This window comes from Rhinatrema bivittatum, chromosome 9, assembly GCF_901001135.1.
Source record: "Rhinatrema bivittatum chromosome 9, aRhiBiv1.1, whole genome shotgun sequence".
Classification (NCBI taxonomy): domain Eukaryota; kingdom Metazoa; phylum Chordata; class Amphibia; order Gymnophiona; family Rhinatrematidae; genus Rhinatrema; species Rhinatrema bivittatum.
Genome location: NC_042623.1, coordinates 222723163 through 223011520, shown reverse-complemented (window position 1 = coordinate 223011520; position 288358 = coordinate 222723163). Strand labels below are relative to the sequence as shown.

Here is a 288358-nt window from a genome sequence, read left to right as displayed (position 1 = left end):
GCTCTTAAAATTTACCAGCTCTATGATACTCAAATGTTGTGTTTGATCAGTGGTGAATTGAGTTTCCGAATGTCATGTTCAAATGTTATTTCCTTCCAACTGTAAAATTAATGATTAGCTCATTTCCACTTTTTGTTACTATAAAAATTCAGTGGAATTGCCACATGTGGCTCCAGAATCACTAGCTGAATGTAATGGCCACATAAGCAATACACTTCTACCTGTTCTTATTTGTCAGGCAACCCTACATTAAAGAAACCGATAACAAAAACAAGTCTCACAAAAGCCTGGATAGATCTCTACATATAGTTCTATGATCACTATACTGTTTTAATATTAAGACTGAAAGCAGCTTTATGATTATCAAATGAAAAGCAGGTAATCAAGAACAATCGTATAAATACAGTTAGGAAGCTTTATGGTGGCAGAATGACACAGGGAATCTAACAAGACTGAAAGCTTTCACCGAGAATAAATCACAGGATTTGGGATAAAGTCTTATTATGGGAAAAATCAACGGAATTTCTAGAAGACACTGTGAATTTGAGGTTATAATATTTCTCCACAACTGCATACACTAAGAGGGCAACTTTCAAAGCATTTTACATGGGTAAACATATGTTAAGTTTCTCATGATACTGATTATGTGCCATGGAGAAATTTCATTTTCTTTAGTGTAGTCTGATGGACTCAGCACCAATGGGTTACATGTTCCCCAGCTAGCAGATGGAGAAGGAGTCAGGTTTCAAAGCTGACGTCATCCTAGATACACCACCTGCAGTATTCACTTCAAAAGCCATTGTGAACATACTATTGAAAAAAAAACTAGATTAACACTTGATTAAAACCAACTTGACTAAAAAAACAGACAACCGTAATTTGTTCTCAACCAAAACGCTGAATCCCAGCAAGATTATGGATGCCCTAATCTAGGGATTGGGTGACTGTTTACCCGTAATCTCTTGGAATAGATATTCATTTCACGGGCGATTCCTTGGCACCATTCTTGGGCATCCATGAGTGGGATGCTGAATCCATCTGTATTTGGACCCTTATTTTTCAATATATTTATAAATGATCTGGAAAGAAATACGATGAGTGAGATAATCAAATTTGCAGATGACACAAAATTGTTCAGAGTAGTTAAATCACAAGCAGATTGTGATAAATTGCAGGAAAACCTTGTGAGACTGGAAAATTGGGCATCCAAATGGCAGATGAAATTTAATGTGGATAAGTGCAAAATAACCCATGCTATAATTACACAATGTTGGGTTCCATATTAGGTGCTACAACCCAAGAAAGAGATCTAGGTGTCATAGTGGATAACACATTGAAATCGTCGGTACAGTGTGCTGCGGCAGTCAAAAAAGCAAACAGAATGTTGGGAATTATTAGAAAGGGAATGGTGAATAAAACGGAAAATGTCATAATGCCTCTGTATCGCTCCATGGTGAGACCGTACTGTGTACAATTCTGGTGGCCGCATCTCAAGAAAGATATAATTGCGATGGAGAAGGTACAGAGAAGGGCTACCAAAATGATAAGGGGAATGGAACAGCTCCCCTATGAGGAAAGACTAAAGAGGTTAGGACTTTTCAGCTTGGAGAAGAGACAACTGACGGGAGATATGATAGAGGTGTTTAAAATCATGAGAGGTCTAGAACGGGTAGATCTGAATCGGTTATTTACTCTTTCGGATAGTAGAAAGACTAGGGGGCACTCCATGAAGTTAGCATGGGGCACATTTAAAACTAATCGGAGAAAGTTCTTTTTTACTCAACGCACAATTAAACTCTGGAATTTGTTGCCAGAGGATGTGGTTAGTGCAGTTAATATAGCTGTGTTTAAAAAAGGATTGGATAGGTTCTTTGAGGAGAAGTCCATTACCTGCTATTAAGTTCACTTAGAGAATAGCCACTGCCATTAGCAATGGTAACATGGAATAGACTTAGTTTTTGGGTAATTGCCAGGTTCTTATGGCCTGGATTGGCCACTGTTGGAAACAGGATGCTGGGCTTGATGGACCCTTGGTCTGACCCAGTATGGCATTTTCTTATGTTCTTATCTACACTAAGAAAAACGAAATTATCAGATAAGTAATTTCCCCATTTCCTAGCATGTAGCCAGATGGAACAATGGGATGTACAAAAGCTACTCCCAATTGGGGCGGAAGGCTGCCCATGGTCCGGTTAACACCGTCCTTGGAAAGGCTGCACCCTGTTGGGCTGTAACATCCAGGTAATAGAACTAGGAGAAGGTGTGTAAGGAGGAACACGTTGCCGCTCAACAGATGTCAACGGGAGACAACAGTCTAGCTTCCACCCAGGAGACTGCCTGAGCCCTAGTGGCATGAGCTTTAATCTGAAAGTGTAATGATTTTCTTGTCTCCACATAGGCTCCCATGACCACCTCCTTGATTCAGCGAGTAATGGTAGCCCGCAAAGCTGGTTCACCCTGCCTCCTTCCACCGTGAAGAACAAACAAGCAGTCTGTCTTGTAGATCGGTTCTGAAACTTCCAAATACCGCACCAAAAGCCTACTGACGTTTAAATGGAGGAGGCGGTATTCTTCCGTGTCCTTGTGCCTACCTAGGGAGGGCAATGAAATGGACCGATTCAAATGAAACTCCGAGACTACCGTGGGCAACAAGGATGGAATGGTATGAAGTTGTAATAGACACGAAGAGATGGATCGGTAAAAAGGACTTTTATTTAATCTTGCCCAACTCTGGTCGAGTTTCACTCTTCTAGGAGCTGCCTCAGGGGCTGTGCAGGCATCCCTGCAGCAGTTACATTTTACTCTTGGTCTTTCTTTGGTTTCTTTTCACTCAACTTTTTTTTCTTTCGGAGAGATTATTTATTCTTTTTGGGACCTAATACCTTAACTTTGCTGCTCACTCTCTATCGGTGAAGAACTAGGTGGCAATCTTTTCTTGTTTGATAAAAAAGCAAGTAATTGATTAGTTTAAGGAAGTGCTGAGCAGTGGACGCCCGTCGGCACAGCAGTTTGACACCAAGAAAAGATTGCCACCTAGTTTGATTGTTATCAAACAAGAAAATTGTTTGTTATCATCAAACAAGAAAAGATTGCCACCTAGTTCTTCACCAGCCACCTTAGGCCAGCCGGAAGTGCTTTACCCCTTTCAGAAAAAGGGCCATGTCATATGCTCACCGTGTCCGAGGAAATCAGGGAGGCCTTCACTGCCTTTTACTCTACCCTGTACACGCAGGACTCCAACATTAGGGAGGCGGAAATAGAGCGTTACTTAAATACGGTCCAGTTACCGGTACTCAGTGAGCGTTGGCAACATATGTTAGATAAACCATTAGAAGTCGGGGAAGTTCTGGCTGCCATCAAGCAACTTAAACCTGGCAAAGCACCCGGCTTAGATGGATTCACGGGAGGGTACTATCGTAAATTTGCTTCCCATCTAGCTGGCCCAATGACAGAGGCTTTTAATTCTCTCCTTGAGGGTAAAACCTTAACGACCGAATCCAACACTGCTGGAATTACCGTTCTGGCGAAACCAGGGAGGGACCCTACTAAATGTAGCTCGTACCGCCCCATTTCGTTAATCAATATTGATTTGAAAATACTGGCCAGAGTTTTAGCGGCTAGGCTTAATGGGGTGCTTCCTGAACTGATCCATAACGATCAAGTGGGTTTTGTCCCGGGTCGCTTAGCGGCCGACAATGTACAGCGGATAGTTAACCTTGTCGATTTAGTACATCAGCAGCAAACCCCAGCGGTGCTGTTAGCTTTAGATGCAGAAAAAGCGTTTGATCTTGTCCATTGGGGGTTTTTGTTTAAAGTCTTGGGCAAAATGGGCTTTGGGAATGCTTTTATGATGTGGATACGGAAGCTTTACGAGGCTCCCATGGCCAGGGTTAAGGTTAATGGTGGCTATGGTCCTCCCTTTGATATACAGCGGGGAACGAGGCAGGGTTGCCCATTGTCACCTCTGCTATTCGCATTGTTCCTTGAACCCTTTGCTACTAGGATACGTGAGGCCGGGAATATTAAAGGGATCTGGGGTGGCAACGTTCAATCTAAAATATCACTCTTTGCCGATGATGTTATGATGACTCTCTCTGACCCTGAAGCATCACTGCAAGGAGTAATGGTTGAGCTACAGGGCTTCTCGGCGGTTTCCGGGATGCGCATCAATTATGACAAATCGGAAATACTCAATTTGACCCTCTCGCCTAATGTAGCGCATGACCTTAAAAACCAATTTCCTTTTCTGTGGGCTCCCTCTTTTTTGAAATATCTTGGTGTTAAGATTGGACCACACGTCCGCCAATTGTTTGCTCTAAATTATACTCCCCTGATGACTACTATTCGAGAGAACTTAAGAAGATGGGATCGACAGATATTCTCCTGGATGGGTCGTTTGGCCATTATTAAAATGAATGTCCTCCCTCGTTTCCTGTACTTCTTCACCACTATCCCTCTCAGTTTACCCTCTACCTTGCTCAAACAATGGCAGCATCTAATCTGTGGCTTTATTTGGCGGAAACACCCTCCCAGAGTGGCGAGGTCTATCTTGTACTTACCTAAAGCTAGGGGAGGTTTACATCTACCTAACTTACTATGGTATTACTATGCGGCCCAGTTGCGCGCCCTGGTGGCCCTCCATGGATCTAGGGATATTCCTCAGTGGGTGAGACTTGAGCAAGGGTTGATAGGCTCTTTTCCTATTACGGCGTTGCCGTGGCAAGCTAGTGCCACGTGGGGCAAATTCGAATATTACCCATTTGCTTTGCGTACTACAATGCAGATATGGCACCTTTGGAAATCTAAATTGGTAGGCCCTGAACACCATTCCTTGTTAACCCACTTATTTACCAATACTGTAGTGCACAGCTCAGAGCGCTCCGCAGGCCATGCAGAGTGGCGGAGGTCTGGGGTCATACGCTTGGAACATATGTTACAACAGGGTAAGGTGCTCTCCAGAACGCAACTCAGCGATATGCACCCTGGTAGCACTTTGGATTTTCTATTGTATGCTAGGATATCGTCCTTCCTTCATACTGGTATACGAAGAGGCACCTTGAGGTCTAAAAACACTATTTGAAACTCTTTGCCAGCATGCCTCGTTCATAAAGGGGATTATATCCAAAGTCTATACAATGTTTAATAATATAACGCAGGTGGTCCACAAATATAGGGCATTATGGGATTTAGACTTCCCGGGATGCTTGGATGACAAGGACTGGGATATTATTTATACTATAGCTGGCAAATGTTCGATATCTGCGGGTCTACAAGAGACTGTTACAAAATGCTTTATCGCTGGCATTATACACCCCAAGCTTTACACAGATTCTACCCCCATATTGCAGATTGCTGCTGGAGAGGTTGTGGGGACCAGGGTACATATCTACATATATGGTGGTCCTGTCCCAGAATTCAGGGTTATTGGCAGGGATTGTTTCAATGGATCTCCCAGATGTTAAATGTGCCTTGCGTGGCACAGCCCTGGCATGTCTTATTAGGTGCGCCTATGCCTGAACAAAGTACAACAACTCAGAAGTTGGTTTTACAAATCTTTATTGCAGCTCGGACAGAGTTGGCTATAAACTGGAAACAAATTACGATCCCTACTCTTGCGGTGGTACAGCATCGCCTTTTCTCACTATACCAACTGGGCAGACTTACTGCTGTCCACCAGAATCGTTTACCTTCTTTTCAGGCTATCTGGGGTCCTTACCAAAAATGGATTGCTGATCATAATAACACCTGAAGCTTATAGCTCCCGCAGCGTCCAGCTCACTCGCTAGATGATGGTGCCAGTTATCGTCTACCACGTAACCACATATTGTAGTTTTTGAAAGTCGCATACCAGTGTGGGGTGGGGTGGGGGGGTTGGGGGGGGTTTCTATGGTTCATATGTTTATTATGTTCAATCGGGGCATTGGCCTTCTCAGTTTAATTTCCAAATGCAGTTTGCTACTGTTTACGCTGCTGTAACTTTCTTGTCTTCTAGCAATGCTGTACTGCACTGGCATGGTTATTTCGTTATTGTTTGTTATCCATTCTATTGTACCACATGTTTTGTCGCTATGGTATTTTGATGGCAGCCTGTAAATTGCATATTGGTGTTTCTTGTGGCCTGCAAATAAAAACAGATTATACACAAAGAAAAAGGGCCATGTCCAGATGAGCCAACAGGCGGGTTCCATTCACCTCACCCCTGAAACAGGTCCACTACCTGGACCATCAAGGAGTTAAGCGTCAAACCTTTTTTCAAACCGTCCTGTAAAAATTCCAGAATTAGTGCGATTTTGACCGTCCGAGGGGAAAACACAGTGTTCCTCGCACCAGGCCTCAAATACTCTCCAGACCCGCACATTCACTAAGAACGTAGAGAACTTCTACGTGCAGAGTAAGGTGGCAATTACTGCCGCTGAATATCCACGCTTCATCAGGTGAGCCCTCTCAAGGGCCAGCGTAAGACAGAATTGAGCTGGATCCTCGTGAAGGACCAGTCCCTGGGGAAGCAGGTCCCTGGCGGTGGGAGGGACAGGGGTGTCTCCACCTGGAGTCTCCGCATACCATGGATGCCTGTGAATGACCCTGCCCAGCAGGGGCCACAGAGGGAAGGTATATAGCAAGTCCTCTTCCGCCAGGTCTGAACGAGAGTGTCAATCCCCAGGGATCACTGATCTCTTCTGCAACTGAAGAATCGGTAAACATTCGCACTATGAGATGCGGCCAGTAGGTCGATTGACGGGCGACCCCAGTGATCTACCACCAGCTGAAAGGCTTTGGTCAACAACGCTCATTCCCCTGGATCCACTCTCCCTGCTTAGAAAGTCTGCTCTGACGTTGTCTTTTCCTGTGATGTGGGAGTCCGCCCATTCCATAAGGAGTTTTATCTCCTTTGGCATTTGCAGGCTCTTGGTTCCGTTGGTTGATATAGGCTAATGTTGTTGCACTGTCTGACATTACGCAGACCACTTGCTCCTGGAGTATGTGGCTGAATTGTAGAAATGTCAATCTGACTGCCTGGGCTTCCAGGCAATTTATGTTCCAGAGTGTCTCTTCCTCAGTCCAATGCCCCTGGGCCATCAATTCCAGACAGTGAGCTCCCCAGCCCTGGAAGTTTGCGTCTGTTGTGAAGACCAGTCAGTTTGGCGGGGACAGGGTTAAACCCTTACACAGGTGAGCTTCCTGCAGCCACCACTGGAGCTGAGAACAAACTTCCATCGATAGGAGGAGGTGAATCAAGTTCTTGGGACAGCGGGTTCCAACGTGATAACAGGGAGTGTTGAAGTGGCTGCTTGTGTGTTCTCGCACATGGTACTACCTCCAGGGTTGACGCAATCAAACCGAGGACCTGAAGATAGCTCCACACGCGTCGGGCTTTTCGTGTTTCATCAACAGATGCACTTGGGACATCAACTTCTTTATCCGCGTGGTTGGGAGGAAGACTCCCAGATATTCCAAGGACTGGGAGGATTTGAGACTACTTTTGTCCATGTTGACAACCCAACTGAGTTCCTGAAGTAAGGAGGTCACCCGGTAAATCTCTTTCACGGACGTTGCCCAGACCAACCAGTCATTCAAGTACGGATGCACCAGGATTCCCTCTTTTCTCAATGCATCCATTACGACCACCATAATCTTGGAAAGTGTTCTGGGGGCGGTGGCCAGACCAAAGGGCAGCGCCTGGAACTGCTAATGGCGGCCCATCACTGCAAAGCATAGGAAACTATGTTCTTGCTGGATTGGACATGAAGGTAGGCCTCAGAAAGGTCCAGGGAGGTTACGAACTCTCCCGGTTGTACAGCCATTATCACGGAGTGCAGAGTTTCCATGCGGAAATGAATTACCCTTAGGTGTCGGTTGGCACTCTTGAGGTCCAGGATGGGGCGAAAGGAACACTCCTTCTTGGGTAGGATGGAATAATGCCCTATATTTCCCTGGTGAGCAGGTACTGGAATTATAGCCCTCAACCTAAGGAGCCTTACCAAGGTGCACTCCACTGCCTGCTTCTTGTGCTGGGAGTGGCAAGGAGACATCATGAATAAGTCCCAAGCAGTGCTGTGAAATTCCAACACATTTCCTTCTTGTATGACATCCAGTACCCATTTGTCTGAAGTGATCCAAACCCACCACTGGTACACGAGAGACAGTCAACCCCCTATCTCCTCGTTCCAAGGGTGAGTCGGCAAAACTTCATTGGTGATGGGGGGGTGGGGGGGGGGGTTCGGGATGAACCTGAGCCCAAACCTGCCCCTCTCTTGGGAACTCCTGGATCTGTAACTGTAACTCTTATCTTCTGGTAGCCAGGGCACTGGAGACTCACACCATTACGAACCAGCTTTTCCAATTCGCTTCCGAAGAGAAGTGATCCCTTAAAGGGCATCTTTGTGAGATTTGCCTTAAAGGTTGCGTCTGATGAACAATTTAGCAGCCATAGCTATCTTCTGGCCGCTACCACCGAGGCCACCACTCTGGCTGAGGTACGGACTAGGTTAGAGCCCACATCAGCTAAAAAGGCGGCAGCAGGTTCCACAACCTCTCTGGAATTTGCCCCTGAGACATCCACCTCCCAAGAGAGGAGCAGGCACAAACGAGCTACCAGAGGACAAGAAGAAGCAATAACATTGCTATAGCGTCAAAGGCCTGTTTAAGGATGGACTCCATCCGTCTATCGTGCGCATCCTTTAAGACCGCTCCTCAATCCACTGGGATAGTTGTTTGCTTTGAGTCAGAACAGACCAGCGCATCCACTTTAGGTAAATGCAAACGTTCTCTCTCTGTCAGATCCAGGCGATATAGAGCTCTAGCGCTCATCCACTTTTAAAAGTTGCTTCTGGGGCATCCCATTCCAGGTCAATCAACTCCTGAATAGCTTCCATTACTGGAAGGTAGCAAGAGGCTTTCCATAGGGAAATCAGAATGGGATTCTTCCTTGGTTGTGTCAGAGTCCACCCCAAGGACTCCCAGTATCTTCAGGGTCTTGTAAACCATGGCCAGCAATTTGTCTCTATGGAAAACCATAACATGGTCTGATACGGTTCTAAACCAGGGGTATTTCCCCATCTTCCAAGGAATCTGTATCCTCCTCTTCGTCCATGCCATCCAGGTCCCTGCCAGGGATACCCTTGTTGAGGCGAGGCATGCCTCGAGGTCTGCCGACAGGACTGAGAGAAGGAGGATTTACCGACTGAGGTTCCATCAGGACAGGGGCAAATGAGGAAGCAGACTGCACTTGTATGAAGACCTTGAAAAAATTCCACCCAAGAGAAAGCAGCTAGGTCCATGCCTAGTCCAGGAGGTACTGGGGTAGGTGCCGCTGAATTTCCCTCTCCCATGGATGATCCAGTTATGGGATTACTCAGATCTGGGTTACTTCCAGCTATGGCTGTGGCTGACCCATCCTCTCTAAATGGGAGAAGCCAGGCTTAGCAAAGTCCAGGGAGGCCAACTCTCCCTAGGCTTCCTCACAGTGCTGACATAAGGAGGAATCCAGGTCAGACTGTGCAGCCCTAATATGACAAGCAGCGCAGAAAGAAAGGCACTTATGTTTCTTTGCTACCGGAGCCATTGGCGATGGTATCTGCTTGTTTAGTCGACTCACACTTAAAATTTTATGCACACAGATTTCGGGTGCCTATGCAGGCCGCAGTGAGGTGCACGCATATTCCACGCGTCCAGCTTTACTTGAATTGTGTGCTTATGAATGCTTGCGGTGTTATGCACATGGCGTGTGTCAACACTCTATGGAAGGCACAAATACACATGCAAGATGGCACCACCGTAGCCTACCATGCGGTAAGCTGACCAAGCCTAAAGCAGAGCCTAACCCACTGGGAAGCCACTCAACCCACTCAGAAGCCTACTTCACCTTACCCCTACGGGATTGGGAACGACATCGGTACAGCATGCCGAGCAAAGAGACCAATGGAAGTCTTCCCGAAACTCCTCCAAATGTGTCTGAATCAGGAGGTAATTTTTTTTTTTTTTTACTTACCTGAGCTCAGCGCTTACCAGCTGAGTACAGAGATGGTCTCCAGCTGCAGGTTGAGAGGGCTTTGGCCGTCACCACTGTGCTTTGCTTCCTGCACCAGCTGCCTTTCAGCTGCTTCAGCAGCAAAGTCCATGCCAGGAACTGGCTAGCGGACCAAGGCACACCTCTGAGGGATCTTGGAAATCACCTCAGGAATTCTCAACTGGGGGAGGGACCTTTAGCTATCACCGCTGGAGAGTGGGGCTCAATCATTTCTTCAAATTAAAAGTAGAATTTTTTTCTTCCAAAAAGGTACAGTGATCCCCACAGGGAAAGCACATCCTCTATCTGCTGGAGACGGAGAAATACTGAAGGGCTGAGGCCGCTGCAGGGGTATGTAGGGTGACATCAGCTTTGAAACCTGACTCCATCTGCTGACAGGGGAGCATAACCCATTGGTCCTGAGTCCATCTGGCTACACGCTAGGATAACTGCAATTATCAATCTCTCACCATGAAATTTAAACTCACGTCTCTCTAATCACACCTAGGTCAGAGTTCGAGACATATGTGATTGTTGAAGTAACTCTTTGCATTTCCCGTTGTATTTGTGCTTTTGCAAAATTGTTGTTTTTTTTTTGTTTGCTGGTCCGACTCTTTAGAGTATTTTCTTTTATTCTGCAAATTCTACTGCTTCTTTTTTCATGTGTGGTAATGGATTCTCATTCATTCCTTCTATATATCAGAATACTTGTCCAAATTTAAGGATGGAGACCAACTGTTGCCATTCATTTTCATATTTCAGCAATTTATGGGCATTTGGGTCTGTTAACTATGCCTGGATGCCTATGATAATTGACGTATTTGTGTAGTTTATTTCTATAAAGCCTTTGTCTCCTTCAACTCCTGAGAAGAATCTTGGCATAAACTGGCTTACAGATTAGCTGGTGGACATGGAGGCATTTTCTTGATCTTGCATCCAAATTGGTCAAGATCTCTCTTCCAGGTAGGGCATACTAGTACCTCTCGCCCCACTGTGTACTGCTCCCGTAGAACTATTTTCACCATGTGCATGACTCTGAACTTTTTTGCATCATAGTTTAAAAAAGTACAGTCATGCATTTGGGTAAAAGAAATCCAGTGCAGATTGTGGTGGTGGGGGGAGGGAGTTAGGAAGAGGAATGAGATGCACACCAAACAGAAAAGACCCCCTTGGGGTGATCATCTCTGATTATCTCCAGGTAATGAAAACAGTATGACAAAGTAGTGGCCAAAGCCAGAGGAATGCTAGGGTGCCTAGAGAAAGGCATAAACAAGAAAAGGGAGGCATCACTGCAGAATGGAGTTTTCTTCTATAATAATTCCTCAAGGTAGACCAAATATCTTTTTGCAGCATGGAAGAAATACTGCAAGCTGAATATCTCCAGATATTTTGCAGAACAGAGATCATCAGCCAAAGTATATCAATATTCCTTTTCTGCACAACTCTTGGGACCTCAGACAAGTCTCTCTCTCTCTCATTATCTCAGCAACCCACTTAAGACTGTAACCTCTCTGGGGAAGAGGCTCATTGTACCTGTATGCAATTTGTTATAAAGGGCTATCTAAATATCAACATGTTAATAAATAAGCAAATATCTAAACAAAGGTCCCCAAACATACAGCCTGCAGGGCTCATTCTTCCAGCCTGTGATCAGGTTTCTCTTGTTTTCACTGTGAAATAAAAAGCAGCATATAGGACACCCCTTCTCCCTCTCTAGATCTGTGCCTGAGTTGCAAGAGTCAGAGCATGAAAGAGAGGAGGCCTCAGCAGGGAGCAGGACACCACATATCAGTGCTGCCCCTGCCACCCAAGAGAAAGGTTGAGGATAGAAAAGAAAAAAAAAAAGGGCAAAACTTCAGCCAAATTGCATTTTCCTTATCGCTGCTGACTCCCCTATACCTGTGCAATAGAGGCCAAGTAGAAGTAATAGTAAGAAGGAGTGGGCTGGGGGAGATAGATAGATAAAAAAAAGCCACATTGTCTCCTCCTTCCCGACACTCCTCACACCGAAGCCGCAGGGGCCATACAGAGGCAGCAGCAAGAAGTACTGGCCCGGGAAAAATAACCCCCTTCTCACCACCATTCACACCAGTGCTGCAAGGGCCAAGCTGAAGTGGCAGCAAGAGATTGGCCTGGAAAAAAAAAAAGCCACCTTGTCTTCTCCTTCCTGCCACCACTCACATCAACGCTATGGAGGCCAAGCGGAAGAGGCAGCAAATGAGAAAAGGAAAAAAGAAATCAGCAAACAGCCATATTATCTCCTTCCCACCACTACTCACACCAATGCCATGGGGGCTCTCTATAGAAGCAACTGTAGCCACAAAACAAAAAATATCCAACGTTTTGCTGGGGGAAGTGGGAGGCAGAGGAGAACTGGGGGGAGGTATGCTGTTATGGAGCAGCTGGAAGGAAGGCGGCAAAAGAGAGGGAAATACTAGGTAGTGAGTGGAAGAGAAGGGGGACGCTGCTGCTGCCGGGCATGGGCAAATGCTGTTAGCATGATGTCTTTCTTTCTTTGGCAGTCAGTCCTCTCTGCCCTCCCATCCGTGCCCAGAAACAGTAGCAGTACAGTTACTGAACTTAATTATGTTCAAAACATTAAGTGTTAATGCTTTTTCTGTTGTATAGGTCTTAAATTGAAATAAATTGGTACATTTCTGCAATAATATCTGTTTGTTATCCCTTACTCTGTAAACTTTGAGCCGCCCCCCTCCCCCCCAGCCCTCTGTGTAATGTCAAAGGTCCAATGTGGCCCTCATTCCAAAAGGTTTGGGGACCCCTGTCTAAAAAAAAACCAAAAAAAAAACACAGTAACTCTTACCCTTATGTAACTTAATCTTGAATAAACTCTTACCCCAACAGTAAACAGAAATGGTTTAAAAAGTCGCTTGAAAGACACGGATGCAGCATGGAAGACAGGCTCCGGTACTGACGGAGACATACTACTTCGATAGGTTTCGCCACCATTTTTTGGTTCTGGTTTTCGTGCTTCAGTCTTTTTTGGTGCTCTCCGAAATCCTTTTCTCTGTTGTGCATATATAGTAAACCTGAGAGATAGAAAGGAACATCTTAGTCTATTGCACAGGTGATAATTTCACACTCAACATTTGATTACACCCAGTCCCTTTTATATTCTTCTCATTGTTAAAGAGGATCACGGATTTACAAAACATTTTTCCAACATAATCAAGTTCCCACATGGCTTTTAAGACTTGAACACTGATCAATTTAAAATTATGTCATTTCCTCTGCTGATTTTAAATCATTATCTAACCATATTAAAACATTCACATATAATGTCCTAGAAACACAGAAACATGAAGGCAGATAAAGGACAAATGGCCCATATAGTCTGCTCATCCATCCAATTTATGTACCCTTCCAATTCCCCTCACTCCCTTAGAGATCCCCTGTATTTATCCCGTGCTTTCTTAATTCAGACACCATTTTCATCTCCACCACGTCCACTTTTCCATATACCCACTATTCTCTCTATAAAGAAATATTTCCCAAGATTACTCCTGAGTCTATACCTTTTCACCCTCATCCCCTGAACTCTCATTCTAGAGCCTCCTCTCCATTAAAGAAGCCCATCACCTGTGCATGGAAACCTTTGAGATATTTAACTCTCTCTATCATACCTTCCTTATCTCGCCTTTCCTCCTCTGTTTCATCCAGGGAATCCTGCTGGGAAAAAATCTCCGGATCATCCGAAAATGACTCAGGTGAGGGTCTGGGCCTCCCCTCTTCCTCGGATTCCAGCTTCCTTTTCTTTCCTGGAGGAGGGGTGGACTCTGGGATCTTGCCTTTGGAGCCACCTGAGCCCATAGGCTTCCCCTTCATCTCTTTGTAAGCTTTATACATTAACAGCACAAAGTTAATTGAAAACTTCTCCCCCTCCTCTTATGAGACCTCCTCCTCTGACGCTACAGGAGAGGGAAGCAGGCTGGGAACTCATTGGATCTCCCCCACTGTCCCCTGCCAGGCATCCTGATGCCACGCCGTTGCAGTTTCAGTAGGTCAAGCCTGCTACTGCCAGGACACGCCGCATCAGAGGCATTTCCTGCCCCTCTCCATCCTACTTGCAGCGTGGGACTTCGGGGGACTTCAGGCCGGATTCTGCAACCTTAGGCTCCAGGACCACTCACCACCGCCACTTCTGTTTCTCCTTTCGTTTCTCAGAAACCGTAAGGCTACTGGCCTGATTGCCTGTGGGGGGAAGAGGGAAAAGCGACCCCAGGAGAGCTGTCATCCCATGGAGGTGTTTCCTAGCGTGTAGCAGATGGACTCAGGACCAATGGGTATAGTGTGCTCCTGATAGCAGTTGGAGACGGAGTCAGATTTCAATCTGACATCAGCACTACATATACCCCTGCAGGAAGCTCTGCTCTTCAGTATTTCTCCGTCTCCTTAGCAGTTTGGGACTCTACACACGCTTGCACAGCGTTAGAAAATCCAAACCAAAGAAGAAAGAAAATTCCAAAATCTTACCTCTACAAGACGAGCCCCGCTCTCCTGCAGTGATCCCTAAGGGTTCCTCCCCCAGTCGAGAATTCCTGAGGTAATTTCCGAGATCCCTCAGAGGTAAGCCTTGGTCCGGTAGCCAGTTCCCGGCGTGGACTTAGCCCCCAGGAACGGGAGTCGCTGAGAGGCAGCGGGTGCAATACCGAGCACGGTGGTGAAAGTATTTCCCTCTCCCCTGGCAGACGAAGACTGCCCGGCAGGAGACCGGGAAGCGCCGAGACATGGTAAGGTAGAAAACTTTTCTTAAAGTGTCTGGTCTCCGAGGCTCGGATAGCCACACAGATCGCCTTTCAGCGTCTGTCCCATCGGTTGAACAGCCCCGTCCAGGCTAGACCCCGATTCGGTACCAGGGTCCTCCCATGTGGAAACCCTCCGGGAGGGCTGGCCATTTTGCCCGCATGGTCGCCGACGCCATCTCCCCCCACCTTGATCGCCATATTGTCCGCACAATACTGAGCCATGAGCACAGCGGCGAGCCTGGCGCATAAGCTACTTGTGCGCACAGCGGCGCACACAAAGGTGCCTTGTGCACAGCGGTACGCTCAACAGTGCCGAGCGCACAAATTAAGCCTAGGCGCGCAGTGGCGCATGCATCTCTTCCTAGGTGCACATGGCGGCCTGCAAGCACACCTTCCGCAGCTTGCATGCACATCTTCGACACACCCGGAGCGCATATCTAAGCCTCCCGCTGCGCGCATATAGGCGCACAGACAAGTTTTGAACGACTCCACGCGCTCAAACCATGGCACCACCTGCCAAGGGACAAGCCCTCTGCCCAGCCTGCCACCTGAGAGCCGCACAACAGGAAGTGGCTTCTGCCCTGTGTCTGCAGTGCAAAGAGGCCCTGGGGGAACCAGGACAACGCCCCCCTCCCCCCGACCAGGAGAGGAATCCAGCTCCACCAACGACAGTACCCCGGACCTCTCTATCCCCAGCTCGGCACCTACTCAGTTGGGCCCCTCGGGGAACGCCGCTGGGTTCAAAATACACCCAGGAAAATTCTTCAAAGGGCTGCAAACCTTTGTCCAGGCACAATCGGTGCCACCAGTGACACATCCACAGCCTCCAACAGAAGACCAAAACATTCCAGGCCCCTCTCGGCCTCCCCAAGATGTGCCCCCTCCGGGGACATGGACACCTCGGAGGAAGAACCAGACTCAATAAGAACATAAGAAATTACCATGCTGGGTCAGACCAAGAGTCCATCAAGCCCAGCATCCTGTTTCCAACAGAGGCCAAACCAGGCCACAAGAACCTGGCAAGTACCCAAACACTAAGAAGATCCCATGCTACTGATGCAATTAACAGCAGTGGCTATTCCCTACGTAAACTTGATTAATAGCCGTTAATGGACTTCTCCTCCAAGAACGTATCCAAACATCTCTTGAACCCAGATACACTAACTGCACTAACCACATCCTCTGCCAACAAATTCCAGAGCTTTATTGTGCGTTGAGTGAAAAAGAATCTTCTCCAAATAGTCTTAAATGTGCTACTTACTAACTTCATGGAATGCCCCCTAGTCCTATTATTCGAAGGTGTAAATAACCGATCCACATCTACTCATTCAAGAACTCTCATGATCGTAAAGACCTCTATCATATCCCCCCTCAGCCGTCTCTTCTCTAAGCTGAACAGCCCTAACCTCTTCAGCCTTTCCTTATAGGGAAGCTGTTCCATCCCCTTTATCATTTTGGTTGCCCTTCTCTGTACCTTCTCCATTGCAACTATATGTTTTTTGAGATGCGGCGACCAGAATTGTACACAGTATTCAAGGTGTGGTCTCACCATGGAGCGATATAGAGGCATTATGACATTTTCCATTCTATTAACCATTCCCTTCCTAATAATTCCTAACATTCTATTTGCTTTTTTGACTGCTGCAGCACACTGAGCGGACGATGTTAAAGTATTATCCACTATGATGCCTAGATCGTTTTCCCGGGTGGTAGCTCCTAATATGGAACCTAACATCGTGTAACTACAGCAATGGATATTTTTCCCTACATGCAACACCTTGCAATTGTCCACATTAAATTTCATCTGCCATTTGGATGCCCAATCTTCAAGTCTTGCAAGGTCCTCCTGCAATGTATCACAGTCTGCTTGTGATTTAACTACTCTGAATAATTTTGTATCATCTGCAAATTTGATAACCTCGCTCGTCGTATTCCTTTCCAGATCATTTATATATATATTGAAAAGCACCGGTCCAAGTACAGATCCCTGAGGCACTCCACTGTTTACCCTTTTCCACTGAGAAAATTGACCATTTAATCCTACTCTCTGTTTCCTGTCTTTTAACCAGCTTGTAATCCACAAAAGGACATCGCCTCCTATCCCATGACTTTTTAGTTTTCGTAGAAGCCTCTCATGAGGGACTTTGTCAAACGCCTTCTGAAAATCTAAGTACACTACATCTACCGGTTCACCTTTATCCACCTCTATCATATCCCCGTCAGCCGTCTCTTCTCCAGGCTGAACAGCCCTAACCTCTTCAGCCTTTCCTCATAGGGGAGCTTTTCCATCCCCTTTATCATTTTGGTTGCCCTTCTCTGTACCTTCTCCATTGCAACTATATCCTCCAGGAACAGAACCATACCAAACCATGATGTGTTTCTTCTCCAGAGACGAGTTACAAGACCTCGTGTCTCTGAGCCTGAAGGAGCTGACCATCCCAGGCACAAGCGCCACAGTGGAGCCAAAAACGAACCCTCTGCTGGTCGGACTCAGTCAGGCCTCACGCCATTTCCCATTGCTGCAAGCCATACAACAACTGATCGACTTGGAATGGAACGCTCCGGAGGCCAGTTTCAAAGGTGGACGGGCCCTAGAAGCCCTATACCCACTGGAACCCTCAGCCAAAGAACTCCTGGTGTTCCCCAAAGTGGACATCATGGTCTGCGCTGTCACGAAGCGCACTACCATTCCAGTCGAAGGAGGAGCGGCACTCAAGGATGCCCAGGTCAGACGTCAGGAATCCATCCTTAAATAGTCATTTGATGCAGCAGCTATGTCACTACAGATCGCTGCCTGCCGTGCTATGGTGACATGTGCCTGCTTATCACTTGCCAGGAATGCTACCACGCCCGTTGAAACATTAGAACCAGTGATATCCTTCCTCACGGATGCGACGTCCGACCTAGTGCGTCTCATCTATTGTGGCAACTAGCAGACAACTCTGGCTCCGAAGCAGGTCAGCCGACGCGACCTCCAAGACGAAACTCACGAGAATGCCCTTTAAAGGAGCCCTCCTGTTCGGAAACGAACTGGAGAAGTTAGCCAACAAATAGGGTGAATCCCCATTATCTCGGCTACCGGAGGACAAGAACAAAAGAAGCCATTGCCCCTCTCCCCGAACATCCAAGGACAGAGGATCACAGCACTTTTGACTATAGAAGAATACATACCAAGCACCTCGCCCTGCAGGCAGGGGCCAGCCCTTTCGGAACAAACACAACAAGAGGGGAGCTGGCTCAGGTCCAGGCCCTAGCCGCACCCCACAATGAGAATCAACAGACCCATCCACAGGAAGAAGCCATAAGGGGCAAGCTTGCCCTATTCTACCAAAGATGGGTCTTAACCATCATTTGAGAGGGATACTATCTGGACTTTCACAGCATCCCTCCAGACAAATTTGTGAAATCCCTTTGCCACTCCCCCTCCAAGAGGACGGCAGTGGGAACCTCACTGACAAAATTGCTCTCCCTAAAGGCTATAACACCGGTGCCCACGCACCAACAAAATACAAGGCACTATTCCATCAATTTTATCGTCCCCAAGAAAGAGGGAACGTTTTGGCCCATCCTGGACCTCAAGTATGTCTACCGCTACCTGAGGATACCACACTTCTGCATGGAAACCCTACATTCGGTCATAAAGGCAGTACAGCCGGGAGAATTTCTGACCGCCCTGGACCTATCAGAAGCTTATCTGCACATCCCGGTCCATCATGACCACCACCGCTTTCTACGCTTCACGATCATGGATCACCACTACCGGTTCCGGGCGCTACCCTTCAGCCTAGCTACTGCCCCTCGGACGTTCACCAAAATCATGGTGGTAGTGGCAGCGACACGGAGGAAAGAAGGAATCCTCGTACACCCCCGTACCTGGATGATTGGCTGATCAGGGCAAAATCTCCAGAAGAAAGTTATCAGGCGACCACCAGAGTCAAGAATCTACTGCAGAATCTCGGGTGGGTCGTCAACACAACCAAGAGCTGCCTGCAGCCCTCCCAATCACTAGAATACCTGGGAGTCCGGATCGACATCCAACAAGACAAGGTCGTCCTTCCCCTTACAAGGAAAAGGAAATTGATGGACCAGTTGAGAAAACTATTGAACGGCGCTCGTCCCACAATATGGGACTACCTCCAAGTCCTCAGCCTCATGACATCGACCCTAGAAGTCGTCCCATGGGCAAGGGCCCACATGCGACCACTACAATGTTCCCTACTGTCAAGATGGAACCCGATGTCCCCGCCTCCAGTTACCGGCAGATGTACGGATCCAGCTCCTATGGTGGCTACAAGAAGACCATCTGAGCAAGGGAGTAAGGCTATCCCCACTGACCTGGGTCTTGCTCACCATGGATGCGAGCCTAGGAGGGTGGGGAGCCCACTGCCAGGAACTGACGGCCCAGGGGCAATGGGACAGGAAAGAGTCGGGATGGAACATCAACCGACTGGAAGCCCGAGGAGTCAGACTAACCTGCCTGTGATTCAGTCTCAGACTCCGGGGAGAATCGGTCAGAGTCATTTCGGAAAACACCACAACAGTGGCCTACATCAATCGCCAGGGAGGAACCAGAAGCCAACAGGTGTCCTTGAAAATAGACCCCCTAATGGCGTGGGCGGAAGCAAACAGGTTTGACAGCCGACGCTCAATTTTGCCGGCCTCGGTTCTCGAGCCCGCTGACAGCCACGGGCTCGGAAACCGGACACCGGCAAAACTGAGCGTCCGGTTTTTGGCCCGACAGTCGCAGGCTGAATTCAAATTTTTCTTTTCTTTTTTTTTACTTTTCGGAACCTCCAACTTAATATCGCTATGATATTAAGTCGGAGGGTGCACAGAAAAGCAGTTTTTACTGCTTTTCTGTGCATTTTCCCGGCGCCAGAAGAAATTAGCGCCGACCTTTGGGTTGGCGCTAATTTCTGAAAGTAAAATGTGCGGCTTGGCTGCACATTTTACTTTCTGTATCCCGCGCGCATACTTAATAGGGCCATCAACATGCATTTGCATGTTGAGGGCGCTATTAGGTGCCACAGGTTGGACGTGCGTTTTCCTCCCCTTACTGAATAAGGGGTAAGGGAAAACACGCGTCCAAGAGCAGGCTAACGGTGAAGCGCACTGTACTGTATCAGCCTGTTAGAAAGCGCAATCTCCCCTTGCAGTGTAGTAGAAGCCTGCAGGGGCATTATGGGGAAAAAAATAAAGTGAAAAGACATGAATGGGGGATGCAGGTGCCCAGTATGTAGGACAAAGAGTCCCTACCATCACAGGATCCAAGGGTAGGAGCCAATCCCAGCCCAGGCTCTCCTACCCCCAGGGAACCCTCACTCAAAAGGCCTAGACCAGCTGCAGGGGATTTAGGGTCCTCAGTGAGGACCCTTACCCTTAGGGAAGACTCCCCATCAGGCATGGAGTTGGACCCTCAAAAAGAAAGGGAATGCTCCCTGGAGGAAGACGATGACTCCTTCAGTGGTCCAGCTATTCCACAGGGAGGAGTTGCCTGCTCTAATCATGAATATACTGACAGCACTCAAGATTTCTGACCCTCTGGAAGTGGTCAAACTGGAAGGGAATCCATTCCTCCAAGGAATCTGTGAACCACAGAGGGCTTTTCCTCTACACTCATCCATAAAGGATATGGTGATGTCAGAATGGGACACCCCTCAAGTGGCATGAAGGGGGAGTAGGCTTATGGGGAAGTTGTACCCCCTACTGCTGGAGGTGAAAAACTGGTCTCAGCAGTTACCCACAAAACTACCATTCTAGTCGAAAACAGGACAGCCTTAAAGGCTCCCAGGATAGGAAAATCGAGGCCATCTTGAAACATACCTTCACGACTAATGCAGCTGTCTTTCAGGCATCCATCTGTGGGAGCTATGCAGCATGAGTTATGGTGTGCTGGCTAGAGCAGCTACCTGACACAGAGGTCTCGTCAAGGATAGAATCTGGGGTGGCCTTGCTTGCAGATACCCTGTATGATCTCAAGCTATAACCTCAGGAGTGGCATCAAGGCTACTGTGGCTCCAGAAAAGGTGGCGGATGCCATCTCCAAAGCCCGCTTGTGTTAACTGCTCTTCAGGAGGGAGCAGGAGAGCTTCTATTTGGCAAGAATTAAAGAAACTTATCAAAGACTTAGGAGAAGCCAAACCTCCGAGACTACTGGAAGATAGACCCCAGTCAAATACTCGGGGTGCGAGGCACCAGCAAATCAGGGAATCCCGGAAATTCAAAACTGGTAATTTACACCATAGCAGTCTAGAAGGGTGAAATCCCAACCCCTACGAGGCACAAGAAAAGTCAGAGATGAACCCGTGGGGGCTGCAGGCCCCAGCCACCTGCCAAAATGACACACAGCAGGCCCTTCCAGTGGCAACACAGTAGATGAACATAAGAACAGGCCATATTGGGTCAGACCAAGGGTCCATCAAGCCCAGCATCCTGTTTCCAACAATGGCCAATCCAGGCCATAAGAACATAGAAACATAGAAATGACGGCAGAAGACCAAACGGCCCATCCAGTCTGCCCAACAAGCTACGCACTTTATCCTTTCTTTTTTTTTCCTTTTTCTCTCTCCCATCTGTTACTATTGGCTTCCAGTACCTCCAGCCCTAATTCCCCTCCACCCCACCACCAATGTAGAGAGCAGCGCTGTATCTGCATCCAAGTGAACATCCAGCTCAATTAGGGGTAGCAACCGCTGCAACAAGCAGGCCACACCCCTGCCCCATACTCTTACCCACCCCTGGGTTTTTTTATTTTGTTTTTGGTTTGTTTTTTTTGTTGTTTTTTTTTTTTTGGAGATGGCAGCCCTCCATCCTTCCGCTCCGTGAAGGTGGAACACCAACCACTGGCATCCCGCTCCATGAATGCCTCTGTGGCTACTGCCCGCTCCGTGCAGTAGCCACAAAGGCATTCACGGAGCGGCAAGTACCCAAAAACTAAGTCTATTCCATGTTACCGTTGCTAGTAATAGCGGTGGTTATTATCTAAGTCAACTTAATTAATAGCAGGTAATGGACTTCTCCTCCAAGAACTTATCCAATCCTTTTTTAAACACAGCTACACTAACTGCACTAACCACATCTTCTGGCAACAAATTCCAGAGTTTAATTGTGCGTTGAGTGAAAAAGAACTTTCTCCGATTAGTTTTTAATGTGCCACATGCTAACTTCATGGAGTGCCCCCTAGTCTTTCTACTATCCGAAAGAGTAAATAACCGATTCACATCTACCCGTTCTAGACCTCTCATGATTTTAAACACCTCTAACATATCCCCCCTCAGTCGTCTCTTCTCCAAGCTGAAAAGTCCTAACCTCTTTAGTCTTTCCTCATAGGGGAGCTGTTCCATCCCCTTTATCATTTTGGTCGTCCTTCTCTGCACCTTCTCCATCGCAATTACATCTTTTTTGAGATGCAGCAACCAGAATTGTACACAGTATTCAAGGTGCAGCTTCACCATGGAGTAATACAGAGGCATTATGACATTTTCCGTTTTATTCACCATTCCCTTTCTAATAATTCCCAACATTCTGTTTGCTTTTTTGACTGCCGCAGCACACTGAACTGACAATTTCAATGTGTTATCCACTATGACGCCTAGATCTCTTTCTTGGGTAGTAGCACCTAATATGGAACCTAACATTGTGTAACTATAGCATGGGTTATTTTTCCCTATATGCCTTTGACAATTCCATTCAGAGAGGGCTCTCATGATAACAGACTAGTGGCCACTCTTGTCCTACAGTCCTTTATAATCTCCTCATGCTCCTCTCCAAACAAAAGGAAGATGAGAGATGCAACACTGGGCATCCCAGTTCCTAAAGGAATAGGGCAAGGGGACGTATTCTATTTACTTTGTGATCTCCAAAAAGGGCAGGTCCTTCCATCCAGTCTCAAGGGAGTCAACAAATACCAGAGTCCCACATTTCCATATGGAAACACCACTTTCCATAATGGTGTCAGTAAGGAAAGAAAAGTTTCTGACCTCCCTCAATCTGGAGGAGGTGTATTTTCATATTCCCACACAGAAAGATTATCAGAAGCTCTTATGCTTCTGCATACTAGGCAAGCACTTCCAGTTTCAAGCCCTTCCCTTTGGCATCAGCATTGCCCCAAGAACCTTCACCAAGGTAATGAGGGTAGAGGCAGTGGCACTACACAAATAAGGCTTGCTGGTCCACCCCTATCTAGACAACTGGCTTATCAGAGCTAACAGGCCTCAGCAATAGTAATTCAACTGATGGAACAAATGGACTGGGTAGTAAATTACACAGCTGTTCTAGAAAAATGGTCATCTAACAATGAATAAATTAGGATTTAACATGGTCAAGTACAGGCAAATTCACTTGAAGCACAAGTAGGCACCTTTGTTTTCAGTTTTAATTTTTTTTTACTAGGAATTTATCAATGTTTATTACAACATGAGCAAAAACTAGGGAAATTATATTTACCTGAGAAAATGACAAGTCTTTTTTTCAAACATAGGTTTTTTTTCCTTGTTGTAATAGACAATGATAACTTCCAGGAAAAAAAATAAAAAGCTGAATACGAAGGTCCATAAGTACAAGAATGCTTACAACAAGCTGCTTTCTACTCCTATTATTTCTTCATTGTATTACGTTGATTGTTGTTTTATTTACTATTATGGTAGCTGCCCTGCCCTAAGAGTGATTTATTATAGTGGCCTCGCTAAAGGTGTCACTAGTTCTACAAATAATCAGCGTTAGGCTGGCTCTCATGACTAATTGCTAACACTCTGAAACCACCTGCTCTTCCTTACCTGTGCTCCGAGACTCCACCGCCGCCGCAGCTTCTGCAAAGCAGCATTCGGGCTCTGAGAGCGCAGCAAACCCACGCCATTCTCCACTGCTTTCTACCACTTCCGGGATTACAGTCCGGGCGCTTGCGCTGCCCGCTGTGCGGGCTGGCAGTTTGTGCTAGCAGCCCTCTATGTTGCTGGTGCCTTTTCCCCTTTGACTCGGGCAGCCCAGCCAGCAGTCACAGAGTGATGACTCATCGGCGGCAGCAGCCAATCAGAAATAACAGGACCCGCGGGGCAGAGACGGAAGACGACTGCTGCAGAATCCGGCGCTCGGAAGGAGTATGCTGTTGCGTAGAGAGCGAGTTCTTCCAGCCCACCTCCGTCATGGTGCTCTCAGCTTTTGAGAGAACAAAGCATTTTATTTTACCTCTGAATCTGCTAAATTCGCCGCTCATCTGGTCCCTGAACCCGAAGCTGCTAATCTCCTCACGTTACCCTGCTGAAGCCTCCTAACCCAGCTGCTGCCTGGGAACGAGAAACAGGGATAAGAGGCAGATTAAAGGAAGAAGGTTTTTTGTGTTTTTTTTTGCCTGATTGAGGATTAGCTCCCTGGGGGAAGGAGGACAGAGAGTAGCTCTGTAGCAAGTCGATACAGTAAGGCCGCGTTAGAAAGAGTGCGGCAGTGCCGGGCGCACCCTCGTTTGCCCCACGCACTGTTCTGATCACATACCGCTCGATACTCTATTTAAATTGCTTGCAAATGAAAGCCGCGTATGCGAAGCGTTAGGGGAAGCGTTAGGCCTGCGCAACCCATTTTACTGTATAGGCGCTTAATACAGCGCCTATACAGTATCCTCGGTGCGCTGGTACCTGTCATTTGAAATGACAGGCACCAGGAAGTGGATCCGAACTTTAACCCAGGAAAACCTAAAATCCCCTCCTCCCGAAGCGGCTCGACATGTGCCAACTTACCTTTTGTTGCTTTTCAGCCCCTTCCCTTCTCTGCCGCCCTCCGGAGGGGGCAGCCGGCGGCGAAAGCGGCTCGCAGCGGTCCCCCCACCCGCGCAGGTCCCGGTTCTCCTGGCTCTGCAACAGCAGTACAACAACTAGGGCTCCATCCAGCTTGCAGCGTTCCTCCCCCCCTTCCTCCCCCGCGCAGGTCCCGGTTCTCCTGGCTCGGCAACAGCAGTACAACAGCTAGGGTTCCATCCGGCTTGCAGCGTTCCTCCCCCCCGCGCAGGTCCCGGTTCTCCTGGCTCGGCGTGAAGTGCCCTCTCCGGCACGAGCGAAGCGAAGCGTTCTTTCGTTGGCCGGAGCGCCCGTCGATTTGGGCACTCCAGCCAATGAAAGCACATAGACTGACGCACGCCGTGACGTCACGCGCGCCCGTCTATGTGCTTTCATTGGCCGGAGGGCCCGTCGATTTGGGCGCTCCGGCCTATGAAAACACATAGACAGGCGCGCGTGATGCACGCCGTGACGTCACGCGCGCCCATCTATGTGCTTTCATTGGCCGGAGCGCCCAAATCGACGGGCGCTCCGGCCAACGAAAGATCGCTTCGCTTCGCTCGTGCCGGAGAGGGCACTTCACGCCGAGCCAGGAGAACCGGGACCTGCACGGGGGGGGAGGAACGCTGCAAGCCGGATGGAGCCCTAGCTGTTGTACTGCTGTTGCCGAGCCAGGAGAACCGGGACCTGCGCGGGGTGGGGGGGAGGAACGCTGCAAGCCGGATGGAGCCCTAGCTGTTGAACTGCTGTTGCCGAGCCAGGAGAACCGGGACCTGCGCGGGGGGGACCGCTGCGAACCGCTTTCGCCGCCAGCTGCCCCCTCCGGAGGGCGGCAGAGAAGGGAAGGGGCTGAAAAGCAACAAAAGGTAAGAAAACAACAGAAAGTAATGTCGAGTCGCTTCGGGAGGAGGGGATTTTAGGTTTTTAGAGGTTTCCTTTTGGGGGAAAGTTTGCCGTCTACCATTACCCCTGCCTCTAACGCAGGGGTAAGGGTAGGCGGTAAGTTAGCAGGTTAAACGCGGGGCAAAATGGCAGGGTAAAATAGCGATAGTCGGGGCGCGCGTTACTGTATGGGAGGGAATAGCTAATTCGATCGTTTACATCTGATATACGTGCCGCGTGCGGAAGGGGTTACCCGGGGATTTAAAGAGGCGGTAAGGATGGGTTAAAGGGGATAGTGTACCGCAGGAAGGGCTAACGTGGCCGGAAAGTGAGTAGAAAGTGGGTTAGGAGCGGGGTAACGCAGCCCCACTTTACTGTATCGAGCTGTAGGATAGGTGAAGGGGGGGGGGGATTGGGGGGAAATCCTACGATTTTGTTGATATAGGCGGATGATAAATATTTTTAATGAATAAAAGAGGACAAAGATAAGGTTGAGTGTGGAGATACTGGTGCAGTGTCAAGGATACAATAAAGCAGAAGGTGGAGGCAGGAAAGGGATGGGGGCAAAGACGAGGGGGAAGAGTAGAGGGGAGTGTGCAGGGTGAAGGTAGAGAAGGGAGTGTGGGGAGCAAGAGAGTGGTAGGGGATTGGGGGTCTGCAGGGCTGGTGCTAGTTTTCTTGCATCTCTGTGAACAACTACTCTGCTTTCCTCCACTCCGCACCCCTCAATTTTTTCAGAGATCCATATTCAGTCAGTGGCCAAATAAACGTATCTGACTAACTTTGGAGGGATATTCAGTATTGCAGCTACTTAAAGAAGGATGGATAATTTAACCGGCTAACTTTAGGACAGCTCTTTGGCACAACCAGAGTTAACGGAGCAAAGAGTTAATGGAACAAAGTCAGCATGGCTTTACCCAAGGCAAGTCTTGCCTCACAAATCTGCTTCACTTTTTTGAAGGAGTTAATAAACATGTGGATAAAGGTGAACTTGTAGAGGGGGCACTGATACGAGGATGGACGTGTAGTCCCGGGCTCTCCCTCCCAGATTGGATTTTTTGCTGAAAAATAAACCTGCAACGCGGCGAATTCGGTGGCCACTAAGCTAGCAACTGCCTGACTGCATTAGGATGGCTGCAAAACGTAAAACCACGGACTTAAAACAGTTTTCTTTCTCTAAAATACCGGCGGAGCTTGCCGACATCCATGATGCTGGGCCTGATCAGGCTGCGCTGGAGAGCACCGAGGTAAATTTTGGCGCCGCCTGCAGCACTGCGGATCGCGCGGAACTTGAGCCCCCTGCACTTATCTCCCAGCTTCGTGACGAAATCAGAGGCTGGTTTGTTGAATTTCGATCCGACTTGAAATCGCATAAAAAAGAATTATTAGCATCCATTTCTGAGCTGCGGGAGGATTTTGCAGCACTTGGGCAACGGGTTGATGAAGTGGATTTGCGGACAGAAAATCATGCTGAGGCCCTCCGCACGCTCCAACAAAAGCAGGACCACATGGATAACACAATTTCCGCGGTGGAAGATAAGCTTGAGGATTTAGAAAACTGCACTAGGCGGTGTAATATTCGTATACGTGGGGTACCGGAGACACCGACCTACCTTAATGCCTCAGAGGTGGCGGTGCGGATCTGCCGCTTTCTTTTATCAGGTGGCATTTCCCCTGAAGAAGACTCTGCTGCCGGTAATTTGGACATCAAGCTTGAAAGAGCACATAGGGCTCTGGGCTCCAGACCCAACGCTCAACCCAGAGACATAATGCTTTGTTTCCATAGTTTTATTCAGAAAACCGCTGTATTGGAAGCCGCAAAGAAGCAAAATGTGTGGATGTGGGACAGGCACTCCATTACTATATATCAAGATCTGGCCTCCTCCACGCTCCGGAAACGGTTCGAGTTCAGAGATGTTACTGCCTTTCTCCGAAAGGAGAATATCAGATACCGCTGGACCTTTCCTTTTGGATTACAATTTACTGCAAAATGAGCCAATCTACGTGTCAAGACACAAAGCGAAGCTGTGGCTGCGCTGGAGAAAGCAGGCTTCCATCCTGATATTTTACCCACGCAACCACCTCCTAAGTCTCAACGCCTGGTGGACACTCCCCGTTGGCGTAGAGTGGGCAAGGGGGGCAGGAGACTAAGGAGGCACTCCGAGGACTCACAGATGGCTCTCTCCGATCAAGGCTGAATAACTTTTGAGCCCTTAGATTTTTTCTGAGATCTGTGAGATTTTTGGGCAGGTTTTGTTTCCCATTAACACTTCCTTGGAATTTTCTACCTGTTTTGGAGACTTGGAAGTGATGACAATTTTCCTGACTTTGCATGTTTTGAATGTTTGCAGGTTTACATTCTATTTTATGCTATTTGTTGTACTGATCTGGGGGGAGGCATTGTTGGATGTTTGTTCTCGTTGGCATGGGGCTTCCCCTACTTATGGTGATGCCCATCCTGTTTGTTGGCTGGGGTGGGTGTTTTCCCACAATTGGGGCGTATACATCTTATAGTATCTCAGGGTACACTTTTTGTCTTACTGGGGAACTGTGGGATATTATATTCTGGTGAATCTTTATAGCTAGGAGTATGGCAGGTATATTACGTATTATTTCTCAATGTCAAGGGTCTTAATCATCCTCAGAAACAATCACTGCTGGAGCGGGAGTTAATGGCTAGTGGAGCTTCTATTGGGCTTATCCAGGAAACCCACCTCGTAAACGTTATGAGCACCTTATAGCATACAGGCAATTCCCACATAAATTCCTGGCGGCTAGCACAAAGGATTCCCGGTATGCTGGGGTGGGTATACTCTTGGCTAAAGATTTTAATCATGAAGTTCTTACACTTGTGGCGGATCCCCAAGGGCGCTATGTGTTACTTAAGCTGCAAGTGGGTGGGGAGGTATGGACTTTGCTCTCTATTTATGCCCCAAACACGGGTCAAGGCCCCTTTTTTAAGGCCTTAGATAATTTGTTGTTGCAACATGCGGCTGGCTTACTTGTAATAGGCGGGGACTTTAATATTACCATCAATCCCCCAATGGATAATTCTGCCCAGATTTCCTCTGCTCCCAGGTCTGCACGTTCCTCCCTGCAATCCCTGCTTGATAAATGGGACCTTCATGATGTCTGGCGACAGAGATACCCCAACTCACATTCCTACTCGTACTTTTCCCATGTCCACCATTCCTATTCCCGGATTTACTTTTTTTTGGCAGATGCCCATGTGCAGAATAGAGTGACTGAAGCTGGGATAGATCCGATTACATGGACGGATCACACGCCAATCACACTCGCTCTTAGTGCACCAACACCTTCCCTGGGGAAAAGATTCTGGAGACTGAATGAGTCGTTATTGAATGACAAGGGGTTCTTATCTAATTTAGCAACTAGCCTGCAGTCTTATTTTAAGATAAACACCACCACTGAGAGTGCGCCCCCAGTGGTTTGGGAATGTTCTAAGGCCGTTGCCAGAGGGCTACTTATATCTCAAGCCTCTTATTGTAAGAAAAAGAAAGGAGAAAAGAGGGCGTTACTGCACACCACTATCTCTAGACTGTCGCTGCAGCACCAGGCCACTCAGTGTCCTAAGATATATCAACAGCTGGATAAGGCTAGAGCAGAACTGAGTGCTTTGGATGCTGATGCTATAGCCTTAGCTTTGGAAATTACTAAACAACAGTTTTTTGAAGAAGGCAATAAGGCGGGGCGACTGTTGGCCCGTCGCCTTAAGAAAGTACTAGCACAAAATAATGTAACTCAGATTAGAAGTGCGGGAGGGGATGTCTGTACGACCGGATGCCATACGCCAGTGTTTTGCGGAGTTTTACTCAGCTATCTATGGGGTGGACCAAACCATACGGGAAGGGGACATTGATGCTTATCTGGCGCAGGTTGACTTGCCTACTCTGATTCCTGAGCAACTAGATGCCCCCATAACGGCCATGGAAGTTCAGTATGCTATCAAATTGTTGAAGGCTGGGAAGGCACCGGGCCTTGATGGCCTCACCGGGGCCTATTACAAAAAGCTAGAGTCCACTTTAGTCGGGCCCTTGACTGATATGTTTAACTCTTTGCGAGGTCCAGTAGGATTGGCGAGTCATGCTAATGTAGCTGACATCACTGTTTTAGCTAAACCTGGGAGGGACCCCGAACTTTGTGGCTCTTACCGCCCAATATCTCTGATAAATCTTGATTTAAAACTGATGGCTCGAATTTTAGCAGAACGCCTTAAAGCTGTGTTGCCGGGCTTGATTCATAATGATCAGGTCGGATTTGTCCCTTATAGGATGGCTAGTGATAATATCCGGAAGGTAATTGATATCGTTGACTGGGTGCAGAGCAAGCAAATTCCGGCGGTATTATTGCCTTTTGATGCTGAAAAGGCCTTTGACCTTGTCCACTGTCCTTTTCTCTTCCATGTCCTGCAAAAACTGGGATTTGGCCCTTATTTCCAACAATGGGTGTGAGCATTATATGATACACCTAAGGCTCGCTTGAAGGTAAATGGAGGATACAGTTCCTGTTTTGATATCCAGAGAGGTACGAGGCAGGGATTTCCCTTTCGCCTATGTTATTTGCCCTTTTCCTGGAGCCTTTGGCTACTAAGGTTCGGCAATCTTCTGCAATCACTGGGGTGCAATTAGAAGGTATACACTGCAAAATGTCCCTCTTTGCGGACGATGTACTTTTCACTTTGACTAATCCTCATGCTTCTTTATTAGCGGTGGTGGAGGAGTTAGAGGCCTTCCAAAAAGTAGCCGGATTCAGAGTCAATCATGATAAATCAGAGTTGCTAAACCTTACCTTGCCATATCTGGAAGTGGAACTCATATCTGGATCATTTCCCTTCAGATGGGCAAAACAATCCATTAAACATTTAGGAGTTCAGATAGGGGCTAAGCTGTCGGAACTCTTTAACTACAATTATATTCCGTTGTGGAAGAAAATTGACCGGGATCTCCACAATTGGGGGCAGGAGTTTTTTTCGTGGATGGGTCGCATAGCGATTTTGAAAATGAATGTCCTACCGTGCTTATTATATTTGTTCTCCACTTTGCCAATTCTAGTCCCAAAAGCAATACTTAAAGTATGGCAAAAGAAGTTCTTTGACTATATTTTGAATAGGCCTCCTAGGGTCTTGCGGGCTGTCTTATACCTACGCCGTCAGCATGGGGGTAGAGGGGTTCCTAATCTCCACTGATATCATGGTGCAGCCCATATGAGGGCAGTTGTTGCAACGTACTATACTCATGACTCGAAGCAATGGGTACGTTTAGAGAATGCAATGATCGGGGAGATGCCACTGCAAGCTTTATTTTGGCAACCTAAATCCACTTGGAGAACTATTGATTTTATGCCAACAGCTTTACAAACCACACTTACCAATTGGTTTCAATGGAAAGGTATCATGGTGGGTTCTTTTCCCTACCATCAATCATCTTTTCTTTTTCATAACACTGGCTTTCCAGCAGGGTACACTTCCCGTCTCTTTTCTACTTGGGTCACCAAAGGCTTATTTACTGTATGTCATTTCTGGAAAGAGGGCTCCTTAATGTCATCAGGGGATCTTCAGGATCGGCTTGGTGGGGGTCCTCAGGATTTCCTAGGCTTGGCTCAGATACGGCATTTTCTGTATGGGTTGTCAGCTACTCAGGCGATACGTCCTACCATCTCCTTATTTGAAACTTATTGTGTGCATGCTGACAAGATGACAGGAGTTATTTCCAAATTATATTCTTTACTGAGCTCACCTGTCCCTTATTCCTTCTCCCATTTACGGGCCTGGGCTACTGACCTCGGGGAGGCATTAACTGAGGATACCTGGGATATTGTGTTCCAACAAACTGCTAAAAGCTCTATCTCCTCAGCAATTCAGGAGCATTGTTATAAGTTATTGTATAGGTGGCATCTGACCCCAGTACGATTACATGCTATGTATCCACATGTTTCTGATCAGTGTTGGAGGAGGTGTGGGCAGGTGGGCACGTTCCTGCATATTTGGTGGACATGTCCTCTTGCACAGCCTTTCTGGAATGCTCTGCAAACCTGGCTACAGGACATTACTGGTATCGCTATCATACTGCAACCCGCCCAGGTCTTGCACCTTCTTCCCAACGAGGCTTTGCCTAAACCTACGCAATCTTTCACATCTCAAGTCTATATTGCTAAGGCGTGGAAACTACCTTGTCTTCCGTCTTTATCTGCTGTGATTCATAGACTGCACTCGTGCTACAGGATGGCACACCTCACTGCTCTCCGTCATGATCGTATGCCTGCTCATTGTCGTACATGGGAACCTTTTATCAAATGGTTAAACACTCATACCCCTACCGGACATACTTGAGGCATTTCTGCCTTACAGGGGTACGCCGGAGGGACTACGCGGACTCTATGTGGTCTTTTACTGTGATTTATTTGGAGTTATATACCCTTGGCTTAACACTTTGCTATATATTGTGACGTCATATATGTACTGCACATTTTCCCACATTCCATCATGTTGAGGTTTATTTGTCCCTGTATCTCTGATACTACTGTATTCTGAGCAGGGGGGGGGGAATCATGGGGGTTATAAAGTTTGAAATACTCATTGACTTACTGGTTGCTTCTATACTGTATTGCTCAGTTTTTGCTGTCAATAAAATTTTACATTTAAAAAAGGTGAACTTTGTAGATGTAATGTACCTGGATTTTCAGAAGGCATTTGACAAAGTTCCTCATGAGAGGCTTCTAGGAAAAGTAAAAAGTCATGGGATAGGTGGCGATGTCCTTTCGTGGATTACAAACTGGCTAAAAGACAGGTAACAGAGGGTAGGATTAAATGGACAATTTTCTCAGTGGAAGGGAGTGGGCAGTGGAGTGCCTCAGGGATCTGTATTGGGACCCTTACATTTCAATTTATTTATAAATGATCTGGCAAGAAATACGACAAGTGAGGTAATCAAATTTGCAGATGATACAAACTTGTTCAGAGTAGTTAAATCACAAGTAGATTGTGATAAATTGCAGGAAGACCTTGTGAGGCTGGAAAATTGGGCATCAAAATGGCAGATGAAATGTAATGTGGACAAGTGCAAGGTGATGCATGTAGGGAAAAATAACCCATGCGATAGTTACACAATGTTAGGTTCCATATTAGGTGCTACTACCCAAGAAAGAGATCTAGGCATCATAGTGGATAACATATTGAAATTGTCAGTACAGTGTGCTCCGGCAGTCAAAAAAAGCATACAGAATGTTGGGAATTATTAGAAAGGGAATGGTGAATAAAACGGAAAATGTCATAATGCCTCTGTATCGTTCCATGGTGAGACCGCACCTTGAATACTGTGTACAGTTCTGGTCGCCGCATCTCAAAAAAGATATAATTGCGATGGAGAAGGTACAGAGAAGGGCTACCAAAATGATAAAGGGAATGGAACAGCTCCCCTATGAGGAAAGACTAAAGAGGTTAGGACTTTTCAGCTTGGAGAAGAGACGGCTGAGGGGGATATGATAGAGGTGTTTAAAATCACGAGAGGTCTAGAACGGGTAGATGTGAATCGGTTTTTTACTCTTTCGGATAATAGAAAGACTAGGGGGCACTTCATGAAGTTGGCATGTGGCACATTTAAAACTAATCTTAGAAAGTTGTTTTTTTTTTCACTCAACGCACAATTAAACTCTGGAATTTGTTGCCAGAGGATGTGGTTAGTGCAATTAGTATAGCTGTGTTTAAAAAAAGGATTGGATAAGTTCTTGGAGGAGAAGTCCATTACCTGCTATTAATTAAGTTGACTTAGATAAAAACCACTGCTATTACTAGCAACGGTAACATGGAATAGACTTAGTTTTTGGGTACTTGCCAGGTTCTTATGGCCTGGATTGGCCACTGTTGGAAACAGGATGCTGGGTTTGATGGACCCTTGGTCTGACCCAGTATGGCATGTTCTTATATAACAGGATACGTTACCTGGTTAACCCTGAATACGGATTTAGCCAACTAACTTCACTCTCCCAGAAATGGCCTAGAATGCCCTTAAGTTATCTGGTTAAAGTTTAGCTGGATAAGTACACAACATATTTAAAGGTTATCAATTAGCCAGATAATTTATGAGATATGAGAGAGGAAGAAGGTTTGTGTGTCTGCCATCCTTCATAGAAACATAGAAATGATGGCAGAAGAAGACCAAACGGCCCATCCAGTCTGCCCAGCAAGCTTCACACATTTTTTCTCATACTTATCTGTTTCTCTTAGCTCTTTGGTTCTATTTCCCTTCCACCCCCACCATTAATGTAGAGAGCAGTGATGGAGCTGGGATACAAAGAATGAGAAGGATTATATCAATGATGTAACTAGACTCAAGTGATGTATGAAAATTTTATTTCTTTTTATTTAATTACTTGTATCTCATGGAAATGTTATAAAACAAAGTTTATTCTTTGTGAATTATGTAAAATTGATAAATTAAAAATTAAAAAAAAATAAAATAAAATAACACAGCTGAACGTGGATATTTCTCAGCTTTCACACAGATCGATACTGTAACGTGCGGTTGAAGATTTCCCGCCTGTAACCCGCTGTGAGCGCACAATTCGGACGCGTAAGGCGATCCTGCGATACAGTCTCCAGTTTCACGCATCCTTAGCGCTTCTTAAAACAGACGCATAACCCTTTCCGCACCCAGCATGTATATGATATGTAAATGAACGAATTAGCTGTTTAATGAAGGAATTAGCTATTCCCCTCCGATACTGTGACGCGCACTCAGATTATCTCCTTTGTAACCCACTATTTTGCCGCGTCCTTAACCTGTTAGTTTACCGCCTACCCTCTACTTGGTGTTAGTGTGTTCGAAAATTAAAACGGGAATAAAGTGTAAAAAATGGGGGTAAAACCAAAGGGAGTAAAGTGTAAAAAATCATGGACGACCTCCATATTAACATTGCAGCGTAAGTTGTTTATATATATGTATAAATACCTGTCACTTTCCTGTCACTTTCCAAATCCCCCAGGCGTGCCGTCATCGAGGCGGCGGCGGGAGCCGGCGGGCGGGTGGGTGCCCGTTCATCCAAGCAGCGGCGGCGGTGGGAGCCGGCGGGAGGGTGGGCGCCCGTTCATCCAGGCGGCGACGGGAGCCGGCGGGTGGGCGCGCGTTCGATCCAGGCAGTGGTGGGAGCTGGCGGGTGGGTGGGCGCGCATTGGATCCAGGCGGCGGCGGGAGCTGGCGGGCGCCCGTTCATCCAGGCGGCGGTGGGAGCGGGCGGGTGGGCGCGCGTTCGATCCAGGCGGCGGTGGGAGCCGGCGGGCGGGTGGGCGCGCGTTCGATCCAGGCGCCGGCGGGCAGGTGGGCGCGTGTTCGATCCAGGCCGGAGCGGGCGGGTGGGTGTGCATTCATGCAGGCGGAGGGAGCCGGCGGCGAAAGCGGCCTCCAGCAGCCCCCGCCGGCAGTGAATGAATGCACGCCTGTTTACGCCCATGCGATTTCGGCGCTCAAGGCGTGACATCACAACGCTTGACGTCACGGCATGTGACTGCCTCGAGCGCCGAAATTGCACGGGCATAAACAGGCGTGCATTCATTCACTGCCGGCGGGGGCTGCTGGAGGCCGCTTTCGCCGCCGGCTCCCTTCGCCTGCATGAATGCACGCTCACCCGCCTGCCGGCTCCCACCGCCGCCTGGATCGAACGCGCGCCCGCCGGCTGCCACCGCCGCTTGGATAAATGGGCGCCCGCCGGCTCCCGCCGCCGCCGCCGCCGCCTGGATCCAACACGCGCCCACCTGCCCACTGGCTCCTGCCGCCACCGCCGCCGCCTGGATGAACGGGCACCTGCCCGCCGGCTCCCGCCGCCGCCGCCTCCTCGGCGCTTCTTAAAACAGATGCCTGGGGGATTCGGAAAGTGACAGGAAAGTGACAGGTATTTATACATATATATAAACAACTTACGCTGCAGTGTTAATATGGAGGTCGTCCATGGTTTTTTACACTTTACTCCCTTTGGTTTTACCCCCATTTTTTACACTTTATTCCCGTTTTAATTTTCGCCCTGCGCTTTGCTTCGGGAGGGGGGGAACCATCCACTTCCTGGTGCCTGTCATTTCAAATGTCATTTGAAATGACAGGTACCAGCGCACCCATTTTACTGTACAGGCGCTGTATTAGCGCCTGTACAGTAAAATGGGTTGCGCGGGCCTAACGCTTGCCTAACGCTTCGCAGACGCGGCATGCATTTGCATGCAATTTGAAGAGAGTATCGAGCGGTAGGTGAAGAGAACTGTGCGTGCGGGGAACGAGGGTGCGCCTGGCACTGCCGCACTCTTTCTAACGCGGCATAACTGTATCGACCTGACAGCTGAATGAAAGAAACTTGTGAAACTGATTGTGTGATATCATAATTACACTGAAGTTTAAGCCCTATTAAAAGCAGACAAATATTGCTGCTTATATATATATTCTGCTTTACACCTGAAGATAAGGGTGACTGCTGCTGAATTCCAAAGGGAAATTAAAAGCATTTTTGGCAGAAGGGCAAAAGGATTTTCATTTTGGGCTTCAAGACTTCTTATTTTCAAAACCTCAATCCCATTTAAATACAGTTATCTGAGAACTGTTTAACGAAAGAGTGACTGAATGGGTATAAGGATCTCGTGTGTTATATCACTAATTTAAAGGGTGTCTGATCTGAAAACACATTAATTTATTTTTATTCACCTTTCCTAGTTGTAGACAGGGAACTGAATTAGCCTTTTATTTTGAAGCTAGTAACATTAAAGAAAGTAAAAAAAATGAACAGCTGAGGGAGACAGGTTCTTTTATTGATTCTTAAAGTTAGAATAGTAGGAAATTGTTCCAGAGACGCCGTGGTCAAGTCCCAGAGACGACATGGTCAAGCATAAATCCAGAAAGAACTGTAGCCTTTAAAACATTTCTTCTTTGTCAAAAAAAAAACAGCGTACCCAAGTCATCGTGGGAGTCAAAGATAAGTGCACCAACGAATACACATGTAAAAGTATTAAAGACTTTTAAAAAACATTTAAATAGTTAATAGTGCAGTAAATATTTTATAAGATAGACAGAATTTGAAATACAGTTATAGTTATCTGAAATGTTTGGAATGTTTTAAAACCTGGTACCAAGGTTAAAATATATTTATTTGTGTCATAATTCATGTTTATATTTGTTTTCCCAGTAAACCATATTCTCTATTGCCAGTTTAATAAATTTAACTTTAATGATACCAAGTGTCAAAATAATTAATTTTTCTTTTATTGGTGAAACTTCGCTGAGGAAAATCATAAACTGTTAACTTATAACAATTTTAATCAAGGAAACCCCAAAGCCTGAACCACATAGCCACCTATGTGACCGTGCAATAAAAAACAGTTTATAATTTCTGAAGTGGTTTACACAAACAAATTTCTTTAGTTTCAGGGCAGAGCAAAGAACTTCCTTCGTCTTGCTCAGGAAGCAATGGTCTGTTTGCACATGCCCCAACTGACTTCAGCTGGGCTGTGTGTTTACAGCCCTTAAAGAGACAGCACCCAATTGGCAGTTCTTCAGTGTCATTGTCTTTTTTTTACTAAAGTGGGTTACACATGCACTGCTCATCAGATTTCAAAATGAATGCGAGCATTATGTTATAATCGTAGGTCAAAGAACCGAAGCTCTCGCATATTTTTTTTCTTTTTCAACATGCAAGTAAAATTACTTCTATCATGTTCCATATTAACAGCTTCAAAAGACTCCTGAACATCTGACTCTGGAACCGCAGTTTGAGGTAGATAACTGCTTTAGGGGTTCTACTGCACTCTGCTTGAGGACAACTAGATGTAAGGGAAACAGAATGCCATTTTCAACAACAAAAAAAAGGTGCTGTAAGGATCTAGTCAAAACAAAGATAAAGGCAGATGGATCTATATGAAAAATATATTTTAAAAAATTGTAATAATCTGACCACAATCCACAATAAATAAATAAATGTTTGTCAAACTCATAATGTGTGCCATTGTATGCTTTCATTGAGCCCCGACAAAGATATGGTGTGAAAAGTAATGATCCAGTAATGCTCCTGGTGATTCAACAAAGCTTATGTATCGCCTTCTGTAGTGGATGGCAAAAACCTCAGTAATAGACCATTTAAGCGGCGTTGTGATCCAATGATGTACCAGAGGAGCTTGTATCTTGGCTGTCTTGTTTTTATTTATTTATTTTATTTAAATGCTGCCCAATAACAAATGCTCTGAGCAGCTCACAAAATAAAACAATCATAACAAAGTACAAATCAAGACATTAAAGATAACATGAGTTACTGTATATTTGTGTATTTTATCAGTGATCACAGGCATACAGGAAAAACAACGTGAGGGTTATCAGAGAAAGCAAGCTGGAATAAATAAGTCTTCTGAGCTTTCCTAAATGCTTTTGGGCAAATTGTCAACTGTAGCGCCTCTGGAAGCAAGTTCCAAAAATCTGAAGCAGCCACTGAAAATGCTCTCTTGTGAGTTTCAGAGAGTCATGCATGCTGCACTGACAGAACATCCAAAAGTTCCCTTTTGTGATGATCTCAAGGGCCTTGATGGATTATATATGTGTAACATTGCATTCATCCGTAATAGGGCCTCAGAGCTAGTCATCTTGTGGACACGGCAGATGATCTTATATTGTACTCTAAATGTAACAGAAAGCCAATGGGGCTTCTTTAGGGTAGATAAAATATGTGCTTTTTTTGTTCAGTCCAAGTTTTGCAATTGTTGGAGTGCACATAAGTAGGTAAATCAATGTAGATAACATTATAGTAATCCAGGCTTGGAAGTATCATCACCTGTACTACTGAATGAAAATTATAAGCATTTTAGAGCTTCAGAGGTCTTAATACACCCAATTTAAAATAGCTAGCTTTAATCACTGCTGCAGTTTGAGGGGCCATAGAAAGTTCAGAGTCAAGAATGACTCCTAAGCTCTTTGCCTTCAGAACAACTGGAATCTTGTGATTTTCAAAAGTACAGCAAGAAGGGGCTTTTGGAGCGAATGTGCTGATCCTGACAAGTCTCTGCAGCAGCATTACTTCTGTTTTAGCAATATTTAAGATAGGCTATTATGTTTCAACTACTACTTAATTGCTGAAAGACATATGAACACAATCCCAAAAACAGCTGACAGTGAAGAAAAGAATGAGATGAAGAACTGGCTATCATCAGCATACACTTAATAATCCTAAAAAGTCCAGCTAATAATTTACAGAGCAGGGCCATGTAAATGTTGAACAGCGGCAGATAAAGCTGAACCTTGGGGAATGCCTGATGTAACTGTACGCCAATCTGATGAATCTGAACTGATAGTAATTCTATAGGTTCTGTCAGTAAGCTAAGAGTGAAACCAATTAAGCACTGTCTCAGTAATATCACAGACATGTAGCCTGTATAACAGATTTGATTATTTCCTGAGTCAAATGACGCAGAAATTTTCAATATTAGGTCCAGCACATAGATTGACTGGTCTCTTCTAAGAACGTCAATGTTTGATAATAATTTTCGGTATTAAGGCTTTTCCGGAAGCCAGACTGATATAGATCTAGCACCTGATGTTCATATAAAAAATCATCTAACTGACTCAATACAGCTGTCTCTTTAAGATTAGAGAAGTGAAGAGATTGGGTGGTAGTTAGTGGGGTCAGAAGCATCCAACTCCATCTTCTTGAGGAGTGGATGAACAGTGACATGCTTCAGAAGATTTGGTAGAGAGCCTGTAGCTAATGAGAGGTTTATGATAGAAGCTACTGATGCACAAATCTGATCTTTTGCAGCCTTTGGCATTGAGGTATCGCAGACATTCAAAGGACATGATGAGGAATTCACGACTGTGATGATGTGCAAAACCTCAACCTGAGATACTACTTGAAAGTTATCCAACTTAATCCCAACATTGGTTAAAGAGTTCAGTGACTATTGCTGGCCAATAGGGACTGTGACACAAATGCTTGCCGCTTTCTGAGTGAAATACAACTCAAAACTATCACAGGAAATTGGGGCAGACCTTATCTTAAGATCAGGGCTTAATTTGTGGGGGAACCCAGTTGCAGCACTTCTTTTTAGGCTTAAGAGCAGCAGGGGTGTTCTTCTTCAGCCTCTCCCCTCCAGGCAGCCTGCAGGGAAGAGGAGGAGGAGAGCCTGGAGCATACAGGAGAAAACAACTGCTCTGCTCCCTATTGTAGGCCCTCTCCTTTTGCTTCCCCCACTTCTGGACTTTTGCTTTCAATGCTTTCTTCTGCGCTGCTGCAATCGCCGGGGAAGGCCTGCGCGATTGGCGCCGAGCCCCGCCGGGGGAAGGACAGTACTACTCACTCCTCACCCAGGCAGCCTCAGCGCTGACAGCGCGGCAAAAATCTAAAAAGAAAAAGCTGAAATAAAAACAAAAATCGCGCCGAGAACGTGAGTCCCGCCCACCGAACCAGCGCCTCCAATAGGAGCCTGCCCTGCGGGGCTTTAAATCTGTCCTCAGTTCGGCGCCGCGCACCGAAGGAGCGAGACAAAGGAGCAGGCCCCTTTGTTCGCCCCTTCGTGCAGCCCCAAGGGAGCCCCGAACCTACCCCGCTGTCTTCAGTCTGGTTCTACAGTTCTACGCCTCCACAGCTGCCTAACTTCCAGCTCCTTCAACATCCTAGTGACACCAACAACTCATAAAAGCCTCAGAGCGCAACCTTCACAAGACAGCGGCAACAACCTCAAAACCTAAACTATCCGCAACAGAACTCATCTGCACCAAACCACCTCGAGGCAGCCACGCCCGCGACACTCATTCCAGACCTGCGCAAACTGTGCCAACATCCTATCGGGGTAAGGCCTTTTTCACCATATCTCCTCCTTTCCTTACCTCACTCATCTCGTCTCTTTTTTGGGCTTCACCCGTACCCAGACGGAACCGCCCCAAATCAACAATTTTAAATCAAGTTTAGTTCCGCTAGTGGAGAAGACCCGTCCAACCACGCAGCTAAGCCCACCACTCGCGTAATCCAGCTAACCTTCAGAAGGCTATAAGGCATCCATTCGGAAGAAGACAGGCGGCTCTTTAACCCCTAGCAGCCCACGGACCCTCATTCCTCTGCAGTCCCAACTTCAAGCAAATAAGACCTCACCGATAAACAGCACTGCGACGCGCAAAGGAAGGCCCAGATCTCAAATCTCCCGCATATTAAACGCGGACTAGCCTCACATCCTGCCAGCCACTCATCCTCCATACCATCCTCAGCTGCCAGTTTCTTGGTATCTACAACAAGCTTCCACATAACTAACAATGTGCAACCGCCCACGCACCTACAAATCCCTCATCCCAATCATGATTTCCCCCACCACACAGTTTCTAGGTCTCACCCTATTCACCATCATCTTATTTAACTCCCAAGCGCTTACCAACAAAACACTAATACTCAACGACCTACTGCATGACACAACCCCAGACTTTTGCGCCATAACAGAAACATGGCTCAAATCTTCTGATATTGCCCTCATTAACCAACTACCAACACAGACCTACAACTTTTTCTCAATCCCAACACAAAAAAAAAGAGGAGGAGGTATCCTCTTAGCTGCCAAAAAATCCTTGAGATTCACACACTACCCTATTAACACACCTACCAAACTAGAATTAGGATTGTTCAAATCAGAATATCTCCAAATCCTTCTAGTCTATGCCCCTCCAGGCCTGTTAGAGTCAGACGCTTCTCCTATGCTTGAAACTATAGCTTTATACCTAAACTTCGACTCCCCTGCTATAATCTTGGGTGACTTCAACTTACATGTTGATAAAGTCCCCCGTTCAACAAACTGTGAAGCCTTCCTCACCGCAATGTCAGCGATGGGATTCAAACAACAAATCAACAAACCCACTCACAAAGCAGGTCATACGCTGGATCTCCTCTTTACAAACTCTGGTATTTCCCATACTAAACAACCAGATTGTAAACAAGTCCCATGGTCAGACCACGCTCTAATCTCCACTAGCTTTTCTTTGTTACGACCAGACCCCAATCACGACTTAAGACCAGCTTTCCTCTACAGGAAACCTTGCACCTCGAAACACCTCAGCAAGCTGCTAGCCCCAGAACTCTCACACATTGATGTCTCTACGCCCAACGCTGCCCTCCAATCCTGGTCCAAAATAACAAAATCAATAGCAAATACTCTTTGCCCTCTGACAACAAAAAAACAGACATTAAATGCATCCAAAAGACAACCCTGGTTTAATGATGAACTGCGAAATCTCAAACACCTACTTCGGCAGAAAGAAAGAAAATGGCGCAAAGCCCCTTCACCGGCCACTCTTTCGGATTACAAACGCACACTCCACCTATACAAGAGCATCACACTGAAAACAAAAAGAGACTACTATGCCCTCAAGATTCACCATCTCTTCTTCGACGCAAAAGCTCTATTCGCCTTCGTTTCCAGTCTCACTAAAGCTATCACTCCAGATATCCCAGCAGAACTATCCCAGACGAAAGCAGACGAACTGGCTCTACATTTCAGCAAAAAAATCTCTGACCTCCTCAATCAGCTGACACCAAACACTAGCTCAATGGATAACACATATCTTCTTCCAAACAAAGACATTCAGCTTAAAGTATTCGAACCCATCACCATCACAGAGATACAATCGGTGCTGAAAAAAATGAAACCTGCGTCACACCTTTTTGATCAAATCCCTTCAAAAATGCTCCTTCTCATACCTGATATTATATCAAAAACCCTAGCCGAAATCATAAACTGTTCACTGTCACAGTGTATCTACCCAGATGACCTTAAAACAGCCTCAATCAAACCCCTCCTAAAAAAACCAAACCTAAATGCCCGCGATCCTAACAACTTCCACCCTATATCCAACCTCCCATTTATAGCTAAAGTTATGGAAAGATTGGTGAACACGCAACTATCCAACTACTTGGAGGACCACAGTATTCTGTCTCCAAACCAATATGGTTTTCGCAAAGCCGCAAGCACCGAAACGCTACTCCTCTCACTCATGGACTTCCTCCTCTCCGGAATCGATAAAGGCCAAGCATTTTTACATAGAAACATAGAAACATAGAAATGACGGCAGAAGAAGACCAAATGGCCCATCCAGTCTGCCCAGCAAGCTTCACACATTTTTTCTCATACTTATCTGTTTCTCTTAGCTCTTTGGTTCTATTTCCCTTCCACCCCCACCATTAATGTAGAGAGCAGTGATGGAGCTGCATCCAAGTGAAATATCTAGCTTGATTAGTTAGGGGTAGTAGGGGTAGTAACCGCCGCAATAAGCAAACTACACCCATGCTTATTTGTTTTACCCAGAATATGTTATTCAGCCCTTATTGGTTGTTTTTCTTCTCCCCTGCCGTTGAAGCAGAGAGCTATGCTGGATATGCGTGAAGTATCAGTTTTTCTTCTCCCCTGCCGTTGAAGCAGAGAGCTATGCTGGATATGCGTGAAGTATCAGTTTTTCTTCTCCCCTGCCGTTGAAGCAGAGAGCTATGCTGGATATGCGTGAAGTATCAGTTTTTCTTCTCCCCTGCCGTTGAAGCAGAGAGCTATGCTGGATATGCGTGAAGTATCAGTTTTTCTTCTCCCCTGCCATTGAAGCAGGGAGCTATGCTGGATATGCGTGAAGTATCAGTTTTTCTTCTCCCCTGCCGTTGAAGCAGAGAGCTATGCTGGATATGTGTGAAGTATCAGTTTTTCTTCTTCCCTGCCGTTGAAGCAGAGAGCTATGCTGGATATGCGTGAAGTATCAGTTTTTCTTCTCCCCTGCCGTTGAAGCAGGGAGCTATGCTGGATATGCGTGAAGTATCAGTTTTTCTTCTCCCCTGCCGTTGAAGCAGAGAGCTATGCTGGATATGCATTGAAAGTGAAGTATCAGGCTTATTTGGTTTGGGGTAGTAACCGCCGTAACAAGCCAGCTACTCCCCGCTTTGTGAGTGCGAATCCTTTTTTCCACATTTCCTCTTGCTGTTGTAGCTTAGAGCGATGTTGGAGTCACAGTAACCATGTGTATGTTTATTGAATAAGGGTATTATCTCCAGGCAGTAGCCGTCATTCTGGCGAGCCACCCACTCTTTATTGACAGCCTCTTGATTTTATGGATCCACAGTGTTTATCCCACGCCCCTTTGAAGTCCTTCACAGTTCTGGTCTTCACCACTTCCTCCGGAAGGGCATTCCAGGCATCCACCACCCTCTCCGTGAAGAAATACTTCCTGATATTGGTTCTGAATCTTCCTCCCTGGAGCTTCAAATCGTGACCCCTGGTTCTGCTGATTTTTTTCCTACGGAAAAGGTTTGTCGTTGTCTTTGGATCATTAAAACCTTTCAAGTATCTGAAAGTCTGTATCATATCACCTCTGCTCCTCCTTTCCTCCAGAGTGTACATATTTAGATTCTTCAATCTCTCCTCATAAGTCATTTGATGAAGACCTTCCACCTTTTTGGTCGCCCTTCTCTGGACCGCCTCCATCTTGTCTCTGTCTCTTCGGAGATACGGTCTCCAGAACTGAACACAATACTCCAGGTGAGGTCTCACCAAGGACCTGTACAAGGGGATAATCACTTCCCTTTTCTTACTCGATATTCCTCTCTCTATGCAGCCCAGCATTCTTCTGGCTTTAACTATCGCCTTGTCACATTGTTTCGCCGACTTCAGATCATTAGACACCATCAGCCCAAGCTTTTCTTTACTTTTCTAACATATAGATTAGTTGCCTTGGTAATTGCTCCTTTTAGATTGGTCCACTGTTGATCCACATCTCTCTCGTTTTCCCAGCCTTTTAGTTCTTCCTCCAGGTACTTTTTTATTAATCCTCCTCGACTTCTCGGCGGCCTTTGATACCGTCAACCACTACCTCCTTCTAAAACAGTTGGCAAACATAGGATTGACAGGTGCTACACTAACTTGGTTTAAAACCTTCTTGGAAAACAGAGGATATAGGGTCAAAATTCATAATACAGAATCCCAATATCACCCTTCCACACAAGGGGTACCGTAAGGATCATCGCTTTCACCCACGCTTTTTAATGTCTACCTGCTCCCACTCTGTCAACTGTTCACAAAACTAGGCCTGAAACACTTCCTCTTCGCAGACGACGTGCAGATTGTGATCCCTATAAAAGAATCCATCACGAAAACAATGGAATATTGGGATAGTTGCTTACTAGAAATCAAACTCCTCCTCACCAGCCTGAACCTGGTCCTCAATGCCTCAACGACGGAATACCTCCTTATCTCACCGGAAAACAACAACACACACGCAAAGCCTCCAGCCCTCCTTCAAACCGCTCACGTAAGAGACCTAGGACCCATCTTAGACAATCGTCTGAACCTCAAACCATTCATTAACCAAACCACCAAAGATTGCTTTCACAAATTACATATTCTGAAAAGAATAAAGCCACTTTTCCATGCTCAGGACTTTAGAACAATCTTGCAAGCAATAATCTTTTCCAAACTAGATTATTGCAACTCTCTACTACTAGGCCTCCCAGCTTCATACACCAAGCCCTTACAGATGGTACAGAACACAGCAGCCAGAATCCTTACAAACGCCAGGAAAATCGACCATATCTCCCCAATCCTCAGAGACCTGCATTGGCTGCCGATTCATTATAGAATCATGTACAAATCCATCACTACCATCTACAAGGCCATCCACCATCACACTCAGCTGGACCTACAAATCCCCTTTCAAAAACATACATCCTCCAGACCCATCAGGGAATGCTACAAAGAATCACTCCATGTACCACATGCCAAAACTTACCTACATAAATCACTCAGTCTCAGAGCTTTCTACTCAGCAGGTCCACCTTTATGGAACTCTATCCCACCTGACTTAAGACAAGAACCCTGCACACTAACTTTCAGGAAAAGACTGAAAACTTGGCTTTTTAAAAAAGCATTCTCAGGCCTTGATTAAATCCTCCACCTAACAGCACAAACTCTTATTCAAAAAATTGGATTGAAATAAGAAACCACCAACTTCTCACTCATACCCTGTATCATATTATCATGCTACACATCTGTATCATATAGATCCATCTTGCTATACAACTATATTATTTGATGCAAATGACCGCACTGTAACGATTCTTCGGTTCAGTTATCTCCCCCTTTCTAGATCCAAGTTAATTCTCCCTGTTTTATTGTAACTTTCCCACATACATACTATTGTTTTCATTGTTTAAACTTTGAATAGTGTTTACTTGTTATTCTTTGTCTTACCCACATTGTTAATTGTAAACCGGGTTGATGTGATTATTATCATGAAAGTCGGTATAACAAAATAATAAATAAATAAATAAATAAATAAATAAATGCATATCTAGCATAGCTCTCTGCTTCAATGGCAGAGGAGAAAGACTGATACTTCATGCATATCCAGCATAGCTCTCTGCTCCAACGGCAGGGGAGAAAGTCTGAATCTTCACTTTCAATGCATATCCAGCATAACTCTCTGCTTCAACGGCAGGGGAGAAAGACTGATACTTCACGCATATCCAACATAGCTCTCTGCTTCAACGGCAGGGGAGAAAGTCTGATACTTCACTTTCAAGGCATATCCAGCATAACTCTCTGCTTCAACAGCAGGGGGAATGAAGAAAAGTGGATATATATACAGACAACAACCAACAAGGACTGAATTACATAGTCTGAGTAAACAAATAAGCATGGGTGTTGCTTGCTTATTGCGGCGGTTACTACCCCTAATTAATTAAGCTAGATATTTCAGTTAGATGCAGTTCCAACACTGCTGTCTACATTAATGGTGGGGGTGGAAGGGAAATAGAACCAAAAGGTTACTAAGAGCCAAGAGTAACAGATAAGTATGAGAAAAAAAAAAGTGCGAAACTTGCTGGGCAGACTGGATGGGCCGTTTGGTCGTCTTCTGCCGTCATTTCTGTGTTTCTCCTCCTGTATTGTAGGGAACAGAAAGCAGACATTGCAGAGGAAAGAACTCACAAAAAGGGTTTGAATTACCACAAGTTTGAACCTCGTGAGTAGGAGTGCCAATTGTCAAGGCTTCAAGGCTTCTACCCTAGCCATGATGAATGGTACTACTGCTCACAACTTTCAAACGTGTGCTAATTCAACCTCTTTTTCAGGCTCCGGTGGAGCGCACTGTTAACCGGCATTTGGACGCGCGTTTTCGACGCGTCAAAAACGCATGTCCAACCCCCCCCTGAGACTAATTTCGCCCGCAACATGCAAATGCATGTTGATGGCCCTATTAGTCATTCCCACGCGATACAGTAAGTAAAATGTGCAGCCAAGGCGCACATTTTACTTTAAGAAATTAGCACCTACCCAAAGGTAGGAGTTAATTTCTGCCGGCGCCGGAGAAGTGCACAGAAAAGCAGTAAAAACTGCTTTTCTGTGCACCCTCCAACTTAATATCATGGCGATGTTAAGTCGGAGGTCCCAAAAGTTTAAAAAAGTTAAAAATAAAAAAAAATAAAAATTTAAAATGGGCCCGCGGGTTGAAAACTGGACGCTCAATTTTGCCGGCATCCAGTTTCCGAACCCGTGGCTGTCAGTGGGTTTGAGAACCGATGCCAGCAAAATCGAGCGTCGGCTGTCAAACTCGCAGACAGCCGCTGCTCCTGTCCAAAATGAGGCGCTAGGGACGCGATAGTGTCCCTAGCGCCTCTTTTTAGCACGGGCCCTAATTTAAATAAATTAACTTACTGAATCGCGTGCACAGGAGAGTGGCCTGTGCACATGCCAGGAGAGCGGGCGCTTGCCTGCTCTCCCACGATTTTTACTGTTTACCGTTTGTGACTATTACTGAGGGCTTAATTTTTGGCAGAACAATTGAACATGGCATTCTGCCACCTTGTTTCTGGGACCCAAGAAAGCACAGCAGAACCGGCAGTGTATATCAGTTCTGGCTCCCCTGCCTTGCTTAAATGAGTCTGTGGGATTCCCACACCCCACTATTTATTTATTTATTTAACGGCTTTTAATATACCGGTGTTCGTGCGAGCACATCAGGCCGGTTTACAATAAACTTGAGAAAGGAGGAAATTACAAAAAACAGGGAGTGGGAGATGGAGCAGGCTCGAGAAAAGGGGGGGGAGAGGGGGGGGAAGGTAAAGGAGGAAGAAGATAGCAGCTGAGAAAGTAAAAGGAACGTAACATTATTTACAGAGAGGCAATAAACGAGGGATAACAGGATAAAAGAAGACAAACACAGCGACAATCCATTTGATGAGGTGCTGGCGGAGTTCCCACTCCCCACCAACAAGATGAAGGCCCCATGTGATGCTGGCGCATAAAAATGACATAAGAACATAAGAACATAAGAAAATGCCATACTGGGTCAGACGAAGGGTCCATCAAGCCCAGCATCCTGTTTCCAACAGTGGCCAATCCAGGCCACAAGAACCTGGCAAGTACCCAAAAACTAAGTCTATTCCATGTAACCATTGCTAATGGCAGTGGCTATTCTCTAAGTGAACTTAATAGCAGGTAATGGACTTCTCCTCCAAGAACTTATCCAATCCTTTTTGAAACACAGCTATACTAACTGCATGAACCACATTCTCTGGCAACAAATTCCAGAGTTTAATTGTGCGTTGAGTAAAAAAGAACTTTCTCCGATTAGTTTTAAATGTGCCCCATGCTAACTTCATGGAGTGCCCCCTAGTCTTTCTACTATCCGAAAGAGTAAATAACCGATTCACATCTACCCGTTCTAGACCTCTCATGATTTTAAACACCTCTATCATATCCCCCCTCAGTCGTCTCTTCTCCAAGCTGAAAAGTCCTAACCTCTTTAGTCTTTCCTCATAGGGGAGTTGTTCCATTCCTTTTATCATTTTGGTAGCCCTTCTCTGTACCTTCTCCATCGCAATTATATCTTTTTTGAGATGCGGCGACCAGAATTGTACACAGTATTCAAGGTGCGGTCTCACCATGGAGCGATACAGAGGCATTATGACATTTTCCGTTTTATTCATCATTCCTTTCTAATAATTCCCAACATTCTGTTTGCTTTTTTGACTGCCGCAGCACACTGCACCGACGATTTCAATGTGTTGTCCACTATGACACCTAGATCTCTTTCTTGGGTTGTAGCACCTAATATGGAACCCAACATTGTGTAATTATAGCATGGGTTATTTTTCCCTATATGCATCACCTTGCACTTATCCACATTAAATTTCATCTGCCATTTGGATGCCCAATTTTCCAGTCTCACAAGGTCTTCCTGCAATTTATCACAATCTGCTTGTAATTTAACTACTCTGAACAATTTTGTGTCATCTGCAAATTTGATTATCTCACTCGTCGTATTTCTTTCCAGATCATTTATAAATATATTGAAAAGTAAGGGTCCCAATACAGATCCCTGAGGCACTCCACTGTCCACTCCCTTCCACTGAGAAAATTGCCCATTTAATCCTACTCTCTGTTTCCTGTCTTTTAGCCAGTTTGCAATCCACGAAAGGACATCGCCACCTATCCCATGACTTTTTACTTTTCCTAGAAGCCTCTCATGAGGAACTTTGTCAAACGCCTTCTGAAAATCCAAGTATACTATATCTACCGGTTCACCTTTATCCACATGTTTATTAACTCCTTCAAAAAAGTGAAGCAGATTTGTGAGGCAAGACTTGCCCTGGGTAAAGCCATGCTGACTTTGTTCCATTAAACCACGTCTTTCTATATGTTCTGTGATTTTGATGTTTAGAACACTTTCCACTATTTTTCCTGGCACTGAAGTCAGGCTAACCGGTCTGTAGTTTCCCGGATCGCCCCTGGAGCCCTTTTTAAATATTGGGGTTACATTTGCTATCCTCCAGTCTTCAGGTACAATGGATGATTTTAATGATAAGTTACAAATTTTTACTAATAGGTCTGAAATTTCATTTTTTAGTTCCTTCAGAACTCTGGGGTGTATACCATCCGGTCCAGGTGATTTACTACTCTTCAGTTTGTCAATCAGGCCTACCACATCTTCTAGGTTCACCGTGATTTGATTCAGTCTATCTGAATCATTACCCATGAAAACCTTCTCCATTACGGGTACCTCCCCAACATCCTCTTCAGTAAACAGCGAAGCAAAGAAATCATTTAATCTTTCCGCGATGGCCTTATCTTCTCTAAGTGCCCCTTTAACCCCTCGATCATCTAACGGTCCAACTGACTCCCTCACAGGCTTTCTGCTTCGGATATATTTTAAAAAGTTTTTACTGTGAGTTTTTGCCTCTACAGCCAACTTCTTTTCAAATTCTCTCTTAGCCTGTCTTATCAATGTCTTACATTTAACTTGCCCATGTTTATGCTTTATCCTATTTTCTTCTGTTGGATCCTTCTTCCAATTTTTTGAATGAAGATCTTTTGGCTAAAATAGCTTCTTTCACCTCCCCTTTTACCCATGCCGGTAATCTTGCTGGCGGGTTTCCACTCCCCGCCAGCAAGAAGACCCTGTGCAATGCTGACACATAAAAACAACATGCTGATGAGTTGTCCACTTCCTGCCAGCAAGAAGGACCTACACAACGCCAGCACATAAAAATGACGTTCTGATGGGTTTTCCACTCCCCACCAGCAAAAAGATGGTCCCACGCAAGCCAGTTCAACATGGCCACTCCGGTTGGTGACTGCTGGTTGGAAAAAAAAAAAAGAAGGAAGGGGAGGAAAGACAGGCAATGTGATTGAGGAAGCAAGAGAAGATGAGTGATGGAGAGGAAAGGAAATAGGAGGAAAGAAGTGTAAATGAGAGGGAAGACAAGGGGAGAATGGGGGGGGTGATGAGTCAAAAAGGAGGGATAGTAAAGGGAGTGAGAGAGAGGGAACAGAAGGCATACGAGTGAGTTGAGGGAAGGAAAAGGGAGGGGTGAGTCAAAAACGAAGTGAGAGGGAGGCAGGGATGAGTCAAAAGGATGTTATGCCCGTCAGTTGCAGACGGTTGTGACCGCGCTTACTTACATCCTGCACCATTCTCCAGCCCTCCCAGGGTCTGCTTGTGGCATGGCCCAATCTCTACCACCATGTTTCCCATGTCTCCTCGTGGTGGCCGAGACACCGCCGCCATCTACATCATCTCCGGGCCTTCCTAGGCACGTGCACGTGTGCCACCAGGCCCTCCTTTGAAGCCTCTTTGGTACTTAAGCTCCACCTTCGCCCTCAGCTAGCCGATTTGGAAACAAGTTCCGTATGCCTTTACTAGATTCTGTTCTGTGTTCCTGTGGCTAGGCTATTGGACTCAGTTGGATTTTGGACTCTGTCTGGTACCCGCTCCTCGGGGGCCAATGGGCGCTCTCTACGGGGACCTTGTCTCCTGGCCTCTCCTGCTCCTCAGGCTGGCCCTGCACTTCCAGAAGTCCTACTCTGCAAGGCTCCCCGCTCCTCAGGGCTGCTCCCTGGAACACTTTTACCACTTAGGAGTTTACTCTAGTGCTTCCCTGCTCTTCTGGGTTGTGCCTACGTGCTGTGTTGCACTGTCAATGCTTCCCCGCTCCTCGGGGCTGCGTCCTCGTACTTTACAAGAGACTCTCAGCACCGTCCCGCTCCTCGGGGCAGTGTCCTTGTGCTTCACTATGACTGTCCACGCCTCCCCACTCCTCGGGGTCGCGCTTACATGCTACCAGACTGCTAGCACTTCCCCACTCCTCGGGGCTGCGCTTCTCTATCATACAGAGACTGTCTGTGCTCCCCGCTCCTTGGGGTTCTACCTACGTCATCATCGGAGACCTGACTCGGGCTTCCCTACTCCATGGGTTGGCCTACGTCACTACAGCTGCACCTCCTCCGCTCCGACCCTCGGGGTGTCTCTCCGGTATACCTCCTGCACGCCAGTTTCAAGCCTTCCCACTCGGCAGCGTGCCTGGCGCCTTCTCCCTTGGGGGTCTCAGTCCAGGTATTATCTTTAGCCTGCTTGCCTACTGGGGAATTTCTCCTGACTCTTCGGGACCTCTCCACAGTCTGTTGCGTCCGTCGCTGCTCGACGCCCTCACTCCGCTCTCTCATCCTCTGTGGCGACTCCCTCCGGGTCTGATGGATGGTTGCTGCCGCGGTGTCTCCATGCCATCTCCCTCCGGCGTCCCCGGACCGGCATGATGCTGCGGATCCGCTATGTTCCTGATGATGTAGGGCGCGCGTGCGCTCTGATTGATGTACCAGCAAGGGCGCGAACCTAGGGGACGTCCCCTGAGATGACGTCATCCGCTTCCAATATAAAAGGTCTCAGTATTTGCTAACAAATCGAGTTAGCAAGGACTGATAGCAGGGATTGAATTGGACTCGCTTCTCTGTACTCTACTCTGCCTCCTTGGACTTACCAGGGGTACCCGCTCCTCGGGGGCCTCGCTCTCTTTTCTTTATTTCAGAATGCAGATAGGAACCGGTACTCGCTCCTCGAGGGCCCATGTTCCTGAATATGCTGAAGATTCTCTACTGCCTGGAAGCTATCACAGATACAGACATTTGTGAGTTATTATTTCAGATTGCAGATAGGAACTGGTACTCGCTCCTCGAGGGCCCATGTTCCTGAACACTCTGAAGATTCTCTACTGCCTGGAAGCTATCACAGATACAGACAACTGTGAGTTACCATCGCTCTCTCAGAGCTTTCCCTGGAACCAGGTACTCGCTCCTCGAGGGCCTAACCCTTTCCAGCTACTGAGCTTCTTTAAGACCTTATGTGAGTTTTGTCATCTAGTTTTGGCTATGAACACAGCATACCCTGTCTACTCACTATCTATAGTTTCTCTACAGCTCAGCAACCCTGGGATCGCTGTTCCAGTTCCTGAGGGACTCTAGCCCTGCCGGGCATATCAGCTCACTACTGCCACCTCTGGTGGTTCTACTAACCTGTCTAATAAAAGAACTATCTGTGTCTGTCTCCATATCCAAGCCTAGCCGGTGGTCCCTCTCAAGATATCCTCCTGGGGGTGCTGTCATCTGCCATCGGCCCAAGGACCCACCTATCTACTTTCCTTTACAGCCGAGTGCTCTTTCCAAGCACTCCGCTGGTAACAGATTGTTAACTCCTCACGGAGTCTCTAACAGATTGCTAACTCCTCCCTTCTACAGGAGTCTCGTCATAACAAGATTACTAACTCCTTCTACCACGGGAGCAGATCCATAACAGATTACTAACTCCTCCCCTCTGGAGGAGCGAACCATAACTGATTGCTAACTCCTCCCCCATCAGGAGTCTTCAGCATCAGATTTCTAACAGATTGCTAACTCCAGTCTGCTTGCTCCTCCCATCAGCATAGCAGATTCTAACACAGTCTCACCCAGAGCTCCCTGCCGTGCCTGACCTCGCCTCCGATGGTGTGGGCCTGTGGGACTCCTCCCCACAGCTGGTAACAACTCATACCTCGGGCCAAGGGTCCACATACCCACAAACCACAACAGACTGCCAAGTCCATAGACAACCTGAGCTCTTTTCTAGACTCTACTGTGTCAGCTACTATGACGTCTATCAAGCTCAATAACTCCACCTCTGCACTGACTCCTCGGCTGACTGTGCCCTTGCTGGCACCTCCTCGCTTTTCAGGAAACCCTCTCCTGTGCAGGGGTTTCTTGAATCAGTGCAATATGCACCTCTGTTGCAACCAGCTTACTTCCCAGATATGATCACCAAGACTACATACATCCTGGCCTTTTTGGATGGTAAGGCCTTGGCCTGGGCAGCACCTCTCTGGGAGCGAGCAGACCTGGTCCTCTGCGACCTTCAGGGTTCCTGGCCCTGTTTCGGTCCGTTTTTGAAGACCCGGGCTGATGATCCATTTCCGGGTCATCTCTTCTTGATCTCCAACAAGGTTCTCGCCCTCTAACGGACTATGTTATTGAATTCCAAACCCTTGCCTCAGAAATACACTGGGACTCCGACTATCTACGTTCCATCTTTCTCGAAGGTTTGAGTCCTCGAATTAAAGATGAGTTGGCGGCTCGCGAATTGCCCTCAACTTTGGACTCTGATTGACCTCACTGGGCGTATTGACTGTCGACTACAAGAACACTCTCTTCAGTCCAGAACAGCCCGGAAGTCTGCACCAGGGCCGTCCCGAGCCTGGTGTTCTTCTTCTCCACGAGTAAGCACACCTCAGAATCCAGCAGAGGAAGAACCCATGCAGATGGGTAGGAGTAGACTTTCTCTTAAGGAATGACGCCGTCGACAGCAATCCGACCTCTGTCTGTACTGCGGCCATCCCGGATATGCCATTGCCTAGTGCCCAGTCTGTCTGGGAAACTCCCAAGCCTAGGTTCTGCTGGAGGACTCCTCCTAGGCCTGACTTCACCCTCTCCTCCACTGACTGTTCCTGTGTCCATCAAGATGGACAACCAGGAGTTTCATACCTTGGCACTGGTGGACTCCGGGGCTGGTGGAAACTTCATATTAAAGCAACTCACTGAACACCTACGGATCCCCACCATCCGCTCTCCTGTGCACTTACTACTCTCGTCTATTCATGGGGAACCTCTTCCTGGTGAGGTTACCCACACCACGGCTCCCATCCAGCTACGCACCGGGTCTCTGCACGTGGAAACCATCTCATTCCTTATATTGGACAAGGCCATCCATCCCGTAGTATTGGGATTGCCCTGGCTCCAGCAGCACACTCCACAGTTCGATTGGGCCACCCTACAGTTCTCTCGTTGAGGCCATGCTTGCCATAAGAACTGCTTGGAACCCGTCTCTCCACTGCCTTGTCTGACTACAGAGCCCTCTCTACTGGGCCTTCCACCACAATATGCATCCTTCTCCGATGTGTTCTCAAAGAAGGCTGCGGACACGTTACCTCCTCATCGCTCCTATGACTGCGCGATAAATTTACTGCCCAACACGGAGACTCCTTGGGTTAGGATCTACCCTCTCTCACAGATTGAGACCCAAGCCATGTCAGAATACATTCGTGAGAACTTGGCCAAAGGGTTCATCTGGCCCTCCAAGTCCCCTGCAGGAGCAGGGTTTTTCTTTGTAGGGAAAAAAGATGGCTCCCTCCGTCCCTGCGATTACCGTGGTCTAAACGAAATTACTCTCAAGGATCGCTACCCACTGCCACTCATCTCTGAGCTTTTCGACAGGCTTCAAGGAGCTAAGATCTTTTCAAAGTTAGACCTTCGTGGAGCCTATAATTTGGTCCGTATCCGTGAGGGCGACGAGTGGAAGACCATCTTTAACACACGTGACGGTCACTTTGAATACCTTGTGATGCCGTTCGGGCTTTGCAACGTGCTCGCGGTATTCCAAAACTTGATGAAAGAGGTTTTCAGAGATATGCTTTACCAGTGCATAGTTGTATACCTCGACGATATTCTCATCTTCTCTCAAGACCTGCCTAGCCATTGCCAGGATGTCTCTCATGTCCTCCAGCAGCTGCGAGATAATAAACTTTTCGCCAAGCTTGAAAAGTGCTCCTTCGAACAAGAGACCGTTCCTTTCCTGGGCTACCTGGTGTCTAGCCAAGGGTTTCAAATGGATCCTCAAAAATTAAAGAGCATCCGTGATTGGCCTCAACCCACAGGCCTCAAGGCTCTCCAGAGATTCCTTGGCTTCGCCAATTATTATCGCTCTTTTATCCACCATTATTCCATGCTGACCGCATCACTCATGACCATGACTCACAAAGGGGCCAACCCCTCCCAGTGGTCGCCCGAAGCTATGACCACCTTTCAGGACCTCAAGACTGCCTTCCTGAAGGAACCTTGTCTCCGCCATCCGGATCCTACGCTTCTGTTTGTGGTTGAGGTCGACGCCTCCAATGTTGGAGTAGGAGCCATACTGAGCCAATACTCTACTACTCACACTCTGCACCCCTGTTCTTTTTTTCCCCCGACACTTCTCGCCAGCGGAACATAATTACACCATCAGGGATAAAGAATTGTTGGCCTTTGAGGAATGGCGACCCTGGCTCGAAGGTGCACAACACCAGATTACCGTATACACAGATCATATAAGTCTCGAGTATCTACATCATGCTCAGCGTTTAAATTATCACCAGGCCCGCTGGTCCCTCTTCTTTACTCGATTCAATTTCATACTGCATTATCACCCAGCCAATAAGAATGGTCGTGCTGACGTCCTCTCCAGGACATTCGTCATTGAGGATGTTCCTGATAACCCCTCGGCTTATAATAGATCCTGCTAAGGTCATTTTGTCTACCACCTTCCCAGTACCACTAGGGAAGACGGTGGTCCCTTGCCTGCTAAGATGAAAGGTTTGCAATGGGTTTACAACTCTTTGACCTCCGGGTATCCGGGTCAGTCCAGGACTCTCTCCACTCTGCAGCGGTACTACTGGTGGCCCACAATTCAGAAGGATACCCAAGCTTCTTAGTGTTTGGGTAATTGCCAGGTTCTTGTGGCCTGGTTTTGGCCTCTATTGGAAACAGGCTTGATGGACCCTTGGTCTGACCCAGCATGGCAATTTCTTATGTTCTTACGTCGAATCCTGCCCTGTGTGCCCATCATAAGCCTCCTGCAGCCACTCTTACAGCCACTCCCCATTCCGAGAGAACATTGGACCCATATTGCTACAGACTTTATTGTGGATTTACCCGTTTCCAAAGGGAATAACACCATATGGGTCACTGTCGATCGCTTCTCTAAGATGGCACACTTTGTGGCTCTACCCGGTCTTCCTACAGCACCCCAGCTGGCCAAATTGTTCTTTCGGCATGTGTTCTGGCTCCACGGTCTTCCCAAGCATATTCTCTCAGACTGTGGGGTTCAATTCACCGCACGCTTCTGGAAATCTCTTTGCAAGAACTTTAATATTTTCTTAGACTTCACCTCGGCTTACCACCCTCAAGCCAATGGCTAAACAGAGAGGACCAATAGAACTCTAAAGCAATTCTTGTGAGTCTACGTGAGTTTGCGGCAGGACAACTGGGCCGACCTCCTTCCTTGGGTGGAGTTCGCATTAAATTCCCATCTGTTCACTTCCACTGGTTCGTCGCCCTTCCAAGTGGTCTATGGGCGCCAACCTTTGCCTCCACTCCCACTCCCGCTCTCAGTGGCTTCCCCAGCAATGCAAGCTACTGCCCAAGAATTGCATCAACTGTGGCAAAATACCCTAAGCAAGCTGCCCAGAGATCGAAGAAGGCCTTTGATGCCCATCATCGCACAGCACCCCAGTTCCAGCCTGGGGATAAGATTTAGCTCAGTACCAAATTTATTCAGCTCAAGCTGCCTTCTGCCCACTTTGCTCCTAGGTACATTGGCCCCTTTCCGGTGCTTCGCCGTCTGGGTCCCATTACCTACCGACTACAGCTGCCTTCCTCGCTCAAAATTCACAATGCCTTTCACGTTTCTCTACTCAAGCCTGATTCTCTCAGGGTTTTCTAAGAAAGCACCGGATCCCTTACCGCTATCTTCAGAAGCAGATGTCACCTATTGGGTCCGAGATGTCCTAGAATTAGGAAACATGGAAGAAAATGGAAATACCTCCTCTCATGGGAGGGCTTTGGGCCTGAGGAGAACAGCTGGGAACCCATGGCCAATATCCTGGACAAGAATCTCCTTCGGCAGTTTAACGCTAAGCATCCTCGCAAACCCAAACCCCTGGGGAGAGGCCTTAAAGGGGGGGGGGTGTACTGTTATGCCCGTCGGTTGCAGATAGCTTTGACCGCGCTTACTTACATCCTGCACCGTTCTCCAGTCCTTCCAGGGTCTGCTTGTGACACAGATCAATCTCTATCACTGCGTTCCCCATGGCTCCTCGTGGCGGCTGAGACGCAGCCGCAATCTACGTCGTCTCTGGGCCTTCCTAGGCGTGCGCGCGCGCCACCGGGCCCTCCCTTGAAGCCTCTTCGGTGGGAACCTCTGGGGCGTCCCTATTTGATGATGTCATCGGATCAGGTACTTAAGCTCCACCTTTGCCCTCAGCTAGCCGATTTGGCAACAAGTTCCGTACACCTCTACTAGCTCCTGCCATTTGTGTTCAATTTGTTCCTTCTGTGTGATCTGGATCGGGTCAATGCATAATCCAACTTGGAATGTAGTGATCACAATTCTTTATTTATGTCTCCAGGGTTTGTATAAATCCGTATTCCATCTGACTGCTTAGAAAGAACTGTGGTTTGTGTCCACGGAGTCCTGCTGCTGTGACACAGAAGGAACAAATTGAACACAAATGGTATAATCACACAACTCAATAGACAAAGCGGGAGAAAAACTTCGTACCGTCTACCCTGCTGATAGCAATCATAGCCCCTGAGGCAGCTCTCGACAAAGAGCGAAACTCGGCCAGAGTCGGGCAATTTCCAATAAAGGTCTTTCTTATACACAGATCTCCACTTTTTTTACTGCTACACAGCAACCTTGGATCGGCTTCCGATTTGTTTTCTGGGTCCCTCCTATAGTGATATAAATAGTTGAGTTCTTGAAGGTCTTCCCAGAGGTGTGTTCTCTCTTTCATGAGTTTATCAGGTATTATTCTATTTGTTTATTATTGTTTTATATTTCCTAATTTTATTTTTTGAGGAATGCTTGTTTCTGTTTTTCCATTGTTGCAATGCATACAGAGTCCAGTACGTGGTTTCCACTTCAGTTTGTCTGCACGTTTATGTTTATTACCTTTCTCTTTATTCTCTATTTGGTGGGGGTTCTATCTGAGCTCTGTATTTATAACCAAGGTAAGGTATTCTGCTGGTGTGTAGTTTCTGTGTAGGGCTCTAAAACAGTTTGGCTTTTTCTGTTTTCCTTATAGGAGGTGTATTGGTATTTTAGGGCCTGGTGTATTACTTTTTTATAGGTAGACTTGTTACTGTTTGAGTGGTGGCAGATAGAGCACTTTTGGTATGGGAGTTTACTATATTACAATTGTAATTCAGTTTACTCATGGCTTAACTAACATCTAACATGCATTAAAATAGGCCTAATATCATGAGTTCCAAGGGATTTTTTGCAGGTTTTTTTGGTTGGTACCACAGCAGTGCCTTTAAATATACTATACATGTTATTGCAAGTGATATTTCTATTTCAGAAAACCATTGAATGTCCTTTTTCATTTAAAATCTTTCTTTCTGGGTAGGGGAATTTAAAAATAAATATATAATTTTTAACTATTGGGAGGGCTGGAGGTAGGAGACTATAAGGTTTGTCTGGGATGCCTAATATCCTTGCACTGGCCTGAAAGAGTGCACTACACACAGACCCTAACATTCACTCATTTCCCACATCCCCAGGGGACAGATGGTAGGATTCCTAGGAGTGGTATAGGATTACCGGCTTCCTAGAAATATTATCACTGTTGCTCTTTCTGTCACTTCTCTGGCAACCCTAACTTCTGCATTTCCCCTTCCAGCATTTCAAATTACCAAAAGGGCCAGACTCCAAGTGGGAACCTTCTAACCTTAGCATCCTCACTATTTGGACCTATGGCATACTTTGGGGAAGGGCACTTTTGTCTCTCTTGCTTCAGGCAGCAGATTGCCTTGAGCCGCCCCTGGCTTCAACTTGTTTATATTAGTATCACCCTTTTCTCTTGTTTCCTGCAATACTGGAGAAGGTGGGTGGGAACAAGAAGCAAAGGGCCAGATTAGGGGGCAGAATGACTTTTCACTGTGTGCTCCAGGATCACCCCTTCTTCTCCTCTTCTCTTCTCTGCAGGCTGCCTGGAAGGGAGGAGATGGAGAAGAACACCCTTACTGCTTTGCCTCTTAAGTCTAAAAAGAAATGCTGGAACTGCTTTCCTGGCTGTTCCCCCACAAATTAAGTCCTGACCGCAACAGAGAAAGCTCTGCTGTGTGACCTCCATGCATCTCCCGCACAGATGGCCCTAAAAACCTCCCCAAGTGGAAAACTTGCCTAGGCCTGTGCTACTTGATCACATCAAACGAATATTTCCTGGCGTGTAGCCAGATGGACTCAGAACGAATGGGATAGTATCCGCGTGCTAGCAGTTGGAGACAGATCTGACGTCAGCACGGGGGTATATATATCCCCACAGGAAGCGTAGCAACTCAGTAATTTCCGTCTCCAAAGCAGTTTGGAGTGCCTGCACGCTAGTTGAGCGTGCTTTCCAAGACTACTTTAATTTTTCTCTTTTCTTATCATTCTAGATTCTACTTTGTGTTTCCTGTCTATTCAACTTTAGAGCCCCGCCCTCCTGCGGTAGATACCCCAGGGTTCCTCCCCCAATTGAGCTCCCGGGGTGATTGCCGTGCTTCCCCGGCGGTGGAAGTCCTCGGTCCTGCCGAGGCACGGCAGTGACACAGCCCCCGGGCGAGGTTCGGGTGAGGCATACGAGGCCCTCGGTCCCTGCGTGGACGAGGTAGCGGGTGCATATCCTCAATTGCGGCGGTGAGGTGGTCCCTTCCCCCGCAGCCGGAGACCGCCTGTGTTCCAGCCGGGAAGTGCAGAAGCTGGTAAGGCGTACATCTCTTCCTACGGGTCTCCGAAGTGAGAGGATCGGCGGCGTGGCACGCCGTGGAGGACGCCATTTTGGAGCCTTGCTCAGGTACTCCACGCCCGTAATAGGCGCGGCTTTCTTCCTCCTTGTGCGTATATGGCTTTGTTTCTGTGAATTGCTGAGCGCCTATTGAATGCCACTGAGCGTATATCGCTAGCCGCATATTGCTGACAGCCTATTGAATGCAAATTGAGCGTATATTGCTGACCGCTTATTACTGAAAGCCTATTGAATGCAAATTGGGCGTATATGGCTAACCGCTTATTGCTGCCAGCCTATTGAATGCAAATTGTGCATATATTGCTGACCGCTTATTACTGAAAGCCTATTGAATGCAAATTGAGCGTATCTGGCTAACCGCTTATTGCTGCCAGCCTATTGAAGGCAAATTGTGCGTTTATTGCTGCCCGCTTATTACTGACAGCCTATTGGAGGCCATTGAGCGTATATTGTTAACTGCATATTGCTGAGAGTCAATTGAATGCCATTGTGCGTATATTGCTACCTGCATATTGCTGAGTGCCTATTGCATACCATTGAGCTGGTTTCTTGGCCGCCTATTGCTGTGCACACGTTGAGCCTATTGCTGCCGCATATTGTTGCTGTGCGCCTGTTCTATTAAGCGCCTCTTGCTACCGCATATTCTTATTGAGCGCCTGTTGTATTAAGCACCTCTTGTTGCCGCATACTATTCTTGAGCGCCTGTTGTATTAAGCGCCTCTTGCTACCGCATATTATTATTGAGCGCCGGTTGTATTAAGCGCCTCTTGCTACCGCATATTCTTATGGAGCGCCTGTTGTATTAAGCGCCTCTTGCTGCCGCATACTATTATTGAGCGCCTGTTGTATTACGCGCCTCTTGCTGCCGCAGACTATTATTGGGCGCCTGTCGCATTCAGCGCATATTGTTCAATGGATCAGAACACAGCAGAGTCTTCAGCGACGGCGCCGCCTGCCTCAGGCATTGCAGCCCTTGGCCTCTGCTCTGCATGCCAGCTTAGGGCCACGCGCAGTGATGAGCCAGACTCTCTATGTGCCCAATGTGAGGAGGCCGTGCGACCCTCAGGCCAGGACCGGTCTCAGTCACGATTTGTGGACAGTTCCCCAGGGGCTACCCCGGAGTTAGGGGGCAGTCTCGACCAATCAGGAATCCCGGGGGAGCTTGTACCCCGGCGATTGGAGGCTGCTTCAATTTCCTGGGTGGATCTCTTTAAGGGGATTCATGCCTTCGTACAGATGCAAACGGCTTCCCGTCCAGGCCCTGCGGTTCCTGCTGTTCCTGTGGTTCCTGTGGTGGCTGCGCCTGCGGCGGCTGCTGCAACTGCTGCTGCGGTGGCGGCTCCTACGGATCCGGTTCCTGGACCCTCATGCCCTTATCGCGAGCAGGACTTCCCACCGCTGGACAGCCCGGATCAGTCAGACCAGGAGGTCTCACAGGATGAGTCCGAACTCCCGGACGAGGGGGACCTTCCCCCAGGGACTGAGCCATATAGAACCATGAGGCGGTTCTTCCCTAAAGAGGATCTCTCCGACCTGGTGTCTCAGTGCCTGGCAGAATTGGATATTACAGGTCCCAGCGCTTCGGTACCCTCTGCACAGAACCCCCTGCTAGAAGGTCTTCGTCCTACAGCCCGCCATTTTCCATTCTTACAAGCGGCACAACAACTGATAGATTTAGAATGGGCGGCACCAGCGGCTTCCTTCAAAGGGAGTCGGGCTCTGAAGAGCATGTACCCATTGGCACAGGCTATCCAGGACCTGCTGGCATGCCCTCAGGTGGATGCCTTGATTAGCGCTGTGGTCAAGCGCACTACCATTCCAGTTGAAGGGGGGACGGCCCTCAGGGAGCCTCATGACCGGCGACTGGACACCATTCTGAGACAGACCTTTGAGGTGGCAGCTTTATCTTTGCGGATCGCCACCTGCTGCACGGTGGTGACGCGTGCCTGTTTATCACAGGTTAGAAACAATGCTCCAGCGGCGGACATGGAATCCGCTCTTTCGTTCCTTACAGATGCGGCATCTGACCTGGTCCGGACAACAGCTAAAGGGATTTCATCCTCCGTGGCTGCCAGGAGGCAGCTCTGGATCCGGAGATGGTCAGCTGATGCGCCTTCTAAGACACGCCTCACCAGATTGCCCTTCAAGGGCTCCTTTCTATTTGGCAGCGACCTTGATAAACTGGCCAGTACATGGAGTGCCTTTCCAGTGCCCAGATTGCCGGAAGATCGGTTCAGAAGGGGCCAGCGCGCCTTTCCAAGGCCCTCCAGGGGCAGGAGTTCCCAGCGTTTCGTTCCTTACAGGGGTCGCTACCAGGCACCACGTCCTCCGGCCAGGAATCAGTCCTTTCGGACCAAGCAGCGCAAGAGGGGAGCGGGCCCGGGTCCCGGCCGCGCCTCCCAATGAGAATCCGCCGATTCATCTGGGGGACGGAGCCATAGGGGGCAGGTTAACCCTCTTCTACCCCAGATGGGTCGAGATTACGTCGGACCAGTGGGTCCTCGCCGTTATCCGGGAGGGATATTATCTGGACTTTCATCATCTCCCTCCGGACAAGTTTGTGGAATCTTCATGTCCCATACACAAGAAGGCAGCATTGGAAGCTACCCTGGCGAGGCTCCTGTCCTTGAAAGCCATCATCCCAGTACCTGCCTGGGAAGTGAATTCTGGACATTATTCCATTTATTTCATGGTACCCAAGAAAGGGGGTACCTTTCGGCCTGTCCTGGACCTCAAGTCAGTCAATCAATACTTACGGGTACCGAGGTTTCGCATGGAAACTCTATGCTCCGTCAAGGCCGCAGTACAGCCAGGAGAATTCCTCACGGCATTAGACCTGTCAGAGGCATACCTGCATATCCCGATCCATCCGGATCATCAGCGCTACCTACGCTTCAAGGTTCTAGGCCGCCACTTCCAGTTTCGGGCTCTGCCCTTCGGGTTGGCAACGTCACCACGGACATTCACCAAGGTGGTAGTAGTGGTAGCGGCGGCACTCAGGCGGGAAGGAATTCTGGTCCATCCCTACCTAGACGACTGGCTGATCAGGGTGAAATCATGAGAGGAGAGCCTTCGGACAACCAACAGAGTGATCGCCCTTCTGGAAAGCTTGGGCTGGGTAATCAACCTCAGCAAGAGCTGCCTACAGCCTTCCCAGTCACTGGAATACCTGGGAGTACAGTTCGACACCCGGGCAGACACAGTCAGTCTCACAACCAAGAGAAAGTTGAAACTTCAGCAGCGTATCCAGTATTTGATGGGAGCCAGTCGGCCCATAGCGTGGGATTATCTGCAGGTTCTTGGTCTCATGGCATCTACCCTGGAAGTGGTACCTTGGGCGAGGGCCCATATGAGACCTCTATAACACGCCCTGCTCTCTCGCTGGAGCCCCCGTCTATGGAACTATTCCACGCACCTACCTCTGCCAGCCAGAGTGCGGACCCAGTTGTGGTGGTGGTTGCAGTCCAACCACATGAGCAGGGGGTCGAAGATGTCCTCACCCACGTGGATCTTGCTCACCACAGATGCCAGCCTGAGCGGCTGGGGAGCACACTGCGAAGAACTCACCGCACAAGGGCGGTGGAACAGAGAAGAGTCAGCGTGGAACATCAACCGTCTAGAGGCCCGGGCAGTCCGATTGGCATGCCTTCGATTTGCTCACAGACTGAAGAACAGAGCAGTCAGAGTGATGTCCGACAACGCCACCACGGTGGCATACATCAACCGTCAGGGCGGATCCAGAAGCCAACAGGTATCTCTGGAGATCGCCCCTCTGATGACTTGGGCAGAGGTGAATCTTCAGGACATCTCCGCTGTCCACATTGCCGGGAAGGACAATACCACAGCAGACTTCCTCAGCAGAGAAAGCCTAAATCCGGGAGAGTGGCGGCTCTCTTAAAACTTAAAACTAATCGGAGAAAGTTCTTTTTTACTCAACGCACAATTAAACTCTGGAATTTGTTACCAGGGGATGTAGTCAGTGCAGTTAGTATAGCTGTGTTTAAAAAAGGATTGGATAAGTTCTTGGAGGAGAAGTCCATTACCTGCTATTAAGTTCACTTAGAGAATAGCCACTGCCATTAGCAACAGTAACATGGAATAGACTTAGTTTTTGGGTACTTGCCAGGTTCTTATGACCTAGATTGGCCACTGTTGGAAACAGGATGCTGGGCTTGATGGACCCTTGGTCTGACCCAGTATGGCATTTTCTTATGTTCTTATGTTCTCACCCACAGCCTTCCAGATGATTGTGGATCATTGGGGGATTTCGGACATGGATTTACTGGCGGACAAGTCCAACGCTCAAGTACCCAGATACTTCAGCCGCAAGCGCGACCCGTTCTCACGGAATCGATGCCCTGGTTCAGCCATGGCCTCCAGGGACTCTACTGTACGCCTTTCCTCTGTGGCCTCTGCTAGGCGCTGGCATCCGCAAGATTCAGAGACACCGGGGCCTAGTTCTTCTAGTGGCGCCAGACTGGCCAAGAAGACCCTGGTACGCGGACATGAGAAGACTACTGGCAGGGGAGCCTCTTCCCCTGCCTCCTCTCCGGGACCTTCTACATCAAGGTCCCATTCTTCACGAGGATCCAGCTCAATTCTCTCTTACGGTATGGCCCTTGAGAGGGCTAGATTGAAGAAGAGGGGTTACTCGGAGCCCGTGATTGATACCCTCCTCCGAGCTCGCAAGTTTTCCACATCCCTCACATACATCCGGATCTGGAGAGTATTTGAAGCATGGTGCGACACTCACGGCACCAATCCACATGCAACCACAATCCCTATTGTGTTGGATTTCCTGCAGGATGGACTTCAGAAGGGCCTGTCCCTCAGCTCCATCAAGGTTCAGGTGGCTGCGCTGTCTTGCTATGGTCCCAGGAGGGATGGCAAGACCATCGCCAAGCACCCAGATATTTTTCACTTCCTGCAAGGAGTCAAGCATATTCGTCCGCCACTGAAGTGGCCTGTGCCTTTGTGGAACCTCAACCTTGTTTTGGATTTCCTCGCGGGATCCACCTTCAGACCCCTTCGGGGCTTGTCTCTCCGTTCTCTAACCTTGAAGATGGTGTTCTTGCTGGCGGTGTGTTCGGCACGCGGCATCTCAGAGCTACAGGCACTTTCCTGCTGTGATCCCTTTCTCAGAATCACTCCGGAGGCTATCCTTCTTCGGACGGTCCCCTCCTTTCTACCGAAAGTGGTTTCACAGTTTCATCTTAACCAAACCATATCCTTGCCTACCACGGCGGGTTTGAAGAAATCTGAAGACGGGCGTCTATTACGCTATCTCGACATTGGCAGAATGCTGCCCAGATATCTGGAAGTGACACAACAACTACGAAAGACGGACCATCTGTTCGTCCTGCACAGCGGGAAGAAGCAAGGTGAAGCGGCCTCGCGGCCCACCATCGCCCGCTGGATTAAAGAAGTTATCAGAGCAGCTTACGTAGAAGCCGGGAAGTCTCCGCCTCTACAAGTTAAGGCTCATTCTACCAGAGCACAAGCGACATCCTGGGCTGAATCCAGGATGCTGTCGCCTGCAGAAATCTGTAAAGCGGCGACGTGGTCCTCCCTCCATAGCTTCTCCAGGTTCTACCGTCTGGATGTCCAGGCCAGGGAGGACTCAGCATTTATGAGGGCGGTATTGGGCCTCAAGCAGCCTCCCGCCCAGGCTGGGAGTAAAGCTTTTGTACATCCCATTCGTTCTGAGTCCATCTGGCTACACGCCAGGAAATGTTGAGATTACTACCTGATAATCTCCTTTTCCTTAGAGTAGACAGATGGACTCAGCATCCCGCCCAGCTGCCTGTGTACATGGGTTTCACCGATTCAAGGTAAGCCATGTCTTCTCTTCCATGAGAGCGTACACTCTACCTGGTGTTAACGCCTTCCGGTTGTGAATACTGGCGGTCTCCAGCTACTATCAATCGGTCAGGGGAATCCTGTTTTCACTTTTTACTGAGCGTCAGTACACATTTCCATAACAGCTTTTACAAGGAAGATTACTGAGTTGCTACGCTTCCTGTGGGGATATATATACCCCCGTACTGACGTCAGATCCGTCTCCAAACTGCTAGCACGCGGATACTATCCCATTCGTTCTGAGTCCATCTGTCTACACTAAGGAAAAGGAGATTATCAGGTAGTAATCTCAACATTATTGGTCATTTTCTCTCATTGCCTCCTAACCCATGACTTTGTAATTTCCTCAGAAGTCTCTCACAAGAGATTTTATCATCTCTTCACAAAATCCAGATACACTATATTGATCAGCTCATTTTTACCCACATGCTTATTCAGCAAGATATATTATGACATTGCATTAAGTGGCTAAGTCAATCACAAGGACAAACTCCATCCATAGTTTTCCAACAGGCCGATACAGTAAAATCGTCGGGAGAGCTGGCGCTCCGAGGCGAGCGCCCACTCTCCCAACGCGTGCCCAGGCCACTCTTCTGGGCGCGCAATCAAGTATTTAAATGAAGGCCTGTGGTAAAAGAATGTGCTAGGGACACTAGCGTGTCCCTTGCGCTACTTTTTGACAGGTGTGGCGGCTGTCAGCGGGTTTGACAGCCGACATTCAATTTTGCCGGCGTTGATTCTCAAACCTGCTGACACCCACGGGTTCGGAAAACAGACGCCGGCATAATTGAGCGTCCGTCTTCTGACCCGTGGGTCTTGGGCCGATTTTTAATTTTTTTTTAAATTTTCTTTAAATTTTGGGGCTTCCGTCTTAATATAGCTATGATATTAAGTCAGAGGGTGTACAGAAAAGCAGTTTTTTCTGCTTTTGTGTACACTTTCCCGGTGTCGGCAGAAATTAACGCCAGCCTTTTACATTCTGTATGGCGTGGGAACAACTAATAGGCCCATCAACATGCATTTGCATGTTGCGGGTGCTATTAGTTTCGGGGGGGTTGGTGACGCGTTTTCGACGCGCTATTACCCCTGTCAGGCCGATACGGTACAGTGCGCACTGTTAGCCCGCGTTTGGCTGCGTGTTTTCGACGTGCTATTTTTACCCCTTATACACAGCCCAATCCAGTAAAGTCCGTGGGAGAGCGGACGAACGCCCGCTCTCCCGGCGCGCGCACCGGCCCCTCGCCGGTGTGAGCGATCCACTATTCAAATGAGGCGACGCGGTGCAAACGGGGAAAAGGAGGCGCTAGGGACACTAGCGCGTCCCTAGCGCCTCCTTTTGGCCTGGAGCGGCGGCTGTCAGCGGGTTTGACAGCCGACGCTCAATTTTGCCGGCGTCGGTTCTCGAGCCTGCTGACAGCCACGGGCTCGGAAACCGGACGCCGGCAAAATTGAGCGTCCGGTTTTCGGCCCGACAGCCGCGGGCCGAATTCAAAAAATTTTTTTTTTTTTTACTTTTTTTTACTTTTGGGGACCTCCGACTTAATATCGCTATGATATTAAGTCGGAGGGTGCACAGAAAAGCAGTTTTTACTGCTTTTCTGTGCACTTTCCTGGCGCCGGAAGAAATTAGCGCCGACCTTTGGGCGGCGCTAATTTCTTAGAGTAAAATGTGCGGCTTGGCTGCACATTTTACTTACTGGATCGCTAGGGAATACCTAATAGGGCCATCAACATGCATTTGCATGTTGAGGGCGCTATTAGGTGCCGCGGGTGGGCCGCGTGTTTTCCTCCCCTTACTGAATAAGGGGTAAGGGAAAACACGCGTCCAGAGCAGGGTGACAGTGCGCTCCGACGGAGCACACTTTACTGGATCGACCTGACAGTAAGGGGTAATAGCGCATCAAAAACGCGCGGCCAAGCCCCCGAAACTAATAGCGCCCGCAACATGCAAATGCATGTTGATGGCCCTATTAGTTATTCCCGTGCAATACAGAAAGTAAAATGTACAGCCAAGCCGCACATTTTATTTTCAGAAATTAACGCCTGCCGGCACCGGGAAAGTGTACAGAAAAGCAGAAAAAAACTGCTTTTCTGTACACCCCAAAATTAAAAAACAAATCAAAAATTAAAAAAAATAAATTTTAAATCGGCCGGCAGCCTGCGGGTCAGAAGACAGACACTCAATTATGCCGGCGTCCGTCTTCCGACCTGTCAGGGTTTGAGAACCGACAGCAGTAAAATTGAGCGTCGGCTGTCAAACTTGCTGACAGCCGCCGCTCCTGTCAAAAGGAGGCGCTATGGGCACTCTAGTGTCCCTAGCGCATCCTTTTACCGTGGGCCCTGATTTGCATACTGCTCTCCTGCGAATTTTATTGTATCGGCCCGAAGGGGTAAGAATAGCGCGTCGAAAACGCGTGGCCAATCGCGGGCTAACAGTGCGCTCCTCCGGAGCGTACTGTACTGTATCGACCTGCAGGTTTCTTCTCGAAGTCAGTAGTGTTTGTTCATTTATGTTTGCTGCTTTCATTGAATTTTTAACTTGCCTAGAATGTCTGACAAATAGCAATACATAAATAATGTTTCTAGAACATTTTCACTCTTCTTGAAATCAGTACAAATAAATAAATAAGATTAAATGACAAAGCAGTAGAGCTACGCCCCTGTTGAAAGATGGTCGCCGAACTACGTTGATCCGATCACGTGGTCTGTCTTTCTCGCTTGGTAATACGTCATTCATAGGCGCCCACATGCGCCGTGTTCCATAGCCTGGACTTGGCGTGAACACGCGGTGAAAGAGGTAGTGTGTGAGAACGCAAACATCTTATGCCATGCGACCAGGTACTGTCAAGCTTAAAGCGGGATGTTAACCACAGTCTTTCGGGAATGGGAAGGAATTTTGTAGGGAGGTCTCATATTCGCTTTTTTTCTTTGCATTTTCCGGCTACAGCTCTCGTTTACCTCCAACGGATCTCGCTGTACAGGCCAGTGGAGATTTCCGCTGTGTACAGTGGACGGAACACGCCACATAATTCTTCCTCATCACCTTGGTGAAAAATAAATATGTAGCAGGGAAAGACGAGGCTTGCTTCGCAACGTGCTGCCACCTGAAAATGCTACTCTAGAGCGTTTTAAGTTTAAGGAACTGGGGAAATGGTGGTGAGAGAGTTGACTGTGCTGCTTAATTTGTATTTTTGAAATATGGCTTTAGATAACTATTCCCTTTATTCATGTCTTTCTGGAAAGAAAGAAGAGTATTCAGATTCTGAACTGAAAGTGCCGTTCTTCTCTGAGCTAATCATTACTATCAGAAAGCTAAGTATTTAATGGAAATACCAAAAATGTAAAATTTGCAGACAGAAGGGCATGTAGACTTCCTTGTGCCCAAATAATATTTTACTGTTCTCTAGAAGTGAAATAGGAGAAAACTACCCGATTTTTTTTAAGTGGAGATTCAGGTAGGTGACTATGGGGTAAATAATTAAAAGTGGATGCATAGATACAAATTCACAGCCGATGCAAATTTCTGGATGTCAGGAACAGTTTTAATACTCAGACTATATTTTTTAGCTGATGATATGCTAATGAATTGCGATTATAATAAAGCAGGATGCTTGTAAAATAAGCGTTTAGCACAGGATGAGTGCGCATTTTAACTTGGGGGTGGGGGGGTCTGGTCCCCTGACATGCAGACTGGGTTGGGGTTCCCCGATAAATACTAACTTAATCCAGAAGTACTGAATGCATTAGCAGCAACTGTCACTATTACCAGGATAAGTACTTATCTGAGAAGTGTGTTTTGACTTTTTTCTGTTTTTCACTGTTTTAAATGCCAGAGCAAGTGGTGCTGAAATTAACTCCATCTCTGACCCTGGAGTTATCAGCACTAAGAAATCCTGGCCGGGTGAATGGCCCTCTCATACAGGTCCATACAGTAAACTGTGCGGGAGAGCCGGTGCTCCAGGCAAGCGCCTGCTCTCCCAACGTGCGCCCGGGTACCTCTCCTGGGCGTGCGATTCAGTATTTAAATTAGGGCCCGTGCTAATGAGGAGGCGCTAGGGACCACTAGCACGTCCCTAGCGCCTCCTATTGGCGGAAGCGGCGGCTGTCAGCAGGTCTGACAGCCGATGCTTAATTTACCGGCGTCGGTTGTCAAACCTGCTGAAAGCCACGGGTTCGGAACACGGACACCGGCAAAATTGAGGCATCTGTTTTTCAACCCACGGGCAGAATTTTTTTTTTTAAGATTTTTATTTTTGGTCCTCCGACTTAATATCGCTATGATATTAAGTTGGAGGGTGTACAGAAAAGCAGTTTTTTCTGCTTTTCTGTACACTTGCCCAGTGCTGTCTGAAATTAACTCCAGCCTTTGGCAGGAGTTAATTTATGAGTGTAAAATGTGCGGCTTGTCTGCACATTTTGCTTTCTGTATTGCGGGTGAATACCTAATATGCAAATGCATGTTGATGAGCCTGTGATGAGCTCTATTAGTTTCGGGGGGGCTGGTCGCATGTTTTCCAAGCGCAATTACCCCTTATTGTATAAGGGGTAATAATAGCGAGTCAAAAACGAGCGTGCAAACGAGGGCTAATGGTGCACTCGGCCGAGCGCACCGTTCTGTATTGGCCTGTGTATCAGGGAGTAATGTGCAATACACTTATTCACACAAAATTTCCATATCAGGGTGCTTAGTGGTGCTCCCATTTTAGCGCTCTCATTTTGTGAGCGGAAAACACCTTGCTTACACTCCCAAAATAAATGTTCAAATGCAGACAAAAGTGTGAGTTGGCCAGAACGTACCTTTCTGCAAAGACCTGATGGATACTTTTTATCCATCGAGTTTAAAACCAATAATTTAAAGCAAAACTGTGCTGGTGTCTTTGCTTTGATTATTGCCTAAGGAAAAGCTATATTCACAGATTTGTGTTCGTTTCTTCTGTACATAATTTTTCATTACAAAATTATGATTTTTAAACAGTAAACAATTCAGCCATAAACCTAAAGTCCTAGAGAGAGAAAAAATGGACTCTCTTAAGCACATCTTATCAGTTGGGTGGAGGGGGAGGGTCCTTTCAAGAAACAATGCCACACAATTTGATTATATTTTAGAGAGGCACCATAGAGGATAATAATCAGACATTTCCATGGGTAAAAACACTATTCTACACATGGAAATGGGCTCTGTGTTATCGCCCACTCTAAATGCAGGTAAAAGTAAGCACAGTTTGCACTGGAGAAGGTACGGAGAAAGGCAACAAAAATGATAAAGGGGATGGAACAGCTCCTCTGAGGAAAGGCTAAAGAGGTTAGGGCTGTTCAGCTTGGAGAAGAGACTGCTGAGGGAGGATAGGATAGAGGTCTTTAAAATCATGAGAGGTCTAGAACGGATGGATGTGAATCAGTTATTTACACTTTTGGATAATAAGAACCTAAGAAGTTGCCATGCTGGGTCAGACCATCAAGCCCAACATCCTGTTTCCAACAGAGGCCGAACCTGGCAATTACCCAAACACTAGAAGATCTCATGCTACTGATGCAGTTAATAGCAGTGGCTATTCCCTAATTAACCTTTCTTCTTCCATCGCGGCTCTCTGAGTTGAGGCCAGGCCTGCGCGTTCGGTGCCGGAGACCCGCTGGGGTAAGGCCTTTTAAACCTCTTACCCACAACTGCCGCCAGCGCCGACCACAAGCAGCCGGGACTTGGGCCGCTCCTCCTCTTCCCTCCGGAGCCAATTAGAAGCCACCGCCCGAAAAGCCAATCGGGGGACAGCCCCGACTGGACTTTAATCAGCGCGGGCAGGCTAGGCGCTGTGCGCCGAAGGTGACGCAACAAGGGCAGGCCCCTTTGTTGCGCGCACCTTCATTCAGCCCCGGAGTGTAGTCGCAGCCCTCTCTAGCTGCAATTACATTGCCCACCTTAGCAGTCACCGCAGACCTCAGACTAACCAATATCTCTTCAATCACCACGTCCAGCAATCACTAAAGCAACCTCAGCTTCAATTCACTCTGGCATTTATCTTCCCAGCCTCCATCCAGCAATCAATTTGTCCCAGCCTCAGAACCAGCATCACTCAGAAACTAGCATTCATCCAGCATTCAACTCACATCCATCCGGCATTTCACAGACCTTAATTCCTGGCCAGACCCCTTAGCTCGGCCGGAACTCTATTCTCCAATCCGAGGAGGATCAATCAGGCACAGCTCAGATTGACCCCTGCCCGCACCGGCTATCGCCGCTCCGCCCTCTCTCCTCACCAGCTCCCCTGCCTGATCAACACCTCCCACTCTCTCCAGGATGCGCTCCTTTGCTATCCCCATAATTTACAACCACTTGGCCAGACCGCCTAAATTTAAAGGCAAGTGCTCTCCCTTCCAACCGTCAACAGAGGATCATTCCCATCATGATGATATCAGTCACACAATTACTCTGCCTTTCATTATTCTTTCTTACTCTATTCAACACCTAATCCATCACCCCGAGAAAAACTCACATACTCAACGACTACCTGTTAGAAAACCAAACCAGACATCTGTGCAATCACAGAAACCTGGTTTGAAACCTGCGGACACTAGTGTTAATAATCAGCTCTTCCTCATTCAATCATACGACCTCTCAATTCCTAGACTCAAAAGAGAGGAGGAGGGCTGTTCTTAGCTGCAAAAAAAGGGCTAGGCCTAACACTACACCTCTCAAATTCTACAACTAACTTAGAATTCGCCTTCTTTAAATCGGCCTAATTTACGCCCCCCCCCCCCCCCCCCCCCCCCCCCCCCCAGGAACACTAGATTCCGATCCTTCTCCGGTCATCGAACTCATCGCAAAACACTTCAATGCGGACAAACCAGCCATCCTGATGGGAGACTTTAATCTGCATGTGGACGGCCGGCCACTCTCCTCGAACTGCGAAACCCTACTCGCCGCACTCAGCCATTTGGGTCTCAGACAAATTGTCAACAGCCCAACCCACAAAGCAGGCCACACGTTAGACCTCATTTTCATAAATGAGGGAATCTCGCTAGCAGCCAACCCAATTTGCTCTCCAGTCCCATGGTCGGAACACCAGCTCATCTCCACGGTCCTAGAGATCAAGGATCACCCTCCCCAGGCTTTCCAGATTACCTCGGTAACATTCAGGAAACCCTGTTCCAGAGAACTCCTTAGTACGCAGCTCTCCAACGAATTAGCTCAACTCGACCTTTCTGACGCCAACACGGCGACCTCATCCTGGACCAGCAGGATTTCAGAAGTTATGAACATAGTTGGCGCAAAAATCCCTCCACCCCAACCCTTGCGAGCTACAAATCCCGCCTAAATGCCTACAGGAACGTCATCAACAGAACAAAGAGAATTTTTCTCAAAAAAGATCCATCACTTCATCTTCGATTCCAAAGCTTTGTTCTCCTACGTATCAGCCCTCACCAAACCGTCCACACCTCTCATTCTAGACGACCAAGCCATCAGCAAAGCCAAGGAATTGGCAGACTACTTTGAGAAAAAAATTGCCACCCTTATCGCGCCCCTCTCGGCGCCCATTCCTCCGCCCCCTCTCTCACTCTCTACCGGTCATCAATGAACATCTCTAGTATCCTTCGAGTCCACATCTTCTCTGGAACTAGAAACCATCCTCAAGGAAAATTAAACCCTTTCACACCGGTTAGACCACATACCGTCCAACCTGCTCGTTACCATTCCGAATATCATTGCCAAGCCTATAGCAGAAGTCATAAACTGCTCTCTTGCTCAAGGGCTTGTCCCAGACCAACTCAAGCTTGCAATGCTGAAACCTTTATTAAAAAAAACCCAACCTATCACCAGACCCAGCCAACTTCCGCCCCATAGCGAATTTGCCTATGATCGCCAAACTCATGGAAAAATTCGTAAACAAAACAGCTATCTGAATACCTAGAAGAAAATGATATTCCTCGCCCCAACACCAATTTGGCTTCCGTAAGGTACTAAACACGGAATCATACTATCTTCTCTCTCGGACACCATCCTCCTAAACTTGGAAAAAGGACAATCATATCTACTCACTCTTCTGGATCTATCCGCGGCCTTCGACACCGTGAACCACACTATCTTATTACAGCAACTTGCAGACATTGGCATCAAGGGAACTGCATTCAATTGGTTCAAATCCTTCCTTGAAAACAGGTTCTTCAAGGTAAGGATCAACAATAAAGAATCCACCCAGTCAGATCCAAGCTGGGAGTCCCCCAGGGATCTTCTCTCTCACCCACCCTATTCAACATCCACCTCCTCCCGCTCTGCCATCTACTCACCAACCTAAAGTTAACTCACTACCTCTATGTGACGACATTCAGATCCTCATCCCTATCACAGAGTCGCTTCACAAAACATGGTCCCATTGGAATAGTTGCCTGCAGGCCATCAACCGACTTCTTACCAGCCTCAACCTTGTCCTCAACACCAACAAGACAGAGATCCTTCTAATAGCTCTGGACAACAACAACGTTCCTCTCAAACCCCCCCCCCCAGTTCTTCCCAACTATCCAAAACTTCATTTAATCACTCTCCACATGTGAGAGACCTGGGTGTTCTGCTCGACAACCAGCTTAACTTGAAAAAATTCGTCAATAACACCTCCAAGGAATGCTTTTTCAAATTGCAAGTACTTAGAAAACTAAAACCACTCCTACACCTCCGGGACTTCCGCTTGGTGCTCCAATCAATCATCTTGTTAAAGTTGATTACTGCAACTCCCTTCTTCTGGGTCTACCGGCTAACACCATTAAACCCTTACAGATGGTCCAGAACGCGACTGCCAGGATACTCACCAATGCCAACAAAAGAGATCACATCACCCCCATCCTTCAGAACCTTCACTGGCTACCAATCAAATTCAGGATTCTCTTCAAAGCCCTCAGGATGATCCATAAAGCCCTGCATGATATCGCTCCCCTCAATTCAAAGACACTCTTTATACCCCTCCTGCTGAAACCTCATTAAGGAAGCGGGCCCTTTCCACAGCTGGTCCCCCCCCCCCCTTTGGAACTCCCTCCCTCCGGACCTCCGCCAAGAATCCTGTCCTCAGGTTTTTAAAAAGAAGCTGAAAACATGGCTTTTCAGCCAGGCCTTCGCGGAGAGATAAACCTCCCACTGTAACTTGCCCGCTAGCTAAGTCAGCTCTACCGGTTATCCATCAGCTACTCCAGTTTTTCCCCTTACTATGGCGTTCCCCTAAGATTATTTGGAAGATTCATCATGTATAGTGTAACGGCTCACCGCCAGCGCTGCCCTGGGTGCCGGTCCTCTGCCTCTCCCGCAGGCCTTTCGTGAGTCCCTGATGTCCCTGGAGTCCATCAGCCGCTCGTAACTCCCTGGGTTCGGGTCTCAACTGGCCCTGGGTTTGCTGGGCTTCCAGGTTCTCCTTGCACGGAGTTGGGGTGAAACAGCCCCCAATCCCCAAAGATAACACAGAGAGACAGTTTCTTCAAAGCATTTTATAAGGCAATAGAAGGACTATTAATTTTACTCCTTCCCATCCCCCGCCTCCACCAGCTCTTGGTGTCTCTCAAAACCTGGACAAAATGACCCTGCCCCCCAAGCACTCCCGCTCCCTTATAACCGGTGCTTGCGCAGGAGTTACCTTGCCAATCCCAGATAACTATATTTTATATACCAGACACTCCAGGCTCTCCCGAGCTCTTCTCCCCAACTTCCTTAAGGTGTAAGTTATACCTCTCCCCTTTCTGGCTACTCAATATCCATAGGAGAGCTGGAGGATTCCTCTCCCCCAGAACCTACCTACCTACCTCCATCTCCTCCTCCTCCTGTTTCCCAGAGATGGCTTTTTCTGGCCATTGCCACCATGTGGGCACGCCCTCTTCCCCTAACTCATCGGTTCACCTGTGTCTGACTCGTTATTCTCTGAGTCTGCCAGCTGTTCGCCTTCAGGCTTCCCCACGGGTCAGGTGGTGGCTCTAAGAACCTGGGATTTGTAGTTTTTTCTTGTCCTCAACCTGCGCTCTCTGCTGTCTGGCTCTGGTATTACCTGCCGTCCTCTGTTGTCTTGTCTGTTCCTGACCCCGGTAGTGCTGCACTGAATCACAATAGCCCATGTTTATATTATACTTAAGTATATTTCTGTTGTACCACATGTTCTTGGTTTCTTCATGTTCATTATACCTCATGTTCATTGTATTCACCCCTTGGCGACAGTTCAGTTTCTATGTAAAACCGGTTGGTGATATGTATCCTATACAGGAACATTGGTATATAAAAGTTAAAAATAAATAAATAAATAAACTTGATTAATAGCAGTTAATGGACTTCTCCTCCAAGAACTTATCCAAACCTTTTTTGAACCCAGCTACACTAACTGCACTAACCACATCCTCTGGCAACAAATTCCAGAGCTTAATTGTGCATTGAGTGGAAAAGAATTTTCTCTAATTAGTTTTAAATGTGCTACTTGCTAACTTCATGGAATGCCCCCTAGTCAGCCGCATTCATGGAATGCCCCCTAGTCAGCCGCTCTGTTATTTGAAAGTGTAAATAACCGAGTCACATCTACTCGTTCAAGACCTCTCATGATCTTAAAGACCTCTCATATCCCCCCTCAGCCATCTCTTCTCCAAGCTGAACAGCCCTAACCTCTTCAGTCTTTCCTCATAGGGGAGCTGTTCCATCCCCTTTATCATTTTGGTTGCCCTTCTCCATTGCAACTATAAGAACTAGGGGGCACTCCATGAAGTTAGCATGTGGCACATTTAAAACTAACAGGAGAACATTCTTTTTCACTCAGCACACAATTAAGTTCTGGAGTTTATTGCCTGAGGATGTGGTTAGTGCAGTTAGTGTAGCCGGGTTTAAAAAAAGGTTTGGATAAGTTCTTGAAGGAGAAGTCCATTAACTGCTATTAATCAATTTGACTTGGAATGGCTTCTGCTACTACTGGCATCAGTAGCATGGGATATTTGCCAGGTACTTGCCAGGTTCTTACAGCCTGGTTTTATCCACTGTTGGAAACAGGATGCTGGGCTTGATGGACCCTTGGTCTGACCCAGTATGGCAATTTCTTATGTTCTTATGTTCAGAGGAATTCCCAAGGGGAAGTAAGAGGACAGAATAGAGCAGTGTGTGAAGAAATTCCTACAATATCTGAATGTAATCTGCTTTGAAGTGTTAGGAAAGGTAAAATATAAATACAGAATTTTTTTGCACTATTACTATGCAGGGAAAAATTAACAATTTAGGACTTGTTTTTAAACTATTTCATCAGATAGAATTCAAAATTGACTCTGTTCACTATTGTTAGATCCAGAAGAAAGCATACTGTGGGTCTACTGTACAGTAATTGTGTATAAAAATGATTGCAATTGACAAATTGGATGGTTTGAGCTCCTTATCCAAAGATGGCATTTTGATCATGTATGTACATAAATCTATGGCCCTTTAGAACATGCAAATGACCATGTGGAAAGGCAATTATTATTTAAGTTAATGTCTTGCTGTTTAAGACTCATACTGTAGGAGAGTTGTTCTTTTGTTGAGTGAGACAAGTGATTCTGACAAGTCAGATTTGTGCACTAATCATCTTAAATATGGGCCGATACAGTAAAGTCTGCAGGAGAGCGGGAGAACAGGACACTCTCCTGTGCGTGCAATACAGTATGCAAATTAGGTCCGGCGGTAGAAAATAGGTAAAAAGAGGTGTTAGGGACACTAGCGAGTCCCGAGCGGGCGGCTGTCATAGTGGTTTGACAGCCGATGCTCAATTTGCCGGCGTCTGTTCTCGAGGCCCGCTGACAGCCACGGGTTCGGAAACCGAACACCGGCAAAATTGAGCGTCCGGTTTTCAAGCCGCGGGCCTACTTCAAATTTTTTTTCTTTTTTTTTTTCACCCTTCGGGACCATCTGACTTAATATCGCCATGATATTAAGTCGGAGGGTGCACAGAAAAGCAGTTTTTACTGCTTTTCTGTGCGGGCGCTATTAGATTCGTGGGGGTTGGACACGTGTTTTCGACCCCTTACTGAATAAGGGGTAACGCTAGCGCGTCAAACGCGCGTCCAATCAACGGAGCGCACTGTACTGTATCGGCCCGATGATAGTAAGATACAGACTGCAGTTCCTATTGTCGTAGAGTAGGACATTTATGAATTTTACTTTATACATTTCCATTCTCTTTGGCACTTTTTTAAAATAAAGGAATCAACTGCAATTATATTGTGCCTACCAGTACAACACATTTAGAAATAGTCATTGAGCTACTAATTTGACTTACTTGGGACCTGAGCTACGTCAGGTAATTGGAGGTGTGGTATTTCTGGTCATTATTCAGAAGGCATGGCATTACAAGTCAATAAGATATTGTAAGAAAAAAGTTGAGACCGGATGCTTGATGGCATTGGCAATCGTCAATATACAGACGAGCTTGCCAGAGGGACGCGCCCTTTGTGACCAATTGCATCTGATCACAGTGTCGTTTGGATTTTTAAAATTTTTTATCTGATCTTGGGACATCATCACTTGGGCTAGTCACTTGATCGTCAGACAATAGATAAATGGTATGTCAGCCAGTAGAGACTGAATATGCTCTGGTGCTTTATAATTAGTGTATCATCAGTACAAGGTGCAAAATTATTTAAGGAACAAATAAGAGGATTGGCAGTCTAAGCAGAGTGCTACAGATTATATTTGTTTTTGGGAGAATACGGTATGCCTATAGATCTCTCTTATTCTCATGGCGTGTATTACTGCCATCTTTCTGTAACAAATCTTCCCTCAACTGCAGGCTCTGTCCCTGTTCTGTAGATTATTTTCTTCTTTGCTAGAAATGATGGAATTTCCTTTTCCTTTCTGCTAGACAAGTTCTTACACTTGGGATTTTCCTGCTCATCAGCTGCCGGAAACAGAACACCCTCTTCAAGACATCATTCTGGCTACAAAGGAGGCGTTGGCCCATAGGCCCCTTGCCAGTAGCTTCCATCTCCTGCAGCTGCAGACAAGTGTAGATGTACTTTCCAAACCTTCCCAGAGCTAGAGTACAGCCCAGCCTGGTAGAGCTTTTAGTTCCTGGGCAACAGTTTCTTGAGGCTGCTTTCCTTTAGGTGCCTTCCAGGAAGAATCCTGGTAGATGGCAACCTAAGAACTGATCATTGCTTCCCTAGGGTACTGAGGTTCCCTCCTAGTGGTGATCCCACCCCCCTCTGTTAGAGCAGGGATCCATGAGAACCTAGCCCTATTGAACAGAGAATTGTGTTTTCTTTTTGGGGATACCAACATTTTCTCTTTGTAAGAAGTTGCCATACTGCGTCAGACCAAGGGTCCATCAAGCCCAGTATCCTATTTCCAACAGTGGCCAATCCAGGATAGAAGTACCTGTCAAATATCCAAACAGTAAATAAATCCCATGCTGCTGCTGCCAGTAATAAAATGTGGCTTATCTTTATTGAGCAGTTATGTCACCTACTGCCTAAACTCTAGGCAGTGAACAACCAAACATACATAAATAAAACAAACATATGTAGTAAATACTTCCGCACCTCCATGCTACTCCTGTTCTTTCTAGGTTTGAGTGGGAGGAATAAAGAGAACTGAAAAAAAAGAAAGAAAAATGACAAGTCAGAATAGGGAGCCCAGGCAGGCAATGCGGCTACAGCCTGTCATCTCCAAGAATTTCTCGGAGATGGTGAGTATGGGTTGCGTTGGGAGCAGGGGAATTTGGAGAGAGAAAACTGGCTAGGCGCGCCGCATATCCGGTGCACACCAGCGCATGGACTAATTAAAAAAAAAAATGCTCCTGTGGATCCCAGAATGGTCTCTAGTGTTGTCAACTCATTTATTTATTTATTTATTTATTTATTTATTTATATTTATATTCCGCTTTTCACACTTTTTTCAGCACTTCAAAGTGGATTACATTCAGGTGCTTTTGGTATTTCCCTAATACCCAGAGGGCTTACAATCTAACGGGCTGATACAGTAAATCCCGCGGGAGAGCTGGCGCTAGAGTGGCCTGGGCGCGCGATCAAGTATTTAATGAGGGCCCGTGGTAAAAGAGGCGCTAGGGACACTAGCGCGTCCCTAGAGCTTCCTTTTTGACGGGTAGAGTGGCGGCTATCAGCGGGTTTGACAGCCGACGCTCAATTTTTCCAGTGTCAGTTCTTGAGCCCGCTGACAGCCATGGGTTCGGAAAATGGATGCCGGCATAATTAAGTGTCCGTCTTCCGACTTAATATCGCTATGATATTAAGTCGGAGGGTGTACAGAAAAGCAGTTTTTTCTGCTTTTGCGTACACTTTCCCGGTGCCGGCAGAAATTAAAATGTGCGGCTTGGCTATACATTTTAATTTCTGTATTGCGCAGGAATAATTAATAGGGCCGCATGTTGCAGGTGCTGTTAGTTTCGGGTGGGGGGGGGGGTTTGGTAGTGCGTTTTAGACGCGCTATTACCTCTTACTGTATAAGGGATAAAAATAGCAAGTTTAAAACGCACAACCAAATGCACTGTACTGTATCGGCCTGTTAGTTTGTACCTGAGGCAATGGAGGGTAAAGTGACTTGCCCAAGGTCACAAGGAGCGACAGTGAGACTCAAGCCCTGGTCTCCTGGATCGTAGCCCACTGCTCTAACCACTAGGCTACTCCTCCACTCCATTTAGTCTGGCAAGAGATAGGAGACCTGACCCTTCCTCCTCAGTGAGGACTTGCCTTGAGCAGGGAAAAAGCTATGTGAGGGGGCTGGCCTGAGTGCTGATTCGGCATAAACTGTTCAGGGAGAAGAGAAGCTGCTACCTTTTAGGCCATTTAGGCCCAGCAGTCCTCCAGATAAAAGACTGAGGCAAATTGAGGTACCCTGGACACGGCCTCTAGCAAGAGCTTACTGGGGCCCATTGGGAACTCATTCCATGGGTTTTTCTCTGGAATTTGTCTTGTTGCCCCAGGCTTTCTGTGCTATACAGAAGCCTGGCTCTGCTTCTGGTTCAAGGTCCACAGATTTAGGGAGATGGATAGAAAAAGTGGTGCCCCCAAATGCTTGAGGGGTACACTTACTGCCAAAGCTTTGCCAAGCTACTCTGGACTCCAGAGAAGTGCTGGTCAGCAGATGAATCAGAGCCTAGTACTCTCCCGAGCCCTCAGGAAGAGGGGCAGTGCTGTTCAGAGAATTTAACAACATTGGTGGAGTGGGATGCCTTTAAGGGGGGCACAGAGGAGGCATGGTGATGGGAAAGTTGTACCCTTTTTCCTGCAGAGGAAAAGAACAATCTCTTGTGAATCCCAAGTGTTGATACACTGGTATTAGTGGTAACCTGTAAAACAACCATCATAGTGGAGGGAGGTACAGCCCTAAAGGATCCTCAGGATAGGAAGATTTAAAGCAATTCTAAAACAGGGCTTTCTCTACAGGGGCCAAGGCAATTTGGGCCTCGGTTTGTGGAGGCTCTGTAGGTCAGGCAGTCATGCACTAGAGAGTTAAGAAACTATGCATTTGGAATCTGCAGTTGTTTTTTTGGCAGACATGAAGTTTGACCTGTTTAGGCTATCCTCTAGGTCAGTTGCCTCTGAGGTGGCAGCCAGAAGACTCCTCTGTCTGAAGAATTGGGCAGTGGACTCCGTATCCGTCATGCCCTTGCAAGCTCCCTTTTGGTGGGGGATTACTCTTTAGAGAAGTTTAGTAAAGGATTTGGTGAAATATAAGTCCTAAATCCTTCCAGTAAATAGAAACGAATTAGGTACTGGGGGGCTGAGAAGGCATCATCTCAAATACCCATGCAAGGACAAATCATCTGGTTAGGCATCCTCACACATGGGGCTGAATAAAGCTTATTCCTTCGTGGGGCCAAAAGGACAAGGGGATACCTGCTTGCATTCACTCTCCACAGTGATATCCAGCAGATCCCTTTAATGATTAGGTGGGTGCCTTGCTTAGTTTTACACAGAGTGGACCCAGATTACTATGGATCAGTGGATCTTAGTTTTAAGAAAGTATGCATCAGAGTGCATTTCCTCAGTGCCAAAGGCCTTTATAATCTCCCCATATGCATTGCAAATAAAAGGAGGCAGGAGGAATTACCCTTCTAAAGTTGTGGGACTTAGAAACTATAGTTCTGGTCCCTCCCCAGGAAAGGGAACAGAGAACATACTCTATTTTGTTGTTCCAAAGAAGGACAGCACTTTTTAACCATTTGTAAGTCTAGGATGGGATGAAAAGTGTTTAAGGGTAACTCTCGCTTCAGAATGGAAATTCTTTACTCTGTCATGGGGATGGTTAGAAAAGAAGAATTTCTTTCGTTCATTGGATCTTGCAGAAACATATCTTCATATACCTATCAGGACTTATCAAAGCCACCTTCGCTTATGTGTCTTAAGCGAACACTTCCTTTCCAGCTGTACCCTTCGGGCTTGCGACTGCCTCAAGGCCTTTACCAAGTTCATGATAGTTATGGCAGTATTTCTACTCAAGCAATGAATAATGGTACATTCTTATTTAGACAACTGGCTCATAAGAGTAAAATCCATCAAGTATCAGTGGGCATCAGCCATGGTAGTTCATCTAGAGAGGCTAGGCTGCTCTCTACATCAGTGGCAGGGCTGGAATGAAATTAGAACCAAAAAGTTACCAATAAGGGCCCTGACCTCAGCGGTCAGAGTAACAGATAAATATGAGAAAAATAACTGTGAAAGCTTGCTTAGAAGACTGGTTGGGCCGTTTGGTCTTCTTCTGATGTCATTTCTATGTTTCTATGTAAAAACTATGCAAAGAGCAACAGAGATCCATTTTAGTTCCTGGAGTACTTAGGTGCTCTTTTCAACATAATAGTAGTAGAACACATGACCCTGTCCCCCAGGAGGGTCACCTGAATAGTGGAACAAGGGCATTTTGCGCCCTTGGGTCACCCAGAGTATGGGATTATTTTCAACTGTTGGGATTAATAACAGCCATGATAGACTTAGTCCCATGAGCCAGGGTACGTATGTGCTCACTACAGCATTCACTGCTGACATGCTGGTCTCCAATCTTGCAGAACTGAGACTATTGTCTCTTCCCTGGTTTTGGAAAGAGCCTGGGCTGGTGGCAGAATCCCTCCAACCTTATGAAAGAGGTAGACCTAGAATCACCTAACTGTCATTCTAATCACAGATGCCAGCATGTTCGGGTGGGGAGCACATTGCCAGGACCATCCGGATCAGGGGAGTTGATTAAAGGAGGAATCTTTATGGCCAGTTAACATGAGATGAAAGCCATCAGATTAGTTCTCTGGCACTTCCTACCAATGTTGAAAGGCAGTTGAAGTCCTCTGTCAGTGCCACAGCAGTAGCATATGTGAACGTGCAAGGGGAGCACATGCAATCCCAATCTTGCAGAAGAAGCAAGCATAATTCTTATTTGCATTGGAGAGGAATCTGCCCCTGTTGTCAGCTTCTTACATTGTGGGGAAAGAAAATATTCAGCAGACTCTCAGCAGAAACAGACCCAGAGAATGGGAGCACATCCATAAATCCTTTCAGATGATAGCTGAATGATGGGGGACCCAAACTAATGCCAAAGCCAGCAGGTTTCTCTAGTTGGCAAAATGAGACAGGAATCAGGGGATAGATGCCTTAATCTGACTTGGCCAATGGGCAGCCTCCGTTATGTATTTCTGTCTTTGCCCCATGTTAGGCAAACCAATAGAGAGGTCATTACTGGTAGCACCGGATTGGCTCAGGAGACTTTGGATGCAGACCTAATAAGGCTCCTAGCGGGCCCCTCCTCCCAACTGCAAGAGAAAACAGGAATTACTATGGCAATTCGTCTTAAGGCCTGACCCTTGAAAGGGCATGACAGCGAGGCAGAGTTTGTCGTTTAAAGCATACTGAAAGCATGGAAGAGCTCACCCTTGTTAGTCTGTATTCGTTTAGAGGCTATTTGAAGCTTCTCCGAGGACAAGCAGGATGGTAGTCCTCATATATGAGTGACATCATTAGATGGAGCCCTGATGCAGAAAACGTCTAGAACTTTGACTAGGTACGCTGAGCATGCCCTATACCAGGCATCCTCATGGGATCCTTCTCCAGTCTCTTTTTCTGTGGAGTTGTAAGCTTTGGTGTGGGTGAACTCACTTTTGGATGTGTTTGGTCTTGTGGAAAGGTTTTCCCCTCTTGGCATTTTTTGTGTGTGTTATTCCATTTTTATTTTATCAAAAAACTTTATTTTTATTTTAAAAATTCTTCACTGGTTTTCTACTTTATGTTCATGTAAAAAACAATTGTATAAATAAACCAGACTCTAAATAATTGTGCATAACACATTATCTTTCTATTTATAGCAATATATTTGCCCGTTGGGAAAAAATAGGATTATTTTGTACTTATCTCATACATCCTACAGGTAGCTGTTACCAGCACCAACTTCACAGTCTTTTTTGCAAATTGAGGATATTTTGCAAACAAAAGGGATTAAAGATTCTCATGAAAAATCTCCATATGAGAAGTACAAAATAATCCTATTTTTTCCAACGGCATATATGTTGCTATAAATAGAAAATGTGTTATACACAATTATTTAGAGTTTTGTTTATCTATACAATTGCTTTTTAAATGAACATAAATAAAAATGGAATAAAAATGAGAGGTTTTTCTAGACCCATGATTGCACTACTGGTATAAAAATCTGATGAAATTTCAGTGGAAACCAGTGCTGAGGTCTTTTCCTCTCTTTTGAAAGATATATATATATATATATATATATATATATATATATATATATATAATATCTTAACACATTTCTGATAATAGCAACAATATCAATTACACCAGCCATTTCATTTTGATGATTGTTATTAGACACTGGTGTTTTCCTTAATTACATGTTGCTTGGTTGCAGCTTATGCACCCAGATGACCCTGAAGGGAAGTCTGCTCCGACTTAACAAGATGGAACAGCTCTTCAGGTTGAAGAAGTCCGAGCCATCAGCCATCGAAGGACCACTGATGTACACCGAGCCATTGAGATCGGCAGAACCATGAGTTCTGTTGGTGTCATTGGTGGATAGGGGTGCCGGAGACCAACCACCCTCTATTTCTTCCAGGCGAGGACATATGGTTCCTTGTCATCTTGCCTCTGCACTGGGAAAGACCAGGCCGAGCATAGAGGGAAGCTGAATCTGAGAGCAATTGGCACCAGTCTCCATCGATGCATGGTGCTGTAGTGACCTCGCAACAAGCAGTGCCCGTCCTCCATCGGTGCTGGGGTTCCGCGTCTGTATCCACCGGTCTTGATGCCAGTCATCGATCCACCTCGAGTGTCCGAACAAGACCTGGCCGCCTCTCCTTCTTCCCAGTCAGTGTTGGCATTGGCAGCGTTTGAGGAGGAGCTGGAGCGCCAAGTCTAGCTAGCAGAGAACTGGGTGCTGCAGGGCTTCAGTCCTGTGGTACCGAAGGCACCTGACCCAGTGCCAACCTTCCTCGTATCTCTTCTGGAGAAGCTCAGCGTGCTCATCTGTGCTTTACCAACCTAGCTGGTGTCTGTTCCCGGGAGAGCATCAGTGCACAGAGGCCTTCCCCTAATGATGCGGTGGTCATTGCTGATTCCTCTGAAGAGGAAGTTCCATCAAGGTAGGCAGAGGACTCTGAGACCTGCAGCCCCCCCTGTCCAGTTTTACTGGTGCCTGCACCTCTGGACAAAGGCCATGCACCTAGGGACCCGTCCCCTGTAGCTTACAGTGAGGATGAGGTCTCCATGACCCCTGGGGGTTGATGCTTCGGAATTCTCAGAGGGCTTCGAGGGTCTCCCATCAGACCCTTCTAGTCCAGAGGAGCGAAGGAAGTCTCGCCTGAGGACTTGACCTTCATAGGGTTCTTGATGGTGAAAGCCATCCCATTTCAGTTGTTAACGGAAGAGGATGCCAGGCACAAAATGCTTGAGATCCTCCAGTTTGTGGAGCCTCCTAAGGAGATCATGGCGATCCTGGTGCATGAGATCCTTAAGGAGTTGTTGCTGAGGGTATGGGAATACTCAGTGTCTCCCATTTAATAAGAAGGCGGAAGGAGTCTACCTCATTCAGAAGGCTGCCAGATTCCTTAAGTGTTAGCTGCCCCACCAGTCGGTGATCAAATCCACCCTCAAAAGGGTCAAGCATTCTTGGACTCATTCCTCGGCTTCCCCGGGGAAGGGACCACAGAGTGATGGATGCTCTTGGGAGGAAGGTATTTCAAGGCGCCATGCTCATTGACTGCATTGCTGCCTACCAGGTCTACTTAAGCCAGTACCTCGCGGGACATCTGGAAAGAGGTGCAGGAGGTAGCTGCTTCAACAGTAGCAGGACACCTTCATCTTGCTGGTGCGTAAGGGCCTGGAGGGCGGAAAACATGAGGTCTGAGCAACCTATGATGTTTTCAAGACAGCATTGAGAGTCTCTGCAGTGGGAATGGGCGCTCACAGAATGGCATGGCTGCAGGCCTCAGATCTTTGACCAGAGGTACAGGAATGACTCGCCGATATGCTGTGGTACTGGGGAGAATCTCTTCGGAGGTAGGGTGAGGGACATTGTGGCCCAACATCGGGATCACCATGAAATCCTTCAACAACTCTCTGCTAGAAATCTGGACCTGTTCACCTCTTCTAGGAGGCCGGTGAGACAGGGACCAAGGAATTACTGTCCGCCCCTTGCTCCCATCAACACCATCAGGACTCCTGTGGCCATCCCAGGCAGAATAGAGGCCTCAAGCCCAGCTGGTGCTTTGGTCAAGCTCCAGGGATGGGGTTTTGATTGGATTGTAGGGAGCATAGGCCAGTCACCCATACCTAGGACATTGGACTCTCCGGTCAAGGGCAGGTTGTGGTTCTTTGTGAACCAGTGGCCCAGTATAACCTCAACCCAGTGGGTTTCTTCCATCGTCCATCAATGGTATCAGTTGAACCTATTTGGGTGGTCCCACCAAATTGTCCTCCATGCCCGTTTTGCGGGCCGGTAGCGCATCAAGAGGTAACGGCCAGGGCAGTCAAGCCCGTATCACCAGGACAAAGAGAGCGGGAGTTCTACTCCAGGCACTTCCTGATTTCAAAGAGAACAGGGGGATTCCGTCCCATCTTCTGCCTAAGGCCCTTGAATGAGTTTCTAAAAAAAAAAAAGAAAAAAAAGAAAAAAAAAAAAAAGAAAGTTCAAGATGGTTTTCCCTGAGCACCTTAATTCCCCCCCCCCCCCCCCCGCCTTTTTTTTTTTTTTTTTTTTTTTTTTCAAAAAGGGAATGACTATGCTCCCTTGATCTAAAGGCCACATACACTCACATCAAACTCTTTCCCGGTCACAGGAAGAATTTCTGATTTCTGGTGGGAAAGTAGCACGTGCCGTTCAGGCTAGCGTCAGCCCCACAAGTTTTCACAAAATGCCTGGCCGTGGTGGTGGCACAGTTCCGCAGGCTGGGAGTGCATGTTTTCCCCTATCTGGATGATTGACTGGTCAAGAGCACATCTCAGGCAGGGGTCTTCTGGTCCTTGCGCTTGACCAACAGGGTGTTGGAGTCGCTAGGGTTCTTCGTTAACTACCTAAAGTCCTATCTCAGCCTGTCACTTCAGTTGGAATTCATAGGAGCCCTGTTAGACATAGCTCAGGCCAAGGCTTTCCTGCCTTGTCAAAGAGCCATCACCTTACAAAAGAACATAAGAAATTGCCATGCTGGTCAGACCAAGGGTCCATCTAGCCCAGCATCCTGTTTCCAACAGAGGCCAAACCAGGCCACAAGAACCTGGCAGTTACCCAAACACTAAGAAGATCCCTTGCTACTGATGCAATTAATAGCACTGGCTATTCCCTAACTAAACTTGATTAATAGCAGTTAATGGACTTCTCCTCCAAGAACTTATCCAAACCTTTTTTGAACCCAGCTACCTTGACAACTATCACTGCAGAGATTCAACAGAGCAAGCAGGTGTCAGCCTAGCACATGTTGAGGCTGTTGGGTCCCATGGCAGCAACCATCCATGTTACTCTCTTGGCACGTTTACACATGCGCAGAGCTGAATGGACTCTGAAGTTGTAGTTGCGCCAAGCCACTCTGACCCTCCAGGATTACATTTGAGTCACCCTGTTTCTCTGGGATTCATTGTCCTGGTGGCAGGTACTTTCAAATCTGGAATGGGGGATCTCTTCGAAGTCTCCCTACCCAAATTGTCCTAACCATGGATGCATCCACCCTGAGGTGGGGAGCTTATGTAGATGGGCTTGGCACCCAGGGTCTCTGGTTTGTTCAGGAATGCTCTTGTCAAATCAACTTCCTGGAGCTTCGGGCTATCGGGTATGTGATATGGATTTTCAGAGATTGGCTGTCCCGCAAAGTTGTCCTCATCTAGTCCAACAACAAGGTAGCTATGTGGTATGTCAACAAGCAGGGAGGCACAGGATCGTACCTCCTGTATGTATGTATGTATTTATTTATTTATTTATTGGCTTTTATATACCGACGAACGTTGGGAACATCTCATCGGTTTACAGAGAACACAAATTTAGCAACAGGCTTTACAATTAACGCATGATTATATGAGGAACAGTTATTCCAAGTGATTACATATAATAGTTTCGTTTTTTACAAGTAACATATGGGTAAGGAGGTTATGTAATTAGGGTTAGCTAAACTTGGAGGAGCAGAAAATTCTGAATATAGGGGGATATCTACAATTGGTGGGGGTAAATATACATGAGTTTGAGATTATATCGTCCTTTGTAATGTCCTTATTTACACTTAATGGAAAATATGAGGGAAAGGGGGAATTAAGTACAGTGGAAAGGAAGTGGAAGGCAAGGGGGAGGATGGGGGGGTGGGGAGGGGAGGAAGGAAGGCAATGGAAAGGAGGGGGCCCTTGAAGAGTAAGGGGGGGAGGAAGGGGGGATGTAGTTGGAAAGGTGAGTGAGGAGAAAGGGCGTATGATAGGTGTAAGGGTATGTTAGGTGTATGGTGTATGTTAGGTGAATGGGCGTATGTTAGGTGTATGAGTGCTTGAAGAACCAGGTCTTGAGGTTTTTCCTGAACATTTTTGGGCAGGTTTCTTCTTGGAGTGATGTGGGTAGTTTATTCCAGAGGAGAGGGCCTACTAGGAGAGGGCCCCTTTCGTTTGTGGTGCGGAGCTTAGTAAGCTTGGGTGAAGGGGTATGTAGTGTGGCCAGGTATTGTTTTCTGGTGGGTCTATTATTGTGGAACATAAGAACATAAGAAATTGCCATGCTGGGTCAGACCAAGGGTCCATCAAGCCCAGCATCTTGTTTCCAACAGAGGCCAAACCAGGCCACAAGAACCTGGCAATTACCAAAACACTAAGAAGATCCCATGCTACTGATGCAATTAATAGCAGTGGCTATTCCCTAAGTATAATTGATTAATAGCCGTTAATGGACTTCTCCTCCAAGAACTTAACCAAACCTTTTTTGAACCCAGCTACACTAACTGCACTCACCGCATCCTCTGGCAACAAATTCCAGAGCTTAATTGTGAGTGAAAAGAACTTTCTCTGATTAGTCTTAAATGTGCTACTTGCTAACTTCATGGAAAGCCCCCTAGTCCTTCTGTTATCTGAAAGTGTAAATAACCGATTCATCTGTACTCGTTCACAGGAACAGCTCTATCCGGGCTAAAAGTGAAAGCCTGTGCAATACCCTGTTCGGATATTGCAGAGGAGGGCAATATCCGAACAGGGCAAGCCACCCCGGTAGATAGCTGTTTACCCAGGCAAACGGCTCTGTACATTTTGCCTACCCACATTGAAAGAATGCATATATATATTATATAATCTGTTTGTATGTATCCGCTGCCAGTCAGGATACTGCTTTTCTCCTCATCCTCCAAGCTGCCCTCTGCACGTCACCCCCCCACCGGCTTCCCCCACGCAGTGTGGCACAGGTGCTTTACGAGCTGAAAGGATCATTCGCTTTCCTATTGCTACCAGGAAACCTCCTGGTAGCAATAGGAAAGGAGAGAGATGTTCTTTGTACCAGTGCATGTTCTGGTTGTGAAGTGATTTGTGTATTAGAGTGAGGGCCTTGAAGGTAATTCTGGATGCTACTGGTAACCAATGCAGATGTTTGAGTACAGGGGTTATGTGGTCATTTTTGTGGGTGTTGGTAAGTATCCGGGCAGCTGCATTTTGGAGGAGTTGCAACGGCTGTATGGTGCTTTTAAGCAGGCCTAGGAGCAAGGAGTTGCAGTAATCCATTTTAGATAATACGAGGGCTTGTAATATAGTACGGAAGTCGCTGAGATGTAGTAGAGGTTTGAGTCTTTTTAGGTTGTGCAATTTGAAGAAGCAGTCTTTGAGGGTGTTATTGGATGAATTTTTGCAGTTTGAGGGTGACTGTCAAGGTATACGCCGAGGCTACGTACATGCGTTGGGAAGGTGATGTTAGTGGAGGGATCATTATGTGTGAGTGAGGGGGTCATAAGAAGAGTGTGGGAGATGTTAGGGGGTGATATGAGGATGAGTTCCGTTTTAGCAGCGTTGAGGGCGAGAAAGTTGTTGGATAGTAGGCTGCTGATTTCGGAGAGTGCGGATTTCCAAGTTTCAATGGCTTTGTGTATTGAGTCATTAACTGGAATAAGTATCTGCACATCATCAGCATATATGAAGTGCGGAAGGCCAAGTTTAGCAAGGAGATGGCAGAGGGGGAGGAGATATATATTGAAAAGTGTAGAGGAAAGAGATGAACCTTGAGGTACTCCTTGCGCGAGGGAGTGAGGTTTGGAGGTGGAGTTTCCAATTTGTACGCTAAATTGTCTTTCAGCCAGGTATGAGTGGAACCATTGTAGAGCAGAGCCTGAGATCCCAATGCCGCTCAGGCGTTCTAATAGGATGTGATGTTTAATGGTGTCGAAAGCAGCGGATATGTCAAGAAGAATGAGGATGTGTGAGAGACCTTTGTCAAGACCTTTCAAGATGTGGTCGGAGATTGAAATGAGCAAGGTCTCAGTACTATGATGCTTTCGAAAGCCAAATTGAGAGGGGGGATAGGATGTTGTTTTCATCCATGTAGTCTGATAGCTGCTTGTTTATGGCTTTCTCAAGGACTTTTGTGATTAGTGGCAGGTTGGAGATAGGTCGGAAATTGGAGAGATCGGAGGGGTCAAGGGAGGGCTTTTTCGGTATGGGTTTCACAATGGCATGTTTAAGGTTTTTGGGGATACTGCCAAGTTCAATGGACTTGTTTATGATGTTGGAGATGGGTTTGGCGATGATCCCGGGGATGGAGAGGAGATTTTTTGTGGGGATGGTATCTGATGGGTGTGTGGAGGGTCTGATTTTTTTTAGGATAGATTCAATTTCAAGAGATGAGGTGGTGTCGAAGGCAGAGAGATTGGTAGTAGCTTGGTGTTGTAGCGTTTCATTGGATGATTGGTTGGGGGGGAAGCATGACATGATGTTGCTGATTTTATTGTGGAAGAATGAGGCTAGGTCTTCACATTTAGTCTGGTTGTCTATGTCTGGTATGGATGGGGGTACAGGGTTAGTTAGGTTATTTACTAGTTGGAATAGGGCTCTAGGATTGAATTGTAGGTGGTGTATGCGGTTGAGAGTGGAAATCTCTTTTAGTTTTATCGATAGCTATACGGTAGGAGTGCATGTAGGATTTGAATTTATTTAGTTGGGTTGAGGTGGGTTCTTTGCGCCACGCTCTTTCGAGCTTTTTTTAAATTGGATTTCATATTCTTTAATTCTGGTGTATACCAGGGTTGTTTTGTGTCTTGAGACGTGTCAATAGTGCGTTCTTGTACGGGGCAGATCTTATTGGCGATTATACTGGTGATACGGTTCCAGGATGTGAGTGCCGTGTCGGCGTCTGTTAAATCAAGCACGTTGATATCTGTGGTAAAGGCTGATATTAATTCTTCTTGCTTGCAGTTACGTCTAAAATGTATAACTTTTTTGCCTTGAATGGGATGAGGGGTCTTAGTTACAGAGCATGTAGCATCGATGCGATAGTGGTCGGACCAGGGGATGGGTGTGCATGAGGGTGGGTTGATACGGATCTGGGAATTGGTGAATAAGAGATCGAGGGTGTGGCCTGCTTTGTGAGTGGGTTGGGTGATAGTTTGTGTGAAACCGAGTGCATCTAATGCAGTTAGTAGTGAATCACAGGAGGCTGAGGGGGGGATGTTGTCGACGTGGAGATTGAAATCCCCAAGGATGATTGCTGGAACATGTATGTTTATGTTTTGGATATGTATTCAATAAGGAGGGAGGGGTTAGTCTCAAGGAGTCCTGGTGGGGCATACACTAAGCAGATTTGGAGGTTGTGAGAGTGAAAAAAGCTGATTTCTAGTCTTGGGGGTGTGGAGATAGGTTTTCTAGTTACTTTAAAACTCTTTTTGGAGGCTAGGAGGAGGCCCCCTCCTCGTTTCTTAGGTCGGGGTATAGAGAAAATGTCATATTTTTCAAGTGGGAGTTGGTTCAGTAGTGCTGTGTCTGTATCCTTTAGCCAAGTTTCTGTGATGGCTAGGATGTCAGGGCTGTCATCTAGTAGAATGTCGTTAATGAGGGAGGTTTTTTTGATGATAGATTGCGCATTGATTAGGAGAATGGTAAAGGTGGTGAGGCCTAATATTTGGGTGAGTGGGGTGGCCATGATAGGGAGGAGGTTTCTGTAGTGTCCTTCTTGTGTTTTGGCGTGAGGGGGTCTCAGTGGGAGGGGGTAGTGTTTGATGGAGGCAATGGGATAGGTGAGCATAGCTGGTGGTATGTTAGGTATGTTAGGGGGGTTATGGGACAGTATCAGTGAGATAGTATAGCGCTGGGAATAAGAAATGGAGTAGAGGGGTAAAGAGAAGAGCTTCTAGAGAGACTAATAAAGTCTTCGTGTTGTGCAGGCCTCGAGGTCTTTTTTGGGCGGCGTCGCAGGGCGGGCGGGTTGGTTGAGATGGGTCTCCAGGGACCCCGATGGGTCACGGCCGCCGAACGTGGTGGAGGCGGCGAGGCGAAAGATGTGCTGGCTGCGTGGCACGGTGAAGGTCGGCGCTGGGGTGGGGATATATTTATGGTGGCCTACCAGCATTCTGATGATGTCGATGCTGGGTGGGCCTCGGGGGGGATGGCGCTTGGTTGGTTTTGGCGTCGGCTGCGGAGGCGTCAAACGGTAGTGTCTCTGCCACGGCGTCAGGGTGAAGGGATGAAGGTGGTGGTAATGGTGAGGAGATCCGGCTTGTTCGAGGTTGCGGGTCGGCGAAGGTCTCCTGTGCTGGTTCCCGCTTCTTGACCTCGTGGTCAAGAAGCGGTCCAGATATGGTCATGGACCCTGTCCCACGGGATAGTGCTCAGGGCCATATACCTGGCTGGGACAGAGAACATGGTAGCAGACAGGCTGAGTCGAGCCTTCAGACCCCACAAGTGGTTCCTGAACCGGGGGTAGAAAATCGGATATTCCCACCTCTTAGGGAGCCTGGATGTAGGTCTGTTCACATCCCCTTGCAACAGGAAAGTGCCTTTGGTTCTTCTCCCTGTATAGGTCAAGATGGCAAACCAGCCTCGGACACCCTTTCCTGTCATTGGGGCAAAGGTCTTCTATACGTGTATCTCTGATTCCCTGGTGGTGAAGACTCCTTTTGAAGCTATAATCCCTCATAGCCCCTTATTGGCCGAGACAGGTCTGGTTTCCAATCCTACAGGAATTGTCCATCTGGGGACCGATCAGTCTGGAAACTTCCCCAAATCTCCTGACGAAAGATCGAGGAAGGTTGCATCATCCCAACCTCCAGGCGCTGTCACTTACCAGCCTGGATGTGTGAGAGGTTAATTGTGCAACTGCTCTATCTCTCAGAGGATGTGTCTTGGGTCCAGGTGGCTTCTAGAAAGCCCTATGGACTGAAGTGGAGGAGGTTTTCCATGTAGTGTGAACAGAACGCCCTAGATCCGATTTCCTGCCCCACACAAAAACTGCTCGATTACCTTCTACACCTATTGGAAGCTGTCTTAAAACCAACTCAGAGTTCATCTCAGTGCAATTGGAGCATACTACCAAGGTGCAGATGGTATGCCCATCTCTGTACAGCTATAGTTGCACAATTCATCCAGGGCATGCTTCAATTGAAGCCTCCCCTAAGGCCTCCTGCTGTGTCTTAGAACCTCAACATGGTGTTAGCTCAGCTGATGAAGCTCCTTTTACACCGCTGAGACCTGAAGCACCTGAGCTGGAAGGTCATATTTTGGTGGCAGTCACCTCAGTGCGTGGGGTCAGTGAGCTCCCAGGCCTTAGTGATTTACCCACCTTTAGACTAAATTTTACCATGACAGGGTGATCTTATGTACACACCCTAAGTTCGTGACACACCCTAAGGTCGTGACAAACTTCCATCTTAACCAGACCTGCCAACATTCTTCCTGGGTCCCATTCAAAGTAAGCAAACGAGCCACTGCACAGTTTGGACTGCAAGTGAGCCTTAGCCTTCTATCTAGTGCTATCAGAAGCCCATAAACAGTCCACCCAACTTTTTATTTCTTTTGATAGGAATAGGTTGGGCATTGCCATTGCTTAACAGGACACTATACAAATAGCTAGCAAATTGCATCTTCCTCCTGTTATGCCCAGGTGGGACTGTATCTTAGGGGTCATGTCAAGGCTCATTCTATCAGAGCCCATGGTAGCGTCTGTGGCCTACTTGTGAGCAGTCCCATGGAGGAGATCTGCAAAGCTGCGACTTGTAGTTTTTTCCAAACATTCACATCTCACTATTGTCTGGATAGGGATGGCTCACGTGACAATAGGTTCGGCCAGTCTGCTTTTGAAACCTGTTTAAGGTGTAAAAACCAACTCTTCCTGCCTAAGCCTTTGTTTCGGTTTCAGACTGTCTCCCTACTCTATAGGCACCTGATTGGGTGTTTGTTGGTACCCTTTTTGTATTGGGGAGCAGCCTGTAATCCTAGGGATTTCATCCATGTGTGAGGACTACCATCCTGCTTGCCTCGGAAAAATCCGAGTTGCTTACCTGTAACATATGTTCTCCGAGAACTGCAGGATGTTAGTCCTCACGAACCGCCTTCCACCCTGTGGAGTTGGGTTTCTCCTATTTTTTGTTTATTTATATTCTATGTTACTAGACTGGAGAGGATGCGTGATATAGGGCATGTTGGGCATGCTCAGTGTGCTTAGTCTAAGTTCTAGAAACTTTGACATAATTATTCCGCATTGTGGCTCCATCTGATGATGTCACCCATATGTGAGGACTAACTTCCTGTTGTCCTTGGAGAACATCTGTTACAGGTAAGCAGCTCTGCTTTACTGCCGGAAGCATAAAACTTGGCCTGTGGAAGTTAGACATCTCAAGAAGCCCTGGACAAAGATTTAGCACTCCGATTCACTGAAGGTACAAGTTGCAACCATATTCTGCTATAGGAGCTGCAATTAAAGGTACCCAGGTAAAAGTTGCACCCAGACATAGTGCTCTTTTTTAAAAGGGCTGAATTGAATATGACCGCCCTTAAGACTGAATTTTATTTATTTTATTTTTACCTCAGTGGGATCTCAGCTTGGAGTGCTAGAAGGAGCATCCTTTGAACTGCTTAAGCAGGAATCCATAAGAATGTAAGAAATAAATACCATGCTGAAACAGAGCCCAGCATTCTGTCTTCAACAGTGGCCAGTTTGAGCCACAAAAACCTGTCCGATCCCCAATAGTTGATCTTTTCTTGTATCACATTCCCAGGGATAAGCACTGGCTTTCCCAGTCTACCTGGCCAATATCTGTTTATGGACTTTTCCTTTCGGATTTTATCCAGTCCTCTTTTTGAATCTCACTGCTAGTTGCCTGAACATGTCCTCCAGCAATAGATTCCATAGTTTGATTGTGCACTGAGTAAAAAAAATACTTACCACAACTTATTTTAAATTTTCCAGGTGCTAGTTTCATGGAAAGTCCCCTATTCCTAGTGTTGTTTGAAAGGGTAATAACCATTTCCTATTTATCCGTTCCACCCCACTCATGATTCTATAAATTTCAGTTGTATCCCCTCTGCCATGTTTTCCAAGTTATATCTGTTTTGCCTTTCTCCATAAGGAATCTTTCCATCCCCTTTATGATTTTTGTTGCCCTTCTCTGTATGTTTTCTATGTCTGCTATGTCTTTTTTGAGATGGGGTGACCAGAGCTGCCCACAGTACTCAAGATGGATTTGTACAGTGGATCTATGCAAAGGCATTATAATAGTCTATTTTGTTCTCTATTACTTTCCAAATAATTCCTAACATTCTGTTTGCCTTTTTGACAGATTCCACAAACTGAGCTGAATATTTCAGGATGCCAAGATCCTTTTCCCGGGTGGTGACTCCTAATACAGAGCCCAGCATCATGTGCTTGCAGTTGGGATTACATGCATTACTTTGCACTTGCACACAAATTGCATTTACCATTTAGTTAAAAGCCCAGCCTCCCAATCTTCTGCAGTTCTTCACAATCCACTGCCTTTTTAGTGACTCGAAACAATTTTGTCATCTGCAATTTTGTGGCATTTCCTTTTTCAGAACATTTATGAATTGGCACAGGTCCCAGTACAAACCCCTGGGGAACTCCACTAACAAACTTTCTACATTCTGAAAGCTAATCATAAGAACATAAGAAATTGCCATGCTGGGTCAGACCAAGGGTCCATCAAGCCCAGCATCCTGTTTCCAACAGAGGCCAAACCAGGCCACAAGAACCTGGCAATTATCCAAACATTAAGAAGATCCCATGCTACTGATGCAATTAATAGCAGTGGCTATTCCCTAAGTAAACTTGATTAATAGCTGTTAATGGACTTCTCTTCCAAGAACTTATCCAAACCTTTTTTGAACCCAGCTACACTAACTGCACTAACCACATCCTCTGGCAACAAATTCCAGAGCTTTATTGTGCGTTGAGTGAAAGAATTTTCTCAGATTAGTCTTAAATGTGCTACTTGCTAACTTCATGGAATGCCCCCTAGTCTTTCTATTATTCGAAAGTGTAAATAACCGAGTCACATCTACTCGTTCAAGACCTCTCATGATCTTAGACCTCTATCATATCCCCCCTCAGCCGTCTCATTCTCCAAGCTGAACAGCCCTAACCTCTTCAGCCTTTCCTCATAGGTGAGCTGTTCCATCCCCTTTATCATTTTGGTTGCCTTTCTCTGTACCTTCTCCATCGCAACTATTATCTTTTTTGAGATGTGGCGACCAGAATTGTACACAGTATTCAAGGTGTGGTCTCACCATGGATCGATATAGAGGTTATGACATTTTCCGTTTATTAACCATTCAATTCCTAATAATTCCTAACATTCTGTTTGCTTTTTTTTGACTGCTGTAGCACACTGAGCTGACGATTTTAAGTATTATCCACTCTGATGCCTAGATCTTTTTCCTGGGTGGTAGCTACTAATATAGAACCTAACATCGTGTAACTACAGCAAGGGTTATTTTTCCCTATATGCAACACCTTGCACTTGTCCACATTAAATTTCATCTGCCATTTGGATGCCCAATCTTCCAGTCTTGCAAGGTCCTCCTGTATTGTATCACAATCCGCTTGTGATTTAACTACTCTGAATAATTTTGTATCATCCGCAAATTTGATAACCTCACTTGTCGTATTCCTTTCCAGATCATTTATATATGTATTGAAAAGCACCGGTCCCAAGTACAGATCCCTGAGGCACTCAACTGTTTACCCTTTTCCACTGAGAAAATTGACCTTTTAATCCTACTCTCTGTTTCCTGTCTTTTAAACCTGTTTGTAATCCACGAAAGGACATTGCCTCCTAACCCATGACTTTTTAGTTTTCGTAGAAGCCTCTCATGAGGGACTTTGTCAACGCCTTCGGAAAATCCAAATACACTACATCTACCGGTTCACCTTTATCCACATGTTATTAACCCCTTCAAAAAAATGAAGCAGATTTGTTAGGCAAGACTTCCCTTGGGTAAATCCATGTTGACTGTGTCCCATTAAATTATGTCTTTCTATTGCTCTACGATTTTGATCTTGAGAATAGTTTCCACTATTTTTCCTGGCACTGAAGTTAGGCTCACTGTCTATAGTTACCCGGATCGCCCCTGGAGCCTTTTTTAAAATATTGGGGTTACATTGGCCACCCTCCAGTCTTCAGGTACAATGGATGATTTTAATGATAGGTTACAAATTTTAACTAATAGATCAGAAATTTCATTTTTGAGTTCCTTCAGTACCCTAGGATGCATACCATCCGGTCCAGGTGATTTGCTACTCTTTAGTTTGTCAATCTGGCCTACTACATCTTCTAGGTTCACAGTGATTTCGTTCAGTTCGTCTGACTCATCACCCCTGAAAACCATCTCCGGAAACTGGTATCTCCCCAACATCCTCATTAGTAAACACGGAAGCAAAGAATTAATTTAGTTTTTCTGCAATGGCCTTATCTTCCCTAAGAGCCCCTTTAACCCCTCGGTCAACTAATGGTCCAACCAACTCACTCACAGGTTTCTTATTTTGGATATATTTAAAAAAATTTTTATTATGAGTTTTTGCCTCTATGGCCAACTTCATTTCAAATTCTCTCTTCGCCTGTCTTATCAATGTTTTACACTTAACTTGACAATGCTTATGTTTTATCCTATTTTCTTCAGATGGATCCTTCTTCCAATTTTTGAAGGATGTTTTTTTTGGCTAAAATAGCCTCTTTCACCTCACCTTTTAACCATGATGGTAATCATTTTGCCTTCCTTCCACCTTTAATGCGTGGAATACATATGGACTGCGCCTCTAGGATTGTATTTTTTAAACAATGTCCAAGCCTGTTGAACACTTTTAACCTTTGCAGCTGCACCTTTCAGTTTTTTTCTAACTATTTTCCTGCAGATTTACTTATTGTCCCCCTTCCAGTTATTAGTTTAAATTTGATCATGTTATGATCACTGTTGCCAAGTGGCCCCACCACCGTTACCTCTCTCACCAAATCCTGCGTTCCACTAAGAATTAAATCTAAAATAGCTCCCTCTCTTGTTGGTTCCTGAACCAATTGCTCCATGAAGCAATTGTTTATTACATCCAGGAACTTTATGTCTCTAGCAAATCCTGATGTTACATTTACCCAGTCAATATTGGGGTATTGAAATCTCCCATTATTATTGCACTGCCAAATTGGTTTGCTTCCCTGATTTCTCTTAGCATTTCATCATCTGTCTGACCATTTTGTCCAGGTGGACGGTAGTATACTCCTATCACTATACTCTTACCCAACACACATGGGATTTCTACCCATATAGATTTTACTGAGCATTTACTCTCTTGTATGATCTTTATCCTGTTGGACTCTATACCCTCCCGGACATAAAGTGCCACACCCCCGCCAAGTTGTTGCTTCCTATCATTGTGATATAATTTGTACCCTGATATAGCACTGTCCCATTGGTTAACCTCCTTCCACCAAGTTTCTGTGATGCCAATTATGTCAGTCTCATTATTTGGTGCTATACACTCTAACTCCTACCCCCTGTTTCCTGTTTTTATCTAGTTACCAGTGATTGTCAGATTTTTTTTTTATATTTAAATCTTTTATTGGCAAAACATAATAATAACAGTAACAATCTTGTAATAAACATATTTGCCTCAATTTCAGTAGAATAATCCACATACAATGCACAACATGTAAACAGTAATAGATCTTTATAACCCCCCTACCCCCCTCCCACCAGGTCTCACACACAGGCCGATACAGTAAAGTTCGTGGGAGAGCGGGCGAGCGCACAGGCCAGTGTCTTGTGCATGTGATTCAGTACACTAAAATATTTAAATTAGGGCTGGCGGTAAAAAGAGGCGCTAGGGACACTAGCGCGTACCTAGCGCCTCTTTTTGGACAGGAGCGGCGGCTGTCAGCGGGTTTGACAGCCGACGCTCAATTTTGCCGGCATTGGTTCTCAAGCCTGCTGACAGCCTCGGGTTCGGAAACCAGACGCTGGCAAAATTAAGCGGCCGGTTTTGAAGCCGAGGGCCGATTTTTCAAAATTTTTATTTTTTTTTTACTTTTTTTTTTAAACTTTCGGGACCTCCGACTTAATATCACCATGATATTAAGTCGGAGGGTGCACAGAAAAGCAGTTTTTACTGCTTTTCTGTGCACTTTCCCGGTGCCGGCAGAAATTAGCGCCTACCTTTGGGTAGGCGCTAATTTCTGAAAGTAAAATGTGTGGCTTGACTGCACATTTTGCTTTCTGAATCGCGCGGGGAATACCTAATAGGGCCATCAACATGCATTTGCATGTTGCGGGCGCTGTTAGGTTCGGGGGGGGGGGGGGGGTTTGGACGCGTGTTTTTGACGCGCTGTTACCTCTTACTGAATAAGGGGTAAAGCTAGCGTGTCCAATGGCGGGTTAACAGTGCGCTCCGCCGGAGCGCACTGTACTGTATAGGCCTGACGGTGATTATGATAAAAAGTGGCTTAAGACATAGCTAGGAACGTTTAAAGAGAGGCGACACCTGTGCTGGTCTCTCGCAAATCCACCATCCAAGAGTACTCATCGCGAATATCCATCTAAGGGTAAGCAAATGAAAGGCAAATGTATCAAAGAAAATGCAGAGTCAGAATTAGTCATAACAGGGTGTATAAGAGTTACTCCAGGTGATTGTCAGATTTTATTACATTATATAGAAACATAGAAATGATGGCAGAAAAGGACCAAATGGTCCATCCAGTCTGCCAAGTAAGCTTATGGTACTATATGCTAGGTTACCCCCATGGTTATCAAGTTTCCCCAAACCATAATAGTCAGTGCTCTCATTGGTTACTGTCTGAATCCAATTCCCTGTAACTCCTTGCCATTGAAGCAGAGAGCAATATTGGAGTTGCATTAACAATATGTAGGCTTATTGGTTAAGGGTAGTAACCACCACAACAGCAAGTTACCCCATGCACTCTCTTCTTCATTTCCATCCTGTAGTTTTAGGGATCCACAGTGTTTATCCTATGCCCCTTTCACTGTTTTGCTTTCTCCTCCTCCGGAGGAAGGGCATTCCAGGCATTCACCACCCTCTCTGTGAAGAAATCATGATCATGCTTGCCAAGCAGATCCACTACTTTTATCTCTTGCATCAGGTCCTGCATTCCACTGAATACTAGATCTAATATCAGGACACTCTAACTTAACCTGGTTTGCCATTATAAGAACAAAAAAGATTTGCCGTACTGAATCAGAGCAAAGGTCCATCAAGCCCAGTATCTTTCTTTTTTTTCCCTCCCAACAGTGGCCAATCCAGGTCACAAGTACCTGGTAGGATCCCACAAGGTTGATAGGTTCCGTGCTGCTTATCCCAGGGATGAGCAGTGGATTTTCCTAAGACCACCTTAATAATGGTTTATGGACTTTTCTTCTAGGAGCTTGTCCAAACCTTTTTTTAAACCCAGCTACATTAACAGCTTTCAGCACATCCTCCGGCAATGAATTCCAGAGTATAATGATACGTTGAGTAAAATAAATATTTTCTCCTGTTTGTTTTAAATGTATCATCAGTAGCCACAGAGGCATTCACGGAGCGGGATGCCAGTGGTTGGTGTTCCACCTTCACAGAGCGGAAGGATGGAGGGCTGCCATCTCCAAAAAAAAAAACAAAAAACCAAAATAAGGGGCAGGGGTGTGGCCTGCTTGTTGCAGCGGTTGCTACCCCTAATTGAGCTGGATGTTCACTTGGATGCAGATCTGGCGCTGCTCTCTAATTGGTGGTGGGGTGGAGGGGAATTAGGGCTGGAGGGTACTGGAAGCCAATAGTAACAGGTGGGAGAGAGAAAAAGGAAAAAAAAAAAGGATAAAGTGCGTAGCTTGCTGGGCAGACTGGATGGGCCGTTTGGTCGTCTTCTGCCGTCATTTCTATATGTTTCTATATAGTAACTTGATTGACTGTTCCCTAGACTTTGTAATTTTGAAAGAGTAAATAACCAATTTGCATTTACCCATTCCACTCATTTTAGACCTTTATCATATCTCCCTTCAGCCGACTCTTCTCCCTTTTGGGATCTGTTCTGGGATGACTACTTTTTAATATATTTATAAATGACTTGGAAATAGGAAAGAGTGAGAGGATCAAATTTGCTGATACAAACTTATTCAAAGTTGTTAAATCACAAGAGGAATGTGAGAAATTGCAAGAGGACCTTGCAAAACTGGGAGACCAGCCCCGTGCCTCAGGCAGCCTCTCCGCCGCGCTCGTCGGAGCGCCGCGGGCCCCGAGGGATAGCCCCGTCTCCCCCCTTTGGCGGGAGCGGCGGCCATTTTGGAGCTGGAAGGCAGTGTTTGCTCTGACACGGAAGGAGCCCAGCAAGATTTCTCGCCGCTATCACCACCGATTCGGGACCCAGGCCCGCCACTAGCCGCCTCAGAGCCCCCCAGGAACCCCCTCCTCCACCCCCCCCCACCCCCCCGCTGCCGACCGCTTTTTCGGCCGATTTTTTGGTACTTATGCACCAGGCCTACTTGCAGAGTATGCAGCAGCCGGGGGGCTCAACCTTGGTTCTTTCCGCCCGCTAAGGTCCCCCGGATAGCGGGCGCAGCGGTCACAGTCCCTGGGGCCGTGGGGGGGGGGGCCCCAGGGTGCACTTGGCCCCCCTGGGGGGGGGGGCGGCGCCATTACCGGACCCAGGTGGAGACCCGGTGTCGACGGTGGATGATGACTCACTTTTGGCAGCTCATCTAGAATGCGACAATCCGCGTGTCCTCCGGATCTTTCGTAAGGAGGAACTGGTGGACCTTATCCCGGATGTCCTGCAGGAATTGGATCTCGATCCTCCCGTCGAGCCGCCAGGTCCCCCAGCTCCCACCGTCGCCTCTTCCAGCAAAAAGGGGGACCCGGTCTTGGCGGGACTTTGTCCCTTGGCTCGGACCTTCCCAATCCATGATTCATTTCTGCAGCTCCGGGTGAGAGAGTGGGGACACACCGGAGGCTTCCCTCCGGGTCGGCAGGGCTATGGACAAGCTCTATCCACTCCCAGGAGACTTCCTGGATCTCCTCAAGGTCCCCAAGGTTGACTTGGCGGTCTCCGCCGTCACGAAGCGAACTACGATCCCAGTTACAGGGCTCTCCGTGATCTCCAGGACAGGAAGCTAGAAGTCTGCCTCAAGAAGATCTTTGAGGTGTCTGCGTTGGGAGTCCGCGCAGCCATCTGCGGCTCCCTCACACAGTGGGCCGGTCTCCGGTGGGTGCAGCAGCTTCTCACCTCTCAACAATTGCCACCGGATGAGGAGGCCCAAGCGGATCGGCTGGAAGCAGTCATTGCTTTACGGGGCTGATGCCCTCCACGACCTACTGCATGTCCTAGCAAGGACGATGGTGTCTGCGGTCTCCGCCAGACGCCTCCTGTGGCTATGCAACTGGGCGGCGGACGCCTCGTCCAAATCAAGTCTGGGGGTCCTACCTTTCAAGAGTAGGTTTCTATTCAGATCTCGACCAGATCATCAAATCGCTGGGAGAAAATGCGGTACATCATCTGTCCGAGGACCGCCAGCGCTCTTATCGTTCGTTCTCTTCCGCCAGGAACCGTTCCCGCACCCAACGTCGATATAGGGGCGCCAGATCCCAGTCGTGGCCCCGGCCCTTTCGTGGCCGCAGATCTCCCAGGGACGCCTCGACACAGGGAACCTCTGGCAAGCCTCCCCAATGATGCCAGGCCAGCCCACTCCTCGCCCCGGATCGGAGGTCGCATCGCTGTTTTCTACATCACCACGGATCAGTGGGTCCTGGACATTCTAAGGCACGGCTACGCATTGGAGTTTGTACGTCTCCCAAGAGACAGGTTCATCTTCTCGCCTTGCGGGTCAGGTCCTAAGCGTCTGGGGGTACGACAGACTCTGGACAGACTCCTGGACCTCGGAGCCATATCGCCCGTCCCCTCCGGAGAGGTGGGCTCGGGGCACTATTCGATTTACTTCGTGGTTCCCAAGAAAGACGGCATGTTTCTTCCCATTCTAGACCTCAAGGAAGTAAACAAGGTGCTCCGGATATCCCGATTCCGCATGGAGACCCTTCGCTCAGTCATTGCGGCGGTGCACCAGGGAGAGTTCCTCGCCTCCTTGGATCTGACAGAGGCCTATCTCCACATTCCGATCCTAGTGGCTCATCGGAAAGTTCCTTCGCTTCAAGATTTTGGGCCAACACTTTCAGTTTCAGGCCTTACCCTTCGGCCTTGCGACCGCCCCCAGAACTTTCACCAAAGTCATGGTGGTAGTGGCGGCTGCGCTCCGGCAAGAAGGGATCCTGGTCCATCCTTACCTGGACGACTGGCTCATCCGGGCGAAGACCTTCTTACAGGGGCAGGCGGCGGTCAACAGAGTGGTTCGCTTCCTCCAGTCTCTCGGTTGGTGGTAAATTTCAGCAAGAGCAGTCTCCGACCCGCCCAGCGCCTGGACTTCCTGGGAGGCCCGCTTAGATACAGCTCAGGGCAAAGTCTTCCTGCGTCCAGACAAAGCCCAATCACTTCGGGAACAGATCCTTCGTTTTGCGTCTCTTCCGGAACACATGGCGTGGGATTATCTCCAGATCCTGGGATCCATGGCCTTTGCAATAGACTTGGTACCGTGGCCGTTCGCACACCTTCGGCCCCTGCAGGCGGCTCTGCTCTCGCGGTGGAAACCAGTCTCTCGGGATTACCAGGCTGTCCTCCCTCTCCCCTCAACCGCCAAGGAACAGTTTGCGGTGGTGGCCAGACCCAAGGAACTTGGCTCGAGGTTGCCCCCTGGAGACACCGGATTGGGTGGTAGTCACTACCGATGCCAGTCTGACCGGCTGGGGAGCGGTATGTCAACAGAGTTCGGCGCAGGGACAGTGGACAAAGGAACAAGCAACCTGGCCGATCAATCGCCTGGAGACCAGAGTGGTGTGTTTGGCACTAGTCCATTTCTCCCCTGCTAAGGCACCGGGCAGTACGAGTTCTCTCGGACAACGTGACCACAATGGCCTACATCAACCGGCAGGCGGCACCAGAATCTGTCAGGTGGCCCTCGAAGCCGCCCGTCTGATGGCTTGGGCGGAACGCTTCCTCGACCGTCTAGCTGCCTCGCACATCGCTGGGGTGGACAACATACAAGCGGACTACTTGAGTCGACAGACGCTGGACCCCGGAGAATGGGCCCTCTCCGACGAGGTGATGCTTCTAATCACCCGGCGCTGGGGGATGCCCTCAATGGACCTCATGGCAACGTTCTCCAACACCAAAGCCCCTCGGTTCTTCAGTCGAAGGAGGGAGCATGGCGCAGAAGGGGTGGACGCCCTAGTGCTTCCCTGGCCGTCCTGGCTTCTCCTCTATGTTTTTCCTCTGTGGCCTCTGGTGGGCAAGGTCCTAAGGAGAATGGAGACCAATCACGGGACAGTCATTCTCGTGGCTCCGGAGTAGCTGCGTCGCCCGTGGTTTGCCGACCTACTCAACATTGTGGTGGACGGTCCCCTACGGCTCTCCCATCTGCCTCCACTTCTTCGTCAGGGGCCAGTATTTTCCGACCAATCAGAACACTTCTGTCTTGCGGCCTGGCTTTTGAAAGGCGGAGTCTCCTGCGCAAGGGCTACGCTGTCCCAGTTGTAGACACCCTCCTCAAGGCGCGTAAGGCCTCGACGTCGGTCGCTTATGTGCAGGTCTGGAAGGTGTTCGAGGTCTGGTGCTCCGGACACTGTGCTTATGCGGCCACGGCTTCGGTTGATCAGATCCTAGCTTTTCTCAAGGAAGGCCTTGAGAAAGGACTCGCCTACAATTCTCTGCGGGTGCAGGTCTCTGCTCTGGCCTCGTTAGCTCGCACCGCGGGAAGACCAGACCCCTAGTCTCATCCGGACATTACGAGGTTTCTCAAGGGGGTTAAGCACCTGAGGCCTCCGGTGCTGCACCCTTATCCCTCTTGGAAACTCAACTTGGTCCTTCGGGTTCTCTCGGGGCCTCCCTTCGAACCTCTGCGTCTCACTCAAGGATCTCACTCTGAAAGCGGTCTTCTTGGTGGCCATAGCCTCGGCGCGACGAATCTCTGAGCTTCAGGCTCTCTCTTGCAGGGAGCCCTTTCTCCGCTTCACTGACTCGGGAGTCTCCTTGCGGACGGTTCCTTCGTTCCTACCCAAGGTGGTCTCGCAGTTCCACTTGAATCAGACTGTGGAACTCCCGTCCTTCCCGGTGGATGCCCCCAGGTCTCTCCGGCGTCTGGACGTAAGGCGCATCCTACTCCATTACCTGGAGGTGACCAACGACTTCCGGGTATCCGACCATCTCTTCGTCCTCTGGTCCGGGAACAAAAAAGGCCATCAAGCTTCGAAGACTACGATAGTGCGATGGCTCAAGGCAGCAGTGGTATCGGTGTACATCAGCGCCGGTCAGGACCCCCCTGCAGGGGTCACGGCTCATTCCCTACGCGCCCAGGCCACGTCCTGGGCGGAATCTCAGTACGTCTCTTCTCAGGAAATCTGTCGGGCAGCGACTTGGAAATCCCTGCACACGTTCTCCAGACATTATCGGCTTCATTTGGCAGTCTCTGACTCAGGCTCTTTTGGTGACAGGGTAATTCGAGCAGGGTTCTCAGGGACCCACCCGATTTAGGGAAGCTTTGGTATATCCCACCGTCTGGACTGATCCTGGTACGTACAGGGAAAAGAAAATTATTCCTTACCTGCTAATTTTCGTTCCTGTAGTACTAAGGATCAGTCCAGACGCCCACCCGGGTCTTGGTAGGATTTAGGGGTACCCCTGCTCGTGTGGTCTCTTCTGTCCGACTGTTCTGTTTGTTGGGGCAGGTCTTGTTCTGTCCGCTCCCTGTTCTGTTTGTAGTCTTTTGCCTGTCTCTGTTCGACAGTTCTCTTTGCAAGTTGCACTGTTAGACTTTTGCAGTTTGAGTTGTTGATATGCTTGATCCATCCTTCTCTATCTGGAAAGTTCTCTGTCTTGGCTTTGATATTTTCGATACTGAAGATCTGGGGAGGGTGCACCAGCTTATATGCCAGCACCCTCTGAAGTTTGCTCTGACTCCATCTGCTGGACGGGGGACATAACCCACCGTCTGGACTGATCCTTAGTACTACAGGAACGAAAATTAGCAGGTAGGGAATAATTTTCTTTTCTCATTCTCTTTCTCTCTCCTTATCCCCCCCCCCCCCCTCCCTCTCTCAGAATAACATCAAGGGATCTAAAAAATAAATATATAAGGAAGAAAAGAGGTAAGAAGGCAGTCCTTGTCTGGTTGCCTTGGCAGAAGGCTACTGGCAAGAGCCTATGACCACTCCCCCTTTATAGCTGAGAATGAGGTCATGAAGGGAGTGTGCCCTCAGCTACAGGAGACATGAGTAGGGAAATACCAGTTATAAGGACTGCTTTAGCAAGACTCAAGGAAAGAAAATTATCAGGTCAGAAAAATTTTACTTTTATTTTGTTCCTTAAACTATATAAGCTGTTAGTCCTGTGATTGTGTATGGTATTTTCTGCTATGTAGTGTATACAAGCTATCTTCAACCCCCAGAGAAATCTGCATGGTGTAACTAGATCATCTAAAAAAACTGTTTTGTCACTTTCAAAACAAGCTAATTTGGGCATCAACTTTTTTTTTTTTTTTTACGCTATCAAATAAGGGTTCAAAATACACACACAAAAAACATTGCTTTCAAATTCAAGTAGAAGTTCCTAGACATGAAGGATATTAGACGCCATCTTGTCGGTGTCAGATTCCATTATACTTTCTACCTTAGATTAACTGTTATTCAGTTGACGTGATTGAGCATATCTTGATTTATTTCAACAATCTAACTATTTTAAACAGTTTTGTAAATTAATACTTAGTGTTATTCACAATTAACTAGAATTTGTTTCTCATTTTCTCAATTTTCACACCTGGAAATACTTCAGATCTCTTCCAGAAAGGAAGCATTTGACATGTAACAGCTCTGCTTCTTTAAATGCTCTACATTGGATCCCATGAATTGAGATATTGTATGCTATTTGTGCATATATATTATATAGAAAGTGGTTTCAGGTGCTGTTGTCTTTGCATACATTGTTCACTTATGGGTTCCATATACAGGTTATGCTTGCTGTCTGTACATATAATAACACAGTTGCTGAGATGCTCTGTCTATCGTCTGTACAGCTAGCATACACTGGGGCGCTGTCAGGGCCCACGCTGGCCAGTTAGTTAACCCTCAGGACAGGAATAGCTGGTGAGGTAGATTTAGGAACAGGACTGACTAGAGTAGGAATAGATGATCCTGGGTCTTCTGTCTGTACCAGCCACCTCCCTCTTGGGTTGAGCCTGTAGATTCTGGTGGCTGGCAGTGTATGACAAGGGCAGGGATGGAAGGACACCCATTGGGGCAGCGCTATCTGCATGGAGCAAGAACAAAAAGAGGTCCACTAACAGAGCATGCACCACAGTGAGACAGACAAACAATACATACAGACAAGCCTAGAGGAGGAAACAGGGCAAACAGCAAAAGGAACCCAGAAGGCCAATACTAGGCCAGACAATTAGGCGAAGACTAAGGCAAGGCACATAGAATGGCCACAGCAAGGAGTAAGGGAGACTCCAAGATGAGGTAGACTTTTGAGGTGTGGCAGTGCTGACTCATGAGCCTGCAAGGCAAGCCTCCACAGCTTGGACTGCAACCGCTGAGGACCTCTGCAGGCAAGAGGGCCACATTGTAGCCAGGATCCTCACAGGGGCCCCATGCATAATTAAACTATTTGCTGTCTGTACATACAGTGCACATTAAGGTGCTCATATGATGAGAGAGGTTGCAGTAGAATAAAAATCAGAGCAGCAAGTGTGTCAGTATAGTTCTTTCTCACAGGACAAGCATTATAGGAAACCCTGCCCATCTGAAGTCCTCGGGATCTCTCTGATCAAAGAGCTATCTAACCTGGATCTATCAAACCCCAATGCAGCCATCCTATCTTGGCAAAACATTACAGAAACTATAGCCAACAAACTATGCCCTCTGTCGAAAAAAAATATAAACCCTACTCAAAAAAATAAGCAACCTTGGTTCTCAAAGGAGCTACGCACACAAAAGCAAGGCTTGAGACGTAAAGAAAAGGAATGGAGGAAGAATCCCAACCCTCACTCTCTAGCCTTATACAAAGCCGCCCAACACCAATACAGATCTGCAACTCTGCGAACAAAAAGAGATTTCTACGCCCACCGTATCCACGATATGATCTTCGATGCGAAGGCTCTTTTCTCGTATGTCTCAGATCTCACCAAAACTGCTCCCCCTACAATCCCTGATGACCTAGCTCAATCAAAAGCCAATGAGCTGGCCGTATTCTTCCAGAACAAAATCTCCAATACCCTGGCTAAATTACCTATTTGCCCTAATATTCCGTCCCTGGATCCCCCCCAACCCCCAAATCTAGTCGTACATTTGGAATCCTTCGATCCCACGCACGCATCAGAAGTGGAAAACATGATAAAAAGAATGAAACCCTCCACTCACCCCTTAGACCAAATACCTTCCAAACTGCTGATCCTCATACCTGAATCCTTCTCTAAACATCTAGCAGATATTATCAACTGCTCCCTTTCACAAGGAATCTTCCCAGACACTCTCAAAATGGCCAGCCTGAAACCCATACTCAAAAAATCAAACATGGACCCGGATGATCCCAATAACTACCGCCCTATATCAAACCTGCCGTTTATAGCCAAGATTATGGAGAAAATCGTAAATAATCAACTTTCGAATTATCTGGAGGAATATAATATTCTACACCCCTCTCAATATGGATTCAGAAAAGAACACAACACAGAAACTCTCCTCATCTCGCTCCTAGATCAGGTATACATTGGTATTGGCAAAGGACAGTCCTTCCTCCTAGCACTTCTTGACATCTCGGCGGCTTTCTATACCGTAAATCATACTACCCTTATAAACCGGTTATCTGACATAGGAATTGCAGGACCCGCCCTCAGATGGTTCGACTCTTTTCTTAACAATAGAGCCTACAAGGTTAAAATCAATAACAAAGAATCCCTTCGCACTAATTCCCCATGTGGAGTACCCCAGGGCTCTTCATTATCGCCCACCCTGTTCAATATTTACCTTCTCCCTCTCTGCCATTTACTCTCAAAATTAAATCTGAAGTTTTACATATATGCAGATGATGTTCAAATCTTAATTCCCATATCCAATTCTCTGGATTCTGCTCTCAAACTGTGGGATTCACATCTGTAAACTATCAACCTCCACCTCGCAAGCCTTAACCTGGTGCTTAACACTACCAAGACAGAACTCCTCCTCATCATCCCAGAAGGCAGTCCACTTCATGAACAGCTGCACACCAACACACAAATCTCCCATGCAAGAGACCTTGGAGTCATAATTGACAGTCATCTGAGTCTAAAGAAATTCATAAACCAAACTACGAAGGAATGCTTCTACAAGCTACAAGTACTTAAAAAAACTCAAGCCGCTCCTTTTCCATAACGATTTCAGATCGGTCCTCCAAGCCATCCTGTTCGCCAAGGTCGATGACTGCAACTCCATCTTGCAAGGTCTTCCTGCTACTACAATAAAACCCCTCCAGCTGCTTCAAAACGCGGCTGCGAGAATCCTGACGAATACCAATTGGAGAGAAACACATCTCTCCTATACTAAAAGATCTCCATTGGCTTCCCTGTAAAACTTTAGGATTCTCCATAAATCTCTTACAATTATTCACAAAAGCATACACCATCACACCCCCTCTTGACCTGCTACACCCTCTCAAACTTCACTACACGACCAGACCCTTAAGGGAAGCTTACAAAGGATCCTTACACGTCCCTCCAATCAAAGCAGTGCACCAATCAAACATCAGAGACCGGGCATTTTCAACAATAGGTCCCTCCATCTGGAACTCCGTGCCACCGGACCTCAGGCAGGAAACCTGTCTTATAACTTTTTATTTTATTTTATTTTTTTTATTTATATTTTATTAATTTTCACAGTTTACACTTTATGAAAACATAAAGAAAAAAGTGGGGTATGTATTTCAATTTCCATACAATTAAGATAAATATAAAGATATAGTATACATTTCCACTATTTACCTATATTTAGGAGGAGACCAAGAAAACTAAAACTTTAGTAACAAATACCAATCACTTATAATTACAGAGAGAGAGTATTCAATTTCTATGTGGCTTCTGTCTCTAATGCAGAAGTTGGATGTTTATCTGTAAGAAATATTTCTAATTGTGTTGGGTCCAAAAAACCATATTTTCTTCCATTATAATTCAACAAACACAAACATGGAAATTTTAGAAAAAATGTAGCACCTAGTGCCAATACTTTAGATTTTAATGTCAAGAAAGTTCTCCTTCTAGCCTGAGTGGCCCTAGCCACCTCAGGATATATTTGAACATGTTGTCCACAGAATAATATATCTTTTTTTTGTATAATATGTTTATTGCATTTTCATATACATCATAGACATGGCAATGAGACAGGAAAGGGAGACAATGTAACAGCCATGGACATTTTACAAGTCGCCTAAAATACTCTCCTCCATCCATCCGTAACAAGTAAACAGAACCATTCAACTTTTCAACTTTGGACCCGTCCCCCCGTAAACCTTAAGAGGCCTAATCCCAGGCCCATAGAGATTTGCCAGCCTAAGTCCCCCTCCCCCCCCCCCCCCCCTATGTGTCCATGTAGGTATCAGCAATCTTGCTCTTGGGACCTCCTGTGCTCAGCCACCTCTTAGCTCGGAGCAGAACTGAGTGCAGGACTATAAAAAGATATCACGGGCAGGGACTTATTGTAGGCCTTAGGTATGTGTTTAGAGGCTTCCAGATTGTTTCCATATCTAATCTACGTTTCAGTGAGGTTTGTCTGGCGCTACAGAATTCTAAAGTGTAAAGCTTAATAAGCAGTGTGAACCAATGATCATATTTGGGTGCATCCTCACCCACCCATCCCGTAAGAATCACCTTCTTGGCTATCAGCCCGGCTTTACAAATAAAGAGATGCTCAGCTACCTGTAACCTAGGTAGAAGTACCGGTGCCACCCCAAAAAGCCACCACATAGGATTCGTCGGCAGGTCCCTCTGTAGCAGCTGCCCGCAAGTCTGAATAATCTTTGACCAAAAAGCATATATCATTGGGCAAGACCAAAAACAATGAGGATAAGAGCCTTCCCCTAGTTTACATTTCCTGCATATAGGAGACGTACACACCTTAGCTTGAAATGCCCGAACTGGGGTCATAAAGTAATATCTTAAGAACTTGTATTGCAGCTCTCTGTACAAAATACTTTCCGACCATGTAGGGATAGTCTTGAAGCTCCTTAGAAACGTTGATAAAGATAACGTAAATTGGGGCCATTTTTCCCATCTCTCATGAAGAGAGGCGATATCGCCCCAGATTGTCACTGCTTGCAGTGCCAGTCTGTATGAGGCTATGGTCGGCTTGTTGAGCTTTGTTGCACCCACCAGTTTATGCAAAGCCCAAAACGAGGGCGAAGGCTCAAAAATCCTCCCCTGCCCGCCCAGAAAATGCCGCAATTGACAGTAGGCAAAATGGTCAGTATTAGGAAGAGCATATGCTGCCTGCAGATCGGAAAAGGAATATAAGAGCCCGGTACTCTGGAAGTAACATTGGTACACCCACTTCAACCCCCTTATCCTTCCATTTATGAAAGACCGAGGTAGTATGTGCCGGTAAAAATAAAGGATGATCACATATATCCAAGAAAGCCGTTACCCTAGAAGAAAGTTGGAGCTGTTTACACAAGAAGACCCACGCCTGACGGCATGATTTTATCAATGGTTGTGCCCCTATCAACTGGGACAGGTGAGCCTTGGGCAGCTGTACCAGTGGGTTGAATGACCGGATCCCCAACCAGCTCTGAAGGTCTATCAATGGAGTATAATGAGTGGTATGTTCAAGCATGTCTTTGAGATGCCTCAGAAGCGCCGCTAGGTTATAAGTCCGGATATCCGGGCAGTTTCAGGCCTCCTTATCAACGGGGTCATCAAAGGAACGCAATGCGATTCGCGCTTGTTTACCAGCCCATAGAAATTTCCGCAATATCGCATGGAGTTCCCTGCGATGCCCCTGAGTCAACCAGACAGGTAACATTTGAAAAATATAGATCCATTTGGGCAGGACCATCATTTTATATAAGTGTATTCTACCGAAATGGAAAGCGGAAGAGACTTCCATCGTTCCAGCGTGCTTCTCGTGCTACGGAGAAGCGGGTCAATATGTTCCCTATAGAGGTCAGGCAGAATAGAGGGGATTCTGATACCCAGATATTTCATTGCACCTTGCACCCATTTAAGCGGAAATGTACCAGCCCATGTACTTCGCACTCTACCCCCCCACATCAAGAACCTCAGATTTATCTTGATTCACCCGCAGTCCAGCAAAACCCGCCATATGCCTTTTGGATGTCTAAAAGCAGCTGGTAAAGAGTTGTGAGGGTCAGTAAGGTAGACCCAGTATATCATCCGCAAACGCGGCTATCTTGAATTCATGCTCAAAAGATCCCAGCCCCCTAATAGCTGGGGTTTAGAGCTATTTTCCTAAGTAGTGGATTAATGGCCAGAATATATAATATATCTTTAACCGAAAAATATTTCTTAAACAGTTTCTCCTTGTCCTGTTCGGATACACATGATATTATTAGAGTAGCTCTCTTATTTATCAGGTCTACCGACTCTTCTAAGAATGTCGATAGGCCTGGTGAGGAGGGTTCATCCCCAACATCCTGCCCTCTAGATCCTCTAGAGGTTTTCTGAGGTAAATAAAAAATCTTTGACAATTTAGGGATTTCATCCTCCTCATATAAGAGGTTCTCTTTAAGATATTTTTTAAATAATTCCCAAGGGGATAGGAGCCTGGTCATAGGAAAATTTATTAATCTTAGGTTTTTTACCCTTATTAAATTTTCCATATATTCCATATCTTTATGGATGATCAAACTATCTTTGATAAAGGCATTTTCTGATGCCTGTATCAGTTGTATTTTATTAGTGACCATTACCATTTCTTTCTCACATTTATCAATTTTCTTTTCATGATTTTCTATAGACATCCTATTTTCTTTAATAGTTGCTAATAATGAGTTATTCATTTTAATAATATTACTATCCAACTTCATTATCATTTTTCCCAGATCTTCTAAGGTTAGTTTCCCCTGGGTTCCCCCGAAGGTTCCCCCTGGGGACAAACTAACCTTAATGCCGGTAGAATTAGACTGCTCTAAAAGAGAGGAGATACTTTTCTCAGTCCAATTGGATTCAGCCTGATTACTCAGGCTAGTGTCCTTTTGGACCAGTCCTACCGGTACTTCAGCTAGATCCGATGGTATTACACCAGCTGGTTGTAGGGGAGACTTCGGACCTTCGCCAGGACTCAGGGATGCATAAGATTCTGCTCCCCCGCTGTCCTCTCTTGGCTGTTCCACCATTCTTGCCACGTGGTGGTTCATGGGTCCAATGCGTGTTAGCTGACTAGGTGAGGAGGTTACAATCCTAGCCTTCCTTTTCCTCCCCATAAACAATTTTTTAGGAAACCAAAATCAAATCGGTAGCGCCCTTCGCCAGTACCCGGTCTTCTCCGGTCAAAGCCGCGCGCCCCTTTGGCGCGCGCAGCTTAGGCGTGGCGCCGCCCCTCCGCAGATTTTATAGCGAGGGGGGGTGGGGTGGGCGTCGGGCTGACGTCAACCTCCCATCGACTCAGTCCTCCGTCGTTGATCTCACCAGCCGACACGTTTCAGAAGGAGCGGACACCTCTCTCTCCTCACGCCTCCTCCTGGCACTGTGTTCTCCCTCCGCCAGATTTTATAGCGAGGGGGGGTGGGGTGGGCGTCGGGCTGACGTCACCTCCCAGCGACTCAGTCCTCCGTCGTTGACTCTCACCAGCCGACACGTTCTCAGAAGGAGCGGACACCTCTCTCTCCTCACGCCTCCTCCTCTGTCTTATAACTTTTAAAAGAAACTCAAGACATGGCTTTTCGGCCGAGCCTTTTCCCTGTTCCTAAGCCTACAGCTGACTTAGATTTGCCCTATCTCTACTGTGATTAAACAAACACTAAGTATTCATATACGTTATATTATGGTGGGCCCCTCCCACAGCATCCTCTGTATAAAGTTAATCATTTCATCTCTGCTCTCCCCTCTTTATTTCCGACCCCCAGTTTTGCGCCCCTGTAACTTTTTTGCTTCTTCAATCTATGTCTCTTGTTAATTGTTACGGTTAACCACTTGTTCGATGTAAACCGAGTTGATTTGATTTGTATCAAGAAAGTCGGTATATAAAAGCCTTAAATAAATAAATAAATAAGCAGGATGGTAGTCCTCACATATGGGTGACATCATCAGGATGGAGCCCATCACGGAAAACTTCTGTCCAAAGTTTCCAGAACTTTGACTGGCCCCTACTGGGCATGCCCCAGCATGGACACTAACCCTGCAGCCAGCAGGGGTCCCCCTTCAGTCTTCTTTTTTCCGCACAGCAGTAGCCTCGCGGTTTAGGAGCTCTGAAGAGATTCCTGACAACAATTTTCCTCACGGAGTTAATTAAAATTAAATTGCCCCACAGGGGTCCCTCCTCTAACTTTACCCAGGCCGCGGTACTCCGGTAAGTTTTTTTCACCGTAGTTTCATCGATTACCATCGAGTTTGGCCCTCGCGGCCTACTGGCTGTCGACACCGTACTGGCGGCTCGATTTTTTTCTATGGCCATGGCATCGGGTTTGTTCGTCGGTGCCCGGACTGTACTCGCACTATGTCTTCACAGACCCTCATGCAATCTGTGTAATGTGTTTAGGCCGTGAGCATGAGTCCTGACTTGCACCAAATGTGCCCCTTATGATACCAAAAGGTCGCAAAGCCAGAATGGAGAAGATGGGACTCCTTTTCCGTGCTCACACACCGACGCCGTCCATCGCATCGACATCATTGGAACCAGCATCGTTGGCCGTCGCAACACCATCGACAACCGTCCGGTGTGACCGTCCGCCATCGACGTCTTCACGGCCATTTACTCCTGTTTCTCCCCCTCAAGATTGAGGGGATCGCAGGGAGAAACATCGCCATCGGCATCATAAGTCTCGGACCGTCGAGGGAGCGAATCCATCGACCTCGCCACCACCGAAGAAGCCCCGTCCAGGAACGGCACCGACCACTCCTGTGACCGGGAATTCGAGGCCACCCCTCAACCGATCGGGGGTTATTGGGAGTCGCGATTCCGCCTGTAAAAGGTGGTCCCTCAGACTGGTGCCCTCAGCCCCTCCCTCTTCCATCACGGAGCCGGGGCCTGAATTGCCCCATGTCCTCTGGGAAGAACTGGACCGGCTGGGTCCATGAGGCCATCAACAAGGTGATGCAACGACTCCAGGTTCTCGCGACACTGGCAACGCGAGAGGTGGAGCAACCAGTCCATCGACCAGATTCCAGCTGCGTTTTTGGAGGGTCTGGCACCGCTGCTATCCCGGATGGAGGCGCTCATGACTGCCCTTCCACCGGTGATTCCCGGGTCTCCGATGCCTCCGGTGCGCTCCCCGATGACAGCTTCATCGGGAGGAGAAACACCATTCCGCATTCCTCCTTCGGGAGTATTGCCTCAGCCATCGATGCCATGTCATCTCTCGCCATCGACTCATTCATCGGGGGTGATACGCACATCGGCGCCTTTGATGCCGGCACCGATGCCCCCTAGGGCGTACACAGTGCTCCCGGGGATTCCTTCGATTTTCTCGGAGCCTCAGCCGGGTCCTTCGGGTATCCAACCCCCTTCTCGTCCTACAGGTCAGCCTATTGATCCTTATGACACCTGGGGTGATGATACTTCCACAGACACCGATGATTTACCTTCACCTCCCTCTCCTACTGAAAGCAGGAAGCGTTCTCCTCCAGAGGATCTCTCTTTCATTAATTTTGTGAAGGAAATGTCGGAATTGGTCCCTTTTCAACTTCAGACGGAGGCAAGATGATAGGCACCAGAAATGATGGAGCTTCTCCAATTCCTGGATGCCCCTAAAGTGATCACTTCTATTCCCATTCATCAAGTTCTTCTTGACCTCCTCAAAAAGAACTGGGAAAATCCTAGATCAATTGCTCCAGTACACAGAAAGGCTGACACTACCTATCTAGTACAGTCAGCCCCTGGCTTTCAGAAATCTCAGCTTGACCACCACTCAGTTGTGGTGGAATCAGCTCAAAAGAAAGCAAAAAGGACGAAGCCACACTCCTCTATCTCTCCTGTCAGGGAACACAAATTCCTAGACAATATTGGTCGACGAGTGTTCCAAGGGGTCATGCTTATATCCAGAATTGCTTCTTACCAGCTGTACATGACCCAATACAACAGGGTCATTTTCAGGCAAATACAGGACTTCTCAGAAACCCTGCCAGACCAATTCCAAGAACATGTTCAGACCCTTGTCAACAAAGGGTTTGAGGCAGGAAAGCATGAGATAAGAACAGCTTGACACCTCCACTAGAGTGTCTGCAGCTGCCCATTTCGGCAAGACCGTTGGGCCTGTCTCAAGTCCTTCTGACCTTCGCCCAGAAGTACAAGACAGGCTCTCTGACCTGCCCTGTATAGGAGATACTCTATTTGGTGAACAGATTCAGCAAATAGTGGGCTGAGTTAAAGGACCATCATGAGACCCTCAAACAGCTCTCATCGATACCTTCTGACTTTCCTTCTAGACAACCCTTCAAGAAGGACTCTAAGAAGTCATTCTTTCTTCCGCCCAGGAAGTACTATCCCCCCACCGACAAGGTCCCGAGTTACGAGGCCTTATCAAAAAATCTCAGCCTCGCCACCCCGGAAGCAAAAGCCACAAGCAGCTCCCCAGCCGGAGAGCAGCAGCCTGGATCGCTCTGCCAGGCATTCCAGTAGGAGGTCGATTATGCCACTTTCATGGAATGTGGCAATCAATCACAACCGACCAATAGGTGCTAGCAATCATTGCTCAGGGTTACCACCTGAACTTTCTTGTTCTTCCACCGGACTCCCCACCTCTACAAGCGTGGAGAGTAACCGACCACTCTGGAGCAGGAGGTTTCCCTTCTTCTCCAGTTAAGAGCAATAGAACCCGTTCCTCTTTCACAACATGGTCTAGGGTTCTATTCCCGGTACTTTTTGATCCCGAAAAAATCCGGGGGACTTCGTCCAATTCTGGACCTACGTGCCCTCAACAAGTACCTCCAGCGGGAAAAGTTCAAGATGGTAACCTTGGGTTCGCTTCTACCTCTTCTACAAAGAGGAGACTGGCTCCTGCTCTCTGGACCTCCAGGATGCATACACCCACATTGCGATAGCCCCAGCTCATCGCAAGTAACTCAGGTTTTTAGTAGGCCCCAAGGCCACTATCAATACCGGGTGCTTCCATTTGGCCTAGCATCGGCAACCACGAGTCCTTTACCAAATGGTCTCGATAGTTGTCCGCAAGCCTTTCTCAGAGAAAGAAGTGTTCACGTCTACCCCTATTTGGGACGACTGGTTAATCAGGGCCCCAACCCAGCAAGCCGCTCGATCGTCCCTGAATTTGACCCTACACACTCTAATTTCTCTAGGATTTCTCGTGAATTACGAGAAATCCTATTTAGTCCCATCTCAAACCTTGTCCTTCATTGGGGCAGACTTGGACACCTTACAGGCAAAAGCCTTTCTACCTCGACAACGAGTACAAATCCCTCGTGTCCTCTCGCCTCCACCAGTTTGCGTCTCAGCATACAGCAACAGCTCGGCAATTCCTTGTCCTTCTCGGACACATGGCGTCCTCAGTCCATCTTACACCGATGGCCCGCCTGGCTATGAGAGTCATGCATTGGACTCTGAGGTCACATTGGCTTCAAGCGACTCAGCCTTTGTCAACCATTGTTCACGTCATCGATGCACTCCGACTGTCTCTCGCCTGGTGGAAATATCAGAACAATCTCCTCCAGGGACTGCCCTTTCAAGTGCCAGATCCTCAACTCATTCTCACCACCGATGCTTCCAACCTTGGCTGGGGAGCTCATGTGAATGATCTTCAGACACAAGGATCTTGGTCTCCAGAGGAAGCCAAACACCAGATAAATTTCCTGGAGCTTTGAGCAATGCGATATGCTCTCAGAGCTTTTCAGGATTGCCTATCAAATCACGTCATCCTGATTCAGACGGACAATCAGGTGGCCATATGGTACATCAACAAACAGGGAGGCACAGGCTCCTTCCTTCTGTGTCAGGAAGCTGCGCAGATTTGGGCGGAAGCTCTCTCCCGCTCGATGTACCTCAGGGCCACCTACTTGCCAGGAGTGCACAATGTCTTGGCAGACAAACTGAGTCATGTCTTCCAACCGCACGAGTGGTCGCTCAATCCCTCGGTAGCGAACTCTCTCTTTCAGCAATGGGGTTATCCCCAAATAGACCTCTTTGCGTCCCCTCAGAACCACAAAGTAAACAATTACTGCTCCCTCATTCGGAGCGAGCGCTCTCAGCCCAGAGATGCGTTCTCCCTCTCGTGGACAGCCAGTCTGCTTTATGCATTCCCTCCACTTCCTCTTCTCTCGAAGACTCTCGTGAAGCTCCGTCAGGACAAGGGCACCATGATCCTGATAGCACCTCACTGGCCACGCCAAGTGTGGTTTCCCATACTCCAGGATCTCTCCATCCGCAGGCACATTCCCTTGGGAACGGACCCGCTTCTAATCACTCAGAATGACGGATGTCTACATCATCCCAATCTTCAGGCCTTGTCCCTGACGGCATGGATGTTGAAAGGTTAATCCTTCAGCCACTTAACCTTTCAGATTCGGTTTCTCGTGTCCTGATTGCTTCATGGAAGCCTTCCACAAGAAAGTCTTATTCCTATAGATGGAAAAGGTATACATCATGGTGTTCTTCACAGTCCCTTGATCCCTTTTCCTGTCCAATCCCAAGATTTTTGGACTGTCTCTGGCATTTATCGGAATCAGGTCTAAAGACCTCTTCAATCAGAATGCATGTCAGTGCGGTAGCCGCCTTCCATAAAGGTGTCGGGGATGTCCCTTCTCAAAGGCTTGCTCCATATCAAGCCACCTTTGCGTCCTCCGGCCCCTTCTTGGGACCTTAATCTGGTTCTCTGTCGGCTCATGAGACCTCCATTCGAGCCTCTTCACTCCTGTGACCTAAAATATCTCACATGGAAGTGATTTTCCTTTTAGCTATCACTTCAAGCTCGCAGGTTAGTTGAGTTACAGGCCCTAAGTTTATCTATCCGCCTTTACACTAAACCTCCTGCAGGACTGGGCGGTAACTGCCCGCACTCACCCTAAGTTTTTTACCTAAGGTAGTTTCGGAGTTTCACATTTAATCAGTCCATCATACTGACCTGTCCTTCTTCCCCAGGCCTCACTCCAACCCAGGGGAACAGGCTCTGCATACCCTCGACTGTAAATGGCTCTAGCGTTCTACCTAGACGTACAGTTGCCCACAGGAAGAGCACTCAGTTATTTTGTTCTTTCCAACCCAACAATTAGGGCAACCTGTGGGTAAGCAGACTCTCTCCTCCTGGTTGGCGGGCTGCATATCTTTTTGCTATCAGCAAGCAGGCATTCCTTTCCAAGACCAGTGTTAAAGCACACACTGTGAGGGCCATGGGCGACTTCAGTGGCACACCTACGATCGGTGCCGCTTCCTGACATTTGCAGGGCTGCCACCTGGAGCTCACCTCCGCACTTTTCGCAGCCCACTATTGCTTGGACAAAGCCGGAAGACAGGATTCCATCTTCGGCCAATCTGTCCTGCCGTAACCTATTTCCAACATGACGTACTAACACCCTTCCGCCTGCCCGGTGGGGTTCAGGATGCCCTCTACCAAATTCCACCCCAGTTGTTGTGCCTGTTGCATGCCGTTGGGTACATTTGGTGCATGTTAGGGACATCCTCAGCTCGGTACTCCCCCATATGTTGAGGACTACCATCCTGCTTGTCCTGTGAGAAAGCAAATGTTGCTTACCTTTAACAGGTTGTTCTCACAGGACAGCAGGATGTTAGTCCTCACGAAACCCGCCCGCCGCCCCGCAGTGTTGGGTTCGTTTTCTTATTTTATTTTTCGGCACTGCCTGTAGCTTTCAAAACAAGACTGAAGGGGGACTCCTGCTGGCTGCAGGGTTAGTGCCATGCTGGGCATGCCCAGTAGGGGCCAGTCAAAGTTCTGGAAACTTTGACAGAAGTTTTCCGTGATTGGGCTCCATCCTGATGATGTCACCCATATGTGAGGACAGAACACCTGTTACAGGCAAGCAACATTTGCTTTTCTAGGCCTGCCTTGTCCTTTATGATGAGGGCCATGCTGAATGGTCAAAGGATCTAAATGAAGAGAATTAGTTCAGTCAGCTGAATTTAAAGAGACAAAGTATGTGCCATGTTTACTGTGAGCAACTTAAAATAATTGAATAGTTGTGATTATGAAAAACATATGCTAAGTATTGGGTTTTGATGAATATTCTAAGAACACTATGCTTGTATTTTTAAGTAATTTTATGTGAACAATTTGGCAATTTTTATTTCCAGGATTCAGTCCTCGTGGAGGTAGAGGTGGCTTTGGAGACCGTGGAGGCGGCAGAGGAAGAGGCCGAGGAGGATTTGGAGAACGTGGGGGCCGAGGAGGATTTGGAGACCGTGGGGGCCGAGGAGGATTCAGAGGTGGCAGAGGTATGTATTGTAATAGAAGATTTTTAATGAATACAGTTACCTTATGGGTTTTGCACAGGTGAGATCTTTATTTTTTTTATTTCTATCAATTTTAATATTGAACTTTAACTTATTTTTATGTCTCTTCAGATATCCACCACAATTTGCATTTCATTCTTTCTTCGAGAATATGTATTATATGGGGCTGTGACTCAGGGATTGTTTGTAGACTTGGGGTGTTTGTCTATAAGGACTTTATAAAGGAAGAAATTACAGAAACATGTTATTCTTCAATAAATATAGTGACACAGCATTTACTTAATTGCTATAATATATTTGACCTAATTTAATGAGCTTGCATAAGTTAGTATTTGTTTGCCACTATTAGGAATTGTGAAAATTTAGGGATAATAGACTTTGAGCTAATTTTATGAGTTAGTATAAATTAGTAAGGATGTGAATCGGGCTTCGGACGATTGAAAATATTGTCGATATTTTCAAAATCGTCAGAAATCGGGGGCTCCCCCAAAACAATAGGAAAACCCCACGATATTGATTGTGGGGGTTATCTTATCGTTTTGGGGGAGGGCGGGAAAAACGGGACATAAAATAACCCCTAAACCCACCCCGACCCTTTAAAACTAATCCCTTAGCTTCCCCCCCCCCTCCCCAAAAAAAACTTTTTACAGGTACCTGGTGGTCCCCAGTGGGGGTCCCGGGAGCGATCTCCCGCTCCCAGGCCGTCCTCCCGCTCCCAGGCCGTCGGCTGCCACTAATCAAAATGGCGCCGATGGCCCTTTGCCCTTACCATGTGACAGGGTATCAGTGCCATTGGCCGGCCCCTGTCACATGGTAGGAGCACTAGATGGCACGCGCCATTTTTAAAGATGGCGCCGGCCATCCATTATGTTCTTGTTGCCTTTATTTTTTCAGCCACCTCCTTTAAGAACGAGATTGGTTTCTTTTTCCTCTTACCCTTGTTTACTTTTCTGACACATAGATTTGTTGCCTTTGTAATAGCTCTTTTTAGTTTGGCTCACTCTTTTCACCTCACCCATTTTCTCCCCGTCTTCTAGTTTTATTTATTTATTAAAATATTGTATACTGCCTATAAATTGTTAGCCAAGTGGGGAAACATTAAAATACAGATGAATTAAAACAAGTTCAAAATTTAGCAATAAAGCAATCTTTTAATCAGTGCAACTAAAAATAAAATAAAGAATTTTACATTATTTAAATTTTAACATACAAAGACTAACAGTCAAAACCGGCAGCTGGAGTCATTTCAAGATATTATCAAATGCCTGAGTAAAAAGCCAGGCTTTTACTGCCTTTCTGATCTTGGCATAATTTGCTTCTGAGCGAATATCAAATGATGCATTTCAAAGTAAAAGAGCCGGGTAATTAAAGGTAGAATCCATAGTTGACTCAAGTCAAAGGCGATGGAAGAGATAATAAACCCTTTTGAGAAGAGCGGAGTGAGCATGTAGTTGTGTAAGAAATTAGAAATCTAGCAAGGTATAACAGAAAACCTATATGTAATGCTCGAAAAATAAAGCATACAATTTTAAATCATATACAGTATTTAATCAGAAGCCAGTGCAGTTTCACAGAATAGGGGTAATATGATCAGTCTAGCTGATGTATTTTGAAGCAATTGTATTCTTCTCAGCTGATGATTTGATAAACCTAACAATAAGGAATTACAATAATTCTTGATGCTATAAACGCATGAACTAGAGTCTTCAAATCATGACATTCCAGAAAAAGTCATAAACGATGGATTTATCTGAGATAAAAGAAGGGCTTTTGCATTATAGAAGAGATTTGATGGACCATAGTGAGTTATGGATCAAAAATAACACACAAAGTAGTCACAATATTTGTCAGAGAAATAATAGTCCCTGCCATAACAGGAATCAGTGAAGGAAGGGAGGATCTGAAACTGAACCAGGCTTTGCTGGATTTACTTGTAAATGATGGTCAGATAGCAAGGAAGCCACGCAATCCAGACAAGACTTGAGAATAGTGAGAATAAAATTTAGAGTGGGTTTTTACAAACATGATGATTTGGATGTCGTTTGCGTAAAACGAAGGTCGGCGTCCATGATCCTAAATAAGAGTAGCTAATGGTAAGATGAAAATGTTGAGCAAAAGTGGAGAAAGTTTAGATCCTTGGGGAACTCCTGTGGGCAATAACCTAAATATCAGATATTTAATTAGCCCAATCTGCTTGAAATCAGCAATCTGCAAGATGAGATATAAACCATTTTAGGGCTCCATCTGTGAGGCCAATTTCTTTCAAACAATGAGTAATGAATGATCCTCCAAATACGTCCTCATTTTGACAAGTCCATATTTTTGAAATTCAAAACTCAGATTTTTGTGTGACTTCTCTTTATCCTATTTGCTATATCAAACTATGCCTTCTGATGATCGCTGGTGCTCAGGAGAGCACCTACTCAGATAATTGAGACATTATCCCCATTAGCGAGCATTAGGTCGAGTATCGCACCCTCTCTTACCATTTTTTGTTTGAGCAGAGACCCTTGAAGAGCATCACTATCTCTCTACTTCTTAGATTCTGCAGAAGCCGTATTTCCTGACTTCCTGCTGCCTCCGGGGAACTTTTGCATACTGTGAGAACTCTGGACTTTCCGGGGGTAGGCAGGAGCCTGCCCCGACAGTGAGGGGAAGACCAAACAGGCCGATACAGTAAGGAGCGGTAGGAAGAGCTGCGTTAGTGCCGGGCGCACCCGCGGTTGCCGCACGCACAGTCCAGCTCACCTACCGCTCGATACTGTATGTAAATAGCTTGCAAATGCAAGCTGCGTCTAAAACTTTCCCCCAGCCCCCGCTCACCTGCCCTGGCCGCATCCATGGGTGCTGGTCGCCAGGGCAGCCCCAGTCCTCTCCCCTCCTCCCAAAGCAACGAAAGCGGAAAAAAGCGCAACCCGTTTTACTGTATAGAGCGCTATACAGTATCCTGGGTGTGCTGGCCTAACGCTTCACGGACACGCTAGTATCTGTCATTTCAAATGACATTTGAAATGACAGGTACCAGGAAGTGGACGGTTCTCCGACGCTCGGGATTGCCAGTCCTCTCTCCCCTCCTCCCGAAGCAAGCAATGAAAGCGGAAAAAATCGAAAAAGCGAAAAGAAAAAAGTAGCAAGAGAGAGAGGGGAGAGAGGACGGGCAATCCTACGCTCGGGATTGCCCGTCCTCTCTCCCCTCCTCCCGAAGCAAGGCATGAAAAGCAGCCTTGCGGGAGGAGGGGAGAGAGGACTGGCGGTGTAAAGCAACGAAGCGACTTACTTTTTTTGCAGCCCCCCCTCCGGAGACGGACATCGGCGAAGACGACCGCGGCTCCCCTGCCTCCAGCTGCCCGCGAAGATGGACGCATCGCACGGGCGAAAGCGGCCCCGTGCGTGCAATTGGGCATGTGACGTCACGTCTTGAGCGGCCCAATTGCACGCACGGGGCCGCTTTCGCCCGTGCGATGCGTCCATCTTCGCGGGCAGCTGGAGGCAGGGGAGCCGCGGTCGTCTTCGCCGATGTCCGTCTCCGGAGGGGGGGCTGCAAAAAAAGTAAGTCGCTTCGTTGCTTTACACCGCCAGTCCTCTCTCCCCTCCTCCCGCAAGGCTGCTTTTCACGCCTTGCTTCGGGAGGAGGGGAGAGAGGACTGGCAATCCCGAGCGTAGGATTGCCCGTCTTCTCTCCCCTCTCTCTCTTGCTACTTTTTTTTTTTCGCTTTTTTCCGCTTTCGTTGCTTTGGGAGGAGGGGAGAGGACTGGGGCTGCCCTGGCGACCAGCACCCATGGATGCGGCCAGGGCAGGTGAGCGGGGGCTGGGGGAAAGTTTGCCGCCTACCCTTACCCCTGCCTCTAACGCAGGGGTAAGGGTAGGCGGTAAGTTAGCAGGTTAAACGCGTGGCAAAACGGCAGGGTAAAGCGATAGTCGGGGCGCGCGTTACTGTATGGGAGGGAATAGCTAATTCGATCGTTTACATGTAATATACATGCCGCGGGCGGAAGGGGTTAACCGGTGATTTAAGGACGCGGTAAGAGTAGGTTAAAGTGGATAGTGTATCGCGGGTTGGACTAATGCGGCCGAAAAGTGGGTAGAAAGTGGGTTAGGAGCAGGGTAACCGCGGCCGCACTTTACTGTATTGACCTGAGAGTGAGTTACATCCTTGGGAGGGGCTGGAGGTGATCTCTTAACCAGCCCTCCAACGGCGTGCAGTCGCCGAGGCGCGCTGCTCCGATTGGATCCAACTGGTCCTATAGATAATTTAATATCTATTCCCCTTAGGTAGGAAAAGTAATTACTAGTATTTTTAATTCTTCTTGTCCTCCATTTAGGGAAGCATTGTTGGCAGAGGTAGGAACAATTAGTCACATCTATTCTTTAGCTCTTTGTATTGTTTATATAAAAATAAATGCCATCTTCTTTTTTAGGACAGTCCATAATGTTTCTTTCCTACCCCACATCCCTTGCATTTCAGTTCCTTGGATATGGTTTTTGATGTAAAGAGCTACTTCTCCCCCTTTTCTGTCCTCTCTGTTCTTCCTTAACAATTTATAGCCTGGGATGGCTGTATCCCATTCATGAGACTCTGTGAACCATGTCTCTAATAGCAAGAATATCCAAGGCCACCTCCACAATTAGGACTTGCAGGTCTGGGATTTTATTGCCCAGACTATGAACATTTGTGGTCATAGCTTTCCAACTTTTCTCCCTTGGCTTGCTGCTCTTAGTCACCTTTTCTGTTTTTTTGAACTGATTGATTTTGGAAAGTAATATAAAACAACAAAACTGGGAATATAATGTCTTTATTGATCTGTAATTCTGTGCAGTTCTGGTCACCATAGCTCATGAAAGATATAGCAGAACTGTACATATACCCCTGCAGGAAGTGCAGCTCTTCAGTATTTTCCGTCTCCATAGCAGTTAGGGACTATCTGCACGCTCTCACAGCGTTCGAACAAATTCAGAGAAGAAAATCCAAATTTTAAAGAACAAACCTACCTGAAGACAGCCCCGCTCTCCTGTGGTGATACCCTAGGGTCCCTCCCCCAGTTGAGATTCCTGAGGTGATTTCTGTGGTCCCTCAGAGGTGAGCCTCGGTCCGGAGGCCGAATCTCAGCGAGGACCTAGCCCCCGACCCTTGGGCGCGGCTGAGAGGCAGCGGGTGCATCCTCGAGCGCGGTGGTGAAGGTATTTGCCCTCTCCCCCCGCAGCCGGAGATCGCCCGGGATGTAACCGGGAAGCGCCGAAGACAAAGGTAAGGTTGAAAATCTTCTGCTTGAATCTGGTCTCCGAGGATCGAGGAGGAGCACAGGTCGCCGGCTGGGACCAGTGCCACCGGGTTGATCCGCCCTAGCAGGGCCAGGCCCCGGTTATTTCCAAGGGTCTACCCACGTAGAGACTCTCCGAGGGGGTCGCCATATTGCCTGCATGCTCGCCGTCGCCATTTTGGCCGTATTCGCCGCACCGTTCGCCGTTTGGCCCGAGCGCACAACTCCGACCTAGGCGCACAAAGCACGTGTGCGCATAGCCTTACACGCACATCAGATCTTGCGAGCATAAGTTATACGCGCAGAGCCGAGCGCACAGCTACGCACACAACTACACGCTTACCCTAAGCGCACCTGTGCGCATAAGAGTTTATGCGCCGACAGCCATGGCACCTCCAGAAACAGAGATAAAAGCGCAAGGCCTCTGCCCAGCATGCCACATCAGAGCTGCACAAAGCGAGGAAGCAGACGCCCTGTGCACCCAGTGCGAGGAGACCCTGGGAGATCCACTTCAGGGCCAGTCCCACCCAGGGCCGAGTTCTAGCTCCTCAGGGGGTACCCCGGACCTAGCCAGGGGGACCTCCCCATAGACGGGAAACCCCAAGGATCCAGCGCCCCTCAGCTTTGACCCAGCTTCGATCTCATGGGTGGAGTTCTTCAAGGGGATTCACACCTTTGTTCAAATGCAAACTGAACCTCTGGCTGTCCAGCCACATGCTCCACCGGAGTACCCTCATGCCCCAGGCCCTTCAAGACCTAGGCACAGGCACAGAAGCCCCACCTATGGGGACTCGGACATCTCTGAAGAGGAAGCCGAACCCCTGGAAGAGGGGGAGCTCCCCCCGGGGACAGATCCTCACCGAACCATGAGACGCTTCTTCACAAAGGACGAGCTCTCAGACCTGGTCAACCAATGCCTGACAGAGCTCGCTATCCCGGGCCCAGGACTTCGGAGGAACCTAAACCGAAGACTTCTCGACATTTCCCTCTGTTACAATCAGCACAACAGCTGATTGACCTGGAATGGAGTGCTCCAGAGTCCACATTTAAAGGGGGACGAGCCTTGGCAGCCTTGTACTCCCTGGACCTGGTAACCAAAGATCTTCTGGGATGCCATGGTCTGCACGGTCTCTAAACGCACCACTATCCTAGTGGAGGGAGGAGCTGCGCTCAAGGATACACATGACCGGCGTCTGGAGTCCATCCTCAAACAGTCATTTGACGTAGCCGCTATGTCTTTACAAATTGCGGCCTGCTGCACCATGGTGACACGTGCCTGTTTATCACAAACCAGGAACAACACCCCGGGAGAATACATGGAACCAGCAGTATCATTCCTCGTGGACGCTGCTTCCGACCTAGTGCGCACAGCAGCCAGAGGAGTGTCATCTGTGGTGGCGGCCAGAAGGCAACTCTGGCTCCGAAGCTGGTCCGCCGACGCATCTTCCAAAATGCGCCTCACAAGGATGCCCTTCAAAGGATCCCTCCTGTTTGGCAGCGAACTAGAGAAACTGGCCGACAAATGGGGCGAATCCCCATTGCCGCGCCTGCTGGAGGATAAGACTAAGAGAAACCAGCGAACCTTCCCCAGGTCCTCCAGGGGCAGAGGTTCACAGCGCTTCAATCCTTACAGGAGCAACTATCAAACCCCCCGCCCTACGGGCAGGAACCAGTCCTTTCGGACCAAGCACAACAAGAGGGGAATCGGCTCGGGTGCAGGCCCCAGCTGCACCCCACAATGAGATTCAGCCAACCCATCCAAGGGAAGAAGCCATAGCGGGCAGACTAGCCCTATTCTACCGCAGATGGGTTGAGATAACATCGGACAAGTGGGTCCTAGCCATCATTCAGGAGGGGTACTACCTGGATTTCCTACGAACCCCTCTAGACAAGTTCGAGGAGTCCCCCTGCCATGACCCCTTCATTGAATCTTTATGGGTAGAAATCCCTTGTGTATCAGGGAAGACTACAGTGATAGGGGTATACTACCGTCCACCTGGTCAAGATGGTGAGATGGACAGTGAAATGCTAAGAGAAATTAGGGAAGCTAACCAAATTGGTAGTGCAGTAATAATGGGAGACTTCAATTACCCCAATATAGACTGGGTAATGTATCATCGGGTCACGCTAGAGAGATAACGTTCCTGGATGGAATAAATGATAGCTTTATGGAGCAATTGGTTCAGGAACCGACGAGAGAGGGAGCAATTTTAGATCTAATTCTCAGTGGAGCACAGGACTTGGTGAGAGAGGTAATGGTGGTGGGGCCGCTTGGCAATAGTGATCATAATATGATCAAATTTGATTTAATGACTGGAAAAGGAACAGTGTGCAAATCCAAGGCTCTCGTGCTAAACTTTCAAAAGGGAAACTTTGATAAAATGAGAAAAATTGTTAGAAAAAAACTGAAAGGAGCAGCTACAAAAGTAAAAAATGTCCAAGAGGCGTGGTCATTGTTAAAAAATACCATTCTAGAAGCACAGTCCAGATGTATTCCACACATTAAGAAAGGTGGAAAGAAGGCAAAACGATTACCGGCATGGTTAAAAGGGGAGGTGAAAGAAGCTATTTTAGCCAAAAGATCTTCATTCAAAAATTGGAAGAAGGATCCAACAGAAGAAAATAGGATAAAGCATAAACATTGGCAAGTTAAATGTAAGACATTGATAAGACAGGCTAAGAGAGAATTTGAAAAGAAGTTGGCTGTAGAGGCAAAAACTCACAGTAAAAACTTTTTAAAATATATCCGAAGCAGAAAGCCTGTGAGGGAGTCAGTTGGGACCGTTAGATGATCGAGGGGTTAAAGGGGCACTTAGAGAAGATAAGGCCATCGCGGAAAGATTAAATGATTTCTTTGCTTCGGTGTTTACTGAAGAGGATGTTGGGGAGGTACCCGTAATGGAGAAGGTTTTCATGGGTAATGATTCAGATGGACTGAATCAAATCACGGTGAACCTAGAAGATGTGGTAGGCCTGATTGACAAACTGAAGAGTAGTAAATCACCTGGACCGGATGGTATACACCCCAGAGTTCTGAAGGAACTAAAAAATGAAATTTCAGCCCTATTAGTAAAAATTTGTAACTTATCATTAAAATCATCCATTGTACCTGAAGACTGGAGGATAGCAAATGTAACCCCAATATTTAAAAAGGGCTCCAGGGGCGATCCGGGAAACTACAGACCGGTTAGCTTGACTTCAGTGCCAGGAAAAATAGTGGAAAGTGTTCTAAACATCAAAATCACAGAACATATAGAAAGACATGGTTTAATGGAACAAAGTCAGCATGGCTTTACCCAGGGCAAGTCTTGCCTCACAAATCTGCTTCACTTTTTTGAAGGAGTTAATAAACATGTGGATAAAGGTGAACCGGTAGATATAGTATACTTGGATTTTCAGAAGGCGTTTGACAAAGTTCCTCATGAGAGGCTTCTAGGAAAAGTAAAAAGTCATGGGATAGGTGGCGATGTCCTTTCGTGGATTGCAAACTGGCTAAAAGACAGGAAACAGAGAGTAGGATTAAATGGGCAATTTTCTCAGTGGAAGGGAGTGGACAGTGGAGTGCCTCAGGGATCTGTATTGGGACCCTTACTGTTCAATATATTTATAAATGATCTGGAAAGAAATACGACGAGTGAGATAATCAAATTTGCAGATGACACAAAATTATTCAGAGTAGTTAAATCACAAGCAGATTGTGATAAATTGCAGGAAGACCTTGTGAGACTGGAAAATTGGGCATCCAAATGGCAGATGAAATTTAATGTGGATAAGTGCAAGGTGATGCATATAGGGAAAAATAACCCATGCTATAATTACACGATGTTGGGTTCCATATTAGGTGCTACAACCCAAGAAAGAGATCTAGGTGTCATAGTGGATAACACATTGAAATCGTCGGTTCAGTGTGCTGCGGCAGTCAAAAAAGCAAACAGAATGTTGGGAATTATTAGAAAAGGAATGATGAATAAAACGGAAAATGTCATAATGCCTCTGTATCGCTCCATGGTGAGACCGCACCTTGAATACTGTGTACAATTCTGGTCGCCGCATCTCAAAAAAGATATAATTGCGATGGAGAAGGTACAGAGAAGGGCTACCAAAATGATAAGGGGAATGGAACAACTCCCCTATGAGGAAAGACTAAAGAGGTTAGGACTTTTCAGCTTGGAGAAGAGACGACTGAGGGGGGGGGGATATGATAGAGGTGTTTAAAATCATGAGAGGTCTAGAACGGGTAGATGTGAATCGATTATTTACTCTTTCGGATAGTAGAAAGACTAGGGGACACTCCATGAAGTTAGCATGGGGCACATTTAAAACTAATCGGAGAAAGTTCTTTTTTACTCAACGCACAATTAAACTCTGGAATTTGTTGCCAGAGAATGTGGTTCGTGCAGTTAGTATAGCTGTGTTTAAAAAAGGATTGGATAAGTTCTTGGAGGAGAAGTCCATTACCTGCTATTAAGTTCACTTAGAGAATAGCCACTGCCATTAGCAATGGTTACATGGAATAGACTTAGTTTTTGGGTAATTGCCAGGTTCTTATGGCCTGGATTGGCCACTGTTGGAAACAGGATGCTGGGCTTGATGGACCCTTGGTCTGACCCAGTATGGCATTTTCTTATGTTCTTATGTTCTTAAGAGGGCGGCAGTGGAAGCTACACTGTCCAGACTACTGGCCCTCAAGGCCATAACCCCAGTGCCTCCACAGGAAATAAATACTGGACATTATTCCATTTATTTTATCGTCCCCAAGAAAGAGGGAACATTCAGACCCATCCTGGACCTCAAGTCGGTCAACTGCCACCTCAGGATTCCCCGCTTCCGCATGGAAACCTTATGATCCGTTATAAGGGCGATACAACCAGGAGAGTTTCTCACATCCCTGGATCTTTCAGAGGCCTACCTGCACATCCCAATTCATCAGGAACACCAGTGCTACCTACGCTTCACTACTAGTTCTGGGCACTACCCTTCGGGCTAGCCCGAATGGTGGTGGTGGCGGCAACACTGACAGGTCAATACAGTGCAGTGCAAAGTAACGACTTTTTTCGCAGCCCTCCTCCGGAGACTGACATCGGCGGAGACGGACCGCCTCCCGGAGGCGAAGATGGATGCCTGCAGGGGCGAAAGCGGCCCCTGTGTGTGCAATTGGGCCGCTCAAGGCGTGACGTCACAACGTTTGGCGTCACGACATGTGACGTCACATCTTGAGTGGCCCAATTGCACACCACAGGGGCCGCTTTCGCCTGTGCAGGCATCCATCTTCGCCGGGAGGCAGGGGAGCCGCGGTCTGTCTCCGCCAATGTCTGTCTCCGGAGGAGGGTTGCGAAAAAAGTAAGTCGTTGCTTTACACTGCCAGTCCTCTCTCCCCTCCTCCCGAAGCAAGGCTGCTTTACGCGCCTTGCTTCGGGAGGAGGGGAGAGAGGACTGGCAATCCCGAGCATAGGAGAACCGTCCACTTCGCTGCTACTTTTTTTCTTTTTTTTTCGCTTTTTCGCTTTTTCAGATTTTTTCCGCTTTCGTTGCTTCGGGAGGAGGGGGGCGAGGACTGGGGCTGCCCCGGAGACCAGCACCCATTGACGCGGCCAGGGCAGGAGAGCGGGGGCTGGGGGAAAGTTTGCCGCAGTGCAAAAACTTCCTGGTACCTGTCATTTCAAATGTCATTTGAAATTACAGATACTAGCGTGTCCGTGAAGTGTTAGGCCAGCACACCCAGGATACTGTATAGCGCTGTATACAGTAAAATGGGTTGCGCGGGCCTAACACTTCACGGACGCTTCTTGGACGCGGCTTGCATTTGCAAGCAATTTAAATACAGTATCGAGCGGTAGGTGAGCCGGACTGTGTGTGCGACAACCGCAGGTGCGCCCGGCACTAACGCAGCTCTTCCTACCGCTCCTTACTGTATTGGCCTGTGAGGAAGGAAGGAATCCTCGTTCACCCTTACCTAGACGATTGACTGATCAGGGCAAAGTCACCGGAAAAAAGCCACCAAGCAACCAGCAGAGTCATAACTCTACTGGAGAGCCTAGGATGGGTGGTCAACACACACAAAAGCTCCCTACAGCCCTCACAGTTGCTGGAATACCTAGGAGTCCGATTCGACACCAAAGAGGACAAGGTCAGCCTGACCCCACAAGGAGATCAAAATTGTGGAACCGGCTGCAAACCTTGCTGAACGATCCTCGTCCCACAGCATGGGATTACCTGCAAGTCCTCGGGCTGATGGCATCCACACTGGAGGTAGTGCCATGGGCAAGAGCCCTCATGAGGCCCCTTCAGCGCTCACTTCTATCACGGTGGAGCCCACGGTCCCAGAACTACACCGTATATCTATCACTCACGGGCAGAGTTCGGACCCAGCTACGGTGGTGGCTGCAGGCCAGCCACATGAGCCGTGGATCAAGACTATCCTCCCCAACCTGGACCATACTCACCACAGATGCCAGTCTATGAGGATGGGGAGCACACTGCGAGGAGTTAACCACACAAGGGCAGTGGAACGGAGAAGAGGCGGGATGGAACATCAACCGCCTAGAAGCGCGGGCAGTCAGACTTGCTAGCCTGTGGTTCGCTCACAGACTTCGAAACAAAGCGGTCAGAGTAATGTTGGACAATGCCACGACAGTGGCCTACATCAACCGGCAGGGGGGAACCAGGAGCCAACAGGTGTCCCTAGAAATAGACCCCCGATGGCTTGGGCGGAAGCAAACCTCCATGAGATATCCGCCGTCCACATCGCCGGGAAAGACAACATCACGGCAGACTTCCTCAGCAGGGAAAGTCTAGACCCAGGAGAATGGAGGCTGTCATCCGCAGCCTTCAAGATGATAGTGAATTGGTTGGGACACTGGACATTGGCCTTCTGGCAAACAGATCCAACGCCCAAGTATCCAGATACTTCAGCCGCAGGCGGGAACCGCAGTCCCAAGGGATCGATGCCCTGGTACAGCCCTGGCCCCCGGGGACCCTACTATATGCTTTCCCGCCGTGGCCCCTACTGGGCACAATCATTCACAAGATACAACTACACAAGGGACTAGTTCTTCTGGTGGCTCCAAATTGGCCAAGAAGACCCTGGTACGCAGACATGAGAAGACTGCTGGCAGGGAACCCCCTACCCCAGCCCCCACACAGGGACCTGCTACAACAAGGTCCGATCATCCACGAGGACCCAGCTCAATTCTCTCTTACGGTCTGGCCATTGAGAGGGCTCGCCTGAGAAAGAGCGGCTACTCGGGGGCGGTAATCGACACTCTCCTCCGAGCACGCAAGTTCTCCACATCGCTAACATACATAAGGATCTGGAGAGTATTTGAAGCCTGGTGCGAAGACCACAACATCAAGTCACGCTCATTTAAAGTTCCTGTGATCCTGGAATTCTTACAGAACGGACTACAGAAGGGTCTGTCCCTCAACTCCATCAAGGTACAGGTGGCCGCATTGTCATGCTACGACTCCAAGAGCGAGGGCGACAGCATAGCTTCTCACCCGGACGTGTCACGCTTCCTGAAAGGAGTCAAGCACATTCGCCCACCACTAAAGTGGCCGGTACCTCTGTGGAATCTCAATCTCGTTTTGGACTTCCTAGCGGGAATCGCCTTCAGACCCCTCCGAGGCCTGTCCCTCCGCCTGATAACCTTAAAGAATGTTTTTTTTCTGGCGGTGTGTTCAGCCCACCGCATATCGGAAATACAAGCACTGTCCTGCTGCGAGCCGTTCCTCAGGCTCACCCCAGGGTCCATCCAACTCCGCACGGTTCCTTCCTTCTTCCCCAATGTGGTCTCACACTTCCACCTTAACCAGAACATCTCGCTACCAACGAAGAATTCGGAATAAGCCCGTAGTCTGCGCCACCTCAACATCGGCAGACTACTATCCAGATACCTGGAAATGTCCGAACCCGTACAAAAAAACGGACCACCTTTTCGTCCTTCACAGCGGAAAGAGACAAGGGGAAGCGGTCTAGCGGGCAACCATCGCCCGCTGGATCAAGGAAGTCATCAAGGCGGCCTACGTAGAAGCTAGCAAGCCACCACCTCTACAGGTCAAGGCCCATTCTACCAGAGCCCAGGCAGTATCCTGGGCAGAAACTAGAATGCTGTCACCTGCCGAGATCTGCAGGGCAGCTACATGGTCCTCCATCCATACCTTCTCCAGATTCTACCGTCTGGACGTTCAGGCTCGGGAGGACACGGCATTTGCAAGGGCAATACTAAGTGGGTCACGGGCAGCCTCCCACCCGGTTCGGGAGTAGCTTTTATACATCCCATTGGTCCTGAGTCCATCTGCTACACGCTAGGAAATGGAGATATTACTTACCTGATAATTTCGTTTTCCTTAGTGTAGACAGATGGACTCAGCATCCCACCCTTGGCTGCCGTCATGCGTGGTCCTTCAAATGATTCAAGGGTAAACCATGTTTTCATTTACCTAGGGCATCCACCCTGCTGGGTGTCGACGCTTTCCGGTTGAGTACACTGGCAGTCATAAGAACATAAGAACATAAGAAATTGCCATGCTGGGTCAGACCAAGGGTCCATCAAGCCCAGCATCCTGTTTCCAACAGAGGCCAAGAACCTGGCAATTACCCAAACACTAAGAAGAACCCATGCTACTGATGCAATTAATAGCAGTGGCTATTCCCTAAGTATAATTGATTAATAGCCATTAATGGACTTCTCCTCCAAGAACTTATCCAAACCTTTTTTGAACCCAGCTACACTAACTGCACTAACTACCTTCTCTGGCAACAAATTCCAGAGCTTTATTGTGCGTTGAGTGAAAAAGAATTTTCTCCGATTAGTCTTAAATGTGTTACTTGCTAACTTCATGGAATGCCCCCTAGTCCTTCTATTATTCGAAAGTGTAAATAACCGAGTCACATCTACTCGTTCAAGACCTCTCATGATCTTAAAGACCTCCATCATATCCCCCCTCAGCCGTCTCTTCTCCAAGGTGAACAGCCCTAACCTCTTCAGCCTTTCCTCATAGGGGAGCTGTTCCATCCCCTTTATCATTTTGGTTGCCCTTCTCAGTCTCCAGCTATAGTCAATCAACCAGTTCAAGTTAATCAAGTTTTAACGTTTAACCAAGTTATGAAGTTATTCAAGTTAACCAGATTATTAAGTTAATCAATCAGTCAGTCACACATATATCCACAATGCTTTTCGAGGAGAATACTGAAGAGCTGCACTTCCTGTAGGGTATATGTACTGGAGGCTAACGTCAGATTGAAATCTGATCCGTCTCCAACTGCTAGCAGGAGTACACTATACCCATTGGTCCTGAGTCCATCTGTCTTTACTAAGGAAAACGAAATTATCAGGTAAGTTTCTGGAGGACAGGCCCATAATAATAATTAACCAGATGGACTTTTTTTCTCCTAAGACAGCAGGATGTCAGTCCTCACACATGGGTGACATCATCGGATGGAGCCCGGCATGGAACTTTGATCTGAAAGAATCTAGAACTTTCAGCATGCCCTACTGAGCATGTGCAGCTGTAGTCACCTTTCTGCCCCCTAGGCAGAGTCCTTCAGTCTTTTTTTTTTTTTTTTTTTCTAGAGCTTCAGCTTTTTCTTTATGATAGTTTTATTCTTCTTTCCAATTGTCTGCCGGCCGCATGGTGGATTGTCCTCTGTGCAGCCTGGCAGAGTCTGTCTTACAAAAAAAAAACCAGAAAACCCTGCTCCTGCAGGTTTTGTATTTGTGTTTCTCTCCTTGCTGCTATATGTTTTTTCGCTTTTTCCACTGCGCTGATAAGACTGGACTATGCAGTCCGTCTGTAATCCGCATAGGCCACTGAGTCTGGGGACTTGCCTGAGTTCTACCCAGACTGGAGTTCATGGCGGTTCACAGATCGCTCGGCATCAATGGAATTGGACACTGCCTCAGTTTCAAGGGCCTGCTTCTCGAAGTGTTCTCAGGTACTGAAGGGGGCATCGCCATAGACCGCCACCCTCCACGATGTTTTACCCAGGGCATCAGTGGTGCTGGGGACGCCTTTGTCACACTATTCTCTCCACTCTGCTGCAGTTGGGAAAGATAAGGCATCAGTTCCAAGTGCCTCGGACGCTGGCAGGAGGCATTCTCCCTGTCTGTGCAGTCCTCAGAAGTTTCTACCATCTTTCGTCATGGTTTCAGCTTTTCCATCAGTCCATACCACATAGTCCTGAGGAGCACTGGCGGGGGAGGTGTCATTACACACTCTGTGCTTGGTCATGGGGCAGCATGTAGCCACGACTCTGGAACATGGGTCTATGTCCTTTCTGGGATGTGGGATTTCTTCCACAAGCACAGCGCTCAGGATCATAGGTGTGCTGCGATCCGTGGATGGGTTACTACTGCATGAGTTCCGCCCAGCATGCTTTCGCAGCTGAGGGCTTCCAGATGCCCTCTGCTGCCTGGGCATTTGTGTGTATGATCCGGGGCCCTGATCCTCTGAATTGGCATGTCTTCTTGGAGGCCAGGGCTGGGCAGCAGCAGTCGTTGGACCGTCTTTAGCTGGGGCCCCTCAGGGGATTGCAGTGGCAACCTCCCCTATCTGAGGCTGGCTGCCTGTGGTGGGTTGGTCACTTCGGCAACTCAGCAGTCAGTGATTCTGCCTCAACTCTTCAGAGAGTTGCAGGTCTTTCAGGATTAGGAGGCCCCAATCTCGCTGCTTCCCTCTCTCCACTGGAAGAGAAGATCCGACTGGGTTCCAGGGCAACCCTTTGGGTTACCCTATGGATGCCCCACTTTGCACCCCTTCAAGGGGTGTCCCTTGTTTCTATTCCCAGATGAGGGATGGCACTGCTCTGACTGATGCCAGCCCCAAGAATAGTTGAGAATTGCACTCTCCCTTGTTTGCTTTAAGGCGCGGCAGGCCTAACCACGAGGAAGCCTGTCCAGTGTTGCTCACCGGTGACCCTCCAGGTTTCCCCCAGTTCGGGAGTCACCTTGGTATCTGCTGGATTCTGTGGGTGTCTTCCTTAAGGATTGCTATCGTCTGTCATTCTAGTCTGCGGGACCCTCCTCTGTGAGGACCATGTCAGTCCATCAGCTGGGCGATCATGCCTTTTGCCATGTACGTGGCTGAGGGAGTTGGGGGCCGAGTACCCCACATGAGAGGCACTGCCCTCTAGTCGTGGTGGCGTGCAAGCTGTTCTTCCCCCTTTTTCAGTATCACCCTGTCTGCGGACAGAGGAGTCCTGGATCATGCAATATTGTCCATTGCTGGGCCACATGCTCCCTTAGGAAGGGAAGGAAGTATATGCACTCATGGCTGGGGTAGTGATACCACAGCCGGGTGGCTTGGTACTCTGTTCTGAGACTGCCCTGGGCCTGCCCTGATGCCCTTTGGGTTTCTGGGCTGGTGGTAAAATCATATTCTATTGGGATTTGTACATGTGATTCCCTGGCTTCCCGTCTCCTGGTGGAGCCTTCAGGATTTCTCCCCTGAGGCAATCACTCTCAGTTTCCGCTGTTTCAAGAAGACACAGGCTCCATCTTACTGGGTTACTCCCCTGATGCTTTCAGCAGGGAGTTGTTCGCTTGGGGTTGACAGACAACCGAGCAACTTAGGCTTGCCCAAGCAGCCCTCCAGTCTGCCTCCTTGTGTTCTTCGCTCCTTCCGACTTCCAATAGGATTGTTGGGGGGAGGGGAGGTAAAGCTAAGGTGCCTGTGCTATATGTATACCTGCAAGGAAGGATACACCACGTTTTTTCCACTTATTTTCGCCATTCTCTGGCCAGTACTACCTTAGTTTTTTCGCATTCTCTATGTTGCCCAAAGGGCCTTCCTGCTCCCCATGCGATCCTGTGACAGGATAGATGAACCTGTTCTGACAGGTGCTCTTGAGTGAGCTTCAGGCCTATCTCATCTCCCTGCTCGGGAGTTTTGGGCTATAGGTCTGTTTTGGGGATTGTCTTTCATCTCCTGAAACCCTTGACGCTGTCCTGTGCAGTCAGTTAGGTCTGATGCTTCGGCACGCAGTGTCTGTCCCAAGCCCTTCTGTGGTTTGCATGGATTTCTTCTGCCCATTCGGCCTACTAGCCAAACCTGGGTGCACTCTCCAGATACAGTTGATCCTTTGGATGTTGGTGGATCAGTTTCTTTCTGGAGGGCTTTCAGGCCCCTGTTTGTTTTTCGGTTGTTTTTTCACACTGAAGGAAACTGCGGTTTTCGTCCAAGAGTCTCTCTTGTTTACATCTCTGGGTCCTCCCTGTATCCAGGAGGATCTAGATCCACTGTTTTTTGTCAGGGTTTGCTTATCAGGAACCCTGCTGTAATGTTTTCCGTGATGCAAGTGCAAGCAGAAGCAAATTCCGCATCACTCCTCTGCCTCAGACATCCCTGCTACGCATGAGGGTTTGTGTCTCAGTCTTTTCTGTGGCTTTCTTTGTAGAACCCAACTTTTCTCCAGCCTGCACCCCGGGTGGGTCAGCTGCCTCTGAGGCAAAGGAGGGAGGTAATGCTCCGGCAGTATGCGGTTCCTGCTTTGTCCTGCTCGGACAGCCTAGAGCTAGGGATTCACCCATGTGTGAGGACTTCCATCCTGCTTGACCTAGGAGAAAGCAGAGTTGCTTACCTGTAACAAGTGTTCTCCTAGGACAGCAGGATGTTAGTCCTCACAAAACCTTCCCGCTTCCCCAGGGAGTTGGGTTCTCCATGTATTAGCTATATCATGGACTGAGGAACTCTGCCTAGGGGGCAGATTGATGACTACCGCTGCACATGCTCAGTGGGTCATGCTGAAAGCTTTAGATTCTTTGAGATCAAAATTCCTTGCTGGGCTCCATCTGATGGAGTCACCCATGTGTGAGGACTGACATCCTGCTGTCCTAGGAGAACACCTGTTACAGGTAAGCAACTCTGCTTTCTCCATCTCTTCATTCTCAGGGAGAGCAAAATGGAAGACTTTGATATTGCTGTTTGCCGAGTACTTCCACACGACCTGGGCTGGCTACTGTCAGAATCAGGATGCTCTGCATGGCATTTGTTCTTTCGCACACTGCTTTGCTGTGTACTGTGCACCTCAGCTGGGCTTTTTTATTTTATTAAGCCAGCTTCTAGATGCTATATTGGAATGCAGCTCTGATATACAGCTTTATAGGAAGTCTGATATAGACTTTTCCTAAAGTGAATAGCTTTCAGTAAATCTTGACTAATCCCCCGTTCTATCTTGAGGAAACAACTTGGGATTTAGTGTGATAAATGCTTGCTTTGCAGGGGGAGGTTTTAAGTCTCCTGATGGTGGATTCCGGCGTGGGGGTCCTTCCCGTGGAGGAAGAGGAGGCCGAGGAGGATTTAGAGGAGGGAAAAAAGTGACTGTGGAACCCCACAGACATGAAGGTAATGCTTCTGCTACTGTAAAACTGTACTACAAAGAAAATGTAAATATGGTAATGCTGTATACTGCCCTGTTTATCCTCTGTACCAGGATTGATGTATTTTTACACACATCTGAAGTTCAACAGCCATTTATGTTACAGTATGGTCAGCTAAGGAAAATTGTAATCGAGGAGCGTGTTTCTAAGTACTAGTGTACTTTTGATTAGAAGTTCATGCGCCTTACATTTTGTAAATTTGGGCAAGCTTAATGAGCAGCTCTGTCAGTCCAAAGTTAAGATGACACCTACGCATGAAACAGCACCTTTTATGACACATTCGCTTATTAATTTAATAAAAAGTAGTTATGAATTTTAGTTATAAGTGTTAACATTTCTACATTTAAGTAGAATTGCTGTAAGGAAAATTTTTTCTTCCCTTCTGCAAAACCTGCTTCTATTGCCCTGTACTTGAAATATGCTGACAGAGAAAAAAGTGAGCAAAAACAAAATTCCTCTACATCCAGCCAGAGCAGTCCAGATGCATGGATTATGCCTCCGAACCAGCAGATGGCGAAGTCATCCTGTATAGGTTCCCATGCTGACCTCAGCCTTTCAGTATTCTCTGTCTTCAGCAGATGGTAAGCAAGTTTCCCATGCTGTGAGCTGAGGCCTGATTAGGTGAGAAGATAGAAAAGACTTCCCTTGTCATCTTTTCCTACCTTCTCCTGAGCCCTGTGGCAGGCACATGCTTCCTTATTGTGATGAAAGGTGTTTAAAAAAAAAAAAAAGAAAGCATAACAGTTTGCTGTCTGAGGCTGAATTGTAGTTATAGGGGAGCAGGTTGCTTTCAATGGTTTGATCAGGGACTTTAGGTTGAGGCAGGAGAAGTAGAGAAGGAAGTGATGGCATCTCGTCAGGAGTACGAGAAGCGCTTGGTAGTTTATAGCGCAAGTGGATCGCACCATCAGGTGCTGGAAAGGTAAACCTCAGTAAATCTTGTGGGGAAGAGGAGAGAGTATAGCACATGCAGTCATCTGTCCCGGGGGCAACAGTGGGGTCATCTTCAGGCTGTTCCTTCTGGCATGTTTGCTGCTATGGTGGGAATGGTAGCCATGTTGGAACTGTAACCGTCTTTTTCAGTCAGTAAGGAGGCCCAGACAACTGATCCGTAAAGATAGACTTTTATTGCCAGCAAGATGCAGCTAAGACAAAGGCTCAGTACAACTGCATGCCACGCCCCCTTTGGAGCAAACCTTTATACACTTTACAGTTCTTATCTTTCACACATGCGTTCTGGTTTTGCTGAACAAACATTTTACAAACTGCTGAGCGAGCATATTCCGGCTGAAGGGGCTACTGACCCCCTCCCTCGACACCCTGGAACTTTCGTGAAACTTCTCCCATGTTCTGCAGGAGAGGCTGCTGGGACTTGCAGTTCTGGAAAGGAATTCGCGAGTCTGCAGTAATACAGCCCATCACATAATACATCCATTGTTCTAATCTAGGTTACAGCAGTGAAAGCTTATCAGAGAATAAGAACAGCGAAGCCAAAAAAATGAAAATGTGCTGACAGAGAGTTTCTCAATGTCCTAATTACAGCTGTATTGCAGACTGTAAGTAAACCCGTCATGAAGCAGGGAATTCTGGTACATGAAGTCCTTTGTCAGGTTGAAGCGTTCAGACTCCTTCATTCCCCCCTTTGATACTTATCATTCACTATGAAAAGTATCACACCATCACAACGCAACTGTGGAACTGAAAGAAACAGAAACAAGGAAAATTAGCAATTTGAGTTCTCAGGGGGCCCTAATTTCCCAAACAGTCCGATGGTTTCTTCACGGGTTTGAGACGGATGGGCCCTAATGGCTCCACCCCCCTTTGTAGCCCGAACTTGTCATGTATGGGAAGATGGCCCAGGATAAAACATGAGGATGGTTAAACAGGTTCTATAGGCTCAGAGGAATACATGTACAGTAACAGGAGCTGCGTGGCTGTTTTGCGTTCAGCAATGTCCTTCATCACCCGACGAAGGCGGTTTGAGCAAGAAAGGAATAATTCAGGGTCCTAAAAGACAAAACAGAATTAAACTGGCTGGGATAACAAACAAGCTCTTAAATCCACCGATTATGGAAAACCAACCACGGAATCCATTGGTCCAGTCCCAAGCACTATTCCATTGCTGGACAGGGACGTGTGCCATCTTGACCATGCGATCAGTGATGTCTTGGATAACCTTGTTGTGGTCATCTACCTGTAAACAACAATAGGAGAGGTTAAATGTTCCACAAACCCTCCTTCCTGGGCCAGAGGGTAATCTAAAACCAATCTATTCTGGTACACTGCAGTCATAATTTTGGTATTTTCTTTTGCCCAGAGTTTAAGAGCGAAAGCAGTCGCACATGTACCAGGGATTTTTTTAATTGTTTTAAACCCTAATAAGAAGAGATTTTGGTTTACAGATGCTGCACAAGACTACTATACAACAAATTAATGTACAGTGTTAAGTTAAAATACTGATTTGATTACTGGAGAATGCATTTACTGGTGTTGAAGTTTAGAACTTGATGGCAGTTAAGGGTTAACGGCAGAGATAATTACAGGAGAGAGGAGGGGATCGAGCCAGAGAGAGAAGAGAAAGAAAAAAAAAAAAAAGGGACATTGGGCTAGCCTGGGTGAATGAAGACAAAGAGAAAGAAAAATTGTTTCGTTTGTTTTAACAGAACATTATTGAAAGTTAGTTGATGGTGTGCGTATGTGAATAAAGATAGAATTGTGGTATGTTAATTAAAAGAAAGGAAGATTGTAGCTCCAAGTTTCTGCTGATTAAATTTATTCTCCAAGGTCCTTGCTAAAACTGTCTGTAATCTGACAAAGGATTGCTACTTGCAAAGAAATACCAGAACCAAGGGTCCCTTACAAATCATTTAGTGCCTTATGATGCGGGCTATTTTTAAGACATTTTATAGCAGCAAATTCATTGCGCCTTCACTCGATACATCCACAGGTTAGTCAATTATTCTCTAATACCATGTTAATTATTGTTCTTACTTGTCTCCTATATATATTATCTGTTATTTAAAAGTTATATTGGAACGCATGATAAAGTATGAACTCTCTTTTGCTGACGCAGTTTATTTTGAAGCTGTCTCTGGGAAATTTAGAGAAATGATTAAGAATGGGTTCTTTGTTAAAGTTTTTCTTGTTGCTTCTTTGGCTAGCAGTAGTTAAATATGCAGAGCTACTCCCTGTTTTAAGGAACTGGCAAGATAAGACAGCCAAGCATGTGCAGCGCTGACTGTGGGAATTACAGGATGCCGTTTGTAAAAAAAAACAAAAAAAAACAAAAAAACGGAGAAAACAAAGACTTAATATTAAAAATTTTTGATTCAGTGGCAGGCGCAAGATAAGGATTATTGGAAGTTGTGGGCAAGAAAAGGGGCCACTATGCAAGATTAGGAACAAGAGCAAATATGAGTCGGCCCAAATGATAAAGTAGTAGCACACACACACACATATATATATATATATTGCAATTATGTTCTTTTACCACTGGTGGGGGCTGGGCTCTGGCTATTACCATATGTTCTTAGTGTTTGCAATGTAATTGGTACAAGGCTTCCAAGGGTTTGATCATCACTCCTGCACACCTAAAGCGCCCCCCCTGGATCCTTGCCTGCAGATCCAGGTTGACTTTATTGAATTAACCCAATGCCAAACTTACAAGTATGAAGGAAGCAATGTTTTGCAGCTTCTCAGCCTCGTCAGAATTGATTTGCCTCCAGGCGCAGGTCACCTATTCAATTTCCAGATGGACTGTGATCTTTTCATCGTATTTTGAGATGCATGGGAACAGGGATCAGGAAGAGAAGAAAAGGGCCCCGTCCCTGCAACCAGGAACTTAATAATAGACCTGACATCTGAAAGAACCTGCAGAAGGCCGAAGGCTTTGAGGGCATGAGCCTCAGCCAGTTAAAAGCTATAGCAGACCAAGTATGTGGAAATAGAGAAGTGGAAGAGAAAAGAAAGAAGCAAGTAGAGACATGAAGGAGAAAGTGACTGTTAGCCGCCGCTCTCGAGGACACTCGGGACGGGAAGGAGCCAAGACAATGGCAGACCGCGAAGAGGAGGGGGAACAAGACCCCCTTTTGGGAAAGAATCAGTGTGCGTACTACAAAAATGAAGGCCATTGGAAGAGAGACTGTGAAGAATGGCAAAAGAAATACGGGAGCCCTGCAGTGAATACTAACGACAAAAATGGACCTGCACCGACACAAAGGGGCCAAGGAGGAAGGAGATTGGACAACCCCCGCTGGCAGATGGCGGAGGAGGCGACAAGGAGCATACAGCCTGAAGAGATCGGGAGGGAAGAATCCCCACTGACCCTCTGGTGGAGATCCATGAGGTAACACAACAAAAATCAGGGGCCTGTTGGACTCAGAGGCCAACGATCTGTCATGACTGCACCAATCGGCCCCCCCCGACGAAAGAGACTGTTTCTATAGTGGGTGCCTCAGGTCAGGTACTCACTGCCCCTCTGCAGAAAGAATGAAGTATACAAGTAGGCGGGACCATGGTATCCCTTATCGGATGGAACCTGCTGTGTAAGCCTCAGACCACATTGAGATTTCAACCAACAGGGGAAGCTAAAGCCTCCTTCGAGGACCATCCAGTGATACTCATCTGTCCCCTCCAAGAAGAATGGAGACTACATCTTCCCATAGTCGAACGAACCATCGAACATCGATATGAAAACACCCCCCTCAACAAAAACGAAGACAACTGATGGATAGAGATGAAACAGAATGCACAGGTGATTAATCAACCTCAATACCCCATTCCATATATGGCCAGAGAAGGAATTGAAGTACACCTGCAGAGACTGTATGATTTGGGAATTCTCAGGCGAATCCGATCTGCTTGGAACACCCCTCTACTGCCCGTAAAGAAACCCGGTTCTTCTGATTACCGACCTGTACAAGATTTACGGAAAGTGAACAATCAAGTAGCAGATCTAGTAGCCCTCGTACCAAATCCATACTCAATCTTGGCTCAAGTTTCCCCTACCTCCAAGTGGTACAGTGTCATTGACCTCAAAGATGCTTTCTTCTCCGTTCCAGTAGCAGAAGAATGCCAGAAGATCTTTGCCTTCACATGGGAAAATGCACAAACTGGAATCAAGCAGCAGTACACATGGACTCGCTTACCGCAAGGATTTAAGCACTCACCCACGATGTTCGGGGAGCAACTGGCAAAAGACTTGAAGATGTACCAAGTCACGTATGGGCCAGTCATACAGTATGTGGATGACCTTCTGTTGTTTCGTGACACGTATCACGAATGTGCTATAGCCACACTCCACTTATTAAAGACGTTGTACTCAAAAGGATACCGTGCAAGTAAAAAGAAGGCGCAAATTTGTGAATTGGAAGTAGAATACTTGGGATTCCAAATTCGGGAAGGTACCCGCTGCCTTGGAATATCCCGTACCAGTTCAATACGAGGTCAACCTGTACCCACTTGCAAGAAAGAGCTCCGAGCGTTCCTTGGAGCTGCAGGATACTGTAGGCTGTGGATTGCTAACTACGCTGTTATTGCCCAGTCCCTGTACGACAAGCTGCGGGGAAAGGAGGCAGAATCTCAGCCTTTTCAGTGGGAAAACCATGAGCTGAAAAGCTTACAGCAACTGAAAGATGCCTTGATTGAGCCACCTGCTCTAGGATTGCCAGATGTAATGAAACCGTTCCATCTATTCGTCGATGAAAAGAAAAGGCATGGCCATTGGGGTATTGACTCAAACTCTAGGCTCATGGAAACGACCTGTTGCATATCTGTCAAAAGGAATGGACAATGTTGCAAAAGGATGGCCAGGTTGTCTTCGAAGCATTGCTGCTGCATGCTTACTGATATCCGAAGCTGTTAAGCTAACATTTGGACAGACTTTACAAGTAACAACTCCTCTTACTATTCAAGGACTACGAGAGACCCATGGACCAAAATGGATGACTAATTCACGTCTCGTCAAGTATTAAGCCTTACTGTGTGAAACACCTGAAATTCAAATACAAGACAGCAAAAATTTGAACCCGGCCACTCTTATGCCGGCACCTGAACCAGTTGCCCATGACTGTGAAGAAGTCATGACTACAATACATTCCAGTAGACCAGACCAAATCAGTATTTTAACTTAACACACTACATTAATTTGTTGTATAGTAGTCTTGTGCAGCATCTGTAAACCAAAATCTCTTCTTATTAGGGTTTAAAACAATTAAAAAAATCCCTGGTACATGTGCTTGCAATTCACAGATAACAGTTATCAAAAGAAAGAATGCATTTGATCACAAAAAGAAATTTGTCTAACCGATCTACCACAGTAGAATTTTTTTTTTCTTCAGGTACCTTACAGACAGACAGACACTGGGGACTTCCGGTTCCCCATTTTGCGTACTTGAGTTATCATTATGAGGGCGGCTCCCTCTACTAGCTTCTTTGCCCACGACGGAGGATTTTCAATAACTGCGATCCACGCGGTTATGTATGGTATATCCTCAGGGCAACCCGGGTTCCCTTCTCGTATGACTATTTTATGGACCCGTGTGGCCGTTTGGAAATTAAAAGTTCCTGTAGGGGGCCAATTTACACAGAAACCGGGCCATTTATGGGTGCATTGTTGAATCATTCCGGGTTTTGTACATTTATGTTCATCGAACACTTCGCTATAGTGTTCCGTCATGACTTTTAACGGAGTCGACCCGCTCCCTCCCATCAGGATAGAATTCACAGACAAAGGAGGGAAGGGAAGACGGATAGGTAAGGGGTCCGTATCCGTCAGACACAAAGGGTCACAATTGCCCCGACTAGAACGCGGTCGCCCGGTCTAGAACTGCGAGGCCATTCACTCTCTTTCACACAACAAGAAACCTATTCCCACTAACGTATACGTATTATTCCATGTTATCATTATTCCATGTTATCCGCGTGGTCTTCGGAACGTAATTCCTACTAACACACTGCGTGGGGTGTGATCAAGGCCCCCTCGGTCCGCCAGGGATAGACCGGGCTATTTCCTTAGCTAGCTAGTCTTTACTTATTTCCATGTACCCATAATACTCGCCTGCAGGGGTCTTCCGATCGTCACGAAAGCCTTCTTCCCGGATCATCAACCCAGAGATCTCGGCAGAATTTCTGTGGAACGATCCCCTCAGAAACCTGATCGCTGAACTCAGCGGTGGCCACTCACCAGGTGTATCTGGGGGACTGCTCCGCCACCAAACTACCAGACCTTCTGGAGAGCTAAAATAGCGTCTCCGGTACCTCCTGGCTGAGCTCGCCAAATGTAACCGTCTCTTTTTCAGTCAGTAAGGAGGCCCAGACAACTGATCCGTAAAGATAGACTTTTATTGCCAGCAAGATGCAGCTAAGACAAAGGCTCAGTACAACTGCATGCCACGCCCCCTTTGGAGCAAACCTTTATACACTTTACAGTTCTTATCTTTCACACATGCGTTCTGGTTTTGCTGAACAAACATTTTACAAACTGCTGAGCGAGCATATTCCGGCTGAAGGGGCTACTGACCCCCTCCCTCGACACCCTGGAACTTTCGTGAAACTTCTCCCATGTTCTGCAGGAGAGGCTGCTGGGACTTGCAGTTCTGGAAAGGAATTCGCGAGTCTGCAGTAATACAGCCCATCACATAATACATCCATTGTTCTAATCTAGGTTACAGCAGTGAAAGCTTATCAGAGAATAAGAACAGCGAAGCCAAAAAAATGAAAATGTGCAATGTGCTGACAGAGAGTTTCTCAATGTCCTAATTACAGCTGTATTGCAGACTGTAAGTAAACCCGTCATGAAGCAGGGAATTCTGGTACATGAAGTCCTTTGTCAGGTTGAAGCGTTCAGACTCCTTCAGAACCAGGAGATGGAAATAACTCAGAGTGAGGGCCTCCTACACTAATTTGGGTAGTCTGACACTGCAGTGGTCTGGTCCACAGCTGCTCCAGATAGAGTTCCAAGAAAAGCAATTCCTTTTTCTTCATATGGAGATGTAATTCCTTCCTCTTCCTTGGCCTCTTTTTCCATAGAGTTGTGAAATGTTTGTATCAGTGTTTTCCTGTAGGGCTGAGTGCAGCTCTGTGTTTTCCTTTTGTGAGAACCCCTACCTTGGAACTCCCTATAGGAATTCAGAGCAGATGGGAGGAAATCTTGCGATTTTGGTTCTGTCATTTTTCAACCTTAAGGATTTAAGGGAAAGTGTGACAGAGAGGGAGAGTTGGAGGAGAGGGAATGTTCCCCTAGGGAAGAGAATGTGGTTCATTTCCACTAAGAGGAGCATTTTTCTTTGATTTCAGTCCCTAGGAACGCTGAATGTAGTAGAAGAAAAAGGAAGGAGTCTGTTAACTCTGAAGAAGGCTCATATAATGATGACTTTAAGGAAACTATCCAAAGTGTTTCCATAGCATAGATCAGTTAAAGATTTATTCCCTGTACGTACCTGGATCAGTCCAGACCGTGGGTTATGTCCCCAATCCAGCAGATGGAGTCAGCACAAACTTTGAGGGGGCGTCACCCTATATACCACTACCCCCTCTGCAGGAGTTCAGTATCTTCTGACTCCAGCAGATGCGAGTAGGGTATCCTGGGATTCTCCCATTGCTATAGGTTTCCCTGTGATTTTCTTACTTGTTTTTCACTTTGGCCTCTGCCTTTTTGTATTTCTTTGGATCAAGTTTTGGTATTTAAAAAAAAAAAAAAAAAGAAAGAAAGTTTCAATTTTTAGGGAGCTGCTTTTTCCTTACCCTCTGTCTCTCTCTCTTGCCTGTGCTGCTTGAACGGGGTAAGTTTGGTTTTGGGTCTGTTGCCTTTTTTTTTTGCAGCTCTCTCTCTCACCTTCTGTACCGAGCGGATGCCGGTGGAGCCGGCCTCTCCGCGCTGATTTTTGCTTGTCGGCGGCCATTTTGCAGCTCCTATGGGGCTGCTGTGGCAGGCAGGGAGGACGTTTTCGGCGGGTCGTGTGGCCAGGAGGGCCCCCCCGCGGCGCTTGGATCCCCACCCGGCGGGCAGTGCAGGCCGACAGGGCCCCCCCCGCGGCACCGTTTTCCTTCACTCGCGGCCCCCCCCGAGGCTAAGGTAATTAGTTACCGCGGTTTTCGCTGCCATTCTTCGCTGCCACGTGGTCTCGATGCCGCGGCCTTCTCGCTGTTCGGCCTGCGGGGAGCCGGGGTCACGCATCTCTCGGGAGGTCATCTGCGCTCGGTGTCTCCCCGGGGGGGAGGGCACCTCGCAGTCCCTCACCGATTTTTTCCTTCTTTCCCAGTTTGCCCGGGCAGCGTGGGCCGGCCCCTCCCCCATTCCTGGCGGGAACGGCGGCCATTTTACACACCCAGCGCCCTGAGGGGACTCAGGGACCGCTGGAGGATAGGGAGGCGGTTGCGGTTTCGCCCCCGACCCTGGTACCGGAGCCGGGCCTGCAGGGACAGTGTACCACGGCCTCTCCTCCGTCCGGAGCCCCCTCGGACCGTCCGGGGTTTTTCTCCAGAATTTTTTCTGCTTATGCATACGGCATATCTGCAGGGGCTGGACACGCCGGCGGAACCTCCCCCGGCTAAGGTACCTCGCACGTCGACGTCTGCGCCGGCCCCCCCCCGTCTTGACGGGAGTGGGGGCCCCAACCCCCCCGTTCGGGTTCGGCCTCCCCCAGGACCGGTGGGAGCGGCGCCCGGATCAGCGGATCCCGACCCGGATGTTACGGACTTGGGCCTAGCGGACTCCACGCCGGACGGGGAAGATCCGCGCACGCTGCGTCTCTTCCAGAGGGACGAACTGGATGACCTGATCCCGCTGATTATTCAGGAGTTGGACCTGGACCCTCCACCGGAACCGCCCGCGCCGGTAGCGCCCGCGGTTGTCACCTCGTCGAAGAAGGGGGATCCGGTCCTGGCGGCTCTTCGTCCGAGGGCCCGGGCTTTTCCCATCCACGAATCTTTCCTCCAGCTTCTCACTAGGGAGTGGGACACCCCGGAGGCTTCCCTGAAGGTCGGACGCACCATGGAAAAGCTGTATCCTCTGCCTGAAGATTTCCTAGATCTCATAAAGGTGCCAAAGGTGGACTCCGCAGTGTCGGCAGTCACGAAGAGGACGACGATCCCAGTGACGGGAGGAGCGGCCCTGCAGGACACGCAGGATCGCAAGTTGGAAGTGTTCCTTAAAAGGGTCTTTGAGGTCTCCGCGCTGGGGATGCGAGCAGCGATGTGCAGTTCCCTTGCCCAGCGGGCAAGCCTACTCTGGGTACAACAACTTCTCACGTCCCAGGTCCTGCCTCCTGAGGAGGCCGCCCAGGCGGATAGACTGGAGGCGGCGGTGGCGTACGGGGCGGATGCCTCGTATGACCGGTTCAGGGTGCTGGCACGATCCCTGGCTTCGGTTGTGGCGGCTCGGCTTTTGCTGTGGCTTCGCAATTGGGCGGCGGATACGTCCTCCAAGTCGAGTCTAGGTTCCCTGCCTTTCAGGGGTAAGTTCCTCTGCGGGGAGGATTTGGATCAGATCATCAAGTCCCTGGCTCCCAGAGGACAGATATCGGTCTTCTAGGGCGTTTTCGTCATCTCGGACCAGAGCCAGAACACAACGCCGCTACAGGAACTACAGACCGACGGGCTCCAGATCCTCCGCTTCCAGGTCTCAGCCCTGGTCGCGCTCCTTTCGCGGGCGCCAGCCCGCGCGCCCTGCCCTCGGGGCGGGACACCACGCTCCCAAGTCCTCGCAATGATGTCAGGCTCGCCCACTCCGCCGTCCCCAGGATTGGGGGCCGGCTGGCGTGGTTCTACCAGGAGTGGGCGCAAATTACAACAGACCAGTGGGTCTTGGACACCATAGAACACGGCTACGCATTGGAGTTTGTCCGCGCTCCGCAGGGAAGGTTCATCTTCTCCCCCTGCGGATCGGGACCCAAGCGCAGGGCGGTGACGCTCGACAGGCTTCAGGAGATCGGCGCTATTGCGCCCGTGCCCTTAGGAGAGGTGGGCTCGGGCCATTATTCCATCTACTACCGACCCATCCTGGACCTCAAGGAGGTCAGCAAGCCCCTCCGGGTGGTCCGGTTCCGCATGGAAACGCTGCGGTCTATGATCACGGGGGTGCATCGGGGGGAGTGCCTCGCCTCCTTGGACTTGACGGAGGCCTACCTGCATATCCCCATCCGCCAGGAGCATCATCGCCTTCTCCGGTTCAAGATTCTGGACCAGCATTTTCAATTCATAGCCCTCCCATTCGGGTTAGCGACGGCTCCGCGCACTTTCACCAAGATCATGGTGGTGGTTTTCTCCAAGAGCTCCCTCGTGCCCTCGCAGCGTTTGGATTTTTGGGGGCGACCTTCGACACCCGTCTGGGCAAGGTTTTTCTACGGACGGACAAAGCGCACTTTGATCACATACGGCGGTTCTCTGCGTTACCAGACCCACCTCCTGGGACTACCTGCAGCTCCTGGGGGTGATGGTCTCCACCATCGACATGGTCCCTTGGGCGTTTGCGCACCTCCGGCCCCTACAGAGGGCTCTCCTCTCTCGTTGGAAACCGCTTTCGCAGGACTACCAGGTGATTCTCCCGTTGCTGCAGTTGGCCAGGAACAGCCTGAGCTGGTGGATGGATCCAGCGAGTCTGGCTCGCGGCGTGTCCCTCGATCTGCCGGGTTGGGTGGTGGTCACCACCGATGCCAGTCTCGTCGGCTGGGGAGCAGTGTGCGACCGCAGCGCCACGCAGGGGACGTGGTCCGCGCCACGCAGGGGACGTGGTCCGAGGAGGAGTCGAAGTGGTCCATCAATCGCCTGGAGACCAGAGCGGTCAGACTAGCTCTGCGACACTTCCTGCACCTTCTTCGGTATCGGGAGGTCAGGGTCTTGTCCGACAACGCGACCACCGTGGCCTATATCAACCGCCAAGGCGGCACTCGCAGCCCGCAGGTCGCGCTCGAAGCAGCGATGTTAATGCAGTGGGCGGAGCGACATCTGGTCCGCCTAGCGGCCTCGCACATCGCAGGAGTAGACAACGTCCAGGCGGATTTCCTCAGTCGTCAACTACTGGATCCCGGAGAATGGGTTCTATCCGACGAGGCGATGCAGCTGCTCGTCCATCGGTGGGGGCCCCCCCACCTGGATCTGATGGCGTCCGCTCGAAACACCAAGGCTCCCCGCTTCTTCAGTCGCCGCAGGGAGCGAGGCGCGGAAGGAGTCGATGCCCTGGTGCTTCCGTGGCCGTCCCACCTTCTTCTCTATGCATTCCCGCCGTGGCCGATGGTGGGCAGAATACTCCGCCGAATAGAGGCTCATCTGGGAACTGTGATCTTCGTCGCGCCAGAATGTCCCAGGCGTCCCTGGTCTGCAGACCTGCTACAGCTGGTTATCGACGGACCCATCCGGCTGGGACATCTTCCCCACCTCTTGCATCAGGGTCCGGTGTTTTTCGATCAGGCAGAACTCTTTTGTCTTGCGGCATGGCTTTGGAAAGGCGCCGCCTCCGACGACGGGGCTACCAGGAGGCGGTCGTGCCAACGCTGTTGCGCTCACGGAAGACGTCGACGTCGGTAGCCTATGTTCGAGTCTGGAAGGTGTTCGAGTCCTGGTGTTCCAGCCAGAACGCGGGACCCACTGCGGCTTCTGTTCCTCAGATCCTGCAGTTTCTACAAGAGGGGGTGGACAAGGGGCTCGCCTATAATTCCCTGCGGGTTCAGGTGGCCGCCCTTGACTCGCTCTTGCGCGATGGAGGCTCTCTGCTACAGCACCCGGACATTGTGCGTTTTCTCAAGGGTGTTAAACACTTGCGGCCTCCGTTGCGAGATCCTTGTCCATCCTGGAATCTCAACCTCGTCCTTCGCTCCCTGTCGGGACCTCCGTTCGAGCCCCTGCGGAGTGCAACGCTTAAGGATCTCACCCTTAAGGCAGTGTTTCTGGTGGCGATCTGTTCCGCTCGCCGCTTATCGGACCTACCGGCTCTTTCATGTACAGAGTCTTATCTACGTTTCTCTGCCTCTGGAGTTTCCATCCGAACCGTTCCATCATTTCTCCCGAAGGTGGTGTCTGCGTTTCACGTGAATCAGACGGTGGAACTGCCGTCCTTCTCTTCGTTCTTCTCTTCGTCTGAGCCGAAGTCTCTCCGTCCCTTGGACGTCAAGCGCACTCTGCGTCTCTATCTGGAGGCTACGAATGATTTCCGGACGTCTGACCATCTCTTCGTGCTTTGGTCCGGCCCTAAGTAGGTGGCCCAGGCCTCGAGGACGACCATTGCCAGATAGCTGAAGGCTGGCATTGCAGCTTCCTATATTGGGATGGGGCGGACTCCCCCACCCGGAATTGTCGCGCACTCTACACGTTCTCAGGCGGCCTCCTGGGCGGAGGCTCGCTCGGTTTCTTCTCAGGAAATCTGTAGAGCAGCCACCTGGAAATCGTTACATACGTTCTCGAGGCAATATCGCCTACATCTCGCCTCTCCAGTCTCTGGGCATTTTGGCGAGCAGGTTCTCCGAGCAGGCCTCGCAGGACCCCACCCGATTTAGGGAAGCTTGGGTACATCCCACGGTCTGGACTGATCCAGGTACGTACAGGGAAAAGAAAATTATTACTTACCTGCTAATTTTCGTTCCTGTAGTACCATGGATCAGTCCAGACGCCCACCGCGTATGGGTTTTCTCAGCCTGCTCGGCTCCTCTTTGAGTCTGGATCTTCTCTGAGCCTGTCCTTCATGGCTCTTTCAGATTCTACTGTTTTTCGCAGTTCCCTACAGGTTGTATCGCTGCGTTCAATGTTTCCTACCTGTTGGTAGGGACTTGCTGTTTTTGCATTCGTTATTATAGTTGCACGGCGTTTGGTGCCGATTATTTAGAAACTTGATCCACTAAGGGGTTCTGTTTTTCCACTCGGGCTTTGATATACTCGATACTGAACTCCTGCAGAGGGGGTAGTGGTATATAGGGTGACGCCCCCTCAAAGTTTGTGCTGACTCCATCTGCTGGATTGGGGACATAACCCACGGTCTGGACTGATCCATGGTACTACAGGAACGAAAATTAGCAGGTAAGTAATAATTTTCTTATCTCTGTGTAATGGATGCCCCAGAGCCAGCTTTTTAACGGGGATAAGACTATGGCAAGAAAACATCACCTCCTGGTTCAGGAAAGGGAAAGTTGGAAAGTCCTAAAATGGATATGGTTTGTGCTGCCACTTTCTGTGGAAGGGGGTCTGTCCTCAAGGATGCTCAGGATAGGAAGACAGAGGCTAATCATAAGCAGGCATTTGAGGCTGCTGGTTTGGTGCTGCAAGCTGATGTGTACAGTGGTATTGTTGATTCTCTTCCCTTCAAGGGAAATTCTTTTTCCCTGTACGTACCCGGATCAGTCCAGACACCTGGGTTTTGCCTCCGCACCAGCAGATGGAGACAGAGCAAGACCTGTCGGGCTCAGCCACATATAGCAGGGTACCACCCACAGCCCCTCAGTCTTACTCTGTCTCCAGCAGATGGTGCAGGTGCAGAAGCCACAGCCTCTGGCATCCCTGGGTTAAAGTTGGTTTTTGGTGTTCGTTAGTTGGTAGTCAGGTTGATTCGGGGATTCCTCGGTAAAGAATATTTTGAAAAAAAAAAAAAAGTCCCTCGTTGTGGGAGCCTCCCAGGGGGGGGTGGAAGGTTCTGAGGGGACCATTCCTCCCTGGTTGATGCCACTGCTAAGGGTCGAGGACCCGGCCCTTTTCTGGTTAGCAGCGTTGGGGGGTGACACTGGGGAGCCCGGTTCACTCACCCCCACTGGAACAGGAGTTTCAGAACCAGGGACAGCAGCAGCAAGTAAAAAAAAAAAAAAAGAGAGAGAGAACTGTTTTTATTTTCCCTGTGCGCCGACTCTCTGTCGCTTTCGCTTGCTGGGCTGTCTTTTCGTTCGTTGGTCTGCTGGCGGTGAGTGCAGATGCCACAGGGGTCTTCTTGCTGTGCGTGTGGCTCGGCGCGCTTGCGCTTATCGCGCGACGGGATCTGTTCAAATTGCGTTCCGGGCGGTGAGGGGCCGTCCGATGCCGGTCGGGGGGGCTGGTCTTGGACACCGCATTCGCTGCTGCGCGTCTTGCCGAGTGCTGAGGGCAGTGCAGAGCCATTCCCGCTCAGTGCGGGAACGGCGGCCATTTTAGGTTCACTTCGAGATGCCACGCGGACGGCTATAGGGGATGGCACAATGCCTCCCACGCTTTCTCTGCAGCAGAGGCCGTCCTGAGGGGGCGCCCCGGGGGGGAGGGGGGGGGGGCTGCGTCTCCTGTGCCAGAGGATAGCCTGGGAGAGGCATCCTCTTTATCTGATTCGTCATTTCCTTCTGATTTTGCGCTTCTCTTGCACAAGGTACTGAAGCACAAGATGTTTAGAAGGAAGGCAGGCAAGAAGTTAGCCCCTGGGGGACTGGGACGGCAGTCAAGGTCCTGGAAGAGGAGATCCAGAGATAGGGCCCGGAGGGGCTCGGACCCACCCAAGGATAAGCGTCCATTACGGTGTGTCTCTCAGGACACGGACACAGAGTCCACATCGCAGGAGGAGGCAGACCCGCTCATGGGGCCCCTGGGGGGGGGGGGGGGCCCGGCGAGGCGGAAGGGGAGGTGCCATCTCAATCTGGTACCAGCAAAAGCACTCCTGCGGTGGACGGTGACGACCCGAAGGTGGTATGGATATTTAGGAAGGATGAACTGACCCCGCTCATTCCGGCCATTCTTCAGGAGCTCAGCATGGAAGCTCCACCAGTGGTGTCCCGGCCGGGAGCCAAAATGGATCCGGTGTTGTTGGGCCTTACTGGTCCGGCGGTGGCTTTTCCATTCCACTTTTTGGTGTCGTACATACTGTTTCGAGAATGGGACACTCCGGAGTTGGGCCTGAAAGTGAGTAAGGCCATGGATAAACTCTATCCGCTTCCAGAAGACGCTTTGGAGCTTCTCCGTCTCCCTAGAGTGGACGCAGCGGTGTCGGCCGTGACGAAGAGGTCGACTATTCCGGTCACGGGGGCTACAGCACTTAAGGACATACAGGATAGGAAGTTGGAGCTCCAACTTAAGAAAGTTTTTGAAGTCTCTGCTCTGGGAGTCCGCGCAGCGATATGCAGTAATTTTGTCCTGAGGGCGGGCCTGCGCTAGGCCCAGCAGCTCCAGGCCAATGCTGATCTCTCAGAAGAGGAAGCTGCTCAGGCGAATCATTTGGAGGCGGTGATCGCTTACAGCGCGGATGCTCTATATGACCTTCTGCGCACGTCGGCCAGATCCATGGTCTCGGCAGTTTCCGCGTGCCGTCTCCTTTGGCTTCGGAATTGGGCGGCGGATGGTTCCTCTAAGGCTCACCTTGGCTCCCTGCCGTTTAAAGGGAAGTTGTTGTTTGGTAAACAGATAGATGACCTGATGCAATCACTCTGAGAGAACAAGGCATTCAAGCTCCCTGAGGACAGGCCAAGGTCTCGGAGCTCCTTGTCCAATAGGACTCTGTTCCGGGGGAACAGGAAGTCACGTCCACAGAGGTCTTCAGGATCATCTTACCGTCCAAGCTCTTCAAGGCAGTCGTCTTGGCCTCAGTCCTTTCGTGGCAGAAGATTTGGGAAGCAAGGTGGCCCTCCTTCGGGAACGGGGTCTAAGGCTTCCCAATGAAAATCGTGTGGTCCATTCCTCTCGACAGGTTCCGCCAGCGGTGCCAAACGTGGGAGCCAGGTTGGCTCTTTTTGTCGAGGAATGGACCAAAATAACGTTGGACCAGTGGGTCCTCAATGTGATAATTCAAGGTTACGCTTTAGATTTTGTACGGATTCCTGCAGACAAGTTTCTCGTCTCACCTTGCAAGTACAAAGAGAAGCGAATAGCGGTGTGGGACATTCTTCAGCACCTGGAGTACTTGGGGGCGATAACCTCTGTGCCTCCCAGGCAACAACGCAAGGGCCGTTACTCCATTTACTTCATAGTGCCAAAAAAGGAGGGCACTTTCAGACCAATCTTGGACTTGAAGAGGGTCAACAGGTGTCTTCGCATTCCACGCTTCAAAATGGAGACGATTCGGTCGGTTGTCGCCTCAGTTTGTCCGGGCGAATTCCTGGCTTCTCTGGATCTCACGGAAGCGTAGCTCCATATAGGCATTCAGCCGTTTTATCAGAGGTTTCTCAGGTTCTGCATTCTGGGAAGGCACTATCAATTCAGAGCTCTCCCTTTTGGCCTCGCTACCTCTCCTCGCATGTTTACCAAAGTGATGGTGGTGGCGGCTCAGCTCAGGAGGGAAGGGTTTCTGGTGCACCCCTACTTGGATGATTGATTGATTCAGGCGAAGTCAGAGATGCAGTGTCTGCAGGCAGTTGCTAGGGTTCTCCAGCTATTGCGCTCTCTCGGTTGGGTGATCAATCTTGCCAAGAGTCTTTTGACCCCCACTCAGTCCTTGGAGTTTCTGGGAGCGCTATTTGACACGAGGCAGGGCAAAGTGTTTCTCTCCAAGGAGCGAGTGGTCAAGCTTCAGCATCAAGTGAGACACTTATTGTCTCTACAGGTCCCTCTGGTGTGGGATTACCTGAAGGTGGTCTTAGGTTCCATGGCATCCACGCTAGCTTTGGTTCATGGGCTTCCGCTTATCTATGTCCTTTGCAATCAGCTTTGCTCTCCCCGCTGGAAGCCGGTGTCAGAACAATTCCATCTTCCGCTTCCGCTCACGGACCAGGCGAGGGCCAGTCTCCACTGGTGGCTGGTGTCGGATCATCTGACGTGTGGAGTATCCCTGGTCATGCCAGACTGGACGGTGGTCACCACGGACGCCAGTCTCTCCGGTTGGGGAGCGGTCTGTCTTGGACGGTCGGTGCAGGGACAGTGGTCAAGGGCTCAATCGCAGTGGTCCATCAATCGCTTGGAGACCAGGGCGGTAGTTCTGGCGCTGCAATCCTTCCTCCCGCTGATTCGAGGGAAGGCGGTCAGAGTGTTGTTCGACAATGCAACTACCGTGGCATACATCAATCGCCAGGGCGGGACAAGGAGTCAGCTAGTGGCGAAGGACGTGCAACGTTTGATGTGCTGGGCGGAGAGGAATCTCAGCAACATTGCGGCGTCTCACATCGCCGGAGTCGACAGTGTTCAAGCGGACTTCCTCAGTCGGCATCATCTGGATCCAGGAGAATGGGAGCTGGCAGAGGAAGCGTTTCACCTCATCTGCAAAAGGTGGGGCACGCCACACATGGACCTGATGGCCACCTTTCAGAATGCAAAGGCTTCGCGGTTTTACAACTGGCGGAGAGAGAGAGGGGCTAAAGGGGTCGATGCGCTGGTGCTTCCCTGGCCAACAAACGTTTTACTGTATATGTTCCCTCCCTGGCCCCTGATAGGCAAGGTACTTTGGCGCATAGAACTGCATCCGTCTGACGTGATTCTGGTGGCGCCAGAATGGCCGAGATGTCCATGGTTCGCGGATCTACTCCACTTGTCGGTAGAGCCTCCCCTTCGTTTTCGGGGTGTCCACGGCTCTTCTTCATCAAGGCCCCGTTTGTTTGGAGGCAGCGGATCACTTCTGTTTCGCGGCATGGCTTTTGAGAGGCAACGCTTGAAGAATAAGGGGTATTCGGATGTGGTAGTAGCCACCTTGTTGAGGTCTAGGAAACAGTCTAAGTCCTTAGCCTACGTTCGGGTCTGGGCGGTGTTTGAAGACTGGTGTAGGGATCTCAGTGTCGATCCGATGAGAGCTTCAGTGTCCGATGTCCTAGCTTTCTTCAGGCTGTTTTTTCTAAAGGTCTCTCTTGTCCAGCGCCGCCACCTTCGTGTCCAGGTGGCGACGCTTGGTTGTCTTAGAGGTAAGGTACACGGGGTGTTGCTGGCTTTACACCGGATGTAGCTCGTTTTCTTCGGGGGGCTAAGCATTTACGTCCTCCGTTGCATCATCCTTGTCCGTCCTGGAATCTCAATTGTGTACTTTCCGCCTTGTGTTCATCGCCTTTTGAGTCTATCAAGTGGGCGACGCTAAAAGATCTTACACTAAAAGTGGTGTTTCTTGTCGCGATTACTTCGGCTAGGTGAGTTTCGGAATTGCAGGCTCTGTCATGCAGGGAGCCGTTCTTACGGATCTCGGATTCCGGAGTATCCTTGAGGACGGTTCCTTCCTTTCTACCTAAGGTGGTGTTGGCGTTTCATTTGAATCAGTCAATTGAGCTTCCCGCTTTTCCTTAAGGGGAGCGGACGGATCCTGGGGCGAGAGATTTACAGAAATTAGATGTTCGCAGGGTCCTCCTTCGCTATCTTGAGGTTACGAATCCTTTCCGCGTCTCGGACCATCTCTTTGTTTTTGTGTACTGGTCCAAAGAGGGGTGGCGCGGCTTCCAAAACCAAGATCGCTCGGTGGCTCAAGGGAGGCTATTGGTTCGGCATATTTAATGCGGGGGAAACCTGTCCCATTAGGCCTTCGGGTTCACTCTACGCGGTTGCATGCTGCTTCTTGGGCGGAATCTTCACAGGTGTCGCCTCAGGAAATTTGTAGGGCGGCTACTTGGAAGTCGTTGCATCTTAAAAAAGATATAGTTGCGATGGAGAAGGTACAGAGAAGGGCAACCAAAATGATAAGGGGGATGGAACAGCTCCCCTATGAGGAAAGGCTGAAGAGGTTAGGGCTGTTCAGCTTGGAGAAGAGACGGCTGAGGGGGGATATGATAGAAGTCTTTAAGATCATGAGAGGTCTTGAACGAGTAGATGTGACTCGGTTATTTACACTTTCGAATAATAGAAGGACTAGGAGGCATTCCATGAAGTTAGCAAGTAACACATTTAAGACTAATCGGAGAAAATTCTTTTTCACTCAACGCACAGTAAAGCTCTGGAATTTGTTGCCAGAGAAGGTAGTTAGTGCAGTTAGTGTAGCTGGGTTCAAAAAAGGTTTGGATAAGTTCTTGGAGCAGAAGTCTATTAATGAATTATACTTAGGGAATAGCCCCTGCTATTAATTGCATCAGTAGCATGGGTTCTTCTTAGTGTTTGGGTAATTGCCAGGTTCTTGTGGCCTGGTTTTTGGCCTCTGTTGGAAACAGGTTGCTGGGCTTGATGGACCCTTGGTCTGTCCCAGCATGGCAATTTCTTATGTTCTTATGTTCTTTGCTAGACATTACCACTTGGATGTCCAGGCCGCAGCTTCAGGTGGTTTTGGAGAGGGAGTACTCCGAGCGGGACTCTCTGGTTCCCACCCTCGGTAAGTTGGCTCTGGTACATCCCAGGTGTCTGGACTGATCCGGGTACGTTCAGGGAAAGGAAAATTAGTTTCTTAACTGATAATTTTCGTTTCTATAGTACCACGGATCTGTCCAGGGACCCGCCCTTGTCTGTGTTTTCTGCTCTAAAGTAACGGAGAGTCCGCTCGATGGATTCATTTATTTAATTTGGTTGTATGGTTCTCTCCTTTGGTTCTGGGAGTTCTGTTCCAGTTGGGGGTTTGAATTTGTCTTTGTTTCTTGGGTGCGATTTAGAGGTAGTCTGGTTGTTTGTTCCATTCTGCTTTGACATTACATAAGACTGAGGGGCTGTGGGTGGCACCCTGCTATATGTGGCTGAGCCTGACAGGTCTTGCTCTGTCTCCATCTGCTGGTGCGGAGGCAAAACCCATGTGTCTGGACTGATCCGTGGTACTACAGGAACGAAAATTATCAGGTAAAAAACTAATTTTCCTTTGGAGAAGATCTGCAAAAACTGGTGAAATCACGAGGTGAATAGAAATTTCCCAGCTTACTTGAAGGCAATCCTAAGAGGACTTTATGACCAGCTCCAACTAGGAGCTGCTTTAGGGATTTAAAACATGTTGCTGGGAAGGTAGGGGGTGGTCCGCAGTTAGACCCTTTAGTAGGTTCTAGGCCTGTTTGAACTCCAAGAAGGGAGGTAGTAAGGATAGTGTCTGTGGTCTGGAAGTTCCCAGACCTTCCAATAAAGGTGCTGGACACTGCTGTCCAGTATAAAGGCTAGGCAGACAGTTGTCATCCTTTTACCGGAAAATGAGTCCACTTTACTTCAGATCAGGAATTCTGTGAAAATTAGGCTGAGTGGTTATGTATTATGTCATAGAACATTCTACACTCAATCTGGTAAAAGCAAAACTTAGTTTACTAAATGTTGTAAATATATTATGAAATCAGCAAAGAGAAACAATATCATAATGAATATCAGTACAAGCACACATCACCACAGTGGGCATTACGTAGATTAATCAAATAAATTAAGATTGCAATCACAGAGATAATAAAGAAAAGGTATTATACAGAGTATAATCTCTTAATAGGTCTTCCTTGCTATAGAATCATGTATTCTTGAAACGAAGGACTTTGCAATTCTGGGAACTCCACATATAGAACCAACTATTTGTTGTCTTGTTCGTGGCTTTTTCAATGACTTGCCGTTGCACACAGCTTTATATATCGTATTCTCTCTGACTTTAGTCCAGTGTCTGCAAGTTAGGTGTTTCAATTTGCACCCATAGCTCTGACATTAGCCATCTGGAGTTGTCAAGCTATAGCAATTAACTCAGTTTCAGTAAGATTTATGACTCCGGCTATGGCTGTTAGGGAGATATCCTGTACTAGTCTCCTGAACGCTGGCTCTCATCAACCTTATCTCTTAGAACAACAAATGTTAGGGGAGCCAAATGTCTCTTGCCTCCTACCTTATCAACTCATCAGTAACAACTAGAGACAGTGTGATGAGAGAGTGTCTCAGGCTTTAATAATTCTTTCCTAGCATGTAGCAGATGGATTCAAGATCAATGGATAATAGTGTACTCCTGATAGCAGTTGGAGACGGATCAGATTTCAATCTGGCGTCTGCCCAAGTACATATACCCCTGTAGGAAGTGCAGCTCTTTAGTATTTTCCGTCTCCATAACTGTTAGGGACTATCTGCACGCTCTCACAGCGTTAGAGCAAAATTTAATGGAGAAAACCCAAAAGAAGAAAACTAACCTCAACAATGAACCCTGCGGTGACACCCTCTGGTCCCTCCCCCAGTTGAGAATTCTCGAGGTGATTTCCGTGGTCCCTCGGAGGTGAGCCTCGGTCTGGCGGCCGACCCTCGGCGGGGACCTAGCCCCCGATCTCGGGCACGGCTGAGAGGCAGTGGATGCAGCCACGAGCACGGCGGTAAAGTTATTTGCCCTCTCCACCCGCAGCCGGAGACCGCCCGAAACGAAACCGGGAAGCGCCGAGACAAGGTAAGGTCGACATCTTGTTTAAAGACTCCGGTCTCCGAAGCTCGAGGAGTCGCACAGGTCGCCGGCCGGGATCAGTGCCACCGGGTTGATCCGCCCTAGCAGGGCTCGACCCCGGTTAGAGCCAAGGGCTCTCCCACGTGGGGACCCTCCGAGGTGGTCGCCATATTGCCCGCGTGGTTGCCGTCGCCATTTTTGCCCTGTTCGCCGCCCTACCCACCGTCTCGATCCATGCACATAGGGCGAGTCGTGCGCACATTACTTGTGCGCACAACGTTACACGTTCAAGTGCAGTGCGCACAAGTTACGCAAGCAACCCGTGCTTACTGGGCCAGGCGCATAACTGCGACTTGTGCGCACGCCAGCGCGCACATCTGTCCACGCGCACATATTCGACGCACAAGATATTTTACGCGTCTGTGTCCATGGCACCACCAGAAAAGGAGCTTAAGGTTCAGGGCCTCTGCCCAGCATGCCACATCAGAGCTGCATAACACAAAGAGGCCGACGCCCTGTGTATCCAGTGCGAGGAGGCCCTGCGGGATCAAACCCAGGGCCAGCCCCATCCGGACCTGAGTGCTAGTTCCTCAATAAGTACTCCGGACCTAGCAAATCCCAACGGGACCCCCCCCCTCAAACGGGGCCCTCCAGGGACACTGCGCCTCTTAGCTTAGACCCAGCGTCTATCTCCTGGGTGGAATTTTTCAAAGGCCTGCACACCTTCGTTCACATGCAGATGGAGCCTCCGGTAACACGGCCACAGCCTTCACCAGAGGCCCGCTATGCTCCGGGCCCCGTTAGGCCCAGGGAAGTGAATCCACCACCCAGAAGCCCCACTTACGGGGACACGGACATCTCTGAGGAGGAATCAGAGCCCCTGGAGGAAGGGGAACCCCACCCCCCCGGGGACGGATCCTCACCGGACCATGAGACGCTTCTTCACCAAGGATGAGCTTCCAGACCTGGTCACCCGCAGCCTGAAGGAGCTCACTAGCCCGGGCACAAATGCCTCAGGGGAACCTAAGAATAATCCTCTGCTAGAGGGACTCCGTCAGACCTCCCACCATTTTCCTCTGTTACAAGCCATTCAACAGCTAATTGACCTGGAATGGATTGCTCCAGAGTCTGCATTCAAAGGGGGACGGGCTATGGCAGCCATGTACCCTCTGGACCCGGCGGCCAAAGACCTCCTGACATGCCCAAAAGTGGATGCCATGGTCTGCGCGGTCTCGAAGCGCACTACTATCCCAGTGGAGGGAGGTGCAGCGCTCAAAGATACGCAAGACAGACGTCTGGAATCCATCCTTAAACAGTCCTTTGACGTCGCCGCTATGTCCCTACAAATAGTGGCCTGCTGAACTGTTGTGACACGTGCCTACCTATCACAGACCAGGAGCAATACCCCTGGGGAAGCCATGGAACCAGCAGTATCATTCCTCGCGGATGCTGCTTTGGACCTGGTACGCACCGCAGCTAGAGGAGTGTCATCAGCTGTGGCAGCCAGGAGACAACTCTGGCTCCGAAGCTGGTCGGCTGTCGCATCCTCCAAATCGAGACTCACAAGGATGCCCTTCAAGGGATCCCTCCTGTTCGGCAGTGAACTAGAGAAACTGGCTGATAGTTGGGGCGAGTCCCCACTACCACGGCTACCGGAGGACAAAAGCAAGAGAAACCAGTGACCCTTCCCCCAATCCTCCAGGGGCAGAGATTCACAGCGCTTCAATCCATACAAAAACAATTATCAAGCGCCCCCGCCCTACAGGCAGGTACAGTCCTTTCGGAACAAGCACAATAAAAGGGGAACCAGCTCAGGTCCAGGCCCCACCCACAATGATATTCAGCCGACCCATCCAAGGGAAGAAGCCATAGGGGGCAGACTTGCCCTATTCTACCACAGATGGTCGAGATAACTTTGGACAAGTGGGTCCTAACCATCATTTGAGAGGGGTACTACCTGGATTTTCTCCGAACCCCTTCGGACAAGTTCGTGGAATCCCCCTGCCACAACCCCTCCAAGGGGGTGGCAGTGGAAGCTACACTGACCAGATTACTGGCTCTCGAGGCCATAACCCCATTGTAAACCGCCTAGACGGACACGTAAGTGACCCCATGTGCGGTATATAAAAAAACTTTTTAAATTTAAAAAAAAATAAAAAAATAAATAAAAATTCCATTTATTTTATCGTCCCCAAGAAAGAGGGGACGTTCAGGCCCATCCTGGACTTCAAGTCTGTTACCCGCCACCTGAGGATTCCCCGCTTCTGCATGGAAACCCTACGTTTTGTAATAAGGGCGATACAACCGGGAGAGTTCCTCACATCCCTGGATCTTTCGGAAGCCTACCTAAACATCATGATCCATCGGGAACATCAGCGCTTCCTACGCTTCAAAATCCTGGACCGTCACTACCAGTTCCGGGCACTACCCTTCAGGTTAGCCACAGCACCCTGGACGATCACCAAAATCATAGTGGTGGTGGTGGCAACACTGAGGAAGGAAGGAATCCTCGTACACCCTTACCTAAACGATTGGCTGATCAGGGGGAAATCCCCAGAGGAAAGTCACCAGGCAACCAACAGAGTCAAAATTCTTCTGGAGAGCCTAGGATGGGTGATCAACGCAAACAAGAGTTGTCTGCAGCCCTCACAGTCTCTAGAATACCTAGGAGTCCGATTCGACACCAAAGAAGACAAGGTCAGCCTGACTTCCACAAGGAGATCAAAACTGACGAACCAGTTACTAATCCTGCTGAGCGAACCTTGCCCCACAGCATGGGATTACCTACAAGTCCTCGGTCTCATGGCATCCACACTGGAGGTAGTGCCATGGGCACGAGCTCACATGAGACCCCTACAGCGCTCACTTCTATCGAGATGAAATCCACTGTCCCAGAACTACGCCGTACGTCTACAACTCTCGGGCAGAGTTTGGACCCAGCTACAATGGTGGCTGCAGGTCAGCCACCTGAGCCAGGGAACAAGACTATCTTCACCATCCTGGACCCTGCTCACCACAGACGGCAGCCTACAAGGATGGGGGGCACACTGCGAGGAGCTAACCGCCCAAGGGCAGTGGAACGCAGAAGAGTCGGGATGGAACATCAATCGCCTAGAAGCACAGGCAGTCAGACTAGCCTGCTTACGGTTCGGTCACAGACAAAGCGGTCAGAGTAATGTCGGACAACGCCACAACAGTGGCCTACATCAACCGTGAGGGGGGAACCAGAAGCCAACAGGTGTCTCTGGAAATAGACCCCCTAATATCATGGGCAGAAGTGAATCTCCAGGAGATCTCGGCCGTCCACATCGCCGGGAAAGACAACATCACGGCGTACTACTTCAGCAGAGAAAGTCTAGACCCAGGAGAATGGAAGCTGTCAACCGCAGCATTCCAAATGATAGTGAACCGGTGAACACCAGACATGGACCTTCTGGCAAACCGGTCCAACGCCCAAGTACCCAGGTACTTCAGCTGCAGGCGGTAACCTCAGTCTCAGGGGATCGATGCCCTGGTACAGACCTGGCCACAGGGGACTCTATTATACGCCTTCCCGCTGTGGCCCCTATTAGGCGCAATCATTCACAAGATACAGCTACACAGGGGACTAGTACTTCTAGTGGCCCTGGACTGGCCAAGAAGACCGTGGTACGCAGACATGAGAAGACTACTGGCAGGGGCCCCCCCCCCCCCCCCCCCCCCGCCACTGCCTCCACACAGAGACCTGCTCCAACAAGGGCTGATCCTCCACGAGGACCCAGCTTGATTCTCCCTTACGGTCTGGCCATTGAGAGGGCTCGCCTGAGAGAGAGCAGATACTAGGGGGCTGTAATCGACACACTACTCCGAATACGCAAGTTCTCCACATCTCTAACGTACATAAGGATTTGGAGAGTATTCGAAGTATGGTGCAAAGACCACGACATCATACCACGCTCAGTCAAAATTCCTGCGATCTTGGAATTCCTAAGAACAGGTTACAGAAGGGATTGTCCCTCAACTCCATCAAGGTACAGGTGGCCGCATTGTCATGCTACGGCACCAAGAGCGAAAGCAAAGCCTCTCACCCGGACGTTTCACGCTTCCTGAAAGGAGTCAAACACATCCGCCCACCCCTAAAGTGGCCGGTACCTCTTTGGAACCCTAACCTGGTACTGGATTTCCTAGCAGGAGCCTCCTTCAGGCCCCTCTGTGGACTGTCTCTTCGACTATTGATTTTGAAGTCAGACTTCCTGCTGGCAGTTTGTTCAGCCTGCCGCATTTCAGAAGTACAAGCACTGTCCTGCCGTGAGCGGTTCCTCAGGCTCACCCCGGGAACCATCCAGCTACGCACGGTCCATTTGTTCCTTCCCAAAATGGTGTCAGACTTCCATCTCAACCAAACCATCTCGCTACCATCGCCAGAATAGTTTAAGAATTCGGAAAAGGCTCGAAGTCTACGCCTCAACATCGACAGACTCCTCAACATTGGCAGACTCCTATCCAGATACCTGGAAATGTCGGAAACCGCACAAAAAACGGACCACCTATTCGTCCTTCACAGCGGGAAGAGGCAAAGGGAAGCGGCCTCGCTGGCAACCATAGCCCGCTGGATCAAAGAAGTCATCAAGGTGGCCTACGTAGAAGCAGGCAAGCTGCCACCTCTACAAGTCAAGGCCCATTCCACTAGAGCCCAGGCAGTGTCTTGGGCAGAAACCAGGATGTTGTCACCTGCCGAGATTTGCAGGGTGGCGACATGGTCCTCCATCCACACCTTCTCCAGGTTTTACCGCCTGAATGTTCAGGCTCAGGAGGACACGGCATTTGCGAGGGCAGTACTAAGTGGGTCACGGGCAGCCTCCCACCCGGTTCGGGAGTAGCTACACGCTAGGAAATGGAGAAATTACTTACCTGATAATTTCGTTTTCCTTAGTGTAGGCAGATGGACTCAGCATCCCACCCTCGGCTGCCCGTTACTCATGGAATTCTTGAATGATTCATGTGTAAGCCATGCTTTCCTTAATTTAGGACACCCATCCAACCGGGTGTCGACGTTTCCTGGTTGAGGGCACTGGCGGTCTCCGGTTATAGCCAATTCAACCAGATCAAGTTAATCAAGTTATAAAGTTTAACCAAGTTATGAAGTTATTCAAGTTATTCAAATTAGTCAATCACACATATATCCACAATGCTTTTCAAGGAGAATACTGAAGAGCTGCCCTTCCTGCAGGGGTATATGTACTAGGGCTGACGTCAGATTGAAATCTGATCCGTCTCCAACTGCTATCAGGAGTTACACTATACCCATTGGTCCCGAGTCATCTGTCTGCACTAAGGAAAACGAAATTATCTGGTAAGTAATTTCTCCATTATGTTTAAGCTGTGCTAAGCCATGCGTGATGTACATACTGATCTACATTTATCAGTGTATTGCGGATTGTTTTGAGCCATAGCTAACCCCACTTTCACATTACAAAGTCTTTTGGAAATCTTAACCAGCTCCCTAAAATAATCTTCTTACAGCTCCCACTTCAGACACTTTATGGTTTCCCCTTATCACTCCATTCAGAAAAGAAAGCCCTGTAGATGGCATTTTTGTGGTTGCCGCTTATAGGGATGGTGGTCTGAGTTGGAGTCAGATTCAGTACTTTGTTTATTTCGGGATACTTTTTGCCCTATTCTGAACTGAAGCAGGTAGACAAAGCTCTGAAGGTGTTCAGCTTCTGGGTGGAGACTCTGATGTCAGTTATAGTAGCAGTGCGACTAGGAGAGTTTTTAATGTTAGATCTGACAGAGGCATATCTATATATCCCGATCACTTTTAGTGTCAAGCTTTCTCCTGTTGATATGGCTCCAAGATATTTTGTCAAGGTAATGGTTGTGGTGGTGGCTGCATAGAAAAGGTATTTTAATGCATTTGTATCTGGTCGATTGGTTGATCTCCGCGAAGTCAGCCAAGGAAAGTAAATTGGCAATGGCTGAGGTGATGCATTTATTACAGGACTTGGGCTGATTTTTCAATTTCGCAAGAGCAACTTATAACCTTTTCAATTCCTGGAGTACTGGGGGGGTGTGTGTGTGTGTGTTTCAATTCTACACAAGGGGAAAGCCGTATCCAGTTGACAGATGTAAGGATCTGGAAGATAAGAACCAGGTATATGGACTTCCGGTGATGACGTCATCTGCAAGGGAGTCGGCAGTGTGAGCTCTGCGGCTCCCTTCTGTTTCTCCCCCCCCCAAAAAGGGCTGAAACGGCAGCGATTTTGTCCAGGCTTTTAAGGAGGGGTTGCTCACACATCCCAGCCCTCGATTCTGAAGCGTGGAACGCGGGAGCGGATAGCAAGCACCTCGCGCATCGGATCCCCACCTCATGCGCCCAAAATGGCGGCTGCCTGATGAAAATGTAAGAAATAAATATTTGGCTGTGCCGGCGATTCTGGGGTCGATCGCTTGTGTAAAAAGAAAAGATCTGAGAGGAAGCCAGACTGCTCTGGGAGTGTTGGGGCAGCAGAAGATCGGGGCTGCGGTGGTGAGGGACCCAGAAAGCAGAGCTAGATTCCACTAAAAGCCACATGGCTAAGATGGCGGCTATCTAATCGCGTTCACATCTTGGATCTCTGGGTCTTGGTTGGCTGCCGAAGAATTCTCAGCTTTGGAGGGGTTAGCTGGGTTGGAGAATATTTTTGAAGATGCAGCCTCCTAGCTTGATGGCAGAATAGTGAGCACAGCCCCTTCATCTTCTCTCTTGCAATTTTTCTACCAGCTGTCACACTTGCTGATTCTAATGCGTGTTGCTGTAAGCCGCTGCTCGGATCCACCAGTGTCTCTCGCCTGCCGACTGCATACCAGGCTTTGTCACTTCTCCATATCTTCACTTTTCTTATCCTAAGCTGAATCAACTGCAGATTTCACTGTGTATAGCTGTAAGAAGATCAGCCCTTCCAGTGCCGATAGATCAATGCGCTTTGGCACAGCCTAGCGTGGGGAACACACGGAATGGGCCATCGGAGTTCCCGGGCTTGCATCGAGCGAGGAATTCCCGCAGCCAAAATGGCTACCAATGCAGAGGGTGCGAGGCAACTCACCTCAGTGTCGGAGGATGTTTTACTGCAAATCTCGTCCCGGGTTTCGGGAGCGCTGGATGAGAGGCTCATCAGACTGCAGACTATGATGGACGATTATAAAAGGGACTCTGGAAGGGTAGGCCAAACAGATGGACGGCATGGAGCAAAGGATCAGTGATCAGGATGAAAGGCTGTTAACTGCATAACGACAGGTTCAACTACTTCCAGAGCAGCAGGCCGTACTCCTGACCCGGATAGATGATCAGGAGACAGAAATCGAAGGAATAATATCAAACTGGTCGGCATTCCAGAAACTGTAAAAGACTCAGTTGTATCATCTTATAGAGGACTGGTTCCCCAATCATTTGGGCGTGACTTCTTTAGTAGGCCAATTACGCTGCGAGCGAGCTCATCGGATAGGCCCTCCTCGGGACGGGGATAATAGACCACGGCCTGTCATGACGTGTATCCTCAATTGTGATAGAATATGCAGGGCATCGCATTTTGCTCTTTAATGATTTCTCAACGGCGGTCGCCATGCAGCGGAGAGCAATGGCGCCTACGTGCACTGAACTGCATAAGAGAGGTATCTCGTTTGCATTGCTCTATCCGGCCAAGTTACGGATACGCCATGATAATAAGACACTCTTCTTTGTGAAACCCAATGATGCATCTGCATTCCTGGCGACCTTGGCTCTGGAGGCGCACCCTGGAGCGGGAGTAGATGAGTAGACATCACTCAGAGGAGAGATCTGCTCAGCTTTGGTTGATCTCGTTGAACAGCGGGAAATCTACACCTTGAGATTGCTCAAAGTTCGTGTTGGCTTGGAGCCAGTGTTTTTGCTTCTTAGACATTCTATCCAGTATTTTGTTCAATATTTGCGTGTACTGGTTCGCGCGTGTCTTTCTGGATGGGGGGCCCTTGGAGAGGGCTCGTGACATCTGAATGTCACAGTTTCAGCCTTTTAAGTTCTCAACAGTTACAAGGTTATCATGAAATGTTTCGCATTTGTAGTCTCAATTACATATTCTCAATGTAAATTGGAGGGGGGAAGGGGGTGGAGGAGAACCTCGGCATGCCTCGGATATAGGGGTATGTTGGAGTTCTGGGCCTCCTACGGTTGCAAACCGCAAGCTGTGAGTGTGAATGGATTGCTAGCTGGTATGTATGGTTTGCATGGTGTGTATGGGGGTGGATGTCGGGGACCAAGATGGGACAGAAGGAATCCCTAGGAGAGGCACATGTATTTTTGGAAGGGGAACAGTCTATATTGGACAATGACGTAGTAGGGTACACGATGTTTCCATATGATCCTGGAGGCTCAGGCTGGGGAGCCAAGGGATTCTCAGCAATGACACTTTCTTTGGACAACTCGCTGGGGCTGGGCCTATAGGACTCTAATGCTATGGCTGCACTAAAATTTGCTTCTCTTAATCTGGATGGCATTCATTCCCCCATCAAAAGAAAGAAGCTCTTGATGGCATTTAAGTGCATGAATGCGCACGTGGTGTTCCTCCAGGAAACTCATTTATCAGCGGGTGAGCATGCTAAGCTGAAAAGAGACTGGGTGGGACAATGTTTTTTCTCTTCCTATAAATCGCGGAGAAGAGGTGTTGCAATACTAATTCATAAATAATTGCCTTTCCAATCGGAGAGGGTATGGCAAGAACCGGAAGGCTGTTACATCATTGTCCAGGGATTGTGTAACCAGCAAAAAGTGATTCTCTGTAATGTATATGCACCAAATGTTTATAATCAGCAGGGATATGGGATTTGTGTAAGAAAAGGAAGTAAAAATGGAGGTGAGGTTTCGGAGATGTGTGGTGGGGGTGGCAGGAGTTAGGGGGATGAATGAGGGGGGGTGAGTGTATGTGTGTGAAGGGTCATGGTTGGAAGGGCCAGGTGAGAGGGTCAGCACTTGACTTGTCTACCATATACAAAATTTTTTTTCATTAAACTTGTACCTCAGATGGTGCCCTCCTTTTCTCCCCACTCTGCCAGTCCTACCTCCCCCCGCTTGCCATTCTTCTTTCCTCCTCACCTCATATTCCCGATCCACCTCTTTCCTTCTCCATAGTGATTAAGATCCTTCCCCTAGTTAGCAGAAACTGAAAGAAAAAAGACTTTCTAGACACGAGAGGTCAGAATATAACTGTTAATAAAGAAAAATAAAATTTACATTTACATGTGCTATCAAATTTCAGAAACTTGCTGGAGGAAACTAGGAGCTGTGACTAAGGGTGGAAAAATATACAGAAAATTTGGGAGCCAGCCACACATTTCTAGAGAACACTTTTTTTACTTTTGTTTTGCATTTTGGTCCATTTTTATATTTATTTTGCTTTTTTTGTTTATTTTGCTTTTTTTTTTTTTGTTGTTGCTTATTTTGCTTTGTATTTTGCCTACTTTTGACTTTCTTCAGACCCCTTTCGGCCTACACACATCAGGCTTCTGTTCTTTCCTTTCCGCCAAATGCTCTGTTCTTTCATTTGAATTTTCTTACCCAAGCTGCTTCCTTCCTTCTGCTTTCACCTCCCAGCTGCTCTCCACTCTCTCTCCCACCCCCAAACTACTTGCCTTTTTCAGCTGCCTCACCTCCCCTTCCTTGCTGCATTTGTTCTGTAGTTCCACAGCTTTTTCGTTTCCTCGCCTGGGCCCAAAGTTGAGTTACTGCAGCTGAGCCAAGGATAATAGTAACGGTGGCTCTTTTTGGCCTTGGCACATCAGCAGTGACTCCTCCACTCTTGGCTTGTGCTGTGACGGACCCCTGGTGGCGCTTCCTTCCGGGCAGGTGCCAGATATCAAAGTTTAGATGCCAGGGTGATCTGGTGCCCATGTTTGTTCCATTTTTTGCTGCGGCTATAACTATAGCTGCCAGGCAAATTTGAAGTAAGCTGCAAATGAGTCACTGTTGCTTTAGTTCCATGAAGAAGCACAAATTGTTAGAAATGAAAATTCTTAAAACAAGTGAAATAATAAACTAAAGTTTAATGTACTGTGACTTTATTGCATGGAGAAGGTAGTGTGATGTATTCATAGTACTGTGTATTTACAGAAGTGCTTGAAACTTATATGAAGGGCAATTTGTGTGACATTTTATCTGGCGTTCATTGCTTGTCTACAGGAGTTTTTATTTGCAGAGGGAAAGAAGATGCCTTGGTAACAAAAAATTTGGTTCCTGGGGAGTCTGTGTATGGAGAGAAGAGAATGTCTGTGGAGGTAAGTGTTTCTCCGTTGTTTTTTTTTAAATATTGTGGTTTAGTACTGAAGCAAGGATGAGTCATGAGGCCACTGTAAAAATTGATGATGTGATGGTGACTTATTCCAAAATTTCCAAGCATTTCTCAGCAGACACCCAAATGGATGATGTCATCTGATAACTTCAGCACGGATAATCTCGAAGTTGTGGAAGAACCTTTCCAGGCTTTCTCTGCCATGCTTAGGATTTTGCCATGTGCATATCACTTCATGGAGCCCCCTCAGTCCATTTTTATCTGCTGCAGCAGTTGAATGCATTCTTCTCTGTTGGCAGGACACATTTTTCTTGCAGTTTGTTCTCTCAGTCATATTTTGTTTCTTTCTAGGTAGTAGTATTAGCAGGGCTCCTGGTATTCCATGATGTTGCAGCAAAGGCCATAAAATTTGCCCATTGCCGTGGAATTGGCTAGTTCCCCATAACTTTTTTTATTTTTTTTATTTAGGCACTTACAGCACACAGTATCTACAATTCTAGGTGGATTACAATAAAAAAATTCATAAAATAATCATTAATAATAAACATGGTACATAAACAACAACAGAAGACAGAGCCAAAGTAATATAAAAGCTGCTACTGAGATAAAGCACACTGCAATGAAAACCAGAAATAATTGGCAATGCTGTAAATAAAGAGCTCCAGCAAATGATTTGGAGAACTAACTGAAAAACCACAAACCTCAACCTTGCTCAAAAGCTTAGGTAAATAAAACTTAAAATGCTCTCTAAAGGTTGTCAAGCATACCTCCGCAGGTAAGACTTGGACCAGCAATGGAAAATGTTTTTTCCCTGAGTCTCAGCAGATTTCACAAAGGGAACATCTAGAAGAATGCAAAGGATGTGGGAGCCTGTACATGTTTAGCATTCAGGAGTTCCTGAACTTTGAGGCCTTATGGATTAAAAGAAGACTTTGAATTTCACATGTATGAGAATAGGCAGCCAGTGGAGCGAAGCCAAAATAGGCATAATATTACTGTTAGCTATTTCTGGCAGTTTCTGCACCTTCATTATGATTTCTGCTATGTATAGTCTTTCCTTCTCTAAACATTTTACTGCTGACAGCAAGCAACTTCTATGTGATCTGCACAGTGAGCTTCAGATTGGCCTGGGAAAAATCTCAAACAAGCCAACGGCCAGCTTTCTAAAATTCTACAACCCATCTGCACCTCGATTCTCAGTCTTCGCGAGAGCCGCTATCTGCCCTTGCCTCAGCCAAGGAATCAGGGAGAGATAAGAGGTGTAGCATTCACACTGGTCGAGATATAACTGGTAAAATGCACGCTACTCCCCTTTACTTTAACCAGCTGCACCTGAATGTGACTAAGGCACTGGTTATGAAAGGTAGGGTTAATCCGCCTACTAAATGTAGTCCTGGAGGGGACTTTCTAATTTGGGCCTAACACATACAGCATGTGCTTAAAGCCCATGTTCTGTGCTACCTGCAGGGGTGGTCATCTAGGGCAGTCATATCCCCGATGCTCTTTGTTACTGCTTTAGATGCTGCTTGCCTTTTGCCTCAGGACAGTGGTATGGAACACCACCTCATTTCCTCTATGGTTGGTTGTCTCTGTGGACTCATGGCAGAGGGGCTGCTGGCCTGCCACCTGACTGGTGGGAAGGGGGCTATGGGATCAGTTTAGGGAAAAGTCTTTTCTTCTTCAACCCCTTTCCTCTGAGTGTCAGAGGGGGTCCCCAGGGTAGTACTGCCATCCTATCCTGATGCCAGTACTAGAGGGTGATGCTGCATACCAGCATTGTCAGATGCCTCACTTTTTTCCCTTTATTGATATCTTTATGGCAGTGAAATCATTAAGCAAAATGCAGGTCCTCCCTAACTTTAAAATGCCTCCAGATCAGGGATGTTTTCCATGATTTCTTCTATATATACTTGGGGACTGATGCTGGCACTGGAGTTAAGGTTGAGGGAGAACTGTGCCGAAGGTATCACTTATACTTTCTACCTATGCTGCCTGCTCTTCCTAGGGGTTGCTCTCACTACTGTCAGTAACTATCTCCCCCATCACTGTACTGGAGGCTAAGGCGCTACTGAATAAACCTCCCAAATTTTCTTCAGCTACTAGCTCTTCAGTTTTTGATTCAGGGAATCCAAGACCAGATTCTTCCTCAGAATCAGTTGTTAAAAATAGTGCCTCCATTGCCTCAGAAGCAGTAACCAGTGTAGAGGAGCGTTTTTATTTTTTAAACTTTTGTTTATTTTATGTCACAATTACACAAGACAAAACTTGTTGAAAGAAAAAGCCAAGATTTAAATGTACAATTATCATAAAAACAAAAATTACAAAAATTCTTGCTGACAGCCCATAATATAATTGCATGGGGGAGGTAAAAAAAAAAAAAAAAGTAGATGACAAAGGAGAACTATTAAAAAAAAAAAAAAAAAAAAAAAAAAAGATAAATGGCAGTAGCAACCCACTATGGCATATGATAAATTCTCAACCTTCCCCAGTCCATCCTGTGGCTACAAAAATACATTTCTTCATGTCAAGTAAAGTCCAAAGGTCTGGTTCAAAAATGACATAACTGACTTAAGCATAAGATATCAAACACTTGTGGGAATAACAGAACAAGAAAGATAATTTGTGCCTTTTCCCCAGATCTACTTGGGATAAATAGATCACATTTTTCAGGGGAAACAAGACTTTTGTGCTTCGTACATCAAGGGTGGGATTAGATATGAGGTGCACAGAACAGAAAGGAAGTGTCTTATGCTTTTCATAAGCATCCTGGGCTTGGTGGTATTGTGACTTCCCATGCCCCAAGTACCTTGGTTTTGACAGGGAATGAACAATACCCTTGACTGTCCAGAGCCCTTATTAATGTTAAATTAATTGGTGCTGCCTTCTCTTTGAATATTAACTCTGTTCCCATTTCAGGAGGGAGAGAACAAAATTGAATACAGAGCATGGAATCCCTTCCGCTCAAAACTTGCTGCTGCAATTCTGGGAGGAGTGGATAATATTCACATGAAACCTGGTGCCAAAGTGTTGTATTTAGGAGCTGCATCTGGCACTACTGTATCACATGTGTCTGACTTAGTTGGGCCGGTATGTATATTTTAGTGCTTTACTTCACTGATGTTTGCTTTTTCCATATTCATGGTGTTCGGGGAGGGAATTACTCATTATTTTGACAGAACACAGCAGTTTTTCCTTGTACAGTCAGTTCTTTTTGTAGGCATTTCTGGTGTGTTTGCATGCTGTGCTTTCAATGTTTTAGCCCCCCCCCCCCCCACCTGACATCTTTTCCATATTATAAAGATAGGGTAGACACATAGCTAAACAAAGCAGAACATGTACAGACATCAGTATGAACTTGTAAGTCTGTTTGTATAAACATAATTAGCCAGAGGAAAAGTTAGAATTTAAGAATTCTTTGTAAGAATGTAGCCAAATGGGCTCAGGAGCAATGGATTATGGTCCCCTGCCAGCAGATAGAGACAGAGTCAGGTTTCAAAACTGACGTCACCTTAGATATACCCCTTCAGTGACCTCAGCCATCCAGTATCTCTCTCCTAGCAGATGTGGATGTGCTATCCCTACACAAGCATTGGTGGTTTAGCGGGATTGCAGTATTAATTAGAAGAAAATTTACCTTTAAATTGGAGAAAGCTCGAGCTCCGCTCTCCTGCAGTGATGCCTAAAGGTCTCTCTCCCAGTTCAGAATTTCTGAGGCGATTTCCAAGATCCCTCAGAGGTGTGCCTTGGTCTGGTAGCTGGTTCCCAGCGTGGACTTTGCTGCTGAAGCAGCTGAAAGCAGTGGGTGCAGGAAGCCGAGCATGGCGGTGACGGCCAAAGCCCTCTCCTCCTGCAGCCGGAAACAATCTGCGTACTCAGCCGGTAAGCGCTGAGACCAGGTAAGTAAAGAAGAACTCCTCTGATTCGGAGGCGTGGAAGGGCTTCGGTAAGTCTTTCCTCTGGTCTCCTTGCTCGGCGTGCGTACTGACAACATTCCCAGTCCCGTTAGGGCAAAGGAAGGGGGTTTCCGAGTGGATTGAGCGCCCCTCCCCCCCGATGGGCTAGGCCCCGCTTCAAGCTCGGTGGGCACTCCACATGGCAGGCCGCAGCGGCACTATCTTGTGCATGGTTTTGTGCGGCGCAATTTCCCCCCATAGATCATTGGAATGCGCGATGCAGGTCAGCCCTGTTGTGCGCCTAACAGGCACATACCCGCATGCATACCTGCACGCATAAGTTCCCGTGCATGCTCGTGCACAACCGGACGCGTACGTTCGCACTTAAGGGTGCCTACACTTGCGTGCATCGGATCTGTACACGCCCGACTCGTACGTTCAGCCGGCCGGCACTTAAGTTACAGTTTATTATGGCTCCAGCAGCAAAGAAGCACAAGCGACACTCATTTGTGCTGCCTGCCACATTAGGGCTACACAGTCTTACCTGGAATCCTTTCTGTCTTAGCATTGTGAGGAGGCCTGGGGAGGATTGGACCAGAACTTCTAGCCTGGTCTCTCCCTTTCAGAAGATGGGTCAGCCACAATCTTATCCGGGAGCATCCCGGATCTAAGAAATCCTGGGGCTGCATCCACTTTGGGAGAGGGCAAATCTGCGGCACCTGCCCTAGTTCTCTCTGGGCTAGGCGTGGACCTAGCGGCCTTTTCTTGGGTGGAAGTTTTTCAAGGCCTTCAAGACTTCGTCGCAGTTAGCTCCTGCCCCTGCCTGGACTGAGCCCCAGCCAAGAAGGCCTCGCCCTCCCAGCCCTATCAGCATGCCTTGTCTTACCAAGGGTATCCCTGATGGGGGCCCAGACATTACGGACGACGAAGGGGGTGCATACTCATTAGAGGATGGGAAAATCCCTCCAGGCTTGGAGCCATACCGGACCATGTTACGGTTTTTCCACAGAGATGATTTGCCAGCCCTAGTTTCCCAGACCCTGAAAACTCTGGGAGTCCCCAGCATGGACCCTATGACGGAACCAAAGAAGAATCCCATCCTGGTGTCTCTACGGAAAACCTCTTGCTATTTTCCAGTGCTGGAAGCCATCCAGGAATTGATTGACCGGGAATGGGACACCCCAGAAGCCAGCCTTAAAGGAGGTTGGGCATTGGAGGCTCTGTACCCTCCAGACCCAACAGCCAGAGAATGCCTGCATTTCCCCAAATTGGATGGATGCCCTGGTCTGCACCTTTTCGAACAAACAACCATCTCCGTGGAAGGAGGAGCGGCCTTGAAGGATGCGCATGACAGGTGGTTGGAGTATATCCTTAAAGCAAGCTTTTGACATAACGGCAATGGCACTTCAGATTGCTTCCTGTTGTCCCCTGGTGGCTCGCTAGTGCCTGCTTCTCTTGAGAGAAGCAGATGGCTCAGGGGCGCATTCCAGAGAGGTGATGGAGCCCGCCATGGCTTTTCTAGCGGATGCAGGCTCTGACCTAGTTTGTACTTTCGCAGCCAGAAGACAACTATGGCTGCGAAATTGGTCAGCGGATGCGACATCTAAGACAGACCTCACAAAAATGCCCTTTAAGGGATCCCTTCTATTCTGAAGCAAATTGGAAAGGTTGGCCAGTAAGTGGGGTCAATCTTCAATGCCGTGGCCACTGGAAGATAAGAAAAAGAGGTTGCAGTGCCTCTCGCCCTTGAAGGGTTGGACCAGGGGTGCTCAGCGCTTTCGGCCCTACAGACACCCGTCAATTCAGACAGTTCAACCCTCAGGAAGGTCTTAGTCCTCCTGGAGCAGACAACCAAAAAAAGGGACTGGTTTGGGCTCTGGTTCGGCCCGAACTTCCCAATGAGGTTTGGCCAACTCATCCACGGGAGAGGAGATAGGGGGCTGACTATCCCTCTTCTATCAGCAGTAGCTCGAGATCATGTCAGACAAATGGGTACTGGACATCATATGAGAAGGATATACTCTGAAATTCCGCAGCATCCTTCTGGTCATGTTCATGAAGTCACCTTGCCACTCCCAGCACAAGAAACTGGCAGTGGAATCTACGTTGATAAGGCTCTTTAGTTTGAAGGCTATAACTCCGGTATCCACATCCCAGGAAAATACTGGGCGTTATTTCATCATACCCAAGGAGGGTTCATTTTGCCCCATCCTGGACTTCAAGAGCATCAATTGTCGTCTGTGGATAATTCACTTCCGCATGGAAACTCTGCACTCTGTCATAATGAACGTACAACTGGGAGAGTTCTTAACCTCCCTGGACCTCTCGGAGGCGTGCCTTCATATTCCAATCCATCAAGACCACCAGCATTTCCTACGCTTTGCAGTACTGTGCCGCCATTATTGATTCCGGGCGTTGCCTTTCAGCCTGGCAACCGCCCCCAGAACATTGTCCAAAATTATGGTGGTCGTGTTGACCACCATAATTTTGGACAATGTTCTGGGGGCGGTTGCCACTGAGGAAAGAAGGAAGCCTGGTGCACCCTTACTTAGACAACTGACTGATCTGGGCGAAGTTGTTGGAAGAGAGTCTTCAGCTGACCAGCAGAGTCATGTCCCTGCTTCAGGAACTTGGTTGGGTCGTGAACATGGACAAGAGCAGCCTCAAGCCCTCCCAGTTCTTAGAGTACCTGAGAGTCCAGTTGAACACCAAGCAGGACAAAGTCTTCCTCCCCCCCTTGAGGATAAGGAAGCTGATGTGCCAAGTGTGCCAGTTGACAAGCACAATGTGCCCCAAGGTGTGGAGCTATCTCTCTAGGTCCTCTGCCTGATGGCGTCAACCCTGGAAGTAGTACCATGGGCGAGGGCACGCATGCGGCCACTCCCAATTCTCTCTGCTTGTCACATTGGAACCCACTGTCTCAAGACTACGCGATTCGCCTCCACCAAGTATGTTCTTGGCTCCAGTGGTGGCTACAGAAAGTTCACCAAAGCAAGGGTGTAAGCCTGTCCCCACCGAACTGGTTAGTCCTCATGACAGATGCAAGCCTCTGAGGGTGGGGAGATCACTGTTAGGAACTGACAGCCCAGGGATGATGGACCAAGGAAGATGCGCACTGGAACATAAACCACCTGGAAGCCCGAGCTGTCAGATTAGCGTGTCTGCAATTCAGAGACAGACTCCAGGACCAGGCGGTCCGCGTGATGACTGACAACGCAACAGCGGTAGTCTACATCAACCGTCAGGGAGGAACAAAAGCCACCAAGTATCTCTAGAAATAGACCCCCTTATGTAATGGGCGTGGTTAAATCTACAAGGGATCTTGGCCTCCCATGTTGTGAGAAAAGACAATGTCAGAGCAGACTTTCTCAGCAGGGAGAGTCTGGATCCAGAAGAATGGGTGTTGTCAACCAGAGTCTTCCAGCTTCTGGTAGATTACTGGGGCCTCCCATCCATCGACCTACTGGCCACATCTCACAATGCAAAAGTCTCCCATTTCTTCAGTCGCAGAAGAGATCAGCGATCCCAAGGGATCGATATCCTTGTCCAGACCTGGCCACAGGAGGACTTACTGTATGCCTTCCTTCTGTGGCCTCTGCTGGGCAAGGTCATTTGCAAGATCGAACACCACAGGGTTAGTCCTGGTGGCCCCGGATTGGCCCAGATGCCCATGATATGCAGACATGAGGAGGCTTCTGGTGGAGAGCCCCCTATGCCTCCTTCTGCACAGGGCCCTTTTCCAACAAGGTCCAATCCTTTATGAGGACCCAACTCTGTTTTGTCTTACGGTCTGGCCCTTGAGAGGGCTCGCCTGACGAAGTGTGGATATTCGGCGGCAGTAATTGCCACCTTGCTCCGCGCGCGGAAATTCTCGATGTCCTTGGTGTACATGCAGATCTGGAGAATACTTGAGACCTGGTTCGAGGAACGCGGGGTGCCCCCTCGGTTGACCAAGATCCCCATGATTCTGGAAATTTTACAGGACGGCCTGAACAAAGGGTTGTCCTTCAACTCCTTGAAGGTCCAGATAGCGGCTCTCTCCTGTGTCAGAGGCGAGGTGAATGGAGGCTGCCTATTGACACACCTGGACTTGGCACGTTTCCTAAAAGGGGTTAAACACCTCTGACCTCCCTTAAAGTAGCCGGTCCCCCTATGGAACCTCAATCTATTATTGGACATTTTAGCAGGGCCTTCCTTCCGGCCGCTGTGCAGTCTGTCTCTACATTTGTTAACGCTGAAGACTGTATTCTTGGTGGCGATATGCTCGGCTTGTCGCATCTCAGAATTACAGGCACTCTCGTGTCGAGAGCCGTTCCTCAGGTTGACTCCAGGAACGTTACAGCTTCACACCGTTCCTTCCTGCCAAAGGTAGTCTTGAAGTTTCACCTGAATCAGTCCATTTCCTTACAGTCCCTAGATAAACGCAAGGACATGGAAGACTTCCACCTCCTATGCCACTTAAATATCAGTTGGCTCTTAGTACGGTATCTGGAACTTTCACGGTGGAAGGAAACAAGGCGAAGCAGCTTTGCAAGCTATCATAGCTCGCTGGATCAAGGGAGTGATCACGGGAGCTTACGTAGAGGCAGGGAAGCCTTTACCCCTTCAGGTTAAAGCTCATTCCACTAGGGCGGAAGCTAAGCTACTGTTTCCCATCGACATCTGCCGAGCAGCGACATTGTCTTCCTTGCACACCACCTCCAGGTTCTATTGCCTGGACATCCAGGCCCGAGAGGACGCAGCCTTTACGAGGGCGGTGCTAACCGGACCATGAGCAGCCTTCCGCCCCATTTGGGAGTAGCTTTTGTACAACCCATTGGTCCTGAGTCCATCTGGCTACATGCTAGGAAATGGAGAAATTATTTACCTGATAATTTTGTTTTCCTTAGTGTAGACAGATGGACTCAGCGTCCCGCCTATGGCTGCCCAGGAGAGGCGCCAAGGAATCGCCCATTAGGTGAATCTAGATTCCATGTGGTTATGGGTAAGCCGTTGCCCTATCCCTAGTTCAGGGCATAAGAACATAAGAAATTGCCATGCTGGGTCAGACCAAGGGTCCATCAAGCCCAGCATCCTGTTTCAACAGAGGCCAAAACCAGGCCACAAGAACCTGGCAATTATCCAAACACTAAGAAGATCCCATGCTATTGATGCAATTAATAGCAATGGCTATTCCCTAAGTATAATTGATTAATAGCCATTAATGGACTTCTCCTCCAAGAACTTATCCAAACCTTTTTTGAACCCAGCTACACTAACTGCACTAACCACCTCCTCTGGCAACAAATTCCAGAGCTTTATTGTGCGTTGAGTGAAAAAGAATTTTCTCAGATTAGTCTTAAATGTGCTACTTGCTAACTTCATGGAATGCCCCCTAGTCCTTCTATTATTCGAAAGTGTAAATAACCGAGTCACATCTGTTCAAGACCTCTCATGATCTTAAAGACCTCTATCATATCCCCCCCTCAGCCGTCTCTTCTCCAAGCTGAACAGCCCTAACCTCTTCAGCCTTTCCTCATAGGGGAGCTGTTCCATCCCCTTTATCATTTTGGTTGCCCTTCTCTGTACCTTTTCCATCGCAACTATATCTTTTATGAGATGCGGCGACCAGAATTGTACACAGTATTCAAGGTGCGGTCTCACCATGGAGCGATACAGAGGCATTATGACATTTTCCGTTCTATTAACCATTCCCTTCTTAATAATTCCTAACATTCTATTTGCTTTTTTGACTGCTGCAGCACACTGAGCCGACGATTTTAAAGTATTATCCACTATGATGCCTAGATCTTTTTCCTGGGTGGTAGCATTTATAATATTGCTGGGATTTAGCGCTTATGTTTGGTTGAGTACAGTTACGGTCATCCATTTTAATCAAATTTTAATCAAGTTGTTATCAAGTTGTATTTGTTTTATTCAAGTTTTTCAATAGTATGTCCACAATGGCTTTTCAAGAGAGTACTGAATGGCTGAGGTCACTGCAGGGGTATACCTAGGGTGATGTCAGCTTTAAAAACCTGACTCTGTCTCCATCTGCTAGCAGGGGAGCACATAACCCATTGGTCCTGAGTCCATCTGTCTACACTAAGGAAAACAAATTATCAGGTAAATAATTTCTCCATTTCAGGAACTGACTAGTTTTTATTGCCCATGCCAGATCAGTGGAAGCAAATGAGTTCTGGTCCTGCTGCCAGCAGATGGAGGCTGAAAAGAAAGCTCAAAGCTGATTTCATTCCCCCTGAGGGCGTCTGGTGCTGCCTTCAGCTCTCTTCAGTATTTCTGTCTCTCTGGCAGATGGTGCAAATATGTGGACTGGTTCTACTGCTATGTATAGGCCGCTCTCGGAAAGGTTTTTTCCGGCCCAGGTTTTCTGTCGAGTATTGGCCACTCCTAGAATGCCTTTAGGCTTGGGTTCCTGGTAGGCACCCTGGGATGGTCCTGGTGGGACTGTTTCTCCCTTCCCACTTGGGTACCGACAGTCTGGTTCTGAATTCCCACACCGCTGTATCAAGAATGATGATTGGTTCCTGTTCTCTTGGTGGGTCCGGCAGCAGGAGCTACTGACAGTTCTCTCTCCCTATATTCTGGGAGAGCAACAGGGAGGGCAGTAGTGTGTGGGTTGTTTTTTTTTTTTAATAAAGAATTTTCCCTGGTCTGCTTCCCGGTATTCTGTGGCACTGTGCTGGATTTGGACTTTGTCAGGGACTCTGAGCTGATCATTCTCCTCTGTCCCTCTCTCTGCTAGCTTCCGGTGTGACTATAAAAAGAGGGAGGCACAGTGCCACAAGTAAGTCATAGAGGTTCAACATGTCACTGGGTGCATTCTTCCTGGTTTGAGTAGGCAGGCACCAGGCAGGCGGGGGCCAAACTGCAACGGGTCAGCACCCTGCCAAGAGCAAAACTGAGCAAAACTTCCCCAGATCGAGCCCTGGTCCCTATGGTAGAATGCAGCACTGTAAAGCACATGGAACAGGGTGTAGTCGGCATTCCTGTTTTGGTTAGATCAGCAGACATTTTCTCACTGCTTTGTGCCTAAAATAAGCATGCCAGATTCTTTTCTTCACTCTTGTAGAGGAACGGGGAAGTTTTTGAGGGGAGGGGCGCTAGATATTTTCCCTCAGGCACAGCAGAACCTGCATGACTCCAGTTCTCGAGTGAGTTTTTCAGCATGCAATATAGTATGCGTGTTACAGTTCCCCTCTCCTGCCCTCTCTGATAGCTGAGCAATAGAGGGAACAGTCTTCAGAAACAGCACTCTTCCCCTCTACACAAATGAAGATTCCCATAGGGTCTTTTGAGGCTAAATTAGGCTTGTGAAACTGTAGATTGCTGTAACCTATTATAAAAAAAAAATGTTTCTGAGTGGTCTTGCTTGGTTTCTCTTCTTGAGCTTTGCCTAACCCTTGTCCATGTCCCATATGGAAGGACTTTAACTTCTTCTTGGCAACATTTGCTGTGCTAGAGCACTCCACTGGCTGGTACAGTTGTAGGGGATAGACTGGACAAGAGGAGGAGGAGATGGCCAATCCAGCGGACAGGGAGCAATTGCTTCCTTAGAAGGGGTTAATGCCTCAGTGGGGAGGCTGTTCAGGAGAGAGAAACGGGTGACCATTAATTCTGGGGCATTACCTCCAGCTGCTTTTTATTTAACAAACACTACCATGCATTATCTGTCATCTTTAGTGTTGAACATGGTGTCAAACAAATGGATGAGCAGTCAAGATACCTTTTGTGGGGAAAACGTAGTGAAACTGACAAATATAAAAGTGCACAGATATCTCCACTCAGCTAACTTAAGGTGTAGCATAATATAGCCAAAAACAGCCCCATATAGAATCAATCAAACTTGGATCTCTCACCCAACGAGCTAAGTCTTAATTTCTCAATTTTGGCTGTATCTCTGGTGTGATTGCGCCAGTACACTAAACTGGTTATATTTCTACTTTATAGCAATTGTGAATCGAGCTGCTAATAATAATTGTGAAACAAATTTATATTTCATCAGAATCCCTGAACCGAACTGCCTGCCTTAATAACCTAAGGCGATGAAAAGGGATGTTTATTACATCAGAAATTTCCTGTGTCACAGCTTTCCAAAATTGATTAACCCCAAGACATTTCCATCATATATGTAAATAAGAACCAATTTCTCCATATCCAACAGCCAGGACCAGCTGCTGCATGTTTGTTAGCAAAGTAAGATGTACAGTAGGTTTTGTGTAGCAACGCAAACATTAATTCAGCTCTGCTAACCAAGATTGAAATTTTGTGTACTGCCACCCAGAGATGTTTCCAGTCTCATTAAGTGTAAGGCCCAAGTCCTCTGTCTACTTGTTAACTGCATATCTGTACACAGTTCATATCTTGCCAAGAATATTGCGTGATAAATAATTGAAATACCATGGGACATGGTCTGAGTCAACAAAAGAAAAGATTCCATACCTTTAAGGGTCCGCAACAGGCATTCCAGCCCTCTTCATAACTGAACATAGAGAGCGGCAAAACCATCCTCTAAGTCAAATTCTTCTTTCAAAACATCAAAGACTTTAAGTCCATCATCATCATCCCAGAACTGAGCAATGAAAACCAAATCATTTCTAGCCCGGGCCTGAAAGCCAGGAGCCAAAGTACAGCCAGAGATGCCTGAGCTGTGAAAAATTGGAGACCATGGCAGAATCCTTTCTCTAGATAAATATAAGCATTTATTAACTGTGCACCCAATCCTCATAGTGTGTGCCAGAATTGGGTTGTTTCTAGAGAGTCCTAGCATACAGAGAAGAAGGGGGATAAATAATAAAATACAAATAAAAACTCCAATCCACTGGCCCTCTCTTGCTCCGGGGAGAACCAGGAGGGGTCAGCTCTTTGACCAAATCGGGCTTTAAGACAAATCAGCTTAGCCACCCAGTAATGCATAAATTTGGAAGGGGCCAATGCACCCTGATTCATAGGCTGCCACAAGGAGCTGAGTTTAATTCTGGCTTGCTCACTTGTTCCATGTTAATTTCGCCATAACTTGATGATTGATAAAGACCAATGCAGTAATGTGACAAGGTAAATACTGAAAGAGATATAACAAAAGGGGTAGGATGTTCATTTTAAGGAGATTTATTCTATCAAATCAAGTAATAGCCAGATTGTCTCAATCTGAAAGACCAAATTTAATCTTACCGATTTTATAGAACTATACTTAGCTTTGTAAAGATCTTTATAAGCAGGAACAATCCAGTTCCAAAATATGTAAACAGTCTCTAGCGACCCTGAAGGAGGGACAGCTCATGGAGAATTTTCACTTTTGGGCCAACTAAAAACTAAAACAGTGAAATCTGACAGACTATACCTATGAGAGAGCAGGTCCAGATGAAGAAGGATCCATTAGAAACAGCAGGCCAGCATCTACTTATAGAGAGATTTGTGTTCTATCCAGGCTGCTCAAAATCCCTTAACAGCTGGTGTATTGTAGGCTGCTACCAGAAGTGGTTCAATAGCAAGGTCAGAAAATAAAGGAACCATTAATGCGCAAACGTACCTGGGTTTAGTATGTAATGTTTTAACCCAATCAGTGAGTCTAGTGTTTCAAATAAAAAAAAAAAAAAAGACTATGGAAGGCTTTAGCTGCGTCTGAAGTGATGATTAGACCAGGAATTCTTTTTTATTCGCTAGGTGTAGAATGTTAGTGTTAGCAGTAGAAACTATTCCTTTTATAAAACCAGTCTATTCTATATGATTTGTGTCTGAATGATGAGTGTAGTACTGACCCTGAGGTTATATTTCCTCCAAATATCAATCAACTGAAATGTGTCCACAAGGTCTTTTTATAACCAGTAAACTGGGGTTCAGTTTCTCTGAAAGAGGTTGACCTCTGTCCGGACCCTAGGAAGATAAGTTCCAGTCACCTTCTATAATTATATTTATTGCAAGCAGTTTATCCCTGAAGGAAGCATAAAATTCAGTTTTGCTAGAATTAGGGCCATAAACATTAAGCAGAGTGAATGGAACAGCATTAAGAGTACAGCTTAGAATAATGTACTTTCCTGAACATACCCAGATCAGTCCAGAAAAGTGGGTTGTGCATCCCTACCAGCAGGTGGAGTCAGAGAACAATTAGAACTTTGGGCACTGCTACATAATGAGAGTGCCACCTGCAGTCACTCAGTATTTCTCTGACTCCAGCGGGTGGTACATATGCACACCTGCAGTCTTTAGTTATGTTTTTTATTTAGTTAGTTTGAATTTAATTTTTTGGTTTACGGTCGCTTCCTGAGGTGTTAGGCGCCTTCGTGGGCCATCCCTCAGTAGAAGCTGGACGCCCGGGGAATTGGATATTCCTATCAGGGTTTCGCCCGCCACAGTTCGGTGTCTGAGGACCAGGGGCTCCTGGCTGCTCGTCACCGTCTCTGCTACAGCTGCTCCCTTGTCTCATGCAACAGCTTTTCTCTGTGTCTTGGTAAAGTTTAATTTAAAAAAAAAAAAAAAGAGTTGTTTTCATTGCGGCTGACTGACAGTCTTCAGTGCTGAGGTAAGGAGAGGTGCAGGAGGGACTTGGTCTTTTAAGGCCAGCTGGGGAAGCTGTCAGCAGTATTTCTCTCAGCTCCCGGGGCACCGGGTCATTTTCTGAAGGCAAGGGTGAGGGTTTTTTTTCTCAGTGTGCCTCGTTTACTTGCCGCTTCCCTGCTGGGGGCCTTGCGATTTCACTATAGTCAGGCTCTTTTCCCGCGGCACGGCTGCGCGCGTTTTTTTTTCTCCTCAGCCGGTAGTTTCTTAGCCCGCAGCACGAAAAATTTGTTTTTTCTGGTCCTGCCTGACTGAAATTTTCTCCGCGTCACGGCTCCGAGCATTTCTTTTTTTTATTCATGTCCTTTTCTATTTCACTTCAGACAATCGGCGTGCTGCTGTGGATGGGACCGAAAACAGAATCGCAGGCCTGCCGCGCGTGTGGGTCGCTCGGCCAGGCGTTAGATGCGGCCTCCTTATGCGCAGCGTGTTCCCCGGGGTTAGAGGGCTCTTCAGGGCTTCTTGGCTCCTCCCTCGGGGAGGGAACGTCTGTCTCGCCTTCGGCTTCGCGGGAAGAAGATTCTCCACCTGTTCTAGCCCCGGTGAGGGAAGACCTCACTGGGGAAACTGATGATATCACCCCAGCCGACTCTCCAGTGGGGGAGGGGGACCAGGAGGGGTTTTCCCCAGAATTTGTCGTTCTTATGCACCAGGCTTTCCTGGCAAGGAAACACTCCACGGTAAAACGGCCCGGTCTCCCAGGGGCAGGTTCGGACCCGCCTGAGAAAAGAGGTCGGGGTACGGACCCTCATCAGCACCTCTCTGATGAGATTCTCCCCAGGGTACGTGAGATCCGATCCCAGGGTCTGGGGCGACACCGGCTTCTGGGGTAGTAGGGGTGGCAGACCCGGATCCGCGGCTGGATCCATCTGATGTGGATACTGATGATCCGATGAGCCCGATGACCCTCCTGCGCAGGGGGATGACCCCAGCGTGGTGCATTTGTTCAAGCGGGATGAGTTAAGACCCCTTATTCCCCAGGTCCTTGAAGTTCTGGGACTTAATGTTTCTCAAGAAGTGTCTGACAACGAGGGCGTCAAACCAGTCCTCGACGGCATTAGGGGGTCCCACAACATCTTTTCCTCTGCCTAAGAAGGATCGCAAACTAGTGACCCGGGAGTAGGAGATTCCGGCTTGAAGGTGGGCAGAGCTATGGCGAAATTGTACTCGTTATCGTCTGATGTTTTGGATTTACTGAAGATTTCAAAGGTGGACGCCGCGGTCTCGGCAGTCACGAAAAAGACCACTATCCTGGTTGGTGGGGCGGCTGCCCTTAAGGATATGCAGGACTGCAAGCTGGAGATCCAGTTGAACCTAGCATTCAAGGTTGCAGCGCTAAGCCTTTGGGCGGCGGTTTGCACTAGCCTCATGCAGAGGGGCCTGTCTGTGTTGGGTCCAGGAGTCAGCTACCAGGGCCGGTACGGGCGACAGTGTGGCTCTGCAGTCCTCCCGCCTAGAAGCAGGCATCGCTTATGTTGCAGATGCTTTGTATGATCTGGTGAGGACCTCGACGAGAGGTATGGTGTCCTTGGTGTCAGCGCGGCGTCTCCTCTGGCTGTGAAATTGAGCATCGGATTTGTCCTCCAAGTCCCAGCTTTGTAATCTACCCTTTAAGGGCAAGCTCCTCTTTGGGGAGGATCTGGATCATCTAGTAAAGCTGCTTGCTGAATCCAAGGGCAATTGGTTGCCAGAAGATAAAAGATCTTATAAGAATGTCTTCCCTCCTCGAGCTAGATTTCGGGACTCTCGCCGCTTCAGAGCGGGTAGATACTCTGCACCTCCTGCTTCTAAACCTGCTTCAGGGCGCCAGCAGTCCTTTCGAGGGGGTCACCGGCCCGGAAGAGATTCAGGACATCTTGGTGGAGGAAGTAATAAAAAACCCCAATGAAGCCATGAGCACCCATTCCTTTGTCGAAGCTGTCGAAGGCAGATTATTCAACTTTTACATGGAATGGGCAAGAATTACATGAGACCGCTGGGTCTTAGAAGGGATCAAAGACTGGTATGCACTGGAGTTCTCACGCCCGGTCTGGGAGGTTTTTGTGGAGTCCCAAGTGGTCTCAAGCGAGAGGCGGTTCGGGTGACTCTACAACGACTTCTTGAGCTCAAAGCTATTGTCCCAGTTTCGGAGGCTCAACAGGGATGAGGTTGGTACTCCGTGTACTTTGTGGTCCCCAAGAAGGAGGGCATGTTTTGGCCCATCCTTGATCTGCAGAAGGTGAACTGTTGCCTTCGGGTTCCTCGCTTTCGTATGGAAACCCTGAGGACAGTGATGGCCGCGGTTCAAAAAGGGGAGTTTCTCACTTCTCTGGAATTCATGGAGGCGTATTTACACATTCCGATCCAGCTGAATCACCAGAGGTTTCTGCGGTTCAAGGTCATGGGATGACACTTCCAATTTCGAGCCCTCCCATTTGGTCTCGCAACAGCTCCTTCCTTCGTCAGGAGGGAATCTTGGTCCACCCTTACCTGGACGACTGGTTGATTCGCGCAAAGTCTCGGGAGGACTCAGAGAGATCAGTGCACATGGTGATGTTCACATTGCGATCCCTAGGTTGGGTAATCAATGTGCAGAAGAGTCACTTGGAGCCCACTCAAAAGTTGATTTATCTCGGAGCACAATTCGATACCTTGCTGGGCAAAGTGTTTCTAGTGGCGGACCAAATAAGGCAGTTGCAGGAACAAATACATTCCCTTCTTCGAAGGAACAATCCCACAGTGTAGCATCATCTTCAGGTCCTGGGCTCCATGGCTTCAATCTTGGACTTGGTTCCTTGGGCGTTCACTCACTTAAGACCTTTACAGCGTGCGCTTTAGTCTCGCTGGAGCCCGGTGTCTGAGCAATTCTATCTACCAATGCCTCTACTTCCGGAATCCAGAGCCAGTCTGTCATGGTGACTGTCACTGGACAATCTGGAATGGGGGGTGTATTTGGACATTCCAAATTGGCTGATAAATCTCCACTGATGCCAGCCTCTCAGGTTGGGGGGGGGGGGGGGTGATGTGTGCAGACAGGTCCACCCAAGGGTTCTGGTCGGCAAAGGAAAGATTCTGGTCCATAAACTGGCTCGAGACCAGGGCTGTACATCTGGCCTTGCGGGTGTTTCTTCCCTGAGTCCAGGGCAGAATGGTGCGAGTCTTCTCAGACAATGCGACAACGGTGGCGTACATCAACCAGCAAGGTGGGACTCGAAGTTCCACCGTAGCACTGGAGGCATGTCTTCTGTTCACCTGGGCGGAGCGCCATCTCGAGGGATTGCCGCATCCCATGTCGCGGGAGTAGAGAATGTGCAAGCCGATTATCTCAGCTGTCAGCAACTAGACCCAGGGGAATGGGAACTATCTTTCGAGGCGTGGAATCTCATTTGCGCCAGATGGGGAACTCCTCAGCTGGATCTGATGGCATCGCAGGCGAACGCAAAAAGTTCATTTTTTCAGCCGTCGCCGAGAACAGGGCTCGGTGGGCATAGACGCTCTTGTGTGTCCTTGGCCCCTTCCCGCCCTGGCCCCTCATAGGTCGGCTTCTCCGTCGCATAGAGTGGTGGCGCCGGAGTGGCCACATCATCCGTAGTTCGCGGATCTGGTACGCTTGGCTCTAGAGGCTCCACTTCAGCTGGCTCATCTAACGCATCTGCTCCGTCAGGGGCCCATATTTTCGGATCGGGATGATCGCTTCTCTCTTGCGGCTTGGTTTTTGAGAGGCGACGTTTATGCTTGAGGGGTTATTCAGAACAAGTCATTTCCACTCTCCTACAGGCGAGACGTCCAGACACCTCTATGGCCTATGTGAGAGTTTGGAAGCTTTTTAAGACGTGGTGTCAGCGTTCCTGCGACCCTTTAGCAGTGCATGTTCCTCGGGTTCTTGACTTTCTGCAACAGGGCCTCGCTAAGGGCTTGGTATTCAATTCCCTTCATGTACAGGTTGCAGCTCTAGGTGCCTTGCGGGGAAACTTTGACGGCTGTTCATTGGCAGCGCATCCGGATATTGCTCAGTTTCTTAAGGGGGTCAAACATGTGCGCCCTCCCATCCGTTCGGTGTGTCCGGATTGGAGTTTGAATTTAGTCCTGCGAGTTCTGTGTCTCGCTCCTTTCGAGTCTCTTCGTGGAGTTTCCCTGAAAGATCTAACTTTGAAAACTGTGTTTTTGGTGGCCATTTGCTCGGCCCGTCGGATCTCAGAGTTGCAGGCGCTGTCTTGTCGGGATCCTTTTCTTTGGATTTACGATGATCGGGTATCGTTACATGCGGTTCCGTCCTTTGTCCCTAAGGTGTTTTCAGCCTTTCACGTCAATCAAACTGTGGAGCTTCCGGGGTTCCCTAACTGGTCCCAGGAGCCTTCTCAGAACAGAGACCTTCATCTTTTGGATGTGCGGCACGCCTTGCGTTATCTGGAGGTTACCAATGACTTCAGACGTTCTGATCATTTGTTCGTTCTCTTTGGTGGCCCAAAGAAGGGGGACAAAGCGTCAAAGGCGACCATATTTCGGTGGATTAAGGAAGTCATTTGCGCGGCATTCATAGCCCGAGGGCGTCAGGTGCCTTTGGGTCTCAGAGCTCATTCCACTAGGGCTCAGGCTACCTCCTGGGCAGAGTGTCAGTTACTGTTGCCTCAGGAGATCTGTAGGGCAGCGGTGTGGTCGTCTATTCACACTTTTACGAAACATTACCGATTTCGGGTTTCCGCCAAGGTAGGGTTGCTTGGGTACATCCCACTTTTCTGGACTGATCTGGGTATGTTCAGGAAATGAAAATTGGTTCTTACTTGCTAATTTTCGTTCCTATAATACCACAGATCAGTCCAGAGGCCCACCCTTTTCTTCAGATACCGAAAGACTGTCTTGGTCAGAACCTCCTTAAGTTTTTTATTGTCAAAGCTCCTTTTTTGCAGACATGATTCATGGAGCAGTTTTTAGCAGTTGTTCAGTCTGGTTTTTGCCAGCGACGAAGTGGTAGTCCTTAAATTTGGTTGGATGTTACCCTTCGTTATTTAGTTCTGTTAGCATGGGCTTGGGTACAGGTCAATACTGAGTGACTGCAGGTGGCACTTTCTTTATGTAGCAGTGCCCAAAGTTCTAATTGTACTCTGACTCCACCTGCTGGTAGGGATACACAACCCACTTTTCTGGACTGATCTGTGGTATTATAGCAGGGGTCGGGAACCCATGGCTCGCGAGCCAGATATGGCTCTTTTGAGGGCTGCATCTGGCTCGCAGACAAGTGTCGCCATACTTCGCGGTTCCCCGCTGACCCAGCTGCTCCTCGGTCCTCCGCCGCCCGGGCTTAAAATGCTGTCAGCCCGGGCGGAACGCGGCAGGACAGCTGGAGTCAGCGGCACCGGCGTGCTCTCTTCTCCCCCCCCCCCCCGCGGCCCGGAAGAGGAAGTGGAGAGCATCGGGTGCCTGCGCGGGAAGAAGAGACCACACTAGCGTGGTCTCTTCTTCCGCGCAGGCACCCGATGCTCACCACTTCCTCTTCCGGGCCGCGGGGGGGAGGAGAAGAGGGCACGCCGACTGGAGTCAGCCGGGTGCCTGCGCGGGAGTCATCGGGTGTCAGCCGGGTGCCAGCGCTGGAGTCATCGGGTACCCGCGCAGGCACCCGATGCTCTCCACTTCCTCTTCCGGGCCGCGGGAAGAAGAGAGCACGCCGGTGCTCTCTTCTTCCCGCGGCCCGGAAGAGGAAGTGGAGAGCATCGGGTGCCTGCGCGGGAAGACCCGCGCAGGCACGCTAGTGTCCGATGGGAAGAAGACTGCAGCGCGGCTCGGAGGAAAATGAAAATCTTCAACCGCGGCCGATGGGACTCCGCCTTCGCCTCCGCGAGGGCTGAAAATGAAGGAGGTTAGCGTTGGGAGGTGGCTGCTGCTGCCGCGAGTTCCCGGGGGGGGGGGGGGGAGAGAGAGAGTGAATGAATGAGCGAGCAAGCATGTGTGTTTGAGATCCTGTGTGTGTGAGTGAGAGATTGCATGTATGTGAATGATTGAGAGCCTGTATATGTGAAAGAGAGTATGTCTGTGATTGAGATCCTGCCTGTGAGAGAGAGAGCATGAATGTAAGTTTACCATTGGGAACCTGTATGTGTAAGTTTGTAATTGAAAACCTGTTTGTTTGAAAGAGTATGTGTGTATGATTGAGATCCTTTGTGTGTGAGAGGGATCATGTGTATGTATGATTAAGAGCCTGTGTGTATAAGTAAGAGAGAGATCATGTGTGTCTGTGTCTGATTGACAGCTGGTTTAGGTGATGGAGCATGTGAGTATGTGATTGAGAGCCTGTGTTTAAATGAGAGAGAGAGACCATGTGTGTCTGTGTGATTGAGAGCTGATTTAGGTGAGGGAGCATGTGAGTATGTGATTGAGAGCCTGTGTTTAAATGAGAGAGAGAGACCATGTGTGTATGTGTGTGATTGAGAGCTGATTTAGGTGAGGGAGCATGTGAGTATGTGATTGAGAGCCTGTGTGTAAATGAGAGAAAGAGAGGACATGTTTGTAAGCATGTGAATGAGAGTCTGTGTGTGAGAGAAAAAGACAGCATGTATTTATGTGATTGAAAGCCTGTGTGTGTGTAAGCGTGAAAAGATAGACAGCATGTGTGTAAATGTGTAATTAAGAGCCTATATAAGTGAGAGAGAAAAAACATTTGTATATGTGAGTGACTGAGAGCATGTGTGTATAGGTGTGTCATTGAGAGCCAGTGTGAGAGAGAGCGCTGTATGTGACTGAGAGAGGAGAAAGTTCCAAGCAAACCACCCCACCTCCTGCTAATTCAGAACAATCTCAGGACACCTGGATATCAAATGTTCCCAGGTATGCAGAGCAAAAAAATTTTTGTATCCTTATTATTTTTCATTACTGGATCTTTGTGTCTGCTATTTTGAAATATTTTGTTGGTATCTGGAAATGTTTTATATGAGTTTTTAATTATTGGATATTCCACTCATCAGCTGTTTCGAAATATGTTCTTTTTGTTAGTACAGTTTTACTGCTGATGATTTTATATTTCTTGATTTGTTTTATAAGGATGTGTGATGTTTCTTTTTTCCTTTGTTACACTGCATACAGAGACTCTGGCTTGTTGCAGTTTCCAATTCAGTTTTTGTCTGCATGCTTCTTGTTATGCGTTTTGGTCTCTTTATTCTATGTTAGGTGAGTGACAGCACGTGATTCAGGTGAGGTTTTCTGCTGGCGTGTAGTTTCTGTGTAGGACTCTATAGCAGCCTGACTTGGTCCGTTTTCCTAATAGGAGATGTATTGGTGTCTTAAGGCCTGGTGTAATATTTTCAGAGACTTATTGTACATTAAAAGTGTGATCTTACATAAAATGCACACATTTACTTGTATTTAGTTTTAAACATATTGTATGGCTCTCATGGAATTACATTTTAAAATATGTGGCGTTTATGGCTCTCTCAGCCAAAAAGGTTCCTGACCCCTGTATTATAGGAATGAAAATTAGCAGGTAAGGGAGGAAGTGACGTCACCCTAGCGAATGGCAGCCTGAGGAGGAAGTGACGTCACCCTAGCGAATGGCAGCCTGATTCAGTGGCTCCTCCAGCAGCACAAGCATTCTCCTCTAATCCTAGACATCCCTCCACGGATCGTTGGCTGTTTTCGTGGTGTAACAGCCCCGATTTTCTAGATGTCGGTTAAGCGGAAAACTGTGGATTTCAAGAAGTTTTCCTACCTGAAATCGCAACAAGACGACTGCCTTGAGTCGACGGACATCGCAAGCATGGCGGCAGCGCCGGATGGCCTGCACGAAAACATGTCCACGGAGGAAGTTGAGCTTGCCGACATCGATCTTCCGACTCGCGTAGAAATGAAGAAATGGTTTGCGGAGTTAAAACACGACCTGCAACAAGATATGAAGGACAATAAAAAGGAAATTATGGAGTCCCTGGACGACATGCGAGAAGAAATGGCTGAAACCGGAAGGAGGCTATTTGAAGTGGAAACGCGAGTAGACGCACACGGTGAAGATCTTAAACTGGCGCAGGAAAATCAATCCTCTCTACTTAAGGAGGTGGAACAGCTGACCGAAAAGGTTGAAGACTTGGAGAACCGATCGCGGCGACATAATTTACGCTTTAGGGGAATTCCAGAGACATCTGACTACCAGGATTGCGTGGCCACTGTCATCCAAATCAGCACAATGATTTTACAGGCGGCGCCCGCTTCAGAGAATGGCGAGGCCATGCTTACAATTTGCCTTGATCGGGCGCATCGCTCCTTGGGGGCTGGGGTCCGCAATAAACCGCGGGACATTATTGCCTGCTATCAGGACTATAGGGTTAAGGACAGAATTGCTACAGCAGCCCGTAAACAAGCGTCCTGGAAATGGCGCGAACATGATGTACTGATTTTCGCTGACCTTTCCCCAGTAACCATTAGGAAGCGGTATGAATTAAAGAGTGTAACGGATGCGCTACGCCAGAATAATGTGCGTTACCGCTGGCTTTTCCCCTTTGGGCTTAGCTTTACCCTTAAAGGGGCACCGCATCGGATTAAATCTCTTTCGGAAGCCTCCCGGATACTGCCGGAAGCTGGATACCAAGGCTTTGAAGCTTCTCAGCAGACGGCTAAACCTCCCTACAGAAAAGATGATCCGCCGAGATGGCAACGCGTTACCAAGGGGGGAAAACGTCTTAGAAGATATCCGGAGCCTGGAGAATCTAATAAGGGACAGACTTGAATTTATTTATCTGGGATTGTCCCAAGAGTGCTATTTTGCACTTAAGATTTTTTCATGCAGGCATGCATGCTGCCACGTGCGGGCAGAGGAGTTTGTTTTTTCTAATCAGGTTTCATGTTCGCTAACGGTTTTTGTAATAACTATTCTAGCATTAGGTTATGCTGTTTATCTTATTTTCTATGAGGAGAATTTAATTTTAAGCTTATAGTTGATTATATTATGCTGCGGGGTGAGTTCGCGGGAGGCTGGGATGACTGTTCCTCCATCCATATGTTAGTCAGTGTGGCTTGGATAAGCTACACTGTACTTTTTCTAAGGGGGAGTGGGGATCAACAAAGGGGACGGGATGAAGTGTCTATTTCTGGGGTGTCCACTGAGGGTAGCGATGCCGGCCGGTCTTTCATATCCGGGTATTCGGGGACATTTGTGGCAGGCGAGGTGCCAACGAGACATATAAGAGAACTAAATAAGTTTTATTCTACTCTTTCATTGATTCTCTACCATGGCGGATATACATTTTCTGTCTCTTAATGTTAAAGGTCTTAATACCCCACTCAAGAGACACAGATTGTATGCTGATTTAACCCAATATCACATTCATATTGCTTTCCTCCAAGAAACACATCTGAAAAGAAGACACGAGCATTTACTTAGGCATGGGTCTTATCCTTCACAATATTGGGCAGCTTGCACAAAAAATTATAAGTACACAGGGGTAGGCATCTTAATCAGTCGGGATATTATATTTGAATTACACTCTACTGTTGAGGATCCAGAGGGGAGATATTTGATATTGGTGGTTTCTATAGGGGGATTAAAATTTACGCTAGTGAATATATATGCTCCTAACATACATCAAGGTAGTTTCTATAATAAACTAACCACATTGTTGGAGGGACACGTAGAGGGGCACCTAATCATGGGAGGCGATTTCAACCTTACTATTAATCCACATTTGGATAATTCTAGGGGTACTGCAGCTGCCCCCAGCAGAGATCGCAAAGCATTGAAAGCTTGTCTTACCAGACTGTCACTCCTGGACGCCTGGAGACAGAGATATCCTCGGTCCAAAAGTTACACATATTATTCACGAGCGCACAACTCTCATTCCCGCATTGATCGACTATACGTAGATAAGGGCTGTATCAATCTGATAGCACAACCTATAATTGAGCCCATTACATGGTCTGACCATGCTCCAGTTCGAATGATTCTCACGCTCTCCCAATATGATAGAGGCCAAAGATATTGGCGACTTAATGATAGTCTACTTAACGATGCTGAGTTTGTTGATCAGCTTCGGCTAGTGATTCAAGAATATCTATCCTTTAATGATGATGGCCATACTTCGCTCATGGTTCTGTGGGACTGTTTAAAAGCGGTTGTTCGGGGGCGCTTAATAGCTCAAGGGGCCCACCAGAAAAAAGTGAAACTCCGGGAGAGGGTAACCATTTTGGCTCAGATCCGAAGTCTAGAGGGGAGGTTTCAGCGTACCAGCTCTAAAGAGATACTGTTGGAATTGGATCGTTGCAGGCAATCCCTAGAGAATGTGGATGCAGCCCAGATAGCACAAAATTTGGAAATATGTAAACAGGCATATTATGAAGGGGGCAATAAAGCCGGCAAATTATTAGCTAGAAAATTGAAAAGGATTCAGATGCAAAACAATGTAGTTAAACTTAAAGATGAAAACGGACAATTACTGACCACTAATACCGATATACGAAATAGATTTCTCAGGTTTTATACAGACCTGTACCGTGCAGATGCGAAGATTGATCAGTCCCAGATAGATACTTATCTGAGTACAGGTGACTATCCAGTACTTACACCAATACAGGTAGAGTCATTAGATAAGGAAATCACTGTAGCAGAGGTGGTCTGGGCCATAAAAGGCTTGAAATCTGGGAAATCTCCTGGACTCGATGGCTTCACAGCGGTATTCTATAAGACTTTTAACCATCTTTTAGCTCCTGTGTTGACGAGACTGTTTAACTCCTTGCGTGAACAAGAGGCCTTTTCTTTGGAAGCGAATTTAGCTGGGGTTACCCTGATTGCAAAACCAGGGAGGGACCCTACGGTCTGCGGCTCTTACAGGCCGATCTCCCTAATCAATTTGGACATGAAGTTGTTGGCCAAAATATTGGCTAATAGACTTAATTGTATATTACCAGATTTGGTGCATCCAGATCAATCCGGTTTTATCCCGGGGAGGATGGCCTCAGATAATGTGCGAAAGGCAGTTAACTCAATGTGGTGGGCCAGAACACGGAAAATACCCATGCTATTATTAGCCATAGATGCCGAAAAGGCTTTTGACTATGTACATTGGCCTTTTTTATTCCAAACCTTGCGGGTCTTTAAATTTGGGGACTTTTTTATCAATTGGATACGACAGCTATATACGAATCCTCGGGCCTGCCTCAAAGTGAATGGGGGTTATTCTACGCCCTTTCCTGTGGAGCGTGGGACGCGACAGGGATGCCCCCTCTCGCCTTTACTTTTTGCCCTTTTTTTGGAACCCTTTACCCATGCTATACGCGGGAATTTGGCTATCTCCGGGGTTCACGTAGGGGAGTTTAATTCCAAATTATCACTTTTTGCGGATGATATATTATTTACCATCACGGACCCCATTCCTTCTTTAACAGCCATCTCTTTAGCAATTGAAACCTTTAGTCAGGTATCGGGATTTAAAATCAACTGGGATAAATCCGAGTTGTTAAATGTTTCAGCTTCAGTTGACACCATTAATTATCTTAAAAATCACCATCCCTTCCGATGGGCCTCGACTAAATTGAAATATTTAGGTATTTACTTAGGAAAATTGCCTGATTTATTTCAACTCAACTATCCGCCCCTGATGGCAAAGATTTATAAAGATCTGGAGGAGTGGGATCGTTATCATATTTCATGGATGGGAAGGTTGGCGGTGATTAAGATGAATGTGTTCCCTAGGATGTTATATCTTTTGCAAACATTGCCGGTTGACATCCCACCTAAGGTCCTGGGGAAATGGCAGAATCGATTGCTTAAGTTCCTATGGAAGGGGAGGAAACCGAGGATAGCCAAGCGCCTTCTTATGTTGCCTAAAACCCAAGGGGGCATGGGGATGCCTAATCTTTATCATTACCAGGTAGCTTCACATTTGAAACCTTTAGTGGACTGGCACAAAGGGCACCGTAAAAAACCCTGGGTATTTTTAGAACAAGCACTCCTGGGATCCATGCCCTTAACTGCGGTACTTTGGCAGCCAAGAGCCACATGGCGTAGGCCTGAACTATTACCACCTACTATACAACTATCTCTCTACACATGGGAGAGATGGAAACCGAGATTAGTGGGGCAAAGAGGTTATTTTACCAGCACTCATTTATACCATAATACTAATTTTCGTCCAGCCACCCTCCAACATTGCTTTAGGCAGTGGATGCAAAAGGGTATCACCTGCCGCTCTCCCATATTTGTGATCCCAGTGGGGTAATTCCGTTTGCAAACTCTGGCGGAAAGATACCAATTACGAATAATGATATTTTCCCCATACTTACAATTACGTCATTTTATTCTACGGACTGGTGTATTGCAGGATCTTTCCCTGGGCCATTTCTGATTTTGAGCAAATTGTGTCGACAGAGGCAGATAAAATGCAAAAGCTAATATCCAATATTTACTTAATGGTGGCTGACTCGTTTGATTTGCAATCCCCCCATATAAGGGCGTGGGAAGCAGATTTACAAGGGTCCTGGCTTATTGAGGATTGGAAGGCTATATTTTGACATTGGGGAAGGGTCTCATATCGGCTAACCATATTGAAAATGGGTACAAGATGTACTTTCGTTGGTATTACACTCCTGACAGAATGAGTCATATTATACCTGGGTCATCTAATCAGTGTTGGAAGGGGTGTATAGCTAAAGGAACTTTCTTCCATATGTGGTGGACATGCCCGTCAATACAGCTTTTATGGCAGAAGGTATCCACCTGGTTAACTGAAGTTTTAGGAAGTGCTATACAACTCAGCCCTGAACATGCACTTTGAATAAAGAGTTGACACAGGGTGGGAAACATATTAATCGCTTTATTAAGTTTGTGGTAACAGCAGCAAGGTGTGTCATAGCAAAACATTGGAAAGACTCTACGGCGCCTTCATTAACTCTAGTGCAGGCTCAGGTGAGGGTTGTGTATTCATTGGGGAAAATAACGGCTTACAGACATAAGACTGAATTTTCTTTTCAAAAGATTTGGAATGCGTATACAGTATGGGTAACAACTCAAGCTGCCAAACAATAGCTGTTCTGTCCTTGGGTGGATATGCCCGGTGTCACTATGTACATGGAATGCCTTGATCAGTAACGTTGGTTCCTGCTCTTAGATGGATTACCCTCATATGTATCATTTTCTATCCCAGCGTGGGGGGAGGGGGGGGGGAGGGATAAAGGGAAGGGAACGGGAAAAGGGAAGGGAGAGGTATTATTAAAAAACAAAGACGGCAGACATTGCCAGTTCTCTTTGTTGTTACTCAAGGGAACATTTGTATTTATGTATTTGAGCTGCCTTTTCTACCTCTGTGGAGTTACTATTACCTGTTATGATGTTATAGGAGCCCTATGTCTACGCTTGTTTAACATGGAGGTTTTTGGTTCCGAGGTTCTTGCTCAAATGTTGGACTTGTATTATGTAATTTCTTGCTGTTCAACTGGTCGAGCTGTTTTCAATAAAATACAAATTTAAAAAAAAAAAAAAGAAAATTAGCAGGTAAGAACCAATTTTCATGTATCTGCCTTCAGGCTCAAGAAAAGTGTCTACCTAAAGCAAGCTTTTTATCTGTTAAAACACAAGCACCCCTATTACTTGAAGTAAACGAATAACTGCCTAACCCAATCATGATGTACTTTTTCATGTTCATATTTAGTGAGGTGCATGTCTTGGAGCAGTTCCATTTGTGCTTTGCTCCTGTTAGTAAATTGAAGAATTCTCCTTCATTTAATGGGGGAAGAGATCCCTTGAACATTAAGACAGAATATTAATCTGGGAGCCTATAAAAAAAACAAACCTCAAAAGCTATGACACCATATAGAAACATAGAAATGACGGCAGAAGAAGACCGAATGGCCCATCCAGTCTGCCCAGCAAGCTTCACACATTTTTTCTCCCATACTTATCTGTTTCTCTTAGCTCTTTGTTCTATTCCCCTTCCACCCCCACCATTAATGTAGAGAGCAGTGATGGAGCTGCATCCAAGTGAAATATCTAGCTTGATTAGTTAGGGGGTAGTAGGGGTAGTAACCGCCGCAATAGGGATGTGAATCGTTTTTTGACGATTTAAAATATCGTCCGATATATTTAAATCGTCAAAAATCGTTAGGGCCACGATACAATACCAATTCCGCCCATTTATCGTTAAAAAAATCGTAAATCGGGAAGGGGAGGACAGGAAAACCGGCACACTAAAACCCCCTAAACCCACCCCCACCCTTTAAATTAAATCCCCCACCCGCCCGAACCCACCCCCAAATGCTTTAAATTACCTGGGGGATCCAGCGGTGGTCCAGAACGGCGGCGGTCCGGAACGGCCCCCTCAATTGAATCCTGTTGTCTTCACCGGCGCCATTTTGCAAAATGGCCGCCGCAAAATGGTGGCGGCCACTAGACAAAAACAATTTCGACTGCAGAGGTCGTTCCGGACCCCAAGCTGGCCAAAAGTTCCTGGGAGTCCAGCGGGGTTCAGGATAGCGATTTCTTGCCGCGAATCGTTTTCCCGTACGGAAAATGGCGCCGGCAGGAGATCGCTGCAGGAGGTCGTTCAGCGGGGGGTTCCGGCCCGCCGCTGAACGCCTCCTGCAGTCGATCTCCTGCCGGCGCCATTTTCCGTACGGAAAAACGATTCGCGGCAAGAAATCGCTTCCTGAAACCCCGCTGACTCCCAGGAACTTTTGGACAGCTTGGGGGGGCCTCCTGACCCCCACAAGACTTGCCAAAAGTCCAGCGGGGGTCCGGAACGACCTCCTGCGTCGAATCGTTTTTGTCTATGGCCGCCGTCATTTTGCGGCGGCCATTTTGCAAAATGGCGCCGGCTGAAGACAACAGATTCAATTGAGGGGGCCGTTCCGGGCCGCCGCCGTTCTGGACCACCGCTGGATCCCCAGGTAATTTAAAGGCATTTGGGGGTGGGTTCGGGAGGGTGGGGGATTTAATTTAAAGGGTCGGGGGTGGGTTTAGGGGGTTTTAGTGTGTCGGCTCCGATTTTCACGATAGTTTACACACCCAAACGGCAACAATACGATTCACCTCCCCTCCCAGCCGAAATCGATCTGTTAAGACGATCGAGGACACGATTCACATCTCTAACGACGCCGCAATAAGCAAGTCTACACCCATGCTTATTTGTTTTACCTAGACTATGTTGTACAGCCCTTGTTGGTTGTTTTTTTCTTCTCCTCCCCTGCCGTTGAAGCAGGGAGCTATGCTGGATATGCGTGAAGTATCAGTTTTTTTCTCCCCTGCTGTTGAAGCAGAGAGCCATGCTGGATATGCATTGAAAGTGAAGTATCAGGCACATTTTGTTTGGGGTAGTAACCGCCGCAACAAGCCAGCTACTCCTCGCTTTGTGATTGCGAATCCTTTTTTCTTCACCCCTGTCTTTGAAGCTATGCAGGATATGTGTGAAGCATCAGTTTTTTTTTTGTTTTTTTTTTTTTCCCCTGCTGTTTGAAGCAGAGAGCGATGCTGGAAATGCGTTGATGTTATCAGTCTTTCTCCCAGGGGCCGTTGAAGCAGAGAGCCATGCGGGATATGCATGGAAAGTGAAGTATCAGGCACATTTGGTTGGGGGTAGTAACCGCCGTAACAAGCCAGCTACTCCCCGCTTTGTGAGCGCGAACCCTTTTTTTCTTCTCTCCTTGCGTTGAAGCAGAGAGCTCTGCTGGATGTGTTGAAGTATCAGTTATTCTTCTCCCTGTCGTTGAAGCAGAGAGCTATGCTGTATATGCATTGAAAGTGAAGTATCAGGCATATTTGGTTTGGGGGTAGTAACCGCCGTAACAAGCCAGCTACTCCCCTCTTTGTGAGTGCAAATCCTTTTTTCCATTTCCTCTTGCTGTTGAAGCTTAGAGCGATGTTGGAGTCACAGTAAGCATGTGTATGTTTATTGAATAAGGGTATTGTGTCCAGGCAGTAGCCATCATTCTGGCGAGTCACCCACTCTCTTCATTGGCGGCCTCTTGACTTTATGGATCCACAGTGTTTATCCCACGCCCCTTTGAAGTCTTTCACAGTTCTGGTCTTCACCACTTCCTCCGGAAGGGCATTCCAGGCATCCACCACCCTCTCCGTGAAGAAATACTTCCTGACATTGGTTCTGAATCTTCCTCCCTGGAGCCTCAAATCGTGACCCCTGGTTCTGCTGATTTTTTTCCTACGGAAAAGGTTTGTCGTTGTTTTCGGATCATTAAAACCTTTCAAGTATCTGAAAGTCTGTATCATATCACCTCTGCTCCTCCTTTCCTCCAGGGTGTACATATTTAGATTCTTCAATCTCTCCTCGTACGTCATCCGATGAAGATCCTCCACCTTCCTGGTCGCCCTTCTCTGTACCGCTTCCATCTTGTCTTTGTCTTTTTGTAGATACGGTCTCCAGAACTGAACACAGTACTCCAGGTGAGGCCTCACCAAGGACCTGTACAAGGGAATAATCACTTCCCTTTTCTTACTCGATATTCCTCTCTCTATGCAGCCCAGCATTCTTCTGGCTTTTGCTATCGCCTTGTCGCATTGTTTCGCTGTCTTCACATCATTAGACACTCACCCCAAGGTCCCTCTCCTGCTCCGTGCACATCAGCCTTCCCCCCCCCCCCCCCATCGAATATAGTTCATTCGGATTTCCACTCCCCATATGCATGACATTGCACTTCTTGGCATTGAATCTCAGCTGCCATATCTTCGACCACTCTTCCAGTTTCCTTAGATCCCGTCTCATTCTCTCCACTCCTTCCGGCGTGTCCACTCTGTTGCAGATCTTAGTGTCATCCGCAAAAAGACAAACCTTACCTTCTATCCCGTCCGCAATGTCGTTCACAAAGATATTGAACAGGACCGGTCCCAACACCGATCCTTGCAGTACACCACTTAAAACCGCTCTCTCTTCAGAGAAGGTTCCATTTACCATCACACATTGTCTTCTGTCCGTCAACCAATTTGCAATCCAGGTCACCACCTCGGCACTCACTCCCAAGCTTCTTGTTTTATTCACCAGTCTCCTGTGCGGAACCGTATCAAAAGCTTTGCTGAAATCCAAGTATATGATATCGAGTGCTCTTCCTTGATCCAATTCCTTGGTTACCCAGTCAAAAAAGTCAATCAGATTTGTCTGACAGGCTCTTCCCCTGGTGAATCCATGCTGCCTCTGGTCCATCAATTCTCCAGACTGTAGATAGTTCACTATTCTCTCTTTCAGCAGTGACTCCATTACTTTTCCCACCACCGAAGTGAGGCTAACCGGTCTGTAGTTGCCAGCCTCCTCCCTGTTCCCACTCTTGTGAAGCGGGACCACCACCGCTCTTCTCCAATCACTCGGCACCACTCCCGTTTCTAGGGATCTATTGAACAGGTCACACAGCGGACCTGCCAGAACATCTCTGAGCTCCCTCAATATCCTTGGATGAATCCCATCAGCCCCGATGGCTTTGTCCACTTTCAGGTTCTTTAGCTCTTCCCACACATTTTCTACTGTAAAAGGATTTTCATCTATTCCACTTCCCTCCAGTTTCTTGTTGTGTAGAGATGGTCCTTCTCCAGGGTCTTCTTTAGTGAACACAGAGCTGAAGTATTCGTTTAATATTTCTGCCATTTCTTCGTCTCTCTCCACACATTGATCATTACCACCTTTCAGTTTCACTATACCACTTTGGACCTTTCTCTTTTCGCTGATGTATCTGAAAAATGTTTTGTCACCATTTTTTATCTCCTTGGCAATCCTCTCTTCTGCTTGACTTTTTGTCAACTTGATTAATTTCTTTGTCTCCCTCAGTTGATACAAATATTCTTCTTTGTGCACCTCCCTTTGGGATCCTTTATATTTCTTGAATGCTGTTCTTTTAGCTTTAATTTTGTCAGCCACCTCCTTTGAGAACCAGATAGGTTTCAGTTTTCTTTTGCTTTTCTTTACATTTCTAACATATAGAGCAGTTGCCTTGTTGATTGCTCCTTTTAGATTGGTCCACTGCTGATCCACATCTCTCTCGTTCTCCCATCCTTTAAGTTCTTCCTCCAGGTAGTTCCCCATTTCCTCAAAGTCTGTGTTTTTGAACTGTAAAACTCGGGTCTTTGTGGTTCTTTTCCCTATTCTTTTATTGATATTAAACCATACCGTTTGATGATCACTGCTGCTGAGGTGGGCGCCCACCTGGACATCTGAGACATTATCTGCATTAGTGAGCACTAAGTCGAGTATAGCTCCTTCTCTCGTGGGTTCCAACACCATTTGTTTGAACAAAGATACTTGCATGGCATCCACTATCCCTCTACTATTTTTAGTTTCTGCAGATGGGATTTTCCAGTCTACATCTGGCATATTAAAGTCACCCACGATCACCACTTCTCCCTTCTTACCTATCTTATGGATGTCTTCAACCAGATCTCTGTCCAGCTCTTCCTTTTGGTTTGGAGGCCTGTAAACCACTCCAATATAAATGGATGCTCCGTCATCTTTTTTTAGGTCGACCCATAGAGCTTCTTCAATACCCCAACTTCCTTGTTGCTCAGTTGCTTGGATGTTGTTTCTGACATAAAGAGCCACACCTCCCCCTTTTCTATCCTCTCTGTCCTTCCTTAACAAGTTGTAGCCTGGTATTGTTGTATCCCATTCATGAGATTCTGTGAACCATGTTTCTGTGATAGCAACAATGTCCAATTCTGCGTCAGCCATTAGGGCCTGCAGATCTGGGATTTTATTTCCCAAACTATGAGCATTTGTGGTCATAGCCTTCCAGGTACTCTCTTTATGGTTATTGCATTTCCTGGACTCCTTGTGAGATATTAGTTGAGATTTGTTATTCACTTCACTATTTCTTTTTGTGGTTGTGCCACTGTTGACAGAGTTATCCATCTCAATTAGATTTTTCTTTTGCTTATGGATCTTGAAATACTGCATGCATTGTGTTTTCTCTCTCTTTTCTGGTAATACTGCAATGCTTTTCTCAAGAACTTCTTCAGTTTTTAATTTAGAGAAGGCTTGTTCTTTTTGCATTTGGTACATTGTGTGTCTCCTCATCACAGGTCTAATTCTACCAGAGCCCACTGTATTCCTGGTTTTTAAAGAATTTCTTAATGACCTGTTTGAGTGGGGGGGTATACCTGTTGGCTGCTCTTCTGTCAAGAATGGGTGACTGTGGGTCCTACCTGAGCCTAATGAATCTCCTTTTCTTGACTCCTGGTTTATTTGTGGTATTGGGGAATTATTTTCTGAGTAATGCAATGTGGGTGTATTAATTTTAATTGAAGCTAATTGATCTTTAATCACAGTCAGCTCCATTTTCTAGGAAGAGAGTTGTGCACAAATTGGGCAAGCTCTAAGTTTCCAGATGCTTTCCCTCAGAATAAAGGCTCCACAGCAGTTACATTGGATAGTCCTCATCTTGGTAATTTGTGAATTGTATTTCCTTGACTGTAACCAATGTACTAATTTATCTCGCTGCCAATGGTAATCTAGGCAGTCTTTATTAGAAACAAGCCCCAGGGGTAGGGTGGGAGGGAGTCAAACAGTTTAGCCTGGGACAAGCTGGGTAAAGCAGGGCACTTCTGGACTGTTGTCTTTGCTTTTTGGTCAATTCTTTTTTAAAAAACAGTCTTTATGCCCCAATTTTTTAGTTTGTGCCAGCTAACCCCAAACTAGAGAGATTTTACCAGTTTAAAAGCTGAGAGCTTTGTTTGTGGGGTTTTTTTTTTCTAACTTTACTCAGCAAACAGCTGGGTACCAAAAATGAAAATCCAGCCTACCTACTGGGATAATGTAAGTCAAAGAGCACAGCAGAAACTGCACCTAAATAATTAAGCAATTCACTGTGTAAACAAAGGACTGCTGTCTTGTAATTTTCAAGCATTACAGCAAAACTTGGTATCCCTATTTATTTAACACCCCATGCCCTATTCCAACCCAACTAACCCTCCCAAAACCTACAAAGACTTGGTTACTTGGTAACCACCCTAGCAAGCTAACAACCCACCCAGCCAAAACCCCACCAGGAACAAGCACCAGCCTATCTATCCTAGAACCCCATTGGTGGGAGAACCTTCGGAACCATGGGAAAGGCTAACTTTTGTGTATAAACCCTTTTTAGAATAATCCCCACTACCACCCAAACCTACCCAATCCTAAGTACAACAGCAACAAGATATAAGATAAAAACTAAAAAAACAAAAAAAATTCCTAGCGTGTAGCAGATGGACTCAGGACCCATACCTGTGCACGAGGCTCTGATCTTCAGTTTTTCCGTCTCTATAGCAGTTCGGGACTTCACACACGCTTGCACAGCGTTAGAAAACCAAACTCCAAATTCAAAGAAGAAAGAAAGAGAGAATCTTAACTACAGACGAGCCCCTCTCTCCTGCGGCAATAACTCTGGGTCCCTCCCCCAGTCGAGAATTCCTGAGGTGATTCCGAGATCCCTCAGAGGTAAGCCTCGGTCCCAGCGTGGACTTAGCCCCCTGTGAATGGAGCGGCTGAGAGGCAGCGGGTGCAAGACCGAGCATGGCGGTGAAGGTATTCCCCTCTCCCCCGCAGCCAGAGACCGCCCAGCAAGAGACCGGGAAGCGCCGAGACAAGGTAAGGTAGAAAACGTTTCTCTAAGTCTCTGGTCGCTGAAGCTCGGATAACCGCACAGATCGTCCCTCCGGCGTCTGCTAATCGGGTTGAGCAGCCCCATCCAGGCTAGACCCCAATCCGGCTTGAGGGTCCTCCCACGTGGAGACCCTCCGGGGGAGGCTGCCATCTTGCCCGCGTGGTCGCCAGCCCCATTTCCCCTCCCTTAGTCGCCACTTTGTTTGCACAGCTGAGCCGGGCGCATAAAATACTTGAGCGCACAGTGCCGTGGGCATATGCGCCATGTGCACAGTGACGCGCACAAAGGGTGCCGAGCACACAACTAGGCCCGTGTGCACAGCCACGCGCGCATCTTCCGTTCCTAGGCGCATAACGTAGGTACACCCGGAACGCATAACCAGGCCTCCCAGCACACGCATCTGTACAGGATACACGAGCAAATCATGGCACCGCAGTCCAAGACAGCTAAAGGCCCAGTCCTCTGCCCGGCATGCCACCTGAGAGCGGCACAGCCCGAGGTGACCTCCGCCCTGTGCCTGTTGTACGAAGAAGCTCGGGGGGAGCCGAGACAAGGTCCCCCTCAGCCTGTAGAGGGACTCCGGATCTACAAGCGAGACTACCCCAGACCTCTCTATTCCCGACTCGGTCCTTCCATAGTGGGGGCCCTCGGGGAGCACCGCTGGACCCAATGCGGTCCCAGGCAACTTCACCTGGGCGGGATTCTTCGCGGAACTACAATCCTACATCCACGCATAGACAGGACCACCAGTGGCTCCCCTGCCAGTGGCCCAGAACCTCCCAGGGCCTCCCGGCCTCCACCAGATGAGCCGCCCCTGGACAAATACCTCCCCTTGGGGGACACAGATGATTTGGAGGAGGAACCAGAACCCCTGGAAGAAGGGGAACTCTCTCCAGGAACGGAACTACATCGCACCATGATGCGCTTCTTTCCAAAAGACGAATTATCAGATCTCGTAGCCACGAGTCTGAAGGCATTGGCCATCCCGGACACATGCAACACAGCAGAGTCCAAGGCGAGCCCCTTCCTGGCTGGGCTTCGCCAAACCTCATGCCATTTCCCTACGCTACAGGCCGTACAACAACTGATCGACCTGGAATGGGACGCCCCAGAGGCCACCTTCAAGGGGGGGTCGAGCCCTAGAATCTCTCTACCCCTTGGACCCCGTGACGAAGGAACTCCTGAGGTTTCCCAAAGTCGACGCCTTGGTCTGCGCCACCACAAAGCGCACCACCATACCAGTCGAGGATGGAGCTTCCCTCAAGGATGCCAATGACAGACTGCAGGAATCCATCCTCAAGCAATCTTATGATCTATCAGCTATGACCCTACAGATCGCTGCTTGCTGCACCGTGGTATCACACGCCTGCCTGGCGATGGCCAGGGACGCAACTACGCCAATCGAGGCATTAGACTCGGTAATATCATTCCTCACGGATGCGACCTCAGACCTGGTGCGCATCTCAGCCAGGAGCCTCTCGTCCATGGTGGCAGCCAGAAGACAGCTCTGGCTCCGAAGCTGGTCAGCTGACGCGTCCTCTAAGACTAGGCTCTTCGGAAGCGACCTGGACAAATTAGCCGACAAATGGGGCGAGTCCCCAGTACCCCGTCTACCGGAGGACAGGAGCAAGAGGAACCAACGCCCCTCTCCCCGAGCACCCAAGGGCAGAGGATCATAGCATTATAGACCATACAAAAACACTTACCAAGCCTCCTGCTACGCCGGCAAGGGGCAGTCCTTTCGGAACAGACACAACAAAAGAGGAGCTGGCTCGGGACCAGGCCCCAGCCGCAACACGCAATGAGAATCAGCAGACCCATCTACAGGAAGAGATCATAGGGGGCAGGCTTGTCTTTTTCTACCAAAGATGGGTCGAGATAAAGTCAGACTATTGGGTCCTATCCATCATCCGAGAGGGTTACTACCTGGACTTCCACAGCATCCCTCTGTCCAAGTTTGTGATTTCTCTGTGCCACGACCCCTCCAAGAGGAAGGCAGTGGAAACAACACTATCAAAACTACTCGCCCTAAAGGCAATAACACCAGTGCCTCCGCACCTACAAAATTCAGGGCACTATTCCATCTACTTCATTGTACCCAAGAAAGAGGGAAGATTCCGGCCCATACTAGACCTCAAGACCGTCAATCGCTACCTGAAGGTACCCCGCGTGCGGTCATAAGGTTGGTACAACTGGGAGAATTCCTGACCTCCCTGGATCTGTCAGAAGCCTATCTCCACATACCGATCCATCTCATCCATCAGCGTTTCCTACGCTTCATGATATTGGGCCATCACAACCAGTTCCAGGCCCTACCGTTCAGGCTGGCTATGGCTCCTCGAACGTTCACCAAGATCATGCTGGTAGTAGCGGCAGCACTGAGGAAAGAAGGAATCCTCGTGCACCCATACCTGGACGATTGGCTGATCAGAGCGAAATCGCCAGAGGAAAGCCAGCAGGCAACCACTGGAGTCAAGGAACTACTTCAGAACCTCGGGTGGGTCGTCAACACACCCAAGAGCCACTTGCAGGCCTCCCAATGCCTGGAATACCTGGGAGTCCGGTTCGACACCAAAGGGAACAAAGTCACCCTTCCCCCTACAAGGAGAAGGAGATTGATGGAACAACTACAAGCATTTCCTAGCGTGTAGCAGATGGACTCAAGACCAATGGTATAGTGTACTCCTTCTAGCGGTTGAGATGGATCAGATTTCAATCTGACGTCAGCCCTAGTACATATACCCCTGCAGGAAGTGTAGCTCTTATATTTTCTGTCTCCATAGCAGTTAGGGACTCTATGCACGCTAGCACAGCGTTAGAGTAAATTTTACAGAAGAAACCCAAATTAAGAAGAAATCTTACCTCTACAGACGAGCCTCGCTGACCTGCGACACCCATTGGGTCCCTCCCCCAGTCGAGATTCCCGAGGTGATTTCCACGATCCGTTGGAGGTGAGCCTCGGTCCGGCGGCTGTCTTTTGGCGGGGACCTAGCCCCCGACATCAGGTGAGGCTGAGAGGCAGTGGGTGCAACCTCGAGTGTGGCGGTGAAGGTATTTCCCCTCTCCCCCCGCAGCCGGAGACCGCCCGGAACGAAGCCGGGAAGCGCCGGGACAAGGTAAGGTAGAAATCTATTTAAAAGTCTCCGGTCTCCGAAGCTCGAGGAGACGCACAGGTCGCCAGCTGGGACCAGTGCCACCGGGTTGATCGGCCCTAGCGAGGCTAGACCCCGGTCAGATCTGAGGACCCCCTCCCACGTGGAGTCCCTCCGAGGTGGTCGCCATAGTGGTCGCCGTTGCCATATTGGCCCTGTTTGCCGCCCTGTCCGCCGCTTCGGCCTGTGCGCACAGAAGCGAGCCGTGTGCACAAAATTCTTGTGCGCACAACGTCGTGCGCACAAGTACCGGGCGCACAAGTTAAGCGCATAGCCACGCGCTCACGGTGCTGGGTGCACAATTTCGACCTGTGCGCACAGCAACATGCACATCTTGCGGCACGCGTGCACTAATCCTACATGCGCAACTTCGGCGCACAACTGTATTATATGCGCACAAATCATGTCCCCACCTGAAAATAAGCTCAAGGCTCAGGGACTTTGCCCAGCATGCCACATTAGGGCGGCACAGCATGAGGAGGCCACGGCCCTGTGTATATAGTGCGAAGAGGCCCTAGGGGATCCAACTTATGGCTCTCCCCAGCCGGTACCGGATCCCATCCCTTCCACTGTGTGATGCTAGGTACACCGGACCTAGCATCACACAGCGGGACTCCCCCTCAAAAGGGGCTCCCCAGGGACACGGCGCCCTCTAGTCTAGACCCAGCTTCTATTTCCTGGGTGGAATTCTTCAATGGTCTGCATACCTTCGTACACATGCAGCTGGGGCCTCCTACAATGTGGTCGCAGGCACCACCAGAGGACCTCAACATACCAGGACCCTCTATGCCCAGGGAGGTGATCCCACCTTCGGGGACACAGACATCTCAGATGAGGAGTCAGAACCCCTGGAGGAAGGGTACGCCCGGGGACAGAACTCCATCGAACCATGAGATGCTTCTTCACCAAGGATGAACTTCCAGAACTGGTCACGCAAAGCCTGAAAGAGCTTGCCATCCCGGGCACTAATGTCTCGGGGGAACCTAAGCCGAACCCAGTGTTAGGGGGACTTCGTCAGACCTCCCATCATTTTCCACTATTACAAGCCGTCCAGCAATTTCCTGGCGTGTAGCCAGATGGACTCAGAACGAATGGGATAGTATCCGCGTGCTAGCAGTTGGAGACTGATCTGACGTCAGCACGGGGTATATATATCTCCACAGGAAGCGTAGCAACTCAGTAATTTCCGTCTCCAAAGCAGTTTGGAGAGCCTGCACGCTTGCTGAGCGTGTTTTCCAAATCTACTTTTTTTCTTTTTCTACTTACTAACACTTCTATTGCATCAAGCCCCACACTCCTGCGGTGATACCCTAAGGTCCCTCCCCCAGTAGAGTTTCCCAGGGTGATTTCCGTGATCCCCCGGAGGTGTAAGTCCTCGGTCCGGTGGCCGAATCACGGCAGGGACACAGCCCCCGGGCGAGGTTCGGGTGAGGCTTTCGAGGTGCCTCGGTCCCGGCGTGGTCGAGGCAGTGGGTGCATATCCTCAAACGCGGCGGTGAAGGTACTTGCCCTCTCCCCCCGCAGCCGGAGACCGCCCGGGTTCCAGCCGGGAAGCGCCGAGGATCAGGTAAGGCGTACATCTCTTATTTCTGGTCTCAGAGGATCAGCGGCGTGGCACGCCGTGGAGGGCGCCATTTTGTGGGCCCTGTTCAGGTATTGAGCGCCCGTAATAGGCGCGGCTCTATTTCTCCTTGTGCGTATATTGCCTTATTGCTAAGAGCATATTGAATGCCACTGAGCATGTATTGCTAAACGCTTATTGCTGAAAGCCTATTGAATGCCATTGAGCGTGTATTGCTAACCGCATATTGCTGAGAGCCTATTGAAAGCCTTTAAGCGTGTATTGTTGGCGGCATATTGCTGAGAGCATATTGCATACAATTGAGCTGTTTTCATGACCGCCTAGTGCTGAGAACATATTATTATTTTTGTGCGCCTGTTGTACTAAGCGCATATTGCTGCCGCATATTATTCTTATTGTGCGCCTGTTGTATTAAGCGCCTATTGCTGCCGCATATTATTCTTATTGTGCGCCTGTTGTCTTACGCGCCTATTGCTGCCGCATATTATTATTCTTGTGCCCCTGTTGTATTAAGCGCCTATTGCTGCCGCATATTATTATTGCGCGCCTGTTATATTAAACATATATTATTGCCGCATCTCTTTCAATGGAACAGAAGGCATCAGCGTCTTCAGCGGCGGCGCCGCCTGCCTCAGGCATTAAAGCCCTTGGCCTCTGCTCTGCATGCCAGCTTAGAGCCACGCACAGTGAAGAGCCAGACTCCCTATGTGCCCAATGTGAGGAGGCCGTGGGACCCTCGAGCCAGGCCCAGTCTCAGCCACGATTTGCTGACAGTTCCCCAGGGGCTACCCCGGATTTAGCGGGCAGTCTCGACCAATCGGGAATCCCGGGGGATCTTGTACCCCGGCGATTAGAGGCTGCTTCCATTTCTTGGGTGGATCTCTTTAAGGGGATTCATGCCTTTGTACAGATGCAAACTGCTTCCCGTGCGGGCCCTGCGGTTCCTGCTGTTCCTGTTGGTCCTGCGGTTCCTGCGGTGGCTGCGACTGCTGCGGCTGCCGCTGCGGTGGCGGCTCCTGCGGCTCCTGTTCCTGGACCCTCACGCCCTTATCGTGAGCGGGACCTCCCGCCGCTGGACAGTCCAGATCAATCGGACCAGGAGGTTTCACCGGACGAGTCTGAACTCCCGGACGAGGGGGAGCTTCCCCCAGGGATTGAGCCATATAGAACCATGAGGCGGTTCTTCCCCAAGGAGGATCTCTCCGATCTGGTGTCTGGCGGAGTTGGATATTACAGGTCCCAGCGCTACGGTGCCCTCTGCGCAGAACCCCCTGCTGGAAGGTCTTGGTCCTACAGCCCGCCATTTTCCATTCTTGCAAGCAGCTCAACAACTGATAGATTTAGAATGGGCGGCACCAGCGGCTTCCTTCAAAGGGGGCCGGGCCCTGACGAGCATGTACCCATTGGCACCGGCTATCCAGGACCTGCTGGCGTGCCCTCAGGTGGACGCCTTGATTAGCGCTGTGGTCAAGCGCACTACCATTCCAGTTGAAGGGGGGACGGCCCTCAGGGAGCCTCATGACCGGCGACTGGACGCCATTTTGAAACAGACCTTTGAGAGGTGGCAGCTCTATCTTTGCGGATCGCGACCTGCTGCACAGTGGTGACGCGTGCCTGCTTGTCACAGGTTAGGAACAACGCTCCAGCAGCTGACATGGAGTCAGCTCTTTCGTTCCTCACGGATGCTGCATCAGACCTGGTCCGGACAACAGCTAAGGGGATTTCATCCTCTGTAGCCGCCAGGAGGCAGCTCTGGATCCGGAGATGGTCAGCTGATGCGCCTTCAAAGACACGCCTCACCAGATTGCCCTTTAAGGGCTCTTTCCTCTTTGGCAGCGACCTTGATAAACTGGCCAGTACATGGGGTGCCTCTCCAGTGCCTAGACTGCCGGAAGATCGGTTCAGAAGGGGCCAGCACGCCTTTCCAAGGCCCTCCAGGGGCAGGAGTTCACAGCGCTTTGCTCCTTACAGGGGTCGCTATCAGACACCGCGCCCTCAGGCCAGGAATCAGTCCTTTCGGACAAGCAGCGCAAGAGGGAAGCGGGCCCGGGCTTGGGTCCCGGCCGCGCCTCACAATGAGAATCCGCCGATTCATCTGGGGGACGGAGCCATAGGGGGCAGGTTAACCCTCTTCTACCCCAGATGGGTCGAGATCACGTCGGACCAGTGGGTCCTCGCCATTATCCGGTAGGGATATTATCTGGACTTTCATAATCTCCCTCCGGACAAGTTTGTGGAATCTTCATGTCCCATGCACAAGACGGCAGCATTGGAAGCTACCCTGGCGAGGCTCCTGTCCTTGAAAGCCATCATCCCAGTACCTGCCTGGGAAGTGAATTCTGGACACTATTCCATTTATTTCATGGTACCCAAGAAAGGGGGCACCTTTCGGCCTGTGCTGGACCTCAAGTCAGTCAATAGATACTTGCGGGTACCGAGGTTTCGCATGGAGACTCTGCGCTCCGTCAAGGCTGCAGTACAGCCAGGAGAATTCCTCACGGCATTAGACCTGTCAGAGGCATACCTGCATATCCCGATCCATCCGGATCATCAGCGCTACCTACGCTTCAAGGTTCTAGGCTGCCACTTCCAGTTTCGGGCTCTGCCCTTCGGGTTGGCCACGTCACCACGTCGTAGTGGTAGCAGCGGCACTCAGGTGGGAAGGAATTCTGGTCCATCCCTACTTAGACGACTGGCTGATCAGGGCGAAATCTTGAGAGGAGAGCCTTCGGACAACCGACAGAGTGATCGCCCTTCTGGAAAGCTTGGGCTGGGTAATCAACCTCAGCAAGAGCTGCCTACAGCCTTCCCAGTCTCTGGAATACCTGGGAGTACAGTTCGACACCCGGGCGGACACAGTCAGTCTCACTTCCAAGAGACAGTTGAAACTTCAGCAGCGTATCCAGTATTTGATGGGAGCCAGTCGGCCCATAGCCTGGGATTATCTGCAGGTTCTTGGTCTCATGGCATCCACCCTGGAAGTGGTGCCTTGGGCGAGGGCCCATATGAGACCTCTACAACACTCCCTGCTCTCTCGCTGGAGCCCCCATCTACGGAACTATTCCACGCACCTGCATCTGCCAGCCAGAGTGCGGACCCAGTTGCGGTGGTGGTTGCAGTCCAACCACATGAGCAGGGGGTCGAAGATGTCTTCACCCATGTGGACTTTGCTCACCACAGATGCCAGCCTGAGCGGCTGGGGAGCACACTGCGAAGAACTCACCGCACAAGGGCGGTGGTACAGAGAAGAGTCAGCGTGGAACATCAACCGTCTAGAGGCCCGGGCAGTCCGATTGGCATGCCTTCGATTTGCTCACAGACTGAAGAACAGAGCAGTCAGTGATGTCCGAAAACGCCACTACGGTGGCATACATCAACCGTCAGGGCGGAACCAGAAGCCGACAAGTATCTCTGGAGATCGCCCCACTGATGGCTTGGGCAGAGGCGAATCTTCAGGATATCTCCGCCGTCCACATTGCCGGGAAGGACAATACCACAGCAGACTTCCTCAGCAGAGAAAGTCTAAATCCGGGAGAGTGGCAGCTGTCACCACAGCCTTCCAGATGATTGTGGATCACTGGGGGATTCCGGACATGGATTTACTGGCGGACAAGTCCAATGCTCAAGTACCCAGATACTTCAGCCGCAAGCGCGACCCGTTCTCACACGGAATCGATGCCCTGGTCTAGCCGTGGCCTCCAGGGACTCTGCTATACGCCTTTCCTCCGTGGCCTCTGCTGGGCGCCATCATCCACAAGATTCAGAAACACCGGGGCCTAGTTCTTCTAGTGGCACCAGACTGGCCAAGAAGACCCTGGTACGCAGACATGAGAAGACTACTGGCAGGGGAGCCTCTTCCCCTGCCTCCTCTCCGGGACCTTCTACGGCAAGGTCCCATCCTCCACGAGGATCCAGCTCAATTCTCTCTTACGGTCTGGCCATTGAGAAGGCTAGGCTGAAGAAGAGAGGTTACTCTGAGCCCGTGATAGATACACTCCTCCGAGCTCGTAAGTTTTCCACGTCCCTCACCTACGTAAGGATCTGGAGGGTATTTGAAGCATGGTGCGACACTCACGGCACCAATCCACATGCGACCACAATCCCTATTGTGTTGGATTTCCTGCAGGATGGACTTCAGAAGGGTCTCTCCCTCAGCTCCATCAAGGTTCAGGTGGCGGCGCTGTCTTGCTATGGTCCCAGGAGGGATGGCAAGACCATCGCCAAGCACCCAGATGTTTCTCGCTTCCTGCAAAGGAGTCAAGCATATTCGTCCGCCACTAAAGTGGCCTGTGCCCTTATGGAACCTCAATCTTGTTTTGGATTTCCTCGCGGGATCCACCTTCAGACCCCTTCGGGGACTGTCTCTCCGTTCTCTATCCTTGAAGATGGTGTTCCTATTGGCGGTATGTTCGGCACGCCGCATCTCAGAGCTACAAGCACTGTCCTGCCGTGATCCCTTTCTCAGAATCACTCCTGAGGCTATCCATCTTCGTACGGTTCCCTCCTTTCTACCTAAAGTGGTTTCACAGTTTCATCTTAACTAAACCATATCCTTGCCTACCACGGCGGGTTTGAAGAAATCTGAAGAAGGGCGTTTATTACGCCATCTCGACATTGGCCGATTGCTGCCCAGATATCTGGAAGTGACACAAGAACTACGAAAGACGGACCATCTGTTCGTCCTGCACAGCGGGAGGAAGCAAGGTGAAGCGGCCTCGCGGCCCACCATCGCCCGCTGGATTAAAGAAGTTATCAGAGCAACTTACGTGGAGGCCGGGAAGTCTCCGCCTCTACAAGTCAAGGCTCATTCTACCAGAGCACAAGCGGCATCTTGGGCAGAATCCAGGATGCTGTCGCCTGCAGAAATCTGTAAAGCGGCGACTTGGTCCTCCCTCCATACCTTCTCCAGGTTCTACTGTCTGGATGTCCAGGCTAGGGAGGACTCAGCATTTGCGAGGGCGGTCCTACATGGTCCTCAGGCAGCCTCCCGCCCAGGCTGGGAGTAAAGCTTTTGTACATCCCATTCGTTCTGAGTCCATCTGGCTACACGCCAGGAAATGTTGAGATTACTACCTGATAACCTCCTTTTCCTTAGTGTAGACAGATGGACTCAGCATCCCGCCCAGCTGCCTGTATACATGGGTTTCACCGATTCAAGGTAAGCCATGTCATCTATTTCCATAAGAGCGTACACTCTACCAGGTGTCAACGCCTTCCGGTTGTGAATGCTGGCGGTCTCCAGCTACTGTCAATCGGTCAGGGGAATCCTGTTTCACTTTTCACTGAGCGTCAGTACACACATCCATAACAGCTTTTGCAAGGAAGATTACTGAGTTGCTACGCTTCCTGTGGGGATATATATACCCCGTGCTGACGTCAGATCCGTCTCCAACTGCTAGCACGCGGATACTATCCCATTCGTTCTGAGTTCATCTGACTACACTAAGGAAAAGGAGATTATCAGGTAGTAATCTCAACATTGCTAATGCAAGGAGTCTTCTTCTTTAAATTTAAGTATTTCAAGGAAATATTTTGTGGAATCCCCTTGTTCACCCCTCAAGAGGGCGGCACTAGAAGTTACCTTGCGGAGGCTCCTGTCCCTAAAAGCCATAATCCCAGTGCCTGCAGGGGAGATAAATTCTTAGCATTATTCCATTTATTTCATAGTACCCAAGAAGGAGGGCACTTTCAGGCCCGTCCTGGACCTCAAGTCAGTCAACCGACACCTACGGGTCCCCAGCTTTCGCATGGAAACTCTGCGGTCTGTCAAAAATGCAGTACAGCCAGGGGAGTTTCTCACATCCCTAGATCTGTCGGAAGCCTACTTGAATATCCCAATCCATCGGGATCACCAGCGCTATTTACGCTTCAAAGACTTGAACCAACACTTCCAGTTGCGAGCTTTACCCTTTGGGTTAGCCACCGCGCCGCGGACCTTTACCAAGGTCATAGTAGTAGTGGTGGCGTCCCTCAGGAAGGAAGGAATCCTCGTCCATCCCTACCTGGACGATTGGCTGATCAGGGCAAAGTCACCGGAGGAGAGCCACCAGGCAACCAACAGAGTTATAGCTCTTCTGGAAAGCCTAGGATGGGTAGTAAACTTGAACAAGAGTTCCCTACAGCCTTCTCAGTCGCTGGAATACCTAGGAGTCCGATTCGACACCCAGGAAGACAAGGTCAGTCTGACCTCCAAGAGGAGATCAAAGCTCCGGAATCCCAAGCTGTGGGTCGGGTGGCGCTCAGCAGGCCCTGCTGAGCGCCACCCGGCCCACAGCTTGGGATTACCTACAGGTCCTCGGCCTTATGGCATCCACTCTGGAGGTGATACCATGGGCGCGGGCTCATATGAGACCATTACAACGCGCCCTCCTATCTCGGTGGAGCCCACGATCACAGAACTACACCGTACACCTACCTCTACCAGCCAGAGTGCGGAATCAGATACGGTGGTGGTTGCAGCCCGGCCACATGAGCTGGGGGTCAATAATGTCCTCACCAACCTGGACCCTGCTCACTACAGATGCCAGCCTGAACGGATGGGGAGCACACTGCGAAGAACTCGCCGCCCAAGGGCGGTGGAACAGAGAAGAGTCGGGGTGGAACATCAACCGACTAGAGGCACGGGCAGTCAGGATAGCATGCCTGTGATTTGCCCACAGACTCCGAAACAGAGCGGTCAGAGTGATGTCGGACAACGCCACCACAGTGGCATACATCAACCGACAGGGCGGAACCAGAAGCCGACAAGTATCCCTAGAAATAGCCCCCTGATGACTTGGGCGGAAGCAAATCTCCAGGACATCTCCGCCGTCTACATCGCCGGGAAGGACAACACCACAGCAGACTTCCTCAGCAGAGAAAGCCTAAATCCGGGGGAATGGCAGCTGTCGCCCACAGCTTTCCAGATGATTGTGGATCAGTGGGGGACGCTGGGCATGGACCTACTAGCAGACAGGTCCAACGCTCAAGTACCCAGATATTTCAGCCGCAGGCGGGATCCTCTATCCCAGGGGTTCGATGCCCTGGTACAGCCATGGCCTCAGGGGATCCTCCTATATGCCTTTCCTCCACGGCCCCTGCTGGGCGTCATTATACAGAAGATTCAGCGGCACAGAGGCCTAGTTCTTCTAGTGGCCCCGGACTGGCCAAGAAGACCCTGGTACGCAGACATGAGAAGACTACTGGCAGGGAATCCATTACCTCTGCCTCCACACAGGGACCTGCTGCGGCAAGGTCCCATCCTCCACGAGTATCCAGCTCAATTCTCTCTTACGGTCTGGCCATTGAGAGGGATAGACTGAAGAAAAGAGGATACTCGGGGCCGGTAATAGATACACTCCTCCGAGCACGCAAGTTCTCCACATCACTAATATATATAAGGATCTGGAGAGTATTTGAAGCCTGGTGTGAAACTCACGGCACCAATCCACATGCCGCTAAGATCCCTATCATTTTGGATTTCCTGCAAGATGGACTTCAGAAGGGTCTGTCCCTCAATTCCATCAAGGTTCAAGTGGCAGCGCTATCCTGCTACAGTCCCCGGAGTGACAGCAGCAGCATCGCCACACACCCAGACGTTTCACGTTTCCTGAAAGGAGTCAAACACATTCGCCCGCCACTGAAGTGGCCAGTGCCCCTGTGGAACCTCAACCTAGTTTTGGAATTTCTAGCGGGACCCGCCTTCAGACCCCTTCGAGGCCTGTCCCTCCATTTGTTAACCTTGAAGATGGTGTTCCTGCTGGCCGTATGCTCAGCACGCCGCATCTCACAGCTACAAGCGCTGTCCTGCCGTGATCAGTTTCTCAGAATCACTCCAGAAGCTATCCATCTTCGCACAGTTCCTTCCTTCTTACCCAAAGTAGTCTCACACTTCCACCTCAACCAAACCATATCCTTGCCTACCACGGAAGGTTTGAAGAAGTCGGAAGAAGGTCGAATACTACGCCATCTCGACATCGGCAGGCTACTGTCCAGAAACCTGGAAATGTCAGAAGCAGTACGAAAGACGGACCACCTGTTCGTCCTTCACAGTGGGAAGAAACAAGGGGAAGCGGCCTCATGGGCAACCATCGCCCGCTGGATCAAAGAAGTTATCAAGGCGGCCTACGTAGAAGCGGGAAAACCACCACCTCTACGGGTCAAGGCTCACTCTACCAGAGCGCAAGCGGCCTCTTGGGCAGAAACTAGGATGCTGTCGCCTGCAGAGATATGTAAAGCGGCGACGTGGTCCTCCCTCCATACCTTCTCCAGATTCTACCGTCTGGACGTCCAGGCCAGGGAGGACACAGCATTTGCGAGGGCAATCCTGAATGGACCTCGGGCAGCCTCCCACCCAGTCCGGGAGTAGCTTTTGTACATCCCACTTGTTTTGAGTCCATCTGCTACACGCTAGGAAATGTAGAGATTACTTACCTGATAATCTCCTTTTCCTTAGTGTATGCTGATGGACTCAGCATCCCACCCGGCTGCCGGTGTACATGGGGATTCACCGACTCACGGTAAGCCATATTTTCTTATCATAGGGCATCCACCCTGCCGGGTGTCGACGCCTTCCGGTTGAGAACACTGGCGGTCTCCAGCTACTATCAATCGGTCAGGGTAATCCTGTTCATTTAATCGATCGGTCACTTACCCATATATCCATAAAGCTTTTGCAAGGAAGATTACTGAATTGCTGCACTTCCTGCGGGGGTATATGTACCCGTGCTGACGTCACATCCGTCTCCAACTGCTAGCACGAGCACACTATACCCACTTGTTTTGAGTCCATCTGCATACACTAAGGAAAACGAGATTATCAGGTAAGTAATCTCTACATTAATTTGCATTCTAAAAGAAATCAATGATGTGCCTCAGCACACTGGAGAATTCTGAAAAAAAAAAAAGCTACAACTGTTCAAAGGTACATCAAAACAAACAAAAAAAACAGAAAAAAATCCATCAAGGAATACCAAACAGACAACTGCAGAACCATCTGTAGACTTCCATAGCTAGAGAGCCACCATCAGCCTCTCCTGTCTGCAAATGCTAGCTACATTAGCACTTAACAAGTAAAAACAGTCCACCACAGAAGCAGAATGTGACTCCTTGATATCTTCCAGTAGCTTTTCTACAATTTTAACATCAGGACAGACCATGGCTTTGCCATTGATGATTTCCCACCGCTTGGCTGGATACAGGAGGGTAAACCATAATTCCATCCTCTGCATACAGCCTTCAACCTGCCGCTGGTGCAGGCACCAAAGCACGCACGGTGCACAAAGTCAATCTTGATGGTTCTCCCTTTGCACTGTATTTCAAAAAGATTTGGCAGCCATTTTGCGATAAGACTCGGGGAATTTTCCTTCAGTTTTTTCCATTACACCCAAGATATGAATGTTAAATGTCTCGAGCAATTCTAGAGATAGTCGATATTGTCAAGGCACATTTGTGGATTCTTCCAGTTTATCTATCATAGCCCTGGCAAATGTGAAAGAATCCTAAAGATCAGAAATCCTCATTTCTACCTCATTGAGATGTGAAGAGTTGTTGCGCACTGTTCCAACTAACTGGGCAACTTTATCCACAATAATGCCTAAGCATGAGTCCAGCTTTTCTGTAATCTTTGAAGCAAAAGTATCCATCAATTTTTTTTTATGTAGTTAACTCCTACGAGATCAGATTCTTTGTCTTATCTTCTGTTCTGAGGCCAGTTCCACGGTCACCACTGATTTCTCCATGGTACATTAACACTCAGCCTTTTTTTCATTTTAGACCCCTTGTCAGCCCACAATGCAAGGATAGAATGTTTAGTTGTTTCCTTAGAAATTAAGACTGCAGAAAATGTGACTAAACAATGTCCTAAGGGCTAAAATGAATTAAGGATGGATAGGAGCTCAGTTGTGTGTCACACAAGTGGAAGGGAGTGGACAGTGAGTGCCTCAGGGATCTGTATTGGGACCCTTACTGTTCAATATATTTATAAATGATCTGGAAAGAAATACGACGAGTGAGATAATCAAATTTGCAGATGACACAAAATTGTTCAGAGTAGTTAAATCACAAGCAGATTGTGATAAATTGCAGGAAGACCTTGTGAGACTGGAAAATTGGGCATCCAAATGGCAGATGAAATTTAATGTGGATAAGTGCAAGGTGATGCATATAGGGAAAAATAACCCATGCTATAATTACACGATGTTGGGTTCCATATTAGGTGCTACAACCCAAGAAAGAGATCTAGGTGTCATAGTGGATAACACATTGAAATCGTCAGTTCAGTGTGCTGCGGCAGTCAAAAAAGCAAACAGAATGTTGGGAATTATTAGAAAGGGAATGATGAATAAAACGGAAAATGTCATAATGCCTCTGTATCGCTCCATGGTGAGACCGCACCTTGAATACTGTGTACAATTCTGGTCGCCGCATCTCAAAAAAGATATAATTGCGATGGAGAAGGTACAGAGAAGGGCTACCAAAATGATAAGGGGAATGGAACAACTCCCCTATGAGGAAAGACTAAAGAGGTTAGGACTTTTCAGCTTGGAGAAGAGACGACTGAGGGGGGATATGATAGAGGTGTTTAAAATCATGAGAGGTCTAGAACGGGTAGATGTGAATCTGTTATTTACTCTTTCGGATAGTAGAAAGACTAGGGGACACTCCATGAAGTTAGCATGGGGCACATTTAAAACTAATCGGAGAAATTTCTTTTTTACTCAACGCACAATTAAACTCTGGAATTTGTTGCCAGAGAATGTGGTTCGTGCAGTTAGTATAGCTGTGTTTAAAAAAGGATTGGATAAGTTCTTGGAGGAGAAGTCCATTACCTGCTATTAAGTTCACTTAGAGAATAGCCACTGCCATTAGCAATGGTTACATGGAATAGACTTAGTTTTTGGGTACTTGCCAGGTTCTTATGGCCTGGATTGGCCACTGTTGGAAACAGGATGCTGGGCTTGATGGACCCTTGGTCTGACCCAGTATGGCATTTTCTTATGTTCTTATGTTCTTACACATACACATTCAGCACATAACTGAAAGTCCTGCAGCTCTTGAATGAGCAATGAGAGGCAGTAATTTATAGGCGGATCCCTTATTCCTGGGTGCTCTTACGGTCCTCTTTCCAATAATTTCCTGCTAGTTCTGACTATTGGAGAGGGGATTGCCTCAGTTTGAGACACCTGGTTCCAGTCTTAAGGTGGCCAAGATGGTACATGATCTATATTCCCTTCCTAAGGAAGGGAAGGATATGGTGTTGGATCACCTAGGGGGGTTGTCTTCATCTTTTAAGACTGCAATATGTGGATGAAAGCATAATGTTCAGATCACCCATGATAGAAAGAATGAGTCTTTTGAAGGCATCTGGCCTCCCTTCCTCTTAAGCCACATAGGTCATCTCTTTGAGTCTTGTTGACGTTAGTCTCCTTGGTGGCCTTTGGTAATTTTAACGGTAAAGGTATCTCTAAGCCCAGTACTATCCCTCTTCTAAGGGTAGTGTTTAATTTCTATCTGAATCATTCTTTTCTCACTTACGACAGTATGAGAAAGTAGAACGATGTAGGCTTGGATAGGGAAGGCCATTCTCAAGTCTGTTGTAGGTCACCTTTGAGATGTTTATAAGTGTCTAGTTTTTTTCTTGGATTGGTCTTTGATATCCTATTAAAGCACACTGGTTTTTAAGGCATTGATTTCAGGAGGAATCAAGGATGTGCGCTTGTAGGTCCCAGAGGGCTGTCAAACCCACTTAGTGAGAGTGCAGTACTCCTAGTAAGTAGGATAAGAGCCTGTCTTTGCAGAAAATAATGGCAGGACGGTGCCCTTGTTTCTATTGCATCCCTGCTCTAAGGATTCCAGGGTTGGTATGCAGGCTGGGAAAGGCTGTGCTTTAGGAGTCCTAAGAGCTATTGTGGCTTACTCCTGCCAGAATTGGGTGAAGTTTTTGTACATCCCACTTGTTTGGACTGGTCTGACATGGACGATAAGGCAGTTGACATTTTAATTTACCTGTTAATTTAAGGGAAGCCACAACAAGCAAGGGCTGTCAGTCTGACAACTTCAGAAAACTAGCAGTAAGTAAGTAGTTGGCCTAATCATGATCTTGGTGTAGGGGTTAACTAATTCTTGGATTAATGACCATGCAGTGACATTTCTGGGCTGCATCAAGTTCTGGTTGTGGTGGTAATTTGGGAACCAAAACAAACAATTGTCTTTGGTTGTCTTAGCTTTGACACAGGATACTGAAGAGCTGAAGGCAGCACCAGACCTGTATAGAGGGAACGAAGTCAATTTTGAGCTTTGTTTCTCTTGCTCCATCTGCTGCTGGGGGGGGGGGGGGGGGCATAATCCACTTGTTTGGACTGGTCTGATAGGACTAAAGGTTAAAACAAAATAACAGGTAATTTTAAAATTTCACCTTCCTCACCAGCTTCCAGTGTTAGCTCTTGAAATAATTTTTAAGCCTGACTTTTTTACTTTATTTATTGAAGGGCTATTTTAATACTCCTTTTCTATTGCAACTTTCCTGTATTGTTCCAGCTCTTATTTCCATTGTATATAGCTTGCTAGTTAGTATTTATAGATGTAAGATAAAATTCTGCTTTTCTTTGCATGGAAATGCCAAAACAGCAGAGCATGCATTGCACCAAATGAATCTGGAAAAATCTGTTTTTGATATCCTGGTCATTTATTAAAAGTTGGTCTTTAGTTACAGTGCAGGAATCCAAATGACAATAGTAGCAACAAAAAAACCCCCTTCTGTTTCGCAAGTCGTAATATAGTAAATGGGAGGCTAAATAAACCCCACATTGGCCCATCCAATTTGTTCAGTTGCAATTCTTCCACTTAGGGTAGATTAGCATATAAATTCCCATGTTCAACCCAGTACCAACTACTCTCATGTCTTTTACCTGACCTTTGAACCTCTCTTCTGCCACCACCCTCTGTATCAACCCCAAGCATACCCAAAATATGTACTGGCCTATCACCTCCACTGAATGGCCATTTTAGACTTTGCTGGTCTTTTAAGAATCATAGTGGAAGATGACAATGAAACAATCACTAAATCTAACACCCAGGTCCCTTCTATATTTTAAAACCAAGTTTTCTATCAAAAGTAGCAAAGCCTGTGTTCATCTGGCTGCCTCATGCTAACTGAAGTTTGGGTTTTAACCATGGTCACTCCATATAGGTTACCCCAAAGCTGTCTTGGAAGACTGATGCAGTTATACCACTGCTTTTAGGGTTTTAACTGCTGCTTTGTGCAGGTTATGTGCAAATCAGTTATCTAAAAAAAAAAAAAATCCCCCCAGTGGTTTCTAGATCCATTGAATACACCAAGTGTAGATGTGTATTTCAGGAGAGCATGTTTCTATTTGGTATCAGGAAAATGCATACTCATATATTTTGTGTAATACAGTAAGGGCCGATTTTAAAGAGGTAACGCGCGCCGGGTCTAAGTCCCGGGGCTTTACTAAAGGGGCGGGGGCAGGGCTAGATGCCTGCAACAGAGCGGCCATTGCCGCTGTGTCAAGGGATTGCATGCCGGTGCATGCAACTTGCGCCTGCCCGGATTTTGGGGGGGTTAGAGTAGGGCTAGGGGGAGGAAAGGTTAGGGGAAGGGGTGGGAAGGTCAGGTTAGGGGGAAGGCAGCGAGGCTCGGCGCACAATTGTGCACCCCCTTGCGTGCGCCGACCCTTGATTTTATAACTTGTGCGTGCAGGTTATAAAATCGTGTGTACATGTGCGCGTGCACCTTTTTAAAATCTATCCCTAAAAGTTTGGTTTTGTCTCTCTTTTTTTTTTTCCTCAGTTATAAATAATGTTGTATATATTTAGCACCAGTTCTCATTTTGCATTTTCTCACAGAATTGGAACTAGATCTGATTATTTTGTTTCATCTCTAAAGTAAAAGTAATTTCTGTGGGGATATCTTAATAATCTTATCTCCTCGCCTGGCCCTCTAGGAACTCTTATGTTAGGTTCTCCGTTCTTGATTCTGTACCCCGTTACAGGAGGGATTGGTATATGCTGTGGAATTCTCGCACAGATCTGGCCGAGATCTCATCAATGTGGCCAAGAAACGCACCAATATAATCCCAGTGATTGAGGACGCGCGCCATCCTCACAAGTACCGCATGTTAGTAGGTAAGAGCCCAGCCTTAAACAGCCCTAGGGGTGGGGATGGAAAGGGGCAGCCAAATAAGTGCACTGACAAAGAGCAGCATCAGCAGGAAATGAGAAAAATGTTTGTCTTACATGGAGGCCACAACCAAACCTGCAGGAAATACATTGGATGGTTTCACTTAAATTAATCTGTTCAGTTAGGTTTGGTGGCATTCTATTGCCACTTCATTTTACTCTTGTATTTAACCCTGCAGCCATCACTGGACGCTGCAGAGAGTGGTGTAACATTTGTTATTGCTCTTGGAAGAGGAGAATATAAAGTACTAGAATTGAAAATTGTCAAATAATCCAATGTACAGAGTTAAAATATTTGCAGGAAGCTTGTTTAATCCAAAACAGATGAAAGCAAACTCATATAGGGCGCCTAGAATATAAATGCCATGCTGGGTAAGACTAAGGTCCATTGAGCCCAGCATACTTTCTCAGACAGTGGCCAGTCCGGGTCACAAGTAGCCAGCAGATCTCCTATAGTAGACCAGTGCCTCTAGCCTAAACTACATAATTAGCTTGCTGCATATTTTACAATGTGCCACAGAATCAACATTCCTGAAAGCTTTGATACCTCTTAATTCAATCCTTTGAACAAAGCTGCAGTGTGTCTGCCTGTCTTCAGTTTCATCACTCTCCCTCACTCTGTGCTCCTGCTCCAATCAGCTTGAAAGGAGCCTACAAGAAACCTTCTCTTATTCCCCCATCCTCTTCCTTCTGTCCTTAAGTGAAAGGGGAAGGGGTTGAACTTGGAGTGGATAGAGAAAGCAGTCGGAATGTTTGATCCCTCAAAGATCAATTAAATCCTTATCAAACCAAATATGATTTTGATATGTCTTAGATATGATGTTCCTATAGAAAAATTTCATCTTTTTTTCAAAGATTTTTTGCACCTGCTTGTGTGATTATCATATACCATTTACAAAGACCTGAATGCGTTTTGGAAGTCTGCAACTGCTGATGTCTCTCAGCTGGCAGAGGGCATTTAATATCAGTTCATAGAAGCCTTGATGAGTGACACTGTTTACAAGTTTCAGCTGGTGCCAATTCAGCCCCTTTTTTGCATCTGTCACCATGTGCACCATGCTTATATTTATTGATACGTTAAACAGTTAAACTGTCTTTATAAAATATTATATTGCTTTATTTATTTCCAGTTAAACTATTATTACTTTATTTAGCACTATGTTAAATTGTCAATCAATTATACTGTTCCATATGTTCCTCGGTTCCATGTAAAGCTCCGCTCTCTGTTGAGCAGTTCTTCGTTTTATGTAAACCGGATTGATTTGTAGTCCCTACAAGAACTTCGGTATATAAAAATTAAAAATAAATAAATAATAAATAAATAAATGTGTCCAATGTAGGTGCATATATGTTTGTGTAATTAACTGCATGATAAACTGTTGCTACTGAGGGCATTTTCAGCATACATGAGTTCATGTACTGTATTTTTCGCTCCATAAGATACACCAGACACACTCTGTCATAAGGGCAGTACAGCCGGGAGAATTTCTGACCTCTCTGGATCTGTCAGAAGTCTATCTCCACATCCCGGTCCATCACGACAACCGCTTTCTATGCTTCGCAATCCTGGACCATCATTACCAGTTCCGGGCACGGCCCCTTGGACGTTCACCAAAATCATGGTTGTAATGGCAGCGACACTGAGGAAAGAAGGAATCCTCTTACACCCGTATCTGGACGAATGGCTGATCAGGGCAAAATAGCCAGAGGAAAGTCACCAGGCGACCACCAGAGTCAAGAATCTACTGCAGACTCTCAGGTGGGTTGTCAACACAACCAAGAGTTGCCTGCAGCCCTCCCAATCACTAGAATACCTGGGAGTCCGGTTCGACACCAAACAAGACAAGGTCGTTCTTCCCCTTACAAGGAGAAGGAAATTGATGGACCAGTTATGAAAACTGTTGAACTGCGCTCGGCCCAAGGTATGGGACTACCTCCAAGTCCTCAGCCTCATGACATCGACCCTAGAAGTCGTCCCATGGGCAAGGGCCCACATGCGACCACTTCAGCGTTCCCTACTGTCAGTCTGGAACCCGATGTCCCAGGACTACGCCATTCGCCTCCAGCTACCGGCAGAGGCACGGACCCAACTTCAATGGTGGCTACAGGAAGACCAACTGAGTAAGGGAGTAAGGCTATCCCCACCGACCTGGCTCTTGCTCACCATGGATGCGAGCCTACGAGGGTGGGGAGCCCACTGCCAGGAACTGACGGCTCAGGGGCAATGGGACAAGGAAGAGTCAGGATGGAACATCAACTGACTGGAACCTCGGGCAGTCAGGTTAGCCTGCCTACGATTCAGTCACAGACTCCGGGGCGAATCTGTCAGAGTCATGTCAGACAACACCACAACAGTTGCCTACATCAATCGCCAGGGAGGAACCAGAAGCCAACAGGTGTCCCGGGAAATAGACCCCCTAATGGCGTGGGCGGAAGCAAACCTGCAAGGGATCTCAGCCGCCCACATCACGGGAAAAGACAATGTTACTGCGGATTACTTGAGCAGAGAAAGTCTAGATGCTGTCTGGATGCTGTTGACCACAGCCTTCCAATTGATAGTAAACCGCTGGGGAACATCAGCCATGGATCTTCTGGCAACCCAGTCAAATGCCCAAGTTCCCAACTTCTTCAGCCGCAGACGAGAACCACAATCCCAGGGGATCGACGCCCTTGTCCAGACCTGGCCACAGGAGGACCTGCTGTACGCCTTTCCCACATGGCCACTACTGGGCGGAATCATCCACAAGATAGAACATCACAAAGGGCTAGTACTTCTTTTATTTTTTCTTTCAAAATAATTTTTATTGGAAGGGAAACATTACCGTGCTGTGACAGAAAAAAGGAACAAGATAAATACACACACAGTGTAAGCAACAGACGGAGCGACACAGTAACTTAGGAAAAACAAGTAGCGCCAATAAACATCATATGAAACAGCTGGAACATCTCAGTCCCATTACATTTTAACAACTTTTATCCCCATCCCCTGTATCATCCCAGTTCCCCACTCTATCACTCTCGCCACACTCACACCCCCTCTAATACAAACGTTCGCAACCCATGGAGACCAGGGCTTCGGCCACACAAAAGTATAACCACTCTCTCGCAACCCATCTTTAATGTCATCCGGCAATAAGTGAGCACAAGCGATCCAGCAAGCCCCATACACGTTGTCCAGTTTTCGTTTGCCAACCAGAGAGTCCATATGTTCTAACTGTAAATGGGAAGCCATCCACAGAAACCACGCCCGAACAAGGGGCATCGCATGCGGGTCCACTCACACCGCTAGTATGGTTCGACATGCCAACAAAGCCGCCAGTCTACTAAATTTGTCCTTCGAGTAGTTGCAGGTAGCAGAGCACGCCTGCGGGCTAGAGAGTAGGAATTGTCCAGTTGTCGGCCGCTGAACCTCTGTGCATGAAGATATGATAGCGAAAACATCACTCCAAAATGATCCCAGAGAGCGGCACTGGAAGAGAAGATGCAAAAGTGTTCCCTCCTCCTGGCCGCATTTAATACATAAAGGGGAGTCCGTAAGACCCATCTTGAACCGACGAACGTCGTTGTAATATATTCGATGCAGAATCTTAAATTGTACTTCCCGCAATCCAATATCCGGGACTTGCTTATATAGGGCTGCAAAGCACTTTGCCATGTATTGAGGGGTGAGAGTCGTGGCTAGCACATCAGACCACTTGGCCGCCAAATAACATAAGGGGTTATCTTGCTGCACAGTTCGGCACAATTTAATCCATCCAGCGATAGTATTTGCAAGGTTGGCAGTGTTGAACATCTTAGTGGCAAACTTCGACTCTACTGCTAAAATCTCTGGTGTCTAGCGAAGAGAAGACAAATAGTACCTAACTTGGAGATACGCAAAAAAAATGTTTGTTAGGTACCTGGTAATTTCGGACCAATGTATTAAAGTCCAACATCACATAAGTGTCATCGTCATACAAATAACATGCGTAATCCACCCCTTTCCAGGCCCGGGTCTTGAACAAAGCGCCACAATCCCTGCCAGGTACAAATCCTACATTTCCAAGAAAAAGTAGTAAGAGGGAGGTGATCCCCTCCATGCCACACTGCCTGCGCACCCATTGCCAAGCGCAAATACATTGGTACATTAATACTTTAGGAAAGTCAAGCGCACGTTTATCACCCCTACTCATTTGGATTAAACTCAAAGGATTCCAGGGGGCTGCCATTCTTGTTAACAAACCCGGTTCACAGTATTTATATTTTCCTAGCGTGTAGCAGATGGACTCAAAACAAATGGGTATAGTGTGCTCGTGCTAGCAGTTGGAGACGGATCTGATGTCAGCACGGGTACATATACCCCCACAGGAAGTGTAGCAAATCAGTAATTTCCATCTCCAAAGTAGTTTGGAGCTACCTCACGCTCGCTGAGCGTGTTTCCAAATTCTAACGACTAAATTCATAGAAGAAACCTACTGAAGACGAGCCCCGCACTCCTGTGGTGATACCAGGCGGTCACTCATCCAGTTGAGTTTCCCGAGCTGACTTCCGTGGTCCCTCGGAGGTAAGAGCCTCGGACTGGGGCTCGGGCACGGCTTGGCCCCCGAGCGAGACGAGTTCGGGCGCGGCGTAGAGGCAGCGGGTGCACTTCCTTAAGTGCGGCGGTGAAGGTACTCACCCTCTCCCCCCGCAGCTGGAGACCGCCCGGGTCGCAGCCGGGAAGCACCGAAGACAAGGTAAGGCGTACATCTTTACTTGGTCTCCGAGGAAGTGTGGACTAACTGGGCCTGCCTACGAGGCAGCCCGCCTAGGAGGTCGCCATTTTGCCTGCCTACTCATCTTCGCCAACTAAGCGCACGTTGCTAAGGTTAGCGCACGCGATAGGCGCACGTTGTTCGCTCATGCGATAGGCGCACGTTGACTAAGCGCACATTTATGAGACGCCCGTTCTAGGCGCACATTTATAAGACGCCCATTCAAGGCGCATGCTATTAGGCGCACATCGTTGGGTGACACCGAATTTCAGGCGAATGGAGCATAAGAGAGCCCATGCGTCCGCAGAGCCGGCACCTCCAGAATCAGGCATGAAAGCTCTAAGCCTCTGCTCAGCATGCAACCTCAGAGCCACACAGAGCGAGGAAGCAGACTCCCTATGTGTCCAATGTGAGGAGGCCATGGGAGTTCCTGGACAGGACCGGTCCCAGCCCAGCGGTTCCTCAGGGAACACACCGGACTTAGCAGGCCGCGGCGAGCAGCCAGGGAACCCGAGAGACCTGGTGCCCCTACAGCCAGATCCGGCTTCGCTTTCCTGGGTGGAATTTGTCCAGATGCAGTCTGCTCCTTGTATGGGTCTTTCCGTCCCGGTTGATCCGGCCCCTGGACCCTCGAGACCTAGGCGCGGCCACCCGACAGCCCCGATTATGGGGGTTCGGATTGCTCCGAGGAAAATGAGGAGCCCCCCGAGGAGGGTGAACTTCCCTCAGAGATAGAACCATATCTGACCATGAGACACTTCTTTCGGAAAGAAGATCTTCCAGGCCTGGTCTCACAATGCTTATAGGAGCTGGCCATTCCGGGCCCGGACACCCAGGGGACCCTAAAATGAACCCCCCTGCTAGACGGCCTGCGCCAAACGGCTCACGATTTTCCCCTCCTACAAGCAGCACAGCAGCTAATCGATCTCGAATGGAAGGCACCGGAGGCCTCATTCAAAGGGGGTCGGGCCTTGGCGGGCATGTACCCTCTGGATCCGGCGTCCAAGGAGCTGCTGGCGTGCCCCAGAGTAGACGCCATCGTTAACGCTATTGTGAAGCACACAACCATTCCGGTGGAGGGGGGAGCGGCCCTCAAGGATACGCATGACCGACGCATGGACACCATTCTGAAACAAGCTTTTGAGGTAGCAGCCATGTCCCTACGAATCGCGACTTGCTGCACCGCGGTGACGCGTTCCTGTTTATCACAAGCGAGAATCAACACCGGGAGAAGACATGGAATCAGCTCTCGCTTTTCTCACTGACGCAGCCTCCGACCTCATCCGTACGGCAGCCAAGGGAGTGTCCTCCTCAGTGGCAGCCAGGAGACAGCTTTGGCTACGTAATTGGGCGGCCGACTTGTCCTCCAAGACACGACTCACAAGAATGCCCTTTAAGGGTTCCCTACTGTTCGGCAGCGATCTCGAGAACTGGGCTACTAAATGGGGTGCCTCTCCATTACCCTGTCTTCCAGAAGACAGGTCACGGAGGAGCCAGCGTTCTTTTTCTAGACCATCCAGAGGTAGAAACTCTCAGCGCTTCAACCCCTACAGAACTCGCTATCAAGCACCTCGTTCTCAGGCCAGGAACCAGCCCTTTCGGACTAAGCACAACAAGAAGAGAACCGGCCCGGGTTCTGGCCCCGGCCGCAACCCACAATGACAATCAGCCGACCCATCCGAGGGTAGCAGCCATAGGGGGCAGGCTAACCCTCTTCTACCACAGGTGGGTCGAGATCACTTCGGACCAGTGGGTCCTCGCCATCATCTGAGAAGGATATTACCTGGATTTTCTTCGGCTTCCGCCGAACAAGTTTGTGGAATCTCCTTGCTCACCGATCAAGAAAGCGGCACTAGAAGTGACCTTACAGAGGCTCCTGGCCCTAAGAGCCATAATTCCAGTACCTGCAGGAGAGATAAATTCTGGGCATTATTCCATCTATTTCATAGTACCCAAGAAGGAGGGCACTTTCAGGCCCGTCCTGGACCTCAAGTCAGTCAATCGACACCTACGGGTCCCCAGCTTTTGCATGGAAACTCTGCGGTCTGTCAAGAATTCAGTACAGCCAGGGGAGTTTCTCACCTCCCTGGATCTGTCGGAAGCCTACTTGCATACCCCAATCCATCGGGATCACCAGCGCTATTTACGCTTCAAAGTCCTGAATCAGCACTTCCAGTTCCGAGCTTTACCCTTCGGGTTAGCCACCGCGCCGCGGATCTTTACCAAGGTCATAGTAGTAGTGGTGGCAGCACTCAGGAAGGAAGGAATTCTCGTCCATCCCTACCTGGACGATTGGCTGATCAGGGCAAAATCACCGAAGGAGAGTCACCGGGCAACCAACAGAGTTATAGCTCTTCTGGAAAGCCTAGGATGGGTAGTCAACATAAAGAAGAGTTCCCTACAGCCGTCCCAGTCGCTGGAATACCTAGGGGTCCAATTCAACACCCAAGACGACAAGGTCAGCCTGACCTCCAAGAGAAAGTCAAAACTCCGGAATCATCTGCAGGTCCTGCTGAGCACCAGCTGGCCCACAGCTTGGGATTACCTACAAGTCCTCGGCCTCATGGCATCCACTCTGGAAGTGGTGCCTTGGGCGCGGGCTCATTTGAGACCATTGCAACGCGCCCTTCTATCTCTATGGAGCCCACGATCGCAGAACTACACCACATACACCTACCTCTGCCGGCCAGAGTGCGGAATCAGCTACGGTGGTGGTTGCAGCCCGGCCACATGAGCCGGTGGTCAAGAATGTCCTCCCCAACCTGGATTCTGCTCACCACAGATGCCAGCCTGAACGGATGGGGAGCACACTGCGAGGAACTCACCGCCGAAGGGCGGTGGACCAGAGAAGAGTCAAGGTGGAACATCAACTGACTAGAGGCACGGGCAGTCAGGCTTGCGTGCCCTCGATTTGCCCACAGACTTCGCGACAGAGCGGTCAGAGTGATGTCAGACAACGCCATCACGGTGGCATACATCAATCGACAGGGCGGAACCAGAAGCCAACAAGCGTCCCTAGAAATAACTCCCCTGATGATTTGGGCAGAAGCAAATCTTCAGGACATCTCCGCCGTCCACATTGCCGGGAAGGACAACACGACGGCAGACTTCCTCAGCAGAGAAAGCCTAAACCCGGGGGAGTGGCAGCTGTCACCCACAGTTTTTCAGATAATTGTGGATCGATGGGGGACGCCAGCCATGGACCTATTAGCGGACAGGTCCAACGCTTAAGTTCCCAGATATTTCAGCCGCAGGCGGGATCCTCGAGCCCAGGGGATCGATGCCCTGGTACAACCGTGGCCTCAGCGGATCCTGCTTATACGCCTTTCCTCCGTGGCCCCTGCTGGGCGCCATTGTACACAGGATTCAGCGACACAGAGGCCTAGTTCTTCTAGTGGCCCCGGATTGGCCAAGAAGACCCTGGTACGCAGACATGAGAAGACTACTGGCAGGGACTCCTCTACGCCTGCCTCCGCACAGGGACCTGCTGCAGCAAGGTCCCATCCTCCACGAGGATCCAGCTCAATTCTCTCTTACGGTCTGGCCATTGAGAGGGCTAGACTGAAGAAAAGAGGATACTCGGAGCCGGTAATCGATACACTCCTCCGAGCATGCAAGTTCTCCACATCACTAACATATATAAGTATCTGGAGAGTTTTTGAAGCCTGGTGCGACTCTCACAGCACCAATTCACATACCGCTAAGATCCCTCTCATTTTGGACTTCCTACAAGATGGACTTCAGAAGGGTCTCTCCCTCAGCTCCATCAAGGTTCAGGTAGCAGCGCTGTCTTGCTACGGTCCCAGGAGTGACGGCAACTCCATTGCCAAACACCCAGACGTTTCATGTTTCCTGAAAGGAGTCAAACACATTCGCCCGCCACTGAAGTGGCCAGTGCCCTTGTGGAATCTCAACCTAGTATTGGAATTTCTAGCGGGATCCGCCTTCAGGCCCCTTTGAGGCCTGTCTCTCTGTTTGTTAACCTTGAAGATGGTGTTCTTGCTGGCCGTATGTTCAGCACGCCGCATCTCAGAGCTACAAGCACTGTCCTGTCGTGATCCATTTCTCAGAATCACTCCAGAGGCTATCCATCTTTGCATAGTTCCTTCCTTTTTACCCAAAGTGGTCTCACAATTTCACCTCAACCAAACCATATCCTTGCCTACCACGGAAGGTTTGAAGAAATCGGAAGAAGGTCGAATACTACGCCATCTCGACATCGGCAGACTACTGTCCAGATACCTGGAAATGTCAGAAGCAGGACGAAAGACGGACCTCGGGCAGCCTCCCGCCCAGTCCGGGAGTAGCTTTTGTATATCCCATTTGTTTTGAGTCATCTGCTACACGCTAGGAAATGTTGAGATTACTTACCTGATAATCTCCTTTTCCTTAGTGTATGCAGATGGACTCAGCATCCCGCCCGGCTGCTGGTGTACATGGGGATTCGCCGACTCACGGTAAGACATGTTTTCTTATATAGGGCATCCACCCTGCCTGGTGTCGACGCCTTCCGGCTGAGTACACTGGCAGTCTCCAGCTACCATCAATTTGTCAGGGTAATCCTGTTCATTTAATCGATTGGTCAGTCACACATATATCCATAAAAGCTTTTGCAAGGAAGATTACTGATTTGCTACACTTCCTGTGGGGGTATATGTACCCGTGCTGACGTCAGATCCGTCCCCAACTGCTAGCACGAGCACACTATACCCATTTGTTTTGAGTCCATCTGCATACACTAAGGAAAAGGAGATTATCAGGTAAGTAATCTCAACATTGTCCGTGAGTCATTCCCCTACAAAACGTAGTTGGCAAGCCACATTTTAAGCCCGAAACTCAGGCATGCCAAGTCCCCCTTTATCGCTAGAACCTGTCAACATCGCATATTTTAAGCGCGCTCTCTTACCCTTCCATAGAAAGCTTTGAAGTGTGGAATGCAAGCAACGAAGATCACCCACCCTCAACCAGCAAGGAGTCACAGTTCTGTTGTTCCTCCCCAAAGTGGTGTCTCACTTCCATCTCAACCAAACCATCTCGCTACCATCGCCAGATGAGCATAAGAATTTGGAAGAGGCTTGAAGTCTGCGCCATCTCAACGTCGGCAGGCTCCTAGTCTGATACCTGGAAAGATCGGAATCCGTACAAAAGATGGACCATCTATTCGTCCTTCACAGTGGGAAGAAGCAAGGAGAAGCGGCTTCGCCAGCAACCATAGCCCGCTGAATCAAAGAAGTCATAAAGGCAGCCTACGTAGAAGCAGGCAAGCCACCGCCTTTACAAGTCAAGGCCCATTCTGCTAGAGCCCAGGCAGTGTCCTGGGCAGAAACCAAGATGCTGTCACCCGCCGAGATCTGCAGGGTGGCGACATGGTCCTCCATCCACGCCTTCTCCAGGTTTTACCGCCTGGATGTTCAGGCTCGGGAGGATACAGCATTTGCAAGGGCAGTACTAAGTGGGTCACGGGCAGCCTCCCACCCGGTTCGGGAGTAGCTTTTATACATCCCATTGGTCCCGAGTCCATCTGCTACATGCTAGAAAATGGAGAAATTACTTACCTGATAATTTCGTTTTCCTTAGTGTAGACAGATGGACTCAGCATCCCACCCACGGCTGCCTGTTACTCATGGAATTCTCGGGGGACATCCCCGGGAGCGAGTGATTGACGGGTAAGCCATGCTTTCCTTCATCTAGGACACCCATCCTACCGGGTGTCGACATTTCTCGGTTGAGGGCACTGGCGATCTCCAGCTATAGCCAATTCAATCAGTTCAAATTAATTAAGTTAAACAAGTTATAAAGTTAATCAAGTTATTCAAATTACTCAGTCATACATATATCCACAATGCTTTTCGAGGAGAATACTGAAGAGCTGCCCTTCCTGCAGGGGTATATGTACTAGGGCTGACATCAGATTGAAATCTGATCCGTCTCCAGCTGCTATCAGGAGTACACTATACCCATTGGTCCTGAGTCCATCTGTCTACACTAAGGAAAACAAAATTATCAGTTAAGTAATTTCTCCATTTTTTTTATATAGAAAGTAAACTGGATTTGGTTGACTACTTAGTACTGAGACCCTACATATTATTGTGCTAATGTATCTTTTCTAAGGGCACTGCTATGTCACCCTCACTTTTTCTCATTAGCAATGCTTAATTTGGAGTCCCTTTAAGGTATCCCATTGTTATCAAGTTGGTTTGAGGCGTGTGAACACTTGTTAAATATATGTCTATTGGCAGGTTAGAGTTGTAGAATGCAAGTTTCCTTACTATTGTGTCTTCTTTTTTAGGCATGGTAGATGTCATCTTTGCTGATGTTGCCCAGCCTGACCAGACTAGAATTGTAGCTCTGAATGCACACAATTTCCTGAAGAATGGTGGACATTTTGTTATCTCTATTAAGGTAATGCATTTTTATTTGGATTCTGTATTCAGTGCAGTGTTTCACTGCCAAATTGTGATCATGGGAGATGTGTATGGGACTTCCCATGGAGACTCTTCCCTCTGTATGCTTACAGTCTATTCATGTTTTTCTGAGATAGACACGTTGGGTCAATGTTTATTTTGGCACATGATCACATTTACAAAAAGATTCTTTTTATATAAAAAGAGCTGGAAATGGCCATATTTCACTTTCCTGTAAATCATATCCTGCTTGCACATATGCGTCTAATCTAGTTTAATCACATTAAACATGCTGGGGTCAAGGCCAGGAATTAGAGAATGGACTTCTTGTCCACCTACTCCTTGCACTGATTCTCTCTGCCTCCTGGAGTCATCCATCAGGCCCAGGACCTTAATCGAAAACTAGAGATGGCCATGCCATGCCTCCTTTAACTTTGGGACCACTGCACCACTTTTGGCACTGGGCTCTCAGGCAATTGCCCTGGCTGTTGCTTCCCCTTCCCCTCACCCCAAGCATCAGCCTTGAATCCAAGTGTGAATCAATATTTGCTCTAACACATTGCCATTTATGTTCACGTTGGCAGGAGATATTACTTTTGAAATATCTATTCCCATCGAGAGAGTAGTAAATGTATGTGAATGGGATTTTGGTGTCAAAACTAGGTTGAAGCTTGAACACAAATAGAAACTGATCCAGTTAATCCTAGTGTAAGTTCCCAGTGTGAGCAGAACAGGAAGTGACGCCATATTACCTAAATGAGAACTGAAAAGCAGATTAATTTATCCAGGTGTAGGGGGAATTTTGTGTGAACACAGTATTATTGAGGTAAGTTTGTTCCACATCGGTAGTATCCACACACCTATCAGTTTTTTTATGCTTCGGGCAAGATGACTCAAGTCCTTATGCATGCAGTGTATGTATTCTGACATATGAGGAAGAGCCATTCATGTCCTCGAACCGAGTGGGCAGGGCTGAATATGTACAATAGCGGACCCAAAAAACAAAACTGAAGCCGATCTATAATGCTGGATAGCAAAAAACCAAAAAGGATTGGTGTACCAAAGGATTCTTTATTCGAACTTGCCCGACTCTGGCCGAGTTTCGCTCACGTATGAGCTGCCTCAGGGGCTACTGTGCAAATGGGTTCTTTTAGATAAACCAACTTCAATGTGACACCATCACAAAATACTGAAAATGATTCTTAAGGATGTCTGTGCAGTCAATGTCACAGATATGTTCAGAAATGTGCCATATGTGATTGACTAAGTATCAAAAACTTAGCGCTGTGAGTGCAGTCAATGCCACTCAAAACAGTAATGGAATAATTGATCAAGTTTCCGAATTGTGTAATGTAGTCACTCATAATAAGTGGCAATCATTACTGTGAGCATCGGCAGGAAATGTCATGCCGTCTTTCATAACAAATGGCAATAGGGGGCTCTCCCATATTCAAACCATTACTGTGAGCATTTGCAGGAAACTGCAGTGCATATTATTTCACCCTCCTTTGCCTCAGATACAAGCTTAAATTATAAATCCTCTGTACGTGTTGTACCTGAAGTGTAAATGGCCTTGGGTTTGGATTAAGCTATAAGATCTTTAGAGAAGGAATGTTGTAACCTGTCTTGAGTTATCAGGTTGGGGATGATAGGTGTGTTCTGGCCAAAAATATTTTGTTCTGATACATGGTTAATTGTAATTATTATTTACAGCAGAGTTCCAATTATACCTCTTTAAAGAGTCTTTCCCTGTATGTACTCAGATCAGCCAGACTCCTGAGTTTTGCTTCCCTTCCAGCAGATGGAGACAGAGAAAGTTTTGCAGGCACCAACTCTAAACCCGGTGTGCCACCTGCAATCCCTCAGTATTTCTCTGTCTCCAGCAGATGGAGGAGGTGCAAAACATGCTGTTCTGTACATGAGTTTAAAAAAAAAAAGAAAGAAAAGGAATTTTTGGACACTACGAGATTTCCTCCCAGGAGGTTGGCAGGTCCTGGTGGGACCATCCCTCTTGGTAGTAGGATAAGACGAGCAGGGTTTGGGGATCCTAAATTGCCAAGGGTGAAGGCTGATAGTCCAGTTCCCTCCCCTGCAGAAGGATTGATAGAAGCCTCTGCCACCCTTCTTTCAGAGAAGTGAGCTTTTTTGCGTACTCATTTAAAAAAAGAAAAAAGAAAGGGGCTTCCTTTTCATTGGGCTCTCTCTGACTGAGGTGGCAGTCGGAGGTAAGCCGTTTGGGGGAATCCGTCTAGTGGCTCTCCTGATTCCTTCTCTTCTCTGGGCGTGTGCCAAGCGGTCAGAGTTGTGCCAAGCCATGCCATGCGGGAGCTGCTGCTCCATGTGTGGTAATCATGGCTCTCTAAGGACGGTCGATGCTCCCGATGCCTCTCCGGTGGGGAGAGCACATCGCAGGGACCTGCAGTGGGCCTGGGAGGTCGCTGGTTGCACCAGAGGAGACTGCCAACCTGTTCCCGCTAAGCACAGGAACAGTGGCCATTTTAAAGTCATTCACCTCTGCTGAGGAGAGGACGGCAGGGGGAGGGGATCTCCCGCCAGCATTGTCTTCAGCAGACTCTAGCTCCAGTTAAGCTCGGGGGGCACTCAGGGAGGGATCCTGATCCCCTGGGGGGGATTTTCATGACCCCTCTCTGTTTTCTCCAGAGCTTGTTCTTTTGATATACAAAGCTTTACTGGCCCGGAGGGTCAAAGGGGGGGGGGCTACTCCTCCAAGCACAGGGCTTTGGAGGGTCTGCCCAAAAAGAAGCCCAAGTTTTCGAGGGCCTTGGGGGTCACAAGGATTCAAAAAGTCATAGGTCCAGCAGTGCGGAGGTCCACAGATGACACATTTCCTCCTAGGAGTACAATCAGGGGGTGCAGTTGGGGGATGGCCCTCCCGATTTTATCCCACCCAGGAATGGTCAAGATCCATGGAGGGGGACAATCCCAAGGTGGTTCACCTGTTCCAATGAGAGGAGCTGGGTCCTATGATCTCTCATGTCCTGGCGGAGTTAGGGATAACTGTTCTGCAAGAGGAGTCTGACCAGGAAACAGTGGACCCAGTCATGACAGGCTTACGAGGCCCAGCCTGGACTTTACCTTTTCATAAGATGGTCAGGCAGTTGGTGGTCAGGGAGTGGGACACTTCAGAGACTGGCTTTAAGGTTAGCAGAGCCGTGGATAAGCTTTATCCCTTGCTCAAAGATACTCTGGAGCTCTTGAAGATGCCGAAGGTGGATGCTTCTGTGTCAGCGGTTACGAAGAGGACCACCATTCCTGTAGCTGGCGTGGCAGCTCTGAAGGATTTGCAGGACAGGAAGCTCGAGGTGCACTTTAAGATTTGAGGTCTCTGCTCTTGGCATCCGTGATGCAGTGTGCAGCAGTTTTATGCTTCGGGCTGGATTGAAATGGGTGTAGCAGTTATAAGGTAACAAGGATCTGTCACTCCAGGAATCTAAGCAGACGGAATTCTTGAAGGCTGCAGGCGCTTATGGGGCTGATGCTTTATATGATCTTTTTCGTACTTCTTCCAGGACGATGATGTCTGTGTTCTCGGTTAGGTTGCTTCTATGATTACGAAACTGGTCGTCAGATGTTTCGTCAAAGGCTCAGCTTTGGGTGTTGCATTTCAAGGGCAAGCTTCTTTTTGGAGAAGACTTAGAGCAGCTGATAAAGCTCCTGGGTGGTGATAAGGTGTACAAGCTACCAAAGGATAAGCCTAAAGGATCCAAAGGTTTTCTTCCTGTGCGCCCTCGTCTTCGAGGGTAAAGGCGTTTCCATCATAGCAGAGCTTTGGGAGCAGACCAGAGGCAGACCTTGGGGAGGTCTCAGTCATGGACCTAGTCCTTTTCATGGATGCAGAGCAAACAGAGAAGGCTTCAGTCAAGGGGCTGGCAGAGCCAAGTCTGTGCAGTGAAGCGGGATCGACCCACTCTTCAATCCCAGCCAACGGGGGTCAGTTGACTTATTTTTACGAGGAGTGGGTCAAGATCATGTCGAACCAGTGGGTTCTAAGCATGATAGGACAATACTACGCTTTAGAATTTGTTCATCCGCTAAGAAGCCTATTCATGGTATCTCCCTGTTCTTCACTGGCAAAGAAACGGATCGTTCAGCACACCATCCTAAGACTGCAAATGCTGGGAGCCATTGTTCACATTCCCCAGGAGGAGCAGGGGATGGGACATTATTCCATTTATTTTGTGGTACCAAAGAAGGAAGGAACTTTGTCCAATTCTGTACTTGAAGAAAGTAAATGTGGCTCTCAATGTTTCCTGTTTCTGGATGGAGACTCACAGGTCTGTCATAGCTGCGGTACGAAGCGGGGAGTTCTTGACTTCCTTGGATCTAATGGAAACATATCTACATATAGGCATCCACCAGGATCATCAGAAATACCTCTACTTTATGATCCTTGGGAGGCATTTTCAGTTCTGTGCTCTCCCGTTTGGGCTAACCATGGCCCTGAGGACCTTCACCATGGTGGTGGTGGTGGCAGCCCTCAGAAAGGTTCATCCATATCTGGACGATTGGCTCATCCGAGCAAAATCGGAGGACCTTCTCAGACAGGCAATGGAAAGGATGTTGACCCGCAAGAGATCCTTGGGCTGGATAATGAATCTGGCGAAAAGCCATCTTTCTCCTTCGCAGTCCTGGAGTTCTTGGACAAGCTCTTCGATACCCCAGTGGGGAAAGTTTTTTTTTCTCAGAGGGGCAGATTATCAAGCTGCAGTCTCAAGTTCTGAGCCTACTGGAGGCCAGAGTACCCAGGGTCTGAGATTACTTGCAGGTCCTCTGTTCCGTGGAATCTACCTTGGAGCTGGACCCTTGAGCATTTGCTCATATGAGACCTCTGCAGAAAGCGCTACTACCCCGAGGGATCCGATATCAGAGCAGTTTCATCTTCCACTACCGCTTACAGAATCAACCAGGTCGTCTTTCGTGGTGGCTTAGTTGGGACCATTTGTGCTGCGGGGTGGACCTGGAGATGCCACAGTGGATGGTAGTGACCACCAATGCCGGTGTCTCTGGTTGGTGAGCTGGGTGTCAGTCCCAGTCAGTGCAAGGCCAGTGGTCGACAGAGGAAGCGTCCTGGTCCATCAGTCGCTTAGAGATGAGGGCGATGCGCTTGGCTCTCCAGGGGTTTCTGCCTCTTGTGCGCAACCGTGTGGTCAGGATCCTGACAGACAATGCGACGATGGTGGCCTACATCAACCACCAGGGTGGTACCTAGAGCCGAGCGGTTGCTCTGGAAGTAGAGATGCTGATGGGCTGGGCAGAGCAGCATCTGGCCTTGATAGCGGCTTATCACATAGTGGGGTCCAACAATATGCAAACAGATTTTCTCAGCCGTCGGCAGTTGGATCTCGGAGAATGGGAGCTATTGGAGGAAGCAATGAACTTAATTGCAGATGGGGCATTCCTCATATGGATCTCATGGCAACTCAGCAGAATACCAAGGCACCCCGATTCTTCAGTCGCAGAAGAGAGCGTGGAGCAGAAGGGGTCGATGCCCTGGTTTTTCCTTGGCTGGCTGACGTTCTGATGTATTTGTTTCCGCCATGGCCTCTGGTGGGCAAGATTGTGAGGAGAACAGAGATCCATCCAGGAAAAGTGATTCTCGTGGCCTTGGAGACCTTGGTTTGCGGATTTGGTCAGTCTAGCAATGGACAGCCCGTTAAGACTGGGTCATCTGCCAAATCTGCTACTTCAGGGCCCCATATTTTCAGATCAAGTGGATCGCTTTTATCTAGTGGCTTGGCTTTTGAAAGGAGGCAATTATGGAAGAAAGGGTATTCTAAGGATGTTATTTCTACTCTGTTGCAGGCTCGAAAGACTTCTACTTTCTTGGCATGTGTCTTTGAGTCTCTGTGTACGGAGCAAGGGGTTGTTCTTCAGCGAGCATGTGTGGCACACATTTTGGCCTTTTTTTCAGAGGGGCCTAACTAAAGGTTTGTCCTTCAGTTCCCTGAGAGTTCAGGTGTTGGCTCTGGGTTGTTTGCATGGCAAGATTCATGGAACAACCCTAGCGATACATCCTGATGTGGTACATTTCCTCTGAGGGGGCGAAGCATTTGCGTCCCCCTGTTCATAAATTGTGCTCTTCTTGGAGCCTTAATTTGGTCCTCAAGGACATGTGTGTGGTGCCATTTGAGCCTCTTGAAAGGGCCACCATAAAGGATCTCACTTTGAAGGTGGTTTTCTTGGTGGCAATTTGTTCAGCTAGATAGGTGTCAGAACTTTAAGCCCTATTGTGTAGAGAACCTTTTCTGAGGATTTCGGATGCCAGAGTTTTTCTTTGCAGATGGTTCCGTCTTTTTTGCCGAAGATGGTTTCGGCATTCCACTTAAGTCAGTCAGTGGAGCTTCCGGCTTTTCCAAATCTGGAGATTGGTGCACCTCTTGCAAAAGAATTAAGACGTCTGGATGTCAGAAGGGCACTGTTACAGTATCTAGAGGTCCCTAACAGTTTCAGATTGTCGGGTCACCCTTTTGTGCTCTGGAGTGGTGCGAAAAAGGGTCAGAAGGCTTCAAAAGCCACAATTGCGTGTTGGTTTAAGGAGGCTATCGGTTCCTTATATATATCTGTTGCGGTTGTCCTATCCTGAAAGGGGGTTAAGGGCTCGTTCTACCTATTTATTTATTTATTTATTTATTTATTTATTTATTTATTTATTTAACAGTTTTATATACCGACCTTCATAGTAAATAACCATATCGGATCGGTTTACAATTAACAAGAATAAAACTGGGGTAACTATTCAAGTAAACGAAAGATAAACAGTAGGTAGGAATGAGTCAAAAGTTACAATCAACAGGGAAGAGAACTTGGAAGCTTGCAACAAGCTGTACCTAATCCTAGGCGGCCTCCTGGGCAGAATGTCAGTTGGTCTCGCCGCAAGAGATTTGCAGGGCGGCTACTTGGAAGTGTTTGTATACCTTTGCCAGACGCCATCGATTAGATGTCCAGGCTCAGGACGTTGTTGGTTTCGGTGAAAGTGTACTTCGTGGGACTCTCACAGTCCCACCCCAGTTAGGGCAGCTTTGGTACATACCAGGAGTCTGGACTGATCTGGGTACGTACAGGGAAAGGAAAATTGGTTCTTACCTGCTAATTTTCGTTCCTGTAGTACCACAGATCAGTCCAGAGTCCCACCCAGTGGGAGAAAGGAGGGTTGGAGAGTCTGCTCAATCTGTCTACTATTTATAATTCTGAAGAATGGCACAGGTTTCTGGTTACTCCTTACAATTAATGTTCCAAAATTGGTTTTAGTTCACAATTATGAATTTTTCCTCTTTCCTCTGCTCATTTGGGGGATGATATAGCATTCATTTATTAGAAGTTTTTGACTATTTTCTGCTTGGATACTTAGTAATACTGAGGGACTGCAGGTGGCACATCGGGTTTAGAGGCGGTGCCTGCAAAACGTCTCTGCTCCATCTGCTGGAAGTGAGGCAAAACTCAGGAGTCTGGACTCATCTGTGGTACTACAGGAATGAAAATTAGCAGGTAAGAACAAATTTTCCTTTCTACCTCACATGTTCCCTTTAAAGGAAAGAGGTTCTTTTGGAATGAAGGTGTAGCCTAGTGGTTAGAGCAGCGGGCTACGAATCGGGGAAAACAAATCCTTGTAACCTTGGGCAGGGCACTTTATCCTCCATTTCCTAGTGTGTAGACAGATATACTCAGGGCCAGTGGTTTTATGCTCCCCTGCCAACAGATGGAGACAGAGCAAGCTGACATCACAGTATACATAAAGCTGCTGTGACCCCAGCCTGGCAGTATTCTCTGTCTCTAGCAGATGGTGGATGTTCAACTCCCTATGGGGATTGCTTTGAGCTTTTTGAAAGGAGAAATTTGAAATTCTTAATTCAGGAAAAGAAAGTCCCACTCTCCTGAGGTGATACCTAAAAGTCCCTCCGCCAGCTGAGAATTCCTGAGGCGATTTCCGTGATCCCTCAGAGGTGTGCCTTGGTCCAGTAGCTGGGTTTCCTGGCATGGACTTAGCTGCTAGTTCAACTGAAAGGTAGCAGGTGCAGGAGACTGAGTGTGGCAGTGATGGCAGATGCCCTCTCCCCCTGCAGTCAGAGACCATCTCTGTACTCAGCCAGTAAGCACTGAGCTCAGGTAAGGTAAAAAAAAAAAAAAAGACTTCCTCCGTTCTCGGAGTGCCATGCTGATGTTCGTTCCCGTTCCCATTGGGATTGAGGAACTGGGCAGCTTGGTGGGTTGAGTGGCTCCCGGTGGGCTAGGCCTTGCACTTAGTATCTTTTCTTGCACGCCATGTGGTAGTTCTGCTACCCTCTATAGGCCGTTGGTGTGCGAAGTGTGTCGGCCTGGCTTCTAATCTGTGTCAGCACTGCTCAGATGCTCAGGGAGAGTTGTCTTCCTCGGATTTTGCTAAGCCTGGCGTTTCCCATTCTGATGATGGTTTGGTCACTGCCTTGTGGGGGGGATGCCAGATCTTGGTTATCCCTGGACTGGCTCCTCCATTGGCAAGGGCAGTTTTGTGGGACCAGCTCCAGTTCCTTCTGGGCTTGGTCTGGACCCAGCTGCTTTTTCTTGAGTGGAATTTTTTCAAGGCAGAAGCAGGAGTTCACGCTTCAAAGGCTCCTCAGACTGAGGGCTGTGGTTCTAGTGCCAACGTGTCAAAGGGTAGGGCAATATTCCATTTATTTTGTTGTGCCCAAGAAGGAGGGCTCCTTTTGCCCCATCTTGGATCTCAAGAGGGTCAACCGTCAGTTGAAGGTGACTCATTTTTGAATGGAAACATTACGCTCTGTAATAATGGCAATGTAGTCAGGGGAATTTCTGACGTCCTTGGATCTGTCATAGGCTTACCTTCATATTACCATCTGATTGGAACACCAATACTTTCTACGCTTTGCGGAATTAGAATGCCATTATCAGTTTTGGGCGCTGCCTTTTGGTCTCACCACCTCTCCCAGAACATTTTCCAAGATTATGGTGGTGGTAGTGGCGGTCTTGTGAAAAGAAGGAATCCTGGTGCATCCGTATTTGGACGACTGGCTGATTTGAGCCAAGTCTCAGGAAGAGAGCCGCCTGGTGCCACACAAGTTGATCTCCTTGTTGCCGGAGCTTGGTTGAATGCTGAACCTGACCAAGAGCAATCTTCAACCATCCCAGTTGGAGTATCTGAGGGTCTGGTTTGAAACAGGACAGAGGTTTCCTACCGGAAGTTCGGATCCACAGATTGATGTTGATGAACACCATAAGCCTGACGGTGTGGTCCTACTCTGTTTGAAGGCAGCTATCCGGGGTGCTATGGGCAAGGACGCATATGCGTCCTCTTCAGCGCTCTCTGCTATCTCGTTGGAACCCGCAGTCTCAGGATTTTGCAGTTTGGCTCCACTAGCCGATGGAAATCTGCTCCCGTCACCAGTTGCGGTTGCAGGAGGATCCATCTGAGAGGTAGTTCCCTTGTCCTCTCTGGCCTGGTTGGTACTCACGACAGATGTCTGGAGTTAATGGCCCAGGAGCACTGGCATGTCAGAGTCCCGCTGGAACATCAATCACCTGGAGGCCTAGGCAGTATGACTGGCATGCTTGCAGTTCGGCCACAGGCTGTGGAATCAAGTGGTTCACATGATGTCAGACAACGCAACGATGGTGGCCTATATCATTCACCAGGGAGGAACCAAGAGCCAGCAAGTGTCGCAGGAAATAGACCAGCTGATTGAATGGGTGAAAGGTCATCTGCAGATGATCTCGGCCTCTCACATTTAAGAGCGGACTGTCTCAGCAAGGAGAGTCTGGTCCCAGGAGAGTGGAGGTTGTCAACCAAAAGGCTTTTCAGCTGATTGAGGATCGCTGGGGCCTTCCATTCCTAGACCTGCTGGTAACTTCTCAAAATGCAAAGGTTCCTCGCTTCTACAGTCACAGGAGAGATCCTGGTCCCTGGGAATAGACACTCTTGTACAGGACTGGCCGGAAGACAGATTGCTTTATGCTTTTCCTTCGTGGCCCTTGCTGGGCAGGATAATTCGCAAGAATGAAGGCCACAGGAGACTAGTACTCCTGGTGGCGCCGGACTGGCCCAGGCATCCGTGCTATGTGGATATGCGATGACCCCTGGTGGAGGCCCCCCTTTGTCTTCCGCCGCACATAGATCTGCTTCAGCAGGGACCAATTCTTCCCGAGGATCCAACTAAATTCTGTCTTACGGTTTGGCCCTTGAGAGGGCTTGCCTGTTAAAGCGTGGTTATTTTTCTGTAGTGATTGCCACTTTATTTCATGCTCGCAAGTTCTCCACTTCTTTGGCTTTTGTGCGGGTTTGGAGAGTTTTTGAGGCCTGGTATGAGGAGCAGGGTGTTCTTCCTCATTCAGTTAAGATCCCTCTTATTCTGTATTTTTTGCAGGGTGGATTGAACTAAGGCTTGGCCCTTAATTCCTTGAAGGTGCAGGTTGTGGCTCTTGCCTGTTTCAGAGGCCTAGTGAATGTTGTCTCATCCTGATGTGGCCTATTTTTTGAAGAGAATGAAGCATCTTAGGCCTCCCTTGAACTTACCGGTTCCATTGTGGAGTCTTAATTTGGTGCTGGACTTCTTGGTGGGACCACTGCATAGTCTTTCCTTACAGTTGTTGACTTTGAAGACTATGTTCCTGATGGCTATATGTTCTGCACGTCTGATTTCTGAGCTGTAGGCATTGTCTTGCCGAGAGCAGTTCCTTCGGGTGACTCCGGTGGCATTACAGCTGGGTACTGTTCTGTCCTTCTTGCTCAAGGTAGTCTTGGACTTTCATTTGAATCAGTCCATGCCATCCCTGGATAAGGTCAGGTATGTGGAGAGTTTTGCCTTTTGTGCTCCTTGGATGTTAAGTGTCTTGTCGTGCAGTAGCTTGGAGGTCTCTGAGTCTTTTCAAAAGACGGATTGCCTGTTTGTTCTCCATGATGGGAATAAACAGGGCGGGCTACCATAGCTCGATGGATTAAGAAAGTGGTCACAGCTGCATATGTGGATGCTGGAAAGATGTTGCCTACTCAGGTTAGGGCTTATTTCACTAGGGTTCAGGCAGTATCAAGGGCGGAGTTTAGTCTGTTATCTCTTATTGATATCTGCCGAGCTGCGACGTGGTCCTCCTTACACACTTTTCCAGGTTTTATTGTCTGGATGTGCAGGCCTGGGAGGATGCAGCCTTTGCACGTGCAGTGTTGACTGGACCGTGGGCAGCCTCCCACCCTATTGGGGAGTAGCTTTGGTACATCCCACTAGTCCTGAGTCCATGTGTCTACACGCTAGGAAATGGAGAAATTACTTACCTGATAATTTCGTTTTCGTTAGTGTAGAGAGATGGACTCAGCTTCCCACCCTCGGCTGCCGCATGAGTGTGTCAATAGTTCTCCTGTGGGGCTCTGGGTCCCAAGTGATTACTTGGGACCCAGAGCCCCATTTCCTAGCTTGGGGTACCTAGAATATTACATGAGTTCCTAGCTTGGGGTACCTAGAATATTACATGAGTTCAGTGTTTATGGTTGGTTGAGTACATTTCTGGTTACCTGTTTTTAATCAAGCTTTTTGCTAGTCTGTCCACAGTTGCTTTTGAAGAGAATACTGGCAGGCTGGGGTCACTGCAGGGTTATGTATAATGTGACGTCGGCTTGCTCTGTCTCCATCTGCGGACAGGGGAGCATAAACCCACTGGTCCTGAATACATCTGTCTACACTAAGGAAAACAAAATTATCAGGTAAGTAATTTCTCCGTTGCCTCAGGTACAAACTTAAGACTGTACGCCCTCTGGGGATAGGAAATACCTACGATACCTGAATGCAGCTTTGAAGTGCCAAAAAATGAGAAAAATATATATATTTTTTTAATTTGTTGTTTTTAATGTGTCACCCCCTGGTTACTGAACATTTATTAAAATTCATTTTTAGATTTATAAATGACTTCTTTCCCATTGGGCTATAAGGTAAACACACACACAATATAATTATATAACAAAGATGGATCAAGTAACACTATACCAATAACATTAAGCATTTGCTTGCTCAGGATGGCAGCCAACTAGTTATGCAATAATATTTGGTTGATGTCCTGGTGTTTGTTAAAATGCTCATGCTCTGCTGAGCTTGGCTGTTAATTTTGCCCAGAGGAAGTGGTTTGTGTTAATAGCCACCTGCTGGCAAGTTCATTAAAATACATTTCAGGAGGCAAGCAGGAGAAAAAAAGAATATTTCCTGTCGTGTAGCCAGATGGACTCAGAACAAGTGGGTATAGTGTGCTCGTGCTAGCAGTTGGAGACGGATCTGACGTCAGCACGGGTACGTATACCCCCACAGGAAGTGAAGCTCTTAAGTAATTTCCGTCTCCAAAGCAGTTTGGAGAGCCTGCACGCTCGCTGAGCGTGTTTCCAATCTACTTTCTATTTTCTACTTTCTACTTAGTAAATTTCTACAGGAACATCGAGCCCCGCACTCCTGCGGTGATACCATTCAGTCCCTCCCCCAGTTGAGTTTCCCGGGGTGATTTCCGCGATCCCTCGGAGGTTTTGGCCTCTGTCCGGTGGCCGAATCACGGCAGGGACCCAGCCCCCGAGTGAGGCTTGGGCGGGCTAAGAGGCGCCTCGGTCCCGGCGTGGACTTGGGAGGCAGCTGGTGCATTCCTCAAGCGCAGCGGTGAAGGTATTTCCCTTCTCCCCCCCGCAGTCGGAGACCGCCCGGGTTTCAGCCGGGAAGCGCCGAGGATCAGGTAAGGCGTATATCTCTTACTTTTGGTCTCCGAGGTACGAGGATCGGCGGCGTTGCCTGTATCCGGCACGCCGCAGAGGTCACCATTTTGTCGGCCTTGTTAAGGTATTGAGCGCCCATGATAGGCGCCTGTATCGTATTGAGCGCATATTTGGAGCGTATGTTGTATATTGTTGAGCGCATATTGTTGAGCGCATATTGTATTGAGCGTATATAGCTGCCGCTTATTATTGAGCGCTTATTGTATTGAGCGCATATTGCTGCCGCATATTATTGAGCGTATATTGCTGCCGCATATTCTTGAGCGCATATTTTTCAGCGATGGAACATTCAGATGCCCCGGCGTCTCCGGCAGCGGCGCCTCCTGCTTCCGGCGTGAAAGCCCTCGGCTTCTGCTCAGCATGCCAGCTTAGGGCCACGCACAGCGAGGAGCCAGACTCCCTTTGTGCCCATGTGAGGAGGCAGTGGGAGCCTCGGGCCAGGACCAGTCTCAACCGAGGTTTGTTGACAGTTCCCCAGGGGCCACCCCGGATCTCGCGGGCAGTCTCTATCAACCTGGGATCCCGGGGGACCTGGTACCCCGACCGACTTGAGACCACTTCCATTTCCTGGGTGATCTCTTTAAGGGGATCCATGTCTTTGTACAGATGCAATCAGCTTCCCGTCCAGGCCCTGCTGTTGCTGTTGCTGCTGCTCCTGTTGCTGCTCCAGCGGATCCTGCCCCTGGACCTTAGCGCACTTATCGTGGGCAAGCACACCTGCCTCCGGGCAGTCCAGTTCAGGCGGACCCTGATGACTCAGAGACTGAATCAGAACCCTCCGAGGAGGGGGAACTTCCCTCGGGGATTGAGTCATATTGAACCATGAGGCGGTTCTTCCCCAAGGAAGATCTCTCCGACCTAGTATCTCAGTGCCTGGCAGAGTTGGATATTACAGGCCCCAGCACTACGGTGCCACCTACTCAGAACCCTCTGCTGGAAGGTCTTCGTCCTACAGCCCGCCATTTTCCCTTCTTGCAAGCCGCACAGCAAACTGATAGATCTGGAATGGGCGGCACCAGCGGGCCTCATTCAAAGGGGGTCGGGGGCCTGATAGGCATGTACCCCCTGGATCCGGCAATCAAGGAGATGCTGGCGTGCCCTCAGGTGGACGCCTTGGTTAGCGCGGTGGTCACCCGCACTACCATTCCAGTTGAGGGGGGGGGGCGGCCCTCAAGGAGCCTCGCGACCGGCGACTGGGCGCCATCCTGAAACAGACATTTGAGGTGGCAGCTCTGTCTTTGCGAATCGCAACCTGCTGCACCGTGGTAACGCTTTCCTGTTTGTCACAGGTCAGGAACAATGCTCCAGCAGCGGACATGGAGTCCGCTCTCTCGTTCCTCACGGATGCCGCATCCGACCTAGTCCGTACAACAGCCAAAGGGATCTTATCTTCTGTGGCTGCCAGGAGGCAGCTCTGGATACGGAATTGGTCAGCCAATGCTCCTTCGAAGACACGCCTCACCCGAATGCCCTTTAGGGATTCTTTCTGTTCGGCAGCGACCTCGATAAACTGGCCAGCACATGGGGTGCCTCTCCAATACCTCGACTGCCGGAAGACAGGTTTCAGAAGGAACCAGCGAGCCTTTCGAGGCCATCCAGAGGCAGAAGCTCCCAACGCTTCATTCCCTATAGGGGTCGCTACCAGGCACCTCGTCCTCAGGCCAGGACCAGTCCTTTCGCCCAAACGCAGAAGAGGGGAGCTGGCTCGGGTTCAGGGCCCGGCCGCGCCTCCCAATGAGAGTCAGCCGATCCATTCGGGGGACGGAGCTATAGGGGGCAGGTTAGCCCTCTTCTACCCCAGATGGGTCGAGATTACGTCGGACCAGTGGGTCCTCGCCATCATCCGAGAGTATTATGATCTGGATTTCATCACACCTTCCGGACAGGTTGTTGGAGTCTCCGTGTCCAGCCACAAGAAGGCGGCATTAGAAGTTAACCCTGGCGAGGCACCTGTCCTTGAAAGCCATAATCCCAGTACCTGCATGGGAAATGGATTATGGTCATTATTCCATTTATTTCATGGTACCCAAGACAGAGGGCACCTTCCGGCCCGTACTGGACCTCAAGTCAGTCAGCCGATACTTAAGGGTCCCGAGGTTTCGCATGGAAACTCTGCGCTCAGTCAAGACCGCAGTACAGCTAGGAGAATTCCTCACGGCCTTAGACTTGTCAGAAGCATACCTGCATATCCCGATCCATCCGGATCATCAGCGCTATCTACGCTTCAAGGTTCTGGGACGCCACTTCCAATTCCGGGCTTTGCCCTTCGGGCTAGCCACGGCGCCGCGGACCTTCACCAAAGTGATCGTAGTGGTAGCAGCGGCGCTCAGACAGGAAGGAATCCTGGTCCATCCCTACCTAGACGATTGGCTGATCAGGGCGAAATCACGAGAGGAGAGCCATCGGGCAACCAACAGAGTGATCGCCCTTCTGGAAAGCCTGGGATGGGTAGTCAACCTAAACAAGAGTTGCCTACAGCCTTCCCAATCACTGGAATACCTGGGAGTCCAGTTCGAAACTCAGGCAGACAAAGTCAGTCTCACCACCAAGAGAAGGTTAAAACTTCACACGCGTCTCCGGTCCTTGATGGCGGCCAGACGGCTGATAATCCCAAGCCCATAGTTTGGGATTATCAGCCGTTTCTCGGCCTCATGGCATCCACCCTGGCAGTGGTACCCTGGGCAAAGGCCCATATGAGACCTCTACAAAACTCCCTGCTCTCTCGCTGGAGTCCCCGCTTCCAGAACTACTCCAGGCATCTACCTCTACCAGCCAGAGTGCGGACCCAGTTACGGTGGTGGTTGCAGCCCAACCACACGAGCAGGGGATCGAAGATGTCCTCCCCCACGTGGATTCTGCTCACCACAGATGCCAGCCTGAGCGGATGGGGAGCACACTGCGAAGAGCTCACCGCCCAAGGGCGGTGGAACAGAGAAGAAGCGGGGTGGAACATCAACCGACTAGAGGCACGGGCAGTCCGGTTAACCTGCCTGCACTTTGCTCACAGGCTGCGGAATCGGGCAGTCAGTGATGTCCGACAACGCCACCACGGTGGCATACATCAACCATCAGGGCGGAACCAGAAGCCGACAGGTGTCCCTAGAGATAGCCCCGCTGATGGCTTGGGCAGAGGCGAATCTTCAGGACATCTCTGCCATCCACATTGCCGGAAGGGACAACACCACAGCAGACTTCCTCAGCAGAGAAAGCCTAAATACGGGGGAATGGCAGCTGTCGCCCACAGCCTTCCAGATGATTGTGGATCACTGGGGGATTCCGGACATGGACTTATTAGCGGACAGGTCCAATGCTCAAGTACCCAGATACTTCAGCCGCAAGAGAGATCCGTTCTCTCACGGGATCGATGCCCTGGTTCAGCCGTGGCCTCCAGAGGCCCTGCTATATGCCTTTCCTCCGTGGCCCCTGCTGGGCACCCTTATCCACAAGATTCAGAAGTACCGGGGCCTAGTTCTTCTAGTGGCACCAGACTGGCCAAGAAGACCCTGGTACGCGGACATGAGAAGACTACTGGCAGGGGAGCCCCTTCCCCTGCCTCCACTCAGGGACCTGCTACGTCAAGGTCCCATCCTTTACGAGGATCCAGCTCAATTCTCTCTTACGGTCTGGCCATTGAGAGGGCTAGACTGAAGAAAAGAGGTTACTCGGAGCCAGTGATAGATACACTCCTCCGAGCTCGCAAGTTTTCCACATCCCTCACCTATGTCAGGATCTGGAGAGTATTTGAAGACTGGTGCGACACTCACGGCACCAATCCGCATGCGACTACAATCCCTATTGTTTTGGATTTCCTGCAGGATGGACTTCAGAAGGGTCTCTCCCTCAGCTCCATCAAGGTTCAGGTGGCTGCGCTGTCTTGCTATGGTCCCAGGAAGGATGGCAAGACCATGGCCACGCACCCAGATGTTTCTCCTTTCCTGAAAGGAGTCAAGCACATTCGTCCGCCACTGAAGTGGCCAGTACCTTTGTGGAACCTCAACATAGTTTTGGATTTCCTCGCGGGATCCACATTCAGACCCCTCCGGGGCCTGTCTCTCCGTTCTCTAACTTTGAGATGGTGTTCTTGCTGGCTGTATGTTTCAGCACGCCGCATCTCAGAGCTACAAGCACTGTCTTGCCGTGATCCTTTTCTCAGAATCACTCTGAGGCTATCCATCTTCGCACGGTTCCATCCTTCTTGCCTAAGGTAGTCTCACAATTTCACCTCAACCAAACCATATCCTTGCCAACCACGGCAGGTTTGAAGAAATCTGAAGAAGGGCGTTTGCTACGCCATCTCGACATCGGCAGATTGCTGCCCAGATATCTGGAAATGACAGAAAACAGTACGAAAGACTGACCATCTGTTCGTCCTTCACAGCGGGAAGAGACAAGGAGAAGCGGCCTCTCGGCTCACCACGCCCGCTGGATTAAAGAAGTCATCAGAGCGGCCTACATAGAGGCTGGGAAGTCACCGCCCTCTACAAGTCAAGGCCCATTCTACCAGAGCCCAAGCAGCATCTTGGACAGAATCTAGGAGTGCTGTCGCCTGCAGAAATATGTAAAGCGGCGACAATGGTCCTCCCTCCATACCTCTCCAGGTTTTTACCGTCTGGATGTCCAGGCCAGGGAGGATACAGCATTTGCGAGGGCAGTCTTACACGGTCCTCAGGCAGGCCTCCCGCCCAGTCCGGAGTAAAGCTTTGTAACATCCCAACTTGTTCTGAGTCCATCTGGCTACACAACAGGAATGTTGAGATTACTTACCTGATAATCTCGTTTTCCTTAATGTAGACAGATGTACTCAGCATCCCGCCCAGCTGCCTGTATACATTGGTTTCACACCGATTCAAGGTAAGCTTATCACTTCCTTACATGAGTGCGTCCACTCTATCAGGTGTCGACGCCTTCCGGTTGGGAATGCTGGCGGTCTCCAGCTACTATCAATCGGTCAGGGGAATCCTGTTTTCACTATTTCATTGATCGTCAGTACACATATATCCATAACAGCTTTTGCAAGGAAGATTACTGAAGAGCTTCACTTCCTGTGGGGGTATATGTACCGTGCTGATGTCAGATCCGTCTCCAACTGCTAGCACGAGCACACTATAACCCACTGTTCTGAGTCCATCTGTCTACACTAAGGAAAACGAGATTATCAGGTAAGTAATCTCACCATTTCTGTTTGAGACTTGGTTATTAAACCTACCGCTTTGCTGTTCTCCTGATCTGGGGGTAAAGAGGAGCTTGGCCCTGTCGGGAGGAATTGCTGCTTCCGGCCAGTGATGTCATCTGGGAGGGACCGGTAGGTTTAAAACCGGACCCTCCCGCAGTGGAAATTCGAGGCGAGCAGGAGAAAAGAATGTTTCCTGTTGAGACTTGGTTATTAAACTACCGCTTGCTGTTTCTCCTGATCCGGGGGTAAAGAGGAGCTTGGCCCCGCGGAGGAATTGCTGCTTCCGGCAGTGATGTCATCTTGGGAGGGACCGGTAGGGTTTAAAAACCGGACCCTCCTGCGGCGCATAGCTGCCGCCGGCGCACTGCCCAAGCCGCGCGCGCCTAAGGGGCGCGTGGCTTTGACTGATTCTTCTGAATAAGAAAATACCTGGATGAAAAACACGGAGTAAGCGTGAGTTTATAATCTCATTACCATTTTTTTTCTTTTAATTGCCAAGTTTTAACTTGTGGCGTTTAGGACTGTCTCCTTGTTAGCCTCCATCCAAGAGAGACAACTAAGTATAACAGAGACATGCATCAAGAAGGAGATCTGTTGGATTTTCAATTATTTACCTAAATATTGATGCCGCATACTAAAAGGAAGGCACGGCTGAGGGAGATGTCTACATCATCCCCCTTGCCGATGGCCTTGCAGCCACCGATTTCCTCCTTTTTTGCAGGCAGCAGCTGAAATAATACCGGAGGACATAGCCGCTGTGGGGTCTGCTTCTGAGCGAGGGGCATCCCCACAGGCTGAAGAAATCTCGTTGAGCCCCGGTGCTCCAAAAACTCCCTCTCCACCAAGTAAAAGCCAGATGAATCATGCAGATTCCCCTAGTACTGGGAAACAGGAAATGCTCATATAATTATATAACCTTTAGAAAATAAAGAGAATGGAGAACCGGCTGTGGGGGAAGAACAGAAACCAGGATCGGAAACTGGAGATAATATTACCTCAAAAACCTGCAGAAATTAATATGGATTTTATTGTGGTCAGCAATTAAATCCCTTGAGGTAGCAATTATAAAAATGTCTCAAATATTATGGGTTTTCAACAGAAACATTAAATTTGGAAAATTCTGTATTATTGGGAAAAATAATCTGGAAAAATATGAGAAACGTTTGGAAAAGGTGGAAACTGTACAGAAGACTCAGTTAAATCTGAGATAGGAAATGAAAAGAAATTTGAATTTATAGAGAACTCATTGAAATATGTAAACTGAGGGTTTTAAATTTCCTGCTCAGAAGTTAACTCCGGCGATTGATATGTTTAAAGAGTATCTGCATTTGTGTTAAAAATTCCAAAGGAGTCTTTACCAGCTTTTTGCAAAGGTATTTATTTACCCACGAAATAAAGACATCAACAATCATCAGGTGAATTTACAACCCGAGAGTCATATAAACTTGACAGAGATTTTAGAACCTCTATAGATACAGATATTTCAACTAGGACTTACTCTTATAGCCTCCTTTCTTTTTCCAACAGAGAGAGATAATATCTTAAGATTATTGTAAGAAACAGGTTGCAAAAATTTCATGCCAACAATATGGATATATCCTGATTTAGCGAGAAATACTCAAATTAGAAGAAAGGAGTTTTTGAGATTGAGAACGGAAGTGATAGCTAAGGGGAGCCAGCTTCCTGTTAAAATACCCATGTAGATGCGAAGTGAATTATTTAGAACATAAGTATGTTTTTAATGAGGTTACCCAGCTCCAGGTATTTTTGGATTCCCATCCCCCATTAAAACACAGAGGTGGGTTAAGAGCTAGAAAAGATATAATTCAGCTGTATTCTCTGATTGTTGACTTAAAGGGATTATTAACAACGTTTTTTCCCTTAGCCTTTAATATGTTTTTTCTTTTCCTTGTGATCGATCAGTTACATTGTCTTGTCTTGGGATTTCCTGTGATAAATGCAGATAAATGTCTATTTAAGGTCAAATATCTTTAATTTGAAAAAAGATTTATGATATCTGTATACACTTATGAAACTTATGGATGTTTTGTAATGTTTGAAAATGCAAAAAAAAAAAAATATTTTCAAAAAGATGAACTGATGAAAGAGCCCCCAAGGGGGCCATCTTATACATTTTAAAGTCTGAGCCTGTGGATCCTAGGTAGGTTGCAGCTTGTAGTTGTAGTCTATGCAGTCCTTGTGCTGGCTGTTTCGCTTCCAGGAGTGGGGCTGCTATTGTCATTTAGGTCAGCCCGAAAAGTAACAAGGAACTTGTGGATCATTTCAGGCCAACTGTATAGACTCTACTGCTGCTCCCGAGGCCGTGTTTGCTTCAGAAGTGAAGAAAATGCAGGCAAGAAAACATGAAACCACAGGAGCAACTGACACTGGAAGCCCTACGAGAGAGACCCATGCCGTGGTGGTTGGAATATACAGGTCTGTCCAAAATAATTCAGGAGGATGGGCTGGGAATGGAAGCATTCACAAGTGTGCTAAAAGGAGGAGTAGACAAGATCAGTCCCCCTCACCCACCTCCTCCATTGGAGTACTTTGTATATTCTGACAGCCAGCTTGATACCAATACATGACCGTTCTAGAGAGCCAACCCTAATTATGAAAAGGGAGGTAAAATACAATGTGGAGGATGCAACTCTTTTACTGAAACAGTATTTTATCTAGACTATTACTGAACGTCAAATGTCATTCCCTGTACGTGCCCGGATCAGTCCAGACCATGCGTTGAGCCTCCTGTCCAGCAGATGGAGACAGAACCAAAACTGAAAGGGTATCCTACATCAGGACAGAGTCTACCCTGCAGCCCTTCAGTATTTGTCTGTCTCCAGCAGATGCCAGACAGCTCACCCTGCGGTTCCCTGTTAGCTTGCCCTTACCCTACGGGTTCCTTCTTTGCTTCATTTCTTGGTGGGCAAGCTCAAGCAAGTATTGATTGGATTTAATTCTATGTAAAAAAAAACAAAAACAAAAAACAGATTTAAATTGTGTCGCTTTCTTCGACTGTGTTAGGGGAGACAGTCCTGTCTCCCTTGCTCTTAGGGTGCCTAGGGGGGCTTGCCCCTTGACGTGTTCAGCCTAGGCTCCCTTCCCGGTGACCCTTTTACTTGGGGCGATACTGGTGGTGCCAGTCATTCCCCCTTTGCCTTCTGCCTTCCCGAGACGTTCATTCTCCTCGGGTGCGTTCTCAGGGACGTTTTATTCCCCTGTCGTATTTATTTTTTTTTTTTTTATTCTTATTTATCAACTTTCAAACAAAATACAACGTAATTTGCATAGAATCACAAGAGATTGAGAAATTGTTCTTTACATGAATTCTATTTGAAATTTAAAAATTAAATATTGAAACATGACAAAAGTTCACAATCTCTACCTTTCGTAGGTAACTGAGGAGGAAAAGAATAAAAGGAGAACATAAGAAACAATTTAGAAGTAAGGCTGGGTTTAAACATCAGATTCATTTACTGGATCCAGCTCTATGGGCTGCGGGGTCTGCTCTCGTGCCTCTAGAAAGGCTTGAAGTTGTTCCGGACTAAAGAACACATAAGTATTCCCCAAAAGTTTGACTATGCACCTACAGGGGTACCTTAAAATATAGGTACCCTCCTAGTGCAAGCACTTTTGGGCGCAATGAAATAAACTTTTTCTTCGCATTTGCGTTGGTTTTGCCAAATCTGGAAAGATACGAACTTGACCGCCCATAAAAGAACATTTAAATTTTTGAAATAATTCTTCATAATTATTCCAACATCAATTTCTGAATAAAGAGTCACAACAAGGCAAACCTTTCTGTAATTTCTTCCGTTGTTGTTTCCAGAAAAATTGGTTAGATTTTCCATATCTATCCCCATACCAGGCGATATTAAGGCTCCTCTCTGTCTTAAAAAGAATATTTTTTTAACAGGCGGAACATTCTCTGGTGGTATCTTTAGAATTTCAATAGCAAATTTCTTGAAAGTCTGCAAAGGCAACTCACCCATAACTTTGGGGAAATTCAAGAGTCTTATATTTAAGTGCCTTAAGTAATTCTCTACTGACTCCAATCTTCTCAAAGACGATAGTCTTTCATTAACAGAAACTGCACTTAAATCTTGCAATTTTTTTACATCCACAGTTACCTTTGTCAAAGCCTTTTCCAGATTTGTGTGGTCAGTTTCGATCTTAGTCATTCTCTTGGAAACTTCCTCTAGTTTACAAGCCTGTCTGTCGAGCTTCGCAGCGTTCCCTGCTACCAGATCCCAAAGGGCGTCGAGCGTTACAATCGCTGGTTTTGTTAATCTCTGTGGGATAAGTGGAGAAACCGGCTCTGCTGTTCCTTCTCCGCTGGCTTCATACTCCTCCCCTCCTGTAGCCTCAGCGGAGACACGAGCACTGGCTGCACCCCCCACGTCTGCTTCGTCCCTGGGCTTGCCTCCCAACTGAGCATGCTCGAAGGAAGTTCCTGCCCGGCGTCTCAGCAGGCACAGAGTCGAGCAGTAGAGCTGCTTGAATCAGCGTTTTAGGATCCGGAGGCGTCAGCGATAGTTCCCGGGTGAGTACTGGGCTCCTTCCCCTGACTCACCAATGGGGGTAGACGTCCTCGTTACTGATGTCGGGGTTGCATACTGATAAATCAGCCGCTGCCCTTCCAAATTATCCGGTAAGGGAGGATATATCCGGATTTTCCCTTTTCTCTTATGTGGCACTGTAAAAAATCGAAGAAAAAAGGCTTAAAGGAAATTTTTAGGGAACGAGGGCACGGAGCTGCTCAATATGCGACCACACCCGCGGCCATCTTAGTTCCTCCCCTCTCCTGTCGTATTTAAAAAAAATAAAAAAATAAAAAAATAAATAAATAAAAAAAACCAGCTGATTTCTGTTTGTCCCGTGGCTGTGCTGAACTTTTAATGCCGCATTCAAATCTCTGTATTGCCTGTGGAGAGCCGGCCTCCCGGCTCTCCCGAGATGATTTGTGCTCCAGATGTCTGCGGGGTGGGGAGGGCCCCTCCTCGGCAGCGCCGAAAACTTCAGCCCGGGGTTGTGCTCCCAGATGCATGGCCAGGCTGTTTCTGACCCGACAAATCGCGGGAATGGTGGCCATCTTGGGAATTAGTCCCGATGCCGATTCTGCTTTACAGGGGGCAGAGGAGCAGGATCTGCACGTTTTACCCCCCCCCCCCTCCCCGTGGGAAATCATCTCGGGCCCGATTTTCTTCTGAATTTGTGCTCCTTTTGCACAAATCATATTTGGCTAGGCTGCAAGAGGATGAGGATCCCCCTCTAGATCCCCCCCCAAAGATTCCTTGAATGCCCGTGCCGCTACCCCCCATGGTGCAGGATGCGCAGGGCCCTGTCTGGGTGTGGGTGGTCCCGGGGGATCCCCTCCCTCTGGATCCGCCGCAGCCTCCCGCAGACCCCCTTCAGGATCCTGATAAGTATTTTTCTACGCAGGTCCCGCCCCGCTCGAGGGTGATGATCCCCGCATACTCAGTCTATTTCAGCGGGAAAGAGCTGGACCCCTCATCCCTTTCATTCTACAGGAATTGGGGATTGATGCTCCCCCGGAGGATACGGTGACGGCCGCAATGTCGGCTAACGCAGACCCGGTCCTGGCGGGACTTAGGGTGCTCCCGCGCACATTTCCCTTCCATCCCATAACCGGTGCGATATGTGTCTTATACAGGAACATCGGTTTATAAAAATTAAAAATAAATAAATAAGTTACTTCTTTTACGGGAATGGGAAGCTCCAGAGACGGGTCTCCGAGTTGGGAGAGCTATGGATAAGCTCTACCTGCTCCCCGAAGATTGCCTGGACATGCTGAAGATTCCCAAAGTGGATTCTTCTGTCTCTGCGGTCACCAAGCATACCACGATCCCAGTGGTGGGCACTACAGCTTTGAAGGATGTTCAAGACCGCAAGCTCGAGTTTTTTCTTAAGCGGATCTTTGAGATCTTAGCTTTTAGGTGTCAGGGCGACAATCTGCAGCAATCTCATGCAGCGGGCAAGCCTTAAGTGGGTTCAGCAATTACTCAGCACCCAGGACCTCCCGTCTGCAGAGGCAGAGCAGGCGGAACGCTTAGAAGGCACCATTGCATATGGCGCGGATGCCCTGTATGACTTGCTTCGCGTACAGGCCAAGGCAATGGTTTCCGCAGTTTCGGCCAGATGCCTCCTCTGCTGTGCAACTGGTCCACAGACTCTTCATCCAAAGCTCAGCTGGGCACACTTCCTTTTAAGGGCAAGTTGCTTTTTGGAGAGGACCTGGAACAGCTTATCAAATCCTTGGGCGAAAACAAGGTCCATAAGCTGCCATAAGTCTTTCTTCCCGACACGTACCTGCTTCCGGGGACAACGCTGGTACAACAACAGGGCGCGAGGTTCCTTTCCCAGAGGAGGCACCTCCAGGTCCCAGTCATGGTCTCATTCCTTTCAGGACCGTCATGGCTTCCGAAATGGTAGTCAACAATACCCAGCCGCCAAGTCCGCTCTCCAATGAGATCCGGCCGGTCCATTCCTCTGCATGAAACTTAGGTGGGGCATCTTTCTCTGTTTTGCGAGGAATGGGCCAAATCACGTCCGATCAATGGGTTCTCGAGGTGATAGAAAATGGTTACGTGTTAGAATTTGCCCGGGACATACCGGATCTTCATCTCGTCTCTCCTTGCAGTCCACTAAAGAGGCCTGCGGTTTGTCAAACCCTAGCCAGGCTCCAGGAACTTGGGGCGATAATCCCGGTACCAGTGCAGGAACAAGGCGCTAGCCAGTATTCCATTTACTTTGTCATGCCCAAGAAGGACAATGCCTTCCGTCCAATCCTAGACTTCAAGCGAGTCAACCAAGCTCTCAGGGTACCCCATTTTCGAATGGAGACCCTGAGGGCGGTGATAGCGGCGGTCCGTCCAGGCGAATATCTGGCCTCCCTCGACTTGACAGAGGCTTCCCTTCACATATCGATTCGACGAGAGCATCAGAAGTATCTCTGATTCCACATCCTGAACCAACACTTCCAGTTCCGGGCTCTACCCTTCGGCCTTGCCACCGCTCCCTGCACTTTTACCAAGATCATGGTGGTAGTGGCGGCTGCACTCCGCCGAGAAGGAATCCTAGTCCACCCTTGTCTGGACGACTGGCTCGTGCGGGCCAAGTCATCAGCTCTTTGCGGTCAGGCAGTCGACAGGGTCCTTGCTCTCCTCACTTCGCTCGGCTGGATAATCAACTTCCCCAAAAGCAATCTCCAGCCCTTCCAGGTCCTTGAATTCCTGGCAGCTCTCTTTGATACCCGGATCGGAAAAGTATTTCTCCCAGACGCTCGGGTGCTCAAGCTCACCGATCAAGTGCGCAGCTTTATTTCCCTGTCGCTTCCCACGGCGTGGGATTACCTGCAGGTTCTGGGGACCATGGCCTCCACTATCGACATGGTCCCCTGGGCTTTTGCGCATATGCGTCCATTACAGAGAGTGTTATCCCGCTGGCAGCCAGTGTCCGAGCAGTTCCAGGAGATCCTACCTCTTTCCGACTCTACCATTGCAGACATACAATGGTGGCTGTCGCTGGCGCATCTCCTGAAGGAGATGCCCCTACTGACTCCCTCGTGGGTCATAGTCATGACGGACGCCAGTCTCTCCGGGTGGGGAGCGGTCTGTCAATCTCAAATGACACAGGGACACTGTCCAGTCCCGTTGGCACATCAATCGTCTGGAAGCTCGTGCAGTGCGCCTGGCTCTCAAGGTTTTTCTCCCGCTAATCCGCCGCAAGGCGGTACGCATTCTCTCGGACAATTCCACCACAGTGGCCTATATCAATCGTTAGGGGGGTACCTGAAGTCACCTGGTGGCGCTGGAACCCAGCAAGCTCTTCGCTTGGGCGGAGAGGCACTTGGATCGTCTGGCTGCCTCCCACATAGCGGGAAAGGAGAATATTCAAGCTGACTTCCTCAGCCGATAATGTCTCGGTCCTGGCGAGTGGGAGTTGTCCGAGGTGATGGATCTGATAGTCTTTCTACTATCCGAAAGAGTAAATAACCGCTTCACATCTACCCGTTCTAGACCTCTCATGATTTTAAACAGCTCTATCATATCCCCCCTCAGTCGTCTCTTCTCCAAGCTGAAAAGTCCTAACCTCTTTAGTCTTTCCTCATAGGGGAGCTGTTCCATTCCCCTTATCATTTTGGTAGCCCTTCTCTGTACCTTCTCCATCACAATTATATCTTTTTTGAGATGCGGCGACCAGAATTGTATACAGTATTTAAGGAGCGATAGAGGCATTATGACATTTTCCGTTTTATTCACCATTCCCTTTCTAATAATTCCCAACATTCTGTTTGCTTTTTTGACTGCCGCAGCACACTGAACCGACGATTTCAATGTGTTATCCACTATGACACCTAGATCTCTTTCTTGGGTTGTAGCACCTAATATGGAACCCAACAATGTGTTGGGTTCCATATTATATGTGGTGGTTTCCATATTATATATTTAACCACATTAAATTTCATCTGCTATTTGGATGCCCAATTTTCCAGTCTCACAAGGTCTTCCTGCAATTTATCACAATCTGCTTGTGATTTAACTACTCTGAACAATTTTGTGTCATCTGCAAATTTGATTATCTCACTCGTCGTATTTCTTTCCAGATCATTTATAAATAAGAGTCCACTCCCTTCCACTGAGAAAGTTATCCATTTAATCCTACTCTCTGTTTCCTGTCTTTTAGCCAGTTTGCAATCCACGAAAGGACATTGCCACCTATTCCCTAAGTAAAATTGATTAATAACCATTAATGGACTTCTCCAAGAACTTATCCAAACCTTTTTTGAACCCAGCTACACTAACTGCACTAACCACATCCTCTGGCAACAAATTCCAGAGCTTTATTGTGCGTTGAGTGAAAAAGAATTTTCTCCGATTGGTCTTAAATGTGCTACTTGCTAACTTCATGGAATGCCCCCTAGTCCTTCTATTATTCGAAAGTATAAATAACCGAGTCACATCTACTCGTTCTAGAGCTCTCATTATCTTAAAGACCTCTATCATATCCCCCCTCAGCTGTCTCTTCTCCAAGCTGAACAGCCCTAACCTCTTCAGCCTTTCTTCATAGGGGAGCTGTTCCATCCCCCTTTATCATTTTGGTTGCCCTTCTCTGTACCTTCTCCATCGCAACTATATCTTTTTTGAGATGCGGTGACCAGAATTGTACACAGTATTCAAGGTGCGGTCTCACCATGGAGCGATATAGAGGCATTATGACATTTTCCGTTCTGTTAACCATTCCCTTCCAAATAATTCTTAGCATTCTATTTGCTTTTTTGCAACTGATGGCAACTTTGTGCAACACTAAGGCTCCCAGATTTTTTAGCCGCTGGAGGGATCATTGCTTGGAGCGAGTGGATGCGCTGGCTCTCCCTTGGCCCCCCGACATTCTCCTTTACATGATTACGCCTTGGCCACTAGTGGGAAAAATTCTTAGGAGAATAGAACTTCACTGGGGACTGGTCATTCTCATGGCCTCGCAGGCCGTGGTTCGCAGATCTGGTAAATCTGGCGACGCACAGTCCTCTTCGCCTCGGCCATCTTCCCCGTCTTCTTCGGTAGGGTCCCGTATATTTTGACCAGGCGGATCACTTCTGTCTAGCGGCATGGCGTTTGAACGGTGAAGATTGAGGAGAAAGGATTATAAAGAAGAGGTTATCTTCACTCTGCTTCGGGCTCATAAGCAGTCTCCGCCCCTGGCCTATGTCTGCCTCTGGAAAACTTTTGAGAATGCCTGCGTGGAATCGGGTGTCTCGGCTCATTCGCCTTCGGTTTCTATGATTCTCACTTTCCTTCAGTGGGGTCTCTCCAAGGGTCTTTCCGTCAGCTCCTTGCGGTGGCCTCTCATCCAGATGTCGTCCATTTCCTCAGGGGCGCTAAACACCTGAAGCCGCCCATCCGGGCCACTTGTCCTTCGTGGAGTCTAAATTTGGTCCTTCGGGTTCTTTGTGCGGCTCCTTTCGAACCTCTCCATCGGGCTACTCTCAAGGACTTGATGGTCAAGACTGTCTTCCTGATTGCCATTTGCTCCGCCAGGAGGGTGTCGGAGATTCAAGCACTGGTCCTGTAGGGAGCCTTTTCTGCGGTTCTCGGATTCAGGCGTCTCTCTCAAAACCGTACTTTCTTTCTTGCCGAAGGTGGTTTCCTCTTTTCGCGTCAATCAGTTGGTGGAACTCCACGCGTTTTCTCCTGAGGATATAGCGGGGTCAGGGGTCAGTGACCTTCGCCGACTGGATGTTAAACACGTTTAGCTGCGTTACCTTCAGGTTACTAATGACTTCCGGGGTCTTGGATCATCTTTTTGTTCTATGGAATGGTCCAAATAGGGGCAGCCAAGCTTCTAAGACTACGATCGCTCGGTGGTTGAAGGAGGTGATTTTCTTCAGCCTATATCTGGAAGGGCCGGGGCGGTTCCTGAGGGCTTGAAAGCTCATTCCTTGCATTCTCAGGCTACTTCTTGGGCGGAGAGTCAATCTGTCTCTCTGCAGGAAATATGCAGGGCAGCTACGTGGACATCCCTACATACCTTTTCCCGACATTACCGCCTTGACGTTACAGGCGCCAGTGTTTGGTTCCTTCGGTCGGCAGGTACTTCGAGCTGGACTGTCTCGGTCCCATCCTTTGTAGGGAAGCTTTGGTACATCCCATGGTCTGGACTGATCTGGGTACATACAGGGAAAGGAAAATTAGTTCTTGCCTGTTAATTTTCGTTCCTGTAGTACCACGGATCGGTCCAGACGCCCTCCCATGTTCTGTCCACTTGAACTCTTTTCTGGTTTTTTCCTTTTTATAGGAGTAGTTTTGTGTCTCTGCATGGCTCTCTTGGATTCTAAATTCAGGCACGGGAAGCATCTTTTACAATGATCTGGGGTAGTCATGCAAGAGCGATTAGTCACACAGTTCATTCAGTTGGTCTATTGTTTGATGTTGTAACAACTTTTATAGTTATCCTGTTACTTGCTTGATCTTTTGCCTTTTGCTGCTTTGACATTGGTTATACTGAAGGGCTGCAGGGTAGGCTGTGTCCTGATATAGGATACCCTTTCAGTTTTGGTCTGTCTCCATCTGCTAGACAGATGGAGACAGACTGGTCTGGACTGATCCATGATCTGGACTGATCTGTGGTACTACAGGAACGAAAATTAACAGGTAAGAACTAATTTTCCCCTCAACCTCCTGAGTTCCATGTTTAGTAAGATCGCTTAGTCGTTATTAAATAGACATTTATATGAGTTTAGACATCTGAATAATCCAAGCAGAGGTTAATCAAGTCTGCCTTATTTGAGGTTGGGAAGGGCTCATACCTAATAGGCCTTCCCTATCTATTCAGGTATAGTTAATGCCTTGAATATTTGTATATTTTGTTTGTATTTGTGTCTTAATAGGAAGGGCTGAACTATGAATCCCAGAATTCTTTTGGGTAGAAGTTTGCACAGCACAAGGGAAGCTCTGGGCGTTGTAGAAATATTGGATATGGCACTGGTTTATCTATTTGTGTTTAAGATGAACTTGCCATTTGTTCATGGTTTGTGGTTTTGTTTTGTTTTGACAGACCTCCTCCCAAACAGAAGAAATAAAGTGGATCATTTTTTACTTAAGGACTACATGTTCTGCCAGTTACTTGATGACCCCATAATGGAGTCTTTCCAAAGACTGCAGTCCCAGTCTTTGCTGTGGCTGTTTAACCAGTTGTCCTCTTCTAGGATGGTTACCTCCAGAGATTGCATAATGCCAAGAGTGAAAGGATTTCGGAGCTCATGTAACCAAATTAGGAATCGTATACCACTTTCTTTTCTATTGTTTATACATGTAAGGAGATAAAAACATATGAGAGACTTGTTTTGGAGCAGAACACTGAAATGCTTATGGCATTTTTATATAATGGCATTAGCTCTGCATAACCATAGTTTATCTAATCAGAATCCTGATTTGTAGAAAATATTTCCTGTATTTTATTAAATAATCCCAAATTGGTATTCTGGTGTTTCATTTTCCTGAGGAACTCAAAAGCTTAGGGAAGCTTGGAAAAAGTTTTATAGATGTTAATCTTAACACAAGCTTCTTTATTTTTCTACTACACTAGTCTGGAAAGATTATCTTCCAGCTAATGGAGATAGAGCACTACCACTTTTTTTTTTTTTTTTTTTTAATTTATGACATCATTACACATCTACTTAAACTAGGTGCAGAATGACGAAGCCAATATTCTCTGCCTCCAGCTGATGAAGGAACTTGCTAGTGCAGCAGGTCTTGAAGCTTTGAGGAAAGCATTTGATTAAAAACATGTAAAAGGGAAAGGCTTACAGAGGATCTATTATGGGCTGGTAGGCTGTCAGTTTAGCAAGCCCATACTTGAATAAACTCCCTTCCTTTGATTATTTAATCAACATATTTGGTAAAGAAGAGGATTCCTTTAAGCTATTTCCTTTAAGCTGTGGTTCAGCTTTCCTAGCGTGGACTCAGGACCAATGGGTATTGTGCTCTCTTGATAGCAGATGGGAGACAGAGTCAGATTTCAAAGCTGATGTCACTCTACATAAGCTTAGCTCTTCAGTATTTCTCAGTCTCCACAGCAGATGTGGACAGTGTCCCACACATGAGAATAGTGTTAGTAATTAGAACAAAGAAGAGAGAAAATCTACCTTCAAGAAGATCGAGCCCCGCTCTCCTATGGTGAAACCTAAGAGTTCCTCCCCCAGTCGAGAATTCCTGAGGTGATCTCCGATATCCCTCAGGTATGCCTTGGTCCCGACGTGGACTTAGCCCCCAGAGTGGCTTAAAGGCAGCGGGTGCACATCCGAGAACGGCAGTGAAGGTAAAACTCTCTCCCCCCGCAGCTGGAGACCGTTCGATGTGCAAGCAGTAAGCGACAAGACCAGGTAAGAAGGAAACTTTACATTCAGGTCTCCAGAACTTGGATCGCCGTACCAAATCTGCTTCCAGTAGGTTAAAAGGGAGCACCGATCGGGTTGATCAGCCTTGGTTAGGCTAGGCCCCGATCCGGTGCAAGGGTCTACACATGGGGGGGGGGGGGGGAGGAGGCAGGCGCCATCTTACACGTGGGCGTCGTCTGTGCCATCTTCCTTTCCCCTCGGCGGTTCGTGTAGAATCTTCCGGCGGCCGATGCGCATAACTCGTGCGCATCCCATAGAGTCGCACGCATAGCTGCGCACACCGGAGCACACTCCATGCGCTTAACCTCGGCCGCGCACAAATTCTCGCACACAGTGAAACTTGTGCGCCTAGACATAGATTCAATGGCACTGGCATCTAAGAAGGCCAGAAGGCACTCTTTGCACAGCCTGTCACGTAAGAGCCATGCAGACTGAATTGGAATCCTGCCTGTGCCCGCAGTGCGAAGAAGCCCAGGGACGAGACCGCCACTGTCAGAGGGGTCCGGAACTACTGACAATTGCTCCCCAGAACTATGTATCTCGACACGGACTCCCCACAGGAGGACACCTCTGGGGCCCCTACTCCAACCCCCCCCCTGGGATTAACATGGACCCAGGGACCTTCTCCTGGGTGGAATTCTTCAAAGGGCTGCAAAGAGCCCCCGCTGTGCACCAGGCTCAACCCAGGCCGGATGCACAAGATCTTCCCGGCACTACTCGGATGCCTCGAGACAGGCCTCGTCTAACCAAGAATTTCCCTATTAGGGGCCCAGACACCTCAGGGATGAGAGTGACTCCCTGGAAGAAGGAGAAACCACGCTTCGCTTCTTCCGAACCACGCTTCGCTTCTTCCACAAGGACGAATTACCAGCCCTTGTTTCTCAGACTCCGAAGATGCTGGGCATTCCGGGCAGTGACACTATGGTGAAACCACAAAGAACAACTCTATCTTGGTGTCCCTTCGTAAGGCCTCATACTACTTTCCTATGTTGGAAGCCATCAAGGAGCTGATTGACCTGGAATGGAATGCCCCAGAAGCCAGCTTCAAAAGGGGGGGGGGGAGGGGCGGTCCTTGGAAGCCCTATACTCCCTGGATCCTGCGGCCAGGGAGCACCTGCGTTCCCGAAAGTGGACACTATGGTCTGTGCGGTCTCAAAGCGAACAGATTCCCGTTGAGGGAGGAGCGGCACTGAAGGATAGACGATTGGAGTCCATCCTTAAGCAGGCCTTTGACGCAATTGCAATCACACTGCAGATTGCTTCCTGCTGCACACTGGTGGCACGTGCCTGCTTACTCCTCTCGAGAAATGCATATACGGTTGGAGAGATGATGGAATCTGCGGCATCCTTCCTCACTGACGCAAGTTCAGACCTAGTGTGCAACTCAGCCAGAGGTGTTGCCTTGCTAGTAGCAGCCAGAAGACAACTATGGCTACAAAATTGGACGCGATATCTAAAGCAAGTCTCACGAGAATTCCCTTAAAGCATCTCTCTTGTTCGGGAGCAAATAGAAGTTAGCCAACAAATGGGGCGAATCTCCAGTGCCCCGACTACTGGAAGATAAGAGGTAAAAGACCCCCAGCGTTCCTCCCCCAGAAGGACTAAGGGCAGAGGATCGCAGCACTTTAGACTCTATAGGAACACACAGTTCCAGGTACCTCACCCCTCCGGAAAAACCCAGTCCTTTTGGAGCAGGCACACTAAGAGGGAAGCAGGACCGGGGGCAGACTCCAGTCATACCCCACAATGAGAAGAGACTGGCCCATCCACAGGAAGAAGCCATAGAGGGTCGACTTGACCTCTACTACCAAAGATGGGTCGAGATAACGTCTGACAAATGGGTCCTAAACATCATTTGAGAGGGGTACTCTCTGTAATTCCACAGCATCCCTCGAGGCAAATTTAAGAGATTACCCTGCCACTCCCACTCCAAGAGACTGGCAGTAGAAACCACATTAACAAGACTACTCAGTATGAAGGCAATAACTCCAGTGCTCACGCCCCAGCAAACTACTGGGCGCTATTCCATCTACTTTATCGTTCCCAAGAAGGAAGGGTCATTCCGACCCATCTTGGATCTCAAGAACGTCAACCGTCATCTACGGATGCTACACTTCCGCATGGAAACTGCGCATTGTGACACTGGGTCACTATTACCAGTTCTGGGCGCTACCCTCCGGTTTAGCAGCCACCCCCAGGATCTTCACCAAAATTATGGTGGTCACAGTGGCAACACTGAGGAAGGAAAGGATCCTGGTACATCCCTACCTGGACGATTGGTTGATCACGGCAAAGTCTCGGAGGAGAGCTGGCAGGTGACCAGCAGAGTCAAGAGCCTACTGCAGGAGCTCGGATGGGTCGTGAACACAAACAAGAGCGGTCTACAGCCCTCTCAGTCACTAGAGTACCTGGGGGGGGGGTCCGGTTCAACACCAAACAGAACAAAGTCTCCCTCCCCCCCCCCCCCCCTCCCCGAGGAGAAGGAAACTGATGGAAGAATTACGACAATTGATGACCAATGCACGCCCCAAGGTATGGGATTGCCTTCAAGTCTTCGGCCTCATGGCATCAACCCTGGAGGTCGTTCCGTGGGCAAGGGCCCATATGCGGCCGTTCCAGCGCTCCCTACTGTCACGATGGAACCCACTGTACCAGTACTACTCGATTCACCTCCAACTGCCAGCAGAGGTTCAGGCTAGGCTCCAATGGGGGCTACAAGAAAGACCACCCAGGCAGAGTAGTAAGCCTATCCCCACCAAACTGGATCTGGCTCACCGCGAATGCAAGCCTGTGAAGGTGGGGGTGGGTGGGGCACACTGTTAGGAACTGACGGCCTAGGGACAATGGAATAAGAGAGGCGGAATAAACCGCCTGGAAGCTCGAGCACTCAGACTAGCGTGCCTGCATTTCAGCCACAGGCTCCAGGGCGAGTCAATCAGAATAATGTCGGACATCGCGACAACAGTTGCTTACATCAACCGCCAGCCAAGGAGGAACCAAGAGCCAGCAGGTGTCTCTGAAGATAGTCCCCCTCATGGCATGAGCGGAGATAACCCTTCAAGGTATCTCGGCCTCCCACATCGCGGGAAAAGACAATGCCTCAGCAGACTACCTCAGCAGAGAGAGCCTAGACCCAGGGTAAAGGATGCTGTCGACTACAGCCTCCCAATTGATAGTAAATCGCTGGGGCCTCCCAGCCATGGACCTACTGGCAACCCATCTCAATGCCCAAGTTCCCAGGTTCTTCAGCCGCAGACGAGAAGTAGCTGCCACAGGTTCTATTCCTCCACAATACCAGGGAGTCGACGCTCTCGTCCAGACCTGGCCACAGGAAGACTCACTGTACGTCTTCCCACCATGACCACTACTGGGCAGGGTCATCTGCAAGATAGAGCATCACAGGGGACTAGTTCTGCTAGTCGCCCCAGACTGGCCAAGATGACCATAGTACGCAGACATGCAAAGAATACTGGTGGGGCATCCTCTGCCCACCTCCACCCAGGGACCTTCTCCGGCAGGGCCCGATCCTCCTTGAAGATCCATCTCTATTCTCTCTTACGGTCTGCCCCTTGAAAGGACTAGCCTGAGGAAGCGCGGTAACTCAAAAGCAGTGATTGACATCCTGCTCTGAGCAGGCAAGTTCTCCATATTCCTGTCTTACATACAGGGAGAATACTCTGGAGAGTATTCGAGACCTGGTGTGAGGACCGCGGGACTCTCCCATGAACAGACAAAGTTCCCATGATCCTGGACTTCCTGCAGGATGGTATGAAGAAGGGGTTGTCACTCAACTCCCTCAAGGTCCAAATTGCTGCTCTGGCTGGCTTCAGAGCCAAAGCGGATGGTATCAAGCTATCAATTTATCCAGATGTGTCCCGCTTTCTGAACAGGGTTAAACAACTCCAACCACCCCTAAAGTGGCCGGTGCAATATGTTCAGCTCATCACATCTCAGAACTTCAGACACTATCCTGTTGAGAACCTTTCCTCAGGTTCATGCCTGGAACTATACAACTGCGCACTGTCCCCTCCTTCTTACCGAAAGTGGTTTCCCAGTTTCACTTGAACCAAACCATCTCGTCATCATCTCCAGATGAACATAAGGACTCGGAAGACTTACGCCGCCTTCGCCAGCTAACCGTCTTCAGACTCCTAGTCCGATACCTGGAAAGATCGGAACCTGTGCGCAAAATGGACCACCTGTTCGTTCTTCACAGCAGGAAGAAACAAGGGGAAGCGGCATCGTGGGCGATCATAGCCTGCTGGATAAAAGAAGTAATCAAGGCGGTCTACATAGAGGCAGGAAAGCCCTTACCTCTACAAGTTAAGGCTCATTCTACGAAGACCAGGCAGTATCCTGGGCGGAAACCAAGCTGCTGTCGCCTGCCGAGATCTGTTGAATGGCGACGTAGTTCTCCATACACACTTTTTCCAGGTTCTACCGCCTGGATATTTAGGCCCGGGAGGACACAGCCTTGGCAAGGGCAGTACTAAGTTGGCCATGGGCAGCCTCCCACCCTGTCAGGGAGTAGCTTTTGTACATCCCATTGGTCCTGAGTCCATCTGGCTACACGCTAGGAAATGGAGAAACTACTTACCTGATAATTTCATTTTCCTTAGTGTAGACAGATGGACTCTGCATCCCGCCCACGGCTGCCCCAGAAAACGAGAACCTTGGATAACAAACTCGAGATTAAGCAAATATGGGTAAGCCATGGCCTACCCCTAGTTCAAGACACCCATAGTTTGTCTGGTGTCGGCGTTAATTGCTTGAGTACACTGGCGGTCTCCAGTTTGGAAATCCAGTTGATCCAGCTCAAGTTTAATCAAGTTATTTAAGCAAACATATATCTACAATGGCTTTTTGAAGAGAATACTGAAGAGCTAAGCTTGCTGCACTGCAATGTTCCCCCTCAGCTGTGTGCTTGTGCCCGCACGCACGGCCCATGAAGGCCGCACACGTGGTACAAAGTTTAGCGCACAGAGTTTTTAATTCTAGAGTTTTTCCAAAAACTAGGCAAGTTATTAGACATAAAATCATTATACTTGCACAACAATGATGGGAGACACCTGATGTGTGCTACATAATGTCTGTTACTTAGAACTGCTAGCCTGCTAGATCATTAATGGGATGATGTCAGGGAGAGTTCATACTCCCAACCTCCAAGGCTATGGCATAGCTGCAGCGGTTCAGGGTACAGTGACACAGTGTGGATGGGATGCTATCATTGCTAGGCTACACAATACACACACATACCCTGTCCGGTCCCGGGTCCCGCTCCATAGCCCGACCGGTCCAGTGCAAGCGCGTAAACCCGGCACCAATCCATTCTCTCGGGCGTACGCACGCATCCCCACCCCCGGCTCATCCTTTTCCATCCCCCAGTTATTCTCCTTAGCCCGCGACGATCCCCTGCACTTCTGAGTTTAGGGTAGCTCTGGAAATTTTGAATGATGTTTATCAGATTTGGCTTCATTGTCTCTTCAGAAGAAGGGTTTAACAACTCTAGAAGCTCACCATCTAGCTCAAGGCAAACTGAACAAGATCAGAAGTCAATATCTAACAAGCTTACCTCAGCGGAGTCAAAGTGTTAAAGCACTAATACAGGTACCAACCAATAGTGCAATTGACACAAGCTCGCTGATCACATTTATCTATCTCTTGTGTGTCCATCTGGATGAAAGGTTTCCAGAAGAGAAAGTACAGGCATGGGCTGCATTTGATATTGGGTCACTTGTCAATTGTGACTTCGATTTCGGAATTGATAACATAAAATCACTTTGTGCTCAATATAAGGTGTTTCTGCCTGAGGAGTTAACAGTAGTTGATCAATACAACGACTTCAAATTCGTTGCTGAGAAAATGAAAGACAAAGTTGTTTCAAATTTGTCATCTATGTTGTCGTTTGTAACTCAAAATGAACAATTCAAAGATCTCGCTGTGTTGATGGATATTGGAGGAACATTCATAGTAGCCAGTGTAGACTGTGAACGTGGCTTCAGTTTAATGAACACTACGAAAACCAAATCGCGGAATCAGTTACAGACTGAGCATTTGGATATGATCATGAGTGTGAAGAACTATCAACTAGATGGCGGAAATATAGATCTTGATAGAATCTATAACGAATGGACTTATTTATTTATTTATTTAAAGTTTTTATATACCGAGGTTCTGGTAACAATGTTACTAATCACTTCGGTTTACATATAACAAAGAACAGACTTAACATGTTTGTCTTACAGAGAACAAGGAGGAGCGAGGAACTGGGATAAAGTATTAACTTAGATTAAATAACCTATGACATTAAGAAAAACATCATTATAAAATGAAATTTAACATATTAGCGATTGGGATCAATCATGTAACAAGCGGGCGATCGAAAGAGTTTCTATGATTATTAAGCAGTTGGGCGAAACATTTGAGTTGGCCATGAAGGGAGAATGATTGGTAGAGTCCAGCTCAGGCGTAGGCTTGGATGAAGAGCCAGGTCTTGAGTCTTTTTTTAAAGGTAAGAGGGCATTGTTCGAGCCTAAGGTCTGATGGGAGAGAGTTCCATTGGTTAGGGCCGGCTGTGGAGAAGGCTCTTTTGTTTGAAGATATTTTGATTGGAGGGGTTTTTAATGATCCTTTTTGAGCAGCTCTCTACGGACGGGAGGCAGAATGAAGTTGCAAAGGGATCCTGAGATCGAGGTGTGAGGTTTTGTAGATAGATTTGTGGATAATTGAGAGGGTTTTGTATAAGATTCTATATTTTATGGGGAGCCAATGGAGGTTCTTTAAAATCGGAGTAATGTGGTCCCTTTTTTTTGTTTTCGTTAGAATCCTCGCAGTGGCATTTTGTAGCATTTGGAGAGGTTTTAAGGAAATAGCTGGGAGACCAAGTAAAAGAGCATTGCAGTAATCAATTTTAGAGAATATGATTGCTTGCAACACTGATCTAAAATCATGGGGGTGAAGTAAGGGTCTAAGTCTTTTTAATACTTGGAGTTTAAAGAAGCATTCTTTCACAGTGTTACTGATGAAGCTTTTGTAATTCAGTTGGTTATCCATAATAACTCCAAGGTTTCTGACCAGGGGAGAAAGAGAAGGTGGTGTCACTGGATGAGTGTTAGAGAGCTGGTAGTTGCCATCTTGGGTGATGAGAAGAAATTCAGTTTTGTTGGCATTGAGAATTAGGCAGAGATCCGCAAGGAGGTTAGATATGGATGAGAAGCATGAATTCCAAAATTGAAGGGTTTCTTGCAATGATTTGGTGATTAGAATGAGGATTTGGATATCGTCCGCATAAAGGTAGTGGGTTAGATTCAGTTTAGAAAGAAGATTACAGAGAGGAAGCAAGTAAATGTTAAATAAGGTCGGAGATAAGGAGGATCCTTGAGGGACGCCTAGTGTTGAACTGATAGGTTGGGACTCATTGTTGATCTTAACTTTATAAAATCTGTCTTGCAGGAAGGATTTAAACCAATTGAGAGTGGTGTTTTTAATTCCAATCTCTGCTAGTCGGTCTAGGAAAATCTCATGGTTTACAGTGTCAAAAGCCGCTGAAAGATCGAGAAGGATAAGAAGGCACGGTAGTTTTTTCTCTAGGTTGAAATGAATGTTATCGGTTAGAGAAATTAAAAGGGATTCGGTGCTTCTGAATTTACGGAAGCCAAATTGCGTTGAGGCGAGAATGTTGTTGTCGTCTAAAAATTCAGAGAGCTGATGATTTACTATTCTCTCAAGGATTTTAGCTATAAAAGGGAGATTTGCTATTGGCCGAAAGTTGGCTAAGTTTTCCGGAGAGAGATTTGGCTTTTTTAACAGCTGTTTCAAGATGGCGAGTTTGAGTGGGGTTGGCACTAAACCCTGGCATAGGGAAGCATTGATGATTTGAGCGATTGGCTTTGCAATCGCTTTGGCACTTGCTATGAGTAGATTAGGGGGAATCGAATCAAGAGGGTGGGAGGCAGGTTTAATTTTCTTTAGGATGTTTTCAATCTCCAGGGAGGATGCAGATTCGAAAGCTTCAAGGCTTGAGGCCTGTGATGGTGTTGAAGCAGAGAGCAGATGTTCGGAGGAAGGATTTTTGTGATTCCGAAGAGGATTTAGGAGGTTGGATATTTTTTCCTTGAAGAAGATAGCAAGATCCTCAGCTTTGTTTGCAGCTTTTTCATCCGGAATGACGGTTGTGGGCGGTTTGGTGAGGGATGCGACCAAGGAGAAAAGGGCTTTAGGGTCATAAATGAAGTGGTGTATTTTTCGAGAGTAGAAATCTCTTTTTGTCTGGAGAATGGAGATCCTGTATTGGTGCATGCTGGTTTTGAAGGATGAGATGTTTGCAGTAGTTGGGTTTTTTCTCCAGATGTGTTCTTTGTTTCTAAGTTCCCGCTTTAAGTGTCTAAGTTCTGGGGTGTACCATGGCTTTTTCTTTTCTTTATTAGTGTTGACCTTTTTGGAAATTAGAGGGCATGTTATGTCTGCAACTTTATTTGTTATAGTGGACCAGGATGAGATGGCGGAGTCCGCGTCTGTTAAGTCAGATAGATGTGAGATGAGGGTTTCCTGGTTGCATAATTTTCTGAAATGAACTGATTTTTTCTGTGATGTTGTAGGGATTGGGTTGTGGATGATTAAAGAAGTGTTGATTAACTTGTGATCAGACCATGGTATTGGCAAGCAGACTGCGGAAGAGGAAAGGGTGAGACCTTGATTGATAAAAATAAGGTCCAAGGTGTGTCCTGCTTTGTGGGTGGGTTCGTTTATTAGCTGTTGAAAACCCATGAGGTTGAGAGTGTTGATGAAAATATCACAGTTGGGGGAACGGGGATTCGCATCCACGTGAAGATTGAAGTCTCCAAGTAGTATGGCCGTCTTGTCCGTGTTGATGTGTCTAGCGATACATTCTATTAAAGGAGAAGGGTCTGAGTCGAGTCGACCTGGAGGAGAGTAGATGAGGCCTAATTGTAGGTGAGGGGATTTGAAGACAGCAAATTCAAGAGAGGAAGAAGAGTTGGTTGTGAGAAGGGAAAATCCAAGAATTGTTTTAGAAGCTAGAAGCAGACCTCCTCCTCGTTTTTTTGGTCTAGGGATGGAGAAAATATCGAATGATTGGATAGGGAGTTGGTTGATCAGGACTGAATCTTCTGGTTTTAGCGACAATTCTGTGATGGCACATAGATCTGGTTGCTCTTCCATGAGATAGTCATAGAGTAAGTGGGTTTTTTCAGTTAGCGATTGAGCGTTCAATAGGGTTACTGAGAATAAGGTAAGTCCAAGAAGTTGGTTTAGAGGAGAGAGCATAATTGGTAATAGTCTTTTTTGTCGAGTTTGTAGGTCAAAAGGTGCAGCTTGTATAATTGGTGAGTATTTCCTGCTTTTGTGAATTATTGGAATGGAATTAAGTCTCATGTTTGTTGAAAGATTATGTTGGAAGGGATGATAAACGAGGAGAAAAAGATAGCGTTTGGTAGCGGAGCCGAAGCAGGATAAAAGGCAGTTAGAGATGAGGTTAGCAGAAAATTGTTGTGTGGAAAATCTGGGGCTTTTCTTGCAGCTGTACAAAAAGGTATAAACAGGGGTGGGCCTCTTGATTGCTGGAGAGCTCTGACTGTAAAGGTCTCTTACCTGATTGTTAAGTTAAATGGCAGAGGAGGTGCAAAACTGTTGAGTAGTGCTGAAGGCAGAAGTTCTGCTTGGGTCTTTCTCGGGGCTGCACGAAGGGGCACACGACGCTCGGCGCGCAGCACCACTGCAAGCCGAATTTAAAACCCTGCAGGGCAAGGTTTGATTGGTTTTGCTGGCTGGTAGGCGGGGTTTTGCCGGTCTCGGCGCGTTTTTTCTCTTTTTTTTTTGTTTTAGGCCTGGGTCACTGTATCGGAGCTGAGGCCGTCCGGGTGGGGAGTGAAAGCAACTGACCTTCCCCCGGCGGGGCTCGACGCCAATAGCGCAGGCCCTCCCCAGCGAGTGCAGCAGTGAAGAAAAGAAGAGGAGATGGCGCCGCTGCGAGCCAAATTTAAAACCCTGCAGGGCAAGGTTTGATTGGTTTTGCTGGCTGGTAGGCGGGGTTTTGCCGGTCTCGGCGCGTTTTTTCTCTTTTTTTTAGTTTTAGGCCTGGGTCGCTCTATCGGAACTGAGGCCGTCCGGGTGGGGAGTGAAAGCAACTGACCTTCCCCCGGCGGGGCTCGGCGCCGATAGCGCAGGCCCTCCCCAGCGAGTGCAAAGACCGCAGGGAAAAATGTAAATATTATGGACTGTGAAGTTGTGAACTGAGTTATGAGGCACAGTCGCCAGTATATATGGTATAAAACAAACTGTTACGCTTATTTCACTTGGTCTTCACTTTTTTAACTCCAGAAGGCTGAATTGTAAGTTTGGACGCACAACATTAAGTTAAGTTTCGGAAAAGTTGCACACAACAAAATGTTTGTGCACATAGCATGTCAGAAATTAGAGGGAACATTGCTGCACGGGTATATGTAGAGTGATGTCAGCTTTGATATCTGACTCCGTCTCCCATCTGCTATCAGGAGAGCACAATACCCATTGGTCCAGAGTCCATCTGTCTACACTAAGGAAAACGAAATTATCAGGTAACTAATTTCTCTATTCTCTCAATTTGGGAGTTTAAAAAAAAACCAAAAAAAATTTTCACTTCATACTGAGACCTTTGAGTAGTGCACAGGTAAGCCCCAAGGAATTTTTCTGAAATACAACTTTTAAGAAGTCTGTAGCTTCCTCTTTGTCCAATCAGATCAATCCAGACAAATGGGCTCTGCTCACCAACCAAGCGAGGGAGACAGAGATCAACAGGTTTGCTGACATCCTCCTTTATATGCATCCATGCTGACTTGTCTCTAGCAGATGGTAGGCAAATCTCCTTTGCTGTAGTCTGAGGACTAGGTAGGCTTCGAGTCTTCAGTAGGCCACTCCTAAGATGAAAGTATGATCCTCCCTCAGTTGAGGGAAGCCTGGAGTCCCGGTGGAGCAATCTCTAGTAGATACCATAGTGAAAGATGAGCTTTCCCTCCTACAGTGGAGCATTACCAGGACGGAGGGACTTCCAGTATGACTAATATGGAGTAATGAGGTAGTTTCTTTATTCTCTGTTCATACCCTCCGTCCCTCCCTCCCCTCCTCCTTATCACCCTCTTTTTGGTCCCTGTCTCTTGCCTCTTGGTTGAACTGCTGCCTATCTTTTTTACAGAAAGAGTGTAAAGTTTATGATGAGCTTACAAGCAAGTAAAGTTTAAAAAAAAAAAGGAAAGGATGAAATCCGAGGCATTGCTTGATGGAATCAATCCGCCGTGGATGCCGATCCATGAGGGCAGACAGTTAAGGGGTGAATATTAGACTTGGGTTCTCTCTTGGCTGTGTGTGGGATTTTTTTCGGGGGGGGGGGGGGGAGGGAGATGACTGTTCCATCTGCCCATGGGGAAAAAAGCCCATGCTCTCTTCCTGTTTTCTGAAGAAGTTCCTCGGAGGCGGACCAGAAAACCTCTGCTGCAGTTGTTCAGATCAAATGGGGATCTTCCATGGTGACGTTTTCAGTATTCCTAGAGCTTTGAAAGTGCAGTGAGACCTGCTAGCAATGAGAGAGAAAATAAGCACTGCGGTAGATTTTTCCTCTTTTCAGAGTGGTTTTGTATCTGCTGGATCGTGTGTGGGTATTCCCTAATGCTACTGTTGTGGGAGCCTGCATTTTGGCTTCTTTGCATTCTTAGGATTCTTAGCTAATGATGGTGGAATTCTTGTATTACATTTGAGATTGTTTCTATCCATGTGATTCTTTAACAGCCTTTAATTGATAAGCCTTAACAACTGATCTTATCTGCTTCTGCAGTTTCAATGCCGAGTCTAAATATACCCCAAAATCATTGTTCTCATCCCTTAGTGTCAAATTTACTAACTGAAATGCTGTGCCAACAGGTACACTATCTTTCTTTCCCATCCAAAGAACTTGTTTTTGAACATTCAAAAACAGCATATTGGCTTTAATCCACTTATTAGCTGCATAAAACTCAATAAATTATCTTCTTGCAAATTTCTGTTTGCACCTCAAGGGGATCAACAGCTGAATGTCATCAGCATATATATATATAATTTTAAACCATTTCCTCAAAAGAACAGTCAGTGGCTATCTACATATATTTTTTAGAATAAAACTGCCATTAGGGCAAACCTTGTGGTTCACCTGATATAATTGTTTTCCAAGAGGATACACTCTTAACAACCTTTACTTGTTGATACTTATCTTTTAAAAAAAAGACTCCATCTTAAAACAACTGATACTATCCCTAATGCTCTTAGCTATCTTATATCATAACTTAGTGTCAAATGCCACTCAATAAAATTGAACTAATACTGAGGTGTGTGCCTCTTATTTCCATAAGTAAATTATCAAGCAGAGATCACAGACAAGTTTCCATACCATAGGCTTTCTGAAACCCATACTGACAGGAGTGTTAAGAAATTGTTTAGACTTTAAAAAGTCACATAATTAAATTACTCATTTATGAATAATTATAGCTGTGGTCTGTCTATATATTTGAAATTGATTAATAATTAGAACAATTTAAAGAGGAGATAGTTACATTTTTCTTGACCAGATTGATCCTAGCTTTTTTTTTTAATGCTGCAGGTACTATCCCTTCCTGCAAAGAAGTATTGTCATCAATATACATATTTCCTGTTCCCGTTTCTGAATTATCCAAAATGGGTATAAATCAATACAACTAGAAGTTGTTCATAGCTGAGATATCACATCACCCAAACTAAACAGTGAAGTGGGAATTCTGCTCATTCCATCACCACCCCTTCAGTTACAGTATCTGTTATTATCTCTAGGCCATCCTGTAATGATAAATGCAAATTCAACACCTTTTGTAGTCACAATCATATTTCTTTGACCCGTTTTGGTCCATTCAATAGGTTTTATACAGTACTAAACTGTTTAGAATTATTTAAGAATGTATTTGACTGTAAAATTTTGATGCACTTTTGCTTACCTTATATTTATTAAGACATTGCACAAATTTCACCATTATTCCTTTCTCCTTCAAATTCCTCCATTTTCATTATTCATGGCGAACCTCTGCACAGAAGCCAACTCTTTTGTAAATCAAGGATTTCTGCTACTCTCTTCTTATATATATATATATATATATATTACAGATTCCACCTCATTACTATGCTCTAAGAGTAGAGTGTTCATCAATCTGTGCAGAAATATTGCCAACAGTTCCCAAAACAGTCTGTCCTTGTAGACAATGCTGACTCTCTAAATTGGTGATTGTAGTCGACAAGTTATTTAAGGTGATAATAGGTTTAGATGAAATTTTCCTAGAGGAAGAAGTCAACACAGAACTTTCCTCCTGGAATCTACCATGGGGGAAAAGGATGGGCCTTTGAGGGGCACAGAATTCTGATCCCCAGATCTTGGCATGATGCCAATAGGTGCCAAAGGTCCTATAGGGCCTTCCAGCTGAATGAAGCTGACTGCTCCAAGTTCCTCTGAGCAGGCAACTTGGCTTGAAAAATATCCAAAGGCAACTAGATAGGGTTACCTGAGACGGAGAATAACAGCTTCAGGACACCTTTTCTGTTCTTGCCCATTTGATTTGTAGCCAAAATCCAGAGAGAAGCAAGGTGAAAATGGGACAGAGAGGTCTGAAATTACTTTCGGGCTGATACAGTAAAAGTTGCGGGAGAGCGGGCGAGTGCCTGCTCTCCCGGCACAGGCCACTCTCCTGTGCGCGCGATTCAGTAAACAAAATATTCAAATTAGGGCCCACGGTAAAAAGAGGTGCTAGCACCTCTTTTTTTGACAGGAACCATGGCCGTCAGCGAGTTTGACAGCCGATACTCAATTTTGCCGGTATCTGTTCTCAAACCCACCTACAGCCACAGGTTCGGAAACCGGATGCCGGCAAAGTTGAGCTTCCGGTTTTCAAGCCGCAGGACTATTTTTAAATTTTTTTTTGGAACCTCAGACTTAATATTGCCATGATATTAAGTCGGAGGGTGTACAGAAAAGCAGTTTTTACTGCTTTTTGTACACTTTCCTGGTGCCGGCAGAAATTAACGCCTACCTTTGGGTAGGCGCTAATTTCTGAAACATAGAAATGACGGCAGAAGAAGACCAAACGGCCCATCCAGTCTGCCCAGCAAGCCACGCACTCCTTTTTCATACTTGTTACTCTTGGCTTTCAGCAACCCCTAGTTCCATTTCCCCTCCACCCCACCACCAATGCAGAGAGCATTGCCGGAACTGCATCCAAGTGATCATCCAGCCCAATTAGGGGTAGCAACCGCCGCAACAAGCAAGCTACACCCATGCCTCCGTCCACCCAGACCATGCAACCCGGACCTTGTTGGTTGTTGTCCACACACAGATCCTCCCCCCTACATTCCCCCTGCCGCCGTATCAGAGAGCCATGCGTTGAAAGAGAAGTGTCCAGACTTTCTCCCCTGCCGTTGAAGCAGAGTGCTATACTGGATATGTATTGAAAGCAAAGTATCGGCTTATTTGGTTTTGGGGAAGTAACCACCGTAACAAGCAAGCTACATCATGCTTTTTTGTGAATGCAAAACCTTTTTTGGGTTTTTTTTCTTCCACATTTCCTCTTGCTGTTGAAGCCCAGAGCAATGCTGGAGTCTCACCAACCATGTGCATGTACATTGAACAAGGGCATTATCTCCAGGTAGTAGCCTTCATTCTCGCGAGCCACATTAACAATCAACAAATATTGAACAAGCCTAATAATTGGCAATACCTATAACCTATGTCCTAACCGGTAAATTTACATACTCTTACCCACCCCTCTGTGTTTTTTTTTTTTTGGGGACGGCAGCCCTCCATCCTTCCGCTCCGTGAAGGTGGTATACCTTCACGGAGCAGAAGTGAGTAAAATGTGTGGCTTGGCTGCACATTTAACTTACTGAATCGCGCGGGAATAATTAATAGGGCCATCAACATGCATTAGCATGTTGCGGGCGCTATTAGTTTCGGGGGGGGGGGGGGTTTGGACACATTTTTTCGATGCACTATTACCCCTTACTGAATATAAGGGGTAAAGCTAGCGTGTCAAATGCACGTCCAAATGCGGGTTAACAGTGCGCACCACCGGAGCGCACTGTACTGTATTGGTCTGTTTGAGTTTGTGGGTAGATAGTTCTAATTGCTCTGAGTTAAATCTGTGCAAACTTCTGATCAATAAGCTGTAGTGGTGCTTTAGAAATTGTGAAACTGCCTCTAACTTTTTAAATCACCTAAATGATCATTATATCTATCAATTATATTTTAATTGATAAAACTCAGAATAAACCTGTTAGTCAAATTGAATGAGCCCTTGTTCTGATTAAACTTAACTGATTGACCATAGTTGGAGTAATTTATACATTCATAAATTCTATGCACTATATAGTGGAAGTTCCAAAAATCTGATTACTCTATATTAATGGTGGTATCATTCTCCTTACATCTTGGAAGTTCCACTGAGATTTTCAGATTGGAGAATACTTATAGTTGCATATTTTCTAGCAAGATTAGTTGGATTAGGAAAGCTCACATAACTGGAACTTTCCTAGCGTGTAGCCAGATGGACTCAGGACCAATGGGTATTGTGCTCTCCTGATAGCAGATGGGAGACGGAGTCAGATTTCAAAGCTGACGTCAGTCTACATATACCCATGCAGTATGCTTAGCTCTTCAGTATTTCTCCGTCTCCCATAGCAGATGCGACACTATCCAAAAGAAAATACTGTAACATTTACAAGAAAGAAGAAAATTTTCCTTTAAGAAGAGAGCCCTGCTTCTGCTGCGGTGAAACCTAATGGTCCCTCCCCCAGTTGACTTTCCTGAGGTCGATTCGATACCCCTCAGAGGTGAGCCTTAGTCCGCCAGCCGATACCTGGCGTGGACGTTGCCCCCAGGGTGGCCGAAAGGCAGCGGGTGCAAATTTGAGCGCAGTGGTGAAGGTATTTCCCTCTCCCCCCCGCAGCTGGAGACCGCCCGGCACGCAACCGGTAAGCGCTGAGACCTGGTAAGGTAGACACCTTTTCTTCTAAGTCTCCGGTCTCCAAGGCTCGAACAGCCTTAGACGAGGTTTAAATCTGGTTGAGCAGCCTCCCTCTGGCTGGGCCCCGATCTGGTCGAGGTTCACACATGTGGAGACCCTCCGGGGGGGGGTGTCGTTGGCACCATCTTCCCCCCCCTTGCCGTCGGTGCACGCAAAGGAGGCCTGAGGCGCCTAACTTGAGCGTGTCCATAGGGATACACGCTTAACTGCGCGCACATCTGAGTTGTACACACAGCGGCGCACACAACTAGGCCACATGCACAACTGTGCACATAACTGCCACGTGCACAAAACCCGCTGCCTGCATGCATAACTTGTGCACATATACTGCGCATAACGTCTGCGCTCTGGACACGCACAACTAAGAGCATCCGCACGCATAACTCTCGCATGGACAAGTTTTTAAGCCCTACACGCGCACAAACAATGGCACCACCTTCCAAGAAGGCCTTTCTTTGCCCATCTTGCCACTTGAGAGCTGCGCAGCCTGAATTAGAATCCCTCCTGTTCCAGCAGTGCGAACAGAACCAGGGAGAGCCAATTCAAGACCTCCCACAGCCAGGAGCGGGATCCGGAACCACTGATGATGGCACCCTGGACCGAACTATGTCCAACTCGGCACTCCTACAGGAAAGTTCCTCCAGGGCTACCACTACAATCCCTCCTGGCATCAACATGGACCCAGGAGCCTTCTGGGTGGAATTTTTCAAAGGGCTGCAAACCTTTGTCCAGGCGCAACCAGCCCCGGCTGTCCACTTGCCTCAAACTCTGCTGGAAGCACAAGTCCTCCCCAGCACCTTCCGAGGCCCTTGAGACATGCTTCTCCTAACCAAGATCATCCTGGATGGGGATCCAGACACCTCAGAGGAGGAAACAGACTCCCTGGAAAAGGACAAGTACCCCCAGGGATGGAGCCATACCGGACCATGCTCCGATTCTCCACAAAGACAAATTACCAGCCCTCATGTCCCAAACTATGAAGACACTGGGTCTCCCAGGCACAGACCCTACATTGGAACCGAAAAAGAATCCCATGTTGGTGTACCTCCGTAAACCCTCATGCTATTTTCTTATGTTGGAACCCATCAAGGAACTGATTGACCTGGAATGGAATGCTCCAGAGGCCAGTTTTAAAGGGGGATGAGCACTAGAAGCCCTATACCCACTGGAACCCACGGCCAAGGAACTTCTACACTTCCCTAAAGTGGATGCTATGATCTGTGGTGTCTCAAAATGCACCACAATCCCTGTGGAGGGAGGAGCGGCACTGAAGGACGCCCAAGACAGAAGGCTGGAAGCCATCCTTAAGCAGTCCTTTGATGTCTCAGCAATGATGCTACAAATTGCCTCCTGCTGTGCCTTGGTGGCACGTTCCTGTTTGATCCTCTCCAGAGACGCTACCGTGCCCGGAGAAGCAATGGAACCTACGGTTTCCTTTCTCACCGATGCTACTGCTGACCTCGTGCACACATCATCCAGGGGTGTCGCCGCCGCAGTGGCGGCCAGAAGACAATTATGGCTCCAAAACTGGTCAGCTGACGCAACTTCCAAGGTGAACCTCACAAAAATGCCTTTTAAAGGATCTCTCCTGTTCGGGAGCGAACTAGAGAAGTTAGCCAACAAAAGGGGCGAATCCCCATTACCCCGATTACCTGAAGACAGGAACAAAATAACATAGTGCTCCTCCCCCCGAAGAATGAAGGGTAGAGGGATTGCAGCATTTTAAACCTTACAGGAACACACAGTCCCAAGCACCTCGTACTTCAGGAAGGGTTCAGTCCTTTAGGAACAAGCACATTAAGAGAGGAGCAAGCTCAGGGGCAGGCTCCGGCCATGCCCCACAATGAGAAGACGCAGACCCATCCACAGGAAGAAGATATAGGGGCAGACTTACCCTCTTCTACCAAAGATGGGTCGAAGTACATTGGACAAGTGGGTCTTAACTATCATTTGAGAGGGGTATGCCCTGGAATTCCAAAGCATCCCCCCAGACACATTTATGAGATCACCGTGCCACTCCCACTCCAAGAGAATGGCAGTGGAAACCACACTAGAAAGACTACTCAGCCTGAAGGCAATAACTCCGGTGCCTACGTCTCAACAAAATACTGGTCACTATTACATCTATTTTATCGTTCCCAAGAAAGAAGGAACATTCCGGCCCATCATGGATCTCAAGGCCGTCAACCGTGACCTGAAGGTACCACACTTCTGCAGGGAAACCCTACGCTCCATTATAATGGCAGTGCAACCGGGAGAATTCTTAACCACCCTGGACCTATCCGAAGCTTACCTTCACATCCCAGTCCATCAGAACCACCAGCGTTTTGCGATACTGGGCAATCATTACCAATTTTGAGCGCTACCCTTCGAACTAGCCACTGCTTCCAGAACCTTCACCAAAATTATGGTGGTAGTAGCGGCTGCACTGAGGAAAGGAGGAGTTCTGGTACATCCTTACTTGGACGATTGGCTGATCAGAGCAGAGTCTCCGAAGGAGAGTCGCCATGCAACCACCAGAGTCAAGAACTTACTACAAGAGCTCAGGTGGGTCGTGAACACAGCCAAGAGCTGCCTACAGCCCTCCCAGTCACTAGAATATCTGGGAGTCCGGTTCGATACCAAGCTGGACAAGGTCTACCTTTCCCCTCCAAGGAGAAGGAAACTGGGTCAGTGGTGAAACCTGTTGAACTCAGTTCGCCCCAAGGTATGGGACTACCTTCAAGTCCTTGGCCTCATGACATCAACTCTGGAAGTTGTTCCGTGGGCAAGGACCACTACAACGCTCCCTATTGTCACGATGGAATCCAGTGTCCCAGAACTACTCAACTCGCCTCCAGCTACCGACAGAGTTTTGGCATCAGCTTGAATGGTGGCTACAGGAAGAACACCTAAGCAGAGGCGTAAACCTATCTGCACCAAAGTAGGTCTTGCTCACCACGCGTCCGTGGTGAGCAAGACCTACTTTGGTGCGGAGGCGAGTTGAGTAGTTCTGGGACACTAGATTCCATCGTGACAATAGGGAGCGCGTTGTAGTGGTCCTTGCCCACGGAACAACTTCCAGAGGGTGGGGAGCCCACTGTTAAGAACTAACAGCCCAGGGACAATGGAACAAAGAAGAGGCGGAATGGAACATAAACCGCCTGGAAGCTTGTGCGATCAGACTAGCCTGCCTGTGATTCAGCCACAGACTCCGAGGCACGTTTGTCAGTCATGTCGGACAACGTCACAACCGTGGCCTACATCAACCGCCAGGGAGGAACCAGGAGCCAGCAGGTGTCTCTGGAAATAGACCCTCTCATGGAGTGGGCAGAAACAAACCTGCAAGGGATTTCGGCCTCCCACATCATGGGAAAAGACAACATCTCAGCGGATTATCTCAGCAGAGAGAGCTTAGACCCGGGGGAATGGTCGCTGGCGGACAAAGCCTTCCAGTTGATATTGAATCGATGGGGTCCCCCAGCCATGGAACTCCTAGCAACTCATCGCAATGCCCAAGCCCCAGATTCTTCAGCCACAGACAAGAACTACAGTCTCAAGGAATCGACGCTGTAATCCAGAACTGGCTGGAGGAAGACTTCCTGTATGCTTTCCCACCCTGGCCGCTACTGGGCAGGGTCATTCACAAGATAGAGCACCACAGGGGACTAGTCCTACTAGTCGCCCCGGATTGGCCAAGAAAACCATGGTACATAGACATGCGAAGACTATTGGCGGGGAATCCTATGCGTCTATTGCCATACAGGGACCTTCTTCAGCAGGGACCGATCTCCCACGAAGACCTGGCTCGATTCTCTCTTACGGTATGGCCCTTGAGAGGACTAACCTAAAGAAGCGCGGCTACTCAAAAGCTGTGATTGACACCCTGTTCCAAGCACGCAAGTTCTCCACATCTCTTTCTTACATACGGATCTGGTATGAAGACCATGCCCTCCTTCCGACAGCCAAGATTCTCACGATCCTAGAATTCCTACAGGACGGCATGCAGAAGGGGTTGTCTCTCAACTCCCTCAAGGTTCAAGTCTCTGCACTGGCCTGTTTCAGGTCCGAAGCGGACGGCATCAGACTATCAACTCATCCTGATGTATCTCGCTTCCTGAAAGGAGTCAAACAACTCTGTCCACCTCTAAAGTGGCCAGTGCCTCTATGGAACCTCAACCTAGTACTAGACTTCTTAGCAGGGGAGTCCTTCAGACCAAC

General features: G+C 48.0%; 2 protein-coding genes across 3 annotated transcripts in view; one reads left to right on the top strand and one right to left on the bottom strand.

Moving 5' to 3' along the window:
* PARL (presenilin associated rhomboid like) overlaps window positions 1–23792 on the bottom strand; it is a 263836-nt gene extending 240044 nt beyond the window's left edge. Inside the window, exons 1-2 of one of the 2 annotated variants that reach the window (XM_029617018.1) lie at window positions 23544–23792; window positions 12861–13053 (exon numbers count right to left, since the gene is read on the bottom strand). In XM_029617018.1, coding sequence (XP_029472878.1) covers window positions 12861–13053; window positions 23544–23623 — 273 coding nt within the window. In that variant the 5' untranslated portion in view covers window positions 23624–23792. The remainder of the gene's footprint in view (window positions 1–12860; window positions 13054–23543) is intronic. The other variant, XM_029617019.1, reaches the window with a different exon arrangement.
* A 44552-nt stretch (window positions 23793–68344) lies between these two features.
* Window positions 68345–267179, top strand: LOC115098835 (rRNA 2'-O-methyltransferase fibrillarin-like). The gene is given in 11 exon segments (XM_029615833.1): window positions 68345–68495; window positions 121048–121188; window positions 139684–139806; window positions 172139–172233; window positions 175164–175334; window positions 225937–226069; window positions 237146–237258; window positions 257469–257534; window positions 257536–257574; window positions 257577–257617; window positions 266756–267179. Coding segments are annotated over 11 exon segments (957 nt in total). The 5' UTR covers window positions 68345–68485; the 3' UTR covers window positions 266781–267179.
* The last annotated feature ends 21179 nt before the right edge of the window (window positions 267180–288358 follow it).